This window comes from Pelobates fuscus, chromosome 6, assembly GCF_036172605.1.
Source record: "Pelobates fuscus isolate aPelFus1 chromosome 6, aPelFus1.pri, whole genome shotgun sequence".
In the NCBI taxonomy this organism is placed as follows: domain Eukaryota; kingdom Metazoa; phylum Chordata; class Amphibia; order Anura; family Pelobatidae; genus Pelobates; species Pelobates fuscus.
In genome coordinates this window covers 281,878,119-282,166,476 of record NC_086322.1, presented here as the reverse complement: position 1 = coordinate 282,166,476, position 288,358 = coordinate 281,878,119, and the positions used below count along the sequence as shown (strand labels likewise).

General features: G+C 43.0%; 7 protein-coding genes across 13 annotated transcripts in view; 2 read left to right on the top strand and 5 right to left on the bottom strand.

The window, feature by feature from the left end:
* Positions 1-14,278: 14,278 nt before the first annotated feature.
* TMUB2 (transmembrane and ubiquitin like domain containing 2) lies at positions 14,279-21,926 on the bottom strand. The gene is made up of 3 exons (XM_063459287.1): positions 21,748-21,926; positions 17,336-17,988; positions 14,279-16,565 (listed from the first exon to the last, which is right to left on the bottom strand). Exons 2-3 carry the CDS (start codon positions 17,983-17,985, stop codon positions 16,202-16,204), a joined length of 1,014 nt encoding a protein of 337 aa, XP_063315357.1. The 5' UTR covers positions 17,986-17,988; positions 21,748-21,926; the 3' UTR covers positions 14,279-16,201.
* Positions 21,927-45,223: 23,297 nt separating this feature from the next.
* On the bottom strand, positions 45,224-56,111 carry ASB16 (ankyrin repeat and SOCS box containing 16). The gene is made up of 5 exons (XM_063425545.1): positions 55,722-56,111; positions 49,553-49,820; positions 48,709-49,201; positions 46,836-46,949; positions 45,224-45,669 (listed from the first exon to the last, which is right to left on the bottom strand). The coding sequence occupies exons 1-5, from the start codon at positions 56,029-56,031 to the stop codon at positions 45,484-45,486; spliced, it is 1,371 nt and encodes a 456-aa protein (XP_063281615.1). The 5' UTR covers positions 56,032-56,111; the 3' UTR covers positions 45,224-45,483.
* Positions 56,112-61,231: 5,120 nt separating this feature from the next.
* Positions 61,232-72,059, bottom strand: HROB (homologous recombination factor with OB-fold). The gene is made up of 10 exons (XM_063459288.1): positions 71,957-72,059; positions 70,134-70,187; positions 67,771-68,670; positions 66,189-66,272; positions 64,543-64,683; positions 63,965-64,073; positions 63,638-63,723; positions 62,956-63,057; positions 62,552-62,684; positions 61,232-62,149 (listed from the first exon to the last, which is right to left on the bottom strand). The coding sequence occupies exons 1-10, from the start codon at positions 71,957-71,959 to the stop codon at positions 62,100-62,102; spliced, it is 1,662 nt and encodes a 553-aa protein (XP_063315358.1). The 5' UTR covers positions 71,960-72,059; the 3' UTR covers positions 61,232-62,099.
* Positions 72,060-77,024: 4,965 nt separating this feature from the next.
* Positions 77,025-178,698, top strand: HDAC5 (histone deacetylase 5). 6 transcript variants are annotated; one of them, XM_063459283.1, is made up of 27 exons: positions 77,025-78,919; positions 101,896-102,067; positions 131,370-131,441; positions 147,220-147,485; positions 152,550-152,721; positions 152,884-152,989; positions 153,206-153,336; positions 153,578-153,709; positions 154,012-154,124; positions 154,384-154,497; positions 154,599-154,779; positions 154,986-155,176; positions 155,272-155,481; positions 156,775-156,907; positions 164,340-164,473; positions 164,766-164,886; positions 165,811-165,860; positions 167,894-168,001; positions 168,207-168,262; positions 168,900-168,987; positions 170,252-170,371; positions 170,469-170,566; positions 174,164-174,282; positions 174,568-174,701; positions 174,801-174,885; positions 175,938-176,079; positions 177,928-178,698. In XM_063459283.1, the coding sequence occupies exons 2-27, from the start codon at positions 102,019-102,021 to the stop codon at positions 177,965-177,967; spliced, it is 3,165 nt and encodes a 1,054-aa protein (XP_063315353.1). In that variant the 5' UTR covers positions 77,025-78,919; positions 101,896-102,018; the 3' UTR covers positions 177,968-178,698. The 6 variants fall into 6 exon arrangements, with proteins under 6 accessions (XP_063315353.1, XP_063315355.1, XP_063315354.1 ...); XM_063459285.1 differs by lacking the exon at positions 131,370-131,441 and having other exon boundaries at positions 147,223-147,485; XM_063459284.1 differs by lacking the exon at positions 131,370-131,441.
* A 37,874-nt stretch (positions 178,699-216,572) lies between these two features.
* On the bottom strand, positions 216,573-232,329 carry G6PC3 (glucose-6-phosphatase catalytic subunit 3). 2 transcript variants are annotated; one of them, XM_063459293.1, is made up of 8 exons: positions 232,260-232,327; positions 231,356-231,502; positions 228,807-229,026; positions 226,393-226,493; positions 220,528-220,609; positions 219,838-219,956; positions 218,005-218,146; positions 216,573-217,149 (listed from the first exon to the last, which is right to left on the bottom strand). In XM_063459293.1, the coding sequence occupies exons 3-8, from the start codon at positions 229,022-229,024 to the stop codon at positions 216,789-216,791; spliced, it is 1,023 nt and encodes a 340-aa protein (XP_063315363.1). In that variant the 5' UTR covers positions 229,025-229,026; positions 231,356-231,502; positions 232,260-232,327; the 3' UTR covers positions 216,573-216,788. The 2 variants fall into 2 exon arrangements, with proteins under 2 accessions (XP_063315363.1, XP_063315362.1); XM_063459292.1 differs by lacking the exon at positions 231,356-231,502 and having other exon boundaries at positions 232,260-232,329.
* Positions 232,330-248,686: 16,357 nt separating this feature from the next.
* LSM12 (LSM12 homolog) lies at positions 248,687-261,398 on the top strand. The gene is made up of 5 exons (XM_063425544.1): positions 248,687-248,889; positions 252,417-252,550; positions 257,156-257,265; positions 260,014-260,140; positions 260,949-261,398. The coding sequence occupies exons 1-5, from the start codon at positions 248,769-248,771 to the stop codon at positions 261,039-261,041; spliced, it is 585 nt and encodes a 194-aa protein (XP_063281614.1). The 5' UTR covers positions 248,687-248,768; the 3' UTR covers positions 261,042-261,398.
* A 15,546-nt stretch (positions 261,399-276,944) lies between these two features.
* LOC134565870 (insulin-like growth factor-binding protein complex acid labile subunit) overlaps positions 276,945-288,358 on the bottom strand; it is an 11,596-nt gene continuing 182 nt past the window's right edge. The window contains exon 2 of the mRNA XM_063425543.1: positions 276,945-278,148. Within this exon, the coding sequence (XP_063281613.1) occupies positions 276,983-278,044 (1,062 nt within the window). The 5' untranslated portion in view covers positions 278,045-278,148 and the 3' untranslated portion in view covers positions 276,945-276,982. The remainder of the gene's footprint in view (positions 278,149-288,358) is intronic.

Below are 288,358 nucleotides of genomic sequence, written 5' to 3'. Positions count from 1 at the left end.
GATTCAGTGACTAGTCTACGTTTTGGGAAGACGCACTTGAGAAAGACCCACGATTCTCAGGTGGCAGTCGAGCATTGTAGACGTTCTGGTTCAATTTTCCTTATCTTTCCCTATATCTGGGACGCTGGTGTAGGGGAAAAGGGATCATGGGGCAGGATTTAGGTAAGCCCAGTAAGGGCTGGTTAGCATGTGATTTAGTTGATGACAGAGAGGGTGAGGAGATGGTTAAAGGTGTTGAAAAGATTGCAAAAGTTTGTAAAATTGCTGTGCCGACATGTGGTAGATTACAACCAGAAAGTTGGCGTAGATTGTTGATGGAAAAGAAAGGCAAGCTTGCAAATTATAATTTATTAAAAACAGCTGAAGCATGGTACAGAGTAGCAAAGGCTATTCAGCAAGAAGGTTGGGTTGAGGAAGAAATAATTCACAAGGGTGTGAAATTGTTTGTGTACCATAATAATTGTGTTGCTGGGGCTCTTCCTCAGCCAGCGCCCCAAAATGGCGCCCGGGGGATGTCTATCCCAAAGGTCCAGTCAGCAATGGGAGATTGCCAGCTGACTATGTATCCCACTCCCAATCCTCCCAATCCCCATCCCGTCACCTCTCCCGTCTGCCCGGTCCTAAATTCTGATGGATCCTACTTTTCCCCTTCTCCCTCCCTAACATTCCCATCATCCTCATCCATCCCCAAGCCACCTTCTGAGTCTAATGCTAACATCTCATCTGCCATTCCTTCCTCACACTTTGTCTCCGTAGATAATCCTACCCTCCCATCTGCATCTGCCCAGTTCTCTAACCCCTCCTCTCCTGCCACTGTCAATCTTGCTGATCCCACTCCGGCTCCTCCTTCTTCACCCGCCTCTACTGACTCTTCCCCACCCTCTCCCTCGCCCGCCCCGACCACAGCCCAGTTTCCCACCCCCTCTGCTAATCCCTCCCCAACCTCACTGCCCACTCCAGGTTCCGCCCCAACTCCCACCCAAATGGCCTGGCCATACCCCTTCCCATACCCCTATCCTCACTGGCCATACCCCTTTCCCCAAGCCACTCCCCAGGTTCCGGTCATGCCCAGTCCGGTTCAGTCTGCCCCGGATGTGCCCACATCCAACATGGCCGCCACATCTTCCCTTAACCCCAATGCAACTTCCTTCCCCGCCTCCAATATGGCGGCCCCCAGCCATTCAGCACCCCTGATGCCGGTGCTTCCCGGTGATTACCGGTCCCAAGATTATGACCCAATGGCAACTCCCGCCTCCGGAGCTCCCTCCTATCCCCCGGCCCTGTCTCCTCAGGTGATCCCCTCACGCAGAAGGTCCCAGATAATAGAACTAGATGAGGGAGAGGATGACAGGCTGTCCCAGGTTTCAATGGAGGCTGCGAGAGCCCACCGTTCTATTGAAGATCCCTTCGGCCATCAGGGTCGGGGAGAACAGGCCCCTCCTAAATATGTCGCTTTTAACCCCACACAAGCTAGTGCTTTAATGAAATCTCTCCCTGACCCAGAGAAACAGCCTATGCCTTTTTACCGAGGGATAGTTCAGATACAAAAGACTTATTCCGCCGCCTGGCGTGACCTACTGAGCATTTGTGCTATTAAAGCAGGGGATGCATACTGGCCCAGCATGGCCCGCCACCTCAGTACAGATCTGCTTACAAGTGATGTTGATTATCCCTCCGGAGTAACCTTTTGCAATCAATTGAGAGATTGGGCTAAGGATAAACTTGCAGATCAAGCTGCTGGCCTTACTGATGTTGTGCAAGACAAAGGAGAATCAGTGGAAAGGTTTCATGCAAGATTATATCAAATGTTTACAGATTTGGGATTTGATCTCACTGACAAAATTCATTCACAAATGCTATCAGGTGCGTTTGTCCAAGGTGTTAAAGATTCCATACGCAAGGGAATCATTGCTGCACGCCCTGAATACAAGGTTGTTCCCCTAGATACGTTACTCCTAGTTGCTAGAGGTTTGGAATCTGCCCAAACCCCCAGAAGACCCAATTCAGCTCCTCTCATGGTGGCCCGTGCCACCCCCATCACCCCTGGCACCAAGGGAGTCAAGTTAGAGGACGTATCATGTTTTAATTGTGGGGCTAAGGGACACTACAGAAGTGACTGTCCAGAACCCAAAAGGGAACCGGGGGAGCCCAAAAAGTTTCCTACAGGGGAGCCCAAAAAGTTTCCCAAGCCTGCCCCGGCCCCTAAGACCATGAAAACGGTTCCAATTGTTGAGGAACCAGATGATGATTAGGAAATTGGCAAACCTGTGTCATTAACCCCTGTCATGGCAGTGTTTACAGGGGATAAGGGAGGGGGGCCACTTGCCACAGTAACTTTACCCATTGAAGGCCAACCTACCACATTTCTTATTGACACAGGCGCAGCCCGAAGTGTTCTCAGAGAACAAGACCTGCCAGACCCATCTTTCTTGTCAAGTATTGATGTCTCCTGTGTTGGAGTGGATGGCCAACCGAGACACAGTCCTCTAACAACCCCTCTGCGGGTTGGCACAAGCTTACTTGCTCGTTTTGTAGTTTCCTCCACATGCCCAATTAACCTGTTAGGCGCTGATGTCCTTTCACGCCTACAGGCGTCTATAACCTTCACTCCAGATGGACAGGTAGAAATGTCTACACCTCTATCTGTTTCTGACACTTCAGCCCTGTGCTCCATACCTTTGATGCTGCAATTAGATATATCCAATGAGCAAGCAGCAGAACCTAGGTCCAATTTCCCAGATGAGTTAAAAACTCAGGTGCCTGCTAAGTTATGGTCCTCAGGCCCAGAGGATATAGGTCATCTAAATGTCCCACCTGTGGTGGTTAAGCTTATCCCAGGAGCTAAGTTACCAAGGAAACCACAATATCCTCTAAAACCAGCACAGGCTGCAGCCATTTCTATTCACATCAAAGCGCTCCTGGAAAAGGGTGCTTTAGTGGAGTGTAAATCAGAATGTAATACTCCATTATTTCCTGTGAAGAAAAAGACTCTAAAAGGTGAGCCAGTAAAGTACAGGATGGTTCAGGATCTCCGTGCAGTCAATGAAGCCACTGTCCTGGACACTCCTCTTGTACCAAACCCCCATACCCTGCTCTCTGGCGTCCCACCTTCTGCAAAATACTTCACAGTCATTGATCTAGCTAATGCCTTTTTCAGTGTTCCACTAGATCCATCCTGTCAATACCTGTTCGCTTTCACCCATGAAATGCAACAATATACATGGACTGTCATGCCCCAAGGGGCACAAAATTCTCCAAGTCAATTTGCCAAAGCCATGTGTACTATTCTTGACCCATGGCAAGCTGAACATCCAGAAGTTGTTTTACTCCAGTATGTGGATGATTTGTTGCTCTGTGGAGATGATATACCCACTACTGAAAAATGTTCAATCAGTCTGCTTTGCTATTTGGCAGAACAAGGATGCAAAGCTTCACTTCTCAAGCTGCAATTCTGTCAACCTTCTGTGATTTTCCTTGGACATTGCCTATCTCAAGGTACCAGACATCTCACTCGGGACCGAGTCAGAACAATTCTGGACATTCAACCCCCAAGGACTTCAAAATCTCTTCATGCCTTCTTAGGCCTCATTTCCTACTGCAGAGCATGGATCCCAGAGGCCTCTCTGCTTATGCAACCTCTCTACGATGCACTCAAGTCAGATCCATTCGGCCTGACCAACGAAGCTCTGGACAATTTCAAATCTCTTAAGCGTGCCATTGCTTCTGCTCCTGCCTTGGGCCTACCTGATTACTCCAAACCTTTCAAATTATTTGTCTCTGAAAGACAAGGCCACGCAACAGGAGTTCTCACCCAAACTAATGACTTAAGAGGCCGCCAGAGGCCTATTGGATATTTCTCATGTCAACTGGACATTGTGGCCAGAGGGACCCCTTCCTGTCTCAGGGCTGTTTTTGCTGCAAGAGAGCTCATAGAAAGAACCTCAGACCTGGTCCTTGGCCACCCCCTGGTTGTTTTGGCCCCTCATGACATTTCTGCCATCATCAACCAAGTCCAGCTCAAGCACGTGTCTCCAGCCAGACACCTACGCCTGCAGTGCCATCTTCTTCTACCTGACAACATTTCCATCCAAAGATGTCAAGTTCTTAACCCATCCACTCTTCTTCCACTCCCTGAGGGGGGTATCTATTATGGATTTATCACAGATGAAACCTACATTTACCTGCTTTGTGGATGTATCAAGAAAGTCATGCATCCACATTTGACATTTTATGAAGATGAAAAGCCTCTCTGTGAAGGCCCAGATTACGCCTTCTGTACCATGTGGTACAAACCAGACATTACTCCCGAGCCTTGCTATGAAGATGAGCTCTACCATTGGACTGATGTTAAGCTCACTGCTCAAGATTTCTATTGTGACTCTGAAGGCAATAGCATGGTCTTGGTCCAATTACCTCAACAACTTAACTACCTTTACCGCCATTGGGATACTGCTATCCCACATATTCCTGTTACCAAATTGAAGACAAAGTCATGGAATGATCTTGGGCCCATGGCAAAGTTATGGGCCACCATGGATGAAGAACAGCTACAGGAAAATGGTATTGTCAAATACCCAACAACTGACCTTCTGGAAGCATGGCCACGCCACTTCCTGGAAAAAGAATTTAAAGACCTAGTTATAACAAATGACTATGACCCAGAAACTCCTCATGACTGTTTCGAACAGATGAAAATGGAAACAGTACACTTACCAACTGTGCATGAGAATCCATTACCGGATCCGGATTTTACTCTGTTTGTGGACGGTTCAAGGTATGCTGATGAAGAAGGAAAATACCATACAGGATATGCCGTAACCACAACAGGGGAAGTTCTCAAGTCATCACCTCTACCGCCAGCAATGTCTGCGCAAGAAGCTGAATTGCAAGCCCTGACTTCAGCATGCAAGATTTCCAAGGGAAAGCGTGCCAACATCTATACAGATTCAAGATATGCTCTGGGTGTGGCACATGACTTCGGCCTCATTTGGAAGACAAGAGGATTTCTTACCACTGCCGGTACACCAGTCAAACACAGCTCTGCAATCAAGGAACTAATGGATGCCCTCCTACTCCCTGAAGAAGTGGCCGTTTTGAAAGTAAAGGCACATGGGAAATTGGATTCAGATGAAGCAAAGGGCAACCATTTGGCTGATCAGGCTGCTAAGCAAGCAGCCAGAGATTTGCAGGAAGTGGACGAAGAAGTGTCCGGTCAAGAAGAAGAAGTTCCTATCTTTACCTTACAAACTCTTCCTACTGACCTAAGAATTCTACGAGAACAACAAGCTACAATTACCCCTGAAGAAATCCAGAAATGGAAGAAGAAAGGAGCTGTCCTAAAGGACGGAATTTACTACAACAATTCTAAATTTTGCCTTCCAAGAAGCTTATACCCAGCAGTTGTCCAATGGGCCCATGGGCCTGCACATCTGTCAAAAGACCTAATGGCCGCCCTCATTCAAAAATATTATGAAGCACCTGGAATCACAACCCTGATCAACAGCTTCTGCAGGGCCTGTGTCATTTGTGCAAAATGTAATCCAGGAAGACCAATCAAGGTGCCTGCAAAGCACCTAGCAAAACCCATGTACCCATTCCAGAGAATTCAAATTGATCATATCCAAATGCCCAAGAGTGGGTCTCATGAATATGCACTAGTAATGGTGGATATGTTCTCAGGCTGGCCAGAAGCCTACCCTGTAGCCAATATCACTGCAAAAACAACCGCAAGACGCCTACTTACAGACATTGTATGTAGATTTGGACTTCCAGAAGTCATTGAAAGTGATCAAGGCCCAGCCTTTACAGCAACAGTGACTAAAGAAATTTGGACTGCTCTGGGAGTGACCCTAGCCTTCCACACCCCTTACCACCCACAAAGTAGTGGTAAAGTAGAGCGCATGAATGGCACTCTAAAAGCCAGAATGTTAAAAATGTCACAAGAAACAAAAATGCCCTGGCCAGAAAGTCTGTCAATAGCTTTGTTCAGCGTTAGGCACACACCTAGAGGGAAACACTCGTTATCCCCATATGAAATTCTATTTGGGACAGCACCCAGGCTAGGTTGTTATTATCCACAGCAGTTACAGCTTCAATCAGATGTTTTAGTAGACTATGTAACTGAACTTGCAAGTGCCTTGAACAAAATACATGCCCAAGTTTTCTCTTCAATTCCAGATCCTGATCTGAACACAGGTACCCATAACCTGCTTCCCGGAGATTGGGTTCTGGTTAAGAAGTTCGTGCGGAAAAGCTCCCTGGAACCAAGATTTGACGGGCCATTCCAAGTTCTCTTGATCACCGCAACTTCCGTCAAATTGGCCGGCAGGCCACATTGGATCCACGCTTCCCACTGCAAGAAGTCTCCTGCCCCAGAGGAAGCAGATACCGCACAACCATGTACCTCTGGTACATTGTCTCCTTAATTAGTTTAATTAAGGCCCAGCAAGTAGCCATCACTAAAGATGCTAGTGGGTACACCTTCTGGTATAATTCATCATGTACCCGTGTGGCTACCTATACCTTTGATTATTGTGACATCGTAGAATGCCCATTCACTACAACACAGATCCAGAATATCTATAGAGATATCCCTCATGTAAAAGATCCATATGTTTGTGTAGTTGACAAACAATGGGGGCATGATTGTGGCCATTGGGGGGCGGCGGGATGGAATGCCGGACCTTCCTGGGGCTACAAGCCAAAAAGTGCCTTATCTAAAGTAGATGATCATGGTAGGTCCCTCCTTCAAAGAATGACTCTGAGAAAGCCTGGAGGAGGCACACCAATGAAATTAATTCTTAATGTTGAGCATCCAAGCCCAACAGATGCAGACCAGTATGTATTGGGAATGTACTGGAAAAAGGGTTCCTATACTAAATTAGGGCATTTCTACCTTAAAGATATGTGTAATTCCCCTGAGTGGCGAGGAGCTACTCATATGGTCACAAACCCATTAAAACCACACATCCAGTCCTTTAAGGACATGATGGCCATTGCTAACCCCACCTTTGAAGATACTATGGCCGCTGAAACAGGTTTTAATGATGTTAACCTATGGTTAGAATGGATGAAATATAATGCCAACAAGCATAACCGAACCGCATGCTATGTGTGTGGTGGTGCCCGGCCTCATCTGGGCACTGTACCTTTAACCCTGCCAGCAAATGATGAAAATTGCATTTTAAGTCTTTTTGCCTACCAATATAATTTCAACAGGTCCCAATGTCAAGCATGGACAGCGGAGTATCCTCTTATAGCCAAAAATGTAAGACCTCCTCATGGTGTTACCGTATATAAAGGTAATTACACTTGCTATGTCAAACATGATGGGATTGGTAAATTTGTGGGTAACTTTCCCGCAGGTTATTGTACTACGTATAGAACTGTTCCTGTACGCTTGCTGCAGCAGCACACTAGGTCACTGGGAGATATTTACTGGTTGTGTGGGGATTTACAGTTAAGATCCAGAATGGACACAGAGTGGTGGGGGGAGTGTACATTGGCCAAGGCCATTATGCCTATACACATTATTTCTGACACACACACCAACACCCATGAGTCCAGCCACACTAAGGCCAAGCGTGAAGCCCCAGTAAAAGGAAGTTTTGACCCTCACATTTACATTGATGCCATTGGGGTGCCTAGGGGGGTACCCAATGAATTTAAAGCAAGAGATGAAGTTGCTGCAGGATTTGAATCAATTTTTACCATAGTTACTGCAAACAAGAACTTAAATTGGATAAACTACATTTATTACAATCAACAGCGTTTCGTTAATTACACCAGAGATGCCCTCCAGGGATTAGCCGAACAGGTGCAGGCAACATCCCAAATGGCCTTCCAAAATAGAATAGCCCTGGATATGATCCTAGCCGAAAAAGGAGGGGTATGTAAAATTTTGCCCGACACCATGACATGTTGTACCTACATCCCAGAAAACACAGGTCCTAATGGTAAAGTTACATTAGCCATAGCAAAATTAAATGACCTCTCAGAAGAATTAAAAAAGAATTCTGGGATAAAAGATCCCTGGGACAGATGGTTTGGTTGGATGACGGGTTGGAAAAAGGCTTTAATGCATATTGGTATGGCAATACTAATTTCTCTTTTTATCTTTGCTCTTCTCTTTTGTTGTGTCTTCCCCTGCCTGAGGAAAGCTCTCACGAAGACTATTGACCAAGCGGCACCCACTTTCACACTACTTGATGTTGATGACCAAGATTTCCAGGATCTCAACTCACCCTGTTTGCCGCTGCAATCCATCCCTTTTGATGATAAAGTGCGAGAGTTCTAGGAAGGGACCACCTTAGGGACAGCATCTGTCGGTGAATGGTAAAGGCCCCATGTGGAGAAGTGGTGGGTTAGCTGCCATGGGATACCCTTGGGTGTGAAGTGTTCGAGAGCCATACTGACAGATGAGCTAGCCTAATAGGGTCAGAAAATAGGGACAGACTTGCACTTTGCATTAACACCTAGCTAGCGGCCACGGGGTTTCTATGCCTTTGGGCTAACACGTCTTCTGGTATTAACAAATAAAGTTTTTATCTCTTAGAATCTAACATTTCATAGGGGGGACTGATGTAGAATTATTAAAAATCTTATTGTATTTATATTGAATTGCTGCTCTAACTCTGTATTAACCTGATACTGTGACAAATCCTCCATTTTGTCCTCATAACCTGACTTCTTCATATGAAAACTACATTACATGACAGTATTTCTCAGCACATTTAATACAATGGACAAGGACAGTATTCTCCATAAGGATATGACTAACCCAGGAACTGTTGAATTTCCCCTAACTCGCAACATAATATAATTTAAAGGCCATGAGAACACAGTAGTAATGAAATGTTCTATTCATAAGAGACCTTGCACCTAACCACGAGATTTGACATCACCGACCGAGTAAAATGACGCTCAAGACCCCTTGTCCCCCACCCGTGTCCGGAAAAGTACCACCTCTTGGTGGGTGGACACGGAACTAACCACTTAGCTTTTGATCCAATTAATTATACTGATAGGTGGACACTAACCCAGACACTTAACAATTAATCCAATTAATGATGTTTATTCACTGATATCTTGATAATCAATGATGACGAAAATGTCTCTTAAAAGGGCCTGCGCGCCCGCTGATTCTGCACTTGCCAATAAATTTCCTCGAAGTTATTTTAACCTGAACTCCGTGTGTCAGACTGAATTACTTCAGCGTATATACGCAATTCAATTCTCTTTAATTTGGACAGGAACAGATAGACACTTAAACATTTTGGTTTACTGAAAAAGTACCATAACACACTCATACACATACACTGCACTCACACATACACACTGCATTCATCATTCATTATATACACACTGCACTCATATACACACTGCACTCATATACACACACTGCACTGCATTCATTATACACACTCATATACACTGCACTCATATACACACACTACACTCATACACACACTGCATACACACTGCACTCATACACACACTGCACTGCATTCATTATATACACACTGCACTCATACACACACACACTGCACTCATACACACACACACTGCACTCATATACACACTGCACTCATACATACACTGCATTCATACACACACTGCACTCATACACACACTGCACTCATACACACACTGCACTCATACACACACTGCACTGCATTCATTATACACACACTGCACTCCATTCATTATACACACACTGCACTCCATTCATTATATACACACTGCACTCACACACTGCATACACACACACTGCATTCATATACACACTGCATTCATTATATACACACGCTGTAAATAAATATTCAGTTAATATAATTTTTTTAGGATCTAATTTATTTAGAAATTTACCAGTAGCTGCTTCATTTCCCACCCTAGTCTTATACTCGAGTCAATACGTTTTCCCAATTTTTGGGGGTAAAATTAGGGGCCTCGGCTTATATTCGGGTCGGCTTATACTCGAGTATATACGGTAACTTAATCAATCATTCTGTAATGAATTGCGTGGGTACTGGTGAGGCTAGCTAGATACCAAGCGGTGAAATAATTATGCTTTGTGATAGTGACAGGTGAGTCCCTGCTAATTGCCAAGCGGCCTGAGAGGCACTAGCTATGCGTGGGCCCGAGGGGGAAGTATGAGGCCACCGAACGTTGTGGCGGGGTGTTGGCCTCTCAGTGGCAATTAAAGCATAAGATAGAATGGGAGTGACAGGTGAGGCCCTCTCTATGCGACAGTGCAAGGCGGCTAGCTATGATTTGGCCCGAGGGACGTATACCTCTGAGTATGAGGATGAGGGTGTTGGCCTCGCGGGACCACTAGCCTATGGATTAAGACCAGAAGATTATTCCTAGTTGGGCTACATAATCAAAATTTCAACCAACCTAGAAAACACAATTTGACACAAATGTCAGTAATCACAATTTTTTAGACCGTAAGTATGCATAGGTATGGACCTGTGGAAAAAGGTCAGGAATATTTGTTTCTAACTTTCAGATTTCATCAACCATATTTTAACCCCTAAGTGGAATTTTAGAAGACTGTAGTATAATTTGTTATCAGCAGGGGCAGAAGTATAATAACAAACTAGGTGAAATTCATGCCTATGTCGGGAGTTTGGCCGTAATTACCGAAAGGAAAAGAAATGCATGAACAGCTGAATCATACGAATGAATGCGTCCCCTAAGTGCCATTCGAATACTGAAAAGATTAATACAGTAGAAAGTTAACGAACGGTCGCGTTCGTATAAATAAACAAAGTAAACATGCGACGCATAGGTGGATATGTGTACCGGAATTAGCCGAACGGCTTGAGTGTTTGAAATACATGAAAGAAAAACCTAACACTAGGTTTAACCCCTTAAGGACCAAACTTCTGGAATAAAATGGAATCATGACATGTCACACATGTCATGTGTCCTTAAGGAGTTAAACAAACGGAGCCCCGCCGTGAAAGGTAGCAATGTTGCAGCTGTTGCTTTACGGCGGGGTCAGACTTACAGTTAAGCCCGGTGTTGGAGCTGAGAACCGGCTGCGTGTTACGAAAGCCATCTATTTTATAAATATTTCAAGTTCTGAAGCTTTTTTTTTTTTTTTAAAGTATGGGTGGGGTGTCTTTCTTTCAGCCCTGAGGTTCAGGGCATTGGTCGCTCAGAGTATGTTTTGAGCAAGTTATGGTGTTTCAAACAGACAATGAAAAACACTTTTAGGAATGTCTAAAATAAACAGACACAAGAGAAGGTGTTCTGCTATGTGTACTGACCAGTTTCCCAATTTGTCTAATGTTGGCAGCTCACTTATTCACAGAATATCTTATACAAAACACAAACAATAATATTAGTAGTAGCAACAGTTTGTTTAAATAAAAGTGTCAGTCTGAGCACCATAACTAGATGGTACCGGGTATACCTTCTACCTCCTCTCATAAGTAAAAGTGCCCTATAACTGCACCAAAAACACTGCAGTAGTAAGCCTGCCCAACAGAGCTAAACAATCCACCACATAGTCAGGATATCCCAAACATGGTCCCCTCCAGACACACGATGCTCCAAGTGGAAGACCACAAACTGCCAATGGAATTTGTTTTATTGTGAGAAAGGCACCACATGTAGGGCAACGTTTTCGCTATGAACCCTTAACCGTGCATGAATAAAGCTGCTTAGCCGAAACATTGCAATTTTGGGGTCCTCCACATTAAAATAAAATCTATTGTAAGTTAATGTTGCCCAGCTTTCTTTTAATTCTGGTTAGCCCTACAGAGCTGTCAGTCAGGCAGTGAGAACTCTTAATTCTGGGCCGCCTATATTAATTTTTTTCCCCATGCATAACTTGGAGTGAGTCGTCGAGCGGAAAACCAGTTCTAGATATTGCAGTACACAGTCTGTTCACTAAATGACTTCAGAGCAATTAGACCAAAAAAATAAATAAAAAATGGCTGCCTCCATTGCTCAGTGCGGAAGTCCACCCAAACTGTATGGAATTTATAATGGAGAAACGAATTGTAGGAATCCCAGCATTGGTCATTCTGATGGACGTTGCTAGAATCGGTAGATCCACAAATATTCAAAAAATAATAATGATGATGTAATTGACCTTTAAATGTGCTGAATATATACAGCTTTGTGTCAACATCTAACCCACACTACTTTGTAGGTGTATTGCTGTTAATACACCCAACATCCTCACAGTTTCAGTTACGGTATTGGGGTGGCTCTTCTCTGGGGGTTCCCCTTAGACAAATTAGAGACAAATACAGACTGCTGCAAGGTATAGTAATAGAGCTATTAAAGGCTGCTTCACACACATTGGAGAGTTGGTCAATCATGACATTGTCCCATGTGTTTACTAAATGGTTATTTATTATGCTCTCCTTAACCCCTTAATGACAACTTCTGGAATAAAAGGGAATCATGACGGAATATATCCGTTGTCTGTCCTTAAGGGGTTAACGGACCTTCCATTGCTTCATGTTGATAATTTTAAAGGGTTTACCTTTACATTATGTACAACCTATAATTACATCTAATCATTTTTTTTTTTAAATGTTCCTGACTTTGTGTTAAAGACATTTCACAATGGCCCATTATCTCCTGGTGAGCAGTGCAGTAAGGAATGTTATCTAACAGGAAGGACATCATTTACTGACACTCTCAGCCAATTAATTCAGTCCTAATCAGAGCAACATTTTTGATGCTAAAGTGGAATGGGAAAAATACAGAAGGGACGAGTTACCCAGGAAGTGTCAAACCATTCAAAACTTTTAGACTGCTTACCATGGGACAACAAAAAGGAGACTCCTGGCACGGACTACCACGCACTGCAGTGGTACTCACACTGCCAACGCATACTGCGCCTTATAAACTCCCCTGCATACCGACAATAATAGAATTCCAAATTGATCACTCCAGCTTCAGCCTTTAGATATAAAAAAGTCCAGTGGGACATATTGTACTGACCGACATGGGGATAAAATGTTGATTGTTCAGTTTGTATGTCTAACTATTTGCAAACCAGCGAGCCATTGGACACAAAGTCTGTGTGTGAATTCTGACCAGTCTTTAGCATTGTTTTATCTTAACCCAAGTTCAAGACAATACATACCCTGGTTTCTATACTAGGACTACAATCACTTGCTTTTAATTCCCAGCCTGATAGCAAGTCTGGTAAATATGCCTATTGTTACTTGAATAAAAAAAAAAAAAATTTCATGACCGAGATTTTGGGCAAATATCAGTGTCCCAAAATCATCATACAAGAAAACAGGTAAAATCACAAACTTTAAACATGGCATTAACACCGGAGTACTGAGATTGAGGATTTGTGTGCCATTATGGAACACACACACACATATAGCAAAACACGGCCCTTTGCTTAGACTGAAATGCATTTCACTTCCAAAAGTTGAGATCTCCAAACCGTGCCTTAAATTGCATCTTACTATCAACTCTACCTTAGTGTTTGGGTCTTCTTCCATCCTATATTGCCCTTTTCATACCTTATTTCCCTCATTCTCCTCTCCCAGTTCTTCACATTTTCTAGCTGCCTGTGGCTATGGTAAAATGTGGTTTGATCGCAACATTTGGCATTGGAATAGCATTTCTACTACTTAAAAAGGGACACTATAGTCACCAGAACAAGTACAGCTTATTGAATTTGTTCTGGTGCGTAGAATCATTACGTTTAGGCTTTTTGCTGTAAACACTGTCTTTTCAGAGAAAATGCAGTGTTTACATTACAGCCTAGTGATAACTTCCCTGGCCACTCCTCAGATAGCGGTCAGAAATCCTTCCTGGGTCGTGGCTACCTAAAATGCATCCAAACATTCAGTATCTCCTCCCTCTGCATGCAGACACTGAACTTTCCTCATAGAGATTCATTGATTCAATTCATCTCTATGAGGAGATGCTGATTGGCCAGGGCTGTGTTTGAATTGTGCTGGCTCTGCCCCTGATCTGCCTCTTTGTCAGTCTCAAACAATCCTATGGGGGAGCACTGTGATTGGATCAGACTACCACTTCTAATGAGGTCAGCAGACTGCTGTTTTTCTGAGTCTAACAGCATGCAGAGTTACAACTTCAGGCTTGAATACAGTAAGATCTTTGACTATATTTATGGGGGCATGAGGGGCCAAGAGGGCTAGATGGTGGTGTTAACACTATAGGGTCAGAAATACATGTTTGTGTTCCTGACCCTATAGTGATCCTTTACTTCTGTAGCAAACACTTTTTTTTTTTTTTAAAAATGAAAAAAATTACAAATGAGAAAAACTTTATAATGTTTTTAATTTGCACTCAAATATATCAATTTACCCCACACTTTCAGCAAACCATATCTGCTATGCTAAAAGAAAAAACCCTCTTTATGTCCTGTTGCTAGGGACCTTGCAGTTACTTTAAATTTCCCCCCATCCCATATTCAATAAAATCTATTTTATGTCCATCTCTTATCGCACAATGCAGAGATCATTCTTATGTAACATTAGAAACACAAACAAGTTTCAAATTATAGATTCATTTTAAGGAGCACCATCACCAAGATATCGCTATGTACCTCCAGTTGGGACGTTCTTGGTCTGCAAGGCATAATTATAGGATGGTGTGGGTCCCCATGCTTGAGCTCAGAGTGTACCCCAAATGGAATGCAGGGGTTCAATCACATGTGTACCCCCTCTAACACTTATTGTTGTGCCAAATCAACAATATACTTCCATGTTATCATTCTGTTATTTTCCCCATTCAAATTATCTATAGCATAAAGCAAATTACTTCAACATAAACAGGATTTAAAGTGGTGCAAATGGTTCATGAATAAAGTGAGCTTCATCATCCCTAAGTTTAGTTCATCAAGCAAAAGGATTTAATCATTCATATATTAACTATATAGGTATAGGGAATTTATGACACCAATGCAATCCCTTTCTTCCCTATCACAGCCGATAGTTGGGTAATAAGATGAGCCTGTATCCCGCTGCAATGTTGATTTGTAAATAGTACAGCCCATTCTTTGAGCACAGTAGAAAGTAGATGACTTCATAGTTCAAACCGTTGCAATTCCTTTGTCTACAGTTCATTCCACCCCTATCAGGTCCTAAAAAAAATAGACTGTAGGAGAGATTTTTGTTAAAGTATAGTCCTTTGCTGGCCTGTTTGAAAGTAGCAGACTTTGTGATGTCATTTCCAATTTTTGGGATCAAACCGTTGTAGAGTTAATATATGACTCAACCAATCCTTTAAGATTCAGTCTACAGCAAAAATAAGGTAAGCAAAGGACACGTGGTGGAGAAGCTTGCATACTTCTCAGGTGGGCCTCCAGCTTTAGGGAGTAAAGGAAATGTATTATTTTTGATGGGTATCTATGCATATACCACCATGTGCAAATCAATACTAAATTGTCAGGAGTCAGTGAACCATAAAATACATATTGGCCTGATATGATGTTCTCATATAGCCATATTGTCCTTGTTAAAAGAGGTAATATTTTGAATTCAGTCAAGACCTAATAGATGAAGATTTAAAAAAAAAAAAAAAAAAAAAAAAACACACACACAACCCCAATCATATACACATTTTTAAAACCAAATGGCAAAATATTGTGCGTGAAGCTCACATGGTACAACGAGGACCTTCAATGTTACCAATGACCGGAAAACAAAATGACTAGGTGTAGGAATTAACATTGTATTTATAAATTACTATCCCGGTATTACAGGAAACCTCATAAAATGTATTATCCTGAAATAGAATGGCGTGCCTCATCCTATGAAATCACTGCATGAAACAGAGGAAAATGGCCATTTCCACACCTAGTGTCACTCTGTGCCACCAAACATAGAATCTCCGATGGGAAATGTGACCCCTGTTAACTTCTAGTGGTGCCACTGTGAACGAAGTACTAGTGCTTGCTCATGACCGCAATGCCAGCATTGTGTCCTACAATTAACAGGGTGAAGATACATTTGTATCATTCACACATGTGATGTCATCCAACATATAGACGTAGTTTGAGAAGCTTATTCCATAAACTAAAATGAACTTGCAGGACTAAGCGTAGTTAATCCCATAGAGCATTGGTGATCTGATACAGAATACAGAATTAATGTTTCTTAAGTTCCCCCCCATATAGTACTGAAATTGCACCAGTCCTAAAGGTCCTGCGTGACTCTCCACCTGAATTGAACAACTCTTCATTTTATCGCCCATACATGCCAAAAACCAAGAAGCTGAAGAACACTGTCACACCAACCAATGAGACTGTGGCAGGCGCAGTGAAAAACTGACGGTAGTTGATCCGGAAATACCAGATCAGAGCCAACATAACCACAAAGACTGGGATCATCAGGTTCCCGATGGGGGGTGCAAGGCCAGCATGTTCTGGAGAGGACCCCCCTGACTCAGGGCCAGCTGGGTTGGACTGGACGGTAGCCTGAGAACGGTGGCAGTGAATAACACAGTTGTCTGTAATATGGAGGGAGCGAAGGGTTTGAGAGGAGTCGTGGAGAAGTTGTCCCTGGTAGATAAGCTTCATCAGTGACTCCTGACCGGGAAAATATTTACTGTAATGGTAAAATAAAGGGAAAATGCATTAGGAGACAAAGGGTAAAGAAAAAGTAAAACAGGAAATTATAGAAAAGAAACTGCTCTACTTCAGACGTTTCTAGAGCTTCCCAAGTCAACCTTCCAATAAGTTCATTATTTTATATTAAAGATCTACGACATCTTCCTAAGTAACATGGATACATCAGAGTTTTATTAAGTCTCATATGTTTCAGTTTATTTGGAGGCTGACCTGAAGCACCAACATTCATATTCAAAAGCCCCCCTTCCCAAACACAATATACACAGAGAAAAGAATTGTCACATATATAGATTACAAAAATGCATTACTTGCAAATCTAGTTATCGTTAATTATATACATTTTACAGTTGCTTAAGTGTGTTCAGAGTGGCTCTGTCCCTGTCTGGGGGTCTAAAAAAACCCCAATAGTGATTGCTCCACTTTGCAGTGACCGGTGGGTGCACAGGAAACCGTTTTACTGACCCAAAGCGGTCCCTCGTGGCCACCTCCATTAAGTCCAGTGGGTCCTCCATGTCAGTCTTGTACTCTTGTGCATGAGCAGAGTACAACACAGAGGTCTATGCAGGGGCCTCCATAGACTATGCTTACCCCCTCCTCCCCCACCCCTAGCCATCACTGAGATTCTAATACAGTTAATACAAGTATTTCATAAAAGAATTTATGAATTGACAGAACTGCTAATCACAATGGATGTATTCTTAAGTTATCTCCTCTTCCATCCAACCCCAGCACATCATCCAAGTTTACCTTTTCAGAGTTCCAATTGTGTCATCGGGTCTCACCAGGGCCACCTCTTCAGAGTCATTCAAGAACTTGAGTCTAACTGAGATAAGTCCTTCTTCCGGTTGGGGCTCTTCTATGCGCTCTTTTGTAAGTTCCTGTCCCCTGGCAATTTCTTGCACTGTCTGCTCTTCCACGCCAAGTTCTTGCATACAGCTTTCATCCTCCTCTTTGCCAAGATCCTGTCCACTCTCTTGGTCTCTGCCATGTTCTAGCCCCTCATCTTGCCCAACTCTGTTCTCATGAGTTTGTTGAGGCACAGAACGGTCACGGTTTGGCACTGCCTGGATATCCAGCATCTCGTCCAGGTTGGCACTATCATTGCCTGCACCCTGTTCGTCCCCTGAACCTTGCTCTCCTTCTTCTGGTTTTTCCACTTGAGGCTCTGGAGAACGTTGAGGTTCAGGCGTGGGAGGAGTTGAGTTACTTAGTCCTAGGACAGGCTCCCTGCGCCCACTAGGCATTAGGCTACCCAGAAGTGGATCATTCCCTTCTGCCACGTAGGTGGACAACCATGCTAGGATAAGTGCCAAGAATAAGATGAAAATCCCAACTGCTACAGTCACCTCATCACCGAGGCCCTCTATCATGGTGGGAGGGGGCAACTCCATCCCCATTTCCTGTGGCAAAAAAAAAAGGGGGGACAAAAAGGTGAACATTGTATTGTAAACAACCAAGCATACACCAAAAGACTAGCAATAAAGTCAAAACCTCTGCCCTGGCCCATATTTATAAAGTGCTATGTCCAGGACTGTACCCCTCTATACAATAACGGACATATCTACCGGATTAGTTAGTTCTATATTAAGAATGGTACTCTCCAATTCATCACACACACACTAGACTCCCCTTTAATGGAATACAGTTTTGACAACAAGCCAAAATAAATTGAAATGAAAGGACCAACTTGACATAAATTGGGTCTCTCCCAGGAGACCACTTACTATCCTATATTAAGCCGCTTCAGTAATGCAGAATTTATGCTACTGCCATATTGTACATTTTATCCAACTTTAAAGGTAAATTTAGGCTAAACACACAGATGACCGATGCGTTAGTGACCAAAGAATGAACAAATTTATTTTAACGCGGATCTGTTAACCCACCTGCCCAAAAAATAAATAAATAAAATTTCATAAAGATAATATGCTTATGAAATACTTAACGGTGTTGGATTTTCACTGAAATTCCAACGCAGCCAAAGAACATCATAAAACAAAATAGGGTCTAATTGGTCTTAAGTATTTTCCTTCACAGCTGTCAAGTTTTGTCATCGTTAGTGACTGTTGAGAGAATAAGGCATTTTCTTGCTGATAGCGAGACAAGAAGACAATGTCTATGGAGGCGCCCGCAGTCTCACTGGATCTTCCATAGATATCAGTATTGTACTCTCATACATGCGCAAGAGTACAGCACTGAGGTGGGCCCCTGGCAAACAAAGCACCAGGAGCATTAAAATAAATAAAATAAAAAATTTAAAGCGCAGCGCCCACAGGGGACTACATCACGCAAACATTGCATCCCCAGGCCACCGCACACCAAAACATGCAAAGATGCCAAAAAGTGACAGAGCAGATTTAAACAGACAAACTTTGTGTCAATTTTTTTTTTATTTTTTTTTTTTAAAGCATTACCTTTAATCTATACAGTACTGGACTTTGTCTTTTTGGCAAATGCACATTTAGCTTAGATAATAGCTAACTTTACAACTGTAAAATCTCTTGCTCTCTCCAGGAGAGAACAAACATAAAATTCTTTGCCAATGGTTTGACAACGGTTCTTACCTGGAGTTGGCTGCTCCATGTCTCCATTACAGTTGGAAGCTCTCATCACTGACCTAAGCCCAGCAGCACAAAGCTTAGCTTATTGTAAGGCTTAGCTCAGGAAAGCTAACCGGAGCACCTAGTAGGACTTCTTTTAATAGGACTTAGATTGGGGAGGGTGTCAGGGCACCATAACAACTACAGCACACTTTGAATGTTCCATTAAAGGGGATCCATAACTTCTCTGAAAATTACACAACTGTAACTTTATATTCTTTTGTGTAATGCTGTATTTTTATTTTAAACACTCGGTTGGGACTGACTTGCTCCCATAACTTCATCTCAATGAAGTTAGGTGGGCTGGAGTCATTTGGCACGGTATTCCTTTTGAGAGTTAAGCTGTTTTTAAAAAGTTTTTATTAACCTCAAAGTTAACCTCTTTGCATCCTCCAACACCATTAAGTCCAGGAAAGTTTGCCTTTGCAGCCGGTGACAACCTGAGACCGTCAGCCTGTCACTACAACAGCAAACATTCCTGAATTAAACAATGTCCAGAGGAGGACTGAGGGAGGCAGTGCAGACAGGGGATCAACTTCAAACTTTAACTGAAGCGGCAGCCATGCATTACATTCCACATAACTTCACAGAGATAAGTTGTCATGGGGTGGGAGAGTTACTTTACATTTATATTAACAGTTGGGCAATTGACATTATAAGCCAGTTCAGACCAAAAACATTCAGGGCAAACAATGCAAATGAGCATAGAAACATTGCTTCGATTTATCCTCAACCACCAACCTCAATGGCAGACAAAGGGCAAATTTTATAATGTTAAGTGACAGTGTGCCAAGATTGAATCGTCCAGTTCCAGTATGCAAGGAGTGAAATACAGCAGTGTGGAAGTAAGCAAATACATATTTGCTTAGAGGGACACTGTAGTCACCAGAACAACTACAGCTTAGCTTAATGTAGTTGTTCTGGTGGGTATAGCCTGCAGGATTTTTGCTGTAAACAATGCCACTGCTGCCTAGGGACACCTCAAGTAGCAGTCATTCAAACGGCCACTAGAGGTGCTTCTTGGGTCAGTGCTGCACAATGGTGACATCCACCTAGTAAGTTTGTATTCCTGACCCTATAATGTATTTTTATAATAGGTGATAAGTGAAAATAATACAAAAAATCCTGGGACATGACAGATCCCTTTAAAGGACCACTATAGTGCCAGGAAAACAAACAAACATACTCGTTTTCCTGGCTCTATAGGGTCCTTGGGTCCCCCTCACCCACTCCTGCCGGGTTCTAGGGGGAGGAAGGGGTTAAATTCCTACCTTTTTCCAGCGCCGGGCTCCCTCAGCGCTGGGGACTCTCCTCCTCCTTCCGACGTCATCGGCTGAATGCGCATGCGCGGCAAGAGCTGCGCGCACATTCAGACAGTCTGATAGGAAAGCATTCTCAATGCTTTCCTATGGACACTGGCGTCTACTCACTGTGAAAAATCACAGTGAGAAGCGCGTTAGTGCCTCGAGCGGCTGTCAATGAGACAGCCACTAGAGGCTGGATTAACCCTAAAGTAAACATAGCAGTTTCTCTGAAACTGCTATGTTTACAGCAGAAAGGGTTAATCCTAGATGGACCTGGCACCCAGACCACTTCATTAAGCTAAAGTGGTCTGGGTGCCTATAGTGGTCCTTTAAGTTTACGGAGCAGTAGACACCAACATTTGATTTAGCCCTCTCTGGTTAGGGAATGTCGTAGCCAATGAGAAAGAAAGAACGCAATTCTGTCTCTCCACCTCCTCTTCCAACATATCAGGAGAAAGACAATACTTCTGTCCGACAGTGTAACCTTCACCAACCTCAGGCAGACTTACTGGCTTGCCCTGGTGCTGTCAATTTAAGGGAAATCTAACTTCCAAGCATCAGTCTTATGGTTTATTGTGACTTATTCAAAACTCTGAGATTGTATTATCTGCCTAGTCCCACAAGACACAGCTGACCTTTATGTATTTTCAGATTACAGACATAGTTAGTATAGCCAGGACTCATTAGCATGCACCCCCTTGGGACTCCTCAAACACACCACCATAGATACAAACAAGCAATCAATCTACTGGAGACACACAGTGCATCCTCTCCTAATTATATATTGTACAGCGCTGCGGAATATGTTGGTGCCTTATAAAACCATAATATAGGACACTAAGAAACAAAACATTACAATATTCACAAGACATATAAACAGGTAACCATAACTAGGCTGGCCAAGGCATGTGAGGTCACTTGGAGGTCCATGACGTCACACACCCCCTGTCCCATTGGCCAGCATTGCATGGCAGCTGTATACAGGCAGCATGTCAAGGGGGAGGGGGACACAATGCTGCATGACGTCATCCAGTATGACGTCACTAGTGTCCAGGCATTGGGGTGCCCTGTACCCCCACATTCAGCACTGTGCTGACCTCCTCCCCCCATATCACAGCCCATGCAATGCCAATGCAGCTTCACTGGAGAAGAGGGGTTCACCCTGCCTCTGTGACGTCACACCCTCCACGTCACAGCAGGAAGAGCGGGGGGCGCGGGTGACGTCACAGGTAAGGAAGGCAACGATGTCACTTACCGCCGGCCACCTCGGGGGGGGGATAGAGGGCGGGGGGTCCTGTCAGACCAGGGGGCCCAGCCCGACACAGGAAGGCGTTGCGTCACGCCAGACACGACTGGAGAAGGTTTTACAGCGTGACGTCAGAGAGCGGCGCCGGAAGTAGGGGCGAGCCAAACCGGAAACGAGGCGGAGGAGGAGGGGAGAGGTGGGTGGAGGGAGGGAAGTTCATTATCTTATTTATAGTCACTGGGTGAGCATGGAGTGTGATTGGCTGGAGGAGCCAGCTAACCTGCCATGGCAACACCACTGACATCCATACAGTGCTCTAATAGCCACTGAGGCATCATGGGAGTTGTAGTTCTACAATGGTTGAGTTCCCTCACTGTCCTTCCTACTGAAAGGGGAGAGTGTGCTGCAGGGGGAGAGTGTGCTGCAGGGGGGGAGAGTGTGCTGCAGGGGGGAGAGTGCTGCAGGGGGAGAGTGTGCTGCAGGGGGGGGAATGTGCAGCAGGGAGAGAGTGTGCTGGGGGGGAATGTGCTGCAGGGAGAGGGTGTGCTGCAGGGGGAGAGTGTGCTGGGGAGGGGGGGATGTGCTGCAGGGGGAGAATGTGCTGATGTTATAAGTCAGTGCCCCCCCCCCCATGTCCCACAGGTGACATGTTAATTATATAGAGGGGGTATTAGTTATGGAGATAAACCTACCAATAAAAAGGTAAACTCTGAGCAACATAACTCCATCTCAATAAAGTTGTTATGGTGTCTGGAGACCCTGTGCATCGTTTTACCGTAGCATTTCGCTCATGGAAAGCCAGTGACTGGCTGTGAGTATCTAAGAACTCTCACCAGCGCCACACAGAAAGGCTACCACATGGGTCCTCAAACTCCACCCCCCGCCCCGATGTTGCAGAACTACAACTCCCATGATTCTTTGAATTACATAGATAGCCAGAGAATCATGGGAGTTGTAGTTCAGCAACATCTGGGGGGCCGGAGTTGGAGGACCCATGGGCTACCACATTGGAGAAGAGGGACCCGGAAGATGGACACTTGTGAGCACTTTGGGGTTAAACTATTAGAAATTGTTTAATCGTGTAAGGTACGACCATGCTCAGGACCACCAGACACCATAAGTTAATTATTCAACTCCCCGTGGCTTTAACTACCACTTGATGTTGTGGTTATGGTATTAGGAGTACCCTGACAGCCTCTTTGTGTAATGTGTCAAACCATTCTACAGCACTGACTGATCCAGGACCACTCTCATTGGTTGGCAGTGCTCAATGGATACTCTTAGACAATAAGCATGGCCCTGCTTAGCTCAGTGGCCACATTCTTATAGTAGAATTGTAAAGTAGGCAATGCCTGCAGGCAACAAGCAGGGCCCAGTTAAAGGGACACGCAGACCACTTCAACCTTATTGAGTGTCCCTGTCGCCTCTCATTATTGCAGTTTCGGAGAAACTGCAATAAATGCCTTGCAGGTTAAGACTGTCTCTAGTGGCTGTCAGTCAGACAGCCAGTAGAATCACTTCCTGGTGGATAGGCAACTTTTGGTTGCCTAACTGACGCTGGACGTCCTCACTGTAGTGGAGCTCCCTGTACCCCGGCTGGGTACCTCCGCCAAGGACAGCTTCCTAGCTGAAACGGGAAAAACCTCAGCGCTTCTGCCCCAGTCGCCGTGGTTTGGCTGGGGTCCTCCTGGAGCCTCTCCGTCTTGGAGCAGGATAGGGGACTAGCTTTATTCCCTCCTAGGGACTGGACGACACACAATCCTGGGAGCTCTAGTCCTTACAAGGACTTTCCCCGCCGAATCCTTCCAGTAACTAGACGACACATAGTTCTGGGAGTACAACTGGTTTAATGCATCCAAAAACAGCATTTTTATACACAAACCCCAGCAAGGGGTCTCCATTTTCTTCACCACAACCCCTCCCAGGAATCTCTGGACCTGGAAAATAATTGTGTTAAAGACCAGTAAGCTAATTATCTCCCAGTACAGAGAGGCAAACATAAAAATATAAAACATAAAAATACTATTAGCCGCGAGGCTAACAAGGCATTTGCCTTGGGCGGCATTTTCCAGGGGGCGGCAAAAAACGCCGCCCCCAAATGCCCAGGGAAAATGCCTTGTTAGCCTCGTGGCTAACAGACATGCCGGTCGAGCGGGCGGCTGGTGAGGGAGCACTTCCTCTGAGCTGTCTGCTCAGCTCCCTCGCGTGCTGCAGAGTGAGGCTGGGAGCCGGAATATGACATCATATTCCGGCTCCCAGCTTCACTTTGCGGCACGCGAGGGAGCTGAGCAGACAGCTCAGGGGGAGCTCTCCCTCGCCAGCCGCCCGCCAGCAACCAGCCCAGCAGCCAGTGCCGCCCGCCCAGCAGCCACTGGACCACCAGGGAGAAAGAGACCCCCCCCAGCATTCCCAAAGGTAAGGAGGCTGGGGGGGAGGTTAAATAAAAAAAAAATGTGTTAGTGTGTGTGTGTGTGTGTGTGTGTCTCTGACTGCGTGTGTGTTTGCCTGTTCGTGTGAGTGTGTGTGTCTGTTAGTGACTGTGTGTGTGTCTCTGACTGTGTGAGTGTGTGTGTGTCTGTTAGTGAGTGTGTGTGTGTGTCTGCTAGTGAGTGAGTGTGTGTCTGTTAGTGTGTGTGTGTGTCTGTTAGTGTGTGTGTGTGTGTGTGTCTCTGACTGTGTGTGTGTTTGCCTGTTAGTGTGAGTGTGTGTCTTTTAGTGAGTGTGTGTGTCTGCTAGTGAGTGTGTGTGCCTGCTAGTGAGTGAGTGTGTCAGTGTGTGTGTGTCTGTTGGTGTGTGTGTCTGTTAATGTGTGTGTGTGTGTGTGTGTGTGTCTGTTAGTGTGTGTCTCTGACTGTGTGTATGTTTGCCTGTTAGTGTGAGTGTGTGTGTCTGTAAGTGTGAGTGTGTTTGCCTGTGAGTGTGTGTGTGTCTGTTAGTGAGTGTGTGTTTTTGTTAGCTAGTGTATGCGTATCTGTCAGTAAATTTGTGTGTATTAAGAAGGCGGGGCGGGGGGAAGGGTTGGGTGAGGGTGGCGGGGGGGAGGGCCTAGGGCAGCACAAAACCAGGATACACCACTGAATACAGGTGCTTTGGGTAATAGTCTGCCTTGAGTCTAGCTCCACTGAGAAAAACAAACCAGGAAGTAACAAGACAAATTGTCTGATGGACAGTCATGGGGTGTAACAAAGTTAATTTATAAAAGTGTACATTTCTACAGTGTCTCTTTAGGTCAAATTTCCTGTTGGTGTTAGTAAACAATCACAAAATGTACTAAGACAAAGTTTTACATTTAATTTTGGGTGGATTACTCAAGACAAGTTAAGTCCCACCATCCAATCATCATTAGAATTTGTTTTATCAGTTAGGAAGAAACCTATTTTAAACAATTGACTAATTCACTGCACAGAAAAAAGAGATAGGGTCCCAAAGTGAAACACCCAGAAAAAAAAAAAGATACATTTTTTTTTCCTCTTGTCCGGTGCATGTATAATGTTGATGGGTTTGAATTATTATTTCTCACACTTTTACTATAATTAAAGGGAAATGATGAAATATGGTAAATGCTTCTAAGGAGGAATTGCGATAGCGATTATACAGTTTTTACTCCTCATTTTGCCTATTTATAGGCAAACTAGTAGTTATAATACAGACAAACAAAGTCAAATCAGTGTTTAGTATGTCAGGGTTATTCACTAAAAAGAGAATTCAAAGTGAATTTTTTTATTTTTTTTTAATTCTTTATTTTTGCTGTGCATAAATTAACATTCGCATATCAAAAATGCCACAACAGCATTCACAAACAATTTTCCAACTCTTATTCATCTACTGTTGAACAGCATCCAGAGGAAATGCACAAATTTTAGGTTATTAATACAAGCAACGTTAGTAGAGTATATCAATCAATTAACTGTAAATGGGACAACTTTGTGACGCGCATGGCAGAATTAATTCAGGCTAATATGTCGAAGTTTGAGGTACCAGCAAGGCAGTATAACTGAAAGATACTAGACAAGATTGGTATTTGAATATTACATGTTAGGAATAACGGGCTAGGCAGCTCAAAAGGGCACAGGGATAAAAGGAGTAAAGGCAAACAGGCTTTCTTCTGCAATATTACACAGCAGTAGGCTGCCGAAACAAAGCTGCTATGTGGTAGCTTACGTGGCTTAGAAAACATGTGGGGGTATCAGTAAAGAGGGAACCGGGTCATTCGTACCCCCTTCCACCATGAGGCATCCTGCCTTCATCCAATGCCCATGCTGACTATCAGGGTCTGATATTGGGACATAGTCCCGGCAGCGAAAAGGTCAGTGCAACAATAGTGAGATTGCAATGCTACCTTGCTTAATTTGAAATGCATGACATATATGGTGAAGCTAAAACATTACATTATTTCGTGCTTAAGTATATGATTGAAGCAAAATGGCTAAAGCATACAATTTAAAAACAGACAGGATGTGTTACTGCATTCACATGAAACAAGGCTCCATTGGGTGTTCAGGCAGATGTCTAAATATCCAGCAAGATTCACAATTGGCACGAGTTCTGCACAATTTGGTCAGTAACATTTAAGTACTAGTCATACACAATTAAAATATATATGTAAATCGTTGGTCTGCTAACGTATTAAATGAGGAGAAACATAGATAAAAAAAAAAAATGAGTATATAAACAGGACCCATAAGCAAAATTAAAGTAGATTAATCTATCTATGCCCACTGCGTTAGCCAACTGAGGTAACAATAAGTAAGGGCACAGTGTACCAGCAATAGCCTATATGGTGAGCTTATGCCTTCTCACCGCTTGTAAGCAAAGACATGTAGAAGCAGACTTTTCAACAACTTAGACAGATTCAGATGCTCATAAGATGTAATCTATATGGGTTACGTAGACATGGGTGATAAACTAGCAGAATCAAGTTGTGTCAGAAAGGGGGTAACAGTTAGTGCATTTTAGACACTTTAGACATGAGTGAGCTGGTAGTAACGCTATGTATGAAGAGATCTCATGTCATGCTCAACTATAATTTTCCCTACTGTAGCTTGGTGGACGCTGGGCGTCATTTGTGAGGTTACTGCATATTTTGCAATGGTATTGGATTTTGTTAGTGTGCCCCTCTTAAGCTAGTAATTAGACAGCTTCTATGTTTGGGATACCCTAGCTTGTCAACTAAGGGGCAAAACAGAACGGTCATATAACAGGACCTGCTATTTGTTGCATTATACAGGCAAGAGCATCTGTTGGCATGCTGGAGCAGCTTGACTGGCATACAAACATTAAGGCTGCTGTAAATTAAGTGATAGAGTCGTGTGTGAGCATGAAGGGGATGGGCCCTCAGTGTATATATCTTAACTCGTAGCGTCCATGGCAGGTGATGTAGCGGTCTACCGATTAGGTCCGGCTAAGTAACTGGTGGGGTATTAAAAGTAAATAAAACAGGATGAGCGTATGCAAGTTGGTTAATAGGGCAAGCCAAAATAATACTGAACGAGTCAATGCAAAACTGAAGTAGGGTGGCTCCTTGGTGATCGAGGCCAAGGGCCCGGTGACAGACCTGGTCCGGTAGTTTGACAGAAAGTCTATCCATGGATTTGCCGCGGATGGTGTAGGACCGGCCTTGATCCTTTGCATACCGGTATTTGCTGGGGCCATGGAGTGTCAGGTTGTTTTGTGCCTATCTTTTGCTGAGGGTGTTTCTCCTGAGCGGTGTGAGCATGGTATTAGGGGTCTAGTGTCCGTGTCCATGTGAGATGGGGGGTGAAATATTAACTAAATGCCTTAAGTCATTTTTGCGGTAGTCCTGCCTGGTGGTTCGGTGCTGTTCGGGTACCTGTCTTCTCAAGTGTCCGCCAGATGCCGGTTTGCTCGTTGCGCCTTGTAGGTGGTGGAGGGCGAGGCACTGGTGGTGGCCGGATGGAACGGTCTGACGTTCGCCACATCCCAGGTGTGCTGGACTCTTGGCCTCTGGTCGGTAGTAGCTTGTTCCTGTCTCGGTGGTAGGCCCAGCGCTGTCAGTACTGAGTCTATTTCCGATGGGTCAGTGACCCGTGTGGATGCGCCTTTATGTGTAATAAGCAGGCTTCTGGGGAATGCCCAACGGTATGGGACCGAGGCTTGGCGGAGAGCGGTCGTCAGGGGTTTGAGGAGGCTTCTCCACAGCAACGTAGGCCTGGATAGGTCTTGAAAGAACGACAGGCTAGCTGTCTCGAAGAGGTGGGATGTCTTTCCTCTCACCGCCGCCATAAAGGTTGCTTGACCCGTCCTCGTTTGAAATTGGAGGATGATGTCTCTCGGGGTGTCTGCTGGGGCTCTCGCGGCTCTTGGTATTCTGTAAGACCCGTCTGTAAGGGCCGTCTTTAACTGCTGTGATGTAAGCAGGGAGGTGAGGAGTTGCCCAAGATATCCATGCAGGCCTTCCTGGGTCACTGTTTCTGGGACCTCTCTGATCTTCACATTGCGGCTTTTATGTCTGTCCTCCATTGTGTCCAGGCGGGTGGTGAGCAGGGTTTGGGTGCGCTGTAGCTCCGTGTTTTGAGCCTCTAATTGTGTACAGCGTGCGGTTAGGCCCTGCGAGTCTGCCTCTGTCTTCCGCACTCGCCCCTCCACGGTGTGGATCTCTTCCCTCAGGACCGCTATATCTGCTGCGAAGAGGGAGCGTATATTGCATAGGAGGGCTGTGGCGAAACCAACTTCGCCACTGTGAACTGGAGAAGCCTGGTTGCTAGCCTCCTGCCCTGCGACTATGGCCCCTGGAAAAATTTGGGGCATATTGTATTTTATTGTGCGACTGCTGGCCCTTTAAGTACAGTGAATGGTATTTTATTGTACTGCTGCTGGCCCTTTAAGAACTGTCTGGGGACATATTGAGACTTTGGGTAACAATACCCTTTAAGACTATGGCCCCTGAAAACGTATGGACTTTTATTGGTGTGTATGGCCCTTTAAGAACCGTCTGGGGACATCTTATAACTGTGGTGAACAATGCTCCTTTAAGACTATGTCCCCAGACCTGTAAAATAACTTGTTCCTGGCTTTCCCCCACTTGGTTCAGTAAATAGGGCTTACTGAACCAAGTACCACACAGGCGGACCACCCAGAAGCTAAAGTGTGCAGGCAATTTACCTCCCAGGCTGTGAGGTTACTGCCGGTTAATTGCACGTGGCGGCGGCCATCTTTGTTCAGTCGAACGCGGTCAGCGGTATATGCTAAAGATTCTGTGGAATTGAAATCGGCTACACATTTTGCCGAACACCGCTGACCCTTACCTTCTCCCATACGGAACTTGCAGCTCCAGAGACTAAGTCCCGTTCGTTTTTTCGGCATGAAATTGACCGACCGCACAGCCCAAATCTATGGAACTGTTTTGGGCAGGAAATTGTGCTTGCGGTCGGTCATAAAGGACTTCCAGCTAACTTTTGATCCACTGGGGGGATTTGGCTGATTTTTGGAAGGGTTTATGTTTGATGTATGCTGAGTCTGAATATGCAACTTTTATTGAAATTGAATGTATGGTTTTAAAGTTACAGTGTGTGTGTAAAAACTGTATTTTTATTGTATGTAATAATTGGTTTAACTGTTAAAGGACCACTCTAGTGCCAGGAAAGCATACTCGTTTTCCTGGTACTAGAGTGCCCTGAGGGTGCCCCCACCCTCAGGGACCCCCTCCCGCCCGGCTCTGGAAAGGGGAAAGGGATTAAATCTTACCTTTTTCCAGCGCTGGGCGGAGAGATCTCCTCCTGCTCTCCTCCTCCGATCCTCCTCTTCTCCTCCCCGTCGGCTGAATGCGCACGCGCGGCAAGAGCTGCGCGCGCATTCAGCCGGTCACATAGGAAAGCATTCATAATGCTTTCCTATGGACGCTGGCGTGCTCTCACTGTGAAAATCACAGTGAGAAGCACGCAAGCGCCTCTAGTGGCTGTCAATGAGACAGCCACTAGAGGACATAGGGGGAAGGCTTAACCCATTCATAAACATAGCAGTTTCTCTGAAACTGCTATGTTTATGAAAAAATGGGTTAACCCTAGAAGGACCTGGCACCCAGACCACCTCATTAAGCTGAAGTGGTCCGGGTGCCTAGAGTGGTCCTTTAATCTAAGGGGAGGAAATGTGTGGGAGGTACATCCCTGTGATTGGTTAATTTCATCCTCCCCCTGGGAGTGTCCTGTATGTACTTGTTTGTAATAAAAGCCAGACTGGGTGTCCCAGTCCTCAGTTCCTGCTTAACCCTCAAAATGAAGTGTCGTCTCGTTCTTGGGGGGAATTGGATTGTAAGCTGACTGCCAAGAGTGTAAGCGGATTGTATGCTTTTCTTGTTCAGCTGTTCCAGTTCGGAGTGTTATTTCGTATCCAGATCGGGAGTTTGGTGTTCTGCAGTAGCTGTGCCTGTCTCTAGAAAAGGGGATTATCGCCTAAACGGATTTTTCCCCTTTTATGCTGAAACGGTCCGTTACAAGGGCTTTTATGTCCCCCTTGGTGGAGGGCAGGTCGTTCTCCTCATCTGAGGACACGCTGTGTAATCCCCCTGTGCCGGGGAAGTCGTCCAGCTCATCGAGGAGCTGTTCTGCTGAGGACGCCGAGGCATAGTCGCCATCTTGGTTCGTCGCGGGAGTTACTGCGGCCTTAGCGGGTCGGAGGAGAAGTGCTCCGATATCGCGAGCCCCCGCCAGTTTTGCGACCCCCTGGTGTCTGGACTTCTTTCCCATCTCGGGATGCGGTAATGTGGTGGAATCTCGGTAAAAATAAATTTAGTAGGCCGAGATTACCACGTGGCATGTGTACGTGCATATGCTGACGTATCGATCAGTTGGTTGCACGAGGCAAGATACGATCAGTAGTGTACGGAGCATGTGCAAGAATACAGGATGTAGTATTCCCCTCCTCCATTGTGCTGGACAAGCCATGCGGTCAAGCAGGAAGTTAATTCTTATTTGTGTTGATTGGTCAAGAGAATGTGCGGGTGGAGCTTAATATGGGAGGAGTTATGTGCCTATATAAGGAGCCTGCACTATTGTCCGGGGCTCAGAACTTGTTGTATTTTGGTGACGTTAGTCCCTCTGAGTCCCGATCGGTGATCCAATAAAGAATCTCTTCCTTCCTGAAGAAACCTGTGTCCATCTCTCTGTGCTTGGCTTCCGTCAGTTTCTCCGGTATCATTTGGTGCATTGGCCGGGAAGCTCATCGTTCAACGGTAGCTGAGAGGCAGAGGCGTGAGACGGTCTATCTTTGCCCACGTTCTCTACGGCTGCACCCCTGAACTTCTGCGTGGACCTCCCTTCGTCTCGGCGCCACTGGTCTGTTGTCCAGGAGATCATCGGCCTCTACGTAAGAAGTGCTGGGGTGTCCCCGTCGATGAGTGTGAACTCAGGTTCAGGAACGAGGAGGTAAGACAACTGCTGTTTTAGACGGCAGACCCACTAGGGGTATACCGATTGTGCGGTAGGCCCAAAAGGGGTTTAAATCTGTGTATGGAATCTGCCCCCTCTGTCGGAGGGAAGGAGCGAAGGCGCACCGCTCGATCGAACGCTCTTTAGTCAGACCGTTTGATTTTGTTAGTCAGGCGGGGCTCTGGTGTAAATAGCCCTAGCCGGACACCGGTGTCTTGTCTAGACTAGCGTTCTAGGGTGTATATTTTGTTCGCTAGGTCGGAGGGACCGGGAGACTAAGCGGCGTCTGTGTAAATTCGGTTCGCTAGCTCTCAACCTATCTTGGCTAAGTGGGAAGGCGTGTAAATTTGGAACCCACTAGATTTTTGATAGTTATCGACTAAGAGGCGTCTGTGTAAATTCGGTCCTCTAGCTCGCTATATGTGGTGCTTGGGCAGTGTGGCTAACCAAAACGTATGTAGATTGTTTTTGGTAGTCCATTCAAGGTACTGGCCAATCAGGGCCGTCTTTAACAAGGGGCAAAAGGGGCAGCTGCCCCGGGCCCAATTACTCCTGGGGGGCCCAAAGCAGCTTCCTGGGGGGCCTCCTGCCTGCAACCAGGACCTGAGAGCCCACTGGGATCCTGAGAAATTTTCCGGTGGGCTGCAACATGTGATGTAACCAGGGGCCCCTGGCCCTTTAAGTGTGCTCCATACCTGGCCCTGTCTTCCTGCTTGCTGGGAGGAAGTGATGTCAGACCACGTCCTCAAAAGTAACAGAGTGCCGCTGGGGTGGAGGAGGCACAAATGTAGGAAGAAAAGGAGGAGGAGAGGGACTGAGATAGCAGGTTCCTCAGACTACCATCAACCTCAGCCATCCAGCTCCAACTAGCTACCCTTCTGTAAAGGTAAGGAGAAAGGAGGGTGGCTAAACTATGTAAAATGATAGTACCTGGGTCTGGGTCAGTGTCTGTATCTGGCTGTGTATGTATCTGACTATGAGTGTGTACCTGGCTATGTTTTTGTCAGTGTGTGTATCTGGCTGTGTGTCTATCTGGCTTTGTGTGTCAGTGTATGTATCTGACTGTATGTGTGTATCTGGTTGTGTGCGTGTCAGTGTGTGTATCTGGCTGTTTGTGTATATCTGGCTGTGTTTTTGTCAGTGTGTGTATCAGGCTGTGTTTGTGTCACTGTGTGTATCTGACAGTGTGTGTGTATCTGGCTGTGTTTGTGTCAGTGCATGTGTACCTGTGTGTCTGTATTTGTATCTGGGTGTATGTAAACCTGTGTATGTATATGTGTACTTGTGTGTGTGTGTGTGTGTGTGTATGTGTGTCAGTGTGTGTATCTATGCATACGGCAATGCATACATCCCATCATACTGCACACAAAAACACTACTACATTCCAACGCTAACATTGCACTCAAATACACCACTTCATGTGTATCTGTGTTCCTGTGTCTGCATGTATCTCAGTGTTTGTGTAAGTGTGTGTGGCAATGCATACATACCAGCATTCCTACGCTAACACTGCACACAAATACACCCCTGCATGTGTACCTCTGTGTATGTGTACCTGTCTGTGTGTATCTGAATGTGTGTGTCTCTGTATGTGGGTGTGCCAGTGTTTTTATATCTGTGTGTATCAAAGTGTGTATCTGAGTGTGTGTGTATGTATGTGACCGTATCTGTGTGTATCCTAGTGTATGCGCTAGTGTGTGTGTAAACGCCAGTGTGTTTGTGTCAGTATGTGCATGTGTCTAGGTGTGTTCAGGTATCAGTGTGTTTGTGTGTATCTGCGTGCTAATGTGTATGTATGTCTGTGAATGTATAGAATGCATGTGCTTACATCCCAGCGATCAAACACAACATGCAAACACAAACATTACATGCAAAACCACCCCTGAATTCAAACTCAAAAGTATATAAAAATACACCTCTTCAATCAAACACCAATACTACACCCTACATGCACACACATACTCTATACAAAAACATGCTCACATTCAAATGCACAAACACTGCTCTCAAAGACAGCCCTGCTAGAATGTCCAAATTGTAGATCCCCAGCTGGCATTGCATTGTGGGAATTATTTTCTCCACTCTTGCCCTAGAGCGGAGGCCCAAAAACTTTCTTGCACCAGAGCCCTCTCTACATTCGTTCTACCACTGTTGGGGTGGAGGGCATGATTACATGCCCTGCGGGTGCAAGTGTAGGGGGAGGCAGGCTCCAGGGGGCCCAAGCAAATGCTTGCCCAGGGTCAATTTAATGTTAAAGACGGCCCTGTGGCCAATAGTTTAGTTGGGAATTGTAAATGTGTTAAAGATTGTTTAGTAAAGTGTATATCTTGTTAGATAGCGCGAGCTCAGCCGTCTAGCGAGAGTGTTAATAGTGTGTTGCTGTATCATAGTGCACGGTACCATAACCCTGTATATTTACTGACACTGTATATAAGTACTAATCATTGTCGTCCATTGCATGTTTAACACCATAACCACTAATAATTGTATTGTGACCTTAAATTGTGCTTTGACCTATGCTAACCGTACTGTAACCGCTATTTGTAAAAGACGATGTTACTGGGGTGTGTTATAGACGGGTAATTCATATATAGAGAATTATAGCGTGGGTGACTGTATAGTTTCGCCAAAGGGCATAATATTGATTATATAGTGACTGGTGTAACAGCTGTGTGTGTACGGGAATTCCCTGAGTGTTTATTGTGTTATTGTGAACGTTTCACTTAGTAACCGTACCACGTGGTGCTGTTGCCAGAGGAAACGGGTGTGACTGTTGAATAGTACGCGTGCATAGTATTCGTTGTCAACGACGTTCCATTGATAAGTATGGGCGCGTCGCAGTCAACGATTCCGGATCCCTTAGGTTGTATGGTGAAGAATTTTAAAAAGGGATTCAAAACCTGTGATTTTGGGGTTAAAATGTCTCCTGTACGTTTGGTCACTTTGTGTACTAGGGAGTGGCCTACTTTGGTTGCGGCATGGCCGCCACGTGGCAGTTTGGATCCAACTCTGGTACAGCGCTTACACGTGGCTGTATCAGGTAGGCCTGAACTTTACGGGCAGTTTCCTTATATTGATTGTTGGAGACAGGCCGTAAACGACTCGCCAAAATGGATCCAGACGTGCCACGAGGAGCAATGTCGCCTCATGGTGGCTAGGACTTGTTTGTCCACTAGGACTGGTGTTAGGCCCATTTTGGACACGCCCCCTGAGTCCGAGATCCCTTTGCCGCCCCCTTACTTTCCTTTAAGAGGAAGTGACACAAATGCAGGAAGTCCTGCAACCCTTCCCTCATTGCCCTCATCCATTTCCGCTTCCTCCTCCAGTACAGAATCCACCCCCCCTCGTACTAAATCTCCCCTTCCGGAATCAGAGCCAACCCCCATTAGATCTGAATATCCTGATTTGGCGCCACTTCAGACTTCCGGTCAAGCTTCTTCTAGCTCGGCTCGAAGTGTTTTATTTACTACCTTTTCCCAAAACCAAGCTCCCACATCCTCATACCCTATTTCTCCCCGACTGGAACCCATAACTGACGCCCCTCCACGTAGCCCCATACAAACCCGACAACTGACCGGTACCCAACAATTAAAACATTATCAGATGCCTCTTCGTCTGAATCCCGGGTCAGCCTATATCGATGCCGCAGGTCAAATGGCACATGCTGACCCAGTCTTTGTATATGTCCCGTTCACTACAACCGATCTCTTAAATTGGAAGACCCACAATTCCTCGTATACTGAGAAACCACAAGCCATGACTGATCTGTTCACCTCGATAGTTCAGACACATAACCCGACATGGGCTGATTGCCAGCAGTTATTAATGACTTTGTTTAACAATGAGGAAAGGACAAGAATTAATCAAGCGGCCATTAAAGCGCTAGAGGATAGAGCCCGTGCTTTAAATCAAGCCAATCCAGCAGCATGGGCCGCAACACATTATCCTAACACCGATCCCGATTGGAATGTAAATGGTGCTGATATGGTTCAACTCAGAGCCTATAGAGACGCTATAATTGCTGGCATGAAAGCCGGAGGAAAGAAAGCCATTAATATGTCGAAGACAGTTGAGGTGATTCAGAAAAGTGATGAAGCGCCCAGTGTCTTTTATGACCGATTATTGGAGGCATACCGCTTGTATACCCCCTTTAATCCGGAAGACGCAGATAATTCCCGAATGGTGAACTCCGCCTTTGTCAGCCAAGCTTACGGAGATATTAAGCGCAAGCTACAGAAGTTAGAAGGGTTTGCAGGAATGTCTATCACCCAACTAATGGAGGTAGCGAATAAAGTATATATGAATAGGGAAACAGAAAGTAAGAAAGAGGAAGAGCGCAAGATGCGTAGAAAGGCAGATATGCTAGCGGTAGCGATCGCAGGCGTAGATAGACGGGGCCCAGATAGAGGCGATAGTAAGTGGAATGAGGAACCTTTAAGTAGAAATCAGTGCGCATACTGTAGGGAAGAAGGGCATTGGAGAAATGAGTGTCCGCGAAGAGAACAGTCTGAGAGAGACAGACCTAGGACAGGTTATGGAAACTTTAGAGGCAGAGCGAGAGGTAGAGGAGGCCCCGGAGGGAGTAATGGTAATAGAGGGAGCAATGGGAACAGAGGAAGTGTTAGGGAAGATAGGTATTTCCCAGCAGCGCAAAGGTCCCGCGATAGAGAAGGTAGGGACTTCGTAGGATTGGAGGACTATTGATACCGACCGGGCTCCATCCCCCTTGGTCGAGCGGAGCCTATGGTCGATGTATCAATAGGGGGAAAAAGGAGTGCGTTCATGATCGACACTGGTGCTGAACATTCAGTGGTGACTAATCTAGTTGCTCCTCCATCTGGAAGGACTATTACTGTGATAGGAGCAACTGGAAGAAGTGCTGAAAAACCGGTTCTTAAAAGTCGACTCTGTACATTGGGAGGCCACATAGTAAAACATCAATTCCTTTATATGCCTGAATGTCCAGTCCAATTGCTGGGACGTGATATGCTATCTAAATTACAAGCACAGATTACGTTCCTACCAAATGGAACAACATCCTTAAAGTTTAATGGACCTTCAGGTATTATGACATTATCCGTACCAAAGGAAGAAGAGTGGCGACTTTATACAGCGTTGACTAGCCAAAACCCTAGGAGTGATGAGTCCTTATTCAACATACCAGGAGTTTGGGCAGAGAATAACCCACCAGGACTGGCCCGCAATATTCCACCTATTAAAATTGAACTAAAACTTGGGGTTTATCCAGTGAGCCTAAGACAATATCACATCCCGCAGAAGGCTAAGAAGAACATCCAATCTTATCTGGATAAGTTCATACGGTATGGTATCCTAAAATTCTGTACTTCCCCCTGGAACACCCCATTGCTGCCTGTTCAAAAGCCCGGTACAGATGAGTATCGACCTGTGCAGGACTTGAGAGCAGTCAATGATGTGGTTGTTAGTATACATCCAGTTGTACCCAATCCATATAACCTGCTTGCTTTAATTCCGGGCGGGGCTACTTACTTTACAGTCTTAGACCGCAAAGATGCCTTCTTTTGCCTCCGAATTGCCGCAGAAAGTCAATGTATTTTCGCTTTCCAATGGGAGAACGCTGTAACGGGCTCAAAACGCCAAATGACCTGGACAAGACTGCCCCAAGGGTTTAAAAATTCACCTACCCTATTTGGTTCAGCTCTAAGTCAAGATCTACTGGATTTCGAGTCCATCCCAGGAGAGTGTGTATTGTTACAGTATGTAGATGACTTGTTGATAGCAGCAGTTACAAAAGAAATATGTCAGCAAGCAACGCACGATCTACTACACATTCTCTGGAAGGCAGGATACAAGGTGTCTAGAAAGAAGGCTCAGTTGTGTTTGCCAACTGTCAAATATCTGGGATTCCATATCTCTGAAGGTCAAAGAATTATGGGGCCAGAGAGAAAAGAAGCTGTGTGCCAAATACCGATACCCAAGAATAGAAGACAAGTGCGAGAATTCTTGGGGGCAGCAGGCTTCTGTAGGATATGGATTCCCAGCTACGCGATACTGGCAAAACCTCTGTATGCAGCTATCAAAGGTACAGAGCACGACCCCTTCTTATGGACTCAAGAACAGCAAACGGCATTTGAAGATGTGAAGAAGGCTTTGATGAGTGCCCCAGCATTAGGTCTACCTGATCACACACGACCATTCTACCTGTATGTACATGAGCAAAGAAGAAATGGCTGTGGGAGTATTGACACAGTACTTGGGATCATGGCAAAGACCTGTTGCCTACATGTCTAAGCAACTGGATGCAGTGGCCAGCGGACTTCCACCTTGTCTAAGAGCCGTAGCTGCAGCCGCCCTGCTAGTAGCTGAAGCCGATAAACTCACTCTGGGTCAAGAACTTTATGTACGAGTCCCACATGCAGTACAGACGTTGTTGGATTACAAAGGAAATCATTGGTTTAGTAACAGCCGTATGACCAAGTATCAAGCAATGTTGTGTGAAAACCCAAGAGTGCATTTAGAGACTGTAAACACCTTAAATCCAGCTACCCTTTTGCCACAACCTACTGAAAGTCAACATGATTGTTTGGAAGTAATGGATGAAGTATTTTCAAGTAGACCAGATCTTCGTGATTTTCCCATCCAGAACCCCGATGTTCAATATTATACCGACGGCAGTAGTTATGTGAAAGAAGGGATCCGCTATGCAGGATATGCAGTAACAACAATAGACAAGGTGATAGAAGCTCGGCCACTGGCGAAAGGAACATCAGCACAAAAGGCAGAATTGATAGCACTGACACGAGCGTTACAATTGGCTGAAGGTTTAAGAGTGAACATCTACACGGACTCCAAGTATGCGTTTTTAACCACTCATGCCCACGGAGCTTTGTATAAAGAAAGAGGACTATTGAATTCAGAAGGCAAAGAAATCAAATATGCAGCTGAAATCCTACAACTATTGGAAGCAGTGTGGGAGCCGAAAGAAGTCGGTATTATACATTGTCGAGCGCATCTGAGAGGAGATGGTGATGTAACCAAGGAAAATCGGATGGCAGACAGTACAGCTAAGCGTGCCGCTGAATCGGGAAGACAGGAATATGTGGGGCATATAGCTGCTCTTATACCAACTCCACTGTCTCAATGGACTCCAGTTTATACAGCTCAAGAAGAGGAGTGGTTAAAGACTGAACCTGGAAAGTATTTGGAGAACAAATGGTATCAGTTAGAAGATGGAAGAATAGTCATTCCAGCATCACTAGCGGTAGAAATTGTCCAAAATTATCACAACGGGACACATTCTGGGAGAGACAGTACAGAAGAATCTCTCAGAAAATATTTCTACATACCAAGATTGTCCAACTTGACTCAGGCCATTGTACGAAGATGTGTAACGTGTGCTAAAAATAATGCAAGACAAGGACCAGTAAAGCCACCAGGAGTCCAGTTTATGGGGGGACTCCCCATGTCCGATTTACAAATTGACTTTACAGTGATGCCTAAGTCAGGTGGACATCGTTACCTGCTGGTAATTGTGTGCACCTATTCAGGCTGGGTAGAAGCATGTCCTACTCGTACAGAGAAAGCAGGAGAAGTTGTGAGATTCCTGCTACGAGAAATAATACCCCGATATGGACTACCCTGCTCTATAGGATCGGACAATGGTCCAGCTTTTGTTCATCAGTGCCTACAGCAACTGACTCATATGCTTGGTATAAAGTGGAGGCTTCATACTGCATATAGACCCCAGAGTTCTGGTAAGGTAGAGAGAATGAATAGAACTATTAAGAATCAGTTGGCTAAAATGTGTCAGGAAACCCAACTTAAGTGGAACGTTCTCTTACCCATAGCTCTATTGCGAATTCGCAGTACCCCTACCAGAAGGATGGGCCTCTCTCCTTTTGAAATCATGTATGGGCGACCACCTCCCGTACTTGGTAACTTAAGGGGGGATTTGAGTCAGTTGGGAGAAGGAATTACCCGGCAGCAGGTTGTAGAGTTGGGTAAGACTATGGAGGAGGTACAGAAATGGGTACAAGATAGATTACCTGTGAATATTTATCCCCCAGTTCATAGTTACCACCCAGGAGACCAAGTGTGGATTAAAGAGTGGAATAATGTACCGTTAGGGCCCAAGTGGAGAGGTCCTTATGTTGTTCTTTTGTCTACCCCTACAGCGATAAAAGTAGCCGAAGTGACTCCGTGGATACATCACTCCAGGGTTAAACCAGCAGCAGTCGATTCTTGGCAAGTTACAGCAGATCCAGAGAATCCCTGCAAGATCCGGTTAAAACGCACGACTCAGTCGGAGTAACGAGGAACTTTGTGGATTACAAATTTTATTGTTACAGAGATTTGGTGAAGTGAGTGTTTAGACGGCCATAATAAAGCCTGTCCGCTCACCGACGTATAGTGTATAAGCCAGGGAAAGTCTCGAAGGGACTCCTGTGAAGACGAGCAGAACTCCATTCCCTGCAGCCCTTACATCCTGGAAGCTGAGGTGCCTTCGCACGGACGAAGACTGAGGATGACGGCGAAAGATGTGTTATATTCAGGAAGGTAGAGGTACCGACACTCCTAGCTGTGAGGTATGCATTAAGACTACAAGAACAGGTAACCATATTTCCCAAACCCTAATTTGGCATTCACAATACGAGTGTAAAGGAGATGTATCAAGATGTAGATACCTTAATATAGAATATAGTGTGTGCCATTTAGGAGTAGGAGAACCTAAGTGCTTCAGTCCAGAGTATCAACCTCGTACAATTTGGTTGACTCTCAGGAATGGAGATCCTCAGGGGACCCTAATTAACAAGACAGTATTAGAATCCGTATATTCTTCGGGTGTTCTGCTATTTGATGCATGTAAGGCGATATCAAGTGGTAGAAAGCCGTGGAATGTATGTGGGGATCTTAGATGGGAGAGGACGTATGGGTCTAATGATAAATATATTTGTCCCAGTAGTAAAAATAAATATGTGAGTCCTAGATGCCCAAATAGAGATTATAACTTTTGCCCATATTGGTCTTGTGTGGGGTGGGCAACTTGGGGACAGACAGTAGACAAGGACATGATAGTGACTAAGTTGCCTACCAGCCCATATTGTAAGTCTATGGAATGCAATCCAGTCCATATACTTATAAATAACCCCGACAAGTTCTTAGACAAGTATGGTAATTTATTTGGGTTTCAAATATATGGGACGGGTTTAGATCCTGGGACAGTATTGTTTATAGGGATAGAGACAGATACGGTATCCTCCCAGACTCATCAAGTATACCATTCCTTTTATGAAGAGATGAGTATAGATAATAAGATCCCCCATAATGCTAAAAACCTGTTCATTGATTTAGCTGAAAGTATTGCCGGTAGTCTTAATGTTACCAACTGCTATGTGTGTGGAGGTACTAACATGGGAGACCAATGGCCTTGGGAAGCAAAGGAGGTAATGTCCGGTTCTGAGGCAGTTGACCAATTAATATCTACACAAGCCGATTATCATATGAGTGTTAGAGGTAAATCTGAGTGGAGATTAAAGACCTCCATCATAGGTTATGTTTGCATAGCAAGGAAAGGAATGATGTATAATACTTCTGTAGGAGAATTAACTTGTCTAGGGCAAAAAGCTTATGATGATGATACAAAGAATACAACTTGGTGGTCGGCTTCAAATGTCTCAGAACCATCTAACCCGTTTGCTAGATACGCCAATTTAAAGGATGTGTGGTTTGACCTATCTATCACATCTACCTGGAGAGCCCCAGCAAATTTGTACTGGATCTGTGGTAAGAAAGCCTATTCGGAGTTGCCACAGGACTGGGAAGGGGCATGTGTGTTGGGTATGCTCAAGCCATCCTTCTTCTAGTTACCTATTGAAACAGGTGAGACTTTAGGTGTTAAAGTGTATGATGTGAATCATAGGAAGAAAAGGGGACCCATAGAGATAGGCGCCTGGGAAGATAATGAATGGCCTCCCCAGCGTATTATAGATTATTATGGGCCAGCCACGTGGGCAGAAGATGGTACCTTTGGTTATAGAACCCCTATTTATATGCTCAACCGTATTATAAGATTACAGGCGGTGGTTGAGATCATTACTAACGAGACATCACAAGCGCTCAATCTTCTAGCGAAGCATAATACCAGGATGAGGACAGCAGTCTACCAAAATAGATTAGCCTTGGATTACCTTTTGGCAGTAGAGGGAGGTGTATGTGGGAAGTTTAACCTGAGCAATTGCTGTCTTCAAATAGATGACGAAGGGCAAGCAATAGCTGAGCTTACTAGCCATATGGTTAAACTAGCGCATGTGCCTACTCAGGTATGGAAAGGGTATAATCCAAGTAGTTGGTTTGGTAGCTGGTATGAGTGGTTTGGAGGGCTTAAGGCAGTGGTAGGTGGAGTCCTACTGATTTTAATGTTGTGTCTACTCCTGCCGTGTCTTATACCCTTAGTAGTTAGGTCTGTGCAAAGCCTGATAGAAAATATAGCAGAGAGGAAGGCTGCTGCACAGATAATGGCAATTTATAAATATAAGGCTCTAGATCAAGGAGAACCAATGCAGGAAGATGAGTGTTGAAGATTCACATCATAAGTTAAGTCTGGTCTGGTTCAGGGTAACTTGCGGTGTATGCAAACTAAGGTTAAGTGATGCCTCAAGTAATTGTGAAATATCAAGAGGCATCAAAGGGGGGAATGTGGTGGAATCTCGGTAAAAATAAATTTAGTAGGCCGAGATTACCACGTGGCATGTGTACGTGCATATGCTGACGTATCGATCAGTTGGTTGCACGAGGCAAGATACGATCAGTAGTGTACGGAGCATGTGCAAGAATACAGGATGTAGTATTCCCCTCCTCCATTGTGCTGGACAAGCCATGCGGTCAAGCAGGAAGTTAATTCTTATTTGTGTTGATTGGTCAAGAGAATGTGCGGGTGGAGCTTAATATGGGAGGAGTTATGTGCCTATATAAGGAGCCTGCACTATTGTCCGGGGCTCAGAACTTGTTGTATTTTGGTGACGTTAGTCCCTCTGAGTCCCGATCGGTGATCCAATAAAGAATCTCTTCCTTCCTGAAGAAACCTGTGTCCATCTCTCTGTGCTTGGCTTCCGTCAGTTTCTCCGGTATCAGTAATATGGTTAGTTATGTCGCTTTTTGATCCGTTATTTTGCGGTTTTGCAGGCTGTCGGCTACGGAGCTCTGAGGCTGCACGTCTGCTGCGGTCGGCTGCTGGCTCCGCCCCCCCTCAAAGTGAATTTTAAATGTAATGCCAACGCATTTTGAACTGGAGGCATAGCTAGAATTTTTCCATTTGTCTATTTTTTTTTAATCTTTCAGTTTATAATTCACTTTGAATTATCACTTAAATTACAAATTGTCTAACAGCAAAATAAAACTTTTCTTCAGAAGAAAGAGTATCCCACCAAAAGTGGGACAGTTGGGAGCCTTGTCATTAGGAATCAAAACAGTGCCTGCGGCATTTTAATGCTAGCAGAATGCTTGGTTGTATAGGGAGAGGTATTAGCAGTAGAAAGAGGGAAGTGCTCATGCCATTATACAGAACACTGGTGAGACCTCACTTGGAGTATTGGAGACTGTATCTTCAGAAGGATATTGATACTTTAGAGAGAGTTCAGAGAAGGGCTACTAAACTGGTTCATGGATTGCAGGAAAAAACTTACCAGGAAAGGTTAAAGGATCTTAACATGTATAGCTTGGAGGAAAGACGAGATAGGGGCGATATGATAGAAACATTTAAATACTACCACAACAAGAGGACATAGTCTTAAATTAGAGGGACAAAGGTTTAAAAATAAAATCAGGAAGTATTACTTTACTGAGAGGGTAGTGGATGCATGGAATAGCCTTCCAGCTAAAGTAGTAGAGGTTAACACAGCAAGGGAGTTTAAGCATGCGTGGGATAGGCATAAGGCTATTTTAGATATAAGATAAGGTCTGGACCTAATGAGAGTATTTAAAAAATTGGGAAGACTAGATGGGCCGTATCGTTCTTATATGCCGTCACATTCTATGTTCAATTGTTACACATATCTATAGTCATTATCCACACTGAGCATGGAGACAGAGACTTGGGTACACTGCACTCTATAACCTATTTGTGGAACATAAGTTGTTATGGTGCTTAGTGAGATCCCTTAAGAATATTGTTGAAATAGAATATTTGAAAAAGTGACCATTGTCTAACATTTCAATGCTGCATAACCTACTGTCACAGTCAGAAAATTAAAACATGTACAGTATTTGTTAGAGTTGATAGATTTATTTTTTAAGAAATTAATCACAGCTATGCTGTTTACATTTTTATTATGAAGATCTGTTTTAAGACAAAATTGTTTAACAAATGAAAAAGCCAGTTCAACATTTGTCAATTTTTTGGCAGTTCAAATTAGATGATCCAATTAAATTTAAACCATTGTAAGTATTGCTAAATAAAAGCCCTAAGTTGGGTGTTTGGGTAAAAAAAGCAATTCTGGGGTCAAAGTTCTAAGCAATCGTTGTGGAAACCAATGGAATATACTTGTAGCTGATGTGTAATGTACTGTACTAGCCTATGTTCAGAGACAGGACAAATTAGAATGTAAGATAAAATATGGGAGATGATCAGCACAAAAGGTAAACTAGAATATACATACGGTACAAAGGCAGTATCAAGTATAGAAATCTATGAATACATCCATATAGGACATAGTGGGCAGAGCTTTGCGGCAGTGGGTGTGAATTGCGTTAATGTGTGCGGCAGTGGGTGTGAATTGCGTTAGCAAATGATTTCCCTAAAAAGCAGACTCTGAGAAGCAGCTTTCTAGCTCTATATTGGGTGGGGATTATTCCACCTGACGCTCTTTATAACAGAGCAGGACGTGGCTCTGGGTTACGTGAGTAGGATTATCTCCTCCGTTTATATAATTTCTCAGTATGTACCATACCATTGGAATTTTTCCTGTGTTTTTTTCCAAATGATGTCTCCATAACTTTGGAATCAACCTTGGAAGCCCTTCTACATATATCCATAGACGGGGATTATTCCGCCCAGACCTTCAAAACAGAGCTGGTACATCTCCAAAACGTGTGAGTGGGCACTTGACCTATACATATCCCCCTTAGCCTACCAATTGTACTGCACCATCATTTGTCTTTTGCTTTGTATTCATAGAATTCTATACTTGATACTGCCTTTGTACCGTATATATATATTCTATTTTACCTTTTGCGCTGAGTGTTAATGTGTTAATTATTGTTCCCATTGGTTTGTGTCCCTTTTGTACCAGTTTACCACTAGGTCCAGGGGGTGTGCCTCTGTCCTGAAAATGTGTATAAAAGGAATGCCTTTGTGCTCATTAAACAGATCATCTTGCACCTTCATGAAGTTTCGGCTCATATTTGAGGGGTTGGAGAACTACCTACACTCTGGGGATTGCTATAATCACTATACTCCCCAGTGTATAATCACTAAACTCTGGTAGGAGCTTGTTCCTGTTCCTGCTCTCTGGATTTAAGAGAGGTCTACCTACTGGGAGCTGAAGTGGTCTGGGTGCCTATAGTGTCCCAAACTATAACATAAATAACATCCCATATATGTGATTTTGGTGCATGATATTTGCTACACTCATATCACCAATAAGCACGTCAGCTCTGTGCGTATAAATACCAGCTCTGGCGTGCATTCTGTCTGCGAGGAAGCCATTAAAGTGCACGCCTTGTGCCCAGTAAAACACCAAATTGTGACATGAAAACCGAAATGTTACATTTTGGCTAACATAGTCAAGCTGGGACAATAGCTCACTTAAATATTTTTCTCACAATTTCTGTGATTAGTAAATAACCCCAGAAAGTCTGTGTGATCCATGTGTGATCACCCCCTGCGTTTTAACTGGTTGCTTTTTCCCTGGTGCAATATATGAGTTTTTTTTTCTTTTCACCAAACTCCAAATTATAGCAGTTTTATACAGATTTTAATTTCCTGCAGATCAGAGTTTATTGAATCGACATCTTTGTGTGTGCATTTACAGTGGTTAAAGTAATTAGCTTTCTTTTCTGTTGAGGCATTGCATTTTCTTTAAACATTGCATTTTTTTAATATTAAAATGACAAAGATTATAAAGCTGAGACTCACCCTGTTTTTAGTTTAGTTTTCTTACATAGGAGAAATAATAAAATAATTAATGAGTTCTCACAGTTATTTCCACCGACTAAAACTTTTAGAGGACTACAAATTGAACAGGGGACTACAAACATGTTATAACTAAGAGCCTCAGCCATGAAATATATGATCACTCATTAACTGCAAGTGTTCTATGTGACATATATACTCTAATTGCAAAGTAATACTCGTCTAGATAGTAACATGCAAATTATTTCTCTATATTTAATGGATGGTGCCTTCGGGCTGCAGAAGAAGGTAAGCAGTGAGGCAAGGGGGTAAACCGAGGTCTGGGAATGCCTTGTGGCACTGTCCAGCAAACTGCTTTCTTAGTGCGCAGCGGGCAAGATGCTGTAAAGGACGCGGTTGATTTGAAGCCTTCAAGACAGACTCATAAAACGTACGATGCTCCTGCAAATAAAGAAGATGAACAGATCCTGAATTAGAGGGCATTCGTGGCTAGGAGAGAAAGAGTGATACTGGATATAGAAGTTGATGTTAATGTAGTTGTTCTGGTGTCTGTAGTGTCTAAAGCATTACTGCCTAGGGACACCTCTTTTTGCCAGCCATGCACAATAATCTCCCAGTGCTTTCACATGGGATTGGCTGAAGTCATCAAGTTTGACGATCTCAGCCAGAGGGGTGGTGCCAGCCACGAGAAGATCCACATGCGGCTGGAGAAAGTTAAGTAAAATCACCTTTTCAACCAGGGGAGTTAAATCATTTTTGTTTCTCTTACGCAGCCCTGATGACAATCCCCTGGCTGTGACTGACACAGCCTGCAAGCAAAAAAAATAAATGGTTTCATTTTCAATCAGATAGGAGCCTTTAAAGTTTTTTCTCCTTCTCTCTAAATTGAACTTTAATCACATACAGCAGACTCCTGCAGGGTCTAGCTATTAGTAGAGCAGGAGATAAAACATTCTAAATTAAACACAATTTGCAATAAAGGAAGTGTAAACATTAGATTACTCTTCACAGGAAGTGTTTAGGAAGGCTATGCAAGTCACATGCAAGGAGGTGTGCCTAGGGCTGCATAAACAAAACAAAGTGATTTAACTCCTAAATGGCAAAAAATTGAACAGTGAGAGCGACTTTAATAAGAGTGACCGCAACTTTCCACCCAGCACTGTGGAACTATATGCTGGATCAGAGGATGCTCACGGCCTGTTCAAAACTTTACATCCGGACTGCTAGGGCTAGGCACCTGCGAACCAGGCCCTTTTTGGGCAAAGTAGACGCTCCGGGAGAGCTATCCGGGGATGGCACTGGTTTGTGTATACGTGCACGGTAACCCAGTTTGTATGTTAAAATTGTTATTCCGCATTGAGGTATGTGGCTGCTAATAAAATTATCTAATCAAGTACTTACACCTAGGTGCCAGGTATTGTGAAATAGCTATTGTTCTCCTGGGGACCTCTTGTAGGGGACCTAAGTGTAAAGGTGTGCCATTCGGGTCCCATGTGTGTAGGCTGCCACAATCATTTAAGAGTAAGTTGTATTTGTCATGACAGATACCATTTAAGGTGAAGGTTAGTAGGATTCAGTGCAGTAGCAAAATAGGTGCCATGAATTACCTCCCAAATTTCAGCAGGCACAGCTTCCACCCATGCATCTCCAAGAGGAATCCGGTCATAGGAGTTTAGGAGAATCTCAAAAGCTTGAGGGGAGGCAGCACAGAATTTCCACATCTAAATCAAATTATACACGCACATCAGACATATTGAATAATTAATTTTAATTGCAACTATTCATTTCTTACATATGTCTCGATGTAATATTTTTGCATAAACATTTCAAATAACTTTAACATTTTGAAAACTATCTTATCTATTTTGATATTTTTTGCTATACTGATTATATATATATATATATATATATATAAAATCAGTATATATATATATAAAATCAGTATAGCAAATATATTTTAATAAGTTTTTCCAAAAATAATAAATTATTTGAAAATAGCTTCTTGATCCAAGGAGAGATCTGACTGCCATTCTGGGGTCAGGAAGGATTTCCCCCCCCCTAGTTTGATGCAAAATTGGAAAGTGCTTCAAACTGGGTTAGGTTTTTTTACAATTAATCCAGTTGCTGTTTAAACATCTGTACAGACTCTGTTAAAACCCACTTCTTCAGGCAGAGAATTCCACTTCATTTTTGTTTTTACTGTAAAAAACCCTTTCCTTTGCCTTAGACTAAATCTCCTTTCTTCCAGTCTATGTATAGTCCAGTTTATAAAGAAATTTCCAGGCCAATGGTTTGTATGAAGTCATCTAAATATTAATTTCATACAAACAGTTTGGAAGATGAATGCCCACTTGTTGCCTTCTCTAGCTATTACTCTTTTAAAAATTTCCGCTATGCGCACTAGCAAGCCTCTCCATCATCTATTCTAGCTTTAAAAGGGAGCTATTACAGAAAATATATTTAGTGAATAGCACTGTAAATGTAGATGTAGACACATCTGTCTTTGAACTTTGCGCCTACACATTGTCTTCATTGTTATTCATGTTGCCCTTTTCTGCAGTTGAACATAGTTAGTGGAAGAGGAGAAACTGAAACAAAAAAAAACTATTCACCTCCTCATTTGCATTGTGTGCCATACCTGTGCCTCCACTGAACTGGATTGAGATGTTCCTTGCTAAATCTTCAATATACATTTTAAAAGATAACCGATCATCACACACTCACAAAAAATATATATATATAACACGTTATAGGTTATTTTCAATGATTATTCATTCATATAATTTCCAGAGAAGTGACAGTTCTAAAGAAGGAATGCATCCTACGGTCTTCTTCCCTCTAAGTTTCATATGGAAGTCCTAGGCCTCTGTCTGCTCTACATCTCATGTACCAACAAGCCAACTTTTTGTTTCAGATGTGGCGTAGAACAATATTCTCAACATTCCATTGGCAAGTAAGAGATCAGTACAGGAATTGTTCACCTTCCCACTATTTATTTAAAGGACAACTAAAATCACCCAGGCTACTTAATCTCACCGATGTGGCCTGGGTGCAGTGGTCCTGTCAATTTAACCCTCCAAGGTAAAACACTGCCATAAGCCACTGTCAGGTGCATTGTATTGGACCATGCCAGGGAAGGCCATGCCTAGTCCATGATGTCGTAGGAGGCAGAGCGGTGGGCAGTGCCGAGGGAGCCTCAGTGCTGTAAACCAGTAAGTAAATCTTAGATTCTTAGATATCTTAGATTCACCAAACTGTGTATAAGTGACCCTCAAATAGCCCAAGATGTTGAAATTATCTTGAGGACACACTTGGAAATGTTTCCTTTTGGTCATGGAATTATCTGTGCCCCGATTAGTAGATATGGGTAATTTTTGGCCACAAATAAAAATCCTTTAACTTATTAATAACGAGTTCACTGACATGTGGGTTGAACATCATTATCAGTTAAACCAAAGTCAAACCGAGGCCTCTACTAACCTTAGAACCTGGAGGATTGGCTCCATGGTTAAGCAGCGTTCTTACTAGCTGGTGGGGCTGGCATTCTGGATAATCAGTGCATACTTGTAGGGCACAGTCCAGGGGATTGTACCCAGCACTGTTGGTGACATTCGCAGATGCCCCATGGTCTAATAGCATTTGTGCCAGTCTAAAATGACAGTTGGCACTGGCATTGTGTAAAGGTCCGTGTCCTTTCTTTCCTGGGGTACCAGGATTTCCACCGGATTTGAGAAGCATTTCCGCCACTCTGTAATAACGACCAAAGTGCTGTGGAGAATCTGAGGCGGCACAAGCGGCGTTAAGTGGTGTTTCGCCTTCCCTGTTGAGGGCCGAAGGATTAGCACCAAGGCTCAGATAGAGAGAAACGTGTTGTTCTAGGCCTCTTGCAGACGCTATGTGCAGTGGGGTGACTCGCGTGTAGTGACAAGGAAGATTCACATAGGCCCCATACTCCAGTAGTAGCTTTGCACATCTGAAATTTTGCAGGAAATGGTGAGTTAGATCCAGATGTACATACATTACAGAGCTCACATTTATTTATCATTTTTATATAGCTGGCCTTCAAATGTACAACAGGGAGTAATCAAATGACTCCATGAATTGTCGATTATTGAACACAGAACAAGTCATCTATAATATCACTCAATTTTTAGTCTAGTGAGTTAATTTAGGAACAGTACCAGCCTAACTAACTTTCAACTTCTTAGATTTTGCTTTGCCAATGCTATAATGCCATCCATGGTCAACTATGTCTAATATCTCAACATTTAGATAGCATTCTACAAACTAATCAAGGATAATAGTCATTTGGCTGAGTACCTACTCAAATGTCTCCGGGGTAGTACAGAGATGGAGGGGTGCTCGACCATCTTCATCCATAAGATTGGGATCAGCCCCACGGCTCAGTAAAAGACGCGTACACTCAGCATGGTGACTCTCAGAGGAGTCATGTAGTGCCCCCCGACCTCCTGCTTTAGAGTTAGGGTCAGCTCCTCGATTCACTAGAAGGGGAACACAATCGGCGTATCCTCGTCCAGCAGTGATACGTAGGGGGGAAGTGTGATACTTTTTGGGGGTCAGAGTCCAGACTCCTGTAGGAATAAGTTGCAGTTACTCTCACATTCAGGGATAAATATTTGCCAGCAACCGTAAGTACTACTAGGAATTCCTATTACTTACACCAGGACTATAATGTGGATTTTTTTAGAATCCTAAAAATATTAGTTTATTATTAAATATAATAATAAAATGTAAAGTTATATAGTAATAAATAAGTTCTCACAGATATATTAATAAATACAAACATACATAAGTTCATAAATAGCACGAGGCCCCACAATATGCTCCCTTTTATTTTTATGATTCTGTATGGAGGAGGTGAGATGCTAAATACATTTGTGGAGGTCTCTAAAACCATCTCAATACCAGTATAGTACTGAGAAAACATCTCCTCACATCAAACAGCCAATGAGCACATTTCTTCTGACCTTATAGAGTTAAAAACACAATCTAGGGGGGCGGGGCCTGGCAGCCAAGATGGCCGGTTGTGCTCTCTGAGTGCTCCTGCACTAGCTGGCACATAAACGCGAATCTCATCGAAAATAATAATGCCAGCAGCACACGATGCCCAGAGAGTGATGCAGGTCCACAAGAGGAACAGACAGATACCCGTCTGGCACCGATGCGCAATGAAACCATCTGTTCCGGGCATGAGGCCTACACTGGAGCGGAGCCTGCAGCCTGGGGGAAGCGGCCGATCTCCTGGCGCGGGAGCCGCTCACAAGCGTGAAAATAACACAGCCCTGCTACCCCCCCCTCTGGACCGGTGGGGGTCATCCCGGTCCTCGCTGGGGGCAAACACCCCCGCAACACAGCCTGAAACCCAGCGGTCTTGTTGTGCCCCTGGGTCTGCCGCTATGACAGCACTCGAGCAACCCGGGGATAGCACGGAGTTAATGAACGCAAGCCTTACCGACGAAGCTGATTACAAAACACGGCTGGACGCAATATTCGCAGCATTCTGGCTCAGGCTGGAGAGGCGCCTGCAACCACACGCAGAAATTAAGCATGGCACCCCCTCACAACCACAGCCACGAGGACGGCACAAAATGGCCACTGCGAAACAACAGCGACGCACGCGAGGCCAACGAAACCGCCCAACCCAACATAACCGACGAAGATTCCACCTCCCCACTCGGTACAACAAACCTCCTTCTGGGCAGGGAGGCATACCGGAACAAAATCCGACCCACAGTCCACACACCCAAAGGGGCTTCGGGAGAGCGAGGTTCTGGAGGGCTGGAGGATCTGAGTGGGTGCAGCCCCGATGCAACAACCTCCCGGGATACGATCGTCCAAAAAGCTCTGAAATAGACGACGGCTGCCACACGGCAACAACACCGGCATGGCCCGCAAGAGGGGTCGGTTGAATGAGGGTGAGATACACGCCCTACAGCACGAACTGGGCACCAGGACACTCTATACATGGCCAAACCGAGCAGCAGGACAAAGCTTACAACGAGACAGGTCTCCGCAAGTGGTTCATTGATATGGGACTGTAACACTTCTATGCTAGTGGTAACCAGACTGACCCGACATGAAACAAACAGGACTCGCTGGCATATTAATCGGAATCAGCACAGCACTCCCTCATAGAGGTTACATGCCTGAATTGCTTATTATTTATAGATGCTCGGTGGTGCAGGGTAGGCTAGCTGGGGGGTAAATCTCACATGTTCTGACTTAAGGCTGCTGACAAAAAGCCCAACACCACTAGTTTTGACTGCTTACTTAACAGATACCTGTAATACTCAAGCTGTTCTTAACCTAAAGCCTTCTAGCCTGTATATAGTTTACACATACGGCCACAACCAATGTTATGCAGTAGGGCCCGCTTATAACGTAAACACACTTGACCGATACTTGTGTTACAATGACTCACAAGACCTGGCCTGTAAACCACTTACAATTCAAACGCGATAGCCTGTATAAATAACTACTATTATATGTACGAAAACCCTGTGTTATCCATTGCTTAGTTTCAACAATGTATACTGCCTGGCAATTTCTTGGTATTTCCTTCCTCTCCCTCACTGTAACTCTGCTATGGTGCCTTACTTTTATATAGTGCAGCACCGTCTTCAGCCTGAGTTTAACAATTGCCACATGTATGGGTATGTTCATGATATGACAGGATGTACTCATCCGTGCCTATGATTGCTCCGAGTGACAACCTAGCCCGTGAAAAAGCATAATGTACAATAAGCGTACCGCTGATATACGAGTAACCTACCCTTAACCTGTAACTAGTTTTCTTTAACATGTGAGCGGAACACGGCGCAGCTTGGTAATACTCACTGTTTAATGTTTACCATGTTCCATAATCGGATTCTCATAACAAAAATGTGCAAAGTTTCTTAATACCACACTGTTATACTTGTCTGCATATTAGCTTACATTTGCTGTTGTGGCAGTGCAAGCATGTTTGTTATCTCAATGCACAAATAAAATAAAGATTGACAAAAAAAAAACACAATCTAGCCCCCCTGATCCCCATAAATATAGTAAAATCTTACTTTTATCCCAGTCTGCTGCTGCTGGCTCCATCCCTGATCTGCCTGCTTGGCTGACTATGGGAAAGCAGTGTGATTGGCTTTGATCTACACTTGTGATGAAGTGTTGACAATCAGAAGTGTTGATCAAAGCCAATCACAATGCTTTCCCATAGTCCTCGATTTATATATTTGGCTAAACATTTTAAATGATTTAATAATTTTTGATAAACTTTTAAAATATATATATATTTTTTTAAGTAATAAAGTATCCAAAAATTGAAGCCCCCATACGATTTTTATTTATTGTTTTATTCTTTTTCCATGTGGTAGCCGGCTAGCAAACGCTGACTAGCCACCACATAATTAACCCTTGCGCTGCCGAGGGTGTTTCACTATTTGCTGTCAGTGGGCAAGCAGTTATTCAAATTATCTTTCACTGGAAAATAACAAGTAAATTATCATTTGTGAACAGGAAAGCTGTCGGACGCATGCGGCTTATCGCCGGCCACCATGCTGTCATTGATAAATGTGCAATTCCGACACTGTAGGTTTTTCGAACTCATCTGGCCCAATGTTACAAAACAACCGAATCCTGGCCCTAGTATGTATTCAAATTGCCAATGTGGCCAGGATTCCGTCATTTTCACCAGATTTGTGAAAGGGAATAACCTTGCTACAACTTTGTGTAGAAGAGTACACAGGGCATGGAGTGAAGCAGGAGCCTAACGGTCAGATTCTATCTCAGTCTGACCAAAGGTGTATCAATATGGCAGAGGGATCTAGTGAAAGTAGGGGCAAGATTATCAGGTATTTAAAAAAAAAAACACATTTCTTTTCTGATGATAGTTGCCCTTTAACTTACAGTAAAGAATAAATCAATATATTGTCTGAAACTGCAAGCAGGAAGAGAAACACAAAAAAATCAGTAATATTGACAATAATATGAAAATAAACCAAAAACAGGCAAATTACAATCAAAGAACCTACCCTGATAACACATCATTTAAGGTAATAATAATTCGAAAAATAAATGTTCTACCAGGAAGAATACATTGGTAATTATCTAACTAATTTAATTCTTTCAGTTAGGTGCTATTACCCAGCTCAATTGTACTTTTTTTTAAACCAACATAAGAAAGATGAAGAGCTCAGATGACTCCGCCAGAAATGAAAAAGGAGTATCTAAGCCTTGAGCAGACTCTGCCCCTATCTCACCAGCCCACTGGCGGAGGTACTGCAGTCGTAGGGGTCACAGCTGCGACCGGGCCCGTCACTCCAGGGGGAGTGCCCACCAGCATTTTGGTGCAGCCCCGACTGCGCGGAAAAACCACCGGGGCCACAATGAAGGCGCCCATCGGTTGGCCCATGCTTTTGGGGCCACACGATGGCAATGGATTTCCATTGCCATCGGGTGGCCCCAGAAGCATGGACCACCCGATGGGCGCCTTCATTCTGGCCCCGACTCTGACATCTTCACTGGGAGGAAGCCATCACTTCCTCACAGCCAACAGAGTGCCACGCACGAGGAGAGGAGGGAGTCAGAGTGGGAGCTCTGACTCCCATCAGCATGAGGCAGCCACTAGACCCCATGTAAGTCACTAATTTTTTTTAACAGTTTGTGTGTGTGATAGAGAATATCTGTATCAGTATATCTTTGTGTGTTTCTGTATGACTGTGTATGTCTGTATGTGTGTGTCTGTATGTATTTGTATGTAGGTGTCTGTGTGTGTGTGATAGAGAATATCTGTATCAGTATATCTGTGTGTGTTTCTGTATATCTGTATGTGTGTGTATGTCTGTATGTGTGTGTCTGTATGTATGTGTGTGTGTTTGTATGTAGGTGTCTGTGTGTGTATGTATGTGCATCTGTATGTATGTGCCTCTGTGTGTGGGTGTGTGTTCGTGTCTGTATGTATGGGTCTCTGTGTGTATGTGTGTCTGTATTTATGTGTATGTGTGTCTACATGTATGTGTGTGTCTGCGTGTGTATCTGTTTGTCTGCATGTGTGGGGGGAAGGGAACAGGGATGTGTGGGGTGGGGTGTTGATGTATGGAGGGCGGGGACATTTGGGGTGGGAGGTAGATGTATGGGCGCGGGAATGTATGGGGTGAAGGGTAGACGTATGTGGGTGGAGTCCAGGACAATTTTTGCACCAGGGCCCCGTGGTTTCTAGTTACGCCTCTGCACCAGCCCACTGACTGGGTATAATACACTATAGAGGCCAGAGGCAGTGTTCGGTTCTGCTCCGGGTTAATGAAGATTCAGAACATTCTGGATCCATCTGCAAGTTACATTAGCAGACAATCTTCATCTCTCTGACCTTAAGTATGAGGTCACGTTCCCACAGCCCATCCAATGCATTTCACAGACAAGCTGCCAAAGAGGATTATTCTCAAGCTGTGTGTCTAATGCATTTTTTTTTAACCTGGCCCAATCATTTATCATTTAATTTACCATCAACAAATAAGTTTGTTGTAATTTTTAAAATACTAATAATTTTGAAAATACTATATTTACAGTGTAGACCAAGACTCGGAAATTACCATTCGCCAACTGGCAAGTGAAAATTCAGCCCTGGCAACTTGGCAAGTAAAAAATTCACCCTGATGGGTGTTCCATGGTCCCTCTAAGCTTGTAATAGCGAGTAACCCTTATGCCTGTCTAATAGTGTAGGACTTGCAATTTAGAACTCTGGTGTACACTGGTTTCTCTCAGTAAAGTAAACATTCCGGGAATGGACAGGATAATTTGTTGACACTATGACGTTTTTGCTGAAGAGGTATGTAACAGTTTTACAGTTCATGACGCTATGACTGGGTTTGCCAATGTCTCCAGAAAAGTCTTATTGAGAAGCGTGTCCTTATCAAGTTCATTAGGTCCCACCAGGTTTGAACTGGCTTCAACTTAGTAACGAGCAACTAAATAAACATGAATTATCTTGTGCAAATTCAGGCTTTAGTTGAGGACCTCAAGCCAAGTGTAACAGTTTGAAACCATTATATTCAACTGTATGCAGTTGCGAAAGGCAGTACTGACAAATTTTATTTTTCTTGGAAAGGTCAACAGCCTTAGAGCTTCAACTGCATACAGTAAAAATATATAGAAACAATATATAAAATATAGATTCATATCATTTTAAATCTCATCAAGGCCTCAAGTTAATCATTTTGGATACGCTTTTTAAATATTTTGATTTTTTTTTATATATATATATATATATATTTATCTATATATGATTCGTTTTATATTTTGATATTTTGAAACCATTTCTAAAAAAAAGTTTATCCAAAAATATAAAATTATTTGAAAGATAATAAAACCGAGGACTAAGTAAAATAAAGCCAGGGTTTTATGAAAACTTCTCAATAGTGACTGACTTGTGGGTTTCAGTACCAAACATTGAATGCCAAAACCACTTGGAGAATTTCACTTCTTACCCACATCTGGAGACCATTGTAGCTCCTCGCTGACTGTCTCTACCAGGACTTCTGCTGATCCGTCCTCCCTGAATATCCCCTTAAGCCTTTCAATATCTCCTGTGTAAAGGGCATTGTGAATGGCAGCATCTCTACAGTACAGGTGTCTCCGAGACATCGAGGGACGGACTGCCCGGCTAGGAGTCAGAACTTTACGGGTAAGATACTCCCTGCTGACGGCTCTTTGACGATCTTGACATTCTAATTGTTCCTTCTGTCTTTCAAGAGATCGTAAAGTTCCAGAAGTGAAGGGGAAAGTATCCCTAGACATCTTACGTGGGACGGGGGGAGTATAAGGGTTGTATAAAATAAATTGTAGGGTCTACAGCAAATCTCTCTGCCAAAGTGAAGGAAGCCGTGTGTCCTATTTATAACACAACCATCTGATACTCAGCATGGTAAACATACTTTTGCAGTGTCATGTTCGCCCAGTAATAAAGTGCTGGTTTTGTCCCCCACAGGCCGGTCTGCTTTTTAACGTAGAGAGTTCCTGATATTAAAAGTTTGTTTCCTTTAGAAAATATGGGGCGCAGCAGATCAATTTCTGTGAAATTAGAGCACCTGATATCTAAATATATATAAATCGGGAACCCTCTGATAATAAAGGATTGTATTGAATTTAAAAAAGAAAATGCATATAAACATATATCACGTTTTAAATCTGTTAAGATGCTGTACAGGAGTATAAACTGGGTACTCAAAAACGTTATTTAAAAAAAAAAAAGAAAGAAAATCAAGCAGATAGTTTAACGTATTTTTCAATACCAGCTTTAAAATATAAACCAATAATTATTATATAATAACTATTTGCCCCTGGTGGAATCTGATCACCAAGCCTTTTATTTGGATATTGAAATGTGTGATGGTCTGGGACTCACTCACTCAATGGGACTTCTTGCCTATCACATACAGAATGTTCAATACTATTTGACTCCCCCATTTTGTCAAGGCCTATTAAATCAACTAAATTTGTTGTAGCATAAAGTCAATTTGAGCCTATTTGCTGGGTGTGAAGAAATTACAGTGTTATTTCGGTTATTTAACTTTTTTGCAGATGGTAGCTGTAACTAATGAACAGCGACCAGCCCCCTGGCTCATTATCTTCAAAGAGAACAGGCAATTAAGTGCTCTCCCTGGGTGGCCACCATTCGTATAGTCGAACGCCACGTGCAGGAGAAAATGGTGGCCATCTTGTTCACACGAAAGGAGGCAGCAGGACTTGGTCGTTGAGTGTCTAGAACTAAAGTCGGACACTCGACTTCCCGAACACCGGTCAAACTGTACGAACGCCTGCTTCCTTTTCCCGAAACAGCCAGGAGTGCGCAGTTTGGTAGTTTTGTTCCCACAAACCAGGGGAACAATCGCTGCTATGAGCCAGGGGGTGCAGTTCATGCATTTATTCGTTTTTAAGACTTGTTGAAATAAACCGGCCGCACAACCTAAACTCATGGAACTGTTTCTGGGCAGGAGCCTTGTGTGCGGACGGTCAAAACTTGGACTTCCATAAAATTCCAAAACCCCTGAACTGATCTGGATGATTTTTGGATATGTTGGTCGCCCAGATCAGGGGATGTAAGATTTATGGGGATTTTGTGTGTTTTGGGGTGATTTTCAAGTTTTATGAAAAAATTGTGTTTTTTCTGCCTGGAGATAAGTGAGTTATTACATTATCTGACTCAATTATCTCACAGGCGGAGAGGAGGGAATTATTTGTTTGTACTGGGAGTGTCACACTTTGTGACTGTAATATTATTGGCTGTAACCTTTATGTCACTGTCCCCCACAAGGTCCATGTGGGAGTGCCCCTTGCATGGGGACTTGCATAAAAGCCTGTGTGGCACCCATTAAAATTATTCCTGTTACACCCTTCATCAAGTTTCGGCTGATGTTTGGGTACCTGTCTATTTTACTGAGAGAATACATTTGGAAGACTGCCATTCGGATGGAGAATGGTTCGACTCAGCACCCAAACTGTGAGCTATAATCACTCAGGCAGTTCGAGAGGAAATGGACGAACGGGTAGCTGTTATACCAGCGTTCGTTACACTGGGTATCTGTTAAACACGCTGGGATAATTCACTTCTTCTCACATGGTAGGAGAAACATTGGATTTGGAATATGGTAAAACAGCCCTACTAACACCAGGTTACGACTTATAACTTATTCAAATTAAATGGCGTTTGTCTTCTTGTGGTGCTGGTACCGCAGTGGTTTAACACATATTTATGCTACCTCTACTAATTTTACCTTGAATGGATGTGGGAGGTCATTGGGACCATCATTCTCACTTTGGATAGCTCTCCTCAATAAAATGTATCAGCCAAGAGTAACTTAGTAACTGGTTAATACAACTAATTTTAGGGTTTGGAAAGCTTGTTGGGCTTAATTTTGCACCCAATTGGAACAATATCTCCTTATGTTCCTCAAATGGATGCCAGCATGTAATGCTCTCATTATGAAAACAGTCATAGATTGCCATCATAATACCACTAGCACTTGTTTGGAAAATTGTATGGAATGGCCTGACAACGGCATATTTTTTCTGCACCACTTGGAAAACTCCATATTCTTTAATGGACAACCCTTGTTATATCTCCTCCACAAACCTATTTAAAAAAACAGGTGGTTTGAAAGATTGTTTTTTTAAAAAGAAACAAAAATAGCTTTAAAAAATTATTTCCTGTGCAGACACACGGTTAGATCCTCTGGTTTAATCTCCATACTCTTTGACCACCTTTTAAGTATGTTATTCCCCAATCCAACTCCCTATGTCTTACACTGAGAAACCGACTCAAAGGAATATTTGGATCCAAAGAACTGGTCAATGTTTTTTTAAAAAGCATCCAATGTAATGGTCTTCCAAGCTAGACGGTATCTATCTCCTACTAGACATCCTTCATATTCTCACTCATCCCTGTGCTTCCGTAGCTACCGAGAGGAAGGTTCCTACCTACACATGTGGTGGACCTGTCCGCTGGTGGATCATCTCTAAAGATGAATATTTAGTGAGATTAGTGTCTCTCTCACAGTGGATTTTGAGCCAAACCTTTGGTTTGTCCTTCTCTGTTGCCCATCCACTCTCAAGGTTGTAAATTGATTACACACACAAATATATAGCAACAAGAAAGTGTATAAATAAAAACCCGAAGGTTACTCCAAGATATTACACAAGGAACAGTACATTTTGACAACAGATAAAATGATTGCCTATCTGCAGGGTACCTCAGTCAATTTCTAGAAGATTATTGGATTGAGGTGCAGTTAGGTGTTCCTCACCCTCTCTTTTTCCCCTTAGGGATCCCTGTTTATTGAATCAGGAACTTGTTCAGCTCCCAACTCCTGTTCCTTTTTGGCCTGCACCTCATTTACAATGTGAGAACTCCATGTTTAACTATCATACAACCTTTAGTTTGTGCTTACTATTCATTGTATTGGTATTTTGCAATAAACTTCTACTTGCAAAAAGAGATGCGTTCTATTACGTAACTCAAAGTTAGTTTTAACTCTGCGTATAGTTCTGGGTATTTATGATCTTCTTATAGCCAAGAGGAATTGAAATATTGAAGTTAGACACCCAACGACATGTAGTGTAATTGGAACATTGGGAAATCCAACCCATATTAATTATTGTAACCTGGTTTCAAGCAAGTTAATTATATACAAATAACTTCGATATTAACGTCATTGTTATGAGAAATTGGTCACGGTATCTTCAAGTTGAAATCCTGGACTGATTAACAGGTAAAATAAATGTTTACCTTACTTGCGGATATAGGGGTTGTTACCATTTCTCATATCTAATGATTCACATGTCTTTCAAGGTGTAATTCAAGGCAAGAGAACAGTTTAGGTCCACGTAATGTAGAAATTCATTCCATAGCTTTCCCAAATTACCAGTATTTTTTTTTTTTTACAGGAGTACCCAAGGTTGGCCTATGCCTGGTCTAGAGGTTTAGTTTGGCGCTAGAGGTTTAGTTTGTTGCCATGGCCTTGTTAACAGGTTACAGCTCGAAAAGAAAAGGATGTAGCTCCTCAGTCATTATAGAATTATGCCATCTACAGTGCCCACATTCCATTATTCCAAACAAGCCCTGAAAAAGCATCACCAATCAAGGAATTAAAAAGCTTGAGCGCTAACTGTTGAATTAAACAGGCAGTCCCAGCTACAGTTAAAGAAACACTGTAGGCACTATAACAACTTAACCTTATAGTGCCTTCAGTTCTACCCCTCCCCAAATCCTTTATTTAATAGTTGGAAGTACAGCATCTAAGCCCTCTGGGTATGAGAGCCTGAGAGACTATTACCGTATGCTCTTATTCTGTAACATAATGTGAGGTCACGGCTTAGAATCGAGAATCAGGTATTCAATGATTATCTATGGCAGAATCATTGGTGCATCGCGGTGAGCTAATGTGCTTACAGTCCCCAATGTTCCTCCCGGATGACATCAGCCAAGGAGGAGGAAGCGGCAGCACTAAGGGAGACTTGGCACTGGAGAAAAACACAGAGGAACGGGGGCTCTGAACTAATTAGCCACCTCAGGACTTTAACATTAGGAATTCATGTATTCCTAACGCTATTGTGTTCCTTTAAAAGTGGTTCGAACACAGTGACCGTTTTATGAGAATAAAAGATCAGCCCCATATAGGAGCAAACAAACCCCTTAATGACAGTGACCTGTTTCATGCTTTCAATATTAAGTCCCATGTAGGAAAAAAGTGAGAGGACAGGAAAGGCATATTTAACATGGAGTGGCAAGCTGAACCATTGGTAGAATTAAATAGTGAGTCCTGTGCCCTAGACAGATCAGAAACCAATCAATTAATTCAACACGTTCTACACAAACCTCAGATGTGAGAAAATCAAAATATGCAATTAAAAAAACGCACACATCAACTTAGTGTTCAGCTTCGCATTCTTAAAGTACCACTCTAGTGCCAGGAAAACACTCGTTTTCCTGGCACTAGAGTGCCCTGAGGGTGCCCCCACCCTCAGGGTCCCCCTCCCGTCCGGCTCTGGAAAGGGGAAAAGGGGTAAAATTTACCTTTTTCCAGCGCTGGGCGGGGAGATCTCTGCCTCCGATCCTCCTCCGTTCCGCCCCGTCGGCTGAATGCTACGCGCGGCAAGAGCTGCGTGCGCATTCAGCCGGTCGCATAGGAAAGCATTTACAATGCTTTCCTATGGACGCTTGCGTGCTCTCACTGTGATTTTCACAGTGAGAATCACGCAAGCGCCTCTAGCGACTGTCAATGAGACAGCCACTAGAGGATTTGGGGGAAGGCTTAACCCATTAATAAACATAGCAGTTTCTCTGAAACTGCTATGTTTATAAAAAAATGGGTTAACCCTATCTGGACCTGGCACCCAGACCACTTCATTAAGCTGAAGTGGTCTGGGTGCCTAGAGTGGTCCTTTAATGTAGAATTGTATGTATCCATGCTGCTCACAGTTAGTGAATTATGTGGTAAAGATGAATTTTTCACCTCCTTGTGTCACTTGAACAGTGCAAATAAATGTATCTGCTCCATGTAATAAGCCATGAGTACAATACATCTCCTTTTAATGTATCTTGAAATGTGGGTAACAAACGCCCACCCCCCTGGACAGCTTACTGCCCTCAGAGACATGTTAAACTAAACAAAATCAAAAAACAAGAAGACAAAATTAAACGAATAGAGCGGGTAAAATAAAAACGACTAGGAGATCTAGAAATATCTGTTGTGCTGTGATAACATCCAGTTTCGGTAACTAATAAGCAGGGATGGGTCTGGGCTTCGATTGCACCAGAGCAGGGCTTTCCATATACTGTTGCTGTAGCTGGATAGGACACTCAGAGCATTCCATGCCTTACCCTGCATTTGAATTCTATAATAATTGCAAATACTTTTATTTTTAAACACCAATACCATTTAGAAAACGTCTGCCTTGTAGCACCAGGCAGTACAAGGAATGACATGGTATCACACTAGGCAAAGGATGGCAAAACGAAAGTCCGAAGTTGGGTAAGGTGCTCAAAATGATTCATCTTGATGGCCAGTCAGGCAACATATACAAATGCTGTCCTTTAAATCCATCCCAATCTTCACCAAATGGCCTGAAGTCGGCTTTCACAAACTGCAGCAATATTGTCTGGTTCTGATGACCCAATATTTCAAACCCAATTGCCATCATTTAGAGAAAACCCAATCCAGCACGGACTCTGCAGCAGGTGGGGGAAGGTTAGCATCTGATATTTGGAAGATCCTAAAGTAACCTCTTCTCCAGCTGGGAGAGTCTTAGAAAGAGTAACAGATCCCGTTGTTGCAGTCAGGGTTTAAGGATGAGTTGGTCTAGAGATGTCAGTCCCCTGGATCTTCAGACATGTCCCATAAGAGAGCATCAAGGTCATCTGCATAGACAGATAAAACAACAAAGAAGTTCAGACAGTTGGAAAGGTTAGCCGAAAGCAGGTCAAGGAAGAAGGGCATGCTGAAAGAATCTGTTTGACAATTCCGGGATCCAGGGAAATACTTTTTGTACAAGAATATTCTAGCAAATTATGAGAAATCAAAGAGATGATCTCCAGCTACACCTGTAGGGTTATTTACTAACATGAGAATTCAAAGTGAATTTCAAATTCAAGTTAAAAATAGCTGAACTGAAAACATTCTCTAACTTAGATATGCTACCAGTTTGACTACTTGGGTCTCGGATTTGACATTCAATTTGAATTTGCACTTTAATCTATAATCCCGCTGACCGAAATCAGGAAAGCAGACAGGTCGAAAATACTATATCTGGCCGCACTCACCCTCTCCCCAGTCTTCAGGGGCGGATATTTGGGGAGCTTTATTCAGTGTTGTGCTTGAAGATGGCTGAGGTCGTGATGGGGTTCTGTTAGAGTTTACATCAATCTTGCCATCAGACGCTGGTGGTACTGTAAGCTAAGAGGACAATGGCAAAATATTTCTACTTCATGTTGAAAGGAGAGCAGATGGTAAGTGCAAAATAAAAACAGAACATCTTTATTTCCCCAACCCATGGTGCGGTCTTATTACTACTAAACAACAATGGTACTCCAATACAACAGCTCATTATTGTATTGTTTATGTAGTAAAACAAGTTTCCTTTTAGTCATTTTTTTGACAAACAAAAGATGAGCAACCCATTGCACTATTCAACACATTTTAAGTGCTGCACCATATCACTACTTACCCTCGTATAGCCGCCTTCCTGACCCGGAGGGTAGATTTTCACAATGTTGCTGGGGGTCACATTGAGATAGTGGTTACGATGAGATGGAGAAAAGACACCAACCTGAGGACAGAAGGATCCGTTAAGTAAATCATATTCCTTTGATTAGGGCATCTGGGGATACGCTTCTGTGATCCAGTATTTGTGGGGTACATTACATGCAGTGTCCAGGCAACCGTGTTGTTGGCAAGACATCTTTATCAAATGTCAACTAGAACTGGCTAAACGTAACCTTAGAATGTTATAAAATAATAATGTTAACTAAAGGGTAACTTTTTAGACATAGCACCCATACAAGATCTACGTACATATTAAAAAAAAAAAAAAAAAAAAAAAAATCACTGTGCTGGAAATGGTGTCAAATTATTTAGGAATTGACACATTTCTAAGAGGCAACATTTCCACAAATCACGGAACACGGTTAGTCTTTGAATCAATATACTAGCGGATCTATGCTGTAAGTTACCAGTGCGATGACTAGTAAAAACACAAAATCGATTGAGCCATTTAGCTCCCAGTTATATGAAGTGGGATTGGGAGGATTTTCATTGGTTATCATACATTGCCTATGTATACTTGTACAGCGATCTAGAACCAGCCTATCGATAGGTTTCTTCCGCATTGAGTTGTTTGTTGGCTGTACCTGTTGTAAGAGAAGCACGCTGCCAATCTTTAACTCACTCTCCCGCTCCTCCAGCAGCATGTGATGAATTGTTCCTTGAATGTCTCCTGGAGAAGAATTAGTAAAGAAGACATAGAGAACAGTTACTATTTCTCACCAAGTGCATATCCCAAGAAGCCACGTCCTGAAACCGAAAAATAACCTCATCTATGTACCATCTCATTCCACACAGGCACTACGGAGAAACCAAGAGGGAGAGGAGAGGACGTGTACAAAGATAGGAGAGCTGGTAAACTTGGTGATGCAACACATAAGCCAAGTACAGTCTTCCTCTCGCGTCATCCTTACCTGTGGGGTCTCTGAATACTGCGCTTGCGTCTCCGTTAGCTGGGGTCAGGGATTTAAGAGTCACTGCCATTCGGGGAACCTTGTTTTTTTGGAGCTGCTTCAGGGCTGCCTGCCAGGGGATACAGGGCAATGAGTCTAATAGATCTCTAAGAGACCTGATTTTTGTCAAACTGCTTTGAAACAGTTTGGAAAAAATAAATAAAAATACAGAGCACAGTTCCTGGAGACTCTGGACAGGTTTACCATTACACAGAACTGTAGTGATTATAGTGAGTAAAATATCCACTTAAAATCTGAATCACCCCAAAGAGAACCAAATCTGCAACCTTGAGAGTTTAATGGGTTCAGCCAAGTTTTTCCGTGTATTAGTAGGCAGTTATTTGTATATTTCAATGCTACCCATCATGTGCTAAGACAGTAATGAGAAAGAATGGAATCCTAGTGAGATCTATTTAAAATGCCAATTCCATAATCTTTTACATGAATTCAAAGTGTCACAGGAAGAAATTATGGTTCTTATGTAAATAGTGAGCGGTCATTTGCCAAGGAAAATAAAATACTGCCCCGAGGATTTTTACCTTCCGCAACACCATGATCACACTGTACGTCCGCAGGAAGCAGTTGGGATCATTCTCATCCACAGCCAATTCCGCTTTCATGGTCGCCCACGGACCTTTAATAAAATCCTCTTCCACTGGCTGTTGGGACGTCACCTCTTCCTGCAAACAAAAATGTCTTTAAAGAAAATAACCACTCCTAGCCTTACGCAGAGCTATTCTATGGACAGGTTAAAGGCAAGACAACAGATGAGAGTGTAAGCTCATTTGGCCAGGACCCTCTTCACCTATTGCTGCCGTATGAAATAAACATGCTTTGTTAGAAATAAATGTTTGCCTTGCTTACTTATTGCACAAGGGCTGCGGTATAGGTTGGCGCTACATAAATAACTATAACTGCATGAACACAGAAGCAATAGAAGTCGTAAAAGTCTATAGGTCTATTAACCAAGGGGAATCAACACAGTAAAGGAGGAGACTATATTTAAAAGGTGAAAAAACTACCCCAACAAGAGAACATAGTCCTAAATTAGATGGGCAAAGGTTTAAAAATAATATCAGGAAGTATTACTTTACTGAGAGGGTAGTGGATGCATGGAATAGCCTTCCAGCTGAAGTGGTAGAAGTTAACACAGTAAAGGAGTTTAAGCATGCGTGGGATAGGCATTAGGCTATCCTAACTATAAGATAAGGCCAGAGACTAATGAAAGTATTTAGAAAATTGGGCAGACTAGATGGGCCGAATGGTTCTTATCTGCCGTCACATTCTATGTTTCTATGAAAGCAGACAAGTTATTCTCTGTAAATTAATTAGGTGGTAATTCTAGGTTAAAAGGGGAACGATCTACCTAGCCTGCGACCCATTACCTCTACTAAATATAAAAAACTGTGCAAGAACTATCGCATACCCCAATGTTACTAATGTTAAAAAAAAGCATAAGGATTGCCGTTGGGGTACCTCATGCAAGTTTGTTATGTTCATATGTACTGCAAAAAAAAAAGAAAAAAAAAAAAAAAGAAGGGAAACCATTGCTTCCCCGTAGTTTTAATCATTTGTTTATGTATCCCCTATATGTTACATATTTGTGACTGTGAGGTCTGAAACAAAGTTAAATGTAGAATTTCACACTTCTGTTTTTACCTCTATCTTGAAATTGTGTGACACCATCTTGGCCCTCTGTCAATCACTGTATACGCTCTGCTCCTGTCAGTCAACGTTGAGTAAGGAGAAACAGAAAAATGTTTCTCCTCCTTCAATGCAATGTGTGCCCTGGCTGTGCCTGGACTGACAGATCCTTAATATACATTTAAAAGGAAATGGAACTTCACGTTAGAAAAAGGCTAACACAAGTCAAGAAGTGAAGTATTAGCACAGCGTAGCCAGGTTTGTAAGTGATCTCACCAGGGACCATCACTACTATGGACCCTGCGCATGTTAATTATTTCCAGGACTGAGGACTGTGTACCCGTCAGATGAGTGCGTGGCTCTATTTTAATTTAGGGAATGTATGAGAAGTTTAACGGAGATTGAATTCCAGGTGAACATCTGAGACCAAGAGTCCTTGTTGGCAGGATCTTCACAGAATTTTAGGCACCCACCTTAGCGAATACTTCAAAATGTACAGAAAAGAACAGTGCGGAAGAAGTTAAGCAGAAACTGGAAATACCTTGCTGCAGAGCTTCGATCTTGCTCCGTGGTTTGGTGTGTGAGGAGCAGACACCATGATCTCTTCCAACATGTGGCCACTGGCCTGGGGACAATAGTGAGAACATGTTAGACCAAGGATAAAACATTGTGCAAAGAATTGCTCCTGAAATCATAGTATCCATGTGTGTTATCGTCATTCTACAGGAAACTCTACGTCTAGAATTCAATTTTTTAGCAGGAAAAGAGTGCTCGTGGTAACCTGTTGGAAAATGACATTTGAGAGGACATGTATTTAAAGGAGCAGCTTATGGTGTGCCGCTCCATCAGGTACAGAGCACGGTAATCCTCACTGTCCTGCCGTCACTAATGAGCACTGGAATGTGAGCGAGCAATTACTGTGCTTTGCACCCTGTAGAGCTGCCAACCACAGGCTCCACAGAGCGGTGTCTGGGCTGCGCCGCCTTCCACCTGGGCTGCCCTTCTCCACCTAATGTCAGCTCGGCATCTGCTTTCCAATCTAATCACTGCTGTAATTTTAACCTCTGCTGGACCACCAGGGATCATAGCCTCACCTCTCTGCAAGAAAGGTATGCACTAAGGGGGGAGGGGGCACAACACAGATCACCATTACACACATATTACATACAGCCAGGGCACACCACACACACACACACACATACTAAACACAGCTAGGACAAAGACACCGAGCAGACTAAACACTGTAGGGGCCCCAGTATTGCCAACTAAAATTATTTTTGTAGCATGTCATGAGGGACAAGTGGATTGGGTTTCCACTTTAGTCCCATGGATAAGTATTTTATTTTTTTTTAACATTTCCACACACTTGCACAATAGGGTTTTGTTACACCATATGACCATATAGTGTTAAAGGGACACTATAGACACCCCAAACCACTTCAATTCATTGAAATGGACTGGGTGCAATGGCACTGTCTCCTTAACCCTGCAATGATAATTATTGCAGTTTCTGAGAAACTAAAATAATTATACTGCAGTGTTAAGACTGCCTCTCGTGGCTGTCAATCAAACAGCCACTAGAGACACTTCCTGCTTGTTAGGAGACCTAGGTCACCTAACTGATGTTGGACGTCCTCACGCTCTGCATGAGGACATCCAGCGTTGGTAAAGGGAGGGAGATCAGAGCTGGATATAGTTAAGAACAGTAAGAGTTGATTAACCCTTACAGTACGGGGAGGGGCGGGGGCACGAGAGAGATATAGTGCCAGGAAAACATTTGTATTCCTAGCACTATAGTATCCCTTTAAGCCAATTCCAAATATACAAACATGTTCTTTCATCTGGTTTTCAGAATTGACATTAGTCAACACAGAACTCTTGTTCTGAGCTTTTAGAGGTGACATTACACTTCCAGGAGCAAAGGAGTTAAAGTTTTTGCAGTACTTTATAGATAATCACTGCACATACAAACTCTAGACAAAATCACTGAAGTGGTCATTGTGCTTGGAGTAATCCTTTAAATATATATTTTTTCTAATATTGAAGGTTTTAAGCAGCAACATTTTAAATGTAATCATTCTACCCTAATGAAATAACTACAGACTGAGTCACAGGATTGTCACCTGTTGTGGGAGAAGACCTGCAGGACCAGGGAACTTTCTCTCCTTTGGGGAAGCAGTCTCCCAAGATAACCTCCGTGAAGTCTGATTAGCTGCTGTCACCAACTGCACCAAGTGATTGGTGACTAAGGGTGTCTGCAGAGAGTTCGGTGTGGTCACATTTGGAGAGGAAAACATTGTCCTTGACATTTGGGGTGTTCCATGTACATGCTTAATTGGAGTGACATGCTGACCAGCCTGGCCATTAACATTTAGTAACGTGCAGCCAGTTAGAACCTTACGATTCCTGTGTTGCTCAGATAGCTGCATTTGCAGGTGTGGCGAAGAATGGGTAACAGCTGGAGCTGGGCCTTTTGCTGAGGTCTCTGGGATGATCCTAAAACAGGGTCTCTTAGCTGAGGGTTCCACTGAAGAAGTGTGTACACTTTGTCCAAATCTTCCCCCAACACAATGCTCCTGTAGAATATGCGGGGAACTGGTATGAATATTGAAACTTTTAACCATGCCAGGCTGAGCCCCAGGTATATCCCGCAAACATGGTCGTGGACTCTGGAAGTGTGTATTTTCATTTGGACACCATTGGTTGGTAGAGGAGACATTTGAAAAAGAGTTTTGCTTAGACACACCAACAGGCATCTCCGTGAAACTCCTAGATTGTGAAAGCTGTCCAGGTTCTGCTCTTACCTCCTCCAACTCACTGCACATAGACAACAGTTCTTCATCATCAACATCCTGAGCAACAGGCGACGCAGTGTGAGTAGAGGAGCAAGGTTGAAGCCCACCGCCGTGAGGGTTCTCAAGGGCCTGACCGGCATTATGAGAGATGGGTCTTAGAAGTTTGATGTTAGGGGGCACAAAGGTGGGGGTTTTGCTCTCTGCATCCTCCAAAACAGAAACAAAGTCCTACCAAAAAAAAAAAAAAAAGGAACCATCCATACATTAATTTAAAGCGGAGACATATACAATTGAAAGACGTCATCATACTTTGTACGGTTTAAATAATTCATGGAGACAGGCCAAATGTTGCAAATAGTGGCAGCATATAATTTAGAATCCTAACAAGACATCTGGAGGCATTCAGCTTAAAGAGACACTAAAGGCACCTAGACCACTTTATCTGATTGATGTGATCTGGGTCAAGTTCCAGTACACTCTGGGTGCAGTGTCCACTGGAAGTCCTCATGCGTTGCACGAGGGCAACAAGCGTCTTGAAAATCCCCATAGAAAAGTATCGATTCAATGCTTTCCTATGGAGAAGGTCTAAAACACACAAGGTGCTTGCTGTGCATGCGCATTCGGCCTTCCATCGCATTAGGTCTTCCATTGACGTTGCGGGAGGAGTAGACAAGTCCCTCGGAGCTGAAATGTTTTTTACCGCACTCATGGGACTGGAGGGAGGGGGCTGCACAGAGGCACTTTAGTGTTAGGAATACAAGACTGTTTGTTACTTTAAATTTAGACTTGGGAGGATTAAAGGGACACATTGGGGGTGGAGATGGGGGGTTGGTTTACATGCTCAAATCTTTATAGTTTTTACATAAAATAAATAATTTTTTGCAGAATTCTGCACCATACAGCTGCTTTATTAGCTACAGGAGGTTTTTCTGGCATGAGGGCGTGTGGCTAAAGAGGAAGGCTTATTGTACAGAATTCTGCTAAACATTTATTGTGTGCAAAAACTATAGAGATTTCAGCATGCATAAAACCCCCAAAAAACAGGATTATAATAAGGAACAAAATCTATGAAATGCAATAAAGCTGTATTGGTGCCGGGAGTGTCCCTTTAAGCTATGTATATCAAATGTAAATCTAAATACACCTTGTTAACAACCCTGAGTGAACTTATAACCTAAAGGTCTACTTCAGGCACATACATGTTTGCTGCAAAGTGATTAGAACCCCCACAAATATCAGATTCAAATGAAGCCTAGCCTTAAACATCAAACTATACTATATTTAGCTATATAATGCATTTAAATGGGTCAAATTCAGTGTGGAGCTTCCCATTAATTTATGAAAATTAAGTTAGTATCCTTTAACCCCTTAAGGACACATGACATGTGTGACATGTCATGATTTCCTTTTATTCCAGAAGTTTGGTCCTTAAGGGGTTAATAATGAACGTGGGCACAGTATAAATTGCAATTCACCTACTGAAAATAACAAGACAGGTGTGTCTTGATTAACACTGGGGCTCTTCCTATGCTCATTTATAATTGACTATCACCTGTGCTCACAGGATTACATTCCACAAAGTGAAGTATGCTCGTGTAACAACGATTTTTATTATTTCAATGATAGTAAAATAAAGCACATTTCATATAATTTTGAGTATTTGTGAAATCATTATACTATCGTGAGCTTACCTCATCATCAAATTCTTCAGATTCTAATGAAAAGAGGTTTTGGTAACTCATAGCCTAGAAAAGGAGGGAGAAAAAACCATTAAACTTTTTTTAAGTCAAAGAGAGGGTGTAAAACAACATGGGGTGAAGGTAAAGCAAGGCAGGATGAGAAAGTTGTGAGGAGGTATAGGAAGCTCACAGTGCATAAAGTGTGTGTGTGTGGGAAACACTTGGCACAATGAAAAAGACAGGATAGGCACTGGGTACAGAGCAAAAAGAGGGTAACACTGGGAACAGAGCAGAAAAAGGGAGCTGTGGGCACAGAGCAGAAAAAGGGAGCTGTGGGCACAGAGCAGAAAAAGGGAGCTGTGGGCACAGAGCAGAAAAAGGGAGCTGTGGGCACAGAGCAGAAAAGGGGAGCTGTGGGCACAGAGCAGAAAAGGGGAGCTGTGGGCACAGAGCAGAAAAAGGGGGATGTGGGCACAGAGCAGAAAGAGGGAGCAGTGGGCACAGAGCAGACAGAAGGGGCAGTGGGTACAGAGGGGGCAGTGGGTACAGAGCAGACAGAAGGGGCAGTGGGTACAGATCAGACAGAAGGGGCAGTGGGTACAGAGCAGACAGAAGGGGCAGTGGGTACAGAACAGACAGAAGGGGCAGTGGGTACAGAACAGACAGAAGGGGCAGTGGGTACAGAACAGACAGAAGGGGCAGTGGGCACAGAACAGACAGAAGGGGCAGTGGGCACAGAACAGACAGAAGGGGCAGTGGGCACAGAGCAGACAGAGGGGCAATGGGTACACAGCAGACAGAGGGGGCAGTGGGTACAGAGCAGACAGAGGGGGCAGTGGGTACAGAACAGACAGAGGGGGCAGTGGGTACAGAGCAAACAGAGGGGGCAGTGGGTACAGAGCAGGCAGAGGGGGCAGTGGGTACAGAGCAGGCAGAGGGTGTAGAGCAGGCAGAGGGGGCAGTGGGTGTAGAGCAAGCAGAGGGGGCAGTGGGTGTAGAGCAGGCAGAGGGGGCAGTGGGTGTAGAGCAGGCAGAGGGGGCAGTGGGTGTAGAGCAGGCAGAGGGGGCAGTGGGTGTAGAGCAGGCAGATGGGGCAGTGGGTATAGAGCATGCAGAGGGGGCAGTGGGTGTAGAGCAAGCAGAGGGGGCAGTGGGTGTAGAGCAGGCAGAGGGGGCAGTGGGTGTAGAGCAGGCAGATGGGGCAGTGGGTATAGAGCAGACAGAGGGGGCAGTGGGTATAAAGCAGGCAGAGGGGGCAGTGGGTATAGAGCAGGCAGAGGGGGCAGTGGGTATAGAGCAGGCAGTGGGCACAGAGCAGACAGAAGGGGCAGTGGCAACAGAGCAGACAGAGGGGGCAGTGGGTACAGAGCAGACAGAGGGGGAGTGGGTACAGAGGGGGCAGTGGGTACAGAGGGGGCAGTGGGTACAGAGCAGAAAGAGGGGAGACAGAGGGAGCACTGGGTACAGAGCAGACAGAGGGGCGTCAGTGGGTACAGAGGGGGCAGTGGGTACAGAGCAGAAAGAGGGGAGACAGAGGGGGCACTGGGTACAGAGCAGACAGAGGGGCGTCAGTGGGTACAGAGGGGGCAGTGGGTACAGAGGGGGCACTGGGTACAGAGCAGACAGAGGGGAGACAGAGGGGGCACTGGGTACAGAGCAGACAGAGGGGAGACAGAGGGGGCACTGGGTACAGAGCAGACAGAGGGGAGACAGAGGGGGCACTGGGTACAGAGGGGGCAGTACTAAGTTAATTGATCACACAGTTGGAGAACTGAGATGAGATTCTGCTCAGCTACAACAGATAAGGCACGAGATCCCCATTCCCAGGATCTCACCATATTCTCTCAATGAGGCTGGGATGGAGACACTGCACCAAAACTACCTGCAGCACATCCTGAGCCACACAGAGCAGCAACTCTGCCAAACTTCAGCACTTCCGGTTAGCCACTTCCGGTATTTGGAATGCACGGATTCAACGTGCGTTTCAAAACTTCGCGGCACGCCCCCTATGAGACACGCCCCCTTCTGAGACACGCCCCTCTGACTGCTGCTCAGCTGGACCTGTCAGTGAGTGACAGGAACACCATCATTAATATTAATATATAGGGCCCCCACAGAGTGCACAAACCATAGGATAATGTACAAACCGCATTAGGGTCAGTTTAATGACATGCTTATTAAACCAACTGTTCCTGGAATGATTACCATCAGGTTAATTACTGAAATGAGAAATTTGGGGAATTAACAGTCAATTTAAGACCAATGTAGCTGAACTGGAAGTATAGTTGACTTGGAGAATTTTTACCAAGTTTGAAACGGTCACTATTGCGACCTGGCTTGGAGTGGTTGCGACGGTCACTATTGCGACCTGGCTTGGAGTGGTTGCGACGGTCACTATTGCGACCTGGCTTGGAGTGGTTGCGACGGTCACTATTGCGACCTGGCTTTGGAGTGGTTGTGATGGTCACTATTGCGACTTGGCTTGGAGTGGTTGCGACGGTCACTATTGCGACCTGGCTTTGGAGTGGTTGCAAAGGTCACTATTGCGACCTGGCTTTGGAGTGGTTGCAAAGGTCACTATTGCGACCTGGCTTTGGAGTGGTTTTGACGGTCAGTATTACGATCAGGCCCTGGAGTGGTTGCGACGGTCACTAGCAATTTGGGGAATTAATAGATAATTTAAGACCAATGTAGTTGAAGTATAGTTATCTTGGAGAATTTTTACCAAGTTTGAAACGGTCACTATTGCAACCTGGCTTTGGAGTGGTTGCGACGGTCACTATTGAGACCTGGCTTTGGAGTGGTTGTGACGGTCACTATTGCGACCTGGCTTTGGAGTGGTTGTGATGGTCACTTTGCGACCAGACCCTGGAGTTGTGCTGGTGAAGGTTGGGCGTTCAAGGCCAGGCTGCCCCCCAGCAGAACCATTATTCAGTATTATAGTAATTTCTCAGGATTGTTACCTAAAAGATCTCAAGGTAAAAAGGACAGGATCACATTGCTCTGGACTGTTCCCTGGTAATGGTAATTTAGCAATAGTTTGATCTCCTCAATGCTCCTAGGCGGTGGTCCAGGGAAGCACTTCTCGGTTCTGCAGGGCTGTAGAAGCTATTCAAGTGGCTGAGAGTTGCACAGAATTGACATTAGCCAACGTGGAAAGTTCTGAGCTGGCTGATGACACCTAAATAATACTGCCACCGCAGCAGAGAGGTTAATCTCTGATCACAGATTGCTGAAGTGGTCATGGTACTTGGAGAAACCCTTTACGTAATAAACAGTGCCTAAAAAAAATGACTATACGGATAAATATGATCAGAGATATGCCACATGTTAATATTCGGAACTGCATAGAATACCAAAACTAGTGGCCCAATTTTCTAAAAAAAAATAAATGAGTAGCCATGTGAATAATTCCTCTCATGTTCTCCTCTCGCAAGCCTTCCTGTGGATGAAAGAGTTTGGGATGCAGTTAACTATTATGCAAAGTAAGTGTTAGCAAAAGTATATTAAAATATGGTTGTTGTTCAATGTTACAATATATGGCACGTTTGGGGGGGGGGACTATGGAAAATAAATAACTTGTGCTACACTGCTACGTGAGGCGAATTGTGAAAATGAGGGATACAATATGACAAGATGAGAGTGAGTGAAGTATTATGTGTGAAAAATAGAGAATGAAATTGCTTTATCATTGGATAATCCTGCATTATCGATAGTCTGAGGATATCAATTATTCACAGTTTATACTCCTCTGACTAGCAGATAATTACATAATCAATTACCTGATGGATGGGTAGACCTCTATGGGTTTCTGTACATATGTCATGATTCTAGTCTGCCGCTAGGTAGTGCTATTGTCTACTGGAAGACACATGACAGCAGACACAAAGCTTTGGGATGGAAGACATTCGGAGATCCTGCAGATGAAGATGCTGTGGCCGGCTATAAAGTATTGAAAATCTTTAATGTCCAATGTTACTGTTATTATGAGCTGGTTGAAGTTGTCTCCACTGGTTGAAGTTGTCTCCCCCTCCGCATGCACACACTATCACACACACATCTTTTTTTTTATTTTCTATGACACTTTAAAAAAAAAAAATGTATCATTTAATTTTTTTTTTGGTTACGTTTCAGGGAGTCTGATATCTGCATGTCCACCCTCTCTTCCCTTCAGATTCAACATAGCGATATCCTGCAGAGAGGATGGAGAGGTCTGGGGTAAAAATGGCGACTTCCTATAGCACCTTGCAGTTACATACGCACAGTGCTATCCACACTATTACACACAACTAGCTAAACACTACTACACTCACTGCTACACTTACTCAGGGCTGCCTTTAGAACACTTAGGGCCACTTACAAAGAAATAGGCTTGGACCCCCAACATATATTAGCCAACACAAATGCGCCACGCACACACCCATACACAGAGACACACATACAGAAATGCATTTCTAGACACACGCAAACATACAGATACACACTTGCACAAACAGACAAAAACCTCACAGATATACATTGCCACATACATACAACACATACATACAGAAAGATACAGAATGCCACAAACACAGATACACAAATATACGCAGATACATATCGATACACACAGACAAACATTCATACACAGACACACACACTGCCATACAACTAAAAAGACAGGTATGTGGGTATTAGTGAATAACCCTGCATGATTTCAATTGAGACTTTGCGACTGTAAAGCAAAAGGACTTAGACTTGACAGACATGACTGAATTGGAGTGGGCCGCCAAACTTGATGCCATTCTCCATCTCTATGCTAAGATTGAATGGGCACCCCAAACTAGTAGGCTGCCTAGGGCCATGTGCGATCTTAATAATGCTCTGATTTTAACACAGTAGAACTTGAACCAGTATTTAACTGGATGGCTCCAGACAGAGCCGAGGTAGAGAGGGCAGAGAATTGTACTTGGCAGTAATAAGACGGTCCAGGCTGGCATCTCCGGGTGCCATTGCTAGAATGAGCAGAGATCTGAAAAGAATTTAGAGTGCAGTAAGGCAGCAACATTTCAAATGTCACATTCTGTAGATATAGATTGTAAGCTCCTTTGAGCAGGGTCCCCTAAAACCTATCGTTCCTGTAAGTTTTCTTGTAATTGTCCTATTTATAGTTAAATCCCCCCTCTCATAATATTGTAAAGCACTATGGAATCTGTTGGCGCTATATAAAGGGCAATAATAAGAATAAGAATAATAATAATATAACCATTGCATTCTTAGCGATGGTGTGCTGGGCACCACCTGTGGTTACTTTGGTAAATGATATTTATACATCTGGCAATGTCATTGTTTAAGTGATTCCCTTTAAATATATGTTTGACTAGGATGGGAGAGGAGAACACAGCCTTTTGCTCTCCAACTTTCCTGCCTTCCCCTCTATTTTTTTCCAGAAAGCCTATTTTGTTTTCTAAAAAAAATAAAATAAAAACTATTATAACCACATTTAAAAAAAAAAAAAAGGCCAGCTGTTACCATGGAAACAGATTCTGTGACCCAGCAAAGCAATCCCCCCTAGGACCCTAAATAAATGGACAAGGGGAATAAGGGAGATCACTGAGTCATGATGAAGGTGTGATAAAGTGTAAATCTGAATTATTTATTGACAGTGCTATAGTAATAGGCATACAGGTGTGTGTTTGTACAAAAAAAACCCAAAAAAAACATGCTCCATTTTAAATATTTTATTGTTGAGCTGAATTGGAATCTTGAAATAATACTTTTTAGGCTTATGGAGCTTATTTACAAAAAAATAATAATTAAGGAATAAATAATAATAATTATTATAATTTGACAGTTCAGACACATCAAGGGTTTAAAAGGGACGCGGCTCCTTTAAAAGGGGCGTTGCTACCTCTCGGACCCGCCCACTAGTGCCGGACGGCACGCCCACCCACTAGCAGAGGCTATTTTTAGGCTTTGCGGGTCACGTGGTCGGTGGGTGACGTCACTGAATGTTGTTGTTGGTGGAGAAAGAGACTGCTCTGAGGAGAAGAGAGTGCACGAAAGAGACGGCGAGGAGAAGGAGAGTGCGAGCAGCAGGGAGGAAGGAGACCATGCACTTAGATTTGAAATGAGAGGGGCTTGTAGGAAGGGAGCCAAATAGTCGTTTGCAAGGAGGGAGATGACAGATTGCTGCATGTAGGCATGGACACTCCCCCTTGAGAGACTGCCAGGGAGACAGACAGACAGTCTTCCACTGTGAGACAGCAATCAACTGGAAGAGACCAGCATTCATTAACTGACAGAAAAGAATACACTACAGGAGGGGAATACATCCATCCATTCACACAGCCACTGAGAGAGTCCATCATTTACTGAGAGAGTCCATCATTTACTGAGAGTCCATCATTTACTGAGAGAAGAGATCATCAGTGAAAGAAAAGAGATATCCAAAGAGTGCTTCATCCACAGAGAGAGTCCACCATCCAGTAAGAAAAACAGGAGAGACACTGAGAGACTGCCATCAACTGAGAGAGTCCACAATCCACAGCCAAGAGCGAAGTGACACACACTGAAAGAAAGAAATGACATACTGAGAGCCCACTATCCACTGAAAGAGTCCACCATCCACTGAGAGATACAAGAACTATACTGAGTGAGTCCACCATCCACTGAGAGAGTCCACCATCCACTGAGAGAGTGAGGAATTATACTGAGCGAGTCCACCATCCACTGAGAGAGTGAGGAATTATACTGAGTGAGTCCACCATCCACTGAGATACAAGAACTATACTGAGTGAGTCCACCATCCACTGAGAGAGTGAGGAATTATACTGAGTGAGTCCACCATCCACTGAGGGATACAAGAACTATACTGAGTGAGTCCACCATCTACTCAGAGATACAAGAACTATACTGAGAGAGTCCACCATCCACTGAGATACAAGAACTATACTGAGTGAGTCCACCATCCACTGAGAGAGTGAGGAATTATACTGAGTGAGTCCACCATCCACTGAGATACAAGAACTATACTGAGTGAGTCCACCATCCACTGAGAGTGAGGAATTATACTGAGTGAGTCCACCATCCACTGAGAGAGTGAGGAATTATACTGAGTGAGTCCACCATCCACTGAGAGATACAAGAACTATACTGAGTGAGTCCACCATCCATTCAGAGATACAAGAACTATACTGAGAGAGTCCACCATCCACTGAGAGAGTGAGGAATTATACTGAGTGAGTCCACCATCCACTGAGAGAGTGAGGAATTATACTGAGTGAGTCCACCATCCACTGAGATATACAAGAACTATACTGAGTGAGTCCACCATCCACTGAGATATACAAGAACTATACTGAGTGAGTCCACCATCCACTGAGAGAGTTCACTATCCACTGAGAGAGTCCCCCATCCACTGAGAGAGTGAAGAAATGTACTGAGAGTCCATCATTTACTGAGAGGTGCAAGAAACATACTAAGAGAGTCCATCATTCATTTAGAGAAACAAAAAAACATACGGTCAGTGAGAGAGTTCACCATCCACAGAGAAACGTCATGTACACCGTGAGAGAGCCCATCAGCCATTGAGAAAAAGAGGGTACTTACAGAGCCCACCATCCACTGGATTAAACCAGAGACACACACTGAGAGAAACGAGATTCACTCTGAGATACTTACTGAGAGTCCACCATTCAGGGTGACAGTCAAAAAAAAAAAAACAAGCAAAAACAAAGTCTACCTTTCACTGAGAGAAAAGAGACATGCACCGAGTAGCTATCATCCATTGAGAGAAATGAGAGACAACCACTGAGAGAGAGTACCTAGTTATCAGAGACAAACAGGAGACACTCAACTAAGAGTTCACCATCCAACAAAACGAGAGGTGAATTACATCACTGATAACTAAACTCCCCAAAGGTAATACAAATTACAGCATCCACTGTATGCAATAAGTGATACCCAGGGACCAAGAGAGACCATCTTTTATAAAGAGCACAATATACCTAGCCACTGAGACACAGTGAATAGTGGTATCATCTACTATAAAAAAACAAAACAAAAAACAACCCTAAATCCCACAGACAGAGACTATTGGCATCACACACTTTACGGAATTCAATAAAGGCTAGTGGCATCACCCACTGTTCCAAACACAAGCTATTCACAAGTGAGAAACACTAGTGGCACCATCCACTGTTAAAAAAGGAGACATCCAGCCACTGACATATCAGTGGGATCATCCACTGTAAGGAAGAAGAGACATCTAGCCAATGGGAGACCAGTGGCATCATTCATATTAAGGAACACTAAGTATCCAACCACTGAGAGAACAGTGACTTCATCAGCTGTGAGGAACAAGAAACATTTAAGCACTGAGAGACCAGTGACATCATCTTTTGTAAGGAAATACAAGGCATCCAGACACTGAGAGACCAGTGACATCATCCACTCTAAGGGACAGCCACCGAGAGCGGCGAAAAGAGATAACTAGCCACAAACAGAGAGAGAGATCATCAGTCATCCTGAGAAACAGGAGATACATCTAGACACAAACTGAGACAAGTGATAACACAGCAACTGAGTGAGGCAGGGTACCAAACCTCCAGGAGAAACCAATAACAGCGCTGAAGAAGAATCAGAGTGACAAGTGACACATGGACTGAGAGAGACATCTAGCTGCTGAGTTTCAAAACAAATCAGCCTTGTATAGGTAGTCAGAGACACCTGAGACACCCCTTGCATATACAAGAGACACCTCCTGGAAGAGACACTACAGATTGGACCAGAGAGAGATATCCAAGAGGAGTAACCAGGTAACATGGGGTGGTGGGGTGTTGACATTAATCCATATATATATATATATATATATATATATATATATATATATATATATATATATACACACACATACATGCTTTCATAAATACACATGGGGTAAGACATTTGGGGTTAAATTCTGTGTTTCTAGTGGACTATATTGCTGTAATGATTTATATGATTCTCCCCCCCAAAAATGACCAAAAATAAAATGTGTTCGTATTAGAGTTAAATTAAATAATAGCATCAGCAGGTGCATATGACTGTCCTATGGAGATTGAGGATTAGGGATAGATGGGTGTATTTAATATAAAACTACAACTTCGGTAATTTTTTGCTAGTCTGGTAAAGCATCATGGGAGTTGTAGTTCTTCTGGAGTGATACCCCTGTGCTAGATAGATGTCAGTGAGGTTTACGCACGCTATATTGATTTGACTATTGAGATTTGCGTCATTTGAATAGGTATATTGGAAATGGGGGAGGGGTTTATTGATAGTTGGTTATATTGATGGCTTGGTTAAAGGGGCTGTTTTTGAAATTGAGCTGGCTATTTGTGGGTCATACCAGCATATATACTCTGGTTGGATAGTTCCTATTGACTTATTATGGAAATGTTCAATAGGTGTTGTGTGGATGGGAGGAATAGTATTAATGGGATTTTACAGATGGAGTAATACTGGTGCAGGGTTTATATAAATGGTATTAGTATTGCTGAATGGATAGTATTTGTTATAATGTTGAGAGTATCAGTGCTGGATTTGTTATATGGGTGGGAGTATTAGTGCTGGATGGGGGTGTATTGATGTAAAATTAGTGCTGGATGGGGTGTATTGATGTAAAATTAGTGCTGGGTGGGGTGTATGGGTAGGGGTAGTTTTGTTGTATGGGTTTGTGTTGTGTGGGAGTATTAGTGCTGGGTGGGTTGTTTAGGTGGACATAGATTTGCAGTGCTGAATGGATTGTATTGTGGGGTAGTAGTGCTTGATGGATTGTATGGCAGGAGTAGCAGTGCTGGGTGGATTGTATGGTTGGGAGTAGCAGTGCTGGATGGATTGTATGGGTGGGAGTAGCAGTGCTGGATGGATTGTAGGGTTGGGAGTAGCAGTGTTGGATCTGGGTTCAATGGGCGGGAGTAGCAGTGCTGAATGCATTGTATGGCAGGAGTAGCAGTGCTGAATGCATTGTATGGCGGGAGTAGCAGTGCTGAATGCATTGTATGGCGGGAGTAGCAGTGCTGAATGCATTGTATGGCAGGAGTAGCAGTGCTGGATGGATTGTATGGGGGCAGTAACTGTGCTGGATGGATTGTATGCTTGGGAGTAGCAGTGCTGGATGGATTGTATGGTTGGGAGTAGCAGTGCTGGATCTGGGTTCTATGGGCGGGAGTAGCAGTGCTGGATGGATTGTATGGGTGGGAGTAGCAGTGCTGGATGGATTGTAGGGTTGGGAGTAGCAGTGCTGGATCTGGGTTCTATGGGCGGGAGTAGCAGTGCTGGATCGATTGTATGGTGGGAATAGCAGTGCTGGATCGATTGTATGGTGGGAGTAGCAGTGCTGGATCGACTGTATGGTGGGAGTAGCAGTGCTGAATGGATTGTATGGGGGCAGTAACAGTGCTGGATGGATTGTATGGTTGGGAGTAGCAGTGCTGGATGGATTGTATGGGTGGGAGTAGCAGTGCTGGATGGATTGTATGGGCGGGAGCGCTAGTGTTGGATTCATCCGAATGTGCATAGGGATTTTGGATAGTGCACAGGATACTGTAGCCATTGCTGACACCCAGGAGCAGTGGGAGTTTGAGCGCTGGGCTTAATTTTGTATGTTTGTAATTTGTTTTTGTATTACACAGCCATGTTACAGGCTGCCGCCCACCCCAACCCTAAAAGTGTGGAGGGATTCATAAAAATAACCCTTTTTGTCTCATTAGAGATTTTGCCTTTTAGCTGAAAGCAGCACGGTATATTGTTAATGTAGGACTCCTCTAAGAGATTTGTCTTGACTGGGCAAATGGGCTTACACTTTTATGGCCTTTTGAGTGGTAGCAAAAAACTTCCATTATTTAAACGTGCATAGGGATTTAGGATCGAGCGCAGGTAACTTAAAAAAAAAAACCTGCAAAAAACTATAATAAATATATATATATATATTTTTAAAACTACAATATAGTATGGGTGATAAATGCTATAGCCATTGCTGCCGCCCAGGAGTAATGGGAGTTTGAGTGTAGTGCATAAATTACCACTCCACACCCCAAAAGCACTTCAGGTTGCTTTAGGGGTGAGGAGAATTCTAGTTTAACCCAAATTTATGAGAAAACAGCTCTTTTATAAATTAACTAGAAAACACCCCCCCCTGCTGTCAATCAGACTTGATGGTGCCTGCCTCCTCCCACAGAGACCTCAGATCAGACATGCGCACGTGCGTAAACCAGCTCGCTGTTGTGCGCACCAGTTCACGCATGATCAAGGGCACCAATTCAGAGGATTCTTAATGAGCACGAATAAAAGTCTATTCCCGCAATAAAGTATGGATGACAATATTGGTAACCACGTTTACTTATAGATAGCGTTACAGTGTAGAATTATCTTACTGATTTATGTGCACGTGTTCGAGATTTTATACGTGATATGGTTGCTTTTATTCTGTGGATGCGAATACCGGGTTTAGCGCTGCCATTTGGATAGAAACATAAGGGCAAGAATTGTTATGTTGATACAACTACAGCACTAAATTGAATGACATAACCGAATGTCATCAATAAAATAAAAATGTAAATTGCTGTAAATAATTATTGTGGCTTTTCCCTAATTTCAGTGACAGGTTCTGAGACTCAAAAATTAAGCAAGATTATTGCTGCGTTCTATGGACTGACAAGTGTGAATGACTGAGTTAATGCCCATAAATTGTGATCAGTAAAATACAAAATGAAAATGCTGAGGATTAAAAAAAATAAAAATCACAAAACAAACAACATAAATAATAACCATGGGCATTCCGTGACTACAATGACACATGCTAAAATGTGGATTAAGTCAGATTATTGGTGTATTCTCTGGAATTACAAGGGATATTGTAAAAAGTGAAAAGCCACTGGGCATCTGTTCAAATTTTCACAAAACCTTTTACCTGTACTTTAGCTATAGAAATATTTTTTAAAGGTATCATAGAATTTAAGAAACAGTAACAAAGTGATATTATCTTTGGAAAATGTAAGTTTATGCATACACACAGTTTCTAAGGGAGTTTAGAGTAAACTAGGTCAGGGGGTGTTCATTAGGCTTGTGAGCAATGAGTGAGTTTGCATGTAAGAGGAAAATTTTGTAGGGGTCAGTTTGTATCGGGGAAAGATATTCTAAATGCACTGAGTCTCCCTTTACAAAGATATGGCATGCATAAGTAATTAATGTCTTAGTCCAGGGGCAATCTTCGGCACTTTGTTATGCAACATAGTCCAAACCAGTCCTAATGGACCACCAACAGTCCAGGTTTTGTCAGTATCTCCATTGGAATAAAAAAGGGAAATACATAAATCCTAAATTGTTGGTGGGCCATGAGGGCTTGTTTTGGGAACAACTACTCCCAAGGCAGGGAGGTGAGACGGTGCATATTCTACTAAGCTGTCTGCCTTAAAGTGATAGGTGCTTGACAGCAGTCTCACTCTTATCAGTAACAGCACTGCACATGCTGAGATCTCAGTGATTCCAGCATATACTGGCAGTCTGACAGTGATAGGCATGTGATTGCTCTAAACATGTTCAGTTAATACCAGATTTGTGTAGAAATAGTGTTGCTTTTTCACAACTTTAAATGTACAGAATATCTACACTGGTTATTGGCAATCGGCCCAAAAGGCGATCAATAATCTGTATCTGCATCGGAAAAATGTCAATCCATATACCATATCTCTCCTGATGCTTTGCCAGCATTATGGCTGTACGAGCATTATGGGAGATGTAGTCTGCAATAACTTTAATGGCGACGGCTGCCTGCTTCTGCCTTAGTTCATGGGATTGACTTAATCCCAAATCCAAATAAAATTCAAATTACTTTTTAATAGATTGAACCCTAATGAAACCTATATGCATTTAGTTATGCATTTTTTTTTTCCATTGGGGGTATGTCTAAAAACCGCTTGCAAAGGCTGCAGATCTCTTGTCTGAAGCCTTTGCATTCCCGCCCCCAGACTTTCTGTGGCTGTCCAATCACAGACTTCTCAATGAGAAGTCTTTGCAAGGCAGGTGCTCTTGATAACTGCTGCCTCCTGAGTTTAGCTTTACTGAGCGAACCAAACCAAGAAAGCACCATGAGTGTCTGACATGCGGTCTGCCTCCCCAATTTCTGTTGAAATCTGCACTTTTTGTAAATAAAATGTAAAAAAAAAAGACACGCTGCATAAAAAAATAACTTCACAAGCCGAAGTGCTTTAGGGGTCTGGAGTATCCATTTAAGTTTATGAAAGTGCATCACCGTTCTTTGTAAACAGAAAACCAGCTCCAAAGGGGTTTGGTTTACTTTCCATGTTCCCAATCGAATTATCATATACTGTATATCCGGGTGGTACCTAATTTCCTGTCCAAGGGGCTTGAAGGTGAGTATATATAGAAGTAGGGACAGGGGACAACCCTGCTGTGTTCCAACTTTAGTGACGAATGTCCAATCCAATTCATCTTGAATATAACTATTGCCCATTAAAATGCTTCTCATATACAAGTACTTGGGGCACAGAGCACAAAGTAATATAAACCTTGGTATTAGAATGGATTACAATTAAATGTTGCCTCAAATCCCTCTCCAGTTTATCTATGTCCTCGTTTGTATCATTCTCTGTAGCTATTGTCAGTCTGTGTTTGTATCTGTTTTATGTCTGTATACAGGGTGATAGGTTTTATGTCTGATGTTACATTTTCTTTCTATCTGTGCAGTTATCTGACTGTTTACTTATCTGTCTCACCTGCCAAACAGGTTGGAAAACAGCAGATGGTAAGGAGATATATGGACAGACGGACAGACAGACAGACAGACAATTATGAGCATATAAAGTTATGCAGATTCTAGCAGATATAGGGAAAGGCATTTACAGAGAATTTGGATTGTAGGACATAAACGGATTAATACATGGACATCTAACGATGGCATATATTTAGTGATTAAAGGGACACTATATAATAAAAACAAAAAACATTGCTGTTCTTTAATCTTACTACAGAGAGAGCGTTAACACATGACTCTGAAAAGAGGCTCACACTGAGATCTGTCTTTGCAATGCCATGACCCAGGTCATTCCATGCTCAGCAGTTTCTTTATACTTTGTACTCTGGTGGCCCTCTGGTTTCCTCGTTACAGAATAGCATCTTCTCCATGGACAATGGCGTTCTGAGACTCCCATAGTTAGCAGCGATTCCCAACTTAGTTCTCGACACAAACAGTCCAGGATTTAGGCATGTGCCAGTTCTTTTCTAATGGGAATACTGAAAAGGCCTGGACTGTTTGTGTGCTTTGAGAACTGGGTTAGGAACCACTGCCAGAACATGACATTGTCAACAAATGTATCGAAAAGATACCTTCAAATTCTCTTTGCAATCATCAAGATGGCGATATGAAATGAACAAAAAGACTTATAGTTATGAAATGTTTTCATGTTCAGTCCTTCTTGACCTTAAATTTAATTCAGTCATTCGTTTTGTACAATTACTTCAATTATAAATATGGCATTTTTCTAACTCCCTTTCTCAGTTGTCTTTTTTCTTTCTGTCTTGTAGCCCCTAACCTTTTTATTTTTGTCCATCCTCCCTTATTTCTTTTGTCTTCAATATGTTATTTTATACACTAAATGCTATAGGATTCTTGTAATAATTTTATCTGTAAGCTTCAGCAACTAGATTTATTTGCTACTTTTTTGGGGCATCCCCACCACCTTTTTTTTTTTTTTTAAATATCCAAGGCTCAACCCATCACCAGAGTTCGTCTCCACTTCTGCCCTATTGATATTGTAGAATTTACACGGTCGCATTATCAGGTTTAATATGGTTTAACCTGGACAGCTGTGATTGTCCGAGAGTGCTGGGGATGTATTCAGCCTTTCACTGTTAGTAGGGATGCTGCTAAGGATTGAGAAATCCACGAATCTGCCATTAGAGACTGGTTGGGAGAGATCATAAGATCTTTAATGACCAACAGGTAGACGTTACCAAGTCCCATTTCTGTGTTGCCATAACAACCTTGTTCGATGGATTTTGCAAAGCTCTGCTAGGAAGTGTTGCTAGTTTTTAGTTTCTAGTAAGTTATATAAGCAGCGATTTCGTGCTCTAAATAACTAGAAATACACACTATTCAGAAGTGAAAATGATATTTAGATGCGTTATGTAATGATTGTAATTATTATTTAAAAAAAGACACTTTTGATACCTGTTATGTGTTTATTGGGGGATTTCTCATTCAGCTGTCAGATTTCTATTTTTATTTTCATTGTTTTTTTTTTTTTTTTACAGTTTTTATGTTAAACGGACACTATAGTCACCAGAACAAGTACAGCTTAATGGAGTTGTTCTGGTAAGTATAGAGAAAAGGCAGTGTTTACATTACAGCCTAGGGACACCTCCACTGGCCACTCCTCATATGTGCTTCCTGGGGCAGTGCTTGTGCAGCACTGACAATCAGAGAAGATTCAGTGCATCTCTATGAAGAGTTGCTAATTGGCCATGGTGGCGTTTGGCCCCTTCCCGGTCCCACCTCCTTGGCTGAAATCATCAGAATTGACAATCTTTCATCCGTGTAAGTCATGTACTGACAACACATGATAACACAATGTGTAGGTAATTAACATGAACTCTAAAAGTTTGCATTGCTTGGCAAAATGTGGAAATTACAATAAAGCAAAATATAAAGAACTTTAGCACAATCAGTAGCTAACTTTTAGATCCCTATTAGAGTGCGCTAAAATGGAATACATGATAGCTCCTGTTCAAGTTATAATTTTGTATCTAGAGATTCCAAAGTAGTGAAATCATATTTATTTATTCTTAAATATTGATTAAACACGTTATCAGGAAGTTGTATAGGTTAAAATGATAAGAGTTAGCACCATGACCACTTCAGTGATTTGAAGTGATCATGGAGCCTGGAACTAGAGTTCAGGCTAACTAATGTCAATTCCATGCATATTCCTATGCACAGACTTGTGCTCATTGGCTGAGAGCAGCCAGCTGATGCTCTCAGCCAATGAATGCACGTCACAGCCAGCATTAAAGAAGATCCGGGGCTTGGCAGGAGTAGCTAAGAGGGCAAACTGCTGCAAAACAGTTTGTGCCATTATTGGGAAATGAGGCCAGGGTACCTATCACATCATAGCCACTAAAGCAAGCTTTACCCTTTATTTATGTCAAATTGATGTCTGCACAATTTGAAAAGGAATGAATACCAAAACAACCCCCAAGAAAACAAAAAAACTGCAACAAACTGGTATTGTAACGTCCTGTATTAACTCTTGTCACAGATCGTCTACTGGTGCGAAAGACTAGCAGAGAGAGAAGTTTTACTGGTACTATACATGGCTGTGCTTGGTGGAAAACCTCAAATAAGGCAGAAAGAGTAGGACCCCCAAGGAGGGTAAAGAGTAGACCTAGTACAAACAAAGATTGGGGAACAAGGTATACTCATGTAGTTGTCACTACTAGCCAAAGCCAGAAACTCTGGGCTAGCAAAGGTCTAAATGCTGAATCAGATAATGAATAATCAAAAATGAAAAAGCACACCAAACTGACAAAAATATTAAAGGGCTAATGATGACCACAAAAAGGGTAGTGTAGGAATGAGCTGAGGAATTAAATAGTTAATCAGTGCTGTTCTGAAAACATGTCGTGACTGCTTCTCCATTGGTAGTTTTTATATTTCAGATACAAATCAAGATCCCATGGGGCTGAGTAACCTCTGTGATACTGCTGCAGGTAATTAGGATAGCAGGAAACACAGTGATGGAGATAGTGTATCAGCTGTGCTTATTAGTAAGGACCCATGGATTGCAGAACATGTTGACAAGAGAAGGCATTAGGTTGCTAGAGTAGGACCTGCCAAGAATGGGGTACATTGGCGTTGTGGCAGGCTTATGCAATGTCTAATCATATGCTGTAACTAAAACCCCTACTATGTTTGCTTAGATGAAGTGCTTAAAAAAAACAACAAAACAATTACATTCTGTGAGCTTTGAAAAGGCTGTTTAGTAAATAAGTGAGTGCATTGGATCTTGTATACCATATTGACAAAGCTAACTTACAACCAGTGGTGTATTTTGGATTTGTGCTGCCCTAGGCACGACTTAATTTGGGCACCCCAAAAATGTAAATTCCTCCCCCCAATTGTCAAGGCCATTTTTTTGTGACTGACAGACACATGCCCTCATTGATACATGCACTGATATACACAGTCATTGGCACACACTGTTTAACCAACACACACTTTCACTGACAGACACACACTGACACACCCACTCACTGACAGGCACACACTCTCAGATACACATAAAATGACACACACACACTGACACACACTCACAGGCACACCCATTCTCACTCACAGACACACACTGACAGCTACATTCACTCACTCACTCACTCACTCACTCACTCACTCACTCACTCACTCACTCACAGTAAGGTGGATAGCCCCAGAACACGAGGCAAGCAAGGCATTTGTCTGGGAGCTTGGTGTGTCATTTTTTGGTGGCCCCCCCCCCCCCCCCCTGAAAGTGCCAGCCAAGGCAAATGCCTTGTTTGCCTTGTGGTAAATATATCCCTGCTTACAACGGCATGTAAAATGATTTCCAGACCTGTACCATCCTATCCTTTTTTTTTTTTTTTTTTCTTTGTTTATAAGATTGTTTACCATGTGACTGTAAATACAATCAGAGTCGTTTGGCTGGGAAAGGTCCATTCACTGTTTCAGTAAGTTGTAAAAATGCCAAGTCTTAACAGGTGACTCTACATAGTTACATAGGCTGCAGAGATCTATGCACCCATCAAGTTCAGACTTTCTCACATCTGTTTCTGCTGTTCATTCAAAACAATTCCTTCTTGCCCCTTAGAATGGCAGTCAGATCTCTCCTTGGATCAAGAAGCTGGTACCACGCATATTAAAAATTATATCCCCGAATATGTGTTTTTGCAAGTATTCACCCATTGGCTGTTTAGACATCTGCGCAGACTCTGCTAAAACCACCTCTTCAGGCAGAGAATTCCACTTCCTTATTGTTCTTTCTTTTGCCTTAGACTAAATCTCCTTTCTTCTAGTCTAAATGCGTGGCATCATGTCCTATGTATAGTCCTGTTTATCAATGTCTGGTTACGAGACAATGGTTTGTACTGGCCTCGAATATACTTGTATAATAATATTTAAATATGATAATACTATCATATGCCCTCTGAGGTGCCGTTTTTCTAAACCAAACAGAATTCATTTTGTTAACCTTTCTTTATAACTAATAATCTGATTAACAAATGTGATGCAACTACTGGCGTAGTTGAAGTAATAAAGGAAAAATATTGGAATGCCAAGGGGCAGATTGAACAAAGGGCTTGATACACCTACACAGTCTGCCTGCAGTTGAACTAGAACAAACACTCCTACTGCACTCAAGACAATTGTTCCTCAGCACGGTATCACACAATCATTCAGAGGTAAACATAGAAGTATGAAAATGCTTCCACACGCGCATGCATAATTGGAAGAGAGGATACACAAAAGATTGTTTACTGCTTGGTGGTACACTAAAACATAAGCTAGTTGCATTTGGGTCAATGTACAACCATCAGGTCTCCAAATATACTGTCATTGGAAAAGGTTCCACATAGCCTAAATTACAATTTGTTCTTTGTACCAGGAAAAGGGACCAGAACCCAACACCAGCACAATCTGTGTGTTTGTATAGTGTGTGTATATAATGCAGTGTGTGTGTGTTTGTGTAGTGCGTGTTTCTGAAGGGATGTGATTTGTGTAAAATGGGGGGGTGGTAGGGGGCATTATATATTTGAATTTTATTTTTTAATATTTGTTTTATTTATTTTTAGTCCCCCCTCCCTGCTTGTTACCTGGCCAGGAATGGGGGCTATGTGGTGGTCCAGTGGCATGTACTGAGCAGTGGGGGGGCCCGCAGCAAGCTGTTACTTACCTTCCCAGCAGCTCCCCAGTGTAAATCTCGCGGTCTGCTTGCCGCGCGGAGCGTTCCCATGGTAAACCGTGGCAACGCTCTGCGGCTGCGGGTCTCGCGAGATTTGCACTGGGGAGCTGAAGGGAGCTGCTGGCGAGGTAAGTAACAGCTTGCTGCGGGACCTCCAGGACCGCCGGGCTTGTAATGAGCCCGGCGGTCCTGGTCTGTATTATCGGCAATATCGGTATCTTTATTGGCCGATACCGATATTGCCGAAAATACTGAGTATCGGCCGATAATATCGGTAAAACCGATAATCGGTCGATCCCTAATCAGAAATATGCTCAATATCTGCTCGAATAACTGGTGGAACCGATAATTAGTCTATCCGTATAATGTGTGTACGTAAATCCCCCTTTTTTTTCTCAGCTTGACGTTTCTTACCTTAAAGGGACTCTCCAGTGCCAGGAAAACATATCCCTTTTTACTGGCACTGCAGGTTCTTGCAGTGCCCCTCTTCCTCCCACCCCCCATCCCATGTTGCTGAAGGGGTTAAAACCCCTTCAGTGACTTACCAGAATCCAGCGCCGATGTCCCTAAGCTCTGGGTCAGGCTCCGCACACGTGCATTAGACCGCCCCATCGGAAAGCATTATTCAATGCTTTCCTATGGGGATTTCAGCAACGCTTGAGGTCCTCATGCATAGCATGAGGACGTCCAGCGTTGTTTAAAACACTTTTTGTGTTTTAAGAACCCAGAAATCTCTCTAGTGACTGTCTGACGGTAACTAGAGGAGCACTTAAAGGGACACTATAGTCACCCAGACCACTTCAGCTCAACGAAGTGGTCTGGGTGCCAGTTCCCTCAGGTTTTAACCCTTTACATGTAAACATAACAGTTTCAGAGAAACTGTTATATTTACATTTGGGGTTAATCCAGCCTATAGTGGCAGTCTTCCAGACAGCCACTAGAGGCGCATGCTTTCCTATGGACCCTTTGAATGCGTGCGCGGTACTTGCGGCGCATGCGCATTCGGCTCCAGTGTCGTCGGACGGGGGAGGAGAGGTCACCCCTTCAGCGCCACGGGAGGGGGGCCCTGAGGGTGGGGGCACCGTCAGGGCACTATAGTGTCAGGAAAACCGCTTTTATTGTCAGGAGTAAAAAATCAAGTAGTGTTCATATAAAGTGCTTCAAATCTTCTGGGAACTGCAGCTGTTTTTTAATAGTCCCTCCCGCCGTTCTATTCATCCAATCCGCTGCTTTCAATTAGCTAAGCTTGCTCGTTCTCTGTTTCCTTTTATGGAGTTCCGGAAAAGCGTCCGTGGAAAGCATTTGGGCGTTCCACTGATTCGGACGTGTTCTCACTTCATTGTTCCGACGGGCTAGGCGGAAGTTCTGTATATAGCTAGAACGCATATGCGTTCCATTTCGTCCTTGTGCGATCCTCATATAGATTAGACAGTCCCAGAGTTTCTAGAATGAGATAACAATGTGTTAGTCACTAATTGAAAATAATCTTTAAACAGCATTTGTTACTGTAGCATTCATATGGGTATACAATCACTTTTATACCATTTATAATTACAATCGTAAAAAGTTTTGAAAAAAAAAACCAATATAAAACTTAAAACATGCATCATTCTTATAATTGAGGGAATAACCCTGTTACAGCCCGGCTGCTAGCTTGAGCTCTTAATATTAAATAAATCTGTACATTTCTGCTTGTTGGCTTGTTTGGCATAGGACTTTGTGTTTAAATAGTCTAGGTTTTCTAACGGACATATTTCCAGTAGTTTCATGTGTTAAATCACTCCAACTTCACATGATTTATCTCATAAAACTACTGGTAATATGTAAATAGAAAAACCATAGTATTGAAAGAAATTAAACATATAATGCAAGACCGAACAATCTGAAAATCATCAGTGAGAAATCATTGTATATTATAGACCTGCTTTAAACAGAAAGGCTGCGTAGAAAGGACCAGGCACACTATGTACCAGTGTTCATTTTTGCGGCAATTTTCAATTTAGTTTTAGTCATTTTAGTTTTTTAGTCGTATTTTAGTCATCTGAATTGCCTTCGTTTTAGTCTAGTTTTAGTCTACTAAATTTCCAGTAGATTTCAGCCGACACAACTAAAATGTAATGGATTTAGTTAAAGCCTCAATCTGTCTCTTTTGCCCCTTCCCCAGCCCCTCTGTGTCTCTTTCTGTCCTCCCAGCTCCTCTAGGTGCTTCTCTCCCACGCACTGGTCTGTCTCTTTTGCCCCTTACCCAGTCCCTCTGTATCTCTTTCTGTCCTCCTAGCCCCTCTAGGTGCCTCTCTCCCAAGCACTGGTCTGTCTCTTTTGCCCCTTCCACAGCCCCTCTGTGCAGTGTTAATTTTGACGGCAAATTTCAGTTTAGTTTTAGTCATAGACTTTTGACTAAAAAGCCATTTTAGTTTGTCGTATTTTTGTCATCTGATTCGTTTTAGTTTTAGTCTAGTCTTAGTCGACTAAATCTACAGTAGATTTTAGTCAACATGACGAAAATGTAATAGGTTTAGTTAAAACCTCAATCTGTCTCTTTTTCCCCTTCCCCAACCCACCTGTGTCTCTTTGTGTCCCCCCCCCCCCCAGTCCCTCTAGGTGTCTCTCTCACAAGCACTGGTCTGTCTTTTTTGCCCCTTTCCCAGCCCCTCTGTGTCTATTTGTTTCCCCCCAGCCTCTAGGTGTCTCTCTCCCAAGCCCTGGTCTGTCTCATTTGCCCCTTCCACAGCCCCTCTGTGTCTCTTTGTGTGTGTGTGTCCCCAGTCCCTCTAGGTGTCTCTCTTCCAAGTACTGGTCTGTCTTTTTTATGGCCCTTGCCCAGCCTCTCTGTGTCTCTTTGTGTGTGTCCCCGCCCACTCTAGGTGTCTCTCTCTCCCAAGCCCTGGTCTGTCTTTTTGCCCCTTCCCCAGCCTCTCTGTGTCTCTTTGTGTGTGTCCCCAGCCCCTCTAGGTGTCTCTCTTCCAAGTACTGGTCTGTCTTTTTTATGGCCCTTCCCCAGCCCCTCTGTGTCTCTTTGTGTGTGTCCCCGCCCCTCTAGGTGTCTCTCTCTCCCAAGCCCGGGTCTGTCTTTTTTGCCCCTTCAATATGCCCTCTATTCTCTATTTATTTTTGGTGGCAAATTTCAAGTTAGTTTTAGTCATAGTTTTCTGACTAAAAAGCAATTTTAGTTTTTGTTGTATTTTAGTCATCTGCATTGTTTTAGTTTCAGTCTAGTTTCAGTCGACTAAATCTCAAAAATGTTAGTCGAAAGAATTAACCCTGCAGCAGCTCTGCTTAGAAGAGCACACAGGGCAATGATTGATGACATCACCGCTCTGTGCAGGAGCCAAACGGTCAGATTCTACCTCAGTCTGTCTGAAGGTGTATCAATATGGCTGAGGGATCTAGTGTTCTGTGAAAGTAAGGACCAGATTTTCAAATATTTTTACATATACGTAATTTAAAGGGACACTATAGTCACCCAGACCACTTCCGCTCAATGAAGTGGTCTGGGTGCCAGGTCCCTCAGGTTTTAACCTTTCAGATGCAAACATAGCAGTTTTAGAGAAACTGCTATGTTTACATTCGGGGTTAATCCAACCTCTAGTGGCTGTCTTCCGGACAGCCACTAGAGCCGCATCTGCGACGCTGTTGGCATATTATGCCTCCATCGCGCAGAGCGTCCATAGGAAAGCATTGAGAAATGCTTTCCTATTGACACTTTGAATGCGCGAGCGGCAATTGCCCCGCATGCGCATTCGGCTCCTGTGACGTCAGCCGGGGGAGCTGACGTCGGCGGGGAGGAGAGGTCACCAGCGCCGAGGGAGCCCGGCACTGGATTAAGATAAGCTGCTGAAGGGGTTTAACTTCTTTAGCGCCACGGGAGGGGGACCCTGAGGGTGGGGGCGCACTATAGTGCCAGGAAAACCGCTTTGTTTTTCTGACACTATAGTGATCCTTTAAAAAAAAAAAAAAAAAAAAAAAAAGTCATATGTTTTAATTACATACTGCAAGGATTCTTATAATAATAATAATAATAATAAAATATCTGGGGACAGTTGTCCTTTGAGTTTTACTTTTCTATTCTTTTGACATGGCACCATCTGCCTTAAACCTTGCCCACTCCAAGAAGGAACTTGGCTAATCAGGAGTAATGTATTCTCAAAGGAATGTGGGCCACTAAGTGTCTTTTGTGTTCTTTGTCCTTTTCTAGTACATGAACTCCGGTCATTGCCATGGCCACTGGCAACAGACACACAACCCATCAGTTTTTTACAGCAAAGTGAGCTTAATTAATTATAGTTTGTATGCCTAGTGGGTATTGAAACATCCTAACTCAAAGTACTGAACCGACATAAACTTTCTATGGTGAGTTGCAACTGTTTTCCATCTTCCTCTGCTTGCACCTTTTTTATTGAAAGTTTTGTTTGAGCTCCATGCACAATGCTAAACGTGGCTCTAATGGTGTTAAAACGCGCCAGTAATGGGCCGTAATGGCTAATTTTTCTCTGGTGTGATAAGACATGCTTTGTCATCTGGCAATCTGATGCAGAATTCTGTTTCTGCAAATGGTAACTTCCATGACAGTGTGAAAGTGTATACTTTTTTTTTTAACCCCTTAAGGACCAAACTTCTGGAATAAAAGGGAATCATGACATGTCACACATGTCATGTGTCCTTAAGGGGTTAAATTGATTGTGGAATATTAAGGGAACACTCCGGGAAACCATAATAGCATCATTGGAATTCAGTTGTTATGGTGCCAGGAGCTTACCAAGTAGTTTAACCCCAATATCTTGTATCCAGCACTGTTTAGCTCTTCCCCATTATCCTTCCACTGCTGTTGGATTCTTGAAAGAGGAAGCCTCGCAGAGCCGTGGAAAGTGGCGCAAATGATTGGCGATGGCCTCAGCTGACGCTCTTTAAGCCAATCAGTAGCTCCCCATTAATAAAAGTGGCTTGAGAATTTTTTTACGTTTCGCAAGCCATTTTGTTAATGGGGAGCTGCTGATTGGTGTAGTGCGTCAACGTCTTATCCAATCAGCAGCATCTTGGCTGTCCGAGACTTCCTATATCTGAGTGAAATGGAAGAACAGGGGGCAGAGCTAAACGGCACTAGATACAAGACTTTGGTTTTTATTAACCCCTAAAGCTGGTGCCAGGGGCATCCTAACACCATAACAACATAATTCTGATAAAGTTGTTATGGTGGCCAGAGTGTTCCTTGAATAGTCTTGGTCCCGTTTTCATTGTTCAGGATAGACTGCTTCATTCCAGCAATAGGAGATCCAAGTGCTTCCTAGTTAGTGATATCAATTGTTTCAGTTTTACAGTGGCCTCATTTACTACAATCAGGAAGAAACTCATTAATCATTATCCTCTCATTCTGGTCTATTGTGTCTGATCTTATTTCGTAATATCTTACAGTCCCAGCATTTTTTGTAAACAATCTGCTGTAGTTATAAGCCAGTCTGCGCAGTGAGAATTGGGTGCAGGGTGTATCTACACCATAACCTTCAAAGCATCAATCCAACCATAACAGTGATGCATAGAGTGAGCATTCAATGCTCATGAGTTTGGAGCGAAATATTAAATGAGTATATTTTTGACCTAGTATATTCGTGAAATGTAGGTACGCCTGGTGGTCTTCAGCCATTTCAGACCAAACAAAATATCCCCATGTATTTATTAAATACTCTGCTGATAAAATCTGTCCGCCCCACCCCCTTCTTCAACCTTTAACTTTTCAATGCAGTATTGTCAAACGTGCTGGTATCATACTGCCCCCTGTCAGTCTGTCTAGTGTGAACATGTGGTTCTATGTGTTAACCCACAAGGGTCTACGTATACCAGTTTCAGCAGGTATAATAGGTTAGTCACACACAATGGTTTTCTTTCCATTAACGTAAAACTGGACAGTGATTTTTGGAGACATATATCCAAACTTCAGATAGTCACAAAAATAGCTCTGAGTGTTGCTCGCTTCCTGGCATGCAAATGTCCACCCTTAGAGTGCCAGAGCAATGCTGTGGACATGCCTCTGGCATGGTTTAAATATACAGGGGCTTCGTTTTAGGACAGGTTCTGTGTGCCTTTATTTATTTTTTTTACATTGCCGGGGTGACCAATACTGCACTGCAAGCAAACTAAGGACTGTAACATAAATGTGTGAGTGTGCTATCTATTTATATGCAGCATTGACGTTCATAGAGCGGGTTCCAGTGACTGGAGATGTAACTGCCTGGACCCCCTCCCCCTTGCTATGTACGTGTGTTACAGTGAAGCCAATATTTTCTATTGCATTTGTACATCTCTCCTGCTGACTCTACACTCGCCCCCCCATCCCCACCACCACTCGTCTGATTTTTCTTTTTTCTTTCTTCCATACTATCCACCTTATTCTCCTCTATCTCTTCTTCTGCCCGTTCCAATTTTCATTCATGCTTTGCGTTCCCTCTCCATCTTTCTCCCTCTCTGTCTCCATTCATGCTTTTTTTTTCTAGCCTTCTGTGTATCCATTCATATTCCCCCCTCCCTATTTTTATCTCTCTTTTTTGCTCTCTGCCTCTTTGCGTCTCCATTCATACACCCCCTCCCCTCTCTGCGTCTCCATTCATACTCCCCCCCCCCCCTCTCTCTGTGTATCCATTCATACTGCTGTTTTCCACCCACACTCTTCTCCGCTCTCTGAATGTTAATGACTGTGGTGGAGCTGAGGGTCATAGACGCATGAAGACGTGATCTCCCTACATTATGGCTGGAAGGGGGAGGGCAGACGGCCTGCACCAGCCTATTCCATTTTTATAAAAATTGGTGCAGAGAGAAATGTGTAATAGCTAAAATGTGCTCTATGGTACACGTTTCTGTAATTCCACCTGTTGATTTATATAACCTCATTATATAACTCCTCATATTGGGCTCTATTACTCCTCCTATTACTCTCTATAACTTCTCCATATAACTCCTCCTATTACTCCATATAACCTCTCCACATAACTCCTCCTATTACTCCATATAACCTCTCCATATAACTCCTCCTATTACTCCATATAACTTCTCCATATAACTCCTCCTATTACTCCATATAACCTCTCCCTATAACTCCTCCTATTACTCCATATAACCTCTCCCTATAACTCCTCCTATTACTCCATATAACCTCTCCACATAACTCATCCTATTACTCCATATAACCTCTCCATATAACTCCTCCTATTACTCCATATAACTTCTCCATATAACTCCTCCTATTACTCCATATAACCTCTCCCTATAACTCCTCCTATTACTCCATATAACCTCTCCCTATAACTCCTCCTATTACTCCATATAACCTCTCCCTATAACTCCTCCTATTACTCCATATAACCTCTCTCTATAACTCCCCCTATTACTTCATATAACCTCTCTCTATAACTCCCCCTATTACTCCATATAACCTCTCTCTATAACTCCTCCTATTACTCCATATAACCTCTCTCTATAACTCCTCCTATTACTCTATATAACCTCTCCCTATAACTCATCCTATTACTCCATATAACCTTTCTCTATAACTCCTCCTATTACTCCATATACCCTCCCTCTATAACTCATCCTATTACTCCATATAACCTCTCTCTATAACTCCTCCTATTACTCCATATAACCTCTCTCTATAACTCCTCCTATTACTCTATATAACCTCTCCCTATAACTCATCCTATTACTCCATATAACCTCTCTCTATAACTCCTCTTATTACTCCATATACCCTCCCTCTATAACTCCTCCTATTACTCCATATAACCTCTCCCTATAACTCTTCCTATTACTCCATATAACCTCTCCCTATAACTCCCCCTATTAATCCATATAAACTCTCTCTATAACTCCTCCTATTACTCCATATAACCTCTCTCTATAACTCCTCCTATTACTCCATATATCCTCCCTCTATAACTCCTCCTATTACTCCATATAACCTCTCGCTATAACTCCTCCTATTACTCCATATAACCTCCCCCTTTAACTCCTCCTATTTCTCCATATAACCTCTCTCTATAACTCCTCCTATGACTCCATATAACCTCTCCTTATAACTCATCCTATTACTCTAGATAACCTCTCCCTATAACTACTCCTATTACTCCATATAACCTCTCCCTATAACTCCTCCTATTACTCCATATAACCTCTCCCTATAACTCCTCCTATTACTCCATATAACCTCTCCCTATAACTCCTCCTATTACTCCATATAACCTCTCTCTATAACTCCCCCTATTACTTCATATAACCTCTCTCTATAACTCCCCCTATTACTCCATATAACCTCTCTCTATAACTCCTCCTATTACTCCATATAACCTCTCTCTATAACTCCTCCTATTACTCTATATAACCTCTCCCTATAACTCATCCTATTACTCCATATAACCTTTCTCTATAACTCCTCCTATTACTCCATATACCCTCCCTCTATAACTCATCCTATTACTCCATATAACCTCTCTCTATAACTCCTCCTATTACTCCATATAACCTCTCTCTATAACTCCTCCTATTACTCTATATAACCTCTCCCTATAACTCATCCTATTACTCCATATAACCTCTCTCTATAACTCCTCTTATTACTCCATATACCCTCCCTCTATAACTCCTCCTATTACTCCATATAACCTCTCCCTATAACTCTTCCTATTACTCCATATAACCTCTCCCTATAACTCCCCCTATTAATCCATATAAACTCTCTCTATAACTCCTCCTATTACTCCATATAACCTCTCTCTATAACTCCTCCTATTACTCCATATATCCTCCCTCTATAACTCCTCCTATTACTCCATATAACCTCTCGCTATAACTCCTCCTATTACTCCATATAACCTCCCCCTTTAACTCCTCCTATTTCTCCATATAACCTCTCTCTATAACTCCTCCTATGACTCCATATAACCTCTCCTTATAACTCATCCTATTACTCTAGATAACCTCTCCCTATAACTACTCCTATTACTCCATATAACCTCTCCCTATAACTCCTCCTATTACTCCATATGACCTCTCCTTATAACTCCTCCTATTACTCCATATGACCTCTCCTTATAACTCCTCCTATTACTCTATATAACTTCTCCATATAACTCCTCCTATTACTCTACAGGGAGTGCAGAATTATTAGGCAAATGAGTATTTTGACCACATCATCCTCTTTATGCATGTTGTCTTACTGCAAGCTGTATAGGCTTGAAAGCCTACTACCAATTAAGCATATTAGGTGATGTGCATCTCTGTAATGAGAAGGGGTTTGGTCTAATGACATCAACACCCTATATCAGGTGTGCATAATTATTAGGCAACTTCCTTTCCTTTGGAAAAATGGGTCAAAAGGAGGACTTGACAGGCCCAGAAAAGTAAAAAATAGTGAGATATCTTGCAGAGGGATGCAGCACTCTTAAAATTGCAAAGCTTCTGAAGCGTGATCATCGAACAATCAAGCCTTTCATTCAAAATAGTCAACAGGGTCGCAAGAAGCGTGTGGAAAAACCAAGGCGCAAAATAACTGCCCATGAACTGAGAAAAGTCAAGCGTGCAGCTGCCAAGATGCCACTTGCCACCAGTTTGGCCATATTTCAGAGCTGCAACATCACTGGAGTGCCCAAAAGCACAAGGTGTGCAATACTCAGAGACATGGCCAAGGTAAGAAAGGCTGAAAGACGACCACCACTGAACAAGACACACAAGCTGAAACGTCAAGACTGGGCCAAGAAATATCTCAAGACTGATTTTTCTAAGGTTTTATGGACTGATGAAATGAGAGTGAGTCTTGATGGGCCGGATGGATGAGCCCGTGGCTGGATTGGTAAAGGGCAGAGAGCTCCAGTCCGACTCAGACACCAGCAAGGTGGAGGTGGAGTACTGGTTTGGGCTGGTATCATCAAAGACGAGCTTGTGGGGCCTTTTCGGGTTGAGGATGGAGTCAAGCTCAACTCCCAGTCCTACTGCCAGTTTCTGGAAGACACCTTCTTCAAGCAGTGGTACAGGAAGAAGTCTGCATCCTTCAAGAAAAACATGATTTTCATGCAGGACAATGCTCCATCACACGCGTCCAAGTACTCCACAGCGTGGCTGGCAAGAAAGGGTATAAAAGAAGAAAATCTAATGACATGGCCTCCTTGTTCACCTGATCTGAACCCCATTGAGAACCTGTGGTCCATCATCAAATGTGAGATTTACAAGGAGGGAAAACAGTACACCTCTCTGAACAGTGTCTGGGAGGCTGTGGTTGCTGCTGCAGGCAATGTTGATGGTGAACAGATCAAAACACTGACAGAATCCATGGATGGCAGGCTTTTGAGTGTCCTTGCAAAGAAAGGTGGCTATATTGGTCACTGATTTGTTTTTGTTTTGTTTTTGAATGTCAGAAATGTATATTTGTGAATGTTGAGATGTTATATTGGTTTCACTGGTAAAAATAAATAATTGAAATGGGTATATATTTGTTTTTTGTTAAGTTGCCTAATAATTATGCACAGTAATAGTCACCTGCACACACAGATATCCCCCTAAAATAGCTATAACTAAAAACAAACTAAAAACTACTTCCAAAACTATTCAGCTTTGATATTAATGAGTTTTTTGGGTTAATTGAGAACATGGTTGTTGTTCAATAATAAAATTAATCTTCAAAAATACAACTTGCCTAATAATTCTGCACTCCCTGTATATAACTTCTCCATATAACTCCTCCTATTACTCCATATAACTCCTCCTATTACTCCATATAACTCCTCCTATTACTTTATATAACCTCTCTCTATATCTCCTCCTATTACTCTTCTACCCTCTCCCTATAACTCCTCCTATTACTCCATATAACCTCTCCCAATAACTCCTCCTATTACTCAATATAACCTCTCCTATTACTCCATATAACCTCTCTCTATAACTCCTCCTATTACTCCATATAAACTCTCACTATAACTCATCCTATTACTCCATATCCCCTCTCCCTATAACTCCTCCTATTACTCCATGTACCCTCTCCATATAACTCCTCCCATTACTCCATATAACCTCTCCCTATAACTCCTCCCATTACTCCATATAACCTCTCTCTATAACTCCTCCCATTACTCCATATAACCTCTCTCTATAACTCCTCCTATTACTCCTTATAACCTCTCCCTATAACTCCTCCTATTACTCCATAAAACCTCTCTCTATAACTCCTCCTATTACTCCATATAACCTCTCCCAATAACTCCAACTATTACTCCATATAACCTCTCTCTATAACTCCTCCTAATACTCCATATAACCTCTCTCTATAACTCCTCCTATTACTCCATATAACCTCTCTCTATAACTCCTCCTATTACTCCATATAACCTCTCTATAACTCCTCCTATTACTCCATATAACCTCTCTATAACTCCTCCTATTACTCCATATAACATCTCTCTATAACTCCATATAACCTCTCTCTATAACTCCTCCTATTACTCCATATAACCTCTCTCTATAACTCCTCCTATTACTCCATATAACCTCTCACTATAACTCCTCCTATTACTCCATATAACCTCTCTATAACTCCTCCTATTACTCCATATAACATCTCTCTATAACTCCTCCTATTACTCCTTATAACCTCTCCCTATAACTCCATATAACCTCTCTCTATAACTCCTCCTATTACTCCATATAACCTCTCCCTATAACTCCTCCTATTACTCCATATAACATCTCTCTATAACTCCATATAACTTCTCTCTATAACTCCTCCTATTACTCCATATAACCTCTCTCTATAACTCCTCCTATTACTCCATATAACCTCTCACTATAACTCCTCCTATTACTCCATATAACCTCTCTATAACTCCTCCTATTACTCCATATAACCTCTCTCTATAACTCCTCCTATTACTCCTTATAACCTCTCCCTATAACTCCTCCTATAACTCCATATAACCTCTCTCTAAAACTCCTCCTATTACTCCATATAAACTCTCTCTATAACTCCTCCTATTACTCCATATAACCTCTCCCTATAACTCCTCCTATTACTCCTTATAACCTCTCCCTATAACTCATCCTATTACTCCATATAACCTCTCCCTATAACTCCTTATATTACTCCATATAACCTCCCCCTATAACTCCCCCTATTACTCCATATAACCTCTCTCGATAACTCCTCCAATTACTCCATATAACCTGTCTCTATAACTCCTCCTATTACTCCTTATAACCTCTTCCTATAACTCCTCCTATTACTCCATATAACCTCTCCCTATAACTCCTCCTATTACTCCATATAACCTCTCTCTATAACTCCTCCTATTACTCCATATAACCTCTCCCTATAACTCATCCTATTACTCCATATACCCTCTCCCTATAACTCCTCCTATTACTCCATATAACCTCTCTCTATAACTCCTCCTAGTACTCCATATAACCTCTCCCTATAACTCCTCCTATTACTCCATATAACCTCTCCCTATAACTCCTCCTATTACTCCATATAACCTCTCTCTATAACTCCTCCTAGTACTCCATATAACCTCTCCCTATAACTCCTCCTATTACTCCATATAACCTCTCTCTATAACTCCTCCTATTACTCCATATAACCTCTCCCTATAACTCCTCCTATTACTCCATATAACCTCTCTCGATTACTCCTCCTATTACTCCATATAACCTCTCCCTATAACTCCTCCTATTACTCCTATTATTATTATGTTGTTGGTCAGTTACCCAGTATAGATGCTGTAATTCCTTTATATTCCCTCAATGTACTAACATGCCTCTCATTTTAACAGGACAATAGCAACCAAGAGATGTACTCAGTAGACCCACAGCGCTAACGTCACCTTACTCGTGTTCCTGTCTACAGAGCATCCTGGGGCCTTGCTGTGCAGGGTGGGGGTCCACTTCCCATCTTCATGTCTGTCCAACCTTTGGACACCGGAATGAGCTTGCCTACCCAATCTGGTGAGTGATAGCTCATTAAAGGGGTACTGTCACTTTTATTATTACATAATATTTTGGGATATTGTGTTGTATTTTCCCCCCATATTTAACAGATATGTGTTTGCAAAGTCTTAAAGAATAAGTTAAAATGGCTCTGTCACCTTTTCTTATTATTTCCTCTTCTCTTCCTCTTTCAGAATCTGTTCTTCTTTCCTTCATTTATGATTTGTTTCTTTTTTTAAATAGAAAGGTAGGGACTTTATTTTACGTACGCGTGACAATTGTGACAAAAGGGTGGCGTTTAAAGCGATACCGGCATCCCTCCCTCCCCAAAAAAATCAGTGTTTCATTAAGATAGATTCTTTATAAAATACTCATTATAACTGTGTTGGAATTAACAATTCAACCCATATGGTAACAGCAAAGTAGCCCAGACACTCAAGGTCTTCATACATGCAAGCTAGTCATCCAACCCAGTCAAGAGGTATACAGAGATAAAGTAGGGACTACTTTGTCTCTGTAGTTCTTTTCCGCCTGACTTTCTTTGACACAAGATGGAGGCTAAGTGTAAATTCCTGCAGTTCTCAACAGTGATCGCTGCAGGGAATTGGCTGTGTTTATGGAGGATACCGCAGTCTTGCGGGATCACCCATAGACCTCAATGCAGTATGCTCACACATGCGTACAGCTTACAGCAGTGACGTCAGCGCCAAGGATCACCACGCCGGACCAAGATGGTGGGGTCCACAAGGGAATGGTTTAAGTAAGAAATCTCATCTTTACCTACCCCCACTTTCTCCTTGGACCATCAGCGGCGATGTCACCGTCGGGAGACTTTGCAAACTCTCCAAATGGTGACAGTGTCGCTTTAACCCCTTAAGGACACATGACATGTGTGACATGTCATGATTCCCTTTTATTCCAGAAGTTTGGTCCTTAAGGGGTTAAGGCAAGCTCCACTTCATTTGTCAAGCTAACAAATGCCTTAAGTGTAGGAAAAAGACAAAGTAGTCCCTAAAAAGTTTTAAAGAGAAATAGATCAGAAAGGAAGAACAGGTTCTGAAACAGAAGAGAAGAGGAAGCTATGGGAGAAAGGCAAGTTTCAGGTGACACTGCTACTTTAAATATAGCAATCCACATCTATTGCTCCTGCAGCTGGGAGCCTCCACCTTTGCTCCCTGTCAGTCATTGTTATAGGCTTTGTGTTTTGCATTGGCAGTCTGCACAGTGGAGGAGAAACAGGAACAATGTATCTCTTTCTGTATCTCTTTCTCTGATGCAATATGCGCCCTGGTTGTGCCAGGGCTGACATATTTTGATGTCATATACTAAATCATTACAGTACATTTCAAAAACAAGTTTAACACTTTGTTTAAAAGCGTCATTTTCATAGAAGTGACAATTCAGTCTAGGAAAGTCTATATTATGGTTTACGTATCATTCGTTTATAATAGTTAGTCTTTCTTTCATGAAATTATTATGGTGGGATTTGACTGAGCTCAATGTTTTATGCACACGAGACATGCAAGATATATACCGGTATATATAATTTTATCTAAGTGGCCATTGTGGCATCCCATAATTACTAGCAGTAGGTGACATGCTAGTTATTGTGCACATGTGGGTGGATACGAGCAGGCGGGTGTGGCAGCCATATTGTTACTAAACTTCATGTCACATGAATTATAATCTGTTCCTATGTTGATAATTTTGCTAGTGCAATATATGTGTTACATTGTATAATTTACCAGAAACAATCATTGTTATCCATACAGCTCTGTATGACATTATAAAGGGTTACTCCAAGCACCATGACCACTCTAGTGATTTGAAGTGGTCATGCTTCTTGGAGTCTTTATTCGCAGTGTTTCGCTATGATTGGTTTATTCTTGGCTATGAAAAATTATGAGCTTTGAACTTTTTTTAGGATTATCTTCTAAGTTTTTTTTTTTTTTTGCTAGATCTTAATCCAAAGAACTAGGTGGTGGTGGTGGTTCCATTTTAAATCATTAAAATGAACCATATTATTTAAGAAACCGTACTTTTAAAAAAAAAAATCTTTATTTTTCATGTAATGCAAGGCAAAAATTCACAGTAAAACCGGCAGGGTATATGCGTTGTCAATTGTACAGGTATTCGTTGTAAGGTATACACACATGTTATGTTGTTTTTACACAAAGTTACAGTGCAATGGTAAGTACTAACAATTCACAATTTTCGTCACAAATTACCCCGTGGGTATTTAGGTCTATAGGACCCGCCATAGGTAGGTTCGGAATCGCAAGCATTGCGTGAGGTCGGGGTGTAATAGGCGCTCAGACCTACGTGTCTCTCAGAGTTCGAATGACCATTCAGTCCATATATGCGTGCCTCGGATTGGGCACATATACCCTTTGTAGTCATGAAGAAACCGTAGTTTATTTGTATTTTTTTGTCTTGAGAAATTGCATTTTAATTTTTTCATATCTGTGTAATTAGTGGTAAGTTATATGGACTTGGATTGCAGCTGTATTCTGATTGGTTGCTTAATGCTTACAGCCAGTAAGAATACAGCTCTGATTCTTCCTCTCTCTACCTGCAAACGTTTTATTTAAATGCGTGTTTTCTTGCAATAGTAGAATGTATAACAGACAAAATCATTAACTTTTACATTTATATTTATTTTATACCTTTTTAATACCTCATAGACTTGGGTATCACTGATCCTTTAAAGGACCACTATAGAGCCAGGAAAACATACTCGTTTTCCTGGCACTATAGGGTCTCTAGGTCCCCCCCACCTTTAGGGTCCCCCTCCCGCCGTGCTCTAGGGTGAGGAAGGGGTTAAACACTCACCTTTTCTCCACCGCCAGGCTCCCTCTGTGGTGGGGACTCTCCGCCTCCTTTCCCTATCATCGGCTGAATGCGCATGTGCGGCAAGAGCTGCGCGCGCATTCAGCCAGTCTCATAGGAAAGCATTCTCAATGCTTTCCTATGGATGTTGGCGTCTTCTCACTGTGCGCGGAAGCGCCTCTAGCGGCTGTCAATGAGACAGCCACTAGAGGCTGGATTAACCCATAGGTAAACATAGCAGTTTCTCTGAAACTGCTATGTTTACAGCAGAAAGGGTTAATCCTAGATGGACCTGGCACCCAGACCACTTCATTGAGCTGAAGTGGTCTGGGTGCCTATAGCGGTCCTATAATTCTCTCACTATCTAGCAGGTTTTGTTTGCAGAACTATAAGAACATTTATTTGAAACAACGTAGCTACCAAATAACATGTTGAAACAGAATTGTGTATAGATTCCTGTTCTGAAAAAAAACAAAACATACACAATTAGATTATGTCAAAATGACACGTTTTTATTTTTCATTTATTTGTTGATCCTTTATATAATGGCAATCAAAAACCTTTCACACAAACTCTGAAATATTTGCATAAACGCTAAACTCAGATTTTTCTCACTTACAGTACGTATTACAAAAATAGATAAATAGAAATGTCTAATACTGTACTTCTGTGCTTTTTAATGACCCTGGAGGTATTGCTAGCAGTTCAGTTTACTAAAATTGGCTATAACGTAAAAGGAATGCCTGAATTTGAGGATAATGCCCTCATACAATAGTGTCTCTGTAACACTAATAGGGATGTGACAGATCTCATTCACTCCTTCTGTAGGTTTGGAAGGTGGTGAGGTTTATAGCCTTTTTGTAGACAGTGAATGCGTTTACCGGCAGTGAATTTTACTCGTCTACGTCAGGGGTGTCAAAAAGGCAGATCCCCAGTTGTTTAAAAACTACAATTTCCTTGATGCCTTGTCGTTCTAAAGGCATGCAAAGCATCATGGGAGTTGTAGTTCTACAACATCTGGGGATCTGCCTTTTTGGAAACACTGGTCTACATGTTCTGCAAAGCTAATGAAAGTTAAAATATTTCCACATACAGTAGTTTTGAAGGGAGAAGGGGTTAAGGTCAGTCTTCACAAAAAGATTTTTGAAGATTTCTATTTGTCGTTTTTACATGTCACTATGCTCATCTTCCTCCGCAAGCCAGCTTGTAGCTCCCCAGTTGTTTTAGTGGTTATGGTGCTTAGAGTGCACCATTTACATCTCGTTGTAGTGGCTATGGTGGAATAAGTCTCAAACTCTGTCCCTCTGTTTTTTTTGTTGTTTTTTTTTTTTCTCAAACTATTTTGGAGTAGTTTGCCAAAACCAGGGCTTCTTACCAGTACCTACACAGTCCAACCGATACTGGAGTGAAAGACTGGGGTGTGTTGGCCCTGTGAAACTAAGGCTTTTAACCCCTTAAGGACACACGACATGTGTGACATGTCATGATTCCCTTTTTTTTTTTTTTTTTTTTTATTCTTTATTTTGTTGTGCGTAAGAAAATAACAGTAGCCTGTGAGGTACCCCAAAGGTAGTCCTCCAGCATAATACAAACATCTGAACAGTGGGGTACAGGGTAAATCCAGCACATTTTTATATTACAATGGGGGTGGTCTAGCTTGATGTTGTTTAGCGTGACGTAACATATTTTACTCATATGGTTTGCATTTAACGCTTGCATAAAATGGTCGCACGGAACAGGTGCTTACATCAGTTGCATTAGGACGGTTGCATAGTTTAGTAACAGAAAGATAACATAAAAATGAATAATAATTACGTTTACTTGTGACAGTTGCCCACCACTGAGTGCCGAGGTTTAGGTACCATCAATTAGTGTTAGGCTGCCAGTGGTTAACCGAGCAGGAGTGAGAGCTTTCGGAGGAAAACAACAGTAATAATAAACATGTGGCTTATATCTAAGGTGACCTACATGTCTAATGGTGAGCACGGCATGGTGTCGAGCCATTCTCGGCAGCTTCCTGTGTTACACAGTATATTAGACGTTAGGTTAAAGGTTTTTGCGGCATATTAAAACAACAAAAGAGACATGAAACAAAACAAAACAACAAATTAAAGTCATAATTACAATGTTCAATAGATTGCTTGGCTGGGGAGCACAGCCTGCTTGTGGGGTTAGCGGAGGTTATCATGCTATTCTCATATCTTGGCAGGAACTGGTAGTATGCCACTAGGGACGAGTGCATTCAGACATATCATGATGAACATTTCTGTGGCATAGGAGGTTGTACCTTCTATATATGTACATCTATATCTAGGTAACAAGCTTGGCTGGCCCTTTATATTATTAAAGTAATCTTGTAAGTAAGTCACATTTAATAGTGCTAAATTGGCTATGCCATTGTGGTTATGTAGAGAGTAAACTGTTGTGTCAAGGGTTAACTGAGGCATTAAGTCACTGGTGATTGGTGTCGATATATATTCAGCTTTACCATACCGGTAAGGTGAGGGTGAGGGTGCATTATACATATACTCATAGGGGGGAGGGTTTTCATGTTTACGTGCATGGTGTAAATCGACTGAGCACTACCACCATACAGTATTGCCCCTAACCGTTGCACCCCAGTGTAACATGCTTGACATTGCCCAAACAAGCCCAAAAGACGCTTGCTTAAAAACACGCTTTAAATTAAAATAAAATAAAGTATAAAGTAAAGATAAACAATAACGCTTTGAGAATTGCCTGGCATATAGTGATGCGTTCCAATAACAGGGTATCTAATGATGCTAAGGCTAACATACTATGTAGTGAGTAGTCCAGCGCTTAGGCTTGCTTAGCCGATGCCTAATGATGGCAGGCTGCCAGTCCCAGGTATCGTAAGTCCACCTGTCAGAGTACGGTGTCGCCGCCATTTTTGCTTGCCTGCATGCTCCTGCATCTCCTCCACGGACAAGTAGCAATGTCTCTTAACCGGACCCGGGCCTCTCGATATTTCAGGTGCTCGTGAGTGTTGCCTCCAGGGATATGCCATTCGATCGGACGGCTTGCGAGTACGGACTTGTCTTCTTCCAGTGAGTTCTCGCTGTGGACTGCTTTCTGCAGGAGTGTATGGCTCTACCGCCGCTAGGTGCTGGTTGTTTGTTGGTGGGGCAGCTGAGTGCTGGGCAAGTTGGGTTTTGTTGCGCGGTTTGAAATCTTCTGTTCCTTCGTGTGGGAGACCCGTTGCTTGTGCCCGCCCTTTAGAGTTTCGGCTCTGCTGCATCCTGGAGGCCGCTCTGGAGGCATGGTGTGGGATCCCTTGCAGACTCCTCCGAGCAGCCGGTCGGAGCCACGCCGTCACCTCTCTCATAGCTGCGTGGTAGAACTGTCTCTGGGTCTTGAGTTTTGCCCATAGGTAAGTACTGAGACGGTTGATGTACTCCAGTGCGTGCTTGGGCGGTTCAATTAGTGAGGGCCTGGGCCTTTGCTGCGTCTGCGCCGCCATTTTGGTTGGGCCCAGTAAGTCTCGTTTGGTCGTAGGTTTCTTCATCCCCATGTGGGTTCTACTTGTGTGTTTGTCGTTTGGTCGGTTGCGTGTGCCGGGATATCCCTCACCGGCAGGGGGGGGGTAATCAGGTTCTGTAGCGTTGCAGTTTCTTCCCGCTGGTCCGTCGGCGGGGAGGTCGGCCGCCTCTCCCACACCAGCGTGCACTGGTAGGCCGCAGATCTAATTCTGCTTCAGAGTGCCACTTTGAGTCCGGTGAACCGGTCAGATAAGTCCCCTGTTGCCACCGTTGCTCTGCTGTGTCTGGTTATGAGTCTCACTGTGAGTTTGTGGTTAAAAGTCGCTTGTTTGCAGGGCTTTCTCACGGAGCTCCTGTTCAGTGCGACCAGTCTGCTCAGCGGTCAGGCCCCGCCCCCCGTCATGATTCCCTTTTATTCCAGAAGTTTGGTCCTTTTTAAGGCCATTTGGTTGAAATATCTTTGTTCTATACTGCTATGAATGTTAGATGATTCAATTGATGAGAATTTGTACCTCCTCTCTCTTTTATTTCTGTGTGTGTGTGAGATGCATTTTTACTTACTACATTAAGTGTGACATTGCTGGCAGCTTACATCAGTTGAAGTTTTGTATTATTCCTAATCTTTCTAAAACTTACTTGATTAGTCTAGATTTGTATAGCCCCAGTCCTTTCAGATGGGAATCTGCAATTGCAGATAAGCAAATAGAATGAGGGTTACAAGTATTTAATGGGTGCTGAACAAGCACTTTAATGAGTTTAATGAAACGGTTTCTTTTGTTTTATCATATATTCCTTTGTTATGGCAGAATGACTGTTAATCAGAAACCGAAAGTGGCCATAACCACTGAAGTTTATTGTAGTAGTTATGGTGTGAGGAGCTTATTTGGTTCGATTAAAAACAGGGCACGACTTCTGCATGGGATGTTATAGTGAACATCATCCCTTCTAATGTGGCGATATTGCCATTGACCTTTTCATCATGGACATAGGCCACCTATATCATTGTAACATAGCTTTTGATATTGGGAAAATTATGTATCTTTAAAAAAAATAAAATCATTTAAAAAAAAAAAAAAACCATTGGCATTGATAGGGGGTGGGTAGAGAAAAATACATACAGTTCTCAAGCCATTTTGTAAATGGGGACCTACTCAGACTCAAAACTTCATCTTGATTAAGTTGCCAAGTGTTCCTATAGCTGTTGATGGATCCAGAGCACAGAGTTTTTAAGAACATGAACATAGATGATGGTTTGGGAACAGGGAAACCTGTAAAATTGAGAAAAGGGGAATTCTATAACGGTAACTCCCCAGAAATATTTGCAAGAAATTCCTGCATGTAAGAAGAAAACTATGTGTACCAGTGTACATAACTCATAGTATGTAATGACATGAACGGGACAAAAGGCTCAACAAATCGATGGTGCCAGGTTGCTATGGTTACACGGAAATGGATTTTACCTGGCTGTGCCCACTGGCTGCAAAGCAGTGGGTTTGCTATGGCAAACATGAGCGTGTGCGTTCAGACAGAGTAAAGACACAATGCAATATATGAGGTCACATCCTCCCAGGACTCTTAAGTCTGTACACTGCAAAGCAGTGTAAGGTAGACCTGAAGCAGTCACTGGTGCAGAAAGAGACAGGTCCTCCTCTGCTGGATACCAGGACAACTACCCTCTCACAGCAACAAGACACATGGGAGGGTAAATAGGGAGGAGGGGTAGTTCTATGTTTAGGAGTTACAGTCCTTATCTGAGATCTATAGATCCAATCTCAGCATTAATTGACAGGTGGGAAAGGGACCAAACTCTTAAAGGGCCTTAAATAAAAATCTATAGGTTTGCATTTTTACTAGTACAGTGTACAGATGGAACTAGTTGCCGTTTAATTTAAACCGATGTTGTGCTTGGCATGACAGGCGCACTTCCTTTTTTGTTGTTGTTTGTTTTGTTTAGATTACACTCCCCCCCCCCCCCCCCCCTTTAAAGTTAGAAAAATAGAAGTAAAATAAGAAAAAAGCCATTAAATTGATTTGTAATCCATAATGGGACATTCTGCATTGTAGGAACGTTAAATTCAGTGCTTCTCTGTGAGAGGCATTAACAGAATTCGACTTCATCAAACTGTTCAGAATAACGCAGAATATGAAACATATTTAATTTTCGAAGATCTGTATTTTTTCTGTAAACCTGTGAGACCTGTTAGCTCCTGCTAGAAGCCTTCATAAGCTTTCCTGAGCTAAGCCCTGCAGTGCACAACGAGAGCATCAGCTGCAGTGGCTATGGTGCTTGGAGTGGTCCTTTATGATGTGAGGGTTTTGGTCCTTAGAATATTCCTTTAAACTTACTACTGGCAATATCAACAATACTTTCATCTTGCTAAATTGTCATAATTTTTGCTAAAGTCATACAATATTTTCGCCTTCATGTGAAACTCCAAGTCTGTAGAAAACACCCTATATCCCAACCTCTAATGGCCAGCAGGGTGAGGGTGTGTGGATCGGGGTTATTCTGGGAATTAAACAAACACATTTCTAAATACAGTGTACAGCTTTGTAATATCCTCCTATATACATAAAGGTCTGAACACCCAAGCAAGAGAAAGAGACCTATATCAGAGATATATTAGGATCCTGAGGACATAAACCTGGACGTTTTGTGAGTAAATAACCAATTATTAATGTTTTCTACATTTTCATGTATGGATATATAATAATAAATCTCTCTAACCGGTATCGTAAGCTATGTAAGTTCAAACACAGAAATGAAAGATATACAATAAACAAACTCTTTTAATAATAGCGTCAAATAAGAATATAGATTGCAAAACAATCCGTTCAAAAATAAATAAGTACAACAAACAAAGCAACTCTGTCACCTTCTGGGGTCATTGGATATTTTGCAAAGACCCCAATGATGATATTGCCCCTTGCTTCTCAGTGGTCCGAGAGCCTTCATCTGCCAAGAGTCCACAACAGCGCGCATGCATAGCTATCATTAGTGACACATGGAATTGACAAAACTTGACAGTGAAAACTCTGCGTTTGTCAGCTTTTGTCAAGTGTAGGAAACATGCATAAAACACAGTAGTCCATACTTTGTCTCATGATTTGACTGTTTTTAAATTATGGTGTTAAAGTTACAGGGAACCCGCACTCGTCTTAAGGTGCAAAACCAGAACTGAGGCTGGCAGACCCAATACATAAGTAGAAAATGCAATATGGTCCAGGCACTCAAGGGTAATAAGGAGGCAGATTTATTGAACATTCGGTGCAAGCTTGATAAAGACCTAATTTGAGGTCAAAACGTTGCTGTTGGTTAACGCACTGAATCTTTATTAAAACTGTATTACCCTTGAGTGCCTGCATCATATTGCATTTTCCACCTATTTCTGAATGCCCCTTTCCTAGCTGCTTGAGACTATTCCAGCTTTTTACTAAATTAATTTAAATAAAAAAAGGTTTAAGATACTCTGATCTAGAATGGATAGCTTTCCCAATGAGTAAATATAGCGTAGACCATCACTTTGTCCCTTACAGACATCTCTAAGCACAGCTATCACGGAGTTAATGCCTGGCTGTCAATAAGTTAGGAAGACCCACTCAAGCCTATTCTTTTAGCATATCGGACTGATCCCACACACGGACAGTCCACAAGTTATGTGCATACAGATCAGCAGAGCTAAAGTGTCCTCAGACCGTGTAGGCTTCCTTTGTGAAGCCACAAGTTGAGACCTCTTTAGTGGGTTACTCGCTATAGGATATACTATTAAGGTTTTGTATGTTCATGGTGAAGGTCTTCCAAATTGACGAAGATTATATGACTGATATAGTATGAACTTTTAACATTGAGAGCTCCACACTTGCCCCTACATATACAGTGAAATATTTGGCATGATAATCAGCCACTTGGGTTTAAATTTGAGATCAGGTTTTAATGGCTAAAGCAGTCCCGTTGTCTTAGTTGCATCCTTAACGCAAAGCTATAAAGCATCTCATTGTAACTGTGCTGACAGTGGCTGTCCGTTACGGAGGATATGCTGTTTGCTTCAGATGCTAAATATAATTCCCAGAGCTGAGTTATGTGTTAAATAACAGGGTTCAGCTAATCATATAAACACAGTTTACACCACCTTTGTTGCAGGTCTTAATTATCTTAATGAGTATTTGTATCCGCATTTGTCATAAGAAATTGCTTTAATGCTAATAGAACAGCATTTATCAAACCGCAACTAGCCTTGTATGTTACCTACCATGGCTGCTCGCAAACTAATGCCAATGTCCAGCCAAATGCACTAAACTGGATCGGCATAGTCTTGAGCCAAGATAGTCAAGTACAAATAAGCTGTGCTATTTATGAGCATAGGGAACATTCGGCACTCCAGATGTTGTGGACTACATCCCCCATAATGCTCTTACACCCATTGTGCTGGCAAAGCATCATGGGAGGTGTAGTCCAAAACATTTGCAGTGCAGAAGGTTGCCTATGCCTGGTCTAGGTCATTGCCTGCGTAATCTTAACCGTCTTGTAGATTTGATGCTGGGTTTCTACTCCCATAACCTGGAACTTTGAAAAGTTAACTCTAAAACAGGAATGACTCATTTGGTGTTTACTAACCATAACAATCTTTGTTTCGATGTGAACTCTCTTAGCCAAATGAGTATCGTCCATCTAAAACAGCATTGTGGGGAGAGCTTACATTTTGGTTGGGTTTAAAAAGTTGTGCATGCATTTGGTAGATGGTGGGCTAAGGGAATTACTGGAGTGGGATAATATGCATGGTCATGTATTTTGGCAATGCCGAATTCAGCCTCTGGTAAGCATTTACTCTGGATTTCTGTAGTGCTCCTACTTCGCTGTCTTTAGATGAAGTTCTGTTTTTGAAATGTCACCATGTGCCTATCTACACATATACAATTTTTAAAGTACACTTAAAATAACCCATTGTTGGCAGGCAGGGGAGGGCTGCCAGCCTTAGGCCTGGATGGCAAAACCAGCCAAGTGGCCCATTGCACCACCAAATCAGTTCACCATCCATGCCCACCTTTTCCTGATTTTATAACGGATATTGATGTTATGCTAATCAGTAGCTCTTTGCCATACCCGCTCCTTCACGGCTCTGACTTTCAATGTTGTTAGAGCGCAGGCTGAGAATCTCTGAGCCTGTGCTCTGATTTACTAACTGTGCGCCGGAACCACGAGGGAGAGGATATAATCTGACTGCACCTACTGCTGGTACGCACCAGTGGACCACCAGCGAATCGTTTAAATTGAATATGCTGGTGTACCCAACTTGTGAGCTGTTGTCTCTGTTGTCATGGCACCCTGCGTGACTGCACAGCTTGCACACCCCAACGGCTGGCCCTGCTGACACACACTGATGTTACTACTTAGAAATCCCTCAATATTAATACAGACATCAGAGTAAACACCAATAAACTGTGGAAACAGAGCTGACCCCCCCCCCCCAAATTTATAAAGATTTGCTTAGAGGATTTGTTGTAAGATTAAATCATGCCTCCTCCTCTCTCTCTCCCATGCGCTGCTCTGTAGGCTGGGAGGAGGTGAAGAGTAATCACAATCTCCCAGCACAGCGGCACCTGTGGCTGCAAGGGGAACAGCTGAATTTGCCACCCCCCATGTGACATCACAATGCCCCACCCATATGATCTGCCATATGAACTAACGCCAGTGCTGCACACAGTGTGTGTTTACATTAAAAAGCCTAAAGGGACTGGCTATAGACACCAGAACCACTTCATTAAGCTGAAGTGGTTCTGGGGACTATAGTGTCCCTTTAATGTGAGGTAAATTAGAGATTAGTGTCACTAATAATATACTAGATTGCCTACTTACAACCAGATGAGGATGATGATGGGCTGCAGTTTGGCTCCACTGGTCTGGTGTAGAACACGATCTCTGGAGGCTGTTTGCAACTGTGGTCACAAAATTCAATGTTCTGGGAGAATTGGAAGCAGCTCCATTTTTTGGGGGGCCCCTTACACAGCTCAAGGTCTGGGCCCCAGGGCCTGACTGTGAGTATGCCCACAAGGCCCACTCATAAGTCCACTTATATGTTCCACCCACCCATGAGTTCGCTCGCAGGGAGTGGAGTGTGTAGGGGATGTGTTATGTGTTATTGTAGAGGATCTAATATGTGTGCTTATGGTATGTAGTGTATAGGGATACCAGTTTGTGTAGGTGATGCAGTGTGTTTGTGTGTAGTGGAAGCAGTGTGTATTTGTGTATAAGGGATGTATTGTGTGTTTCTTGTTTGTTTGTAAGGGATGCATTGCGTGAATCTGTGTTTGTATGTATAAGGGATGCAAGGTGTGTGTCTGTATGTATGTGCATTGAGTGTGTGTAAGAGATGCATTGTGTTTCTGTGTGTATGTAAGAAAAGCAGTGTGTGTGTTTGCATGAGTGTGTAAGGGTTTGCATTGTGTGTTTCTGCGTATGTGTGCAAAGGATGCATTATCTTTGTGTGTAAGGGTTGCATTGTGTGTGTAATGGATGCATTGTGTGTTTCTCTGTGTGTAAGGGAAGCATGTTGTGTTTCTCTGTGTGCAGGGATGCATTGTGTGATTCTGTGTGTGTAGGGATGCATTGTGTGTTTCTGTGTATGTATAGGGATGCATTTTGTGTTTCTGTGTATGTATAGGGATGCATTTTGTGTGTGCGTGTGCGTAGTGTGAAAGAGCTCCCTGTCTTGCCCCCTGTCCCTTCTGTCTCTTAGAGCTCTCCCCTGCCCCTTAGTGGTCTCTCCTCTCCCCTAGCGGTCTCTTCTCACACTCACCCCCCCTCCCTGTGTTCTCCTCACCTCCCCCCTCCCTGTGTTCTCCTCACCTCCCCCTTCCCTGTGTTCTTCTCACTACCCCCCTCCCTGTGTTCTTCTTACCCCCTCTCCTCCCTGTGTTCTTCTTACCCCCTCTCCTCCCTGTGTCCTCCTCATCTCCCCTTCTCCTCACCCCCCTCCCTGTGTTCTTCTTACCCCCTCTCCTCCCTGTGTCCTCCTCATCTCCCCTTCTCCTCACCCCCCTCCCTGTGTTCTTCTTACCCCCTCTCCTCCCTGTGTCCTCCTCATCTCCCCTTCTCCTCACCCCCTCCCTGTGTGCTTCTTACACCTCTCCTGACTGTGTCCTCCTCACCTCCCTCTCCCTGTGTTCTCACCACCCACCCTCCCTGTGTTCTTCTCAGTCCCCCCTCCTCATCTCCCCTTCTCCTCACCCTTACTCTCCCCCTCCTCCTTGTGTTCTTCTTACTCCTCCCCGTTCTTCTTCTTACTCCCCCCTCCTTCTTCTTACTCCCCCCTCCTTCTGTTACTCCCCCACCTCCTTCTGTTACTTCCCCCTTCTCCTTCTGTTACTCCCCCCTTCCTTCTGTTACCCCTTCCTTCTGTTACTCCCCTCCTTCAGTTACTCCCCCCTCCCCTCCTTCAGTTACTCCCCCCCTCCTTCAGTTACTCCCCCCCCTCACCTCCCCTCCCCTCTTTCAGTTACTCCCCCCGTCACCTCCCCTCCCCACTTTCAGTTACTCCCCCCCTCACCTCCCCTCCCCACTTTCAGTTACTCCCCCCCTCACCTCCCCCCCCTCTTTCAGTTACTCCCCCCCTCCCCTCCTTCAGTTACTCCCCCCCCTCACCTCCCCTCTCCTGTATCGTCCCCTCCCCTGTAGCGTGTGCACTTCCTGTCAGTCCGGCCGAGTACAGGAAATAGAAACTCCTGTTCCGCACTGAGTGTGCACCTTCCTATCCGTCTGGCCCTGCAGCGGCCGGTTTTAAAAGAATTTAGGGCGGCCTGGGGGGCAGTTGCCTCTCTGCCCCCCGGCCCAGCCCGCCCCTGTTGGCAGGGTTTGGTGGTGTTTGCACATGTAGCAGGGTTACAGGAGGATAATGTGCTGTTTCCAAATAGCCTCTTGCTTCTAGCTCATCTATTGCACAACTTAAAGGGAAATTCATTCCACTGCCCAAATTAAAATAAAAAAAATCACTATTTCATAGATATACCCCCAATGTAAACTTGCATGCATTTAACCATGCACTTTTTTCAGTTGGGGTAATATCTCAATACAGTTTGCAAAAGCTGCAGGTCTCTTGTCTGCAGCCTTTTCAAGCCCTCCCCCTTTTCCCCCGCATAGACTTTCTGTGGCTGTCCAATCACAGACCTCCCAATGCAGCTCAACGAGAAGTCTTTGCAAGATAGGTGCTCTGAGCAATTGCAACAAGGTTGATTTATAAATGTGTCCATCTCTACTTTTTATAAAATGAAAATGAGGACTCCGTCTTAATACATGAAGCAGGGGTAAAGATGAGTATTTGAACCTTTAAGAAGTTTTAATGTAAGTTTTGCTTATTTTAGATTATTTTGATAATATGCACAATGTGGAGATCACAATGTTACATAGTTACATAGGCTGAAAAGACACATCCATCAAGTTCAGCTTTTCTCATATCTGTTTTTGCTGTGGATGAAAAAGAAAACAATAATGTCCCTTTAATGTATACGGATAACCTGCATGCTTTATGAATGAAAGTGTCCCTTCATTTTTCTATTCAACAAGTAGAAAAACACCAACTTCCCTTTAAAATACCAATAATTTGTGATTTCAAAATGGCACATATACTCCACATTGGGTACCAGTCTTTTGCTATCTCCCCATCTTACTTAAACTCGCTTGTCTTTCCTATTTTTATCTTACATTTGGTCTCAGATCCACATAAGCCTTTTGGACATTTTTATTTTAATTTTCTTCCTTTTTCCTGCTTCACTTTCACCCTTTATCCATATTCCTGTCTTATCACACAGGTTTATACACTGAACTTTGAATTGTAATGAACTGAATAACAAAATCCAGGTTAAAATAGATGTCTTTGAGAATTCTTTTAGCCAAACTCAAAGCTTGACTCTACTAGATTAAATGGTTCCATTCAGATTTCAATTTGGTGCAATATGAAGCTTAGTTAATAAACCCAAAAGTATATACAACGTCTTGGCCTTCTGGCCGGGATTAAAGGAACACTATAGTCACCTAAATTACTTTAGCTAAATAAAGCAGTTTTAGTGTATAGATCATTCCCCTGCAATTTCACTGCTCAATTCACTGTCATTTAGGAGTTAAATCACTTTGTTTCTGTTTATGCAGCCCTAGCCACACCTCCCCTGGCTATGATTGACAGAGCCTGCATGAAAAAAAAAAACTGGTTTCACTTTCAAACAGATGTAATTTACCTTAAATAATTGTATCTCAATCTCTAAATTGTACTTTAATCACATACAGGAGGCTCTTGCAAGGTCTAGCAAGCTATTAACATAGCAGGGGATAAGAAAATCTTAATTAAACAGAACTTGCAATAAAGAAAGCCTAAATAGGACTCTCTTTACAGGAAGTGTTTATGGAGGGCTGTGCAAGTCACATGCAGGGAGGTGTGACTAGGGTTCATAAACAAAGGGATTTAACTCCTAAATAACAGAGGATTGAGCAGTGAGGCTGCAGGGGCATGTTCTATACACCAAAACTGCTTCATTAAGCTAAAGTTGTTCAGGTGACTATAGTGTCCCTTTAAAGGATGCATCAAAATTTGAGATTTTTTCCCCCCGTATTATATCTTTTTTTTTTTCTTTTTTTTTTTAATCTTTATGCGTTAATCTTTCTGGTATACCTTCTCTCCATTTCTCCTCTAACCACATTGCTCACAGTCTCGCCTCATTAGCAATTGATGTATTTTGCTCAACTCTCCTTTTCTTCTCTGCTTTCATCTTGCTTCAATCTATCATTCTCATTTTTATTTCATTCACCTGTTACTTTATGTATTTGTGCTGTGAATTCCCCTCTCTTGCCTTCACATTGTGTCTTTAACTCCATATTCTTCTCCATACTGGGCTCTTGGGAAGCGTTCACCCCTTGCAAGTCCTTTATTTAGTCATACACCACGGTGAACATGAGATCTGTGTCCCGAATGGCACAGATCTTCCTCCACTGCTCTTTCTGTTAGTTATGATGCCATATCCATAGCCTGACTTTCTAACAGAGCAGGATGGCACAGAGATCTCCGAGATCTCTCCTTCTCTGCGTTCACAGAACTCCAAGTGATAGACCAAGGGCACCAGGACATTTATCAGGCTTCCTACCCAAGAAATAGAGTAATAAAAGAGAGGTCAAGAGGCAAATATAAACATACAAGGTGTGTATCTTCCACCTTGTTGCCTGATGTTGTAATAAATATATCCGCGTGCCTATTACTCGGACTCTAGTTTTTATTTCACCAATAAAGTTCCATGAAATTCCATTGTAATGACCTGGTTCCGTCACCATTTCCATGCCCCATGTAGATTTTATCACCACATTTAACAGCTGGATGTGTGGATAATTCCCCTGCATTTCCCACTCTTCTCACTAGAGGCCAGCACTTGAAGGGAAAACTGCATTTGAGTTTATATATGGATGTCACTGTAAGTGTATGTGTGTGATTGATAGGGTTCGTAGTGTCTACTATTATGTAGAACCACCTGATATCTCAATGTTATTGGGAAATAAGCAATTTAACTATATTTAACAGAATTGCTAGCAAATACAGACTCATTGTACAGCGCTGGTTAAAGGGACACTACCGGGATCCTTAATGGGTTCTTTGTTTGTTTGTTTGTTTGTTTGTTTGTTTGTTTGTTTTTAGAAACCAAAGTATTTACAATACAGTGTTAAGTCCACCTCTAGTGGCTGTCTTACTGACAGACACTAGAGGTGCTTCTCCTGCTCTGACCATGTAAAACTCGGTCAAGTGATGCAGAGGCCCATAGGAAAGCGTTGAATACAATTTTTTTCTATGGGGAAGCTTGATTGTGCGCATGGTGCTCACTGCGCGCGCAGGTTAGGTCCCCAGTGCGCAGAGAGGTGTGCAGCACTGAACGAGCCTCAGCGCTTGGAAAAAGGTGAGTAAATCCTGTATATAATTAAAATGTAACATTTTTATTGCAAACTGAGCGGGACCTTCATAGATCTATGGACAAGGACATTGTAGCATTAGGAAATACAGGTTTGTGCTCCTAATGCTGTAGTGTTCCTTTAATAAGCTAATGGGAAAAACGAAATTTTCCGGGATATCACATTCTTATGTGGTGCTCAACAGTATGCATACCTGATGTGAGTCCATGAAAACCTAGTGGAACTGGAACCTTTAAAGGAAACCTACTGGACAGAGGTCAGAGAAACAGACGGCACTTATAGTCCTTCAAAAAGATTACTATTTTATTTGTTGTTAAAGTTAAGTTTAATAAAGTTAACTTGCCTAGTTTCCAGCGCCCAGACTTCTCTGCTGCTGCCGTCCGCTTAGCCTGTCTTCATCAGCAAGCCAGCTGACGTCTCCCGTATTCTTGTCCAATAGACCAGAGAAGCATAGGGGAAGATATATGCATGCGCGGCAAAAAGCAATGCTTGCCCAATCAAATGCTCTCATGCTCTGATCAGCAATTGATTGAAAAAACAATTCTGACTTGGTTCTCACAGAGGAAGCTTCACTGGTGACCGTCAGGAAGATAGCCACTAGAGGTGTGTTTAACCTTGCAATGAAAACATTGAGGTTTCTATAAAACCGCAATTTTTTACATTGCAAAGTTTTAACACAGGTGCACTGCACCCAGCCCACTTCATTGAAATGATGTGGTCTGAGTGCCTATAGTGTCCCCTTAACGTTTCTTCGATTACATCTCCCATAAACATCCACCAATCAATTTGCTTTCCTTGTGGCTGGGCTAGGTTTATGCAAAAGATAGACATCACTTTGGACTAATTCTGCCCCCTAGTTTTCTTGTAATAATTTGAGTCATAACATGACATGATATTGCAGCAATAAACGGGCTCAGATGTCTGCCTATTGGATTTATATGATTGGGAGGTATTGCCATTAGAAACTCAGCCTCGTAGTCAAGAATGCTTGAATCCCAATAAATGTGTGTTAAAGTGTATTACAAAACGGTGTGTTCCACTGAGAATTTAGGACAACGTAGCCAACTGAAAAAAGATTCTGTTCATCATATATCCAGAGACACTGTCACAAGTGGGTTTCAGCACAACCTGTTCACTAACTAAAAAGTTAGCGAACTGTTGATCCATTTTCCTTTTTAAATACTGTTTATTCGTTTTTAATTCATGCCATGATGTCAGGCGTGTGGGAGCCGTGAGGTCACATGTGTGCCTACACAACTTTTGAAAGCATGCCCATTTTTTTTCACTCAAGAAATAATCTCAAAGCCCTCGAAGTGTTTAAACTACAGGCAGGTTCGTTGGATCAAAAGTGGCAGAGCAACAACGTTCCTCTCAGGTCCTCTCAGGTCGAAACGTTGTTGCTTTGCCACTTTTGATCCAATAAACCTGCCTGCACTTTGAACACTTTGAGTGCCTGGAGATTCTTTCTTCTCTTGCCTTATCGTTGTGGGATTTGCTGGTCCTGCTTCAGTGCACCTAATGTAAACTGGAATTAAGTGCGGTTCCTTTTTGATTTTGATAAAAAAAATTTTTTTTTTACTGAAGTCTCATTGGAAAACCTCTTTTTTGAAGAGTCCTGTTAATAGAAAACTTAAGCGCCAAAGCCACTACAGTGCACTGGAGTGCCCCATTGTAAGTATTCTATACGTTTTAGAAAGGGCACCGTGACCCGTCTCCTTTACAGCTCAGTGAGAGACAGAAACCTCTTTTCACTGAATTGGTTAGGAGCTATCGGCTAATGCCGTCAGGTGGTTTAGAAGCGTCTGGTCATTTCGCCACACTGACCAGTAAGTCTGTGCCGGGGAAGAAGAGGGGACTTGCAGTAGCTGGGAATTTCCAAAGCTGGTCTTGTCAACCATGTGTATCCGAATGACATTTCCTTTGAAGAAACAATTATAGAATAGATATCCAATGCTGCTTTTTTTGTTTTGTGTTTTGGTGACAAAATATTGATTTCATATATTTCGAACCCTGCTTTGAATATTTGGCTATGAGACATCATTGTTCCTGAATTGTGGTAAAACGCCATATTGTGTTTATAGCACGTACCCAAGTGCCAGTGATTCTCATTGATTTTGTGCTTTTCCCCTTGACAATCTGAATTCACTTGGGACCTGTACACATTGTACAGCATATGTAATATGTATAAGGCTGTTATAGGATTACCCAAAAAAGTACTTTAAGTAGAATAGAACTGAGTGGAGCCCAGTAAGTGGCCATTATTCTCCCAGGAAGGGATTGCTGTTGCCATGGAGGTTTGCAGAACATGTTGGAGTTCCGTTGGCTCTCACTCAAAATAAATCACAGATTGCTACTGGCTTCAAGGATTTAGAAACCGTATCCCTAGTTGGAATCCTATGATTTATATAATTATCCCATCTTAAAAGTGAGCTGGTTGTCCATATCAGTTCTGTAGGCAATTTGCCATAATGCCTTAGTTCCATGCCCCATGCTTGTATGAATTTCTTCTCATATTTGTCGTGCATGGCACGATTTGTAAAATAAAGAATAAGTAAAGAGGAGAAAAGGGGGGAAACGAAAAGCTCTTCTCGACTACAACCATCTCCCAACTGTCTAGCAGTGAGATTGTAATGATGGCAAGTATGTCTGTTTGACGAGTACCAAAGCCCAGGGTGGGAGCTTCAGGTAACCAATTTAGGAAGGATAGTCCCTATTTTAGGCCCAAATCATTTTGTACCTCTTTTGTGCCTTAAAGAACCACTATAGTGCCAGGAAAACATACTCGTTTTCCTGGCACTATAGTGCCCTGAGGGTGCCCCTCCCGCCGGGCTGGATGGAGAGGAAGGGGTTAAACACTTACCTTTCTCCAGCGCTGGGCGGAAGAGCCGCGCGCATTCAGCCAGTCCATAGGAAAGCATTCTCAATGCTTTCCTATGGACGCTTGGTCTTCTCACTGTGCGCGGACGCGCCTCTAGCGGCTGTCAATGAGACAGCCACTAGAGGCTGGATCAACCCATTTATAAACATAGCAGTTTCTCTGAAACTGCTATGTTTACAGCAGGCAGGGTTAATCCTAGGTGGACCTGGCACCCAGACCACTTCATTGAGCTGAAGTGGTCTGGGTGCCTAGAGTGGTCCTTTAAGGTACCTCTTTTCTAGACAGATCATAAACTCCTCATAATGTTTTGAACCTACAGTAAATGTGTTTCGAAATCAGTCGGTGTCAATACGATACATTGCTCCTGTTCTAAATTACATTTTAGTTGCAGAAATTGTTATTAGTAAATCACCTAAAATGTCTCAGAACAGCCCCAAATGAAAGTGTCCCTCTTTGTCCATTTGAAATGTTGGGACGTGTGGTGTTGGTATAATTTTGATGGAGTCCCTTCACTTTTGGTCAAATAGTTTGTCAAAAATAGTCTCTCCTAACACCCAAAATCTGGCCTCTCTGCGAGGACAGGTACAATAAGGAACTTCATTAATATTTGTACAAATCGGTGTGCATTCTCCCAAATTCCTTCTAACAAACAACTCTAGGGCCTTTGGACGATTTTAAAAGTGCATGTATGATCTTAAATGGCTATTTTAAACATGTAGCATTTGCCCTAGTTGTTCCCAATATATCTTACGTTACACATTTTATATAGTGTTTAAAGCCTGTTATATTTAGTTTTAGTGACAGGTTCACTTTAAGATGCAAAGTTTACACAATCCCAACAGAGACACTATCCAAGCATAAATTCAACCCTTCTCATCCCAAAATAGCACTTACACAACATCGAGAATAGAGATTTACAGGCAGAATTCTTCCTATGCAGCCATTACCGTGGTAAAGAAGTGTGCTGAGTGCTGATTAACTCATTTCCTCGCATGACGCGTTGTTGAAGTGAAAACCCACTGCCCTGATAAAAGTGCAAATTTGTACTGACCCCTTCCCTGAAAGAGACAGGCAAAGGTGTTAAGGTTGGTCTGATTAACATGTCATTAACAACTTAAAGGTGAAATTCCGTCCATTAACTGAGCACTCTACTGCGTTAACAAAAAGATCTGTCATTTCATTTCCTCTCCAGTAATTCTAAGTATGGTGAAAGCCACAAAAAAAAACATTCCTGTAATCAATGCAGTCTCCCTGTGTCACATGATCACAGGCTCTTATTATTCAGACCCGTAAAAAAATAAGAAAGGGGAGAAATGTCATGTGATTTTAACATTGCAATCAGGAAGGGAAAATCGTTTCTACATTTACACAATAATTTGAAAACGGGTTTATATTTGAAGCCTCGCCCCAGCATATAAACAGAACTAAGAACGTTCTGCTTTAAATTGTCTTAGCATCGTGGGAGATGGAGTCCACATCAGCTGGCGTGAAAAAGTTAAAGGGCTACCCAACCACCATGACCACTTCTGCTTTTAGGGAGTCTGTATGTTTCTGTTTTAAAATGCTGCACTTACTGAGATATTTACATTTGTGTGCCTGGGGTTAGTTGCATGTAGGCAGCTGGTAATTCTGTTCCGGGCTACATAATGTCAGTTCTGTGCAAAAAAAACACATCTGTTTTCAACACGCCGGCAAATGGGGGCAATTTTCTTCTCCCCTCTCAGCGCTTGCAAGGTAAAACCGTGAATATTCTATCTTTTCTCCCTCTGCGTGCTACCTCCATGCCGCCCTGCATTGATCATAGTTTAATTATTTTTTTTTATTCCCTCGCCTACCCGGCTCAGAGGGTGTGAATGTGCTCCGAGCCGGTGGAACGGTCCAATTAAATGTTGACGCTACTCTCAACATTTTTTTTCTTACTTTTGAGATTTTGGTGTGCCTTTTGACCTTGGATGGATTCGGATAGCCCTGTTGTAACATACTTCAATCCGCTTTCTTGGTGAGAAAGCCTTGCATGCTGCTCATTCCACACATTCTTCAATGCCTAATGAGACTGATCTTGTGTGCGGCGGAGGTAACACAGAGGTAAAAATATAAATGATGAAAATGAGCTCAGTGTGAGCAAGGAAACAAAACGATAAAACAGTTATTTCATGTTTGGGTTTTCTCAACACATTTTATAAAATTGTCATTTACAAAAACTTAAAACAAATAATAATTTGTACTGTAGAGCAGCAATGTTTTCAGTAGCGTGTTAAAAAAAGGTTCGACATGGCACTCAGATCACTTCATTTTGATGAAGTGGTCTGGGTGCCTATTGTGTCTCTTTAAGACGAAGGGTTAAATACCTGTCTGCATATGCTATAGTGATATTTTTATTATTATACATGGAATTTACTGCAAGTTCTAAAGTAGACCTATCTGCTTCCAGTAGTAGAAAACCAGGCAAAGATCTCATCTCAATATACTGCTGAGACAGCTCTAAACAAACTGACCAACAATTTGACTGATTACTCTACTCTAATTCTTCTTGATTTTTCTGCTGCTGTCGACATTGAGGAATATCAGCTTCTTTTTCTCGCCCTCTGTAATCGGAGTTGACACGACTCTACTTTTCCATATTTCTTATCTTACTTCTACCAATACTTATTTAGTGTATTTTTTTTTCTTTCTGGTAAATCCACCTCACCCTACCTCTTTCAATCGGCATTCCCAAGGATCTGTTCTGTTTTCACTACGCACAACTTCTCTGGGTGATCTGATCATTTACTTTGGATTCCAGTGTTACGTTTCTGATTGCTTACACCCAGACCTACCACATTTCTCTTGACCTCTCTCTGTTCCTCCTGTAACATGCCACCAGTTGTGACTGGAAGAGTGGCCGTTTTCTGAAACTCATCTTTTTTTAAAAAGTATAAAATCTCTTCCTGCAAATTCTTTCTGCACCTTTCCCTTCAGGTCTGTGGAAAAATGGATACAAGGTGTATTAAACAACAAATATTAAGGGCTGGCAGCTACATACATCACAAGCGTCTAAAATTGAGTGGTAGCTCAAAAGAATATAAAAAAGTATGTGCGCTCAGGAATAGATGTTTGGAAAAATATAATTACTATATTTATTGAGATACAACTCCTATACAATAAATATATTTAAAATAAATCAAAGGAAACATTAAATGAATAAAGAATCACAATGTGTGCAAGGACCCACTATAATAAATGATGTACCAATGAACTCTCTATTGCGGATATGTAATACAATATAGAGTAAAATGTAAATTATTTATCACCTGACTATATTGTGGGTACAAAGTATGAAATAAAGTATCAAAACAGCTGCCCAAAAGATCAAACAATAACATAAAAAAGCAATCACAAAAAACAGTATCTATAAACAATTGAAGAGTAACAAATATATAGAAAATATATAAAAAATAAATAAACAATAATGGAAGTACCTGCCTCGGTGTGGGCCCCCCACCGAGGTAATAGAAGAAAAAAACCCCAAAAAGGGGGGAGAGAGGGAGTTCTATGCCGCCAGCATCCGACCCACTTCAAAAGGGATCTGTCGAGAAACGATGATATGCACCGCGGTCGGGATCTTCAAAAAAGACCGCGGTGAAAGTTGTGGCAGACCACCCACAGACACAGCTGGTGAATCACTCACAAGTAGGAAATATATACCGCGGTCGGTATCTTCTCAAAAGACGGTCTGTATATATACCGCGGTCGGTATCTTCTCAAAAGTATAGTTAGATAAAACAGCCTTGGATGGATACCCGCCAGTCCTCAACTTCCCAGTGTCAGGAGTCTATAGGCACAACACCCCTCACTCACCTCAAAGAAAAATATGTGATAAGAGGCACAAGAAATGAAAAATAAAAAATGAATAAAAAATCGATTAAATAAACAAAGGCAGCCGAAAAGGATCAAGCGGGACCAGCAACACATGCAGTCACGTCTACGCGTTTCGTCCCGCCCACGGGACTTTCTCAAGGTCTGTGGTACTGACATTAATTCTTCCTTAGACTCACTGCCTCGTTACCAGGGTTGCCGTCCTGCAATCCATAATGAATGCAACTGCCCAACTTCTCTTCCCACTGTCCGTCATTACATTGGTCCCTCTTTACTTTGTATTTACAGGTAACGGTCTCCATGACAGTTTTCCGAACTACCTGTCTTCACAAATATATTTCATCACATCCTCTCCACCCTACTCATGGATTGAATACCTACTTCTTTAAGAAGGTATATCAACTAGCAAGTTGAAGGAACACATGAAACCCCTAAAACACTTCAGCTTGCTAAATATGTTTAGGAGTTCACAGTGTTTCCTCTTTGTCATTAATCAGCACTTTTTTGTAAAGTGGCAAGATTGCAGCCGCTTGGCTTTCACTCAGACAGCACAATCAGAAGACAATACTACTAATCGAGTATAATGCATCCTGCGTCCCAGTGCTTCATTTTGAGAAGCATCAGATTGCCCGTGGGGATCGTCAGTACTGATGACCTCCCAGTGGGTGTCGGGAAACTGGGACAAGAGACCTTCTCACCACTGGATTAAGAGAAGTTAACTCTATTTACATGTTTTGGGGTATAAGTTTGCCCAAGAGACTACGTAACTCTTCAACGTTTTAAAGAAATATAGTCTATATAGTATAGGTAACTTCTTTACCTGACGCATGTTCTTCGTTTTCACTAATCCTAGCTTTTCCTTTTTTTCATATAATCTTTACAGACGTATGTAATTAATACACGTACAATCAATTTTCGCTTTAATTAGCATGTACTTTGCCATTATCTTTTTTTTTTTTTTGTATTTCCCCCCCCTCTTTTTTCGTTTACAACATAAGCTCATTAGAGCAATGCCGTCGTCGCCACTTTTTTATTTGTCTTTTCGAACCTACTTGTGTTTCTTATCCACCCATTGTACAGCTTACATTCACATGTATTTGCAGGTATATTGCACCCATCATCCATTTATGCCAGTGATGTGTTCTTTAGGATAATACGGCAATGTTACTGCTTTTGATTTCTCATTTTAGCTACAAGGTCTAAATACACAACCATACATCATACCTGTTTTGGAAAACGGTCCATTGCCAACACAAAGGTCCTGGTAATACTCCTTATATAGGAACTGGATGTGAGATCAGAGTATTTTTACAGCCAGCGGATTGATACTGTAATCAAAACTGGAAAAGGTCTCTAAGCTGCCTATGCTTTCATTCCTCCTACCTTGGCTTTAAAGTTTAAATTCACCTAAATTCTCACTTCAGTGAATAACCCTGGAGGTCTCCTAACATTGTACAAATCCTGCCTCAACTGGGCTGCGGTCAGTGAAATGTGTTACAAGATCCACCATGTTTTCAGGGACACCTATCAAATATACATATTGATGGGCAGCACATGAAAAGGGTGGCCCTGTAGTATGTAGAATTCAGAAGAAGGTGTGTAAGATTAATTAAGAGTAATTAGGCAATGAAGAATTCTGCGATCATGGTGGATCTGGTAACTCTAGCTATGCCACAAAAGAACACGGTGCTGTGTGGCAAAAAATAATATAAAAATAGTAGATGTGGCGGCCACCCGGATGGGAATACTGGTTTCGCTGCCAGAGATGTCTTTTTCACCCTAGTAACAAACTCTGCTGTAGCAAACCTGGACCCAGTAGCAATCACGAGTAGTCTTTCCCATTAGTGATAATCCAAAGCAGGTATAGTAGTGATATAGCCAGTACAGCTTTCCCCCACAGACATTTGTCGACACTAAATGCTTGGGGTGAACTGGTTTATTGGAGGCCACACACTGCCTTTTATGCAACAGCCCCTGCAAGTGGTTTCTGACTCAACTTTACAGGGTAATCCCTCCCATAATCCTCTGTACTATTGGTTAAATTAAATTATCTCTCAGGTATATAACATGTACAATTTTTATACACCCCAAAATACACACAACACAGTCAGGTACCACCTCAAGTCTTATATCCCGGATAGCCTGAATCTGAGCGCCCAACATATCCAAAAAGCGTTCAGATCCCACAAACGCAGCCAAAATGCCACCAGGGTAAAGTTCTGACCGACCGAACACGAGGCTCCTGCCCAAAATAGTTCCATGGAATCGGTGTTAGCAGTCGATGTCTTTCGGGGGTATGAAAACACACAGAATACCAAACGTAGTTCTTAGCCCGTATGCAGATTATGTGTCCCTCATTCGTGGGGATGCTCCCACTGAAACGCAGGCGAGAATGGAAGTTCAGCGGTGTTCGGGAAGTCAAGTGTCCGATTTTAGCTCCATGCACTCGACAACCCAACACCGCTGCCTGCGTTCGCAGCACAAAATGGCCTCCACCACGTGTTCGTAAATACGAATGGTGATCACCCAGCAGACTGTTTAGAACACTTCGGTTACAATCCTTATTGAGATGTTGATAGGAGTGATGGAGGTTAACAAGCAGCATACGGGTGGTCTGGTAGTTCGTGGTTTTGTTCCTTATCCGAAAAAACACGAATAAAATTTGGGTGAACACAGTTTACCCAACGAACCGGAGAATAAAAAGGGGATTTAGTAATCCAGTGACAGGGTGTTCTGTCACAGTAACAAATGCTAGATCAGTTAGGTTCCTAGAAGTTGTAGACGGCTGGCACGGCATCATGAGAGTTGTAGTTTTTATTCCACAAACAATGGAACAATAATAATACAAATACACACGCGGTGAAGGGGCTGGAAGAAAAACAGCTTAACACGTTTTGGACATAGAGTCCTTGCTTCGTAAGCTCCCTGACATTTCCTTGTATCTGTTGGTTACTGGGTTCTTAAGTGCCAGGAGTTTGCACCTTGCCATAATAACTTGCTTCCAACGTGAGGTAACACGCTATATATACCCGCAGTCCAATAATAAACACCAGCCTGCTATTTATGTGTGGAATGCAGAGCAGCAAATGGCTGTCAAGCTGCAGAGCAGCACAGTGTGTCTCTACCTGTGTATGTTTCTGTGACTCTGTGTATATTTTTATATATGTTGTGGTGGCATTATTTTTCCACAATACACGTTTTAAAATTTTTCAGATTTTTAGGCAAGGTTAGTGTTTGTCCTAGGGGTATTGTGTTAGGGTTGTGCGAAGATAGGTTTAGAGGCAGACATTTACTGTTCGGACAGCAGTAAGGAATTCATGTCCTCGAACTGTCTGTGATTAGTGGGAGCTACAGTCCAGGGTGGTATGGAACGAGCTGGATTAAAATAGAAGTTGGTGTCGCTTGTAGTATTACTCCCACTAAGCTCGAGCGAATGTCCCAGTTCTGGTGAAGATTTGGGCCCCCAAAATGCACAGAGGTGAACCGGGCATTATTACCCATTCGTTATGGCAAATAATTATATGGGTAACGTCACCATCCATTTCGCATACAGGATTCTAAGGATTCTAAAACATTATATGCAGATCATGTTATTTATATTTCCGTGTGTTTATAGATGGATACTATTTGTGTAATACAGAGAGAGAGAAACGTTCTCATTCATGATAAACCAAGAGCAGAGATATCTAAATACGGTAATTAATTATGCCTAATATACTCTTTTAAATCAGATTTTTGGGGCAGCGTTTAGTGTGTTAACATTAGATCTAAATTTAGAGTCCTTGTCTTTCTTAAATCTTAGGGGCAGTGCTGGCACAACCAGGAACTGGTGTGCTGAGATTAGTGGGAGTTAATCTCGGACAGCATCGGTTATTGCATTTAATATATTTATATACACATACGTGTATATACATTACATTGTAGTCTATCTCTTTAAAGCACTGTGTGTGTGTGTGTATGCGTGTCTGGCTGTCTGCTCTGTTCCTCCCTGTTAGTATAGGTTCTCACTCTCCATCCTATAGTTATTTCTGTCTGTTCCTGCGTGGATTTTATCTCTATAAGAATACAAAAATTAGATCGATTTTTTTTTTTTTTTTTTTTTAAATAAATCACTTAATCTGAAATTTATTATTTTTAATCTAATTTTGTTTATTTATTTTTTCTTTTCCTCCTGGGGAATTCATATATTTGTGTTCCCTGTCCATCTATCTCTACATCTATGTATTATTTTGGAGTACATGTCTATATGACACTGTTACATTGCCTGTATTTTTGGTTGGGTATCGGATGTATATAATGTATACTGTGTACCGCAGTCTGGTAGCCGTTCTTCTTAATCCCTTGGCACTGGCAGCCTTTGTCCGCATGTATACACACCCTCCGTCTCAGTATAGAATTATATGGGGGGGGGGGGGGGTTATTGCTGAGTTCCAGGGGCTCAGGGCAGTAAATCCTGACCCACCAAATTGTATATATGTAAATAACCAATTCACTCTTCATTATTGATATAATTTTTTAGACTATATTCCGTATGTAGCTTGTATCTGCCTCTTTCCTCCCCCCCCCCCCGCCCCCCGTCCTGTAAAGATGGTTCTATTGTTTGTGTCTTTGCTGCATCCAGTCATCCAGCTTCTGACCTCAACTCCCAGCATCCTCAGTGCTGTATTTAGACAGATAGAGCAACTGTAACTGGTCTCAGCTCCACATTCCCTCCATGCATGCAACATTCACACTGAACTTCACGCAGACACACAAACATACACAATCTGCGCCCCATGTGTTTGATGGTCCCCCCCACCTCCCCAGTTTATTTGTCTCTTGTGTGACAGCCAGGCTGTGTTATTCCTGAGCAGTCCTTATCCCCCAGAGCTCTCTCTTCTCTCCCTCTCGCTCTCTCCTGTCTATTTTTATCTGGCTCCTCCTTTCAGTTCTATTTCAGTCTCTGTGCTGCAGAACCTTCCACTTGCAGCCCAGCGTTCACTAAGCAGGAGGGGGAGGGAAGGGTGCAGGCCTAACGAAACCTCTACTCACCTTCTAAACACCCTGGACACTGCCACCCCGACTTCGGACATGGATTAACTGTCCTCTGTGGGCGCCCTGAGCCTCTCTTGAAGAAGACACAAAAGTTGTGGGCTTGTTGGAAGTAGGGTGGACTTTTTAAATTTTTTATTTTTGTGGTGGGGGGGGTGGGGGGGAGACGGTTGGTTGCTGGTGGAGGACAGGATTGGGAGAGTTGGGGAATGTTGCTGGTTCCCAGGGCCCTGGCGCTGCCTGATATGCTGCAGACTATCTATGAGACAGAGCCCTGTATGTCCTCTGCAGATGGAGTGAAGGGGCGAGAGCCAGCGCTGGAGCTCCTGAGCCGGGCACAGGGACACACACTGCCTGCTGCAGGTGAGTAGAACCCCACCTCTGCTTCCATCATTCCTTTCATCCACGGGGAATTACTCCTGTTACAAACAGAAAGTCTCCCGTCACTCTACATCCATCTCTACAGAGAACAGAGTCCACGTCTCCCTTGATTGAGAGAATCCAGCTCCCCTCTCACAAATAAACATGCTGATCTGCAGGAGACTTTAACTCTCTCTCTCTGTGCTCTATCCATTAAACTGTTCTCTTTCCTCATTTGTTACCACTTTCACTTCTCCACCTGTTATACAAGCATGTTTTCTTAGCCCCTCTCACCAATTCTCTCAGGTCCACTCGGTTCTTGATGATCAAGGACTGTCCTAGACACTTGTGAGCCTTTTGTGTTCTGCCCGATATTTCTAGTAATTTGCAGGTATTGGCTCATCCTTTGCTTATAATTCAGGACCTCTGTTTTCCATATGTTGAACATTATGTCTAAGTAATTCACACTGTATGTTACCCTGTCTGTAATAACATCATAACCTTTATTCCTGAAGCAACATTTGAACTCCATACAGTCCCACAAATCTATCTGCCCTACTCCCCATCTCTAGTACTGAAAGGTGTCCAGAAATTACCCTCACATACTATGTTTTAGTGCTTGAACAGGTTACACAATCAGGGACCGACTTGTTCATGAACACATCATATTTCTCTTACACCCTGTGGATACCCCCTGTTTTCCCTCATGCGTACCCTGTGACTGTGCTCACCTGAGTACTATTACAAACCCCCAGTTCTTCCTCACTGTGTATTTTCTGGGTTCCCTTGGTTCCCCCCGTGAATCCTCTGTGCTTCCTCTGGGCTCCCTCGGTCCACCCCATGCTTCCTCTGGGCTCCCTTGGTTCCCCCCGTGCTTCCTGTAGGCTCCCTCGGTTACCCCCATGAATCCTCTGGGCTCCCTCGGTTCCAACTTTTCGTCCTCTGGGCTGCTTCAGTTCCCCCTGTGCATCCTTTGGGGTTCCCCCTGGATGTACTTTGGGATCCCTCGATTCACCCTGTGCATCCTCTGGGCTTCCTTGATCCCCCTTTGGATCCTCTGGGCTCCCTCAGTCTCCCCTGTGCATCCGCTGGGCTCCCTCTGTCTCCCCTGTGCATCCGCTGGGCTCCCTCTGTCTCCCCTGTGCATCCCCTGGGCTCTCTCTGTCTCCCCTGTGCATCCCCTGGGCTCTCTCTGTCTCCCCTGTGCATACTCTGGGCTCCCTCTGTCTCCCGTGTGCATCCTCGGGGCTCCCTCTGTCTCCCGTGTGCATCCTCGGGGCTCCCTCTGTCTCCCCTGTGCATACTCTGGGCTCCCTCTGTCTCCCCTGTGCATTCTCTGGGCTCCCTCTGTTTCCCCTGTGCATTCCCTGGGCTCCCTTGTATCCCCCTGTGCATCCCTTGGGCTCCCTTGTATTCCCCTGTGCATCATCTGGGCTTCCTTTTATCCCCCCTGTGCTTCCTTTTGGCTGCCTCAGTTCACCCTGTGCATCTGCTGCAGTCCCTCTATTCCCCCTGTGCATCCTCTGTGCTTCCTTAGTTCCACCTGCCCATCCTTTGGGGCTCACCTATATGTACTTTGGGCTCCTTTGGTTTCCCCTGTGAATCTGTTGGGGTTCCCCCGTATGTAGTTTGGGCTACCTCAGTTTCATGTTTATCTTCTGGGTTGCTTTAGTTCCCTCTGTGCATCCTCTGGGCTCCTTCAGTTCCCATGTCATTGTCTGGGCTTCCTTTATTCACCCGGTGCATTGTCTGGGCTCCCTGAATTCCTTCCTTTGGGGTTCCCCCAGCATGTACTTTTGGTTCCACCTGGGCATCCTCTGGGCTGCTGCATTTCTGACTGTGCATCCCCTGGGCTCCCTCTGTTCCCCCCTGTGAATTCTCTGGGCTCCCTCGGTTTCCCCTGTGAATTCTCTGTGCTGCTCTGGTTCCTCATGTGAATCCTCTGGGCTCCTTAGTTTCCTCCTGTGTATCCTTTGAGGTTCCCTCTGTATGTAGTTTGGGCTACCTCAGTTTTCCTGTTCATCTTTTGGGCTCCTTCAGTTCCTCCTGTGCATCCTTTGGGCTGCTTCAGTTCCCCCTATGCATTGTCTGAGCTCCCTGAATACCCTCTGCATCCTTTGGGGTTCCCCCTGTATGTACTTTCGGCTCACTCAGTTCCCCCTGAACATCCTCTGGGTTGCATCAATTCTGACTGTGCAGCCCCTGGGCTCTCTCTGTTCCCCCCTGTCAATTCTCTGGGCTCCCTCGTTTTCCCCTGTGCATACTTTGGGCTACCTCAGTTCCTCCTATGCATCCTTGGGCTCACTCAGACCCTCTGTGCATCTTCTGGGTCTCTCGGTTCACCCTGTGCAACCCACGGGCTCCCCAGTACCCCCTGTGCATGCTCTGGGGTTCCCCCTGTATGTACTTTGGGCTATCTCAGTTACCCCGTGCATTCTCTGGGCTACCTCGGTTTCCCCTATGCATTCTTCATTTCCCTCTGGGCTGCTTTAGTTTTGACTGCGCATTCTCTTGGCTTCCTCAGTTATCCCTGTGCATCCTTTGTTGTCCCCCCTATATGTACTTTGGGCTATCTCAGTTACCCTGTGCATCTTCTGGGGTCCCTCAGTTCACCCTTTGTATTCTTTGGGGTTCCCCCTGTATGTACTTTGGACTTCCTCAGTTCCCCCTGTGCATCCCCTGGGATCCTTAGATTTCCCCATGTATTCAATGTATTTCCCAGTTCCCTTGTGCATCCTCCAGTTCTCCCTCTCAGAGTATCCCTTGGGCTTCCTCACATCCTTCTGTGCTTTGCGCCTATTCTGGGCTCTCTCATTTCCCCACTCCTTTTATCCACTGGGCTTCCCCAATTCCTTTCTGTGCATCCTCTACACCACCAGCTCTCCCCCCTGACATCCTTTGGGCTTCCTGATACCTTTCCCAGTCTGTTGACTCTCCCGATCCCCAATCCCCACTGTGCTTCTTATGATCTCCCTCGTTTTCATGTGTTTACTTTGGAGCCCCAACCCCATGCTTACCCTTGATCCCCAAGTCTTTCCTTATTTTCCATCAGCTTCTCTCAATTTCAATTGTACTATATTTGAGCTCCCTGAATTTCTTCACCCATTCTTCCTTTGGATTTCCCAATTAACCTCCTTGGTCAATTTGAGCTCCCCGATTTCCTCCAGTGCACCCCAATTTCCTCACGTGCTACCTATGGGATTCTTCTGATCACCCCAACTGCCCTCTCCCTATGCTCATCACCACCATGCCCTGCTTATTCCTTTATTTTTTATTTATTTTTTTATACTCTGGGCTCTCCTGGATTAAAACTAATTTAAAGTCCCACTACATTATCTCTCCTCCCCTAAATCTGCTTTGGGTCACTACTCATCCCTCGTTTGCAGGTTATATTGAGTCTTAATCCCCTCCCAAATTTGGAGATTGAAATGCTATGCATTCACCTCCCCAACACTAGTAACACTTTTGCCTTCAAACATTCACTATTATTCATTTCACAAACCAAATACTCACTGAATTTCAATGACAGACACACTTCTCATTCCATAGGGTCTAGATGTCCACATCAGACCTGAATTGCTGTCTGTGTACCTCCATTTACAGGTTTGTTTTCAGACATATTCAGCCTCTCTTCTGACCTTATCTAATCATTCTTTATCATGTCGCTGTACCACATAACCATCTAATACACAATCATCATGCTTCTCACCACCTAATATAAAGGCAACAGGACACATGACATACCCCTCACAACCTTCTTAAACATAAACACATCAGCACACTTTATCATTATATGCAGTTATCAGGATACTTATATCTCACCGCTGGCTAATCCAAACATAGATATCTCTCACCTCCTCCTGATAACACGTATCAGAGCATGAACTGCTTGCATTCTCCCAATACACCATCGCCAAGAAACATCTCTCATGTCTTCCTAATACACAGACATAGGGGTGGTTACCTTTCACCTCCTAATCCAGAGACCTCACGATACATTGCCTCTAACCTCCTAATCCACTGACTCCAGCACACATCACCTCTCACCACCTAATCCAGACCCCGGTACACCTCACCACCTAATCCAGACCCCGGTACACCTCACCACCTAATCCAGACCCCGGTACACCTCACCACCTAATCCAGACCCCGGTACACCTCACCACCTAATCCAGACCCCGGTACACCTCACCTCTTAATCCACAGACCCCAGGTTACATCACCTCCTAATCCATACCCCGGCACACATTACCTCTCACCTCCTAATCCATACCCCGGCACACATAACCTCTCACCTCCTAATCCATACCCCGGCACACATTACCTCTCACCATCTTAATCCAGATCCCAGCACACATTACCTCTCACTTCCTAATTCAAAGACCTTACGATACATCACCTCTCACCTTCTAATCCAGACCCCAGCACACCTCACCTACTAATCCAGATCCCAGCACACATCACCTCTCACCTCCTAGTCCAGACCCCAGCACACATCACCTCTCACCTTCTAATCCAGACCCCAGCACACCTCACCTACTAATCCAGATCCCAGCACACATCACCTCTCACCTCCTAATTCACAGACCTTACAACACATTACCTCTTGCCTCCTAATCCAAACCCAGCACACATTACCTCTCATTTCTTAATCCAGACCCCAGCACACATCACCTCTCATCTACTAATTCACAGACTTTACAATACATCACCTCTCACCTCCTAATCCAGACCCCAGCACACATCACCTCTCATCTCCTAATCCAGATCCCAGCACACATCACCTCTCACCTCCTAATTCACAGACCTTACGATACATTACCTCTCATCTCCTAATCCAGACCCCAGCACACATTACCTCTCATTTCTTAATCCAGACCCCAGCACACATCACCTCTCATCTACTAATTCACAGACTTTACAATGCATCACCTCTCACCTCCTAATCCAGACCCCAGCACACATCACCTCTCACCTCCTAATCCAGACCCCAGCACACATCACCTCTCATCTACTAATCCAGATCCCAGCACACATCACCTCTCACCTCCTAGTCCAGACCCCAGCACACATCACCTCTCACCTCCTAGTCCAGACCCCAGCACACCTAACCTCTCACCTCCTAATTCACAGACCTTACAATACATTACCTCTTACCTCCTAATCCAGACCACAGCACACATTACCTCTAACCTCCTAATCCAAACCCCAGCACACATACCCTCTCACCTCATAATTCACAGAATTTAAGATACATCACCTCTCACCTCCTAATCCAGACCCTAGCACACATTACCTTTCACCTCCTAATCCAGACCCCAGCACACATAAAATCTAACCTCCTAATCCAGACCCCAGGGTACATAAACTCTCACCTCCTAATCTAGAAACCTAGCACACCCCACTCTCACCTCTTAATCTAGACCCCTGCACACATAAAATCTAACCTCTTAATCTAGACCCCAGGGTACATTACCTCTCACCTCCTAATCCAGACACCAAGGTACATTACCTCTCACCTCCTAATCCAGACCCCAGTTAACATTACCTCTCACCTCCAAATCCAGACCCCAGCACACATTACCTCTCCCCTCCTAATCCAGACCCCAGCGCACATTACCTCTCCCCTCCTAATCCAGACCCCAGCACACATTACCTCTCCCCTCCTAATCCAGACCCCAGCACACATCACCTCTTACCTCCTAATCCAGACCCAAGTACACATTACCTCTCACCTCCTAATTCAGACCTCAACACAGATTACCTCTCCCCTCCTAATCCAGACCCCAGCACACATCACCTCTCATCTACTAATCCAGATCCCAGCACACATCACCTCTCACCTCCTAGTCCAGACCCCAGCACACATCACCTCTCACCTCCTAGTCCAGACCCCAGCACACATCACCTCCTAATCCAGATACCAGCACACCTAACCTCTCACCTCCTAATTCACAGACCTTACAATACATTACCTCTTACCTCCTAATCCAAACCCCAGCACACATACCCTCTCACCTCATAATTCACAGAATTTAAGATACATCCCCTCTCACCTCCTAATCCAGACCCCAGCACACATTAAATCTAACCTCCTAATCCAGACCCCAGGGTACATTACCTCTCACCTCCTAATCCAGACACCAAGGTACATTACCTCTCACCTCCTAATCCAGACCCCAGTTAACATTACCTCTCACCTCCAAATCCAGACCCCAGCACACATCACCTCTCATTTCCTAATCCAGACCCCAGCGCACATTACCTCTCCCCTCCTAATCCAGACCCCAGCACACATTACCTCTCCCCTCGTAATCCAGACCCCAGCACACATCACCTCTTACCTCCTAATCCAGACCCAAGTACACATTACCTCTCACCTCCTAATTCAGACCTCAACACAGATTACCTCTCCCCTCCTAATCCAGACCCCAACACACATTTCCTCTCACCTCCTAATCCAGCGCACACCTCACCTCTCACCTCCTAATCCAGACCCCAGCACACATCACCTCCTAATCCAGATACCAGCACACCTAACCTTTCACCTCCTAATTCACAGACCTTACGATACATTACCTCTTACCTCCTAATCCAAACCCCAGCACACATCACCTCTCACCTCCTAATCCAGACCCTAGTACACATTACCTTTCACCTCCTAATCTAGAACCTAGCACATGTCACCTCTCACCTCCTAATCCAGACCCCAGCACCCATAAAATCTAACCTCCTAATCCAGACCCCAGGGTACATAAACTCTCACCTCCTAATCTAGAAACCTAGCACACCCCACTCTCACCTCTTAATCTAGACCCCTGCACACATAAAATCTAACCTCTTAATCTAGACCCCAGGGTACATTACCTCTCACCTCCTAATCCAGACACCAAGGTACATTACCTCTCACCTCCTAATCCAGACCCCAGTTAACATTACCTCTTACCTCCTAATCCAGACCCCAGTTAACATTACCTCTCACCTCCAAATCCAGACCCCAGCACACATCACCTCTCACTTCCTAATCCAGACCCCAGCGCACATTACCTCTCCCCTCCTAATCACGACCCCAGCGCACATCACCTCTCACCTCCTAATCCAGACCCCAGCACACATTACCTCTCACCTCCAAATCCAGACCCCTGTACACATTACCTCTCACCTCTTTGCAATATACATGCCACAGGACCAAAACCTCTCACGTCCTCCTAATACAGACGCCAAATCACATCCCTCTCATATACCCCAATATTTAGCCATTTGCAGATAGATTCAGTGTGTGCTATTAACTGGTGAGATATATATATATATATATATATTTTTGGGTGCATGAAATCCCAGAATTGTTGTTTGTTTATTTTTTTATTTTTTTGTTATCCCACACATATAGTGTGTGTTAATATTCAGACTTAATACAAACCCATAGTAACAGATAGTGCTCGGTATAATAGGGTGTTTCTCTTGGTAATGAATCCACTGCACAGTATACGCTAAAGGCAGACCAAAACCAAAGGGAAATTTAGGGGCAGCTGGTAGCTAATCAAATTGTTATAGGGCTCCCCAGGAATCCTGTAGTAAAAACAGGGAGAAATGTATTTTCCCCCTGTTATTAAAAAAAATGGGGGCCCTTTGGACCCTTAGTAGCTAGTGAGGGTCCTATATTGTGCTCCTATACTTTAAAAAAAATGTTGTGGGCTCTTTGGCTTTGTCAATAGCTCCCTTCCTTCAACCCATGTCTTGTGGACAGTAATTTTACCTGACTGGAGGCAGCGAATACACTTCTGTGTGATGAACATGTAGGGCCGTGGTGGCCCATATTTTATTAGAAATACAGCCCAATTCTCCCATAGGTGAGGCCCTCCGAATTTCCCTAGCCTTAATACCACGACACACCAGTAATCCACCGTTAAGCGCATTCCTTTGGTCGTATGAGTCTACCCCCACCCCCAACACATTCTAGTGGCCTGAACACCTGGTTACTTAGTTGTTTACTACCCTAGAAATGGGAAGGTTGTTTTGATCCGCTATAACTGTAATTAAAATAATAAATTAATAAAACAAATAAAGAACAACAATAGCTTCATACTTAAAGGGGAACTGCCATTGTTTTGCTATTAACAAGTCTGTTTCACTTATCCCATTAAACTTTATTGTATCGTCATCATTAACTGTGATGTTGTGTGCAGCAGTAGAACAGTATTCTGTGTGCACGCAGAAGTGTTAAAAGGACATGCACATGCTGCATCATGGGATATCTGTGAATTGCATCATATACTAACGTGTGCGTTGACAGCTTTTAATATGATGTAAACACAATGTAAAAACAAAAAAAAATAACAAAATTGATAACTGGCATTTACTTCGTTCTCAGTTTATGCAAAAATATTTAGGATGAACCTTGTTTAGAATATTCAGCCCTTGCATCTTCATCTTATGGCCGTGGAAAGAAGCCCTCTCATGACTCTCTTCCCATGTGCAATGAAGGTTTTACATTGGGTAGAGTCTAATAAAGTTGCTTTGCATTATCAGTTTTGTTAGGTATTGCATTATAATGGGAACAAATGGGTGGCCAAGTTATACGGAATCTATAGTCCTGAAAATAACAACTGTTATTTCAAGACTGTTCTCTCCCTTCTGCTAATACACGGACAATAGAACTCCACTCTCACTTTCTATTACAGAGATACCAGAACTAATCCCTCTCACTTTTTGCTAATACACAGACACTAGGACTCACCCTTCTTACCTTCTCATAATACACGGACACTAGAAATCCTCCTTCTTACCTTCTCATAATACACGGACACTAGAACTCACCCTTCTTACCTTCTCATAATACACAGACACTAGGACTCACCCTTCTTACCTTCTCATAATACACGGACACTAGAAATCCTCCTTCTTACCTTCTCATAATACACGGACACTAGAACTCACCCTTCTTACCTTCTCATAATACACAGACACTAGGACTCACCCTTCTTACCTTCTCATAATACACAGACATTAGAACTCACCCTTCTTACCTTCTCGTTATACACGGACAATAGAACTCACCCTTCTTACCTTCTCATAATACACGGACAATAGAAATCCTCCTTCTTACCTTCTCATAATACACGGACACTAGAACTCATCCTTCTTACCTTCTCATAATACACAGACATTAGAACTCACCCTTCTTACCTTCTCGTTATACACGGACAATAGAACTCACCCTTCTTACCTTCTCATAATACACGGACACTAGAAATCCTCCTTCTTACCTTCTCATAATACACGGACACTAGAACTCACCCTTCTTACCTTCTCATAATACACAGACACTAGGACTCACCCTTCTTACCTTCTCATAATACACAGACATTAGAACTCACCCTTCTTACCTTCTCGTTATACACGGACAATAGAACTCACCCTTCTTACCTTCTCATAATACACGGACAATAGAAATCCTCCTTCTTACCTTCTCATAATACACGGACACTAGAACTCATCCTTCTTACCTTCTCATAATACACAGACATTAGAACTCACCCTTCTTACCTTCTCGTTATACACGGACAATAGAACTCACCCTTCTTACCTTCTCATAATACACGGACACTAGAAATCCTCCTTCTTACCTTCTCATAATACACGGACACTAGAACTCACCCTTCTTACCTTCTCATAATACACGGACAATAGAACTCACCCTTCTTACCTTCTCATAATAAACGGACACTAGAACTCATCCTTCTTACCTTCTCATAATACACAGACATTAGAACTCACCCTTCTTACCTTCTCGTTATACACGGACAATAGAACTCACCCTTCTTACCTTCTCATAATACATGGACAATAGAACTCATCCTTCTTACCTTCTCATAATACACGGATACTAGAAATCCTCCTTCTTACCTTCTCATAATACACGGACACTAGAACTCACCCTTCTTGCCTTCTCATAATACACAGACACTAGAACTCATCCTTCTTACCTTCTCCTAATACACAGACACTAGGACTCACCCTTCTTACCTTCTCATATTACACAGACACTAGAACTCAGCCTTCTTACCTTCTCATAATACACGGACACTAGAACTCATCCTTCTTACCTTCTCCTAATACACAGACACTAGGACTCACCCTTCTTACCTTCTCATATTACACGGACACTAGAACTCAGCCTTCTTACCTTCTCATAATATGGAGATACCAGAAATGTTACCACTCATCTCATCCTAATACAAAGCCACAGGGACATATACCTCATATATCCTAATACAAGGAATAGAAACCAGGACGCCTACCTTAGTTGCTCTCAATATAAGAAATACCTGTGTATACACTGATCAGCCACAAAATGAAAAGCACCTGCCTAATATCATGCTGTGCCCCTTGTGCTGCCAGAACAACTGATGCGACAAGGCATGGACTCCACAAGACCTCTGAACATGTCCTGTGGTATGTGCACCAAGACATTAGCAACAGATCCTTTAAGTCCTGCATGCTGCGAGGTATGGCCCCCAAGGATTAGATTTGTTGAAAATGTTCAATCAGATTGAGATCTTGGGAATTTGGAACCAAGGCAACTCTTAAACTCTTTGTCATGTTCCTTTAAACCACTCCTGAACAATTTTTGCTGGCAGGGTGCACTATCCTGCTGAAAGAGGCCACTGCCATCAGGGAACATCATTGCCATGAAGTAGTGTACATGGTCTGCAACAATCTCTAAGTTAGTGGTACGTCTCAAAGTAACATCCACATGAATGCCAGAACCCAAACTTTCCCAGTAGAACATTGCCCAGAGTATAACACTGCCTCTGCCAGTCTGCGTTCTTCCCATAACGCTTCTTGCTGCCAACTCTTACCCAGGTAAACAACGCAGACCCACCTGACCATCCACCTGATCTAAAAGAAATTGTGATTCATCAGACCAAGCAACCTTCTTCCATTGCTCTATGGTCCAGTTCTAATGTTCATGTCCACATTTAAGGCGCTGTCTGCCGTGTATAGGGGTTACCATGGACACTCTGACGGGCCTTCGGCTACGCAGCCCCTTACACAGCAAGCTGCTGTGTTCGGACACCTTTCTATCATGGCCAGCATTAAGTTTTTCAGGAATTTAAGCTACAGTAGCTCTTCTGTGTGATCGGTCCAGACTGGCTAGCCTTCGCTCCCCATGTGCATCAATGAACCTAAGGTGCCCATAACCCTGACTCCTGTTCACCGCTTGTCTTTCCTTGCACCACTTTTGAAACCACTGCAACCAGGAACACCCCACAAGACTTGCAGTTGTGGAGATGCTCTCACCCAGCTGTCTAGCCATCACTGTTGGCTGGATCAACCACATAAACAGATGTGAGAAAGATTGAACTTGATGGACGCATGTCTCTTTCCAGCCTATGTAACTATGTAAAGTCACTCAGATCTTTTCGCTTGCCCTTTTTCCTGCTTCCAACACATGACATTCAAGAACTGACTATTCACTTGCTGCATGATGTATCCCACCTGTTGACGAGCCATTGTAACCAGAATATAATACTGTCAGTGGTTTTAATGTTGTGGCTGATCAGTGTGTATGTACATACACAATTTCCTGTAGAATTTCAAGCTCTACACCTTGTCCTATAGATACCGTCTTTCCCTGAAAATAAGACCCCCACCCTCTCCTGAAAAACACACTAGGGCTTATTTTCGGGGGATGTCTTATTTTCGGGGAAACACGGCAAGTCGAATTCCAGGAAACACTTTTACCCCTGAATTATTTACTTTTTCCTTACTTCTTAAGTGTATAATATAGTTTATAATGACATATTAACAGTGCTAGAAATTTTGTATAATCCGCTATTATTGCAGTATAATTTTTTTCCGAGTATATACGTGTATGTTTTGCCCTGTTTTTTTTCCCCCAATATGTTTGTATGAATAACAAATACATTGTAGCTACCATACACACAGTGTGATGTATCTTTTTGTCTATATATAATTCCAATCTGTATATTTTTAGCTTCAGTGATGTCTGCAGACTGTTGGAATGCTTCTCATGAACACTATCCCCCACTACCCCCCCCTGCTGTGTATGTGTGTGTCTTATATTCTCAGCCGTTTCTGTCTTTCTAGATCTTATTTATCATACACATTCTGTCTTATCTATATAGCTATCTGCTCATATTCCAGATTACGCCGTCTGTCTATCAAAAGCCACGTTACCGAGCATTTTTTTCTCTCCTCCCGTTTCTAAATCACTGTCTCTTTCTTTCACTCTTTTGATGCAACTGTTTTCTCTGTTTGTCTATATTTAGCTGTGTTAATCACAATAAAAGCACTAAATGGTGTTTAGCACGCACCCCACAGGCTCTTTTTATCATACATTCCCCTTTTTATTTTACTGAAAAACTCTCTTACTCTGTATCTGGCTGCCTCCGTCCGTTCTCCAACTCATGCTATCGGACTGCTCCCTCGCTAATGCTCTTCCATGCCTTCTAAGCTTTTGGTCCATGATTCCTATCTACATCCCACTGCCCGTCCACCACTGTTTATATCTCCGATATCCCTCTAAATCTTGCCCCCCTTCTCCCCGCATCAAGTTCCACTATTCCTATTTCTCCCATATCCTTTACACTGTTACCTATTTCTCTTTAGCTTACACTCTTTTATCTCTCCCTTTGATATATTTCCATCCCCTTTTAATTGTGCTTTCCCACCCCTCTCTAAAAACGCTTTGCCATCATTTAGGAGTTCACACTGTCCCCCCTTTTCCATCATTTTGGTTCCCCCACTTGGGATTACAATCTGCCATACTTTTCAACCTCACACTTTGTTGTCCTTCTTAAGTTCCCCATTCTAACCCTTCAGGATCCCACTCTTTGCCATCTTCTCTCAATCAAAAGGTCCACCATCCACCCTACAACCCATGCTCTATCAATCTATCAATCTATCAAGCTCATGCGCCATCAACCCCCTTAGACGCACGTTCTCCCAGTGTCCCCCTTGAGTTTCCTATCTTTCCTATGCTTTCCTACCCCTCTCTACATCACACACTCCCAATCTCTCTACCTCATCCTTCCTATCTGTTTCTACCTAGCCCCATCTATTTCTCTCTCTGCCACCTTGTACTCTGTCCCTCTCTATTTAACATGCTCATGTTCTTCTCTGTTTCTCTCACATACTGTCATACCTCTCTCTCACATTCTCTCCTACCCTTCTGCAGCTCGCAGTGTGCCTGTCTCTCTAGAGCACACAATGCCTGTCCCTCTAGCTCCCAGTGTGCCTGTCTCTATAGAGCACACAATGCCTGTCCCTGTAGCTCGCAGTGTGCCTGTCCCTGTAGCTCGCAGTGTGCCTGTCCCTCTCACTCACAGTGTGCCTGTCTCTCTCACTCGCAGTGTGCCTGTCTCTCTCACTCGCAGTGTGCCTTTCCCTCCCTCTTGCTCGCAGTGTGCCTGTCCCTCCCTCTTGCTCGCAGTGTGCCTGTCCCTCCCTCTTGCTCGCAGTGTGCCTGTCCCTCCCTCTTGCTCGCAGTGTGCCTGTCTTTCCCTCTTGCTCGCAGTGTGCCTGTCCCTCCCTCTTCCTCGGGGTGTGCCTGTCCCTCCCTCTTCCTCGGGGTGTGCCTCACCCTCCCTCTTGCTCGCAGTGTGCCTTTCCCTCCCTCTTGCTCGCAGTGTGCCTGTCCCTCCCTCTTGCTCGCAGTGTGCCTGTCCCTCCCTCTTGCTCGCAGTGTGCCTGTCCCTCCCTCTTGCTCGCAGTGTGCCTGTCCCTCCCTCTTGCTCGCAGTGTGCCTGTCCCTCCCTCTTGCACGCAGTGTGCCTGTCCCTCCCTCTTGCATGCAGTGTGCCTGTCCCTCCCTCTTGCTCGCAGTGTGCCTGTCCCTCCCTCTTGCACGCAGTGTGCCTGTCCCTCCCTCTTGCACGCAGTGTGCCTGTCCCTCCCTCTTGCTCGCAGTGTGCCTGTCCCTCCCTCTTGCTCGCAGTGTGCCTGTCCCTCCCTCTTGCTCGCAGTGTGCCTGTCCCTCCCTCTTGCTCGCAGTGTGCCTGTCCCTCCCTCTTGCTCGCAGTGTGCCTGTCCCTTCCTCTTGCTCGCAGTGTGCCTGTCCCTCCCTCTTTCACGCAGTGTGCCTGTCCCTCCCTCCCTCTTGCTCGTAGTGTGCCTGTCCCTCCCTCTTGCTCGCAGTGTGCCTGTCCCTCCCTCTTCCTCGGGGTGTGCCTGTCCCTCCCTCTTCCCAGGGGTGTGCCTGTCCCTCCCTCTTCCTCGGGGTGTGCCTGTCCCTCCCTCTTGCTCGCAGTGTGCCTCTCTCTCCCTCTTGCTCGCAGTTTGCCTCTCCCTCCCTCTTGCTCGCAGTGTGCATGTCCCTCCCTCTTGCTCGCAGTGTGCCTGTCCCTCCCTCTTGCTCGCAGTGGGCCTGTCCCTCTCTCTTGCTCGCAGTGTGCCTGTCCCTCCCTCTTGCTCGCAGTGTGCCTGTCCCTCCCTCTTCCTCGCAGTGTGCCTCACCCTCCCTCTTGCTCGCAGTGAGCCTCTCCCTCCCTCTTGCTCGCAGTGTGCCTGTCCCTCCCTCTTGCTCGCAGTGGGCCTGTCCCTCCCTCTTGCTCACAGTGTGCCTGTCCCTCCCTCTTGCTCGCAGTGTGCTTGTCCCTCCCTCTTGCTCGCAGTGTGCCTGTCTCTCTAGCACACACAAAACCTGTCTCTCTAGCACACAGTACTCCTCTTTCTCGTGCTTTAATGCTCCATCCGCTGTCTAGCTGAGACTCTCCCATCTCTCTATTTTTTCCCTCCCTAGCTAGTTTGTGTCAGTCTTAGTCGCTCTCCCTTCTGTCTTTTGATCACACTCTCCTTCCATCTTTTGCTCACAGCCTTCCATCACTTTTTAGCTTGCGCTCCCCTCTCCCCCCCCCACTGCATTTTACCATCTCCTTTGTACCCCGCACTCCCCTGTCCCTCAATTCTCTATCCCTATAGCTTACTCTCTCTTATTGTCCTAGTTCACACGGTCCTATTCCTTTGTAGGTCACAATTCTTCATCTGTATATCTCCTATTCCTTTACAGCCCACACTCACCCCCCTGTATATACCATCTTTATACCGTAGCTCATACTCCTTCATCCTACTACCCACAATGCCCCTTAAGCTCAAATGCTCCTGGTTTTATTCTTCAACTCTTCCTTGAAGAGTTTTTTTTTTTCCTTTAGTTTTAAGTACACAGAACTCTTATTGTATTTAATACATGTTTGCCATTACATAACATTCCGATAAACGTCTTCATTCAGCCTATGAGTTCACTTTGTTTCTACATGAAACTCACCCTTTAACCTAATTAGGTTGTTACCACTGTGGATAAAATACATGAATCACCTTATTGTTTCGTGTAAGTTGAAATTCAGGGGATTAGATCACTCTTCTTGGCCTTCTTGTGTAAAATTTCCAAGTCGGAGTTTGAAAAATACCATAGGACTTGTCAGGCAATTTGCCCAACCCACTGGAAGACCCCAGAATCTCCTTTCTTCTCTGCGGTCAGAGAGACCGTCCGCCATACAGCACTAGAGAAAAGACTGTAAATCGAGATACTGGGCTTAGTCTCTCTGTAAAACCCCTCTTTTCAATATGATGGTTAATTAAGGTGTACTGCAGGTGAATTCAATGACATTAGTCTCTAAATGCTATATTCCCCAGAGGCAGAATGTGTTGGTGTGCTATAAAAAATGAATAGCTAGGAAAGTTTGGTTGACAGTAACTAGGTGTCATGTTCTTCCCTAATTAGACTCCTGCTAACAACCTCTTTCTTTATTTTAAACAGTAGAGGTTAGCCCTCTGCTCTCAGCAGCGGTGCCATCTCCCAGCAGTCTCCCCCAAAGTCCTGGGGAGCTGAGGACAGAGCCAAGAGTAGGTGGCGCACCTGGAGGAACCTTGGATGCTGTGACACGGGAACAGCAACTCCAACAGCAGCTACTTCTCCTCAAACAGCAGCAGCAGCTACAGAAACAGCTCTTATTTGCAGAATTCCAGAAACAGCACGAGAATCTGACCAGGCAGCATGAGGTCCAAATCCAGAAGCACCTCAAGGTGGGGAACGTTGCCAAATGGCAGATCTTCAGATGTTGCAGCACTGCATATTCTACCTTGCTTTACTAGCTGTAAGGCTGGCAAAGCATCATGGTAGTTGTAGTTCTACAACAGCTGGGCATCTGATTCCTGGCCTACACAGCTTTGAACCATTGCTTGTGCCTCACTCCATCTTTGCTTCCACTGCAACCACTACTTCTGTGTCCACGTCACTGTAAAGACAGTTCGACATTTTTCTTTAAGTTTTCTTCAACACTGCTCCACACAAAGAAACATCCTTCTCACCAATTGTTAAGAGTCCAGAGTTGGTTCCCAATGCGCCTCAGTATCTTTGCTTGGGACAGCTTATTGGCCCATCCAACCTAAGATTTGTTCTTCTTCTCATCAGAACCTTACCACTGCCTCTTGCTTCCATCAGAGAGAATGCAATAGTTTTCCTTCAACCATAAGAAACTTTTACAACCTGTATCCAACACATGGACTCCGTCTCCCCCCTCTCTCCTGGAAGAGACTTTCTCTCTGCAAGGAGTGGTCTTTCTCCCCCCACTACATGAACCCTCCCTCACTTCCCGGCAAAAGAGCCTATGCCTATCTCTTCTGTGACTGTTCCTATCCTCTGCCTCTCTCTCCTGCAAAGAATACACGTTCTCTCTCCAACCAGGTACTACTGTCCCCATTCCAAATAAATGAGTTGTTTTTATTACATGTTTATTAAATGGACACTATAGGCATTAAAACCACTTTAGCTTAATGAAGTAGTTTTGGTGTGTGGATCATGCCCCTGCAGTCTCACTGCTCAGTTCTTTGCCATCTAAGAGTTAAATCACTTTTATTTCTGTTTATGCAGCCCTATCCACATCTCACCTGTCTGTGACTCACACAGCCTGCATGAAAAAAAAATGGTTTCACTTTCAATCAGATGTTAAACATGCTTTAGACGTTTTTACCTCCTGTTCTGTTAATTGAACTTTAATCTCACACCGTGTCTACCTGCTGGATCTAGAAGGCTATCAACAGAGCAGAGGATAAGAAATTCTAAATAAAACCAAATGTGCTATAAAGGAGGAAGTTTAGACCTCACTTTACAGGAAATGTTTAGGAAAGAAGTGTAAGTCACAAGAAGGGAGGAGTGACTAGGGCAGTATAAACAAAGTGATTTAACTCTTAAATGGCAGAGAATGGAGCTGCGAGACTGCAGCGGTGTAATCTATACACCGAAACTGCTTCATTAAGCTAAAGATGTTTTGGTGCCTATAGTGTCCCTTTAAATCGTAGTATGCAAATGCTTTCTCTCTCCAAGACCAAATACCACTCCTCTTCTCTCCTCCAACCCAGATACTATCACTTCTCTCCTCCAACCCAGATACTGACACTTCACTTCTCTTCTCTAACCCACATACTGCCACTTCACTTATCTCCTCCAACCCAGATACTGACACTAAACTTCTCTCCTCCAACCCAGATACTGACACTTCACTTCTCTCCTCCAACCCAGATACTGACACTTCACTTCTCTTCTCTAACCCACATACTGACACTTCACTTCTCTCCTCCAACCCAGATACTGACACTTTACTTCTCTTCTCTAACCCACATACTGGCACTTCACTTCTCTTCTCTAACCCACATACTGACACTTCACTTCTCTTCTCTAACCCAGATAATGCCACTTCACTTCTCTTCTCTAACCCAGATAATTTCACTTCTCTTCTCTAACCCAGATAATGCCACTTCACTTCTCTTCTCTAACCCAGATAATGCCACTTCACTTCTCTTCTCTAACCAAGATACTGCCACTTCACTTCTCTTCTCTAACCCACATACTGACACTTCACTTCTCTCCTCCAACCCAGATCCTGACACTTCACTTCTCTTCTCTAACCCAGATAATGCCACTTCACTTCTCTTCTCTAACCCAGATAATGCCACTTCACTTCTCTTCTCTAACCCAGATAATGCCACTTCACTTCTCTTCTCTAACCCAGATAATGCCACTTCACTTCTCTTCTCTAACCAAGATACTGCCACTTCACTTCTCTTCTCTAACCCACATACTTTCACTTCTCTCCTCCAACCCACAAACTGACACTTCACTTCTCTTCTCTAACCCACATACTCCACTTCACTTCTCTCCTCCAACCCAGATACTGCCGCTTCACTTCTCTCCTACAACCCAGATACTGCCACTTCACTTCTCTCCTCCAACCCACATACTGCCACTTCACTTCTCTCCTCCAACCCAGATACTGCCACTTCACTTCTCTTCTCTAACCCACATACTGCCACTTCACTTCTCTTCTCTAACCCAGATACTGCCACTTCACTTCTCTTCTCTAACCCAGATACTTACACTTCACTTCTCTCCTCCAACTTAGATACTTACACTTCACTTCTCTCCTCCAACCCAGATACTGACACTTCACTTCTCTCCTCCAACTTAGATACTTACACTTCACTTCTCTCCTCCAACCCAGATACTGACACTTCAATTCTCTCCTCCAACCCAGATACCGTCACTTCACTTCTCTCCTCCAACCCACATACTGCCACTTCACTTCTCTCCTCCAACCCAGATACTGACACTTCAATTCTCTCCTCCAACCCAGATACCGTCACTTCACTTCTCTCCTCCAACCCACATACTGCCACTTCACTTCTCTTCTCTAACCCACATACTGCCACTTCACTTCTCTTCTCCAACCCAGATACTGACACTTCACTTCTCTTCTCTAACCCACATACTGCCACTTCACTTCTCTTCTCTAACCCAGATACTGCCACTTCACTTCTCTTCTCTAACCCAGATACTTACACTTCACTTCTCTCCTCCAACTTAGATACTTACACTTCACTTCTCTCCTCCAACCCAGATACTGACACTTCACTTCTCTCCTCCAACCCACAAACTTACACTTCACTTCTCTCCTCCAACCCAGATACTGACACTTCAATTCTCTCCTCCAACCCAGATACCATCACTTCACTTCTCTCCTCCAACCCACATACTGCCACTTCACTTCTCTCCTCCAACCCAGATACTGACACTTCACTTCTCTCCTCCAACCAAGATACTGCCACTTCACTTCTCTTCTCCAACCCAGATACTGACACTTCACTTCTCTTCTCTAACCCACATACTTTCACTTCTCTCCTCCAACCCACAAACTGACACTTCACTTCTCTTCTCTAACCCACATACTGCCACTTCACTTCTCTCCTCCAACCCAGATACTGCCGCTTCACTTCTCTCCTCCAACCCAGATACTGCCGCTTCACTTCTCTCCTACATCCCAGATACTGCCACTTCACTTCTCTCCTCCAACCCACATACTGCCACTTCACTTCTCTCCTCCAACCCACATACTGCCACTTCACTTCTCTTCTCTAACCCACATACTGCCACTTCACTTCTCTTCTCCAACCCAGATACTGACACTTCACTTCTCTTCTCTAACCCACATACTGCCACTTCACTTCTCTTCTCTAACCCACATACTGCCACTTCACTTCTCTTCTCTAACCCAGATACTTACACTTCACTTCTCTCCTCCAACTTAGATACTTACACTTCACTTCTCTCCTCCAACCCAGATACTGACACTTCACTTCTCTCCTCCAACTTAGATACTTACACTTCACTTCTCTCCTCCAACCCAGATACTGACACTTCACTTCTCTCCTCCAACCCAGATACCGTCACTTCACTTCTCTCCTCCAACCCACATACTGCCACTTCACTTCTCTCCTCCAACCCAGATACTGACACTTCACTTCTCTTCTCCAACCCAGATACTGACACGTCACTTCTCTTCTCTAACCCACATACTGCCACTTCACTTCTCTTCTCCAACCCAGATACTGACACTTCACTTCTCTTCTCTAACCCACATACTGCCACTTCACTTCTCTTCTCTAACCCAGATACTGCCACTTCACTTCTCTTCTCTAACCCAGATACTTACACTTCACTTCTCTCCTCCAACTTAGATACTTACACTTCACTTCTCTCCTCCAACCCAGATACTAACACTTCACTTCTCTCCTCCAACCCAGATACTAACACTTCACTTCTCTCCTCCAACCCACAAACTTACACTTCACTTCTCTCCTCCAACCCAGATACTGACACTTCACTTCTCTCCTCCAACCCAGATACCATCACTTCACTTTTCTCCTCCAACCCACATACTGCCACTTCACTTCTCTCCTCCAACCCAGATACTGACACTTCACTTCTCTCCTCCAACCCAGATACTAACACTTCACTTCTCTCCTCCAACCCAGATACTAACACTTCACTTCTCTCCTCCAACCCACAAACTTACACTTCACTTCTCTCCTCCAACCCAGATACCATCACTTCACTTTTCTCCTCCAACCCACATACTGCCACTTCACTTCTCTCCTCCAACCCAGATACTGACACTTCACTTCTCTCCTCCAACCCAGATACTGACACTTCTCCAACTCTGCTGCTTTTCCCAGTTTTTTTTCTATCCAGTGACTGCTTCCTCTCCCCATTGACTGCTTCCTCTCCCAATGACAGGCTATTTTTTGCACTACACACCATTGGTTGCTTCCACTCTCATAGTCTGTATCTTTCAAGTGACTGCTTTCCCCCTCTTTAATGATGGCTTCTGCTAACCAATGAGTACTTTCACTCTACTTACTGACTGGCTCACATTAGTTCTTGTCTGCTTACATTGCTTTCTGTCTTATCCATTCCAGGAACAGCTCTATACCCACTACTCAGGTTTCCTCTATATAATATGCTGCCCTAATCTCCCAGTTCAGATCCCCTGACCCCCACTCCACACTCCCTACTCAGGATATGTTCGCTTACTCAGTACATGATGTATGTTTATCTATTCCATTGACATAATTCTGCGACGCCTCAATCCAACGACCCTTCGAACATCTTCTATTTCCCTGCTCTGCCCTCACTTACCAAGATACTCACACCAAACCACATGCTTCTTTTTCCCATATGTATTTCTTTCTCTCTTTTCTTTTCTAAACACCTTGCTTTATCTTTATTTCTTGTGCCTGTCTTCCTGTCTGCAGCAACAGCAGGAAATTCTGGCCGCAAAGAGGCAGCAGGAACTGGAACAGCAGAGAAAACGTGAGCGACAGAGACAGGAGGAGGCCGAGAAGCAGAGACTGGAGCAACAGCTGCTGATACTGAGGAACAAAGAGAAGAGCAAAGAAAGTAAGAACACACTGGAAACCAGGAAAGGTCAGGAAACGGTGACCCGCCTGTCATGCTAAGCTGTAACCAGCGTCTGTTAGTGAGCCTCGAAAGAGACCAACAGAATCTTACTGGCTTATACTGGCCAAACGTTTGTTTGATCTTTGCTGTATGCTAAACGTCGTCCTTAACCTGCAATATCATTTTAAGGTGCCATTGCCAGTACAGAAGTGAAGTTGAAGCTCCAGGAGTTCTTGCTGAGTAAATCTAAGGAGATGCCGGGGAACCATTCCATCTTGCAGCACCCAAAATGCTGGTAAGAGTGGGTTCTGCTGCTGCTTCTTCTTCCCAAAGCAACTTCTCTGATCGTTATTCTTCTCTTTGCTGGTCCTTGTGCTCAGTGTTCCCCAGTTCCTTGGAAAGTCCACTGTCACCTGTCCCTCTGCTTCTCTCCCTTTTCTTTCTCCTGCCATAGTGCCCTCATCATTCTCTAAAAATACAATCTCTGTTAACGCTCCATCTTTGCTTCTAGGGGCACCCACCATACCTCACTGGACCACAGTTCCCCTCCTCAAGCTGGCTCACCCGCCACTCCTCCCTCCTACAAGCTGCCTCTTATGGGGAACTGCGACGGGCGAGATGACTTTCCACTCCGCAAGACTGGTAACTATGAAATGTAGGGATAAAGGGGCGGTGGATGCAAATACACAAGGCACGAAAAAACTTGCAAAGATAACCGAGAGGACCGTAGGAGGAGTAGGAGAAGTAAATAGTTTTCTGGATGGCCAATACTAAAATGAGTTAACCAATAAGTGCTACTCGCACGTGATGTGTTGTGCGGTTTAATTTAGAATACCAAGGTGCACGTACTATTCTACCCATTGTTCTTTTTCTCCATTTACAGCCTCTGAACCCAACCTTAAGGTACGCTCACGGTTAAAGCAAAAGGTTGCAGAAAGACGTAGTAGCCCTTTGCTTCGCAGAAAAGATGGGACCGTTATCAGTGCATTCAAGAAGAGAGCCATTGAGATCCAGGGTATGAATGATACTCTCTACTGTAGCCCTCACTTCCCTTCCATGCCCCTTTATTCTGCATTCAGCATCTAACTCCTGTTCCCCCATGCTCCTTCAACTCCAGAATGCTTTGCGCCCTGTTCATGTTGCCTTGCACCATCTGTCATCAACCTTATGCTAGTATCCTACTGCAGAACGTTCCTTGCCCTCCACCCTTCATTCTTCTTGTAAAACCCTCTGTTCTGCTGCTTTCATTACCCATCCTGCTCCGTCCCTACACCCCCAGTCTCATCGCTGAGGTGTTGGTGCTCACCCTCCCTGCAGTGTCATCGGTGTGTAACAGTGCTCCAGGATCCGGGCCCAGCTCTCCAAACAGCTCGAATAGTGCCATCTGCGAGAACGGACTGACTGGGAGTGTGCCCAATATTCCCAGCGAGGTAAAGAGTTTTATAGAAAGGGGCATACAAAAGGGGGCTGGTAAAAATTATTCATTATCCTGATGAAAATCCATAGACTTCTAGAAGTAAAATGTGGTTTTCAAAGAAAAATAAAGTCATGAGAGCAACTTAGAGACAAAAGAAGCTTTTACTCTTAGCTGCTGGGGGAATAGTTGTGATGGTAAAGCTTTTGAGTAACTGGACTTTGTATGGCCACAGACTGGCAGCTAAGCTCTATTTGTTCCTCCATTCTTTGTAGATGCTTCCCCAGCAGAGAGTTCTCACCCTGGAAGGGACAGGCGGCCCTCTAGGACTATACACCTCTCCCTCCCTGCCCAACATATGCTTGCAAGGGAGTGCCAGCAACCTCAGCGTAAGTACCTGTACAATTTAATGGAATTGATAACCGCCATCGTAACTTGACTGTTTTATTCCTGTAGTACAGCTGTGTTACCTTTAGGGCTCTCTCTCCAGGGCCAGTTCACCCCCCAGGAGGGGGCAGAGCGGCAGAGCCTGCGCCCAGGTGGCCCCTTCCTCAGTACTGCGCAGCTGCCCAGCCTGGACGGAGGGGAGATAAGCGGCCTAGGAGCTCCTTCACTTCTTCAGCATGTTCTATTATTAGAGCAAGCAAGACAACAAAGCGCCCTTATTACAGGTGAATCTGCGTATAATCATTATTTTCGTTCATGGTTTTATTTTATTGTTTATTTCTGTTTCTCTTTTTTTTTTTTTTTTTTATTATTCTTCTCTAAATCCATGTTTCTCCCCTTTTAGTCCCTTTTCTCACCTTCTCTCTAACATCAACTATTGAACTATGTCTGTAATCTTTCCTTTATTTCTCTGTATATTTTTGCTTTGCAGTTCCCCTGCATGGTCAGTCCCCCCTGGTGGGTGGGGAACGTGTCTCCAGTTCTCTCCGGTCTGTCAGTAAGGGCCAACGGCATCGACCGCTGAGCCGCACACAGTCTTCTCCCCTCCCACAAAGCCCTCAGGCCCTCCAGCAGCTGGTTCTCCAGCACCAGCACTATCTGGACCAACAACAACTCAGCAAGGTGAGTGTAGATGTTAATGTGTCTGTACCGTTTGCTCCATTCTAGGGTAAGATGACACACACAGTATGTCCCGTCTCTCCCCCCCCCCCCCACAGGGTGCAGAGAGTATTCGTCAGCCACCTATACACCCCGAGGAGACAGAAGAAGAGTTGACAGAACAAGATGGAGGAGACAGGTGTCGTGCCATATTCACCTTAGACGGAGGTACAGAGAGTGAAGAAACACTAGATGATGAAGATGGAGGAGAGGATGAGGAGGAAGAAGAAGAGGAACGGACCAATGGTTCTGAACATGCACTAAAAAAGGTTAGGATAGGTTAGGGAAGGCACATGTGGCTGGAGTTGGGAATCGTGCTGTTGAGTGAATGAGAAGATCCATATGTTGGTTTTTCAGTAAGTGTTTGGAATGGTTTTATTAAGGATATTGAAGTAAAGACAAATTGCTTATGGTTTGACAGGGAAAGGGATTTATTTAGGTAAAAGGAGGAGTGGAGAGTTAGCATGATCAGAGAGGCATTAATTTTCACTGCTGTAAGGATAGGAGGCCATTATGGAGAGCAGTAATAAAGTGAGGTGTAGATAAAAAGTAATAATATGGAGGAGCAAGGATGCTATTCTGTGAGAATTGCATTGCGTCCTGTATGGGTGATGAAAGGTGGTACAGGTGTGTGCGGTGTCATGTCAATAAAGAGGAGAGATGGATGCTGGGAGGGAAAGAGATGAGCAAAATGTTTGACATGGAAAGGAGCAATGGATGCTGTGTGGAGAAGAAAGGATCGAAGGATTCTGTGTCTGAGGAGAGAATACTGAGTGATATGCTGTGCGGGAGAGATGGTGTGCAGGAGAGAGGGATGCTGGGGGCAAGACAGGAGCAAGGGATTCTGTGCAGGGAGGGATGAGGGAGGTTACTGTATGTTTGGGGAGGGAGGAATGGAATAATAAAAGATATAGAGTGGGGAGAGGAGGAAACAGGTATATTGTGCTGGGAAAGACAAGATTGCAGGATGCTGTCTGAGGAGACAGGAGTAAAGGAGGCTGTACAGATGGAGAGGAGGGATACTGCAATAGGGGGTGAGGAGGGAGAACCGGTGTGGGGGATTAATAATAAATAGGGATGCTATGCAGGGTAGAGGGAGGAAAGGGCAGGAAATGTGCAGGTAAGCAAAGCCACATGGGATATGGGACTCCGTACTGGGAATAAATGACTGACATGTCTAGTGACATATACTCCACTATGAGAAGAAGAACTAGTAATATTCTGCAGGTGGAGATGGCAGAAAGGAGGAGTGATACTCTGCAGTGTGTACACTTTGTGCTTGATGTAGAAGCATAGTTCATTGATGAGCAGTGTGTGAGTCACTCTCTTATGACTCATTTCCCCTCTGGTGACTGTGCTGTGTTATGGCACCTCCCCTTTGACCTGCTCATAGAGGGGCTGCAGGTAGTGGGAGGGAAGTGGGACCTGTCTGAAGAATTGACTGTGAGACGAGGTGACAATGCCTGCGTCTGCTCTTCCCTCAACCTCCCTCCTTTCTGTACCATTAATATGTCTGCCGCTCTCTTCTCCCATCTAATTTACTCTCTTTCTCCCTATCTCAGCTGTTCCCGGACACCTTGCCCCTATACCAGGGCTCGCTCTCCCACACGGCACTGAGTCGCACCCAGTCCTCCCCTGCAGCTCCACTCAGCGCCTGCAGTACAGAGCCACGTCGCAGAGTGCTTTCCACCACTGGTGAGACAATATAACGAACACCTTCAATCACACACAAATTATGTACGCACATTCACATGTCTATTCATGCTCGTGTACTATGTGGGGGCTGCTGTCGAGTAAGTAAAGATTCACCTACACTTTTAGCATACTACAGATCATTAAAAAAAAACGTTATGTTATAGACTGAGTGGCGATACAGAGGCAGATCTTTTAATTTAATTTATCTAATTTATGTCAAAAAGGAGGAATAGCTCATATTTTCCAGGAGATTTTGGGGCAATTAGTCCTCTTTATGAGAAAATTGACCGCCCACTAACTGGTTGTAATAGGTGACAGCAAGTGACAGTGGAGTGGAGGTTATAGGAGGTAGTGCATGAGTGCTTTGAGAAAAATGAGTATGAATCAGAGAAAGTCAAATATTATGTTAGCCAAATTTCATCTTTTACCATCCTACTTTTTATTTCTAAACCATTCTTATCGAGGGCTGTTATCCTGAGCACTTTACAGAATATAGCTACTGATGGGAATCCAGAGAGGACAGTGTATCATTAGACACTCTGGTAGGATGTGAGCGGAGAAGCCTGTCTGTGGTTAGCAAAATGGGCATTCCAATCATATTACAGAAACTTCTGGACAATAATTGATCAGATTATCAATCAGTAAAATCTCAACTGTAGCCTGCTTGCCCGCAACTAAGTAATAGCTTACAAATAAAATTGAAATGCCCTTATATTCCGTAACCTTACCAATCATTTGTGTCACAGAATGTGCCCTGTAAAAGCAATTTAGAATAAAGTACATGTTGTAAATGTTATTTTATTTTCGTGTGTGTGTTTATTGCCACATCCTCTGACTGCCCTTAGAATTTGCAAAGCAGGTTTGGAGCATGTGGAGAGAAAGTACTTCAAACTAAGCATTTCAATAAAGAAGCTGTACTCCTTTCACCTTTGCAATGAGAGAGAGAGATTAAATTCTAGAGTATTTACAACATACTATAATTCCCAATTTTCTTTCTTTTTTTTTTTTTTTTTTTTTTCATTCTTTAGTTTTGCTGTGCAAAAGAAAAATACAAGCAGGAATGAGGTGCCCCAAAGGCAGTCCTCAGGCGTACATCTCGTTTGACATTTGAGGCAAATTTGACAATTTTTATAGGATATACAAGTGTTAGGTAATTGTGTCTTTAAAGCTTAGGTAGGAGTGAGACGTGCACCTGTTATCCAAACATCTATTATTAAAGGCATGTCATGAAGAGCAGTCGAGTAGGTGTCGATTGTTTGAGTCTGGTGCAATCGGTGGAGTGAGTCAGTGCTTTAAGTTTGTCACCCCAGGGCATCAGAGACAAGAGCCCCGTGTGTGCAAAGCAATGAGTGGTCAAGGCTTGTGCTGTGTCGTGTGCCTGTGTAAGACCTCGTGTAGGTGTTTTGGTGCAAGCGTGACCCCCCAGGTTGTGTGTATGTGAGAAGGCATGTTTGTTGCATGAGGGTATGGCAGAGGTAGTCAGAAGCCAGCAATATCAGTCCTCGAGTGCTCAGTAACCCCAACACAGCATGGGAGACATAAACACTGTAGCGATGAAAGTGCGGATAGTGTCTCTGAGTGTCTCTTAGCCAGCCCATGACCGCCGGTGTCGGTAGATACAACCTCAGGGTCTCGGTCGGGCGTGGGGAAGTCCTTAAGATTGAGCTGGTATGCTGCCGTAACATGGGTATGCTCCGAGTGGTTGGTATGCAGGTGGTGTATAGTGCTCTGTTGTTCCATCTTGCAGTGACAGTTGCTTGCGTGAGTGGGGCAAGTCTGCCCATTGTCCCTTTGAGCTGCAGCTCGTTGTGCTTCTTTTATGAGCTTTTCACTGTCTTGCTGTTTATTCTGCTGTGTGGCGTGTGGCTGGTCTTGGGTTGCTGCTGGGCAACAGGTGCTGGTAGATTGTCTAAGTGGTTGGGGGGGATGCAGCATTTTGTCTAGGGCTCCGGCCCCTAGGCTGTGATAAAAGGGGTGGTAGCTCGGCGCCGGTGGCGGTAGTTGTGGTGCCTCTATGTGCTGTGCATCTCCACCCTCTCCCCCCCTTCCTCCCATCTGCCACTTGGGGTAGGTGTCTCTCGAGGGCCACTCACTGATTACTCACTGTTAGGTGCCTGGCATGTCTGTCCGGCGGGGATCAGCGGTCTGTGTCAGGCTCCGTGAGTCCACTCCACTCACTGCCAAGAAAGATCCCGCCCGTTGTGGCTGGGACTAAAACTCAGGGAGCAAGCCTCTCCCCGGTTCCGGAAGTCCTCTTCCATCGAGGGTCTAATTTTCATTTTTTATGATGTATTCTCACCCTAAAGATTTTTGGTAGTCTGAGCTTGCAATACGTGCAAACCATTCCAATACCAATCTGTGTGTCTAATATTGCAGAGAATATAGGGACATATCTCTTCTCTGGAAATTGCACTGGTGACTATAGATGAGAATCACGTAAAAATGTGTTAACCTTTTTTTTATTTGGTGTTTGTTGTTTTTGCTTGTTTTTTTTTTTTTATTGGATTTTAAAGGGGGCCTGTCATGCCCAAGATCAATAATGCTGTTTTGCATAAACGTTTGTGCACATGCTGTGGTTGCTATGGTAACTCCATAGCGGGTGCTATTAGCAGTGCATGTCCAATGTAGGGGACTGCACTAATTTCAGTAGGACATGTCCTTAAAGGGTTACTATAACTCTTTGGAGCGGGGGGACCTTTTCTTTGTAGTATGCCCTATTGGGTACTATGCATAAGGTCCCCATGCTCTGATTCTAGTAAAATCTGTTTTAAAAAAAATAAAAATTAGGTTTACTTGCGTTGAATCCAGTGCCAGAACAGAGCTCCCAGTGCTGCCTCCACCTTACATCAATGTGGTTGGACTAATTGCTGGCTTAGAGCACATGCGCGCACTCCGGGCCAGCTAGGGAAAGGAAGGTCTTCTTTTTTAACACAAAAAAAACCCATGCAAGGAAGGAGGCAGGAGGGTTCGCGCACAGGGTGGGGAGAGCTAGCTTACTTTTGCAGGTGCTCTACCTAAAAGTGGAATATTTTCACGTCTGTCTGAAACATGCAGTGTACGCTAACGACAGATGTAATATATGTACAGGATTGACAGTTCTGCGCTACTAGTGTAACGTGTAGTGGGGGTACAACTAGCAAACAACTACAAGTAAAGTGATCATGGTGGTTGCAGTATTCCTTTAAGTAAAAAAAATTTTTTAAAAATCAAATAGAGGTATAAACGTGATGCTATAGACCCTGGGCTTGGCCTTAACCCCATAGTCACAGTATTCAAACGAAAAAAAGAAGGGTGGTCCAGTCATTTAACTTTTTAAAGTTCAACAGCCGTTTAATGTAGCCGCTTCACAGGGCATCATTTTGGTCACAAACTGTCATGGTTTAAAAGTTGAGTGCCTGGACCCCTCCTTTTTTTTCTCGTTTGGATATGGTTCTACCTGCAATCACTAAAGAGTATAGGAACGCAGTGACTCCATTCTGACATGGAGTGCTGGCAACGAAGCCAGTGAGGTTTGCCCTGCTTGGGGAAGCGACCCCAAGTGGGACGAATTAAAGAAGAGCGGAAGAGATCATCAGTTGCAGGATAAAAAAGTGTTACTATAATTTGTCACACCTTATAAATACATTACAAATACTTAAAAAGGGCAGTTTCCCTTTAAAATTCTTTTAGACTGTCTCTGAGCTGCAGTTGATCATATTACCACCGGGGGCATCTGAGAGCACCCTTTCAAATGGAAAGATTTGCTTCCCATACAGCCACTTTTAATTACAACTAGAGGACTATATTTATTGGATTGGCTATCTTTGGATAGCCTGTGTGTGCCAGAAGTATTTTTAGCATGCCATGTCCCTGGGCTATTGGATATAATGACCTTATTGAACCAAAGATATTATCAAGGTGAGAGAAAACAAGATGGCTGCTTATACCAGGCGATGATCAGACCAAAACATCTTTAGTTTAGTTGGTTTGTTTAGATTGCAATGTATAACGCTGGACAGTGGGTTTTGTTGTTTACGAGTAGTTAAACCGTAAAAGGGTGCTACATGTATTTAAATTCTTTATTTTATTTGTGCATGGAGAAAAAACATATAGCATGTCATGCCACAACAGCTTGAGCATGCGAGGTCACACAAGACTTTGCGTTAATTAGGCAGTGGATAAAACTGTGCACATTTTTTGAAGATTATGAGCGTTTGACACAAATGTACATATACAAGCTTAATATGAGTAGAGTGGACATAAGCGATTTTCGACTGCATTGCCTTAGGTTACTGTATATTCATAAATGGCTAAGCTATCATGTCAGCTAGAAAGGTTCAGCCGTATGTCGAAATAAGAGTTATAGGGTTAAACTAGGAGTTATAATATGTCGCGCGCGTATTGATTATGAGCCGTTTCATTAAGATTAATAGCCTTAGTATCGGGCTTGTAACATAAACAAGGTAGGTTAACTATGCAGCTGTGGTGCTATAAGGTATGTAAAGTAACTGTGGCTAAGACATATCTTAGTACTAGGCAGCATTAGCTGAGTGAGTGCTAGGGGAGATGTTGACAGGGTTACACATGGCTGCGCTAGAATGATAGTCAGGCCTCTGGTAGCATACAAATGAGCAGTAATTGAGGCAAATAAAACAAACAGAAAAAATAAGCATAAAGGAAGAACCAAACGTTGTAATAGAGGGTCGTGTGGGTCCATTAGAGGCACATGAGGCTAGGTTACAGCAAATACTATGCCTGGAATTGAGTCCAAGTCCCTGTTGGGTCAGCCGATGCCGTGTTGGGGCTGAGTGCGTGCCACCTGTATTGGTCGGTGCACTCTATCCCCTGTGGGACGCTGGGGGGAACTCCGCTTGAGTGCAGGCTGCCGTGCAGGCTTGGGTACAGGGCGTCGTGCAGGCTTGGGTGCAGGCCGCTGTGCAGGCTTGGGTGCAGGCTGCTGTGCAGGCCACTCTGCCGGGCGCTGTGCATGCTTGGAACTCCGCTTGAGTGCAGGCTTTCGTGCAGGCTTGGGTACAGGGCTTTGTGCAGGCCGCTGTGCAGGCTTGGGTGCAGGCCGCTGTGCAGGCTTGGGTGCAGGCCGCTGTGAAGGCTTGGGTGCAGGCCGCCGTGAAGGCTTGGGTGCAGGCCGCCGTGAAGGCTTGGGTGCAGGCCGCCGTGAAGGCTTGGGTGCAGGCCGCCGTGAAGGCTTGGGTGCAGGCCGCCGTGAAGGCTTGGGTGCAGGCCGCCGTGAAGGCATGGGTGCAGGCCGCTGTGTAGGCTTGAATGCAGGCCGCTGTGCAGGCTTGAGTGGAGGCCACTCTGCATGGCGCTGTGCATGCTTGGATGCAGGCTTGTGTGCAGGCCGCTGTGCAGGCTTGTGTGCAGGCCGCTGTGCAGGCTTGTGTGCAGGCCGCTGTGCAGGCTTGAGTGCAGGCCGCTGTGCAGGCTTGGGTGCCGGCTGCTGTGCAGGCCTTTGTGTAGAGTGTTGGCTACATGTATTTAATACAACATTGAGGCTTCCCGAAACTTCAGTTATAATGCATTTTATATAAGTGCCAGAGGGCCGAATCACACGTTTCATTTGTTGCTGTGTAATGTTTCAGTGCTGGCAATAATCTTTCCTTTTAACCCCTTAAGGACACATGACGTGTGTGACATGTCATGATTCCCTTTTATTCCAGAAGTTTGGTCCTTAAGGGGTTAAAGGGTAACTGTCACTCCCGTTAATTTAAATATAATCTTTATGTTCACCCAGTATTTAACAAAAAAATAAAATTGCATCCGGGAACTGTGTGCCTCCATTTTGGATTTGAAAATCGTAAGTGGAAGAGGTGAAATAGAAGCTGTGTTTCTAATTCTCACCCCTTTCAATGCAATGCCTTGTTTGTGCCAGGACTGAACTGGATTGTGATGTCCGTTGCTAAATCCTTAATTTAAAAGAAAATCGAGCGTCTCGTGAAAAAAGGTGACTTGTAGGTGAGAATTGATGGTTCCTCTAAAAATAAATGAAACTTTGTAGTGTTTCGATCTTGTCTCGAGGTAATATGACAATGTAGGAGAGGTTTTTTTTTTTAAATGGGTTTACTTGTTTGTCTAAAGCAAAAACCTAAATTTAGCGAATCTAGTTGCTGACTGCACTCATGATCAATTTGGGAGACCTGTAAATGATTCATTTAGCTGGTTTGGCGCAGGCTTAGGCTGTCTCTGAATGGGCAGCAAGTGATAGGGGATGATTTGCTAAACTGTGAATTGTAGTAAGCTGAAAATCACGTTTGTAAGCTAAGCCTGATTTGGAAATATTCTCCAACCAGTAGAATATTTTAGCCTGAATTTGCAATTCTGTTTCAATTCACTTCCGTTGACTGATTAGTAAATAAATCCTATGGGCCGAAACGGTTGAAACAGCTAGATGATTATTGACTGAAGATATTTGTAGCTTCCTGCTGGTGGTCATGTGAGCAGCTCTCTGAGGTGAAGGAATTGCACAAGAATTTTGGAGTTTTCTTAAAGGGGAACAGTCTCTTCTCAGAATGTTTATTATTATGTTGATTTATCCCCTACATTGAACAAACATCTGTTTGTTAGGTTAAAAAAAATAAAATGCATAAATCTACACTGCGGTATTGAAGCTATCATGGAACTGAGCGCCTCCATCTTGGCTCCCTGTCAGTTATCTGCCCTTTGCACCGTAGAAAAAGGAGGAGAATTAGAACCTTTCCGTTTCTCCTCCTCTGATACAATCTCGATTGTGACATGAATTGTTAAATACATTTACTTGGGCTCTCTGAGTACTATAATAACCGCAGTCTACTAGTGGTCATGATGGTAGGAGCCCCCTGGCACAGTCTCACTGTTTTTGAGAGTTTGAACACATAACTGGATCGTATGGGTGTCCGTAGTTCAGCCCCTCCTCACAGATTTCACTAAAGCAAAAATTCTCCTTCCACTCTAGATACATAAAGATTGTCAATATTTGGACGGAATTAATTGGTTGAGAGAGTAACAGCTGACTCTCCTCAACCAATGACCTCTGGCCAATACAAACAGTATTGGTATCTCTACAGCAGACATAGAAACTACGGCTTTTGAAATATTTGCAAAGAAGGACCTGACCACTGGCACCAAGGGTACCCAGGTCAGTGGAATGGTGCCATGGAACTCCTGCCACCATATCAACTAAAGCTGTTTATGGTGCATAAACCGAGCCCCATGTGGAAAAAAACGGTTAACAAAGTTATTGGTTTTGGTTTTTATTCAGTGGTGTATATTCAGGAGACAGTTTCTCTTCAAAGAAGTTATAAAGACTGCTTAAGAATATTGTTGCGAAACAAATACCCTCAAATTAATCATCATGTTTCATCTCAAAACATCCCCTCTCTCTTCTAGTTTTTTTTTAGTTTTTTTTTTTTTTTATCACTTCTTCCATGTTGTCTAATGCCCTTTTCCATCACAGGCCTTGTCTATGATACCCTGATGCTAAAACATCAGTGCACATGTGGGGACACCAACAACCATCCAGAGCATGCTGGGAGAATACAAAGTATCTGGTCCCGCCTGCAGGAAACTGGTCTTTTGGGCAAGTGTCAGGTGGGTTTATGAATATCCACAGAACATTGAGTGATTGGGGTTCATTAACGATTCAGTGGGATAAAAATACCAACAGAAAATGGGGAAGACATGGGGAAAAATAGGGGAAACACAAGTCACTAAGGAAAGATACATATATCATAGTCCAGACATGTTTGTTTGCTAACAGAAGCCAAACACATATTTTTGTTATTTTTTTTGGAGGGACATATCGGGGTGGTTTTTGTTTTGGGTGGTGGGGGACGGATCACCCAGGAGGGACAATAGGAATGACGTGATGTTCTTGTCACAGCGCGTGCGGGGCAGGAAGGCCACGTTGGACGAGATTCAGACGGTACACACAGAACATCACACCCTTCTGTACGGGACCAGCCCACAGAGCCGTCACAAGCTGGAGAGCAAGAACCTGCTGGGTGAGGGTGGAGGAAAACAAGGGGGTTGTGGCAGAAGACAATTGGGATTGAAAATGTATCCTTAAGATAGGGTTCTGGAAAGGGTTTTAGAGCTTTGGGAAATTAGCTGGTCAAAAAGATAGTAGAGAAGTAAGCGTAGGAAATGTAGCGTGTTATATGATAGATGGCATTTAAAGGCCGTGTAATGTTTGCCCAAGAAAAGGGTGGAGCAGCAAGGCACATGGGAGAAAAAGAGTGGACAATTAGGTAGAGCTATTGCCCGTCCTCTAAGCATACACACCATATTAAAGGATCAACCATGCTTTAATGTGAATGCCTTTTATATAAATTGCCATGCTGAGACAAATTCAGAGACACGAGAGAAAGGTGTGAACCAGACAGAGAGAGAAACAGGAAGATAAAAACTGACCCATTTGAAATCAAAGTTGGATTCTTGTAAGCTGAAAGCACTAAGCACGTTCTCGGTCTGGAGCTGGGATTCCAATCTTAGCTAGTGACCAGCGCATCAACACATGAGTCTAAATCCGGGATAGGCAACCTTTGGCACTCCAGATGTTGTGCACTACATCCCCCATAATGCTCTGACACCCATAATGCTGGAAAAGCATCATGGGAGGTGTAGTCTAAAACATCTGGAGTGCCGAAGGTTGCCTACGCCTGGTCTAAATTAATGGCAGTTTGCAGGCTGCTGTAAAGTGCAGATTTTCTGCCATAAAAGTATAACTTAGCACATTTAATGACGCTAATATACCTCTTAATGTTCAGCATAAACTGAAGCGTTGCTGTTCCTTAAATTAAGACGTACCATTATGTAGCGCAGGCAGGTTACCCTGTCCCTCTATCTACACTTAAAATATTGGTGACTGCGTGTGATTTTTTAAAATTTTGTTTTGTCTTGTCTTCTTTTATGAAACCTTTTTGCAGGACCTTTGTCTCAGAAGCTTTATGCGGTTCTACCCTGCGGGGGGATTGGGGTAAGACTGCATCCATAATTCTATCTATGGCATTTGTCACACTATAATTCATATACGTTTCATTTAGAAAGTGCTTCTGAATGTCATAGTTTGTGTTTTAGTTGATCAGTTACTACTTTGTACTAATGAGCTTGCTGCAACCTAAATACATCCTCATCTAAAGGGACACTAGTCACCAAAACCACTTTAGCTTAAGGAAACCGGTTTAATGTATAGAACATGTCTCTTAAGTTTCACTGCTCAAACCACTGTCATTTAGGAGTTAAAACACTTTTGTTTCTGTTTATGCAGCTCTAGCCACACCTCCACTGACTGTGACTGACACAGCCTGCATGAAAACAAAATGCCTTCATTTTCAATCAGATGTCAACTTAATTCAAAGGTTTTTAATCTCCTGCTCTGTATATTGAACTTTAATTACATACAGGAGCTCCTGCAGGGCCTAGCAAGCTAATAATAGAGCAGGTGATAAGAAATTCTAAATTAAACAGAATTTACAATAACTTAGGTTTAACCCCTTAAGGACCAAACTTCTGGAATAAAAGGGAATCATTACATGTCACACATGTCATGTGTCCTTAAGGGGTTAAACATTAGATCAGGGGTAGGCAACCTTTTGGTAGTACTATGCCAAAACATGAATTTGGAAGTCCCTTGGTGTGCCGATCCAATTTTTTAATTTGAGGTGTTTCTGCTTGTGTTATTTATGGGTGCTGCAGTTGCTTTGTAACATACTATTTGTGCGTATGTGGGCTATTGTATTGTATATGTTCATGAGTAGTTTGTGTTGTTGTATATGATACCTATGAATGTGGGCTGTGTATGGGGGTTGTTTGAGGAATTGTGTGTCTGGATGATATGTCACATTTTGTGGGGCTGCTTGTGGTATTGCATGAGCAGCTACTTGTGTGCTTGTGTGCTTGTATGTGGATTGTCAGTGGTGTTGTGTTTGTGGGCACTGTTTGTGTGTGGGCACTGTTTGTATTTGTATAAGAAGGAGGCTTCTTCTGCAGCTCTGTGTATATCTACCAGTGTGGATGGCTTTGCTGGGGGTCCAGGGAGGACCGGGTTGGCAAGGTACCAGTCAAGTGCAGGAGCTGCGATAGCTGCTGCAGGCTGCTCTACTCAAGTGCATTCACAAGTGCTGGGAGGAAGTGATCACTTCCTCTTTGTGCTGCCATGCGTGAATTGAGTGTCTGACATCATGCAATCACTGCTCGGTTTGCAGTAGCAAATATCTGAAGTCCCACTGGGACTTCTGATAGGCCAGAGCCTTTTTGTCTCTGGCCACCTCGAGTGCCGTGCAAGGACGCCTCGAGTGCCATGCATGACACACATGCCATAGGTTGCTGACCCCTGCATTAGATGGCTCTTTACAGGAAGTGTTTAAGAAGGCTGAGCAAGTCATATGCAGTGAAGTGGGACTAGGGCTGTATAAACAGAGTGATTTAACTCCTAAATGGCAGAGGATTAAGCAGTAACACTGCAGGGGCATGATCTATAGACCACAATTGCTTTTTAAGCTAAGTTGTGTTGGTGACTATGGGTCCCTTTATTAACATTCAGAGGATCAGTGGATGGAGACGAGTTTCTGCATACTTGCCACACAATGACCCGTCCAGCTTGCATTTAGAGATCTATTCTTGCGCTCTCCATAAGAACTTCCTTCCTTTCCACATAAGGTTTCCTTAGTTCCCGAAAGTGTTTTTTAATTGTTGGGGATCTTCGTTCTAACGTTGCACGGGTTCTACCCATAAAGGACCCTCACCCAGTACTTGCAGTGTTTTCTACTATTGGACATTGTTCCACTACTCAAATAGTTTTCTACCCGCCTAGGCTTTTCTCCCAGTTTTCTACAGTGTTGTACGTTTAGACTAGACTCCTTTGGGAAACTAATATGTTTATACCTCCAGTGTGTTGCAGTGGTTTCAACTTGAACAGATATGATAGGACCCAGTTTTTCCTTTGCAAGGTTGCCTTTCCAGGTGACCCAAATCTTTTCCTTCGGCTAAATAATGCATCTCTAATGGCAGGTGGACAGTGACACGGTATGGAATGAACTACACTCTCCACCTGCAGTGCGGACAGCTGTGGGCTCTCTCCTCGAGCTGACTTTCAAAGTGGCATCTGGAGAGTTGAAGGTATGTCCCCATAATGGATTGAAACCAATCAGGCAGGTTAGAGTCATTGTGAAGTGCTGACACTAATTCCCCCGTCTATGCTTCTTCCTAATGTTCTTTCTTTACTATTCTTTTCCACCTTACCCTTGTTTGTCCACATCTACCCTTTCCCATTATTGTCCTCCTCCTTTATATTACTTTCTATGTACAATCCATCCTCCTGAAGAATGGCTTTGCAGTTATCCGTCCACCAGGACATCATGCCGAGGAGTCCGTTGCCATGTGAGTATTGTGACAGTATTCTCTTTTTAGCAGTTCTTCTCCATGTACTAAATGAGTGTTCTTTGCTTTATTCTGTCCAGCATCTGTCATTCTAATCTTCAGTATGTTCTCTCTCTCATAACATGCTTCTCCATCTTGTTTCATTCAGACATGTCTGTCTTTCAACCAACCCTATCATCCTACCTTCTCTTGAATGGTCTATCTCACGTACCATACATATCCATCTTATCTTCTGGATGTTCTTCCTCTTCATAACTCACATCCATTTCTGGTTCCTCTTAGAACTTTTTTGTCTTGACCTTCTAATACCTTGTATTTCCTTGAGAACTTTCTAGTGACATATCTATTCAAAAATTTTTTTTTTTTAGCTTTATCTCTCTTGACATTAGTATTAATGCAGTCTTATTCAGAAGTGTATCTTTCTCTTCATACACATATATTCATATTTTCTTCACAACCCTTTCCATAACTACTGATTTACATATCCATCTAATTTTCTTCAGAAATGTGTCTTCCCGTGCTCCCCAACTCTTTGTGGCACCCTCACTTTATACTATATTATATTTTTATCGATATACCAGCTGTTCTATCTGATTTGTGTCAATCAGTGAACTTTTCCCCATTCTTTCACTTCTAGGGGTTTCTGTTTTTTTAACTCTGTTGCTATTGCGGCCAAACTACTGCGTCAGAAGATGAACGTGGGCCGGATACTGATAGTGGACTGGGTGAGTTACTGTAGGTTCATGACTAATATACGAAATTATGGGACTCTGAAGTTGGGCTGATCCTTTAGCCAAGGGAGTTTGGACTTTCAGAATGACCAACAACTTCCATTAAATCTCATAGGCCAAACATAATCGTACTACAATGAGATTATTAAAGGTATATACCGTATTTATCGGCGTATAACACGCACCGGCGTATAACACGCACCTCATTTTAAGAAGGAAATTCCAGGAAATTTCCCCCCCTCCCATAGTATCCCCCCCCCCCCTCATCCCATAGTGTCCCCCCCCTTTCCATAGTATTCTCCCCCCCCTCCCATAGTGTTCCCCCCTCATCCCATAGTGTCCCCCCCTCATCCCATAGTGTCCCCCCTCATCCCATAGTGTCCCCCCTCATCCCAGAGTGTCCCCCCCTCATCCCATAGTGTCCTCATCCCATAGTGTCCCCCCCTCCCTAGTATTCTCCCCCCCTCCCATAGTATTCTCCCCCCCCATAGTATTCTACCCCCCCTCCCATAGTATTCTCCCCCCACTCCCATAGTATTCTTCCCCCCCCCCCCCCACATACTGTCCCCCCCCCCTCCCATAGTGTCCCCTAGTGCACGTTCCCTTGTCCCATAATTACTTACCTGTCTTGAAGCGTGGGCCGGCTTCACAGCGCGCACAGCGGTACAGGAACTTCAATTTCAGGTTCCGGTTTCCGGCGGGACTGAACGGAAGTGTGCACACTTCCTTTCAGTCCCGCCGGAAACCGGAACCTGAAATTGAAGTTCCTGTACCGCGGTGCGCGCTGAACACCGGCCCACGCTTCAAGACAGGTAAGTAATTATGGGATATCGGCGTATAACACGCACCCACGATTTTCCCCCTATTTTCAGGGACAAAAAGTGCGTGTTATACGCTGATAAATACGGTATTTGAATATTAACTGCACATCCTTATTGCAGTACCCCTGTGTTTTTGTCATTCTAAATATATGGTAATCCTACTTAGTTCTGTAAATAAAAAAAATGTTGTTTAAATGTTAATTTGGAAAACTGTATATTAAAATAAATTTGATTTGCCTTGTACAAATCCATAAAATATGTCCCTGTCATTTAACACATTTTGGTACTACATGTGACTAACCCTTTCAGTCACTGCTATTGAGTCACTTTGCTGCCACATGGGCTGATTCTGGCATTAGCGTGTCACTGTTAATTGGGCTCCATTTTGTTTCGTGTGACACTAACTCTCAATCATTGTGGTTGTCTTTCCACTCCAGGATATTCACCATGGCAATGGCACTCAACAAGCATTCTACAGTGACCCAAATGTTCTCTATATGTCTCTCCATCGTTACGATGATGGTAACTTCTTTCCAGGCAGTGGCTCTCCAGAAGAGGTGTGTTGGGTAGTGGGGATGAGGAAGACTAGGACAGTGTTGGGTGGGTAACTAAAGAGGGCACCATTCACCAGAAGGTGTATTTTTTATGTCACAGGTGGGCGCTGGCTGTGGAGTGGGGTTTAATGTGAACATTGCGTGGACAGGTGGTGTGGACCCCCCAGTGGGTGATGCTGAATATCTTGCTGCTTTCAGGTATGTCCCAATGTTTCATCACATCACTATTTGTTGCTTCTTTTCATTTCTCACCATTGATGCTTTCCCATAATTCCAAACAACGCAACGAACATAAGTACAAATGTAGAATCTATAAACTTTAATGGCATATGTCGGTTTGGGTTTGTAACAAAAAAGACTTTGTCCCTCTTAGCTCAGCAGAAGTTTAGTTTATTTCCTCTTTTCACTCTGTACCTGCTGCCCTTCATGCATTCTCATTGCTTGTCGCCAAAATCTGTTTTCCTTCACATCCCCAATCAGTACTCCAATGGGGCCTATCCTCATTCACGTAGATGGCTCCTCCAGATTTTATTTAACCACACCGGCCTTTATAAGGAAATGCTAGAGGTGTTTTTCAAAATCCTTATCAAAGCTGAAGTATTGGCTTGTAAAAATAGTATACAATATACTGTAATACTCTTTAGACATTAATTCCAAGTGCCCCAATGCCGAGGCCGAGGCCAGAGCTATAGAGTAGGACAATAAGTATTTTGTTATGAACTGCACGCTGGTTTATAACAGCATATACAAAGGGGTTGGACCACAATGAGAAATACACATTTGCAAACAATGTACAACCCACCTACAGCTTGGTATAGGTAATTAACACAGGTAAATGTCCAGTAGTTGGTAATACAAATAGGTATGTCACGATAACACAGGTGTAAATGCAGATTAGATTGAAATGGCAATTTAATACATATCATTGTTTAAGAAAGAGGGAGTAGCTCCTCAAAGTGTTCTCAGGTGGTATATATAACAAAACAGAAGGCATAAGCTTGAAATATATATATGTATTTTTAAATATTTATTTTAACTCTATTAATACTTTAGTTTAAAGACTTTGCTAGATCACATTGGTGTACTGCAAGCATGTCAAACTTGCGGCCCACATTGAACATATTTGCGGCCCACATTGAACATCTTTGCGGCCTGCCTGCCCTGGGGCTGCTTTGTGCTGTGGCTGCGACCAGCCGCAAGACAGGAAAGATATTTCCTGTCTGATCATTGTCTTCCCTCCGGCGGCCACAGTAGCGCAGAGTGGCTGACTGTCTGCAGAGCAGGCAAACCACTCCCCCTTCCCTCCTGCTCGCAGTGCAGGCCACTTCCCCTTCCCTCCTGCTCGCAGTGCCAGAGGAGCGTCTGGCCTGCTTGAGCAGCGCTGGAACTGGAGGATGGGCATCTCATCTTAAGGTAGGAGAAGAGGGGCTTGTGGGGGACCTTACTGTGTAATGTAGTGTAATTTGGGATAAGGAAGTGCAGTGTATTAATTTAATAAAGGCAGGGGGTCAGTGTATTTTAATTTGGGGGAGGGAGGGAGCCAGTGTATTAAGGGAGGGGGCCAGTGTATTTTAATTTGGAGGAGGGAAGGGGGCAGTGTATTTTAATTTGAGGGAGGGCGGGGGCCAGTGTATTAATTTGAGGGAGGGCGGGGGCCAGTGTATTAATTTAAAGGGAGGGCGGGGGCCAGTGTATTAATTTAATGAAGGGAGGGGGCCAGTGTATTAATTTAATGAAGGGAGGGGGCCAGTGTATTAATTTAATGAAGGGAGGGGGCCAGTGTATTTATTTAATGAAGGGAGGGGGCCAGTGTATTAATTTAATGAAGGGAGGGGGCCAGTGTATTTTAATTTGAGGGAGGGAGGGGACAGTGTATTAATTAGAGAGAGGGAGGGGACAGTGTATTAATTTGAAGGATTGAGGGGGCCAGTGTATTAATTTGAGGGAGGGAGGGGGCCAGTGTATTAATTTGAGGGAGGGAGGGGGCCAGTGTATTAATTTGAGTGAGGGAGGGGACAGTGTATTAATTTGAGGGAGTTGGCAGTATATTTGGGGGCCAGTGTATTAAATTGGGGAAGAGAGTAGGCACTGTGTTTATTTGAGGTAGGGAAGAGTCCAGTGTATTAAATTGGGAGAGGGCCTGTGTATTAAATTAGGGAGGGGGAGCAGTGTATTCATTCGAGGGAAGGAGGTGGCAGTGTATTAATTTTGGGGAGGGTGTGGGGCTGTGTATTAGAGTGGTGGGAGGGGGCAGTGTGTTAAATTAGGGGGAGGGGCAGTGTGTTAAAATGGGGGAGGGGCAGTGTATTAAATTAGGGGAGGGAGAGGTGCAGTGTATTAAATTGGGGTAGGGGGTGGGGCTGTGTATTAGAGTGGTGGGAGGGGTGCAGTGTGTTAAATTAGGGGGAGGGGCAGTGTGTTAAAATGGGGGAGGGGCAGTGTATTAAATTAGGGGAGGGAGAGGTGCAGTGTATTAAATTGGGGAGGGGGGCAGTGTTTTAAATTAGAGTGGAAGTGGGGGCAGTGTGTTAAATTGGGGGGGGGGAGGAGGACAGTGTATAAAATTAGTGGTGGGAATGGGGGCAGTGTATTCAACTAGAGTGGAGGGAGGAGAGGGCAGTGTATCAGATTGGATTTGGGGGCAATGTATTAAAATGGGGGGGGAGCAGTGTATTAGATTGGGTCTGCATGGAGACGCTGAACGTTCCCCATGGAGATGCTGATTGGCCGTGCAGCTTTTTGCCACACATGCACAATAGCCTCCCATTGCCAAAGTGCAGAACACACTCTTAAGACTTCAAAATCAACCAGATAACGTCATTTGTTTTTTTACAGCTGTGCAACAACATACATTCACCATTTCAGTCCCATTACCAAACTTTTCTTAATATATCAAGGTAGTTGGACTGAAACGTTGGTCTTTTGAAATGCAGGTCTGATTAAAATAAATCCGCTCTTTTATTTACTTTGAAGCCTTACGAGCGTGACAACATCCAGTGTCAGGCAACTTTTTTTAAACTGTACTTTTGGAAATAAACTTACGTTTTTCGCGGGCCACATAAACTTAAACCTTTGTTTATTTGGCCCGTGTTAGCCCCTGAGTTTGACATGCTTGGTGTACTGCGTAGAGAAGTGAAGGATAATGCGAAGAGTCCTGTTTTTGTCCGTCTCTAAACACAATTAGAGTAATTTATTACTGTTATGGGAACAGATAGCGACAGCGTTTTTTTCGGAGATTTCATCCTACAATCATAAACTTGGTAATGAATTAAATGCAACTCAGTAGCACTTAGAATCTGCACGAGTGTCTTGAGCGTGTGGATGCGCCCTGGTACGATTTACATTTTTTAGACTGCTGGCATTTGAAGTTAAATTTCATAGACACTGTACGACCAAACTTCTGTTATTATATTTAAAAATTGTATTAAAAACTAGAAAACCCAACAGCGCTTTTACAGTGATAGAATCTAATGAGTTGAAGCTGTTGAGTTCCAATAGAAAACAACTTTTAAGTAGAGCGCCTAATTTAGGAACCATTTTGGGGCTTAGAGTTTGGAGAATCTTGGTCTATGCACTGACCCCCCAGATGTTGCTGAATTACAACTCCCATGATTTTCTGTCTATTTAATTTAAAGAATCATAGGAGTTGTAGTTCAACATTTGGAGGGCCAGAGTTTGGAGAACCCTGGCATAGACCATAAAATCATCATTTCCCCCTTCTATTACTCTGTTTGTCTCCATTGTCCCACCACCCTTAGTCCTTCATTTGTCTTATGGAAATGTTTCCCTTTACAGAATGGTGGTCATGCCCATAGCCCAGGAGTTTGCCCCAGACTTTGTCCTGGTTTCAGCTGGATTTGATGCAGTTGAAGGACACCAGAGTCCACTTGGGGGCTACTCGGTGACCGCAAAGTGTAAGTTTGAGTGAAACTGCTATATTGTTTTTTTTGTTTAGTTTTGTTTGTTCCTGTATGTCAATATACTATTCTCCTACCTGTTACTAATTGTCTGTATCCACCTTCACCAACTCATTTCACGCTTATCTACCCTTTATTGATTAATTGAACATTCCTCAACTATTCACACGTTCCTTTCTTGACATATACAAGTAAACATCTATTTTCTATAATCCTTCCCCTTATTTATTGAGCCCCTAACATAAATCCTCCCAACCACTAACCTATCATGATCCCTTCAAGGTTTTGGACACCTCACAAAGCAGTTAATGACTCTATCTGGAGGACGGGTGGTCCTGGCGCTAGAGGGAGGTCATGATCTAACTGCCATCTGTGATGCCTCTGAGGCCTGTGTGTCGGCTTTGCTGGGCATGGAGGTGAGGGCAGAAGGGGGGCACTCACCATCTGGGAGGGGACACTCAGCTGTTTTCTTCTGCCTTTTGCCCTCTTCTATAACCTTCTCATTTTGTCTTTAGCCTGCACCACTTGATAACAGTGTCCTCCAACAGAGGCCTAGTGACAACGCATTGACCACTCTAGAGAGAGTCATCGCTATCCAGAGTGAGTTGGAGAGGTCCTTAAGAGAATTAAATAAGGAATAATATGAATGTTTATGTTGTACTGAATCAGGGGCTGTTATATGAGGTGTGTATAGTAATAAATTAAAATAATGGGTGATAAGTTAATGAGGAATTGTTAGATTTTAATATAGTTTATAAATTTATGCACCAGTGCTTTGTATGCAAAATACTGCCGAACCCAGTTGCAATCATTTTGATATTAGAGGCCGATATAAAACTAATTCAATTATTTGGTATTTACACTAAGTCATCAATTATAATATGTGTTGGAGACTTACAGGAAGCACGGGAGAGAAGTTATAGAGCGTTTAGTGGGTTAACAAGGAACCTGTGAGAGGAGTTATAGAGCGGTTTGCAGTTTGAGGGCATGGTGGGTTTGAGGACACATGAGGGCCTAATTGGAGGAGTTGCAGAGAAATTGAAAGTCATGTAGGGAGTTTATGGGAGGAGTTATACCGCTGTTTGAGGACACAAAGAGAACGCATGGGAGGCATTATAGAGCAGTTAACGGACACAGAGAGAACTCATGGGAGGAGTTACACAGTTTTTTGAGGACATAGAAAACTCATGGGAGGAGTTACACAGTTTTTTGAGGACATAGAAAACTCGTGGGAGGAGTTATAGAGCTGTTTGATGACACCGAAAGAACGTGTAAGAGGAGTTACACAGCTTTTTAAGGACATAGGAAACTCATGGGAGGAGTATACAGCTGTCTGCAGACATACAGTATGCGTGTGGGAGACATTGTATAGCTATTAGAAGGTGTACACGGAGCCCATGAGAACAGATATAGACAGCTAAACGATATGCAGAGGGTCTATGGGAAGTTAAATGCAAAGGAAGCATGTGGGATGAGTTAAAGAGCTATTCGATAATTCACACTGGGCAGCCTATTTGAAGATTCCTAGAAGTAAGAGGACTTACAATGTGTGCATGTGACGGAGCTAAGTGCTCTAAATGAATGAAAGGTGTAGGAACTATAGGGCAGTTAAGGAATCCCTAATTCAATGTATATCTTTATTTCTCCCACAGGCAAACACTGGAGCTCATTAAAGAGCATTGCTCTGGGACGATCCCTCCTGGAAGTGCAGCAGGGAGAGGTGGAGGAAGCAGAAACAGTCACTGCAATGGCTTCACTATCCGTTGATACAGACCAGAACCCTACAGACTCCAGGTTACTTGTCCCACTCTCCCACCCCCCACCCCCCACCCCACCCCCCCCCACCCCTTCCCCTTTCACACTCACCACATACGTGTTACTGGCTTCCATGTGAATGGCCTGTTGAACCATCAAGCTGTCTCCTTTCCTCATTTCAGCTGGATGCCTGGTAAAAGACACTATCTCACATACACCCAACTAAAACAATTGCTACGAGTTTACTACTGGTTAGTCACATAGAGTGTGTGCAAATTTGAGGAAAAAGTCGGCATGCAGGATCCACCACTTTTTGTCAACAATTCTAGATCCTGCACAGATCTTTCTGAAGACCATTTAAAGGTCGAAAAGTAGATTGTTTTTTTTTTTAATGCAAACTTCAATACATTCATTTGATTTATTTAAAAATCCAGTGAAGGCTCAGTTTCTCATTGGTCTATAAATACAAACATCGTCAAAAAAAGCATTCTGTGGAACCATTATATTTCCTTTTTTACTTGGCATGTTGCAAACATATCATCATCAGCGAATTGAAAGAACCATTGCTCGATTCTTGTACAATGGGAATATCAGGGGCTGCTTTGCATTCTGATTGGCTGCTGACATTACTCACCGGTTTCTTTTTTTTTTTTTCAGTAAATGTCAGTGTGAAGGTGGAAATTGTTAAACATTTATAAAATGACCAAACAAACTTTAAACTCTACAAAATAATTCCAGCAAAATTTACAGTAACTATTTTTTTTTTTAGTCCAGAAAAATAATCTATTAAGGTTATTGTTAGGAGTTGAATTCTAAATAAATAAAAAAAAATTGTGCTGGTGGCATTTTAAATGGATGTCTGGAAGACCCATGCCTCACATGCCTGTACTCCCTCGAGAGGTGAGACAGTTCACTGTGGAACATTGGTCACCAAAAACACATTGGTTTTGTTCAGTGACACTTGTCCTGACACTTCCTTATTTGCGTTGGCAGGTCATGGCAAAGAGCCCACATGCAGGGTTTTGTCTCCTGGGACCCCCTGTGGAGACTGAAAATGATCTTCCCTGCTCTAGAGTTCTGATGTGCTTACTGGGTTAGAGATTGATTGGCTTACAGTCAAATCTTAAGAACAAAACCAGACCATTGTTTTTTTTTTTTTGTTTTTTTTTTAATCACACTGTGATTCTTCACACTTGTGATGCTCGGTCCGTTATTAAACAAAAGATATAGGTTCCATAACGTACACGAGAAGGGTACTCTTAAGTACCATATCCACTATAGCTCATTGTAGTGGTTATGGTGCAAAGAGTCTTTGGGTGACATCCCGTTGTTTTGCATTAAACCAAAAGCTGTTTGCAAAAACTGGGGCTGTCCAGACATCTAATGCCCATCCACTCTGCCACCACTGCGATAATATGTACATGACAATTATATATTCAGTGCATGGTGGCTGGGTGACTTTGGGCAGTCATTCTTTTTCAATATGTTTGTAGACCCAGTGTGGAATGTGTATAAGCCTTGCAGTTTTCCTCTAAGTTCAGTTTAATGATGTCAGCAAATTCACATTATGAATCTAATTTTTATTCTATCTTTGATTAATGTTCCATTTTTAAGTGCCAATAAGAATGCGTTATAGCTCATTACTATACTGTATAGTACAATACATCGTCACTAAAAGTGTGAATTGCTGGGAATTCATAGCAAATTTTTAGGCCATAAATTAGAAATCAACTTTGAATTCACATTTCCTTGAAATACCCTGTAAAACTTTCATAGTCTGAACCTTGGTGACACAGGATGTTTTATCTTGAATTTCTGGCTCCTGTTTGCTATATTGTTGTTTGTTCTCCGATCTGTGGCGTTTACTCTTTTTCTATCTCCTTCTAGATCCACAGAAGAGCCAATGGAAGACGAACCAGTGCCGTGAGACCCTCTCCCCTACTCACCCCAGAATCCAACACACCACAGTTCTTTTTTTCTTATTTTATTTTTTTATTTTATTTTTTCTTAGTTTTTGTTATGGTGATCTTTTATTTTTTCTATTAAAACCGAAAAACAGGAAAGAAAAACAAAAAAAACAAAAAAATAATATTACTAAATGGGTCCGATGTCCAGAGTCCTCACAGCCGAAGTTAGCACACTTACTACCCCAAACTAGGACCTCTCTCTCGTTAAGTCGCTCCCCATTTCTGCTGCTGTGCTGAATCTGGTCTCACTGCTGCCCTCAATGGGTGGAAACAACGTAAAGACAACTGCCAACTTCTCATCATTCTGTGCCTGATAAAACACTAATATATAAACATATATATAACTCTATATGGACACACACATTAATGCACACACATGCCTTATATTTATGTAGCACTTGATAACTGGCCCAGAACAAGTGAATTTGAATTCAGATTTCAAAGAAAGCTGGTCTGTATTCATCAAAGGCCATATTTATTTGCTGTTTTTCCCACTAGCCAAAAAAATGGGAGTTGAAACCGTCGATATAGTCCATATTCACAGCTTACTGATAATGCTGTGAATGTGAGATGCCTGGCAACTATTTAAATTGAGGAATTTTGCACAATAAAATAATTTCAGGCAGCAGTTACCAATTCAGTTTAAACTCAGGGGACTGTTCACTAAACTTAACTGGCTTTTAAAATGTAGACCGAAATCGCTGAGTTGTAAAATAAAATAATTAAAATAAAATAAATTCTGATTTTTTTAAATTTAATATTATCTAAACTCAGTTTAGTTTTTAATGAGCCATGATAGTCCCGTGGCACTCAGATTATTGTTTGTAGAAGAACAATATGAAATAAACTAGGTATGGTTTAACCTTTTTATGAACCAGTGATGTTCTGCGTTGTGCATTGCATTATCAGACTGTCCCAGAGCTATATTGCCCCCGCTGAATTCTGTAGAGCAAATCGGCTCATCTTGGGAAACCCCAGCTTCGTTGACTGCTAGATCAGCTTTCTTTCGATAACTAATCAAGGCACTTTGAATGAACAAACTACTGTTTGAATTGGTCCTTAAAACAATAAATCTATCACCAGAAGATTTAAAAAATATATATTAAATTGTTTCTAACCGCTAACCTAAAGCTACAGTTTATTCGACTGTGATTACCAGTTAAGGATAAAACAGTTTTTCAGCTTGAAATTGATTTATGGGTTTTAAAGCCTTTGTCAAACTGCAGTTTGTCACCGATGACTTTCGAAGAGACCGATATCACTGAAAAAACTTCCTTAAGTATGTGCTGTTAGCATCCAATCAGAACCTGCGATTTTATGAGTACTGCTGATTAGTTTCCTAAAATTCCATTCTATTAGGGTAAATAAATAAAATGCTAGAATGGTCTAATGATGCTGTATGACCACTATACCAAGTGGTAAATAACCAAAATCTACCAGTAACCAGGTACAAACTGTTTCCAAAGTCAAAAATGACACTTCTGAATAAGTACCCTCTTCAAATAACTTTTCCAGCATCAGATGCTTGCCAGACTAATGTCAGCAGCTCACAGCAACCACTGGGAATTTGATTGATTTTCCACGCTAAACACATTTTTAAAAAAAAAATTAAATTGTGATTACATTGAAACATCATTGGTTTCTAATAGGTTAAATGTTTCGTTTAATCAGAAATCTGGTTACACCAGCAATCTCGAACCCCCAAAGTAAATACCGCTTTGATAAAGGGCCAGTCTCATTACTTCATAACAAAAGTCATTTTACAATTTGCATTTAAAATGCTGCATTGAAAAAAAAAAAAATCTATATATTTTGTTTGTTTTTTCCTTTTTCTCCAGTATGTCATTTGATACATTCTACAAACACCAAAGAAAATATGGCAAAAAAAATTATTACAAAAAAAAACAAAAAACAGACAAATCTCAGCCTTTGATAAACTTGCAACTATATGTGTGTGTTTATATATATTTATATATATCTTAACACGTGCGTAAATTGCATATTTTATCCTTCTGTAGCACTCAACTGTCCCGGACTATTGACATTATATGTACTTAATATTTTATAACACTATGTGTATGTAAATGAGTATATATATGTAATCGCACGTGTGTGTATTCTATATATTGTGTAGTTGGAGAGGCAGTCCCACCAAGGACCAAATAAAAATAAATCATAATCTTGGATTTGAAACATTTCAAATAAAAAGTAAAATAACCCAGGGGAATGGTATATATTGGCGGTATTCAACACAGGGCTGGGAGCAGAATTTACTATTCATATATATAGATTTTCCTGCCACGTGGGACTGCCCCTTTATACTTTCATCATGGGTTGGGCAAATGTTTTGTGAAGAAACATTGAAAATGTAAAGAAATTATATGTTACACTGACAGAATGGAGTTTCTTTTGGCAATTGGGTCCATTTTTAATACGTTGAGATCTGTTAATTGACTTTAAAAAAAAAAAAAAAAACACAAAAAATCCATAGTTTTAGAGCTTAAAGGAAAGGAGCGCTTTTGCTTTGTTTGTTTTTTTACAATTAAAAATGAAAGATTGATGTATATAGCAGGGCTCCGAATTTTCCACTAGCCTTTGGCGAGTAGAAATGTATCTCTAGTTACTGTGCCATGGACTCAGTAGACTTGAAGTGAAGAACAACATATTATTGTAATTCAAACATAAAAAGAAATGTGTTTTTAGTGTGTTTCCTGGCTTACTCTTGCACTATGGGGGCAGCCATCTTTAAGTCCTCACACTGGCAATTCAGAGCTGTCATGCCGAAGCTCTAGGCAACTCAAAAATGCAGTCTTAGCCAGTTTCCAAATAATTGTCTGTTGGATAAGCTGTGCTTCTGAACAAAGAGGACTTAAAGATGGCTGCCCCCATAGTGCACGAGTTAAGGAAGGAAATTCACAAAACAATAGATATTTACAGATATATACGTATTACAATATAAACAGAAACCGGCTATATTAAATGCAATCACTTTTTTTAATATAGAAAATAAAGATTTTCCTTTAAGTCTAAAATAATTAGCCTACCTAGAAACATTTTACATTATTCTTATTGCTAAATAGGCCTCACAATCTTTCAATCCGTTGTAGGAAAAGAGAAATCATTTTGGTTTTAAGATTTTTCCTACAGGCATTTTACTATTAATCCTAACTTTATAACATGGGAAATTGGGGGGGGGGGGAAGTAAAAAAAAAAAAAAATAGCTTCAGCATAGGTGTTCTCTTTTTTGACATGTATAACATTGTATTCTATGCTGTGTACGTTTTCTATTTGAAGTTTAATACACAGCATTATGGCCATATTGCCAAATTCTAAATCAGATATTGTTTAATAGAGGAGGATTAAAAATCACAGATTTTATAAGCTAAAAGGGATGTTGAATGATTTACTTAATACGTTGTTAATTTAACAAGGAAAGCTTGTTTATGTTCAGTTTTATGAACCGACCCCTCCAGAAAGGTGTCTATAATCTATAGCAACAATAATGCAATTTGTACCTAAACTTAAAGAGACACTCTAAGCACAATAAACACTACTTATTTTGCAGTGGTTATGGTGCAAGGCATCTTTGGTTGGTGCCCCCATTTTTAGCCTCTTGCCGGCCACTGATAAAATGCGAACATTTCAGATAAGCAGTATAATGTGAGTAGCAGGCAAGGCCTACATGTGGGTGCCAGGAGAACGAAACCTTTTCTCCAACTGTTCAAAAACACTTTGACAGGAAATGAGTGGGCAGCAGCCAGAGACTCGTAGCGCCATAACCATTACAATACGTTGTAGTAGTTATGGTGTTTTAAAGTAGCCCTTTTAAATACATTTTGTTCAGTTTACAAAGGTATGAAGTGGCATTTATCCGCCTACTCAGTGGTTTTAACTTAGACTACCTAAAGCTTGCAGGGTACCACTTACTGTTAAAATCCTCGACAATACGTTTTTCCCATAAAGAAATTACTTGCTTTAGAGTAGATTTTGCACATTAATTTCTCCGCGATGTTCAGTTCCTTCTTTATATTTATATTAGGACTTAAAAGGCTGTAGTGAAGCGCCCACGACATCTCCTACAACTGTAATCATAATCCTTTTCCCATCAACATATTAGGCATAATGACCTTTTTGACATCTTGTAAATTTAATAGTTTAGTTTTATTTTCAAAACAAGTTATGTAAGTTGTTTTTATACTAGTAAAAAAATAATAATGTTGATTCCAGGGCATACAATTAATTAATTAATGGATTCTCAACGTATTAAATGAGGGAATTTGGTTTCTAACATTGTTTACAATTTCTTTTCCCCCTTGTGTTAAAGACCAGAATGAATCCGGCAGGGAAGATAACGGGAAGGTATGTGGTGGGTTCACCTTGTGGTGTACATACCTGCACATTATTATAAGATGCAAAGCAAAAAAAGAGAGAGAAAATGCATAGTGCAGAGTAACAATGTAGACCCTGCCTATGTTTTGAAGGTCTTCTCTTATTAAAGCAGGGTTAGCAATCTCTGTCACTCCATCTGTTATGATTTCTATAAAGTCCACGTCCTCTGACGCTAAACCAACATTGTGGAGTGCAAGACGTTGTCGAACTTGATATCCAATGATAGGTCTCGCCATTCTATTTCACCTTTTAAATGATGTCTTAAGGCTTAAACCCCTCTCACCATCACATGCAGTGGACTTGTGCAACTGTCTCGTAATTTGTTGTGTAAATAAATATATATATTTTTTTCTAAATTAATAAAAAACCTCACATGTTGTTCGACAGTATTATGTGCAGAGTTAGGGAACAGGGTGGACACATTGAAAGGCAGGTCCGCTGTAAGCTCCCCTTTTGTGCGTCTGTGTCTCCCTCACACGCTGTGGGTATGAATTTTCATCTGAGTATTTTGTAATATGTCCTGTTTGTCCTTGTGTAAATAAAAATGTGCTCAGACTTGCGAAAACCTCTTGGTGTTTGTGGTATGGGGAATTGGTATTGAAGCTTGGAAACAAAAAAAACATTAATATGCTGGTTGACTTACAAAACACATGCCCCTTGTTGAAATGATTTGATAGTGAAATAGACTGTTCAGTTTTTTCTTTTTTTTTCTTTTACTATTGAGAACTTTGTCCCACATTCATTGCTTCCATTTACAAATGTGCCAATTACTAGCACCCTTTACAACAGTGAGACTTTTCTCGGCCCTGACCTAAAGTATATATATTTCACTGAAATTCAAACCCGGTCAAAAGCTATAAGACAAAATGGGGACTTCTGTGTCTTACGTATTTTTAGATTAAAGTGGCACATTCCCCTGGAACCTATACACATCCAACAGTAAGCATGTCAAATACAGCACAATGCAAACTTAGAGGGATACTCAAAGTACCAAAACAACTGGTATAGATTATGCCCTTTTTTATAGATTATCCCCATTTTTCTGCCACTTAGAAGTTACCAACGTTCACCTACTCATCCAAAATGAGGATTTCATAAAGATAAAATCTTTGAATGAAGTACTCGCATTGACTGTGTTGGAAGTCCACTGAAATTTTTACGCAGTCAAAAGATATACTGAGACAGAGTAGGGACTACTTTGTGTTAGTATGTTTTCTAACCTTGAGAAAAGGCAGAGATACTGCTGTCACTATAGTTGGCTGAGGGGGGGAGCTTTGTCTATGGCGGATATTGCGGTATCCTCCATAGACATCAGTAATGCATGTGCGAGAATACAGCACTGACGTCGGCCCCTGGCGGAGGAAATGTCAGGAGCTGAAGCGGACCCCGTAGTAGAAGATGACAGCGGCCACGAGGGACAGGTTCAGTTAAGTAGAACTTTACCTGTAGCCGTCTCACCTCCCTGCAAGCAGCAACGTCACCATCTGGGGTGTTTGTAACATATGCAAAGACCCCAGAAATTGACTGTCGCTTTAAGACCAAACCCTTACCTTAACCCCTTAAGGACACATGACGTGTGACATGTCATGATTCCCTTTTATTCCAGAAGTTTGGTCCTTAAGGGGTTAAAGGGGACCCGTCACTTGTCTGGTAATTACACCACTGAATTAAACCCTAAAACGTTATTGTATTAACAACACTGACTGACGGAGAGCCAAGATGGTGGAACTTGGTTCCTTTAAATAATAGAGGTGTGTGGATTTCTACAATTAATTTTAGTCTTCAGCCCACACACACACATATATATATATATATATATATATATATAGTGAGAAGGGTTGGTTCCCCTTTAACTAGTGTAATTAAATGTCACCTTGTCTAGAAAAATCGCAGTGAAACACATGACATGACTTGACACATGGTTTGATGCACTCGTAAAACAAACGAGAAAATCTAAACCTCTGATACATAAGAAGCAGATAGTTTGGAATGAAGTTTAGAGTGAAACACAATTCATTTTTTTTTTATCTTTTATTTTTGCTGTGTGTAAGAGTACAAAATATCTTGCGAAATACGACAGCTAACACAAGATTGACAAACATAAGGAAACACATAGCATGACGACATCAGACATTAATACATCATGTGTCAAGGCGATGGTGCAGCACAGTTTTGTAACATTTAGATTAAGTAGCATCAGGCATGTGCTTAGCAGGGGTTAATTCAGACTGACACATAATAACAGCAAGTAATACATAACATAGTAAGGCACAGAAACATAATAAAACACCACTCATATGTGTGCTGAAAAGGCCATGGTCTTTTATTTAGTTTACAAATTATACAGACGTAACTTATTACTTTAAAACACGTAATTTGTAACCAAACATCTCCGGTCTTTAAACCCCCAGAGATTTAACACATAACTCACCAGAGTTCCGCCCTATTAGCCAGAACTTAAACAAAATGATAATGACACTCAGCTAGTTCACCTCCCCCCCTTTAAATTACGCACGTGACCTCAACCCCAATAACAGACCACGACAATTGAACTATAGGGAGGAAGGCGGAGAAAACAGCTTTACAATTAACTTTTTCTTCTTTTTTTCTTGGCGCCAAATATCACCTCAGGGCGGCTAATATATATCCCGTTTTTTCCCCGCTACAGAGCACCCTCGCGGACAAGCACTCCAATCCGTGCACTGTCCGTGCGGACCCCTTCAAGGAAAGTTCACAAGGGCATCGCAACAGCATTGGTGATGCCCTCACGAATAATAGCTATGCGCGCCACACCTTGACCCTTGAATAACCCCGCGACACATGTGTACCTATTCAATTGACTAGTGATCATTCAATCATCATTGAGTGATTAAAGGTAAACAGAATATGCAATCAAAAAGGATAAGTGCTAGACGTGACTGTCGGCATGTAAGAATAGGCAACGCAGGAATCTGGGGTAAACTTATAGGAGACTATCATGCCTGTGTGTTTGGCATCCACTGAAATCTGTGCCATGAGACATTACTGCACTACACAGTGTTAACTATAAGTAAACAGGCATAGGGAAACCAGGCAATAACAAAACGTCCCTTAACCTCGATTGTGATAGGACAGAATATCAGGAGACAGCTCTTTAATGGCGATAGATCTGCAGGTGAGTCACCCGATCCCCAGAAGCAGCAGTTTTGGTGAGTATCGAGGAGTGTGCACCCCGGCAGCATCATAGTGCCAGCGCAGAGCCTCCCTCCAGCCCCAGGCCTGTAAGAGGGCCAGCATCATCAGTCCACAGACTCAGTGATTCTCAAGTGCCAAGTCTTTCCCCGCGGATATTCTTCGGCCTGTGTGGTCAATGCAAAGAAGTGATGCCTCGGTAGGCTCTCATCCCAGGTGGGTGAACAATAGGGAATTTAGATTCTCAGAGATTTGGTTTGCCCCGAGGGGGTCTGCTTTTCCCCGGCTTGACACTTCCCTGCGCATCTCCTTCTGGCGTAGTTACAGGGACTCTTGCACGATCTTGCAACCTGTGCCAGAAGGCCTTGTTCCTCCAGCCTTTGCAAGATGTCTGAAGTGGAACTGCTAAGAGGCTGCCGTGAGGGTCGCAGGCCAGGCAGGGTAGGTCGTGGTGCAGTCACCATCTTATGTGGTTGTTACAGTCAAAGCAATGTTGGAGTGTAACTCAGTTCAAAAGGTAAATGCAGCAAGGTACTCAGTGGGGATCGGGATAACCCTGCCAGTCCTGGGTGGGGGGGGAGAGGAGTGTAGCGGGACCACACCGCAGACTGAAGAGTGGGCTCTCTCCCCAGCCCTGACCTTGAAGGTGCACGTTAGTCAAGTAAATTAGCCGATCGGCCAGCATTAGCACCCCAAAAGCGGCTGAAAAATCAGGAACTTATGCACCACATATCTGCTCTGGTTGACAGTTAACCTCCGTCCCCGAAACCCCATTTTTTTATGTCAATGTGATGATGTTAATATAAGAAATGCAGTGGTAAATTTAGTGGTATTTGTTTATTATTTTTGTTTAAATATTCTTTATTCTTTTTTGTCATACAAAAAAATAAAGTACAAAATACACATACAACATTGACATACAAAGACTTAATATTTACTCATGCATATTTCACACAACCTGTGAGGGAAAAGGCTGAGTTGGGGGAGAGCAAAACTTATCTTTTCCATATATACCTTATCTTTTGATAATTTGAAAGTGTTTATTTTACTCAGACTATAATAAATGCCGACGCTACGTCAAGACATTTCTCTCTTATAATTTTATTCCTGACCAAATAATTATTTCTCCAGCATATACCCGATTCCATCTTTAGTTGGAGCGTTAGTTGTTTTGCCCATTGATTATAACTAACTTCTATAGATTGTTTCCAGTTTCTTGCTATGAGAATTTTCACAGCCAAGAAACCGTTTGTAACCAAATAATATTTTGATGCTGTTATATTCGGCCAACCCATATATAGTAATGCTGTCATCGGACTTTTATCTATTTTGATTTTATCCACATTCTAAAGTATTTTATAGACCTGGTGCCATAGCGTTTAAATTTTTGGACAACGCCACCATATGTGCAGGTAGCTTCCAACCGCCCTCAAGCATCTCCAACATACGTTTGGAGCACTAGAGTCCATTTTGTTTAATCTGGTTTGTTTGTACTAAGAACCACCTAATTGAGTTTCGAGCAGAATTATATTATGGACGTTTTTCTTTACTAGGGTTTTACCCCACACATCAAATCAATGTTAATATTACACTCTGTTTCCTATTTTTAAGTGGTTTTGTTGTTGTGGTGTGAGACATTGTTTGAATAAACATATAGCATTTTGATAAAAGTTTTGAGGCTCTCATCGTTGCAAATATTTGTTTCATATAATTAGCGTTTTTACTTTATCCCTCGTCAAAATTTCTAGAAACGAGTGATTTAACTTTTAAGTAGTTTAACGTTCTGGATTTTGATAAATTATATTCTGATATTAGTGATGCGAGAGTTTTAATTTTTCCCTCCTTCGTAATATTATTTACATCTTTAATTTTCTTTTCTCTCCACCGGTCTAACTTTAGATCACCTATAAGCAATTCTTTTATCTCCAACTCAATAAAACCATATATTTTCCCTGCCTTTTTTTATCTTTTTTTCTTAATTTAAACCATACCGAGAAAATTTGGGATAGAATTTTATTTTATTTTTAACCGCTTTTAATATCCGGTATCCTTTTTCATGCCAAACAAGTTTATTTATGTCATTCTTATTCAATAACTGAGTTTCTAATATAAACCATCCTGTTTCCCTCCCTTCTTTTTTGGTTAAGATTTGAATACGGTGGATTATACTGGCCTCATAATGTTTTTTAATATTGGCGGAAATTCATGCCACCTTGACTGGGGCTATTTGTCAACTGATCAAGATTAATGGGTGTTCTCTTCCCTCTCCACACAAAGTTCTTAAAACTTCTCTGAACAATCTCTAACCAACTGTCTGGTATTTTTAAAGGAATCATTTTGAAAAATAGATGTCCGCTTGGGGAGTATATAAGCATTAATAATATAAATTCTGCCTAACCAGCCCAAAAGCAAAGTATTCCACTTTTTTAGCATTAGGCTTGTTTATCTAATCAAGTTCAAAACTTTATCTTCTATAATTCTATTTGTATTGTCTGAAAGCGTAACACCTAAATACTCAAAACTCCCCTTAGCCTCTTTCAAACTATACATTTCCAATATTTGTTTTAAATAGACATCACAATTTTTAAACATAACTACAGATTATCATGTTTATCTTATTAGATACCTCACTGTACTGGGCAATCTCATTCATTAAATGTGAAATGGAAATAATAGGGTCAGTCAGGGTTACGACTGTATCATCAGCATACATGCAAATCTTCAGATCTTTTAGAGTTACTGGGATCCCACCAATAAATGGGTTTGACCTTATTCTGCTTGCTAAAGGCTCTATAGATATTATGTAAAGAATTGGTGAAAGCGGGCACCCCTGACGGGTGCCATTACCCAAAGTAAACCAATCGCAACACAAGTCCGCACCCACCATGCTGGCCATAGGATCTTGGTATATGGTTTTAATTGCTGCATTTATCCATCCACAAAAGCCCATAGACTCCAAGACCCCGAACATATATCCCCATTCGACCCTGTCAAAGGCCTTTCCTGCATCCAATGACAGATATCCTGTATACCAGAATTTGATATCTTCCTTCGCTATCCAGCTTGGAGTATAGTATTTCTTTATTAAGCCATTTTGGAAAAAAATAATAGCAGCGACTCTTTTTTTTTCCCCTCAAAAGATGCCTAAATGACGTCTTCATACAACTCATATTTCCATCTAACTTTCTCTTCCCTTTTCCAGTGAGTCTCTTGTATCATGGCTATGTCTACTTGTTCCTTTCTTAGTAATTCATATAACAATTTCCTTTTAAATGGGGTATTCAGCCCCTGTATCTTCATGGAAATGCTCTTCAGAATTCTATCCTATTCTCATATGCTCCCTACCCTGTATCGGTGCTCCTCACAGGATCAAAAAAAAAAAAAAAAACTACACAACATGGCAATCCAAGCAGTGGTATTCTTAGGGGGTACACATGGGCCAGCGATTTAAATAAAAATGATTCATAAACCTTTTACCACCCTTTATGGCCAAAGAAAGAGGAAAAAAAAATATATAAAGAGAAACCAAACATCTGCAGGTCTGGACAAAAAAAACACCAACAGGAGGGGAAGCATATAAAAGCGGACTTAACACTTCTATAAATTTATAATCACCCCTTAATTAACCACACCCATTCGTGACACACATTATTATTTCTCAAACTTATTCCGTATTGCGTTTGGTGTTGTGTACCTTTCTTGGTTTTTATCCATTATTATCTTTAAAACACAAGATGTTTAAAACATTTAATTTTCTACCTCAAACAACCTTTAAATAAAAAAAATCATAATATAGTTTTTATCGTGTCTCATATTTGTGAACACTTTGTGCCCTTATCTATTGTCTTTTTCTTCCCTTCCCAGCTCCCTCTTATCCCTTAAAGTCTATTTTAGTTATCTTTGTGATCCATGTTTGATTTATATCATATATCTTGCGTGTTCCTTACTCACTATTTACCCTATCCCTACGTATATATATAAAAGAAACCAAGAGGGCTGCACTCACCTGAACATGCATACATTATAGGGTGCTGCTGGGGCCAAAATATACAAAATACAGAATCCAGCGCAATCGCTTATTAACTAAACAGTGATTTCAAATCTTAGAGATTGTAATAGTTTTATTTAAAAACACCTCACCTAGGCAAAAAATGATGGGGCTTTAGTTACATTATATGATCATACATTGCATAAGCCTGCCAACTACGTCAAAGTACCCCATATTCGGCAGGTCCTATCCTAGTAGCAGCCTAATGCTTGCTCTTATGAGATTAATCCACTTACTTGGGAAATACTTCCTTACTGGGACTCTCTGCAAGTCAAGGCTAAATAGGGTCCTGGAATGAGGCACCTGTAACAGGGAGGGGTGCAAAACCAAGGAGTGGCCTGGGACTTCCAAATATATAAAAGAAAAGTACTTTGACGTAGTTGGCAGGCTTATGCAATGTATGATCATATAATGTAACTAAACCCCCATCGTTTTTTTGCCTAGGTGAGGTGTTTTTAAATAAAACTATTCCAATCTCTAAGATTTGAAATCACTGTTTAGTTAATAAGCGAATGCGCTGGATTCTGTATTATATATATATATATATATATATATATATATATATATATAGAGAGAGAGAGAGAGAGAGAGAGAGAGAGAGAGAGAGAGAGAGAGAGAGCGAGAGAAAACATATAAATTAGGTTTCCTCTTTCTTTTTCCTCTTCTTCTCATATAGTCCTCCATATTTTTCTTCATACTCTTTTAACTCCGTAGTTGTGAAAACTTTCTCTCTTTCCCGTTTCTCTGTCCCTTTGACCATTCCTCCAACTCCCTTGGTTCCACGAACATCTTCTTAGTGTCTTTCCAGAACACTGTTATTGATTGGTTTGGCCCCCAGCGGTATCTTCTATTGTGCTGTTTGAGTGGTGTCAGGGCTGAGAAGTAGGCTGATACTCCTTTATCTTGTTTGATTTTCTTTTTTAAATTCTTTTTTTTTTCTTGGGATCTTTGCTGCAGCCATTTATTTCACTACTTAATTTATTAGTCCTTTTTGTCTCAAGTCCTAAAGTTATGGGTTTTATTTTTTTTTCCCTTTTCTCTTTTCTTTTCCCTTTTTTATGTCAATGTGATGATGTTAATATAAGAAATACAAACCGTACAGTTAATTTAGTGGTATTTAGGGGGGCGTGGTTAGCGGCCGAGCGAGCTGGACGTGTCTGGGTAGAGCTCCGCTGCAACCACGGTGCCAACGGCATACACTAGCAGAGACAAACCACAAAATATCACTTACCCGCGGGGGACCGAAGATGGATAAGAGGGCCCCGAGGAAACAGACTAAAAAGGTGATTGAACTGGCTACAACAGTGTCCGAGTTATTTGCGGCCTCTCGCGCCATGCGACTAAGCACACAAGATGGCGGACGGGACGGCCAGGGAACACCACGTTCGCCCTCCAGCCCGGGAACTGGGGCATTGGGGGGCTCAGACTCCGACACTGGCCAAATACTGGCTAAATTAGCCGAAGTTAAGTCTTACCTGGCCACAGAAATGGTCCGCAACACTGACGCTGAGGTAAAGGCGGAAATCCAGGCCTTGGGCGTCAGGACGGCGGCGTTGGAACAATGAGTTGAATTCACGGTATTGGCCCATAATGAAGCTGCTGCGCAGATCAACCTCCTGACTACCCAGCTCCTCACGGCTACATCGGCAATTGAGGATCTCGGGAATAGATCACGGCGCAACAATGTTCGCCTCCGCGGGCTGCCGGAGCAGGAAGGGGAAGGCACTCTTGCTGAGGTGGTCCTGGGCATTTTCCGTCCGCTTCTCTCCGACATACCGGACCAATTATGGCACATTGAGCGGGCACATCGGGCCCTCAGAGCTAAGAGGGCGGATGACAGATGGCCCAGAGATGTCATCGTGAAGTTCCTCTCTTTTCAAACGAAGGAAGCCGTGATGAGATCCGGCAGGGACCGCCCGATCACCTACAAAGGGGTGGACATAGCCCTATACCAGGATCTGACCCCAACGACTCTGCAACGGCGGCGTTAGTGGCGCCCAATAACCGAGCTCCTACAAAGTCACTCGATAAGATATGCCTGGGGTCACCCCTTTCGCCTGCTGGCATTTAAGGATGGACGCACCAAAATTCTGTTCCCAGATGGCGACCCAACATCTTTTCTTGGTGAACTCGCATTCAGCATCATGGGTTTCAGGGTCTGCGATAGGCTCTATCACGTGGTCAGACCACGCTGAGGTCTCGCTGACCTTGGATAATTTATGCGTCGCAACTCTGTGGTCTTGGAAGCTAAATACTTCGCTACTGCAAGACCCGACGGTGGTAGAGATTGTTCGGAAGGAATTGATTGAATATTTCGCTAGGGAAACGGAATCTGATCTCCGCCCAGCGACGGTGTGGGCAGCCCATAAAGCAGTTATACGTGGCATACTGATCCGCGAAGCCTCCCTGAAAAAGAAACGTAAATCTCAACTGTTGTCATCCCTCCTGGAGGCATTGGGTAAGGCAGAGGAGAAACACAAGGCTGCCCCATCACCCGCTACGTTGGCAGGTGTACGGGAGATACGGACATCGGTTCACGAGGCCCTTCTCGATGATACCGCCAGAGCCATCGTGTGGTCCAAGAGGACGTATTATGAAAAATCCAACAAAATGGATTCACTATTGGCCAGATCGTTACGCCCGAGACAGGGCCATTCACATATAGTAAGAATTAAAGACGCAACGGGTAAGTATCGTACAGATCACACCGACATTGCTAAGGTTTTCACGGATTACTTCTCCGATTTATACAATCACTCTAGAGGCGACGATGCGACAAGACAACGTGAAGTCGATGATACTAGGACATTTCTGTCACATTTGTCTCTGCCGACGTTAAGAGGGGAGGATTCTGCTGCCCTGGGAACGCGAATCACTGCCGATGAGATTGATACAGCGATATCCTCACTGAAAGGTCATAAAGCTCCCGGTCCAGATGGCTTTGAAGGTAGCTATTATAAAATCTTTCGCGAAGAAATCACGCCCCATTTGGAAACCTTGTTCAACGACCTCATGGAGGGTGGTGCCCCGGATAGGGACATGTCTCTTGCAGACGTGGTGCTTTTACCAAAACCTGGCAGGGAAGATTCGGCCCCTGAAAACTTCCGCCCGATCTCATTGATAAACCATGATTCCAAAATTTTGGCAAAGATCCTGGCTACCCGACTGAACCCTTTCCTCACAAGTTTAATTCACCCAGACCAGGTGGGATTTATACCTAGTAGACAATTATTTGAAAACACTAGACGTAACATAGATCTTATTTGGAGGCAGGTAGACAAAGGGATACCGACGTTAATCTTGTCTCTTGACGCGGAAAAGGCCTTCGATAGAGTTAAATGGCCCTACTTATTCGAAGTTCTCAAACACTTTGGCCTTCCGGCTTCGTATGTGACCGCAGTTAGGGCAATGTACACCGATGTACAGGCAAGGATCCGGATAGCGGGATCGAAAATCACCCCCTTCCGCTTGGGTAATGGAACAAGACAGGGCTGTCCTCTATCGCCTTTGCTGTTCGCCCTATCGTTGGAACCCCTCTTACAACAGATACGCAATACCCAGGAGATTAGAGGGATCCAGATCAGAGGTCAACGATTCGTAGTATCCGGCTATGCCGATGACGTGCTACTGACCCTGACGGACCCAAAGGCATCAATGGCAGCGTTGATGACTGTATTAGAGGCTTATAGTGAGATAGCAGGGTATAAGGTGAACCTATCCAAGTCGAGCGCTCTCCCACTCTGTATGCTGGGTTCGGATATAGCCCACATAGGGGAGACTTATAACATACGTGTCACTAGAGACCATATCAAATACCTAGGGATTCAACTGACGGCGGACCCGGCCCAACTCCACCAACAAAATGATGTGTCCCTTATTCGCACTTTAATAGCGGATATGGAAAGATGGCAGGATAAGCCGATCTCTTGGATCGGCAGGATCCACACGGTAAAAATGAATGTCCTCCCTAGGATCTTGTTTTTGTTTCAGGCTCTCCCTACTCGGCTGACTAAATCTGACCTGGGCACGCTCCAGCAGGCTATCGGCAAGTTTATTTGGCAGAATAAAAAACACAGCGTTTCACGAAATATCTTATACAGAGCAAAATCGAGAGGCGGTTTAGTTCTGCCGAATTTGTATTTTTATTATCTAGCAGCCCAGCTCACGCAAATAGCACTTTGGCACTCCCCCCCGGATGAAAGGAGGTGGGTAGATTTGGAAGCTTCCCTCATGGGGCCTGACATCCCCCAATTCTTCATGTGGATACCTAAGGCTAATAGACCGTCATCACACATCACATGCCCAGCGATAGCGAACTCTATAAAGATTTGGGATACCACGGCAGTTAAATATGGTCTATCCCCGCAGCTATCCCCGCTAGCTCCGTACCTGAGAAACACAGCCTTTAGCCCAGGATTAGATGCTAGAGATTTTACGGGTGTAGAAAAAAAATGGTGTACAACGTCTATGCCATCTATATGAAGGCGGTTCACTTCTTCAGTTTGAGGACTTGAAGATCAGGGCTAATCTACGCCCTTCCGATTTCTTTCGGTACCTACAGCTTCGAGCTTACGCCCTGACGCCGGCAGTTGAAGCTGCCGCGTTGACACCGCTTACTTTTTTTGAAAGCTTGTGCCTCAAAGAGCGTTTCCCAAGGGGTCTTATTACCGCTATGTACTCGCATCTAAGTACATCCACGTTAGAATGGGGAGCGCTCACCTACACGTCCCAATGGGAATCTGACCTTGATGAGGAACTTGAAGGGGTAGACTGGCAAGACATTTGGGAGGCCGCGGGGACTTCGTCCATATGTGTATCCATACAGGAACAGGCCTACAAGACCATGTTTAGGTGGTACACGACCCCGGTGAAACTATGTAGAATGCACAGAATGTCTACGGATTTGTGCTGGAGAGGTTGTGGCTACAAGGGCACTTATTTACACATGTGGTGGGACTGCCCGGAAGCTCAGAAGTTCTGGAAACAGGTAGCAGGGTTACTGAAAGATATCTTTGATAGAGAGGTTAAGCTAGATCCTTGGGTGTCCCTCCTGGCCAGGCCTATGGAGGATTGGTCGAGGACCGAACAGAAGTTGATACATAAAGTGAATTTGGCTGCTAGGAGAGCCCTGGCACAAGTGTGGCTACAGAGCGAAACCCCTCCTCTGGAAGTTGTGGTACGAAAGATCAAAGATGCTTTTACTATGGATAAGTTGACGGCTAAGGTCAGAGGCACGATTGCGACGTTTGAGAGGATCTGAGGATCTGGGCTCCATGGGTAGACAGCGGAGTGGGCGACTAGGGGATAGGGAGGGGTTCATTCCCCCCCCCCCCCGTACCCCTGTCTTTTGGGACTTCCTCCTGTCTGTTATATATACTCCACGTTACCTCACTTAGTGGGACTTTGAGGATCCCGCTGGGAGGTCTGGGTTGTGCAACTGCTCACGTGGAGGCCGTACGACTCGATGCAGCCTAATACCACGCACCGGCATGATAATGCCCGCTTATTGCCATATATGTGGATGGGTACTCGCGTCCCCTATTCAAACTCTCCCCCTTCCCCCCCCCTTCTAGATCTATTTCTTTAATCTTTTTCGGTTTCTATTTTTTATCTTCTCTCCCATCTATTCTCTTCTCTCGCTTATTATTTTTTTCTTTCTAATATGACTGGATCTTCTCTCATCCTCCGTCTGCCAGTACCTCATTAGCTTTGATTGCACAGAGCTACGACCCCTTAGAGTTTCTCCTGAGTCCTACACTGCATTTATTGAGGCGAACTCATGCTAAGGGCTGGAGATGGGAGATGTAGACGAATAGCACATAGGCACACTGGAGTCGCGAAACTACTCAACCTATTGACACGATTCACATGATAAAGCCAGTCATGTTAATGTTATTTTTTACTTTGTTTTACATTTATACCAAAAATGGGTGGATCACCGTAAATATACGTGGGCCTTCATGACCGATATGTATTCATCATACTTGAAGGAACCAAATGTTTTTATTGTACTCTTATATTTGCTTCCTTTACGTGCCACTGCCTGAAGGTGTCCATATAACTTTTTGTATGAGAATGTAACTGTTGATTATGGTGTTTAACCTTGTAATAAATAAAGAATTTAAAAAAAATAAAAATTTTGTGGTATTTAATAGGAATTCTAAATGAAGATAAAAATACAGAACTGTAAAAGTTTTCATAAACCATAAACTCTATGTACAAATTATCGTTAAATGTATGTTCCCTTTAAATGTGTGACGATTCTCATTGTTAAAGGGGCGCTCCAGACTGCAATGGACTCATCCCTTCCGTTTACACATCCCCTGGCTTTGCATCTTCTGTAATAATCCAGGTAGTAGTGCTCCTACAACATTCTGTAACACTGCACGGCTGATCTAATAAATCCCAGCACAACAGTGATTTATGGGCACATGTTAAAGGATCACTATAGGGTCAGGAACACAAACATGTATTCCTGACCCTATAGCGTTAACACCACCATCTAGCCCCCCTGGGCCCCTCTTGCCTCCATAAATATAGCAAAATCTTACTGTATTCAAGCCTGAAGCTGTAGCTCTGCATGCTGTTTGCCTAAAAAAAAAAAGCTTTCTGCTGACATCATCAGAAGTGGTGGCCTGATCCAATCACAATGCTTCCCCATAGGATTGGCTGAGACTGACCAGTTGGCAGATTAGGGGCAGAGCCAGCATGATTCAAACACAGCCCTGGCCAATCAGTATCTCCTCATAGAGATGAATTGAATCAATGAATCTCTATGAGTAAAGTTCAGTGTCCGCATGCAGAGGGAGGAGATACTGAATGTTTGGATGCATTTTAGGCAGCCATGACCCAGGAAGGATCTCTAACAGCCATCTGAGGAGTGGCCAGTGAACTAACCCCCCCCCCGCCCCCCCCCCCCCAATTATTTCACAGACCCCATCCCCATGAGATGGGGCCTTTTCTAGCAACTGGGCAGCAATGGCTTTACACTCATTAGTTTTTAAACATTTAGGAGACATGGCCTTTTAGTAACATGGAGATTATTGCTTATTTTCCAAACATTTCCAAATGAATGACAGAGAATCGGTCAGGCTGGCCGAATCCTGACCAGATTTGGATTTTTTAAATCTGCAAATTGGCAATGAATAACCCTGTTAGTTACCCTTACCCACTGTCCTTACTTCCTTTAAGTGGTACAACAAAATAAGCGCCACAACCATAAATGTGGGTGCATTCTAAATTGTAGTGGTTGTGGTGTAATGAATCTTTACATAACATGCCCTGGTTTTCTGTCAATATATATTTGGGTAGGCAAGTTCAGTCCGCTCATTATTTCAATGCTTTTCAAGGCTGGACATTTATGGACGGATAGCAGGCAAGTGAATCTCATTACTGAGAGGCTACAGAGGAACCAAGCTTTCTGTGCTGGCAAAAGCCCTATTCAAAAACAGTTTGGCAGAAAACCAGATGAAAGCACTCAAAGCATAATAACCACGACAAGGTGTACTGGTTATGACACTTACTGCACCCCTTTAAATATACAACAAGAAAACCAAACGTGGGCTTAGCTACCAAAAAAAAGTTTTTGCTTAAAAGGAACACAAAACTATATTCCTAACAGTAAAGTGTCCCTCTGGTATACAGCCACTAGAGGCCGTCTTAACCCTGCAATGTAAACATTGCCGTTTCTCTAAAATGACAAGGTTTTACATTGCTGGGTTAAGTGAACAGGGACACTGCACCCAGACCATTTCAATGAGATGACGTGGTCTGGGTGCCTATAGTGTCCCTTTAACAGTACACTACGTAACATTTCCATGTGGTCTTAACAGTACCAACTATGTAATAAGCAGCCAGAACAGTGCTATATCGGGTATTTGACACGTGGTCCAAGGCACAAGGGGGGCCCTTCTGTCATTCAATGCCATATTCTAATTCTTGCTTTCAACTTCAAAAGAGGGTACAGCGTGCACAACGTTTAACTGGGTGGCCAACTTTAGTGTTAAACCATTGAAAAATGGTTAATCCCTGAAGGTATAATGGAAAACAGGCACGCATGCTCCCATACCAGCTTCATTGATATTGAGAGCATTCCTTTAATGGGGGGTGAGGGTAGAGGATGCACACAGAGGATTAACGAAATGTTGATCGAAAGGAGACACAAAGCAACAGAGCATACTAGGATGACGAAGACGGGCACAAAAGGAAGGACCCCCAAAAAAGATACCCTGAGATATAAGTGACAACAGACAACCGGCTAGAGACATAATAAGGAGTACATGAAGAACATAGGACACAAGGACCATAAACAACAGAGGACACTAGAAATGACAGAAGTCTAAATTTTACTGAAACCATCACTTTCAGATGGAGGCACTGGACATATCTGGCTTTTCTAATGTTTTTTTTTTTTCTTTGAAATATAAAAAAAAAAAAAAAAAAAAAACTTGACTGTTTTTTAACCCCTTAAGGACGCTGGATGGAAAATTTCCGTCATAAATGAAAATTAGCCCCTGATTGCCACAATCGCGGCAATCGTGGGGTTAATCTTCCTGTAGTGTGTCTCCCTATCGGAGGCACACTACCATGGGCAGTTTCACTGATTCAGCCCATGTGATCGCTCTGACCGGGAGTCAGAACGATCACACATGCTGCAGTGAAACCCGATCTGTTTCCCTGCAGCTCTGTGTGAGCTGTGAACAGCAGAGAGACAGATCGGTGCTGATCTGTCTCTGGCTGTAAAAAAAAAAAAAAGAGTTAGTAACAAAATCCCACCCCCCCCCCCCCCCCCCCCCCCCCCCCCTCTTTCAAATAAAATGACACCCCTTCCCCGCCCTTTGATCACTGTATTTCAATGTGATCTGATTTTTTTCTATTAACCCCTGAGGGTTAACTTTTATTTTTTTTAATCCTCAGGGGTTAAATGTATTTAATTAATTATTTTAAATATTTTAAAATATGTATTTATTTAGCTAAGGTGGGTAGAAGTTAGTGGGGAAATTTGGGGATTTACGGTTAGGCTAGCTAGGGGTTAAAAGTAAAAAAAAAACAATAAAAAGTTAAAAAAAAGTTTTTAAAAGTTTAAACAAAGTCTTAAAATAGTAAAATAAGTTGTTAAATGCTAAATAAAACTTTTTAAAAGTTAAAAAAACTTTTAAAAAGTTAAAAAAAATGTTTAAAAAAGGGGGAAAATGCGTATTACCGCTACAATCGGTACAGGCTAGCGAAAAAATGATACCACGTTAAGGTTTCAAATATGCCTTTTGAAACACCCTGGGGTGACTTATTTAGGAAATGGTATGCCTTTATGGGGTAGCTGGAATAATTAACCTATAAACAAATCTCCAAAGTGGGGTATGGACACAGCGTAAAAATGTAAAGTTTGAAAAAACTTAAATGGCTGTGTCTCAAATGTGCCCCTTTAATGTCCGCATATACCTGGCAAAGGTACATATGGGGGTATTGCTGTGCTCAGATGACACAGCTGAGCAAGATAGGAAGTATTATATAGCTGTAGCACACATAAGGTTTGCAAAATACACAGTACAAACTCATGGTGTGTGTCAAAAAAGCAGAAAAAATGCTTGTTACCACTACACTTGGTACAAGCTAGCAGAAAAATGATCCCCCACTAAGGTTCAAAATATGCCTTTTGAAATACCCTGGGATGTCTTCTTTAAGAAATAGTATGCTTTTATGGGATAGTTGGAATATATAGCCTGCTAAAAAACTTCAAAGTGGGGTAACAACACAGCGTAAAAATTCAAAGTTTGACAAAACCTGCAATGGCTGTGTCTGAAATGTGCCCCTTCAACGTCCCCATATAACTGGCAAAGGTACATACGGGGGTATTGCTGTACTCAGACAACATAGCTGAGCAACATATAAAATATTATAAAGCCGTAGCACACATAAGGTTTGCAAAATATACAGTACAAACTCACTGTGTGTCAAAAAGGCAGAAAAAAATGCTTTTTACCACTGCACTTGATACAAGCTAACGGGAAAAATATCCCACGCTAAGGTTCAAAATTTGCCATTTGAAATACCCTTGGGCATCTTCTTTAAGAAATAGTATGCCTTTTTGGGGTAATTGGAAAAAGCAGCCTGCTAACATATTTAAAAATAGAATGGGGGCGTGGCCTAGCAACGGAGCGGAATGGCTGCCTAATCTCTGAGCTCCTCCGTACTCGCCCTGCAAATCGCTAGAAAGCTGCCCCAAACGCAAATATGGGGAAACACACTAAGGCTGGGGGTACCCCCAAACCAGCGGCCACCCGCCCACCTGCAATCCTGGCATCGGTCAGGCAATACATGACCACACAGCCGGACCCATCATCCCAGGCCTCCGCTGAGGCCTTCCTGTACTCGGAGGCCTCATCCTTGAGCCCGAACTCCCAGGCCGGTGACGCGAGTGGAGAACCCACAGAACACCCGCCGGCAGACTGGATGGCCCTGCTGAGAGCACTGCCTACCAGAGCTGACCTGACCCAAGCCACATCAGCCCTCCATGCCTCGATCCGGGCCGACCTCCAACTGATGAGAGCAGACATGCAGGGTATGGCGGACCGCATGGCGCGGCTGGAAGAGGAACAGGACAACCTCACTGTGGCCCACACCACCACAGAGTCCACGCTTCACAGCCACACTACCCACTTGCAAGCCATGGCGCGCCATGTAGAAGATCTCGACAACAGGGGCCGCAGAAATAACCTGCGGATCCGAGGCCTACCTGAAGGCGAAGAACCCTCAACCCGGCTCACTGACACACTTACCATCTTATTTAACGACCTTCTAGGCCGTCCTACGGACACGCCGATTGACTTTGTCCGTGCACACAGGGCACTAAGACCCAGAGGCCCTGAAGGAGCGCCGCCGAGAGATGTAATATGCTGCTTAACTATCTTCTCCCTCAAAGAAGACATACTACAGGCGGCTCGCAATGCGGGATCCATCACCCATGAGGATCGCCCTATCCAGATATTTCCTGATCTTTGCCCGGCCACATTGGGCTACCGCAGGGCCCTGAAACCCCTCACTCGAGCCCTGACGGCTCAGAAGGTGAGATACCGATGGACTTTCCCGACCGGCCTAATTGCTCACACTCCTAACGGTCCCATGCCGGTACGCAACCAACAGGACCTGCAAGATCTCACTATCGAGCTCCAGCTACCACCCTTAAACATGCCTTGGCCGGACCCGCTAGACTTCTACGTTGGCCCACCGAGGCCGGCACGAGACGACCCGCTGCCACAAAGAAGAACCAGATCCAGAATGGAGACGGCGCGACCAGCCGGCAACACTCGTTGAGTTCCGCGGCTCCCGAGAGACTCTGAGACCCACAGTTTGAAGTACCTGCCTATGAACTATGACCCGCTGGGGAGCTTCCCATAAGGTATCTCACACACCACACTGAACTGCCGGACTCCCTCTCTTGTTTCACTTTTGGGTGGGGGGCTGAAACGGGGGATTTGACGACTCTGCGGCTCACGCTATGCCCCGACTACCACTCGGATGGGGAACATTCTTTCCACCAGCTGCGCTGCCATGGAGGGATTGACATTGCCACACCACCAACCACGAGCCGCAGAGACGTGGAGACTCGGTGCCACCGACACATTTTGTGACTACCAGTAACGGAGATATAGGGTCTTTTTCGGAGGGCCCAACCTCCCCCTCTATTGAAGTAGATGGGTATATACCATGAGGAAGGGTAGGCAGGAAGGGGTCACAGCCACCACACACACGCCTGCCGCTAGAGCCCAAGGCCACACCACGACACGCCACACAACCTGACACGCCATGATGCACACACACACACACACGACTCACAAGGCTCGAAGCCTGGTCCATACAACACACACAATCTTTAAGATACCCCACTCACAAGATCACGGATAACCTAGGGGCTAGAGTATATTTTTTGGGCGGGGCGGGTAGGGGGTAGCCAGAGAGGCCTTCCACGTGGGAGTTTTTCTTTTTTCGTTGTCACCGCTATAGGTGACCCCACGGGGAAACACCTCGTTTCTTTTCTCTTTTTTATCCTTTCCTCTCACCTCTCTGAACCGGGACCCCGGAGAGGGACCGGGTATATCCGAGAGGCATTTGGTAACCAGTAGGCCACGTTCCCACCTGGTCGGGGTGTCAGGAAGAAAGGCAAGGGGACTCGACCGCACCGCTAGTACGGACGGGACGACTCCACCTCGGCCTACACCCGAGCCATTACTTTGTATATTGTTGTTAATTGTTTATTGTTTACTTATTGTTTACATAGTGTTTATTTTATTTTGTCTCTGTACCTACTCCTAGGCACTCAAAGTCCGGCTGCGGTGCCCGCGTGGGGACTCGGGAAGGGGCTTCATCAAGGACCACCCGTCCAGGTAACACCCTCTCCCTGTACCTCCGACACGCTCCTCCCCTGAACCCACCCAACACCTGAGTAGTACTGCAACCCGTAGGCCCACCACTTATCTGCCCACACTACCCCTCCCGGAGTGGTCCACAGGAACTCCGTCATGCAGACCCCGAAACCGCTAGCCAGAGCAGACATTAACATTATCTCTATTAACGCCAAGGGCCTTAACCAACCTGAGAAATGATCACAGGCGCTCCGCCACTTTCACAGCCAAAGAGCCCACATAGTATTCATACAGGAGACACACTTCAAGGAAGGTCTGACACCTAGAATGACTGACAAAAGGTTCGCCCAATGCTACCTCAGCAACAACCCCTTAGGGAAATCCAAAGGCACGGCCATCCTCCTTCATAAATCCCTACATTTCACTCCCACAGCAACCCTGAAAGATGACTGGGGAAGGTATATATGCATTAAGGGAACGATAGCTGACCGTACGTACACGCTAGCCAACCTGTATGCTCCTAACACTGCGCAACACCGCTTTATAACTAAATCACTGAAAGCCATCATGGCCTTTACGGAGGGTTGTCTGATCATGGGAGGAGACCTTAATGTGGCCCTACAACCGAGCCTAGACACCTCTACGGGCACCTCGACGATACCCAGACATGTGTTGACTACTATCAACAAAACCCTTAGAGACCAACGCCTGACCGACTGTTGGAGAGCGACACACCCTGACGACAGAGACTTCACCTTCTATTCTAATCCGAACAAGACGTACTCCAGACTGGACTACTTTTTCCTACAACACTACTACCTGACAGATGTTAAGTCTGTGACGATCGGAACCGCGACATGGTCAGACCACGCACCACTCACCATGACGCTGACGTCACCCCTCTATAAGCCGACGTGCAGCAACTGGCGACTGAACGAAGCCCTACTTAACGACCTAACAGTAACCACGGAATCCCGAACCACACTTACTCAATACTTCACTGACAATGTTACCCCAGATGTGACACCCCTCTGCGTGTGGGAGGCCCACAAATGCGTTATACGAGGCTACTTCATAGCTAAAAGCGCAGCCATGAAAAAAGCAAAGGCTGCCAGACTGGCGACCATAATCACGGAGATACAGGTGGTGGAAGCCAGGCACAAACTTACACGGCTCCAGAGCGATGGTGCCAAGCTACTGACACTACGCAGGGAACTGGCATCCATAATGAATGCCTACCACCAAAGGGCACACCTGCGCACCAAAGCCTTCTTTCACACACACGCCAACAAATGCGGGACCTTGCTGGCCCGTATGATTGCCAAAAAGAGAGCAGAATCCTACATACCTAAAATTCGCGACAAAGACGGACGACTGAAACAACTCCCGGGAGACATGGCGGAGGCTATACGGGAATACTATGCGGAGCTTTATGCCATACACCCCGACAGGGAGCCACCGCGCCAAGGTGACGCCTTACCAGAGACTAGACAATACCTACACACACGCATACATAACCGACTTCCCAGGGAAGCTACGAATGCCCTTGACGAACCGATCACACCTCGCGAGCTAGCCTGGGCCATAAAAGAGTCGAAATTGGGCAAATGCCCGGGCCCTGACGGTCTCCCCTCTAGATACTATAAAAAATTTGCTGACGTATTATCCCCACATCTCCTGACTGCCCTTAACACCTTACGTGACGGAGCCAGCCTACCTACACAGACTCTAGAGGCCAACATCTCCCTAATCCCAAAGGAAGGTAAAAACCCGGAACTCTGTGCAAGCTACAGACCTATCTCCCTACTAAATTGTGACCTTAAACTCTTCACAAAAATACTGGCCCGCAGACTACAAAACTACCTCCCTGATCTCATACATAGGGACCAGGCAGGGTTCACGCCCCAGAGAGAAGCAAGAGACAACACCATCAGGACACTAGATCTCATCCACAGGGCACAAGACGGTCGGGAAGGCCTCCTCTTGCTCTCCACAGACGCGGAGAAGGCCTTCGACCGCATAGATTGGGGCTACATGCTGGCGGTATTGGAAGCGATAGGTCTGGGCCCGCACATGATGAGCTGGATACGAGCACTGTACTCTAAACCCACAGCAAGGGTATGCGTGAACGGGTTGTTCACAAACCCGTTCCCCATCCGGAACGGCACAAGACAGGGATGCCCCTTGTCCCCATTGCTGTTTGTACTGGCACTGGAGCCCTTTCTTAACTCTGTCCGGGACAACCAAGCCATAAGTGGGATACAGATAGGACGGACGAGACACGTAGTGGCTGCCTTTGCAGATGACCTGCTGTTTTATGTCACTCAGCCTGAAACATCAATGCCAGCAATCATGGCAGAGTTCCAGCTCTACGGCCAATTATCGAATTTCAAGGTTAACCTCGCCAAATCTTCGGTTCTGAATGTCTCGATCCCACCCAATAGAGTTGAAGCCCTGAAACACACGCTCCCATTCCAATGGTCTGACACTACTATAAGATACTTAGGCACCTCCATACCAAGAGACCTGTCACAAATATACACCGCTAATTTTCAACCCCTCCTAACCACAATACGCAGAGACCTGGAGGAATGGACCAAAGTCCGTCTTTCCTGGTTTGGACGCATTGGAGTGTTAAAAATGAACATTCTACCCAGGCTGCTCTACTTGTTCCAGACACTACCAATCCACATACCTGAGGCATACTTCTCAACACTGCGCTCCATGGCACTCAGATTCACATGGCACAACCTACAGGCACGGGTCAAACACGACACTCTCACATTACCAAAACGGAAGGGCGGCCTGGCCCTCCCAGACTTCCAGGTCTATTACAAAGCAACCCATCTCCAGAGGGTGATGGAATGGTCCAAATCGGAGGTCCACAAGTTATGGAAAGAAATAGAGTCAGACCAAATATCCAGACCAATAGGGCTCCTACAGTGGCTAGACCACCACCAAGGCAGACAGCTGGCTAACCCACACCCGCTAATTAGAGCGACCTTAATGGTTTGGCATAAAGTGGGGACACCCTCCTCCCTCACCACGCCCATTTCACCACTCTTACCCCTGACACATAATGACGCCTTCCCCCCTGGACTGGACGCAGGCCCGTTCCAACAAATGTTAGGAAACTCGCTACCTAGACTCTGCCACGCTACCACCAATGGCACGATACGGACTCTTGAGTCCCTGATGCCCGTAGAGAGACCGACGTTCATGGTACAGTTCAGGTACAAACAACTATCCGCCTACCTACTAACGATCACCAAAGACATCCATGCTCACAGGACGCTCACAGACTTTGAAAGGCTCTGCCATGACCCAAGCCCACTGGCCAGGGGACTGTCCACTCTTTACAGCCTCCTCATGGACGCAAGGAGACTTCCCCCACCGAGCTTCATGAGTAAATGGGAAACCGACCTGGGAATTACACTCTCGCCAGCCCAATGGGAAAAGATCTGTACCCTGTCCCTTCACTGTTCAACATCCAGTAGCATACAAGAAACGGCCTATAAAGTACTGTCTCGCTGGTACCGCACGCCACTGGTCACCCATTCCTACGATCCAACCGCCACCAACAACTGTTGGAGATGTGAGAAAGCCCTAGGCACTCTCTTCCATATCTGGTGGACATGCCCCTTGATAAGACCCTACTGGGCAGCGATCCACACGATCATCACCAAATTTTCTGACACTCCCCCCCACTTAGACCCAGCAGCCTTCCTCCTACACCACACCTCCACCCGTAGCTCAGCTTACAAAAAATCCCTGACGATCAGGATCTTAAACACAGCCAAGAGCCTCATTCCCTTATACTGGAAACAAAAGACCCCACCACCTGTGTCGGCCTGGTTTAAGCGCATGGAAGAGCTCAGGGCGCTAGAGGAACTCACCTCACACGCAGAGGGGAGGGAACAGTCGTATATGACGACCTGGACACACTGGATACTGACCACGACGAAACCCGACTTCCAGACACTTATCACAGACTGAGTAGACACCAATGGGAACATGACCCGAGACAATGGGTAGGGGTGACAAGGAATGACCGAAAAGACAGCGCACGTCATACATAAAGCTACCACTGACAGAAGTTAACATGACAATTCTAGCCCTGACAGAGACGAAGGACCACATAAACCTATAGGGCAGGGAAGACGCTCTCTCAAACGCTGAGGAATCCCCCCCCCCAATTTTTTCTCCCATCCCCCCCCCCCCCCCCTTCCCGGGTGGACCTGCGGGCCACGCAGCCGGACCAGGATACAGCAGACTTCAGGTATGCCATTGAAAGCTTAACTACACATGTTTCGACCTGGAAACCTGCGCGTTTCCCTGCTTTATTATACCGACACTTCAGATTCGCTAACAATGTGCTCCATAACCTGTATCTGCCATTTGTTGGAAACCTGCGTGTTTCACCGAACCACACTTGAGACGTTTACTTTTATTGTTGTTTGCAAATTTATTCTTGAAAATCTGAATAAAACTTAATTCACAAAAAAAAAAAAAAAAAAAATAGAATACGGGGGGGGGCGGGGCCTGACAGCCAAGATGGCCGGTCATGATTGTTGAGAGCTCCAGCACCGACAAGCAAAATACGCTAAATATAAACAAAAGGCACTATGCAAGCTCCACACGGTGCTCGGAGAGAGACATTAGATCGAACGGGGAACAAGTTGATACCTGTCTGGACCCGAAAAGCCGCGCAAACACCTGAACCGGCCATGCGGCCTACTCAAGAGCGGCACCCGATGTCTGGGGGAGGCGGCCGATCCCCCGACTGGGGACACGCTCACAAGCGACAACCCGAAGCAGCCCTGCGACCCCCCCCTATGGACCGGCGGGGGATATCCCGGTCCCCGATGGGGACGGAAAACCCTGTAATAAAGCGTAGAACCCAGCAGCTTCGGAGTGCCCCTGGGCCTTCAGTAGGCACAGAACCTAAGCAGACCAGGGTGAGCACGGAGAAGCCAGCCGAGAGCCACACAGACCACGCTGACTACACAGCAAGGCTGGATGCAATCTTCACAGCATTTTGGCATAAGATCGAACGACGCCTGCAACAACAGGCTGAAAAGGCTAGAACCAGTCCACCAAAGCAAACACGAGGAGGACATAAAATGGCCGCTGCAAAGCAACCCAGCGCCCACAGCACCAAAGATGTCGTGCAACCTTACACGCGAAGCAGAGATCACAAGCAACTGCTCAGACCCACAAACCTCCTTCTGGGCAGGGAGTCACACGGAACCAAAATCCGACCCACCGTCCTCATACCCGCGGGGGCTTCGGGAGAGCGGAGCCCCGGAGGGCCCACGGCCCCGCCAAAACAGGCCAGGGGACCCGAAGACACCGGGGAGTGACCCCCGTGACAACCCGGGCTGGAGGATCTGAGCGGCCCCAGCGCCACCACGCCAACCTTCCAACGCACCCACTGGGACACAAGCTACAGCAGGCCCTTGAACTGGAAGGCAGAAGCCACGCAGAGATAACCCCGGCGTGGCCCGCGAGAGGAGTTGGTTGAACGACCTGGGAAGAAACCGCTAGCCTAGCGGGCAGAGCACAGGGACACTCGGTGCACGAGAGAGACTTGAAACACACCACAGGGAGATATGTTCCCACACCCACTAAATGCCGATAAGTGAAATGTGCTCATGCTTTGATATGTGCCCATAGCTGATACTAATGTGCAACCTTTGTTAACTAACATGTTTTGTTTGCTTTTACGCTGTTCTTTTCTACAACTACAAACTGGGCTACTAATTGAAAGCCTGTATCCTACTTGTATTCTGCAACCTAATATATTCACCACTACCCATATACCGCGGGTTCTCAAGCTTGAGTGCCAAATTACCTCTGAACCCACTTATTAGTCATATAGGCATGCTAAACTCCAGCTACTACAATCTCCACACTCTAATAACCGTAATGTTTATTTTTATTTTTTTTTAAATATATCTTATATTTGATTTTAAAAAACATTTTCTCATCATATCAAAACATTATTTCATATAAACATGTAGACAGTTTCCACAATATTAGTAGACATCCAGTCCTCCAAACTGAATCATAAGACATATATCACAATTCATTCATACATCATACCTCATACATTCTTACATTTGTGGGAGTAGGCAGCAAGTTACAATAGAATTTAAACATACAAAGTCATTTTTATCTGTTAACATTTCTGTGTATACATCACAAAAGATTACTATTGTTGCTCATTAGTTTCTAAGAGTTTTAAGCACTTTTTCCCCATTTCATATTTATGTACACTATCCTTCCTCTTAAAAAGCCCTATCTCATTATTAATCTGAAGTTTTAATTGTTTCTCCCAATGTTTGAACTCAATTGTCACGGAGCTCTTCCACCCCCTTGCTATCAATATCTTTACTGCCATAAAAGAATGGCAGACCAGAAATTGTTGGTATTTTAATAACTCAGGCCATTGAAGGTGTAAGAGGGCCCTTACTGAAGATTTTTCTATAAGAATTCTGTCCCAAACATACAATTTTCTAAAAACCTCATCCCATAACCTCTTAATTAGTCCACAACTCCACCAAATATGGACAAAACTTCCCAAATTACTTCCACATCTCCAGCATATTTTAGATTCATTGTGATCAATTCTGTTTAGTCTCATTGGCACTAAATACCAACGATAGCAAACTTTATACTGAGTCTCAAACAATATATCGTTGTGAACATTTCTTTTTAACTGTATCAACATATCCCCCCACTTTGTTGGGTCTATTTTTATATTACATTCTTTTTCCCAACTTTTTATTTGTTTAGACCTTATATTTTTGGGGGTCGCTCTTATAAGGGCGTAGCATTTTGCCATGTTTTTTCGAGTACTATTATTTCCAAAGATCTGTTTTATGAGGATACTACTGCTTATATTACTCTTAGCAAGTGATTTATCCATAAAGGATTTTATTCTTAAATATCGAAAAGCCTCATCCTGAAGAAGACCAAATTCCCCAGACAGAGTTACAAAATCTTTGATTCTATCTCCTATTATTATATCATCCAAAGTTTCAATTTTCCTATCCTTCCAAGAGTCTATTTTTAAGTCTGGCAATAGGGCTTCTAATATTTCTATTCTCATAAACCCAAAAATGTTTCCCAGGATATTTAATTTTTTTCTAATCTTATTCCATTCATTCAACAGATATTCTAGAATTACACTGCTGACTTCTTTTTCAGTTTTTTTGGGTTGCCAAATGTACCTAGTCAGTTCTTTACCATTTAGGGCTCGGGTCTCTAAGCGAAACCAGCCCGTTTTTTCAGAATCTTTTTTATTTAATAACTGAGTGTGGAATATAATAGAGGCCTCATAGTGGCTTATTATGTTCGGGAAGTTTACCCCTCCCTGCTCTGTATTATTTGTTAATTGGTCTAATCCAATCCGTGGTTTTTTCCCCTTCCAAATAAAGTTTTTAATAAGCCTCTGTGTTATCTCCAACCATGGTAGAGGGATTTTTAACGGAACCATTCTAAAAAAGTATGTCCATCTAGGCACTATGTACGCATTAATTACTTTTATCCTTCCTAACCAACTCAGAAACAAGGGGTTCCATTTTTTTAACGATATCCCAGTGGATTTCAAAAGCCTAGTAAAGTTGATCTCCACCATTTTATCCAAATTCTCCGATATTATTACCCCAAGATATTCAAAACTCCCCTTCGCATCCACAAAGCTATAAGTTTTCAAAAATTCACTTTTCCACTCTTTGCTACAGTTTTTAAATAAAACAATCGTTTTATCTGAGTTTATTTTGTAATTTGAGATAATGCTAAACATTTCTATTTCTTTTATCAAATTATCAATATATTTAATTGGGTCTATTAGAGTCAAAATGGTATCGTCAGCGTACATACTTATTTTTAGTTCTCTATCCGTAGTTGGTACTCCCCGGATATCCGGGTTCTCTCTTATTCTGATTGCAAAGGGTTCCATTGAGAGAATGTATAAAATAGGTGAGAGTGGACACCCTTGCCGTGTGCCATTTTTCAATGGAAACCAGTCTGAACATAAGTCTATGCCCACTACCCTCGCCATAGGATTTTGATAAATAGAGCCTATTGCCGACAGCATCCATCCATCTATGCCCATTGCCCTCAGTACTCCCATCATATATCCCCACCCGACCCTGTCAAAGGCCTTTTCTGCATCCAATGACAGGGTCAGGAGGGGAGTTCGCATTCTATCACTCCAATCCAGAACATTAATCATTCTTCTTATATTAGTGCTAGCTTGTCTGGTTGGGACAAACCCTATCTGATCTCTGTCTACCAATTCCATAATTATCCTTTTCAACCTATCTGCCAATATAGATGAAAATAATTTTGAATCAACGTTGATAAGTGATATCGGGCGATAATTCTTTAGATCTTGCGGATCCTTATCTTTTTTATGGATAGGGATTATATTTGCTTGTAATAGTTCTCTAGGGCCTGTACCTTTCAGAGAGATTTCATTATATGTTCTAGTCAAGTAATCTGCCAATATATCTCCATAGACCTTATAAAATCTATTAGTCAGACCATCTGGGCCGGGAGTCTTATAGTTCACAAGTTTTTTAATTGCACCTGTAAATTCCACAATTTGTAGAGGGGCATTAAGCATTATTTTCTGTTCTTCCGAAATCCTAGGGAACCTAATCTCCCTCAGATAATCGTTTATAGCTGCTTCTTTTGATTGATTTGGTAAATTATACAGCTTTTCATAGTATTTTTGAAACGCCTTAGCTATTGATTCTGGTTTTCTACAGATTCCTGATTCGGTTCTAATACAACTAATCCTATTTTTACCATTTTTTGTATTTTTAAGTTTTTTTGTTAACCACTTATTAATCTTATTATTATCATAATAAAAATTGGATTTCATCCTCTCCAGATTTTTCTCTATTCTTTCTTTCTCCATTTTTTCTATTTTCATTTTAATCTCAGAGAGTTGCTTGAAAGATTCATTACTTAAAGATCTTTTGTTTCTTCTGGCCAACTTATAGTACTCTATATATAGTTTTTCTCTGGTCAGACCTCTATCTCTTTGAATCCTTTTCTTAAGTTTAATCAGATACCCCCGTACCACTGCTTTGAATGCGCACCAAATAGTGGTTATCGGGAGTTCTTCTGAGATATTCTCGCTAAAGTACAGTTGAATCAGTTCTCTAATTTGTAACTGATCTTTACTATTCTTCAAAATACTGTCGTCTAAACGCCAGGTCGTCTTAGATCTGTACTTTTTAACGTCGGTTATAGAAAAAATTATATAGCTATGATCTGACCAGACATTCTCTTCTATATATATACTTTTTATTTGTTCCACTAAATTAGCTTCTCCCAACACAAGATCAATTCTGGAAAGTGAAGAGTGTACCCTTGAGAAATGTGTATATTCTCTTCCCTCTGTGTTATATACTCTCCATATATCCAATAAGTTATTTTCTAAAAGTGAGTTTCTCAAAATCCTAGCTTGATTTATCAAATGTTTAGTTATGGGTTTATTATTTTTTGTTTTTTTATCCAAAGCTGTATCCACCACACAGTTAAAGTCTCCTGCAATAACTAATAATCCTGTCTTGACCCTTTCTACCTTTTCCATAATCTCTTTAAAACATTTAGTGGGTAGTACATTTGGGAGGTATACATTTACCAAAGTGTAAACTTTCTCCTCCAACTTGCATATTAATATCTGGTACCGTCCTTCTATATCTATATCTTCATATATGATTTCTCTATTTATTCTTTTTGAAAGGATTATGGCCACTCCTCTTTTCTTTTTCTTAATCAAGGCTGCTTGTGAGATTATCTCATATCCTTCATCGTTCCATCTAGTCCTATCTTCCCGTATCCAATGTGTCTCTTGCACCATCGCTAAATCTATTCCTTTTTTTTTTAGCAATCCTCTCATCATAGCTCTTTTATATGGGGTATTTAGCCCCTGTACATTTAGTGAGATACACTTCATGGTTTATGTTTTCCTGTAACACCTATTCCTGCTGCCCTCTCTCCCATTTCATTCACACACATCTGAGCTCTCATAGTACAGAGTAACCCATTCCCAAACATTCTTACTTGTTGTTTCAAGAGATAATAAAAATTAATCATCTCTTCAACCTGTAAGCCTTGACAATATCTTATGTCTAGGGCTAAGGTCTATCTCTGACCTTAAAGTGGTAGCTACTCAGGGGGAATCCGAGCAAAAGCAGCCAATCTTTCTCCTTCCTTCTGTCTGTCCCTCATACTGGGCAGAGAGAGAAGGAGGAAGAGAGGGAAGAAAAAAAAAAAAAAGAGACCCTACCTCTCATTCCCCCCCCCCCATTCTAATTATTTATACTCTTCCATAAATCACTGATTCTTCTCACAGGGCTTTTAGTGAAACTGTATATTTTCCCTTGGTAATTAAGTGTTCGTATTATTTTACCCTTAATCCCTTATTTCACCTTATCCATGCGAATTTTTTTTTTCTCGTGTTCATTTATATCCCCTACACAGCACTCCATCTATTCTATATTATATTTAAACAAATCTCTTACTAATTTATCTATTTTTTATGTATCCCATATCAAAATATCACGAACAGACACCCCTCCGTGTTATACAGTATCATTATAACCTTCAGATTATTTATGATATCTCCTGTGCAAACATCTTCCCTTAATCCCGGAATGCATCTTCCCACTCCATTAGTGAAAACATACTGTAAATCTTAATATTTAAGTGCTCACATTTTTTTATATTACTCCCTTGTTACCTCTTATACTTATAAAGATTACCTCTCATATTTTATCCGTAAACAAAATTCATTCATTTCTATCCCCTGTACCAAACTCTATCTATTGTGTAGTTATGTTTAACCAAGCTCTTATTAATTTATCTCTTTGTGTATCCCTTATCAAAGTATCACACTCAAATTCGCACCCCTCCGTATATACAATATCATTTTATCCTTCTGATTTTATACCCCCTGTACAAAGCCCCTTCCCTTAGTCTTGAAATGCATCTCCCACCTCCATTAATGATTTATACTGTTATTCCCAAAAAATTCCTTTTAAATTATATCCCATCATTCATCTATTATATGTACATTAAAAATCTCATATTAATTTATCCATGGGATAACATATTCCATACACAATTTCATATTCAGCACTCTTGTCGGGGGAGAGAAAAAAAAAAAAAAAAAAAAAAAAATCCTTCCTCTCTCCCATCTCTTATCTCTTTCTCCCCTCCTCTTCCCCTTTTTTGCCAAAGTTCTTGCGTTTTCTCTCCTTATCACTTAAATTGTTGAGCTGTCCATTCTTCTAATTCTTTTGGGTTCAGAAGGACTTTCCTTGTATCGTTCCAATTTATTGTAATGGCCTTGCCTGGTCCCCATCGATATCCGATATTTCTTTCTTTCAGTGGTTTTAATTTTTCAAAATATCTTTTTCTCTCCATTCTTACTGCTCTGGGTAGATCTTGATAAATTTGGATATCTTTAAATTTATCCTCTTCTGAGAATTTTTTATTTCTTATTGCATTTATTATTTGCTGCTTGGCAATCAGGGAGTGGAGAGTAACCATCGTATCTCTAGGAAAAGCATTCTGGATTCCCTGTGGCTTCTTAATTCTGTATATGTTTTCCATACACACTGCCGAAACTTGAGTTTGTAAGTTTAGTGCTGCAAACAGCCCATTCAAATAGTCCTTGATTTTATCATGAGAGATATCTTCTGGAATATTTTTTATCCGTATATTTTTAGCTCTCATTCTTTCTTCCATCATATTTACTCGATCTTCTAAACTGTTTATTTCCACCTTTATTTTGGTTTGTTCTTCTGTGATTAGATTATAATGGTTAGTTATTTGTTCTTGAAATTCTTCCACTTTTACTATTTTTCTGTTAATTTCTTCCATTTGTCTTGTCATTTGAGCTGTGCTATTTTCTAATTCTTTTTTAAAAATTTCAGTTTGATTGTCCAGGCTTGTTTTTATAAAATCTTGAAAATTGGTTATTGAAACTCTTTTATCTTCAAATGTTGATTCATCCAGAAAGGATAGTTCCTCATTCTGTTTATTATGTGGTGAGAAAAAGTTAGAAACCACTTTTTCATTTTTATTATCTTTTTTGACCTCCTTGGTTTTTTTTGAGATCTTTGGCATCGCCATCTTTATTTACTTATTGTGTCAAGGGACCCTTATCCTTTCCACTTTCACTTTCTCACCAGCTTTCTCACCAGCTTCTCCTTTTCTTTATCTTATCTTGAAAACAATCTGTCTTTGTAGTCAATGTCTCTGGTCTTGGTCTTGGCTTTATTGTGTTTTGACCTTTATGACCTTTATGCTGTTTTTTCTCCCCCCAATTTCTTGGTCTTATTATCTTCACGTTTTGCAAGAAGTTTATTGGTCCAATGATCCAATTAGGGATCCAATTAAAGGTCCAAAGATACCATTGATGTCGGTCAGGGAAATCAAGCGTTATAAAATTCACATCTATGATCTTGCAGTTCCAACATATATATTTTAAGTGGTATCAGCCACCTAAACAAGAACAAACCAAACTGAAACACCAAAAAATAGTACCAAAATAGTAAATTATTTACCAACTGAAAGTCAAGCTATAAGCTGTTAAATTTCTCCTCATCTGTTTCTCAGACAGTTAGCCATCAAATCTTGTGGTCATAACCTTTCCATTCTGTTAAACCACTTTATTAAGCCACTGATTATATATTTGATTATATATTTGATTATATATTTGATCTTTGTACTGTCTTTCTCATCCAAATTTTATATATTGCTATTATCTAATAAGTTGTTTGTAGCAAAAAAAAAAAAAAAAGAACAAACCAAAAAAAAAAAAAAAAAAAAAAAAAAAATTCAAGGTTATTGAATTTGGTCTATATTTGCAGTTTCCAGATTTGCAGTTTCCAACAGTTATATCATTAAATGGTATCGGCCACGTTACAAAGTAAACCGAGCCACATAGAAATCGCTGCAATTATTTACCAGCTACTGCTCCAGTATACGTCTGGCTGTCCGGTTATAAATCCACATAACATTGGTTGGAAAAAATTAGTATATACCCCGATTCTTCCTCTCCTTGTAGTTATGTGTCCGCATTTCTCCGAACAGATACCAGGCAGCTGCTGTTTCTCAGTTCCCCGACGGGCTCAGCACGGGCTCAGCACAAACGCCATTTCCTCGTGGCTGCACCTTCCTCCGATACCCCCATTGAGCTCCACCTCCTGGTGCGTGCGTACGCTTACGTCCCGCCGCACTCCGTCATTCCCTAATAACCGTAATGTTTAACCGAAATGAAGCATAGTTATACCCTTAAACGTTTAGTGTTTGATACTGTTCCAATGCATAAATAACTAAAAATGTGCAAGAAATTTGAATGCCATGTCATTGTCATAAAATGTATGCTAGCATTTGCTTTGTCCCGCTGTCGTGGCGTGGCAAAAGTACTCTGTACACCAACTGCACAATAAAATAAAGAATTTAAAAAAAAAAAAAAAAAAAATAGAATACGGACCCATTAAAACTCTCCATGTAAATTCACACTTAAAAAACCTGAACTTATCACATCTCTTTCACAGCACTGTAACTTCACAAAATAGTGTCTGGGTCATATATTGGGCATATTGTTTTACTCAGAAGAGGTAACTGAGCATACTTAGGGGGAATTTATGACAGTGGCACTTATCAAATGTAAGAAATACTCAGCGAAAATGCAACATGTATGTAAAAAAAAAATAATTTTTTTTTCTTACCACAAAATTTGAAATAAATTGGTGAAAACATGGTGGCAAGTTAAGGTATAATATTTGCCTAATAACATACCCTTGGGTGTCTGCTTTCTCAAATGGAAGGCCTTTATGGGGTTATTTGAACAGTCAAATGGCTATAATGCCACAAATTCAGACATATGACCATCTATGAAAATTCCAACTATAGAAACTGAAATAGCATGGTCTCCTATATGGCACTGTAGCTTCACAGAATAGGGGCAAAGGTATACAATGGGGGTATCGTTGTACTCAGCAGATGTAGCTGAACACAATATGGGGTACAGGGATAGCACACACTAGATTTACGAAATACACATTACAAAAACACAATTTTACTCCAATATTTAGCAGAGATTGGCGGTGAAATAACTACGCAAAAAGTGTCAAACTAACCTTAGGTAAATAGCCTGTGATGTCTACTTTATATAAATATATACTTTTGTGTGGCAATTTTGTTTCCTGTAATGGGTATTAAACTTCCAAGACAAACATACCAACTTCTAAAATTGTTTCACATTGAAATTTTATTTTAGACCTTGTAGTTTGTGACCTGTAACTTTCAAAATAAACTGGAATCCTACACATATTATGTACTTTGTAAATCAAGACACATAAATTAATTGATTTTGAATTACTTTTCCTAAGCTGTACATATTATGCACACATTATTATTGCCAAAACGTGGGGGGGAAAGCGTTTTTTTTATTTTTTCCACATTATTTAGCATTTTTTTTTTTAATAACTGAGAATTTATACATGTATAAGTCACATCAAATTAAAGCCCTTTTTGTTGTCTAAAAAACGGTATATAATATGTGTTGGTACAATAAATGAGAGAGATGCAAATTGCAGTTGAACACAAACAGCAAAAAATGCAAAAATTGCTTGTGTCCTTAAGGGTATGTCCAGCTTCTGAAGCTGTGTCCTTAAGGAGTTAAATAAGGCGGAGCAGGAAGATTCCTTGTAAATGTCAGATCAAAACCAACAAACCTGAATAAACGACTACTCAGAATGTGATGTCTGCAGAACTTTAGTCTCTCTTGGATGTGTTTCCAAAGCAAATCTTCTTCTTTATAAATGGGGCCAAAATAATGACTGCCAAAGGGCACAGAGAGTGGCACAAAAAGTTGGATGCATAGAAGACCGCTGGGGATGAGGCTGGTAATGGGACAATGTGCAGAATTTTTAGGAGCAAGATGGAGAACAGCAGGTCAACGCCTCTCTCAAGCCATCGTGTATTGTCACCCTGCAGACTGCGGTACAATGGACAATGCAGAGCCAGTCCTAGTCCTAAAGCGTTCCCAGCACTCCTGGTCACAGAGGAGAAGGGTTTTGTTTCTGGGTGAACCCATTCTGGTTTGGAACACCACTTTGTGGCCAGGTGGATCGACCTAGACAAATGTATGTGTGATCAGTAAAATGCAATGTTCTAGATCTCTCTTGACCACCAACAATGAAGTATAGAATGGCCGAACATGAAGTTAGCCCACGTTAGTGGGATATAAGGCTATGTAGAGGCAGAACACAATCACAAATGTTTGATCCTCTCATGTTACATTGTCTCTCACATATGCCCAACTCAAATTAAAGGGACATTATCTTGCATCCCCCCCCCCCCCCCTCAGCCCCCTAAGCTTCTTGATAGCATTTACATGGTTGAAATTCTAAAGATTTATTCACATTAAGATGGAGTGAATACCCATTCTCACATGTTTTACAAATAGTGTTATAGCACAATCCTTCTCCTGAGAAAAAGATGCATCTCTAAGAAGAGTAAAGTTCAGTGTCTCCATGCAGAGGGTGGAGACACTGAATGGCAGTGCTGCCTACTGTGCCACTGGAGGTTTCCCTAGGCTGTAATGTAAACACTGCATTTTTTTCTGAAAACTTCACTTTACTGCAAAAAGCCTGCAGGGCCTGACTATACTCACCAGAGCAAATGCAATAAACTGTAGTTGTTCTGGTGACTATAGAGTCCCTTTAACCCCTTAAGGACCAAACTTCTGGAATAAAAGGGAATCATGACATGTCACACATGTCATGTGTCCTTAAGGGGTTAAACGCGTGCCCACCTAGTCTGACCTTTTCTAGATTGAAAAGCTTTATGCTAACTTATTATCCTAACTGTAATCTGCTGGTTAGCTATTCCCAGTATCTACTACAATGTCTGCAAGATTGATTTGTATATTACCAGTCTTTCATGCTGAATTGAGTTCACCTTCTTGTTTTGTACTGATCATACTCACCATGAGAGGTCCACTCCGGATACCGTCATCACCCAGTTTATAAAAACAGCACCAAACAGGAGGAGCAGAGAAGCCAGTGCAAAAAAGACAAAACTGCGATTTCTGGGTACGGTACGTTCCAACACCTGACCCAAGAAAACACCTAGTGCGGAAACCGAAAAAGGGTTACTTCAGGTTACTTATGTCTGCTGCCTTCAGATTATCAGGACAGGCTCAGACAGCGCTGGGTTTCTATATAATGTACAGTGACCTCCTGACTGCAGATTATCAGGACAGGCTCAGACAGCGCTGGGTTTATATATAATGTACAGTGACCTCCTGACTGCAGATTATCAGGACAGGCTCAGACAGCGCTGGGTTTATATATAATGTATAGCGACCTCCTGACTGCAGATTATCAGGACAGGCTCAGACAGCGCTGGGTTTATATATAATGTACACTGGAGTCCTGAATGTAGATTATCAGGACAGGCTCAGACAGCGCTGGGTTTCTATATAATGTACAGTGACCTCCTGACTGCAGATTATCAGGACAGGCTTAGACAGCGCTGGGTTTCTATATAATGTACACTGGAGTCCTGCCTTCAGATTATCAGGACAGGCTCAGACAGCGCTGGGTTTCTATATAATGTACAGTGACCTCCTGACTGCAGATTATCAGGACAGGCTCAGACAGCGCTGGGTTTATATATAATGTATAGCGACCTCCTGACTGCAGATTATCAGGACAGGCTCAGACAGCGCTGGGTTTATATATAATGTACAGTGACCTCCTGACTGCAGATTATCAGGACAGGCTCAGACAGCGCTGGGTTTCTATATAATGTACAGTGACCTCCTGACTGCAGATTATCAGGACAGGCTTAGACAGCGCTGGGTTTCTATATAATGTACACTGGAGTCCTGACTATAGATTATCAGGACAGGCTCAGACAGCGCTGGGTTTATATATAATGTACACTGGAGTCCTGACTGTAGATTATCAGGACAGGCTCAGACAGCGCTGGGTTTCTATATAATGTACAGTGACCTCCTGACTGCAGATTATCAGGACAGGCTTAGACAGCGCTGGGTTTCTATATAATGTACACTGGAGTCCTGACTATAGATTATCAGGACAGGCTCAGACAGCGCTGGGTTTCTATATAATGTACAGTGACCTCCTGACTGCAGATTATCAGGACAGGCTTAGACAGCGCTGGGTTTCTATATAATTTACAGTGACCTCCTGACTGCAGATTATCAGGACAGGCTCAGACAGCGCTGGGTTTCTATATAATGTACAGTGACCTTCTGACTGTAGATTATCAGGACAGGCTCAGACAGCGCTGGGTTTCTATATAATGTACAGTGACCTCCTGACTGCAGATTATCAGGACAGGCTCAGACAGCGCTGGGTTTCTATATAATGTACAGTGACCTCCTGACTGCAGATTATCAGGACAGGCTTAGACAGCGCTGGGTTTCTATATAATGTACACTGGAGTCCTGACTGTAGATTATCAGGACAGGCTCAGACAGCGCTGGGTTTCTATATAATGTACAGCGACCTCCTGACTGCAGATTATCAAGACAGGCTCAGACAGCACTGGGTTTATATATAATGTACAGCGACCTCCTGACTGCAGATTATCAGGACAGGCTCAGACAGCGCTGGTTTATATATGTATAATGTACAGCGACCTCCTGACTGCAGATGATCAGGACAGGCTCAGACAGCGCTGGTTTATATATGTATAATGTACAGCGACCTCCTGACTGCAGATTATCAGGACAGGCTCAGACAGACAGTCTAGATGACAGAATAGATATAATGTTACTTTGACCACTTACCAGTAATAATACCAGCCAAAACTTGGTGAGGAAAGTGTGCCAGGATAAGGACTCTGGAGACTGCTATCCCCATCATAAGCAGAGAATAGAGAAATATTGGAATAAAGCGATATGTTCCCCTGGAAATATACATATTCACTTGTTCAGTAACCATGTCAAATACAGCAGCAATGCAAAATTCTTAAAGGGATACTTTAACCCCCTTAAGGACACATGACATGTGTGACATGTCATGATTCCCTTTTATTCCAGAAGTTTGGTCCTTAAGGGGTTAAGCACCAAAACAACTTTAGCTCAATGAAGGGGTTATAGATCATTCCTATGCAGTCTCACTGCTCAATTCTAAACTAAACGGACTGTGCAATAAAGGAAGTTTAAAAATTAGATCTCTGTTTACAGGAAATGCGTAAGGAGAGTTTGCACGTTTACGCCAGGAGAGGTGTGGCTAGAACTGCAGAAACAAAGTGCTTTAAATGGTAGAGAATTGATCAGTGAGACTGCAGGGGCAGGATCTATACACATCATTATATTAAAGTTGAGGGTTTTTGGGACATGATGATGTTCACAGCTGAACTGCATACCGACATAAAATATAAAGTCAAATAATGCTGTTTGCTGTGCAGACATGTGGTACAGTAGTTTTACATTATACAAAAGGAAAAAAAAAAAAGACCTGGACGAGATCTTTACCTTTGTGACCATTGCTTAGTTAAGAAAATTACTACTGGCAAAAGAGCCGATCCGGTGATCATGCAGTGTCCTGAAGGGCTCCCTAGAAAGAAAAAATACAGATTAAACGAATGCAGAGCTGATTCGCTCGGCCACTGAGCACTGTCCTCCTGGCCCAGCTTAACTCAATATTGCTAACTGGATGTTCTAAGTGAGAAAACCAAGAAGCTGGGGTTGTCGCGCCCGGCAGGACCGAGGTAAATTGTCAAACAGTACTAAAATGATTTGACTACTTACAGTGGGGTGGTTCCAGGGCACCATAACCACTACAGTGGTCTGCGGTTATTATGGTGCTTTTAAATTTGAATTTTGACACATTACATCTGTATAGCAATAATAAAGTTCTTCTTTCGTTTTAGAGACGTTTAATAGGTAGACTATATGACAACAACGGGAATTGAAAGGCAGTACAGAAACCAACACGACTTGAGTGCACATGACAGGTTTTGGCTCCTTAGCCATGCAGTGATTCTATCACTCAGTGTACGTACTCAGCAAATAAGAGATCAGTGTTAGTTGAGCCTCTGACATGACTCCACCTCACTACTAATCACTGTCCTACTATCTACTCCCTTTTCCCCGAGCATGGTGTATGAAGATAATATGAGGACAGTGATTGGCCGGGAGGCAAAATCAAGTCAGCTCTCCGCTCACACTGATCTGTCATTGGTTGAGCTGCGCAATTTCATAGTCACTTGTTTAAATTGTAGAACATTCACTGGGATTCAGGGCTGGTGATTCCATAGGAGAACCACACATTTGCCTGGTGTGCTGGATCAGAGAGGACACCTACCACTGCACAAGCTGGTAGGGAGTTCCAGATATCTCCCTGAGAGGCCAAGTTCCCCTTACTGAATACCTCGAGGCATCCCCCACTTTTATTTTTCTAAATTGTTTTGATATTTTTGCTCATACATTTTTATTAGACAAGGGATTATCCCCATAGTCAAAATGTTGAAAAATACAAGACATATGCTATGTGCATTGTATTTTCCTGCCAAACAAAAGGACCAAATGTTGTCTATTTCATATTTATGTAAACAGTCTGTTTCTAAATAAATAATATTAAAAAAAAAAAAAAAATTAAATTGAATGATTGATGCATGGAATATCCACTGTATAAATTGCTCTGTTCTGTATTACGAGCTTTGTAACATGGGTGCAAAGTCACCAGCTTATGACAGGGTTCCAACTTACTTATGTTATTAGTTTTGATGCCATTGTACTGATAACATGGATGGATTTTTTTTTTTACTAAATGTTGACTTAGAAGAGAATGTTGATATGTTCCTAAATGTTGACCTCAAAGGGGATGAAGACTTGTTCCTAAACGCTAAGTTAGAAGATTAATCTGACCATGAGGTTGCTCAACCAGATAAAGTCACATATGTGACCCCAGGTGAATCCAGAGCTGGTGTGATGGGGAAAAAATGCAAGATCTAAGGTTGTCCCAAGGTGGGAATCAACAGATCGCAACAAAGACTTTCAGACCATATTTTCTCAATTTAACATTATGTTATTTTGGAGAGTGTGGACTGGAATAGAGGTTAAATGGAGTAAAATGATGACTATGACTACTGGGCTTTGTGATATAAAAGATTTGATTATTCTTGCTCGATATACCTTAGCAAACCACTCCTGAAATATAAAAAAGGAAAAGACCTGGCTGACACACTTCTCCATGAAATGGTTCATGTCCTTTAATATCTAACACATCAACAAGATTGTGAGTCTCACTGGCCAAAGTTCTATAAGCACATGAAATGAAGAAACAGTCTTACCAGTTCCAGTATTCCAATTTAACATAGTTTTTATCAAGAAGTTGAGGAATGCAAATTCACTAGTTCATGGCAGTGTTATGAATCCTGTGTCAAGGCAAGTATACACCATCATGCAAACCCAGGGCAAACCGTACCAGAAAAGCATATTACCGGTCCTTAGAGTGGCTGAGCTTAACGTTAATAGAGGGAGAATAGTCAAAGTTAGGCCATAGTCAAGGATTACAGAAGAGCACAAGATCGAGAATCAAGCAAAAGGAGAACAGAAATCCGGATAAATGCTAAAACAGAATTGAGGCAAAACTAAAATAACCACAAACATAAACAGAACATACCTAAGTAACCAAGATCACGACAAGACAAAGAACAAACCAAGCCATGGTCTTATCTATTACTAGTGTTGACACCATTGGCTATCATCAAAAAATGATGCAAAGCCATAAAAAAGTGGGGTCACTAGAATGGCATGAACTTCTACAGTGCCAGAATATGACATGGATCTGTGTAGAAACTGAAGCTAGGTTGATAAATGGTGGTAATTCAAGTCTCGCTGCAACCTCCAAATTAGTTACAAAACCCTGCCTTTCAGGTACGTCCATCGGGCAGGAAACAGCATGGCAGGAACCTGGCATGGAAGGCACGGACAAGCCTGAGAATATGCACATCTGTAGAAGAATGTTCCTCAGGCCCAAAACCCTTCTAGTGCTCAAAGTATTGTGAAGAATCCAAGTAAATCCAGAAGTGTATGATAGCCGGGATATCTAATTTCTCTTGCCATCTACTAGTACTGAGAAAGGAGATGCCATGCTGGATCAATGTGTTGCATAGTAAAGGCTTCAAAATGGACAAATGGAATATGTGTGTTACCCTGAGGTTCTTGGGGAGCTCATGGTCTAAGATATGGGATTAATCTTATTTAGAATCTTATATAAGCCTATGTATCTAGGTGCAAATTTCTTGGACAGAACACAGAGAACAATATTTTGTGTGGATAGCCAGACCTATCACTTGGTAAGTGGAGGCTGTCCCATGATGACAGTCAGCATTACGATTTTAGGTAAGAACATTCCACTTCCACAGAATGGCTTGGAACTGCTTCATGGTGTTCTGTAGTTCAGCCAGGTGTTGATCCAAAGCTAATGTGATTGATACACTCTGCTGCCCCATTAGTTTGAGGGAAATATGCAGTGGAAAAGGACAGAGAGATGTCCACCTCTGCACAACTTAGATACATATTGGGAACCTCTACCAGAATCAATAGCCTCAGGAATACCCTGAATATCTTGGCCAGTTCAACAGAAGAAGGAAGCTTTGTTAAGGGTACACAATAGGCCATTTTAGAAAAGCCATCAGAGAAATTTGACCAAGAAAAAGACAGCACAGGAAGAGACTGTAGCAGACCACAAGGGGGTTGATGTGAGGATATAGATTGCATACAAACTAGACATGCATTAATATACTTCCTCAAGTCTTTCTCAATGAGGGCCACCAAATGTCGTGGTCTTGGTGACAATGACGTGACGGGCTGCCTTGCTATCATGAAAGGAAAATGATATTACATGAGTTTCTGTTTTAAGGGTGAACATTGAACATGTTTGTAGGGTTAATAGAAATTGTCTGTACAATCTGGATAGAACAATCCCCAATCACTGCTCTACTTCATTTACATTGGCCGGACCTTTGTTTATACCAACAATATTTAGTGAACCATGCTTTTGTAGCAGTTAAAATACTAATAGCCAGAAAATGGAAAAATCCCACAACAATTGAGTATAAAAACTGGGAAAACCAATTGGTTTTACAGCTTAAAAACGAGAAAACACTATTTAGAACTAAGGAGAATGTACGAAAATATGAAATGAGTAAAAAATGTCTACAGCTGTTAGAAAGGAATCAGTAGCTCCCAAAGACCCTAATTTAAGGCTTCATCATATTGAATTGCTATATACATAATCATATTCAAAGCAACTCAACTAGGTTGTTACCCTATCCCACTATGTCTTGTGTGTGTGTATGTGTGAGGTTCTAGTATGTACAAATGAGAATCTGTAAAATGGAAGAATTATATATGTGTATATTTTCTATATATGTATTAATATTTTTTATATGAGATATTTGTATGTTATATGTTATATGTTAAAAATCAAATAAAGAAATTTTAAGAATAAAAAAAAAAAAAAAAAAGAAATTGTCTGTGCTTGTTTCTTTTGTATGTATTTCACAATATCAGAGGAGACAATGGTATGGGTGAATGTGACTATCCTTTCAGAAGGAACAATGGGTAGACTCTCGTCCTCCTCAAAGTCTCAAACTGTCTGGAAAGGGAATTTGCTTTGACATTATGAATGCCTGGGTGATATGCACTCAGAAAGTTGAAATGATAGAGGAAGAGAGAACACTTAGCTTGTCTAGAGGATAGTCACTTGGCATCACTTACTGACTTGTAGTCAGTAAATAAATAATGCTATCTTGTGGTCCAATAAATGACACCACTTTTAAAAGGCAGCAATTATAGATAACATTTCTCTAGTGCCAATATCATAGTTGTGCTCTGCTGGGGACAACGTCCAAGCGAATAAAACCACTAGGATGCACGTTAACCTCAGGATGTTTTGATGTGGTATGGCACCCAGACCGGGTTTAGATGCATCTAACTGAAGTATGAGCTTATGCAAAAGCCTTTTTTAAAGGTCTCCAAACCAAGGCTTCAGCAGTCCAGTTGTGGGCTTTAGCCGTCTTCTTTTTTTTTGTCATGGCTGATTTGGCTGACACGTTTTTGGGAATAGAATTGAACAAATTTACAATAATAATTGGCAATTCCCAACAAGTCGCTGTATAGGCTTAAGACCTTGTGGCAGTGGCCAGCTTTTTGGGATCCACTGGAAACCAGAGAGGATATATCCCAAGAAGTGTAAAAAGGATTGGCCAAACAAACAGTTCTCCAGTTTATAGTACAAACCATTAGAAAGAAATGGAAGCCAGGTATCTTAAAGCTGTAGCGATGGTGTTTGGAGTGTTCCCTTAAATGTTCTGAAACAAATGTTCCATGGAGAAATCAAATGGCCATATTTGAGTAAAGGATGATATTTGTTTCCTATTTTGTGGCACGATTGAAAATTGCTTTGAAATAGTTTTTTTTTTTGTTTTTTGGTTCAACAGAATTTAACTATGTAGCATCAATGAGCACTTGGGATTTCTGTGTGACAGTGTGCTATCTTTATTCACTATTAAAATTAAAATTCCATTTCAAATATAATGTATTGTTTTACAGGAGCCATTAATTCAAGTAGCCAATATAGATTTGTTATTGTTCTTTAAAAGTATGTTTTTGCCTTTTTTGTAGTGTGCTCAGCTGATGTTCTCAGTCAATGAATGAACAGTTGGATTGGCATCTAGCTAGCTGGCACTAGATAAGGCTTGGCAGGAATCAGTTAAGAATGCAGAAAGATAAGTCCTGCGCTCACTCCCATCACTACTGGGTGGCAGCAATGACTACAGTACAAATCAGCCCCAATATATAGTAAAAAACAAAGAAAATCAAGTTACCTGTGCTCTCTCCTTAATCCCTATGTATATTTAGACAAATGGAGGTAATTTGGTTACTCTAATGGCCATTAGAGGGAATGCCAGCCTGCCAACGTCAAGGCAGTCCCCCCCTAAGCGCTGACCCTTCACCTTGCTTCTTTGAGCTTCTGGCAAAGATCTCTAATGAGACAGAAAGGTGCCAGAAGCTCAAAGAAGCAAGGCTTAGGGTGTCTGCTTTGACGTTGGCAGGCGGGCATTCCCTCCAATGGCCATTGGAGTAACTACATGGCCTCCGTTTGTCAAAATATATATAGGGATTAAGGAGAGAGCGCAGGTAACTTGTTTTTCTTAGGAATCAGGTAAGAGACAAACGGTTGAAAAACAAAGTTTGGAGTGACCATCTGAGCTGACTTGATGCCCAAAATGTTCCTCTAAGAGGATTGCAGTCCAACTATAGCAGGGTGGCCAAGGCTGGACAACCAAAATGCAGCCCATTGTACTTCAGATACATATCCACACTCACCAGGTCCTGTCTCACATGTTGAAGAGAATTGCTTCAGTTTTACATCACTGTCTTTTCCTGATTCAAATATCCACCAAAATGGACGTTCACCAAACAGGAACCTTCGACAAAAATGGAAAAGTTAAGGCAGATGGACATATATATCATGCAATTTGTTGTCATTAGGTCATTAGCTCGGTCTTCTCCTGTGTTTTCCACAAGTATTATGAAATTCTGCATGCACCTACCAATAAAGATGTTCACAGTTCTTGAGGACAGATAGACAGACAGATTATCTCATTACTCATTTAGAATCCTGTGGTCTCTCCTATAGATATACTGGAAGATAGAGGCATGAGATGCAGCAAGCAGGGAAGTATGTCTCAATTCTCACTCTTCTCCAGACCCCAATATAAAAATATCACCAGGAGAGGGGATATTGGAGAGGGTAACTCTGACACTTAAAGACCAAGCTGTACTCTGACTATTTAAAACCATTTAAACCAACATTTTACATATTCATTTGTTATCAACAGAGGGTGGGGGAGAGAATAAAAAAAAAAAATATCTCTTTTCAACTAAATAGTTCGGATATTTTGCCACATCATATTAATATTGGCTGAGGATAGTGAGCAGGGACACAGGTGGGTGAGGAAGAAAAGACAAGAGCACAAAACACAAGGGACATAAGTGATTAAAAGAACACTCCAAGCACCATAACCACAACAGCACGCTGTAAGTATTCAAACTGTTTAAGAATGGTTTTACATCGTACCTGGCGTCTGTCGGTAGTTGCTCCCCACTAGACTACTTCTGACCGAGAGTTGGATGGAGAGCTTTTGTTAGCCTTACAGAGCTAAGCCCTGCCTTGCATGGTTAGTTTATTGGTTGAGAGTATCAGCTGATCATTCTCAGCCAATTAACTGCGCCCTGCCCCATCATGCTTAAAGGATTACTCCATCCACCATGACCATTTCTGCTTTTTGAAGTGGTAACGGTGGTAGGAGTCTGGATGTGCAGCGTTATTTGCATGTGTGTGCCGTGGGAATTCACCCCCCCCCACCTAGTGACTTATGCAGACTCTGTTGCAGACTGCCTAATCTCAGTTATGTGCATATTCTGTGCAAGGGGAGGCTTGTGTCTCCCCCCCTCCCTATACCCTCCAATATTTTTTTTATTTTTTTTGTCTCTCGCCCTCCCTCCTTTCCTCCTCTCTCCTCCCCTCAAATAATTCAATAAAAAGCATGTCTAAGAGAAGCCTTTGATTAAATCTCCACACAGGTCCCAGTGACATCAAACAGGGGGCTGTCAAGTAGAACCAGGAGCTTCGCCAGGCGTTGGATTAATGTATGTGAAAACTTCTTTTAAACCTATTTTTTAGCATTTTGAAAGTAGTAGATGTCCGGTGGATCCCAGGTAAGAAATCAAACCATTCTAAACCGATTTGACTACTCGCAATGGGTTCCGGGGGGCGCTAGGGCACACTTGGCACTTTAACCACTACAGCATGCTTTTAGGAAGAAAAGGCCACGACAGTGGTGGATGAGGGGTATTAGATACAAAGGCAGTGGTGGATGAGGGGGAATAGATAAAAATGCAGTGGTGGATAAGGTGAAAAAGATACAAAGGTGGTAGTGGATGAGGGGGAATAGATACAAAGGCGGTAGTGGATGAGGTGGAATAGATAAAAATGCAGTGGTGGATGAGGTGAAAAAGATACAAAGGTGGTGGTGGATGAGGGGGAATAGATAAAAAGGCAGTGGTGGATGAGGTGAAAAAGATACAAAGGTGGTGGTGGATGAGGGGGAATAGATAAAAAGGCAGTGGTGGATGAGGTGGAATAGATACGAAGGCGGTAGTGGATGAGGTGGAATAGATAAAAATGCAGTGGTGGATGAGGTGAAAAAGATACAAAGGTGGTAGTGGATGAGGGGGAATAGATAAAAAAAAGGCAGTGGTGGATGAGGTGGAATAGATACAAAGGTGGTGGTGGATCAGCACAGACAAAAAGGCAGAGGTGGGTGACAGCTGAGAAGAGGTTAAGGTGGACAATTCCAGGAGACAGCAAAGCGCGAGGAGGTAAAAAAAAAAAAAATAATAAACTAGATGAAAGTGGAAGCAGAAACAATTACAGATGAATGAGAAAAAAATGATAGAGACAAAAAAAAAAACAACACTTTAAGATTGAGAAAGAGAGAAGAGTTGCCAGAAGAGAAACTTAGCGGAGAAAGAGATCAGAAAAGTAGACTAGAAAGGAAGAGGGAGTACCCATGAATGGTTGGTAGAATAAGTACATCATCGCCTGGGGGCACTCAACATATCTACTATCAACATATTAAATTAACAAGAACAAATGCGTTACAGATTACATTGAATTATTCACAAATTTTGCTTAGAATTTAGTTAGAACAAAGATGATATTAAGTGAGCCTCACCATTTTAAGACAAGATTGAGCCATTCAGAAATTAAAGCCAGCCAAAGGACAGTCACTCCGAGTCTGCGCTTGTATGAATAAACCAGAGGGAAGTATATAAGGAAGACACAGGCAGGGTCCCCGAGATATGTCACCCACAGCCAGAATTCCTCAGAACCGCGGAGGTGTGTCTGGAGCACATTGGCAACGGCAATACCTGCAACATGTACCTCGTCCATCTCTAAAAGGGGAGAGCACGTTTACAGACACAAAAGCGAATGAGATTGGATTTAAGGGACCTGACCACAGACATGTTAAAAAGGCCCGTCAGAAATTCATGTAGGAGCTCTTCAAGAAGGTAACACGGTGTGATGGTTGCCGAACACATGTACTTCAAAATAATGTGACATTCAGAGAAGATCTCCAAACACAGAGTATGTTGTTATAGTCTTATCTATCTACAACTTCGTGTCCAAATAATAGTGATCCTGATAGAGCTCTGGACATGCGTAGGTCTCGCTATCAAATTAAATACAATAAGCAGACAGGCAATCACCTGAGTGGGCATTAGATACAGACATGCGAAGACCTTGATAGCAAATTACATACATTGGGCGAAGAGGCAATCACCTGAGTGGGCTTTAGATACTGTCTCCATCCAAAAGCAAACTTGTCTTTTTTAAACATAAATGCTCCATCCCTTAATGATCTTCTACTCGACCAACCACACAAGTGTTTTAAATGCTCCATCACTCAATGGTCTTCTACTCGGCCCACCACACAAGTGTTTTAAATGCTTCATCCCTCAATGATCTGCTACTCAACCCACCACACAAGTGTTTTAAATGCTCCATCCCTCAATGATCTGCTACTCGGCCCACCACACAAGTGTTTTAAATGTTCCATCCCTCAATGATCTTCTACTCAACCCACCACACAAGTGTTTTAAATGCTCCATCACTCAATGATCTTCTACTCGGCCCACGACACAAGTGTTTTAACACCTTGTGGGTTCTTTGTCGAGTGGGTGAAACTCTGTCGGGTAAGTTGTATGGTAGCTGAACAAAAGTATCTCAAAACAGATCCTTGAGTGGTAAAGCGTCTTTTTGTGTATACGGTACTGGTTGGCCGGCAAGGCACATGTTGGCTTTGTCAATACAGGTATAATTTTTAAAAGCTAGTTTGGTCACCCCACTGCATTTCAACATGTCACAGCGTGCTTGAAACCCCGACTTTTGGAGCTACACCCTTTCCATCACGATTTCATACCTCCCAGTGTTGGAGCATTCACCTTTAGCAAGTTTAGGGAAGCTTCTGTGAAGCAATGACAAAGGTCATGGCTCGGCCAATTCTGGCAAGTGTAAGTCTTGAGAACAATCTTTTGGTTTATAACATTGTCTTGCTACTATGGTAAAATAGTCTTCCTTACAGAATCCTCTCTGCCATTTTGCCAATCGCTAGTATTGAGTGGGAACTGTTGGTAACCCAATTGGTGGCATTGCTGCGTGGACGTTTGACTGCGGAAGACTTTTCCCACTATCCCAGAACTAATTTTAGATTTTAAGGACTAGTGACCTAATGACTGTGACATGTTTTATGCACTGGAGGGCCAGCTCAGTGTAGGAACTACGTGACTTAGCAGTTACATATACAATATAAGCTCAATTTCCACTGACGTGTTATTACATTGCTTTAAAATCGAGTTAAGGGACCTAATGACAAATACATATTTAATATATTAAATGGCCAGCAGTAAATAGGATCAAGGTGACAGCCTAATGACAATGATATGTTAAATGCACTAAAAGGGATACAGCCCTCTCTTGAAGCACTTTCTGGTATAAATAATGCAGCTGAATTTAAAGTAAGACCGTCTTCCTAAATTGCACAGGGTACACACATATGTGTGCATTAGATACCTTCTTCCATAATGTAATGCTGTATAAGTGCATGATTGTTCAGGTATTCCTCCATTTTATGATTATTTGACAACCTCCTAGTTAGAGGTTTAGGCAACCTTTTTCGGCACTGCAGGTGTTGTGGTCTATATTATCCTCAATGCTCTTGCAGACGTAGTATTAGAAAAGCATCAATGGTGATGTAGTCCACAACATCTGGAGTGCCTAGTGTATATACTATGAGATGCAACAATAACACAGCTAACGTCTGATTAAGAAATAGTCTAGGAGGCGACAGTTCCTCTTTAACCCCTTAAGGACCAAACTTCTGGAATAAAAGGGAATCATGACATGTCACACATGTCATGTGTCCTTAAGGGGTTAAAGGGCCCTGTCTGTGTGTGATGGTGTTGATCTAATTACAATGAAGCGTCTAGTGTATTAGATTGTCATTTCTGTAAAGATCAGAGTAAACTAATTAAGGAAATATATATTAACTGTTAATGACAGTTAAACTGCAGGCTCTTCATATGATTAAAGTGATCTAACAACGTCAAATTTTGGACATGTGAATGCGCCAACCAAATGTGGGATCAGGGTGAAGGATAGCAATATTTATAAACGCTTCTAGCAACTTATTTTTCCCGTACATGAAATAAATTTTTCTCTTACCTTTTGAGTCACTTTACCCCAGTCCCCTTGGAATGTAAGCTCATTTGAGCAGGGCCCTGAATCCCTCTCTTCCTGTGCGTCCTTGTCTGGCTACAAATACGTGTCGGTTAGTCCATCTATTGTACAGCGTTGCGGAATCTGTTGGCACTTTATAAATATTAATAATGTACAAATGTGTCAGCTCTGTCTAGATTCAGATTTACCGATTACCCACATGTTTAATAAATGCTTTCTGGCGAGGGGCATTGTCAATTAATTTTATCTCTAGAAGGTGTTTTTATGCGTGTTGGCGATTATTATTATTATGATATTTATATAGCGCCATCAAATTCCGCAGCGCTTGGGCGATATCCCTTACTTAACGTAGCCAGATAATGTTCATATTTGTATCTCTTAATCGGGTGAGGATCGGGTTATTTATATAATAATGTGCAATGTAGCAGGATTTTTTTTTTTTTTTTAAAAGCTAAAATTTTAGACCAAAACAGAAAAATTAAAACATAGCAAGCAGACTAGGAGAATTTTTTTTTTTTTTTACCAATTCTTCTATTTTTGGCCTAAAATGTGTAATTCATTTTGGAGTTCCAGAAAATTTACTCTACAGATTGAAACCCTGGTTGTTTCACTTTCAAATCATCAGCACAATTATCAATAAAAAAAGGAACTACAACTCCCATGATGCTTTGTCATCCTAATGACATGTAGAGCATCATGGGAGATGTAGTTCCAAAGAGGTTTGGCCAGCCCAATGTGACCTCTTGGCTAGCAGTCGGCTAGTTAGGGTTTATTCAGGGGCTGAAGTCGTAATGGGCTATCCTGTGGAACTCCAGCTATGGTGGACTACGTTTCCCACAATGCTTAGCCAGCTATGGTTTTAGCTTAGCCCCGCCCACCAGCCGCTCACCGGTCAGACGGAGAAAGTAACTGTGTCAATGAAGCCGGCTGGAGGAACGTCACCGGCAACGCCCCCTTTCGAGCCCTGGCCCCGCCCACCTCAGATTTATACTCTCGCGAGCTGCTGCTGGTCATGTGACTTGGCTCTCCCCAGTCAGTATTGCTAGCTGCTCTCTAGCACTGCCTGGCTGTATATAGTGTAAGTGTAATTAATCACACATTGCTCCTCACTACATTTATATTACAGACAGAGGAAGGATTTATTGAGTTTTAATTACATTTAAAAAAAAAAAAAAAATTCTCCTTTCATGTATTTTGTAATTTATTGCTTTTTCAGATATTGTCATATTAATTTTTTTTATTTTACATTTTTTTTTTTTTTTTTACAATATAATGAACCATAATAATGACACATAAAATGTTACAATATTATATAAACAAAAATAAAACTGGGGAATAATTCCACGAAATATTGTCATATTAATCTTAATTTTTCATTACATTAAAAAATGTGTTTTGTTTTTTTTTCCTTTCATGTATTTTGTAATTTATTGTTTTTTTCAGATATTGTCATAATATATATATATATATATATATATATATATATATATTTACAATATAATGAACCATAATAATGACACATAAAAATGTTACAATATTATATAAACAAAAATAAAACTGGGGAATAATTCCACGAAATATTGTCATATTAATTTGGGGGCTGATTGCAGAGCTGTTCGTGTTGTCAATGCTCTGGTTTGGTTTTTTTTCTCATGATATATCGTTTAGGATGCAGATCTCTCTGTCCCTCTGTTTTACCCTACTATCACTATTCTAGGTGGGATAATAAACAATCTAATAATAATAAAATAATCAGTGGCGTCGCTAGGGTTGGTGCGGTAACTTATGGTATAATCCCCTTAGCTATTTGTTTGGCTAAAATATTATGTACCAGTGCAGGATGGTCAATACTATGCTATGAAGAAGTGTACAAAATTCTCTGGTCACCAAATCTATTTGAAAGATGGGGCACTAACAAGCTAACTTGGTTGCTTGGTTGCTTTTAGAGATATCATATGAAGAATTCGTAATACAATCTGACTGCCCCACCACATAATCAACTACCACCACCAATACCTGCTGTTACCTTATGTATCAAAAATCTAATATTGGCTTTAATATTTTCATTGGATGAGTTATTTGTACGTCCGACACTTTAAAATTCTCCTTGAAACATCTCTTGTATTGTGTTGTTTAAATGTAATGGTCTTGTTCTGTTTTATTCTTTTTCAACTTGATACTTTACACACAGATACAGTTTCATGTCTTAACTGTCTACTTAAAGCAGATCTGTCTCTCTTGGGGGGGACTTTGTATATTTTGCAAACACGCTCAAAGGTGAACGTGACATCTACAGTTAGGGACCGATGGCTGCAGGGTTCAATGAAAGGTAGATTTACCTACCTGAAGCTGTCGCTCGTGACTGCCTAAATCCTCTTCTTGGAGACCTTCTCCAGCTCTTTGCTCTACCTGTCAGGAGCTGTGACAGTGAAAACAGGTGTAATTTAGGAGGAGCAATCCATATTTTGGTCACAAATCTCTCTGTCCCTCTTTTCTATCCTAATGTCCCTCTTTTCTAGACGCTTCTTATTGTTGGTGTGCAGTGGGATAACTACCACAGTCGGAGGGGTCGAATTTGTGAATGGGCCCATCATTCCAGGGTGCCCGGCCGCCCTATCAAACCTTGCAACCAGGGGCCGGCTTTACTTCAGGGCTGGTGCTGGTGCATGGACACACTGGGGCTCGCAGTGGCCAACAGGAAAGGGAACGCACAACACAGTACCCCCTCCTGCCAATTTCTGCATGTTTCGTGGCCGAGCTGACAGGAAGTGCTCACTGAGAGTACTTCCTGTCAGATCAGGTATCCCGGTCTGCTCAACCCTGGAGTCAGCAGGTATAGTAGGAGAGACACATGGAGAGGCTGGTGGGGGTATGGGAGAGACACATGGAGGCAGGGCCGGTGCTTGGATTTTTATGTACATAGGCGAAGAGGCATTCTTCCACCTCCCCCTCCTCCCCCCCCAAAAAAAATCCTCTTAACCAGCCCCTCTCCCCTTCCCGACCATTAGTGGTCCCTTCCCTGTCCCTTAGTGTTCTTCTCCCCTCCCCCCTCTTTTTCCTGTCTCTTGGTGTTTCTCTCCCATTCCCTCCCTGTCCCTTGGTGCACCCCACACCCCTTTAGTGGTCACACTCCTCTTCCTGGTGTGCCTCCTACCTCTATTGTTGCATTGCCTAGCGGAGCAGATCCCCTAAAGGAGCTTCAGTTTTCTGTACCCGGCCGAACTGACAGGGAGTGCTCTCTCTGTGAGCACCTCCTGTCAGTCTGGCCAGGTACAGGAAACAGAAGCTCCTGTACCGCGCTCCGCTCCGCTCCGCACTGTACACACTGACAGTCACACACTCAATGACAAACACACAGACGTCACTGACAGACACAGACTCATTGAAACTCATTGACAGACACACTGATAGTCACACACAGACTCAATGACAAACATACTCTCACTGACTTGACAGACACACACTCTTACACTGACAAACACACTCATCATACACTGACAGACACACTGATACACTCGCATGCACACACACAGACGCACTCACTCACTCACACACACATGCTGTCACTCACACACACACTCTGTCACTCACAGACGCAGACACTGTCACTGACAGACGCACACTCTGTCACTCACAGACGCACACTCTGTCACTCACAGACGCACACACTGTCACTGACAGACACACACACTGTCACTCACAGATGCACACACTCTGTTACTCACAGACGCACACACTGTCACTCACAGACGCACACACTGTCACTCACAGACGCACACTCTGTCACTCACAGACGCACACTCTGTCACTCACAGACACACACGCTGTCACTCACAGACGTATACGCTGTCACTCACAGACGCACACACTCTGTCACTCATAGACGCACACGCTGTCACTCACAGATGCACACACTGTCACTCACAGACGCACACACACTCTGTCACTCACAGACGCACACACTGTCACTCACAGACACACACACTGTCATTCACAGACACACACTGTCACTCACAGACGCACACGCTGTCACTCACAGACACACACTCTGTCACTCACAGACACAGACACTCACACACAGACACTCACACACAGACACAGACACTCACACACAGACACATGACATACATTCACTAATTATTTTAGAAATAAAAAATTTCCACCCAGCCTCCCTACCTGGAGAGCTGGTGTGGATGAGTAATTATTCCCTGGGGTCCAGTAGGGCTGCTGGGCGCGTGCGGCAGTGCTGTGATCAGGCGCGGCAAAGGGAGCTCTAACCTCACCGCTCTGCTCCCTTGCGCGCTGTCTGCTGATGCTGCGGGAGCCAGAATATGATGTCATATTCCGGCTCCCGCGGTATCAGCAGACAGCGCGAGGGAGCAGAGCGATGAGATTAGAGCTCCGTCGTCGCGCCTGATCACAGCACTGCCGCCCACCGCGCCGGGGGCCGAGATGGTGGCCTGGCAGGAGGGAGTCACTGAAATCTTGCACCCCCAGAGCCCGTGCGCCCTAAGGCGGCCACCTGTGCCGCCTTATGGACGCGCCTGGCCTGCATGGAGGGGCTGGGGAAGAGGGGTAATGAGACATATGGGGGGGGCCCAGGGTAATTTTTGCATCGCAGACCAGTGACTTTTAGTTGTGCCTCTATAGGTGCGTATGACAGAAATAATACTCACAGTAATGTATCTTTAAACGGCAATAAATGTGTTTAGAAATCAGTCTGTGTAAATAAGATACATTGTTCTTGTTCCATATTGCATTTTAGTTACATACATACAGCCATCAGGCAATGGCTGCAGGGTTTGGAAAAAAAGTAGATGATGGAACTCATCTGTTTGTCATCCTCTGACTTGCCAATAAGACAAAGTGCGTTTCTCAAGCCATATTTTATAAATGGGGAACTACTGATTGGCTTAGAGCGTCAGCTGACCACCAATCAGCGGCACCCTTGCCCAGGGCAGGCCAAGACTTCTGTTTTGAAGATTTTGAAAAAGTGAATGTTGGAGGAGTTTGTTTAAAAGAGCGCTTGTGAGGACTTAAAATGTAAGCTAGTGCCAGGCACCTTCTGGCCTCATAACAACTTGATTTCACTTAAGTTGTTATTGTGTCGGAGGGGCCCTTTAAGATAACAAATCGCCCAGGGTCAGTATTGTAACTACAGGGAGAGACCATGGTGCAGCTGCCCTACTTGCAAAAAACGGTGGGGCGCCGAGAGAAGCAGCCCAATGGCCTTTCACAGGGGCCCAGGAGGTAGCCAGCTGGTCACCTTATGACACTCCTGTTGCGGGTTCTTATTAGCTAAAGCAGAGTAGGCAGCTGCTTACCTGGAGAGCAGTTGCATACTCTGCTGAAATATACTGGGGAGAGAGGAGGCAGGTGGCAGCGCTGATGTTCTTCCAGTTCCTTGCTGCTCCCTCGCGCCATGCGGTGATGCCAGGAGCCGGAATATGATGTGACACCGGCCCCAGCAATCCTACAGAGGGTGCGCGAGGGAGCAGTGAGGAACTGGAAGATTACAGGAGCTATTGGACTGCAGGGAGAAAATCCACACTTGACCCCAGGGAGAGGATCCCTACTAAACCCCAGGGAAATAGACCCACACCAGCTCTCCCAACGGAAGAGAAGATGGAAGGGGCTAAAAAAAATAAAACCATGGGAAATAAAATTAATTTGTGAGTGTGTGTGAAAGAATGTATAAATGTGTGAATGTGTGATACTTTATCAAAACTTAATTTGGAACACAACTGCAGATAAATAATACATTTGATACTGTCACTTTAAGAATCTATAATTTATTGAGATTAAGTAATTTAACTTTAGCAATCTTTTGTAGAAATAGGATTTAAAAATAATGAAGCATAAGCAAAGTTAAATCCTGCTTGGAATTGCTTTAACAGAGATAGAATTCGGTAGAAATAAATAAACAAGGTAACTCCTTAATTAGGAAAATATAATACAGTCCATTAGACATCAATTAAGGGATGGGAGAAAGGCAATTCTTCTTTTAGAAATATATCAGAAACTGAATTAGATTTGGAAAGTATAATTAGCTGAAGAGTAACTGAATCCCAGAGGGCCGGCAAGTATTCCATTTATCCTACCTAGTAACTTCAGGTATCATCCATTAGTATATCTCCTTAACTGAAGAACTTAACTGTATTCCCGTGGATATTGAGAATGGAAGTGCTTTGCAAGTGTTAATAAAGATTTAGGATGCCGGCAGTATACTGAGGATTTGCAGGATTTCGTCGTCAAGTCTGTTCCAAGTTTGGGAGTGGAGAAGTCAGCATAGCCAGGATCAGGTAGAAGAGGTTCGGAACACAGGTGATCAATAGAAGGTGCACTCTCAGATAGCAAGCAAGTATCTGTCAGGATCGGGACAGGGATCCAACACGCAGAGTACAAACAGTAGCCAGATACGTATACCGGACCTTAGAATGGCCGGACTAACGTAAGTAGTACAGTATAGAATGGTCAAAGACAAGCCGAGGTCGAGGGTAACAGAAGACAGGTAAGCAAGAGACAAGCCGAATCAAGGGTAACAGAGATAAGCAGAGTAAGGTAAACAAGCCGGGTCAAAACCAAAAGGGATAATAGAATACACAAGCACCGAGTGACTAGAACAAGCTAGAACCACGACAGGGCAATGAGCTAATGAAAGAAGCTCTGTTAAATACCCTGTTCAGAGCAGTAACCACGCCTCCAAGGCGTCCTGATTGGTCCTGCAGCAATTGACTGACAGGTCGTTCCGGGGGAGTGTCCTGATGACTACTTCCTGCCTAGATGCTGTAAAAGGCAGTCACTCCCTCGCGCCGGCCTAGCATGACCGGATAGACCGCAGGGAAGGGAGCCATCAGACCGTCTGGATGGAGGAACAGCTAAGTCTCTACCTCTTTCGGAGGTAGAGACCACAGGTACCCTGACAGTACCCCCCCCTCAGATACGCCCACCGGGCGGAATGAACCGGGACGAGATGGGAAGCGAGAGTGATACGCCCTGCGGAGACGGGGAGCATGAACATCCTCCTGAGGTACCCAACTCCTCTCCTCAGGACCATATCCCTTCCAATCAACCAGATATTGTACTCTCCCCCGGGAGATTCGAGAATCAATAATAGAGTTAACCTCATACTCCTCCTGACCCTCCACCTGAACGGAGCGAGGAGGGGCTATTGTGGAGGAAAATCTGTTACATATGAGTGGTTTCAGCAATGAAACGTGAAACGAGTTCGGGATGCGTAAGGTATTAGGAAGAGCTAAACGATACGCAACTGGATTGATACGGGTCAGCACCCTGTAGGGTCCAATATAACGAGGAGCGAACTTCATGGAGGGCACTTTTAAACGGATGTTCCTCGTGCTCAGCCATACCCTATCACCTGGAACAAAGACCGGAGCCGCCCTTCTACGTTTATCAGCGTGTTTCTTGACTAACATAGAGTTGTGCACAAGGATTTGTCGAGTTTGATCCCACAACTTCCTCAAATTGGCAACATGAACATCAACCGACGGCACCCCCTGGGAAGGAGAATCCGAAGGAAGAATAGACGGATGAAAGCCATAATTCATGAAGAAGGGGCTTGAATGAGTAGAATCGCAAACGAGATTGTTGTGTGCAAACTCCGCCCAAGGAATCAAACCGACCCATCCTGGTGTTCTGAAACAAAGCATCGTAAATATTGTTCAATTTTCTGGTTGGTACGTTCAGCAGCTCCGTTAGACTGAGGATGATAGGCAGAAGAAAAGTTTAATTTAATACCAAGTTGAGAGCAGAAGGACCTCCAAAGCGGGAAACAAATTGGGAGCCTCTGTCCGATACAATTTGAGAGGGTATCCCATGTAGGCGAAAAATCTCCTTAGCGAATATCTCTGCCAATTCGGGAGAAGACGGGAGTTTAGGCAGGGGAATGAAGTGTGCCATCTTAGTAAACCTGTCAACCACGGTGAGGATAACAGTCTGTCTTTTAGAGATAGGTAGATCGACAATAAAGTCCATGGCCAAACAGGACCATGGTTTTTCTGGAACCTCCAAGGGGTGCAGGAATCCACATGGAAGCGTATGGGGTTGTTTGGTTTTAATACAAACTTCACATGCAGCGATGAACTCCTCAATATCCCTCCGTAAAGCAGGCCACCAGAAGTCCTTAGAGATCAACGCGTAAGTTTTGCGAATACCAGGATGTCCCGCCATCTTGCTATTATGTAAACACTGTAAAAGTTCCAGTTGAAGAGCAGGAGGAACGAAATGACGGCCCGCAGGAGTCTGTTTAGGTGCTAGATGTTGCAACTTAATGATCTCGGCCAGTAATGGAGAATGAATCCTGAGATTCGTATTAGCAATGATATTGCATTTCGGAACTATAGAAGAAAGAACTGGTTCAGGTACAGTAGAAGGTTCATATTGGCGAGATAATGCATCGGCTTTAGAGTTTTTAGAACCAGGTCTGTACGTCAGTACATAATTGAAGTGAGTCAGGAATAAGGACCAATGAGCTTGTCTAGAGGATAAGCGCTTAGCCTCCCCAATATAGGACAAGTTTTTGTGGTCCGTCAAAATCGTAATAGGGTGTAGGGTCCCCTCCAACAAATGTCTCCACTCCTTTAAGGCTTTAATGACTGCTAACAGTTCCCTTTCCCTGATGTCATATCTGCTCTCAGGCCCAGAAAATTTCTTAGAGAAGAAACCACAAGGGTGTAACGGTTTATCCACCCCTAACCTTTGAGACAGAACAGCCCCAACTGCTGTCTCAGAGGCATCGACCTCAAGCAAGAAAGGCAGGGTCGTATCAGGATGGACTAGAATGGGAGCCGAGGCAAAAAGTTCCTTGAGAGTCTTGAAAGCACCAAGAGCTTCCTTAGACCATAACTTAGTATCAGCCCCTTGTTTGGTCATATTGGTAATAGGCGCAATGATAGAGGAGTATCCTTTAATGAAGCGCCTATAGTAGTTGGAAAAACCAATAAACCTTTGGATAGCCTTGAGTCCTTTGGGCAAGGGCCAGTCTAAAATAGATTGGAGTTTTACAGGATCCATTTTAAAACCTTCCCCAGAAATCACGTATCCAAGAAAGTCTACCTGAGACTGATCAAAACTGCACTTCTCCAATTTGCAATATAGACCATGTTGCAGCAGCTTGTGTAATACCTTTCTGACCTGTCTATGGTGAGTCTCAATCTCCTTAGAGTGTATTAGTATGTCGTCCAGGTAAACAATAACACAATCATGCTGAAACTCCCTAAGTACCTCATTAATCAAATCTTGAAATACTGCAGGAGCATTGCATAGTCCAAATGGCATAACAGTGTATTCGTAATGGCCATACCGGGTATTGAATGCCGTCATCCACTCGTGACCTTGCTGGATTCTCACCAAATTGTAAGCCCCTCTGAGATCTAACTTGGTGAAGATTTTGGAGCCCTTAAGACGATCAAATAACTCGGTAATTAGTGGGATAGGATAGGCATTTCTGACAGTTATTTTATTCAAGCCTCGGTAATCGATACAAGGTCTCAGCGTGCCATCCTTTTTCTTAATGAAAAAGAACCCAGCCCCGGCCGGAGAAGAAGACCTCCTGATGAATCCCTTTTCTAAATTCTCCCGAATATACTCCTCTAGAACCGAGTTTTCCTGAACAGACAAAGGATATACATGGCCCCTCGGAGGCATAGTGCCGGGTAGAAGCTTAATCTTACAGTCAAATGACCTGTGTGGAGGCAAAGAATCGGCATTCTTCTTGTCAAACACTGCCCTTAAGTCTAGGTAAAGGTCTGGTATTTGTCTTTCTGTGGACTGAGTAGGATTCTCCGGTATGTTAATATTAGCTAATGGAGAAACCTTGCACAAACACCGATCCTGGCAGCCCTGGCCCCACGAGAGTATCTCTCCTAACTCCCAATCGATAATAGGGTTATGTTTTTTCAACCATGGGTACCCCAGAACTATGGGAACGGAAGGAGACGAAATGAGCATAAGAGATAATTTCTCCACGTGTAGGATACCAACATTTAAATCAATGGGTATGGTCTCACGAAAGATAACAGGGTCTAGTAGTGGTCTACCATCTATGGCCTCAACGGCCAAAGGTGTCTCCGTTAGCTGGGATGGGAAATTGTTCTTACTAGCAAAGGCTTGGTCGATAAAATTCTCAGCAGCACCGGAATCTATCAATGCCATAGCCCTTACTACTTCCTTCCCCCAAGTTAAGGAAACTGGAAGCAGAAGCCTGTGATCTTTATAATTAGGAGTAGAGGACAAAATAGAAACACCCAAGGCCTGTCCTCTAGAGAGACTTAGGTGCGAGCGTTTCCCGGGCGGTTAGAACAGTTCGAGAGTAAATGACCCTTGGCTCCACAATACATACACAAACCCTCTCTTCTCCTGTGCTGTCTTTCCTCCTCAGAGAGGCGGGTATACCCTATCTGCATAGGTTCAGTAAGCAAAGATATCGTGGAGTCAGGACTTGGAAAAGCGGGAGCTAACCTAAAAGAAGGTCTCTGGTTCCTCTCTCGAGTGTTCTGTCTCTCTCTTAGACGTTCATCTATACGAGAGATAAACGAAATTAAATCCTCTAAATTCTCAGGGAGTTCTCTGGTAGCAACCTCATCAAGGATTACATCAGATAGGCCATTCAAAAATACATCCATATACGCCTGCTCATTCCACTTGATTTCTGCCGCCAGAGACCTGAACTCTAGTGCATAATCCACCAGTGTTCGGTTCTCCTGTCTCAGGCGCAACAGTAATCTGGCTGCATTAACCTTTCTACCTGGAGGGTCAAATGTTCTTCTAAAAGCAGCTACAAATGCGTTATAGTTATAAACTAATGGGTTATCGTTCTCCCATAGTGGGTTGGCCCTTCTCAGAGCTTTCTCAATGAGTAGGGTGATAATAAATCCTACTTTTGCCCTATCTGTAGGATAAGAGCGAGGTTGCAATTCAAAGTGGATACTAATTTGGTTTAAAAAACCACGACACTTCTCAGGAGCCCCACCATAGCGTACCGGGGGGGTAATGTGAGAAGAAGCACCCACTGTGGCTACCTCTAGACCTGAACCGACAGGAGAAACAGGGATATTACGTATCTCCTCTGGTGGGTTATTGGCACAAGCTAATAGAGCCTGTAGCGCAAGCGCCATCTGATCCATTCTGTGATCCATGGCTTCAAACCTAGGATCAGGAGCAGCCAGCTTACTGTTTGTACTTGCAGGATCCATTGGCCCTGTCGTAATGTCAGGATCGGGACAGGGATCCAACACGCAGAGTACAAACAGTAGCCAGATACGTATACCGGACCTTAGAATGGCCGGACTAACGTAAGTAGTACAGTATAGAATGGTCAAAGACAAGCCGAGGTCGAGGGTAACAGAAGACAGGTAAGCGAGAGACAAGCCGAATCAAGGGTAACAGAGATAAGCAGAGTAAGGTAAACAAGCCGGGTCAAAACCAAAAGGGATAATAGAATACACAAGCACTGAGTGACTAGAACAAGCTAGAACCACGACAGGGCAATGAGCTAATGAAAGAAGCTCTGTTAAATACCCTGTTCAGAGCAGTAACCACGCCTCCGAGGCGTCCTGATTGGTCCTGCAGCAATTGACTGACAGGTCGTTCCGGGGGAGTGTCCTGATGACTACTTCCTGCCTAGATGCTGTAAAAGGCAGTCACTCCCTCGCGGCCGGCCTAGCATGACCGGATAGACCGCAGGGAAGGGAGCCATCAGACCGTCTGGATGGAGGAACAGCTAAGTCTCTACCTCTTTCGGAGGTAGAGACCACAGGTACCCTGACAGTATCAAAGTGGCAAATTGATTGAGCACCTGAGATCAGGTGCAGCTTTCTTTTAACACAGGAATGAATGACACCACAAGCTTAGGTGGAGCCTCATCGGCGAACCAGGAAGTACTGCAGAGTGTGATATGGGGGAACCCTGACAGAATGTCTGTCAGTGTGTGCGTCAGTGTCTGTCTGTGTTTGTGTGGCTATCATTGTCTATCAGTGTATGTGTGTGTGTTTCTGTCACTGAGTGTGTTTCAAATCCATGAGAGTGTGTGTCAGTCTGCCTGTCTGTGAGTGTGTTTCAAATCAGTGAGACTGTGTGTCTGTCATTGAGAGTGTGTGTCAGTGTGTCTGTCAGTGAATGTGTTTGTTAGTGTGTACGTGTGTGTCAGTCAGTCAGTGAGTGTGTCTGTTAGTGAGTGTGTCTGTCAGTGTATGTGTGTGTCAGCATATGTGTGTGTCTGTCAGCAGTGGCGTACACACAATCCATGGAGCCTCGGTGCGAAACTGATCCGTGGGCCCCCCCACCTCCCCTCTCTCCCCCGATCCGTGCCCCCCCACCCATACCCTCCGACACATACATACAGACACACACACAAACATACACACAGACAGACACACACACATACCCCCCAACAGACACATACAGACACACACATATATACACAGACAGACACACACAGACACATACATACACACACATACAGAGACACAGACAAACACACATACACACACATACAGAGACACAGACACACACAGAGACACACATACAGAGACACACATACAGAGACACAGACACACACATACATAGAGACACACACATACAGAGAGACACACACACAGAGACACACACATACATACAGAGACACACACACACACATACATACAGAGACACAGACACACACATACAGAGAGACACAGACACATACAGAGACACAGAAACACACACATACATACAGAGACACAGACACACACATACAGAGACACAGACACACACACATACATACAGAGACACAGACACACACACATACAGAGACACAGACACACACATACAGAGAGACACAGACAGAGACACACACACATACAGAGACACAGACACATACAGAGACATACATATACAAAATGTTTCCTACCTTGTGACTTTCCCTGGGGGCTCAGCCTGATGGGAGTCAGAGTTCCCACTCTGACTCCCTCCTCCCGCGTGGGTCCTGATAGCTGGGAGGAGTGACCGGGGAATCACATCCTTCTAGCTTGTGATGTAATCCGCCCAGCGCTGACCGGGCCCCCTGATAATCCATATCCATCTGGTGGCCCTGACAGCATGGGCCACCCAATGGACCCCTCCATATGTAGCCTTGGCGGTTTGCCGCGCGGGCCGGGGCCGCAAAACGTGGCAGCTGGTACCCGGTTGCGGGGGTCCGCAGGGCGGCCAGGCCCCCTGGAGTGCCAGGCCCGGTCGCAGATCGACCCCTGCGACCGTGGTATGTTCGCTGCTGTCTGTCAGTCAGTGTGTTTCAAATCAGTGAGAGTGTCTGTCTATCTTTGAGAGTGTGTCTGTCAGTGAGTGAATGTCTGTCAGTATGTATCTATGTGTGTACGAGTTAGTATGTATCTGTGTGTGTCAGTGTGTATCTGCTTCGCTGCTTCGTTAAACTAAAGTTGTTTGGGTGACTATAGTGTCCCTTTAAATTCATCACCAGTTATTTTTTTTCTATTGCATCAATAACTGTTTATTTATAGAAAATTGTAATGCGCTTTATCAACAAATACTATAATCTTTACATGTGTTAAATTAGCCTTACAACCAGAGGGACAGGGTTTTGTTCTGCCCCGGGCAACAGTTCCTCTGGTTACTCCACTGCCCAGACCTCAAAGCCCCCTTATTGAGATGAAGTTGTTTTGAAGGAAGAGAGCCCCCTTGTTATTTAAAGTGCCAATATATTGCACAGCTCTGTGCAACAGGTGAACAGACAAGCCCCTATTTGTAAGTAGACAAGTTGGTCATACATCAACAAAAGGCATTGAAGGCTCTGTTCAAATAAGCTTACCCTTTAAAGCCCCCTATCGATTTCGGTCTGTATAGCACCTTTATGGAAATGTAGTATCTGCAGGTAACCCAGGTAGTTAACAACATACAGTATGTACACCTGCAAGAAGTATGGTGCTCCACGCCAAACTCATTCGATTTGTTATTTTTATTTTTGTGATACATTTTCTTATTTTGGTTTTATATCTGTCTAAGCACTTAAATGTGAATTTAGTCCTATGAAGACCCTGATTATGTGGTTCTATGTGTTCTTGAGAAATTTAGACTCGTTTTGAGAGTGTTAGGACATACATAGAGGGAGGAAACCACTATTTATAATAATTGTACTTACACAACGTACTATTGGATTTTAAACTTTCCCCAAGCTAAGCTGCTTACGTACATTTTTACCAATACATTCTTTCTTTTCTAAAGCATTTTTCATAATGGCCAGGCTAGTGATAACGGAGGATCTCTGCCTCTCACTGGCATCCAAGGGAAAGGCCTCTACTTTGGTGCTGAGGCCAGGTTTGGAGGCCATGGGACTGAGAGGATGGGCTTTGTTAAGAGGACTTTGGAGTTAAAGTTAAAATCCAAGCACCATAACCACTACAGCGCTGGCAGTAATACCCAATAAGCTATGTCTGCTTCAAGCATGAGCTTCCACCTCTACTCTATTTGTGCCTGAGACGTAGGAGGGAGTAGCAGGGAGCAGACACCAGATAAGAAGTCTATTGGCTATAAAACTTGCTGTCGAGGTTATGGTGATTTGAATCATCGTTTAACCATTCGAAGATTGTTAAACCCTATACAAAAACAACAATAATTGAGATTATATCATGATATAACACAAGGATTAGAGTGCAAAAAAAACAAACAAAAACATTAGGAGCTCAATTCAAAAAGCCCGGAAAAGGGCAAAATGCATTTCGAAGACAGGACTGCACTTTAGTCTTATTTATATTCTGATTTCTTTTATTCTATTTTGCTTTTTAAATATTCTTTAAATAAAAGTTATTTGATATATATATATATATATATATATATATATATATATATATATATATATATATATATATATATATACTACAAGTGACTACTGCCTGCTACTCTGCATCCAGGGTCTTAAAGAGGGTTTTGCCACTCTATATTTGGCAAAAAATCTACAAACTTGGAGCCAGTCTTTTATGGGCTCCAGGGAAAGGTGAGCATATTAACACAATGTTAAAAATTTGAGATACTGCACCATATTGTCCTCCATTTCTCTCCCATCTTATATATAAATTATCGGAGGATAACTGGTTTGTCCCCAAAGAGGTATTGCTGCCGCCAAAAAGGCACAGAGACTTATACATTCAGAGCCAAACCGTATAAAAGGCTATTTTTAATGTGAGCGCATCTATACCCACTCCCCCCCCCCCCACTATATTGTATTTAGACTATATTGCACTATTGTGTTCTTTCTCATTGCATATGTACTGACTGCCACAATTTGCACTAAGGGGTAAGTTATTATAGTATATTTTTAGCACTATACTCTCACGTTAGTGCTTAATGTGGTGGGGTTCATCACCTAAACACTGACTATTTTTTCTGTTTTTAGTTGTACATTTGCTCAATGAAACTATGCAGTACTTTATACTTTATTTATTTAGTAGTTTCCTTAAAGGAACACTATAATGTCAGGAATACAAAAATTTATATTCCTGACACTATAGGTGTGAAAACACCATTTAGGTGGCCAGCCCCATTGCACCCCTTCATAAAAAAGGGTATTTTAAACACCTTTTCCCCATGCTGTGCCATGTCTCGTTGCGGCTGGCACCGCCCATGCTCTGCCTCCTTCTCTGAAAAGGCAGTGTTTAACTTAAAAGGCCTACAGGGACAGGCTATGGACACTAAAACCACTACATTAAGCTGTAGACGTTTTGGTGACTACAGTGTCCCTTTAAATGTTTCTTTGATTAAACCATTTACGCATTACAAAGGAACATGCTTGAACTGTGGAGATCAATTTGCACAACTAAATTATTACTGTGATGAGTTTAGTAAATTGGATTAAATCAAATTTGGGATAGACCCCATTGTGTGGCTATAATTTCCATATGCAAATATACAAGGACTCCTGTGTGGATATCTTGAAGCAATTACCATACAGTAGAAAACATAGGTGCCTAAAGTTTAGTGGAACAGAAATACCATGATAAAGGAACACTCCATGCACTATAACCACTACAGCTCAATGTAGCAAGGAGTGCGCTGGAGCAACCCATTGTAAGGAATGAAACCATTTTTGAACAGTTTTACTTTTTACCTGGGGTTTTCCAGGTGCCACTCCCCACCTCTACTTTTTTGAAAATTTTTTTTTTTTTTTATAAAAGTTATTTGGCAGATATATCTACTGCAAGTGACTGCTGCCTGGTACTGTGCCCCCCTGCGTCCTAAAGAGTGTTTTTCCACCCTATGTAGGAACTTCCGTTAGCTCTCCTGGCCTAAAGCAATCCCTAATGGCTGCAATCTGATTCCCTCACTGAGTGCCTGAACCACAAGAGAGCGATTAACAGACGCAGACCAGGCACTCCACCACCTGGGACTATATAAATATATTTTGTATTTAATCTATCGCGGGTTTTGCAATATATTAAATATAAATTGCTGTATTAATGTGTGGTGGCAGTATCCTCAGACATCCCCCCCCCCCCCTGCAAATGTGCCCTAAGATGGGCTCCTGTACTGCCTTAGAGTGGCATTGCCGAGTACCCGTGCCGTGGGAAACCTTTGGCTGGCATGCCAGGAAAGAGGGCTCTGCGCAACTATTGTGGACCGTGCGCCATAGGCTCGCCATCACCGGCATAGCGCAACAGGACAGCGGCAACCGGAAACGAACGCTGTTTTTCAATAAACTAAAATTCAAAGCTCATTGAGCAGGGCCCTCCACCTTTCTCTTCTTGTACGTCCAGTTGTCTGGTTACAATTACATGTCTGTTAGTACACCCATTGTACAGCGCTACGGAGTCTGATGGCGCTATATAAATATCATAATAATAATAATAATTCGTAACGATTCTCAGACAGCCAAACTGGAGACACAGCTGACTTTTCCCATTTTGTGTTTTGCCCCAAATTTTTATTTTTTTTCTTAGAAGCCACTAAGAATTCCCAGCAATTCCCATTTTAGTGAATAACCCTTGGCAGGACTGTCAATGATAACATATAGAAATAAACATGACTCTCTCTATATATATATACATGATACTCAGGTCTGTGCTAAGAAGGACATGTACTGCCCCATGACATAAATATATAAATAAAGTTTATTTGATTGAAAGTGTGTCCCTGTTTCAATATGGCCGATTCAGCCAATGTCCTCCTCAATGTGGCTGACCAAAAATCAAGATGGCGGCCCCTGGCTCTAGGGGAACATAAAAAAACCTTGCCCCATCCAATATGGCCGCCGGAACGTGTCTGCCAGAGGGGCGTGGCTACGCCCCCGTCGCCTAGGTGATTCCCCCACAATGCCCCGGTTCCAACGCTGGCTGTTTAAAGCTGCGTGCTGAGGTCGCTGCTGCTAAAGCACGTCACGCAGCCCGGCAGGAAGATGGCGGCTCCGGGGGAATACTTCAGCGTCGGCTCCCAGGTCTCATGCCGGACCTGCCAAGAGACACGGCTGCAGGGGGAGGTGGTGGCCTTCGACCATCAGAGCAAAATGCTGGCGCTCAGTATCCTTCACCGGAGGGTGACCTACGTGGGGCGGTGTGGGGGGTGGAGGAGGGCTGCCTGGGGTGGGGGGAGGGGGCAAGGTGCTGGGTCTGGGGATTCTGACAGCGTGGGGAGTGCAGGTGTGAGCCAGGCCCAGATTAGCAGAGCCACACTCAACCCCACACTCTCTAGACACAGGAGCTGACACTTTGTGGGGGGAGGGGGCAAGGTGCTGGGTCTAGGGATTCTGACAGCGTGGGGCAAGGCCACACTCAGCTCTCCACTCTCTAGACACAGGAGCTGACACTCTATGGGGAGGGCAGTCTTGGCTCATTGATGTCTAACCTTTTAGCTCCCCACTGTGAACCCCACGCTCACTATGCTCAGCCAGACAATATCTGGGCTCACATAGATGTGCCCTTATAGAACTAGTGATTGCTGGGGGTGGGGGGGGGGGGTCTGTGTATCCTGACAAAGAGGGGAGTGCAGGTGTAATGGCCAGTCTCTAGCCATAGGAGCTCACACTCTATATCAGGCTTCCCCAAATTCTGGCCCTTCAGATGTTGCAGAACTACAACTCCCTTGATTCTATGAATGAAATAGATGGGCTGAGAATCATAGGAGTTACAGTTCAGCAACATCTTGTGGACCAGAGTTTGGGGAAGCCTGCTCTATATGCTGGGCTGTACTAGTTCATTGATGTCTAACATTTAGATCTCCACTGGTCACAATGTTCAGCCAGCCAGAATCTGGTGTGCCATTATATACCTATAAATTGCTGTTATGTGTTTAATAAAAAAAAATATTTATTTATTTTTGTTTATAGGGAGGGATTGGTGTGGGTGACCTGGGGGAAGGGAAGCTAGGATTGGTTAAAAAAAAAAAAAAAAAAACAGAATTCACAGTTCACCTTAGAATAAAACAGAACTTGAAATTTGGTGCAGAGTTGCTGGTTACAGTATTCAGCAGGAGTTTTTATGGTTTTTTTTTTTTCCTCCAGTGGAGTATATTTATTGTGTTAGGTAAGCGTTTAAGAACTTGTATGTGTTTTTGTATTTTACCAAATTTTTTTATTTTTTTTTTAGTAGGTTAGTGTAGCACAGTGTCCCATGTGCTTCATGGGTACAGTATTGTGAAATTATTTGCATTGTTGCTCCGTGAAACTACACTTTTTTTTTTTTTTTTTTGTCGTCTTGGGTGTATATCCCATTTAAAATTCAGGAGTCCTGTTGTGGAGCTTGTTTACTTTCAGATTTGGATTCTTTCTAATAGTCTAGCAGTAGGCCACTGATTTTGATTGTCCAGTTAGGAAACTAATTACAATTAAACAAGGTTTCTGTGTAGTAGTTTGATAATGTAAATGTACAATTTCCATATTCTAAAAGGCTTGTTTACACTTTCAGCTTTGTCTGAATAGAGGAATGTGTATGCTGATTAGGGCTAGGCATTGAAGATTGTATTATCAAGCCAGTTGATGGGACATATAGATTGTTGCAAATGAGTTGTGTATTTTCTTTCTATCAAGAATAGAAAAACCAACAAAACTCTAACATACATGCGTTCTCATTGTTCTAAACAGCATTTCTGAGCTTAACACTATTTATTGTACATGATGACACTACTCCAAATAGTTATGAATGGTTAAAGTCGAGGATTGAGTACTTGAGACTGTAAGCTCTTGAGCCATCTATCTTCGTAATTTTTATTACATCTCTTCTATTCCTTTTTCTATTGGTATCTCTATGCTGTACTGTCAATTTTCCTCGAATGTACAACGCTTCAGTATGTTGGTGCTTTATAAATACCAGTAATAACTCCCCTTAAGCGCTCACTGTATTCCGTTTTGTTCCAAAGTTATTGATGGGCAGAGTTGAATGGAGCATAGTTAGATGGGGTTTAATTGACTATTATTCTCTTAATGATTGTCTAATTGTTTAAAATTGGTGATCTGATGTTTTTGATGCATTGGTGTTTACGTTCACATTTGTGTTTATTTACTTTTGTGTGTGTGTATAGCAGTTCAGTGTAGCTTTAAATAATTGCTTAGTTCGTAATTTTTCCTTTAAACTTGAAAGCAAGCAGAGGTTAATGTTGGCTATCTGCCACTCCTGTTCCCAAACCTTGCTTTGCAGGTTTCTTTATGGCTGAGATTACCTTGCAAAGTCCTTTCGTTTAGTCCTCTAACTTGTATAGAGCTAGCTTCCCAGAATGGATTTTGGGAAAACTCCTTACAATCTTAATGCTAAACAGGCTTCCTGGGGCACTGAATGGACTTTTCAGACACCTGGACAGCATTTACGCATATGAAAGCTTCACTGTGTTACAGTGCATAGATAGCTATTTGTGGATGAATGTCCTTTCCACCTAACTCCACTTCCCTGATCTAAATGTTAAAGTAAGAAACCTTGAATAGAGTAACTTACTCATAATATCTTGTAGTAAATATTTCCTGAGCATGTCTAATGCATCTCTTGGAGTTAATATTAGTCTCCAAACCTCACCTCCAGTCCTTCAAGCATCTTGGTGCTGATTATATTAATAGGTTTTTTTTATTTTATTTTTAGCTGTAAATTAGGCTTTAGAATTAACCCCTTAAGGACACATGACATGTTTGACATGTCATGATTCCCTTTTATTCCAGAAGTTTGGTCCTTAAGGGGTTAATTACAGGGCATTACATTAGCGTGTTCCATAATGCTGTGTGAACAGCAAGATTGGCTGGGAGACCTCAGCCATTTCTGCACAACGGCTTGTTAACTTAGAAGTTTCAAGACCCGAAATCTGTTGATAAAGGAATTGGTTTTCTTTAAATGCATTTTTTTTTTTTTTTTTTATTATTAAAACCCTATTCTATTTAATGCTGTGTACACACATACATAATCGTTGGCTGTTGGGAAATCTAGTGTCGTTTGAGAGGCTTGCATATGCATCAGAAAAGCTGTTTCCTCGACCTTAGTAGAGAAGCCAGTTGCCTCCGTATCAAAACTACGCACTAGCCCATGGCTTTCTTTATTGCTGCCTATAGTGGCAACATTTATTTTGTTGAGTTTACATTGGTGAGGCCACTTGTCACTCACTGTTATTACAAGAGTGTATGTGTTCATGGGGGGGAGGGGGAGTGACGGTGTCTTAATACAGTATCATATTGGGAGTCTTGCATACACTTGTCATTCTTTACTGGCCCCTTAATATTTTACTTGTATCAAACTGCCTCATCTGCCCTAATTATGGCAATGGCTAGTCCGTGCATCTTGGACAGAGGCGCAGGATGAACTTGTGCGCCAAGCGTTTTGAGGCTATATCCAGTATCTGTTCTGTCATTTTTCACATCTGTGCATAGCAGAGATGTTAAACTTAAGCCATAACCGTTCTACATGCTTTCTCTTGGCGATGTAAAATTATTGGAATACTTTGCTGTTAATGTATACTTTGTGTCCTAGTTAGATATATTGCATGGTTTCTTCCGATCTATGGCTTGCCCACCCTAGCTGTATCTTCCCCCTGGAGGAAACTGCGTCTGTTTTTTTCCTTAACCTTTCTTCTACAGAATGCCCCTCCACTAGCGGGAAACCTAATCACGCTGACATTTTACTGCTCAACTTGCAGTATGTGTCTGATGTAGAGGTACTGAATGACCGCACACAGACTCCTCCTCCATTAGCCAGCCTAAACATAAATAAGGTAAGGAAATCGGGTATTTGTTTATACGTATGTATATGTAGATTTCTAGATTAATCTGTGACATCTGAAATAATTGGTAAAGTTTGAGATTCTTGCATTTGTTACTGGTTAATATCGCTTTCCACATCCACATGTACAGGAAGTTAAACAAAATAAACATTGAACGTTCCTGGCATCATAACCACTACAGCGTAACGCTTTAAAACTGTATTATTTGTTACTTGGGGGTGAGCTGGGCGCTGCTGTCAATCTCCAGTACGTCGGTCAGAGAGCTGGAAGCTCCTAAGCTTGAGTTGTCTTTCCTGGGCTAAGCCATGCAGTGCAGCTGATCTCTCTCAGCCAATTCGCTAAGCCCTGCACTGCTGGTCTTAGCTCAGAAATCTACTGGCTCTCTGGCGGCTCTAGTGTACATGGTGAGTGGCGTCATGCCAGACCTCGGTTAAGGCATCAAAAACAATCTTAAAATGGTTTGGCTACTTACAATGTCAGGGGGTGGGTGGGGGTGTCAAAGCCTTACTTGCACCATAACTACTGATATTTGCTGTAGTGGTTATTGTGCTAGGAGTGTTCCCTTAAAGGGTGCGCTACGTACCATAAATTGTACAGTACCTGCGGCTTATTAATGCTATTATAGGGTGGACCGTTTGGATTGATAATGCTGAAATGAATCTTGCAAATTATTAATGGGTCATACTTAGGGTGCGCGACAGATCCCCAGCTTTTGTCAAAGGACTCTAATCAATTTTGAGAAAAGATGTGACTGCACCATAACCACTGCAATGAGCCGTAGTTATGGTAATTAGTGGCAATCAAATCTTGACAGGAGGAGGAAATAAAGCCCTTTTTTCTGTGGGAAAAGTAGTAGTGTTAATTGTATTGTGCACTAGCATGTTGAGACGGCTTATATTCTATGTCTTCCTGGAAATGTTGGGGCAACACCCATTGACAAAAAAAACTCAAATGCCCTCCTGGAGAGTGAAAGAGAAACTCATGGAATTAGTTTTTTTTTTGCCATCAAGCACAATGAACATCTTAACTTCACTTCCTGTATTTTTAAAGAAAGGAAACAATCTGGTTTAATTTCCTTCGCGCACTAAGAGTAGGCTGTAGTTTAGTAAATGTTTCAACTCTGAGTTTTTATTTAATATTCTTTTATAGATCGTGTATTTGAATGACTCATTCAATTTTTTTTTTTTTTAGTTTAATGTATTTTTTATTTTCTTCCCTAAAATTATGATTTTATGGATAAGCACATGCTCAACATTTTCGGCAAGTTCCAATTTATCTCAGACTAATGTAGAATTGCCCTTCACTGCCTCTGAAGATTGTGGATCCAAGGTGGCCATTATATATGCAGTTGTAAGCTACAGTAGTCATTGCTGACTGTCTGGAGTAAAAAGATTGGTAGCTGCCTTGCTTTGCGATTTTAGCATTAAGTTCTGATAACACTACAAAGGGTTACTCCAACCCAAAAAATGTTTGGTTTTATTTATTTAATAAAAATGTTTTATTTAAAGTCGCTTTTTCCTTAACTCTGTTTTAGTGCCCTGGCCTAGTCCTCTTCTTAACCGCATCCTTCTCGGCTGACATCACTCATTGCAGGGAAGGACAGGGGTGTGCTGCCACTGACTGCATGACGCCAGTATGCTTTCCGTGTTGGCGTCAGAATTAAGTTTTGCACAGAATTGACATTATCCAGCCTAGAATTAAAATTTAATTTTATTTATTCCAGGCTGGCTAATGACAGTGCTAGGTGAGTGGTTACACCTCCAGCAGCCAAAATGTCAATTTCTGCAACTGCAGACTCCTGGTGCAACAAGCATTTCAAATCAATGAAGTGGTAATGGTGCTTGGAGTAGCTCTTAAACATTTCATTCATGGGAACACATTCTGGGAAAAGTTAAGAAAGGAAAAGTAGACGCCCAGGGGCACTTAGTAATGACCCAGAGGAGGTACATGGCTAGAGATAAAAAAAAAAACAAAATCCAGTGAATTGAACACAAAATTCTATTGACTTGTGCGTGCTGCCATCTCAAACACTTACAATGTGTTGGGTTATTTAGTAAAGAATGGTACAGATTACTAAAATTGGGTTCTGAGTTTAATCAGTGGAAGCTATAGGTAACCCAAAATAATGCTAGTTCACTTACAAACTTTTTTTTTTTTTTTAGCCAACTTGAGTGCAGTACAAATGGCGACGTGAAGATTAAAGGGGATGTCTAGGTTCCAATATGCATTTATTTATCTTTATTTTGCAAGGAAAATCTGTTCTGCTCCACTTGGCTGAGCACAGTCCTATATCAGGGGACCTAGGTAAATTGTCAAACCATTTTAGAACAGTTTGACCGATTACTCTGCGAAGATGCTAGGGCACACTTTGTACCATAATCACTGCACAGACCTGCAAATCCTATATCTTGAATAGGATTCCCATCAATTATTGGCTGACTTTTTAACATACAGCAAATTGCTGTAAATTCGGTGTACATTTTTTTACTTTAACCACCAGGACCACTTCTGAATCTTTGAAGGGGTCATGGTAAAAGGTCAGGATGTGCATTGAAACTGCTTGAAACACTACACATCCAGGGATATTTTTAATTGTGTGCTGCAGGCGAGTTGAAGCCAAGAGCTCTGTTTCGGGATGACTAATGTCCATTCAGTGCAGACTTTACATCTGGTATCAGTGCATACTGCCAACAGAATTGGTCTCGGCCGATGAGTTTCCAATGGTTCCAATCCAATGGTTTCCTATGGTAGGCTGTTGAATCTATGCATCTCTATGGCGAGCGTTCAGAGGCACAATGCAGAGCGTGGAGCCCCTTAACGTCAGAGCTACACATTGTGCAGTACTGACCCTGGAAGCACCTCTAGTGGCTGTCTGAGTGAATGCCGCTGGAGGTGTCACTAGGCTGTAATGTAACACTGACTGGTAACTGCAGAGTTTACGTGAAAATGCCTGCAGGGACATACTATACTCAACAGAAGAACTATATTAAACTGTAGTTGTTCTGGTGACTATAGCGTTTCTTAAAGGACCACTCTAGTGCCAGGAAAACATACTCGTTTTCCTGGCACTAGAGTGCCCTGAGGATGCCCCCACCCTCAGGGACCCACTCCTGCCGGGCTCTGGGGGGAGGAAGGGGTTAAACTTACCTCTTTCTCCAGCACCGGGCGGGGAGCTTTCCTCCTCCTCTTCTTCCTCGCGACGTCATCGGCTGAATGCGCATGCGCGGCAGGAGCCGCGCTCGCATTCAGCCGGTCGCATAGGAAAGCATTCATAATGCTTTCCTATGGACGCTTGCGTGCTCTCACTGTGATTTTCACAGTGAGAAGCACGCAAGCGCCTCTAGCGGCTGTCAATGAGACAGGCTCTGGAGGCTGGCTTAACCCTCAGTATAAACATAGCAGTTTCTCTGAAACTGCTATGTTTATAAAAAAAAGGGTAAAAGCTAGCTGGACCTGGCACCCAGACTACTTCATTAAGCTGAAGTGGTCTGGGTGCCTAGAGTGGTCCTTTAAGCTTGCTTTTGGGCAGTGGGTATCGTATAGAATGCAAACAGGGTATTATTTGAATACTCATGAAAAAGTGTTGGTAGAACCCTTTAAGGAAACAAGACTTCTATTACTTTGAATTCAAAGTTTTCTTGCGGGGAAAAACAAAATGCTTGTAAATCCACCCCTCCCCCCCCCCCCCCCCCCCAAATATGTTAAGCTACAGCTTCCGTGATGCTTTGTAATTCTAAAAGCATGCAAAGATCCAGTGATCTTTTAGGTACCTTGCAGTTTTCTGTTCGTTAATGGTGGAAGTAATGTGTTTTTTGTTAAACACCACCGGGAAGTTGGTACGCTATACAAATTCCAGCATTTAAAAGTGTCTTTTCGAAAAGAACATCCCACATCTAAATTCTCTGGCTGTGTAACAGTTATGCTTTAAAGGATCATTCCGCACCGTAACCACTACAGTGCTCTGTGTTGGTTATGGTGCCAGAAGTTCCTTGGTGTCCCCAATTCCATGGAAGTAGTTAAACTGCTCTTAGAATGGTTTGACTTTTTACATGGAGTCGGTTGGGCAGTGCCCGATGCCTCCTATCTGGCCGGACGATCTCTCTCAGCTCAGCTTGTTGGTGCATTGCCATGAGCCAGCTTTTGGAAGCTCCCAAGCAAGAGAGTTGGTGGCCAGCAGATCCCTGGTATGTGTTCCTTTTTAAGGACATTTGTGGGTATCTGTGTGGGGTTCAGTAAGGAGACTTTGTATTACACTCTACCTTTTATTATGCCATTTATGAAGACCTGTTCATCTCTCTGGTAAATTTAATGTTGAAGTGGTGGTTGTGAGGTGCCAAATTGTATTCTACAATCCTTCCATACAATGAGTTATACCATCTCATATGGCTCCTAATACAAGCAATCACAGCTAAACGCTGTTACTGATATTGAGCATTTGTATGTGTAAATGTAACATTTATTACCAAACTGTATTCTTTTAACTTGAGCACCACAGACCTTTTTATTGTGGACAAACACTGCAATGTCTGCCAGTAATCTACTGTGGTCTTCTTCTCACCCTCTCGCTCTTTTTTTTTTTTTTTTTTTTTTTTTTAGCTTGCAAGCAGAGCTCGACAGGAGAAGGAGGAGAAGATGAGCCAGGCGTACGCCATCAGTGCTGGAGTGTCCGTGGATGGACAGCAACTATTCCAGACTATACACAAGACGTAAGTCTGGTTAAAGTAACCTGTGGCAGAGGTTAAAGGGACACTCCAGGCACCCAGACCACTTCTGCTCATTGGAGTGGTCTGGGTGCCAACTCCCACTACCCTTAACCCTGCAACTGTAAATATTGCAGTTTTTCATAAACTGCAATATTTACATTGCAGGGTTAACTCCACCTCTAGTTGCTGTCTATTAGACAGCCACTAGAGGGCACTTCCTGGGTTCTAGCACAGGTTTCCTGTGGAGTGGTTTCCTGTGCTAGAGCGTCGCTGGACGTCCTCACGCTGTGTGAGGACCTCCAGCGTCGCTCAAAACCCCATTGGAAAGCATTGAAATTATTTTTCAATGCTTTCCTATGGGGAGACGTAATGCGCATGCGCGGCATTTCCGCGCATGCCCATTAGGTCTCCTCGGCCGGTGAGCGAGATTAGTCTGACGTAATCACTAGGAGGAGCGTCGCGGAGGCGGAGACAGCGGCGAGGGACATCGCTGCTGTCCCAGGTAAGTGACTGAAGGGGTTTTCACCCCTTCAGTAAGCGCGGATTGGTGGGTGGGAGGGAGAGGGACCCTCCAGTGCCAGAAAAACGGATCGTTTTTCTGGCACTGGAGTTTCCCTTTAACATAGTGGGGCTGAATTGCAACATTTAGACAAAAATAACTAAATCTGCAGTGATTCTCCAAAGCTACTATTGTTTCCGCTTGGTTCATTTTGTCTAAAGGTTCACTCTTAACACCTAAACCACCAATCTTAATGTAGTGGTTTTTGGTGCATATATGCTGCTTTTATTATCTGAAAACTGTCAAAATGTTTCTTAGAAATTTCACTGTTTGTTTTCCACAATGCATTTATCAACCAGAAAGCCATTTGGGCCTTTTCCTCATTCATATCGTTTGAAGGTATTCATGTTCAGTGGGGTTATGCTCTGTGACTTTATTTTTATTTATTGTTTTCAATTTGAGTATTCCTTTTAAAGCTTGCAATTTGATCATTAGTGAATAAACCTAATGTTCGTGGTTGTTCAAGTGATGGGTCCTATAAATGGGTCTTGCAGTCGTATCTTGGGGATCCTGTGTAAATCATATGTAGCCCTGTTTCTAGCTCACTAGATGCCCTTTACCATGTTTTAATAACTGTTCTATAATTGTTCTTATTCCAGTAGTCCTTCACTATTAGAAGTGCTCCATTTCTGTATGTAACCTGCAGCTCACAATTGTTAATCTGTCATCATGCTATGGCTCTTGATGTTAAGATTTTAGAAATGCTTAAATCATAGTAGTTTTTCATGGAACACTATGGACACCAATACAACTTAAGTGATAAGTTGTGACTTCATATTCATGCTACATTTATTTTCTTCTCCCAATATAAAATGTTTTTAGTTTTGAAAAAACGGTTCCTACAGCAGAAGCGTTCCCCCTAGCCATGCTTTCTCAATTTTACAAAACTTCCTGACTTGAAAGTATGTAGTGTAGCTCAGCCAATAAGAGTCTGAGATGCTGACCTGTTTCTTGTCAAACAACCAATCCCCGTGCTTTTATTTGACTAGTACTACAAAGCTGTGATCAGAAAAGGAGGCTGACCTCTCATTGGCCGAGTAATATTCAGGGAAAAACTGTGAGGGAGTATGGGTATGCTACAGAAAATGCCCGTGTTTGTGGGAATAGCTTGTTTTTTTATTAAACAGCATTTTCGAGTGTGTAATGAGAGCTTTATGAAACAGAATAAAACTCTGGTCTGTGAGCATTATCTTAGGTTGGGAAGCTGATTTTTGACACACTGGTCACTCATAGGGGATGCCCACACTGATCTCATCCGTTTCCATAAAAAAACATTTAACAACTACCTTGGCAGCAATATGAACTTTTTTTTTTTCTCAAAAGAAACCCCAAAATAAACTTTTTTTTACAATCTTCCTAAGAGTAGGATGATCGTGACTCTTTACGGATTGCTTGTAAGAACGTCTTCTGGCAGTGTGTCATTTGATTCATGAGTACAGTGAATCGTGTTTAAGGGGAAATGCAAAAATGAGATGCTGACACACGGTCTAACCCCACGTTCTAGGTTTAAAATGTATCTACAGCTGAAGATTGAGTGGGAAGTCTTATTTCATTGTAGTCATCCGGACTATTTCTTACTCTGTAAAGGAAATAACCACTCCTGCCTCTGAAAGCCTAGTCTTGCAGCCTTCTTTTGAGACGTCTTCATATTCAAAATCAATTTTGATTCTGAAAATACTTCAATGGGAATAGTACCCAATAGTGTGTATATTTTAATGTCTGTAAACTGTAGGCACTGCTCTTTTCATTCAATATTGCACTCAATAGGAAGTCATGTAATCACTACAACAAGCCCTGAATCTCTCCACTTCTTTAGCTGAGTAAGACGGGGAAGTAAAACCACTACTTTTGGATTCTCAACTTTGACAGCATGTTTTAATTTGTGGGTGTTGCCGAATACCAAATCTCCTTGCATCTTAACCCCTACGTTAATTTAAAAACTATTTTTTTTTTTTTTTAGTTATGGTCTTTTTAACATATCTCTCCTCCATACACTGAGACCTAAAACCTTACGTTATTTGCCCAGGTGTGTGTTTTAGAAATTCATCTTTGTATGAATCCCGTGTAATATACGTTCTCTGCTTGTCTGTGTGGTTTTAAGCCTAGTTCCGTGAAGTGTAGTGCTGATCGTACGTGCAAACAACTGGGTTTTAACATGACTAATTCCTTGGTTTTCCCTCTCTTCTTTCCAGGATAAAGGACTGTAAATGGCAGGAAAAAAATATAGTAGTCATGGAGGAGGTAATTATATCTCCTCCTTACCAAGTGGAGAACTGCAAAGGAAAAGAGGGTAGCGCTCTCGGACATGTCCGCAAAGTAGTAAGTATTGAGGGCTCTGGATATTTTCTACAGATTTGCAGCTGTCTTGTAGTCCGTGCACTGATGGTCTTTCTTATCCATGTGTCTAGATTAGACATGCCTTCTTAAATTTCATAATGCGATCTGGCAATCTACTCTAGAATCTTAGTCAAATGTGTAGCTTGAGCTAAACCTCCTGTAATTGTCCACCCCACATATAATCACTCATGTGATGTAATTATTCTTTTACCTCCTGCTCACCTGTGTGTTCGTTTGTTTTAAGGACAGAGTAACTTGGGACGTCTGCAGCACAGACCCTGATGTGTAGCGAGGAGAGCAGTCTCTTTTTTTTTTTATTGAGCACTCCACTAGCGAATGCTAGTGCATATGATTTCCCAACCTCTAAACACTGGCAGAATATTGAAAATCGTGTGCTAGGCAGCCATAACCCGTCTGGTGTTGGTGCAGTCTGAAACAGACCACGTTACTGTTTCTTTCTGATGATCATGCATATCGGATATTAATGCCTGCTATTATCACTTAAAATGTCATGCCAAGTCTACATGAATATGTGCTGTATATTATCTATTTAAGTAAAAACACTTGTCCAGTCCCTTTGTGGTGTATTACCATTTCAGGACCTTTATACATGTAGTAGATCATAAACTGGAAGAGCTCATGTGGCATTTTATTCCATTGTATAGATGTGTAAAATTGTAACTATTTGTATAGCTACACAGAGCCATGGACAGAATACTTTATTTTATTTTTTAAAGGATTCTCTAAAATGGTAATCTAATTCTTTCTTTAATCTGTGTCTTAAAAACAGGTTGAGAAACATTTTAGAGATGTTGAAAGTCAGAAGGGGGTGCAAAGAAACCCTATCCAGCCTGCACAGAAAGAGACCAGTACGTCCTCCTGAGCCCTCCACCTACGTTGGATTCACCTTCTCCTGAGCTACCTGCTCTTCTCACCACCAGGGTGGGAGCCCTGACGAGAGCCAGAAGGGGTGGATGACACACAGGGGTGTGGTGAACAAGAAGTGGGGTGGGAAAGGGTAGCTTTTATTTCCGGACTAGTTCCTCTCAACCCTTTCCTTGAATGGCCATTATTCTTAATATGGCTTTCATAGGGAAGGGGTTCAGGGGCATACTGAGCTATAGAAGACTCAAAGGGCTCCAGTTTCTTTTTAGCCGGTCCGGCTTGAATTCGGAATTACCCTTCGGCATTGCATTTCTTCCACATCGGATGTTTTTTGTTTTGTTTGTTTTTTTTCTCTCTTCCCTCCCTTTCCTACTTTTTTTTTTTTTTTTTTTTTCTTGTGTTTATTTTTTATCTCTTTTGTGTAAAAGTTATGTTTTCTCCTCTCCTCCGTTGCTGGTGGAAATCTCAACTCTTTCTCTGCCAGAGGGCCCAGGTGAAACGTGGCTTGTCCCCCTCTGACTGTAAAAGAGTTATAAAAATTGCCTTTCAAAAGTATAATGAAGAAGGAAAACAGAAAAAAAAAATAAAAAAAATAAAAACAGAAAACAAAGTAAAAATTGTCTGCAGGTTAATTTTAAAGGGTTGTGTTTGTAAAGAACAAAACTGCAATAGCACTTGTGGACCAGACTGAAATGTCATGGGATTCCTCAACACTGATTTTAAATAAATTATAATAAAAAACAAAACATGGGCAACATATTGACACATTCAAGCTTTCTCAGTAGTCTGAATATGTTCCCATCTTTATAACCACATCAAACGACCTGTTAAACTTTAGACTAAATGCACAATCCGTTCTGATTGGACGCTTTCTTTAACGCTCGGTTGTTCTAAAACATGCTGTAGGTTCATAATCCATAACAAGTTTTTATTGCTTCTTTACCATGTGTGAAACCATGCTTTTTTTTTTTTTTTTTTTTTTAAGGACATCTAGAGTCACTTGTGTGCTAGCCCTACACAAAGACCACCATCTCTAGTCTCCACCAGAGCATGACCTTTAGCATCAGAGTCCTACAGTGCAAAATCCAGGTTACATTCATAATGACTTTGGGATGAGAGCCACACATCCTCTAAACTAGGCATTGGCCAGCTTGTACCCAAGCAATTATAGCCCAAGTACTGTAGGATCATGGGAGTTACATGTAGAGCTCCCAAGTTACTTCTACCTGCTGTAGGATTATATCAATCCTGTTCTTGGTTAGCAGTATTCTTACAGCTTTAGGTGTCTAATCCTATCAAGCAGGGCACACAGACATGTAGATATTACTCGAGATGAGTTTCAATGTTCTAATTATGGTTTTGGTAAAGTTAAACCTATACATCACAACATGACTTTAGTATCTCACATACACTTGTAACCATAGCTTTAAGGGAATTGTCATTTCCCAGCACTTTTAATATATTTACTTCTCCCTAAAGGTAGCAAATCAATACTTGTGATGTATGCGCCAGGAATAAAATTAAATGTAGAAATCCTCACCTCTCTATCCTGCAACTGGGTGCCTCCATCTTAACTCCCTGTCAATCATTATTCTAAGCGCTGTCCTTTTTGTGCTTGACTAGAATATCTCATAAGTTAACACAATGCTTAAAATGCCATATACAGGTAGTATGTTAAAAATGAAACAAACGCTAGTTTGTTTTTTTTACATTCCATAGCGACCAGGATTTAACATAATATAATGTGTCTGCGTATTTGTGTGACCCTAAAAGATCTGCTAATATCGCGTAAAGGGCAATTTGTGTCTGCGTGGAGCCACAGGTGGAGATAATGATTAACTGATTTCCTTTCTGAACCATGTGAACAGTACACGGTGCAAAGCAGTAGTTTTCACATGAAGGTATATATGGTGTTGGAGGCAAAATGGTTGCAGGTCTGGCAACCTTATCTATAGCCTTGAAAAGGACTCTAATGTCATGGAATCCAGAGAACAGGTGGTCCTAGATTTAATGTGAATTTAGGTAATGTCGCCCCCTCAACTGGAAGTCAGTTACATTACCCACCCCCCACATTTCACTTGGCCAGCCATCATAATGCCCAAACACCATCGTCCCTTGTTGCTTTCATACCATCTCCTTACCGTCCAAGACCCAATTATCTTGCTGCATCAACATAATCTCTAGTCCTACCAGTTACAGAAGTCTGTCCCAAATTACAACCTGGTGGTCTAATGGTGACTGCCATTTGCATGCTGTTGTAAATTTTGACTTACCACTCTGTGGGATTACCCCCTGTTTAAATTTTTTCGTAAAACATTGTTTATTCCCTCACTAAGCCCTCTGGCACTCCGCAAGGTAGCAGATGATGCTAATAAATCTGGGGAGAGGGTTTTTTTTTTTTTTTTTAAATCCATGTATGAACAAATACACTGATGGCCCTCTGAGGCTGGTGTTGGGAAAGCTCAACGTGCTGGGCTATGCTTTGACCGTTATAGTAATGCTTCCACAGGTGAGAGGTAATTGGGTAGTCACCTGTCTTTTGGCGTAACGCTTGGGTACCTCTACCAGGGAAATGATGCAATTGCAGGTTGTGACTTTACACAGGGAGTAAACCTGGCAGAGCTTCATGCTTGTAGTTCTACAACACCCTAAGGCTAAAACATATCTCCACCACCAAAAAGCCTGCTCACTTCAGACTGCATGCAATTAAAGTTCAGTACCATTACTTTCTGCTATAACTTACAGCAATGTGGTAATCCCTTGGGACTAGTAGAATGGTTAGGATGTTGACTCATTACATTTTTTTTCCACTGTAGGTTGTAAACTTTTGTATACTTTTTTTTTATTATAAATTCATCTTAAGGTTTTTTTTTAATTTGTTAGAGGGTAAAGAAAAGGAATATACAAACCTAAAAATACGTGTTACATAATATGACATCTGTTCGTCAAGACCTAATCCTTAATAATGGAGTGTTGTTTCTACGATATACTAAATGATGCTCCAGTACAGCCGTATAGAATTTTTACAATAGACTGCTTAAAAAAAACTAAAACCTTTTCTGTATAAATAGGTCTTGGATAACCAAATTCTTATCTTTGTAGGATTTCTTCATATATGGAAAAAAAGACTGAATTCTAATGAGTGCATTAAACTAAACTTATCCCATGATTGTTAATCTTAAAAATATTTATGTACATCTGTGCTTAACAGAAATGTCTCTCTATATCGGCAAAAAACAAGTGCAGGAAATCCCCTCTGCCTATTATCTCTTTTTAACCAATATTGTAACCAAGGGTCCCATATTCTCAAATATTTTATTTTCTTGCCCTGGGTTGACAATGAAGGTCTTCCAGTTCCCTCAAACCTAGACTATCTCCACCCATTGTTTCATTAAAGGGAAACTCCAGTGCCAGGAAAACAATCCGTTTTCCTGGCACTGGAGGGTCCCTCTCCCTCCCACCCCCCAATCCCCAGTTGCTGAAGGGGTGAAAACCCCTTCAGTGGCTTACCAGAGGCAGCGACAGGTCCCACGTCGCTGCTTCCTCCTCCCCCGCCGCTCCTCCTGCTTACGTCGGCCATTTCAATGCTTCCCTATGGGGAATAGAGTGACGCTGGAGGTCCTCACACAGCGTGAGGACGTCCAGCGACGCTCTAGCACAGAAAACCTGTGCTATAGAGCAGGAAGTGTCCTCTAGTGGCTGTCTAATAGACAGCCACTAGGGTAGGACTTAACCCTGCAAGGTAATTATTGCAGTTTATAAAAAAAACTGCAATAATTACACTTGCAGGGTTAAGGGTAGTGGGAGTTGGCACCCAGACCACTCCAATGAGCAGAAGTGGTCTGGGTGCCTGGAGTGTCCCTTTAACCCCTTAAGGACACATGACATGTGTGACATGTCATGATTCCCTTTTATTCCAGAAGTTTGGTCCTTAAGGGGTTAAAGGAATAAGTGCGTTGGCTTTGCTAAGGAGTAGCCCCGATAGTATTTGTTTATCTTTGTGCTGGTATGCATTCGGTCAAGCCAACAGAATCTGGGAAGAAGTGTTGAGGGGCAGTGAAAGAATCTCATTACTTTCATTAAATTTCATTCAATAAGTACAGAAAAGAACATGCGCCTCAGCCCATCATGGTATTTTTTTTGAAGCTCCAAAGGCTCTTTGCTGTGCCCTGAATATCTATGTAGTGCAGAGGTGCAAATATGTTGCCACTGTGTAATAATAATAATTTATACTATTGCAATCTTACAGAAACATTGTCAAGTGCATCACTATGAGAATTTCTTGAAAATTCATCTGCAACAGCGCCATCTTGTGAATATTTTTGATAATGATTACATGGTCTTGTTAATTGGGATTATTTATATGCTTGAAAGCAGAATCAACCCCTAAAGGCCATATTACGTTATTCTATCATTGCTCCTATTTATCATTTGGAAGGTTGGAGGGGAATAAGAAGTTTCTTTCATTCTGAGCTATAAGAAGGACCTGAGTTGTGTAAGGTGCTTCATCTAACGAATTAAATAAGAAAGGTTTGCTATATATTATGACACATCAGAAAGTTATTGCAATCTTTTTTAACCATATATAAAAGAAAGAAACATATGGTAAATTGAATAGACAAAGTTATTTACTAACGTGAGAATTGTAGGGAAACCCTATTATTTAGGTTCCCTCCCAGATACTGAAATCTAGGTTTTTAGGCACTTGTATTTCACTCCCTCTCCTGACCTCACACCTACTGTTGCACAGTTCAATTGAAAGTTTTTCATAGCGAACCCTTTAATTGAATTGTTTAGGTGGCTAAGTGTCTATTCTATTTACCTCATAAACACATTCTGAGCCTGCAAGGGGAGAGTATAGATGCAGTTCTACCAAAGGTAGAAACTTTAGGAGGGAAGAAATGTATAAGTATCGCTTCTTAAAACTCCTAAAATCTACTTTTACTCTGAGGCTCAAGACTACACATCTATAAAGAGCTCAAAAACCATGTTTATTTACAAATTTGGTTAAAAACATGGGCGCCTACCAACTTCACCATCTACATCACAAACAACTTCTGTCATCTTTCCAAATGTATTGCCCCACGTCCCTCAAAATTACTAAAACCACTCCTTCGGCCAAGTGACATTGTCCTCCAACCTACACATGAAACGTGATACAGCTCAATTATCAAGCTCAAATCACATCACATCACAGCTCAAATCACATTACACTGATCATTGACAAAGTTCAATCGGGGTTTTTCATGGACAGAAATCCAGTAGATAATACTCGTAAAATTCTAAACATCATAAACAATGCAGAAAGATCTCCATTAGACGCTGAAAAGGCATTTGATAAGGGGGGATTGGACATTCTTGGATTTAGTTCTTGAGACATTTGGATTCATAGGTAAAATTAAAGATATTCTGTCATATTATACAAACCCAACTGCTAAACCATCAGCCGTTTTAATCAGAAGAAATTAAAAGAGCCAAGGTATGCAAATAGGAAACCGAAAATCCAAACTAACATTATATGCAGATGATGTGTTTCTATCCACGACGGACCCCATAAAATCGATCGATGTTCTTATTACATCAATTATTCTATTCAGTACAGTTTCTAATTCTAAAATTAATATTAAAAAAATCTCAAATTTTAACAAAGTTTATTTCTAATACTGATTTAGAACTGATTAAATCCAAATATCAATTTGACTGGGGAAAAGAAATATAAATTATCTGGGCATAAAGATTAAATTGAACATATCTAGTTTGGTAGGTAAAAAATGAGTGAGAAAAACAGCTTGAGAACTGAGCGGGGACCGACCGAAGGGCAGGCTATTTCAGCTGCTGCCCGTTCTCAGTATTCTCTTGCGACCCATTTTTTACTCTATCTAGTTTGGTAGAGTTTAATTATACAGAGCTACTAGACACTTTGACATCATACCATCGCTCTCGAAAAGGATTGGAGATATCGTGGTTAGGCCGTCTAAATGTAATTAATGCCTATGTACTTCCAAAAATGGTTTATTTATTACGAACTATTCCACTAAGGGTTGACTCTAATCTACTGGGTAAATTTGTCGTACTATTTAAAGATTATATTTGGAGGGGAAAACATCCAAGAATAGCCACTAACATCTAAACTAGAACTAAAAAAGGAGGAGTGGCATTTCCCAATTTATTACGCCTACATGAAGCAGTAATGTTAAGTCACTTCACTTTCCGTTTGAATCTGAAAACAAGAGTCAGATTGGTAAAATTTTAAAAAATAAAAAAGATATGGGTTTACGGGAAATATCCAAGATTTTTTGGGGAAATTTGACAGTAAAAAATAAGCCTATATTAAACCCAATAATAAACGACATGATTATTCGTCTGATTAAATTAAAGAAAAAAACTTTGATTGAAAAATAAAATATCTTAAGAAGCCCCTATGGAAATACTCTCTTATGATATAACTGATTTAAATTTACAAACATGGAAAATTTCAGAGAATCCAAAAAATTTCAGATATCCTACAAGACGGAGAATTCATGTCTTTTGGTTTAGTAAAACAAAGATATTCACTCTCCAATAAAGAGATATTTTCATACTTAAGAATGAAAAACTATTTGTTGCATTAGGAATAGGTTTCCTTTTATTGGTTGACTGACTTGTTTTCCTTCTCTTATCATCAAAATAAAATCCTATCCAAAATATTAACCCTTTAATTAACATCAGGGGAAAAAAAATCAAACCTATACCAATTACTAAATGGGAATCTGTATTACACATGGTTTTTCCCATTGAGGCTTGGTTAAAAGGCTTTTTTCAAGTTTTGCGTACGATCCACTGTATCTCTTTGATAGAACTGCATTAGAAGTTAATATATAGGTGGTATCTTCAATGCCAACACATCTTAATAACATTTCTAGAATTTCTTAAAGGAGCACTATAGTGTCAGGAAAACAAACTCTTTTTCCTGGCACTATAAGGTGATTAGGTCCCCCCCACCCTCAGGGCCCCCTCCCGCTGGGCTGCAGGGGTAAAACTCCTTCAGCCACTTACCTTTCTCCAGCGCCGGGCTCCCTCTGTTCTGGGGAACTCTCCTCCCTCTGCTGACGTCAGATCCGTGCGCATTCAAACAGCCCATATGAAAGCATTACTCAATGCTTTCCTATGTATGTCCAGCGCCTTCTCACTGTGATTTTCACAGTGAAAATTGCGGAAGCGCCTCTAGCGGCTGTCAGTGAGACAGCCACTAAAGGCTGGATTAACCCTCAGTTAACCCCTTAAGGACCAAACTTCTGGAATAAAAGGGAATCATGACATGTCACACATGTCATGTGTCCTTAAGGGGTTAAACAAATCAGTTTCTCTGAAACTGCTATGTTTACAGCTGAGGGTTAAAACTAGATGGACCTGGCACCCAGACCACTTCATTGAGCTGAAGTGGTCTGGGTGCCTATAGTGGTCCTTTAATAACAACAAGTTTACCCCATATATGTTTATATGGAATATAGATCTCCCACAATGTAACAAGGCACAAGAATATTTAGTAACACATATTCTATTTGCAACTAAAATAGTTTTAGCACGCAAATGGAAAACGACAAATTTAAATTGGTCAGAAGTAAGAGATCAAATTTCATACCAATATAAAATGGAACGCAGTTTTTTCATAATAAATGATACAGTGAAAAAATATGAAAAATATTGGGAACCTTGGACAAGTGTTCTGTCAACTTAATTTTAACATTTACAACTTCAGACTACGATCTACCTCTAACTTTCAAATATAAATAACGAATCTCAAATCAATTTTAACCTCCTACCACCCTGGACATTAGAGTATGAATGTATAGTATGAATGTGAACTTGATAGGACAATATGAATTCTTATATTATATTGTTAGCAATGAATTTAACACTATTTCTTATGTGATTTATCACCAAACTGTTAAAATTGGGGGGGGGAAATTAATGAATATAATTATATAAGAAAAAGAAATTTAGTATAATTAGCTTTTTTCCACAAATAAAAACGTATAAATAAAAAAAAGAATAAAAAAAAAGAAAAATGATCCGTCTTAGAAATATCACAAACCTGCGAAGTGTGGACAGGGTCATCCTGATGGGGGACATGATCAGGCCATAATGGCTTAATTCTTGATTCTAGTGAAAGTGTTACTCTCTCTCTCTATTTATGTGGCTGTCCAGAAAGAGACATTTGGCATAATAAAAATGTACACATCATTTTAATATGGTAATTAAAAAAAATCTTACAAAAATGAGTGCATTGCATTCAAATGTGCATAGACCAAGACAAAAGTCCTTGTTTGTTGGTACAGTCTTACCTTTTAAATGTTAAGCCATTCTCGAATGGTTTAAAACTAAAGTTACGTCCCCCCGGAGCCAGTCTCTTCCTCTCCTTGTCTACTTGAGCTAGTCCGCATCAGCACAAACACAGAGGAGGCCGCAGTGATTGGCTGAGAGCATTAACTATATGTACATTTCTAGCCTTTTTTCGTGATGGGCTGTAGGCGATAGGCTGGGACTCGGAGCATCAGTGGACTCTTCCAATCACTAATGCCTCCTCACAGAGCAGAAGAGGAGACCACCAATTATTGTCAAACCATTCATAAACAGTATAAAACTTAAAGTTAAAAGTAGCACTGTGCCAAGCGACTCACTTATGAGGAAGTTGTTCTGTTGCCTTTACTCCCTGAGCATAGACAGATCTATGTTCATTTTTTTAAAAGTGATTTAGAGGTGCATGTCCCACCCTGGCTTATTTTAACACCTCTCAGATGTCAAACCTGTTTTTTACTTCACTCACTTTGAACTGTAGTTCCAAGCAGAAGTGAGTGCTTTCTAGAGTAGCATTGTTGTCGTACTGTGGTGCTGGGTTTCCTGAGAAGCATAAACCGATACTTTCCTATGAGAAGCATCTGACTGAACACAGGTATCCCGATTCTTCCCTATGAGAAGTATCTGACTGAACACAGGTATCCCAATACTACCCTATGACAAGTATCTGATTGAACAAGGGTATCCCAATTCTTCCCTATGAGAAGCATCTGACTGAACACGAGTATCCCAATATTTCTCTATGAGAAGTATCTGACTGAACAACAAGTCATTATTGATGGAGGCAGGTCAGACGTGTAGCGGGGAGACCATCTCTGCACTAGAATAAAGATGAGGTTACTTAACTTTTCACCCTTTCAATACTGCGGGGGCATAATCTAAACATTATCTTACAGTATCTGATTGAACAAGGGTATCCAGATTCTTCCCAATGAGAAGCATCTGATTGAACAAGGGTATCCCAATACTTCCCTATGAGAAGCATCTGTCTTAACATAAGTATCCCGATTCTTCCCTATGAGAAGTATCTGACTGAACACGGGTATCCCACTACTTCCCTATGAGAAGCACCTGACTTAACATAGGTATCCCGATTCTTCCCTATGTGAATCATCTGACTTAACATAGGTATCCCAATTCTTCCCTATGAGAAGTATCTGACTGAACACAGGTATGCCAATACTTCTCTATGAGAAGTATCTAACTGAACACGGGTATCCCAATATTTCCCTATGAGAAGTATCTGACTGAACAACAAGTCATTATTGATGGTGGCAGGTCAGACGTGTAGCGAGGAGACCATCTCTGCACTAGAATAAAGATGAGGTTACTTAACTTTTCACTCTTTCAATACTGCGGGGACATAATCTAAACATATATAGGAACCCTCCCCACTAATAAATATACAGTATATTTCTTTAAGCAGTGTCTTCTTCTAAATGATTTAGCAGTAATCAATTTTTAATAACCCATCTGTACATTCCTTTCATGTCTCCTTTGTTGCATTATATATATATTTTGCCAGTATGAGCCTAACAGCTCCTTCCTGACTGGCTGCATATATAGCTATACTGTCCTGTAACATCTTTGAAGCATACGCCATAACTGGGACAGGAAGCAGGAGGTTCTATAGGCAATAACACACAATGACTATGAGATAATAGTTTTCACAGCTGAATCCTGTTACAACTTCTGAAACTGCTGAACGATAAGACATGAACAACAAGACCTGTACACCTCACTTTAAATGCTTTTTTAAAAAAAAGTTTTTTAAATGCATACAAATTTTTCTCCAGAGGATAGGTTTACGTTTAAAATACCCACCCCAAAAAAGGTGACTTAAGAGAATTGGATATTATTATTATTATTTTATTTTTTCTAATTTCCTTTCTCCATGAATTAGGAATTTGTTTGTTTTTTTTAAAGAGGAAATGCTGGTATTTTCTTTTCTTCTCATCAATAAAGAATTGTGATTTTACTTGCAACTGTAAGTTTTTGCTGTTTTGTTTTTACCACAGAAGAGCCTATCCAAATACCACAGTGAATTTCAAACCTCTAAGCGACTGTCCAACCATTACATACCCCGTCCCCAGGAATTCATGACTGGTCTCTAAAATTCAGGACTCTTCGCAGGAGGCAAGAACGATAAACCTCACACGTGTTTCATTCCTAGGTAGAGGGTTAATCCAACCACCATGACCACCTCTGCTTTTTGAGAAACCCTTTAAAAACATGTTACATATATAAGTCTTTTTGAACTAATACAATGGTAGTGCTTTCAAAAGTTAACTGAACTGTTAACTGTATATTTGCACAGCATATGGAACCTGCATGTTTCACAGACTTATTTGTTAAAGCAGAGCTGTCACTTGTGAGATCTTGTAAGTCAATAGCCAGGCAGACTTGTGACAGCCGGTGCAGGGTGTATAGAGTGACTACCATGGCGATATTGCTTTTTTTTGAGTATTTCAGAACGATAGGAACTTCAGGAAATTGTCAGCTTTGCAGCAAATGCCATTGAAATCTGAATGCAGTGAAAAAGATAACGATGGAGTGGCAATGGCTCGACATACCTGCCAACATTTCTTGCCTACCTTCCTGGGACGGAGATATGCAGGGAAGAGAGCAGTTGTGCATGTGTCCAGCTGGCAAAGTGGGTGTGTTCACCCACCAAAGAGGCCGGTCTGGTCGTCAAAGGTGGACGTGCCCGTCCTTCAAAAGGTACCCGTAACCTCCATAACCTCCAATGTTAGCATCCCGAGGAACAGGACACCAGTGGAAGGTAGTGAAGGCGGTGGACCAGTGGCGCGATCTGCCCAAAGTGGGTGCATTCAACCAGAAAGCGGTGGGTCAACGCAAATTACTGGCAGGTCAGTCTGGTGTGAATCTACATGAGGCCCCCTGCCAATCAAGCAGGCCGACCCACTGAGGGCAGACCGTGTGAGGAGGACTGTGTCAGTGCACTCTGCCGGCTCCTAGAGCCTTGAATATAGTGCGAGTGTGTCTAATGATGCACTTGCACAATGTTTTTTGGGGACAATTCCCTGGTATCCCCAAACACGTGACACCAGGGAACAGAGTCGGTACTGTCCTCCGAAATCGGGAGGGTTGTGAAGCATGGGTACCTTCCAGCGGCACCCTGGGCCATTGTATACTATGTGGAGATGAAGCCGTCAGGTGTCTGCAAAATATGGGAAGTCCCAAAAATGTGGCTGATCTGTTTGAAAAAAATTTACCATTTGGTGCCATGTATGTGGGCAATGCACTATCGCAGTATGCCCAAGCATGCAAGTGCTCGGATGGCCTGATTGTGCATTCAAACAAAGCAGGCATCATGGGGCAGCAAAGGTAAGTGTGTGTGTTTTTTTTAAACTCCCCCCTGTAAGCACTTTAGCAGGATTCACTGGGGCAAAGAAACAAGGAACCAGTAAAGTATTAAACACCAAATTGTCGTGTTTTGAAAAGTGAATCGTAAAACAAACTAAATACCAAAGCTCTAACAAGAATTGAATTGCGGATTTTTTTTCAAACTAGCATTTGGTTTGCCAATATTTAGCAATTCAGATTTTAATTCCATACAATATAGTGGTTTGGTGAATGGACGTCTCAAAGATAGGGCACAATGCTCAAGACTTTTTTTTTTTTAAATTTTGCATTACTTATTTTATTTTAAATGGACATTTTTTTTTATTTTTTAAATACCTTTTTATTAGGAGTGACAGATTTTGTTGAACCTGGTGATAGCTTACAATGAGCATTATTCATCATGAGAGAGTACACATGTTTACTATATTGAAGAAGATGATACTATAATCACACCTCATTTTGATAAACTTAGGAACAGAATAGTAACAAAAAGAATATGAGCTATGAGCTGTAAATGAGCATTGTGCCGTCACCCACCCTGACCAGCCCCCAAACTTCAATCCTCAATCTCTTACTTAAATAAATACTTACCTGTTAAAATGTTCACCTTGGACTTTGGAGTTCCTGTTTGATAGCAGCACTGAGTTCCTGAGTTCCTGAGAAGTGTGATCGCTGGAAATTCCATCTAACATCTCCTTGATGAGATGAAATGCGCTACAAGTTCCGAGTCTACTTTTTTTTTTTTTTTTGTAAATCTCTTTTTTATTGAGGCATAAAAGTTTGAGGGTACAGAAAAGAAGAGTGGAGACAATAAAGTTTCATACATATCGGGGTCATTACAATACCATGTATATCATCTCTAGACATTTGTTAGCCTCATTTTATAATTTTTCCGTTTTTGTGCGCAGGGTTTAAACACATAATATTTGCCATGCCGCAACAGTTACAAACAGTAAAGCGTGAGAATTGTGGCATATGATGGTGCTGCACATTTTTAAGACGATAAGCCAATAAAGAGGGGCCATATTTTGTGTACATTTGTTATGCTAAAGAGGTTAATTCACATGCTAGGCTTGGTTCGTGTGAGTCTCGGCAGCTGGTGGGTCGTCAGTGGTACGATGGGGTTTCAGAAGGGATGCATCCTTGCTGCTAAGTGCGCGAATGCACCATACGCTGGGGTTGTGGTCATGGGACCCATGACTGTAATGGTCAGCTTGTGGACCAATGTCTACGTGTGGTGCGGTTGCATGCTGTATATGTCGTGTTAGCCTAAGAGCTGGGTATCCCATAGGGGGTGAGCTTAGGCCTCATGATCGTGAGGTGTCTAGTCACCCGGTGTATTGGGTTTGGTTTCTCCTTACCTAGGGAGTAGCGAGGGGGGGAGGTGTGTGGAGAGGTTCAGGGTTCCCTCAGTGACTGTGCGTGGCAGTAAATTAACATTCTCTAGTTATGAGGGAATTCGCCACTGCTGAGACCCTAGCCTTGGCTGTGGTGCCTGGGGGTTGTCGTGTCTCCAGATTTATGTGAATGGGGTACAGTAACGCAAAGGTGAGTTTGGGATGGGGGAAGAGAAGGATAATAATATCATAGAATAAGACATCATCGGTTGAGAGCCGTATACAAAGTCCCAATCAGACAGTCCTATAAGTTGAGGACCCGCAGGTCATGCAAGCAGGTCGCCAGTCTGGCAAATAGTCCTTCAGGTCGGGTCGTCACTCGAGCTGATTCCTGGTGCTGCAGCTCCCGCAGCTGTCGATCTCGGAATGAAGGCTGGTGCGTGTATCGGGTCCCAGATGGAAGTGGGGTGGGGTGCTCTTGCTTGTGTGTTTACCGGTGAGTGGTTTAGGCCCAGGGCTGTCAGGAACGGAGTTGCGTCTTCAATCGAGGTGAGCGTATGTGGGCTGCCATTCAGGGTCACTGTCAGGGATCCATTCATGCCCCATCTGTAGGCCATGTTGGCGGAGCGGAGAGTGCTGGTCACTGGCGTGAGCGTTTTACGCCATAAGAGAGTCGCCTTTGTGAGGTCCTGATAAAATGTCAGGGACGCCTCTTCGAAACTCAGAGGTGTTTTCCCCTTAATCGCCGTCATTATCAGGATTTTGTCATGGGCTGTGGCACATCGAAGAATGACATCTCTCGTCACCTGGGTGGAAGCCCCCGCAGGACCCGGTAGGCGGTAAATTCCTGCAATGTTTATTTTTTTGGCAACCGTCTGGGACAGGATGGAAGTCAGCAATCGTCTGACATAGTGGGGCAGTTCGTCTACCGTAACTGTCATTGGGATGCCTCTTACTTTGATGTTGGTACGGCGTTGACGGTCCTCCATGGCCGTGATTTGAGCAGTGATGGCCCTGTGCTGGGACCGGACCTGGTGCACTGTAGTTTGGAGCTCGGTCACCTGTAGTTGGAGATCTGCAATATCTCTCTCCGAGGTCTGTACCCGGTCCGTGATTGCTTTCATGTCCGTTTTTATGGGAGCGAGTATCTTATGAAAGTCCGTTAAGAGGACCTTCAGGTCGTGTCTGGTTGTCGGTGTGCAGTCGGCGGGTTCTGCAGGCGCCATCGGGTGAGTGGCTACCGATCTATCAGCCCCAGTTTGCTCGTCTAAGTGTGTGGAGGTGTTAGGCCGCGGGGTAGTGACAGGCCGCTGAGCCTCTGAAGGAGCGGGTTGGGGTGGCGCTGGCCGCTGAAACATAGTCCCAATATCCCTGTTATCCATCGCCGTGTTCTTCTGTGAGCGGCGGCCCATAGCTGGCATGTGGGCCAGGGTGTCGGGTAAGATGTGAGGGTAGTCGTCGCTCACCTGCCGCGTGAGCAGCGTCTCCAGGCCTGAGAGGGATAACGCGGGGTAGGCCCCAGTTCTCCTCTTCCGTCTTGGCTGGGTCTTTGGTTGTAAAAAGGGCATCTATCGCCTCAGGAGTCGATGCTCGTTGTGGCTGGCTACTTTTGCGGTCAGTATGGGTTCCCACTTTCGGGTTATTTGCGTTTTTGGGTGTTTGCGCTGAGGAGCTCACAAGCATGGCGTCCGTGCAGGATGGTGGTCAAGCTCCGCCCCGAGTCTACTTTTAATTGGCTCTGAAAAGTGTGAGTTTACTGATTACCTTCATAAATTCATACATATTGTATACAGATTACACTATGTGTATTTGCTTTCTATTCATTTGATATAGGAAAAAGAAATTTCAATATACTGGTTACCAAAGAAAATATATGTGTAAGGTAAACCATAGATATTTGCGTGCGCAAATCACCTTGTTTATTTATTTTCTGTGCAATACAGGAACCTAAAATATCTAGGTTTATTTTCAGGAAGTGTTTAGGAAGGCTGTGTTAGTCACATGCAGGGAGGTGTGACTCGGGCTGAATAAACAATGTGATTTATCCATAAATGGCAGATAATTGAGTACTGAGACTGCAGGGGAATGATCTATTCACCAAAACTGCTTAATTAAGTTAAAGTTGTTTTGGTGCCTTTAATGTCCCTTTAAGATAAAAATCTGCAGTTTCTTTAGTAAACAGTAATTGCTTCAGATTATTTCAGCCAATGCTGATCCTTACATTGTTGTGAGGGCACAGTGCATTAATCAGTAGTCCATAGAACAGCAATTATGGACTTACTTTTTTTGGAACCCACGTGACTAACTGAATAGATGATTTAAAGATTTAACGTAAAGCCAAATAAAAAACAGACCTCACACTAGCAAACTAATGCTAATATTTAGTGGGTAACATTCCTTATCATCAATAACCAAAAGGTGATAATCAAGGTAACGATTCTTTCGACAAACCCAAATACATAAATGGAGATTTTTCTGGGATAATTACGCTATAAAACATCATCAACAACAAGTTTAAATCTAATTGAAAAGCCAGACCAGACACTATTTGGAAGTAAAGAATAAAACAAAAAGATACTCATTGTTATTCATAAAACGTACAAATTACACTGTTTACATATTTTCGTCTCAATTTTGTAATTCATATTTTATATTGCTGTAATTCAGAACTTAGTGAATAAACCCCAGAGTATTAAAAATATATTTACCAATCATACAGGTAATATATAGGACAGTGTTCTAAAGTTTAAGCCATGGTATATCAGTGATTTTTGGTGCAAGTTTGGGTCATTCACCCATGTCCAACTTGGGTCGTTTGCCCGTGTACAACTTGGGTAATTTGTCCTTGTCCAACTTGGGTCGTTCGTCCTTGTCCAACTTGTGTCATTCGCCCTTGCCCTCATTTGTCCTGGGTTTCAAATGGACCATCTGGCTCATTCCAGTTTTTTTCCTGACTCTTCTTCCGGTTTCTCTCAGCCATCACAATGGCAGCGATGACAGTGACCAGGACGGTTATGGTGATCACCAGAACTGTGGCTGTCTCAGCTACGCACAGCTGGTTGTCCACAGAAACCAAGGCTGCTCCAGAAAGCTGTGGTGGCCCAGCACAAGTCAGGTTGTCATAGTCATCTATGTGCAGGTGTCTCACACTGGTAATTTTGCCAAACACCCTCTGAAGGTCACAGTCACAAACCCAAGGGTTACCAGATACCTGGATGTGAGTACTGGATGTCTGAAGGTTGAGGAACGTTTTGAACTTAAGGTGACTGAGCTGGTTCCCGGACAGAGCCAAGAGTCTGAGAGAATGCAGAGATGTAAATGATTCCACTGCAATGCTACTGACATTGTTATCGGAAACATCCAGCAACTCTAGGTTTTGCAGCATGAAAAAGTAACCGCCTCTTACTGCATCAAGCAGATTGGACTGCAGATGGAGGTGACGGAGCCTGGAGAGACCACGGAAGGCACCTTGCTCCACAAAGCTCAAGAAGTTTCTGCTAAGATCCAATTTCTCCAAGCTTTCCAAATGGCGGAGGCTCTCATAGGTCAAGACCGACAGGCGGTTGGAAGGAACCCTCAGCTCTCGCAGTGATCCCAAACCTCTTGAGAAATCCAGGGGCAGGTTTGAGATGAGATTATTGGAGAGGTCCAAGCGTTCCAGAAAGCCAAGGGAGCGGAAGGATTTTGGTGACACCACCTCAATCTGATTGTCAGACAGGAGGAGGATACGGAGTGACCACAGGGCCTGGAAAGATGTAGAGTCCAGGTAGGTAAAGTTGTTGTGGCGAAGGTCCAGCATCCATGTGCTGTGGGGGAGTTGGTGGGGTACAGAGAGGAGAGCCTGCCCTCGACACTCTACTAGGTTTGAAGAGTCATAGCAGAAGCAGGAAGCAGGGCAAGTTTGGGACGGGTTGGCATACAAAGATGAAAATAACAACTGGACGGCAAGCAATGGGAACATGACTTAGATATCTTGTACAGTTCTCTACTATCATGATCTTCTCAAAGATAGCAATGGTTTAAGTGGACAACCACAGTCATGTCTTCTGTATCCTCTTCTGCTTCCTTTTGACAACCAAAAACATTGTTAATGTATATTCTGCTTGATAATATAATAATCAGAAGGCTTAACATATACACACACATAAACAATTAAAGGGACACTACAAGCACTATAACCACTACAGAATGCTGTAGTAGTGAAGGTGCCAGGAGTGCTTTGGTGTCACCATTGTAAATAGTTAAAAATTTTAAAACGGTTTGACTTCTTACCCAGGGTAGCCAGCTGCCTCCTCTCACCTCCACTACTTTAGACTGAAAGCCGAAAGCCTGGTGGCACAGGTCTTAGCACAGGAGAGCTAACAGTAGTGATTATGGTACAATATAACAATATTTCTTCTTCAACTTTCTTGGATTTGGTAGCAGTGCATTTTACATTCTAGGAGCATTTACCGAAACATCTCTAATTTATCAAATTAAACAGATTTTGAATGTAGCTCTTAAAGCCCAAATGTTGCATTTTTCAACTCACTACAACTGCATAGTCAAAAAAAATCCTGTTTAAACATTTTCAAGAGTCCATAAAAATGTATATTTTGCCCAACAGCATACTAATGGGGCTGGACAAAGGAAACATCCAGTCTCAAAAAGATGATTTAAACAAAGTTTATTGTTTTTCTCCTCATTTGCATTGCGTGCCATGGCTGTGCCTTGTTGGAACTAGATTATGATGTAATTTGCTAAATCTTTAAACGAACACTCCAAGCACAATAACCAGTACACCGCTCTGTTGTAATTATGGTGCCAGAGGTGCCCCGGCGCTTTTCCAGTGTAATGTGTTAAACTGTTTTACAATGATTTGACAACTTACCTGGGTCTCCCGAACACCTGTACTACAACCGGTCTTCACCGGCTGGTGGTTTTATTGAGCTAAGACAATGAGATTAACCATGCATGGCCCAGCTTAGTTCAGTGGAGCTAACTAGATACACCTACATTCTTTAGACTGCATTCTTTCGCACCTTCAAATCTTAGGTATGTTGAATAAAACAAATGGTAAAAATACTAACAAAATCCGTTTTAGTACTATATTATATAGTAGAATCAGCCTCAGCCCTCTCCTTGTTGCTATATTTATATATATATATATATATACAGGGAGTGCAGAATTATTAGGCAAATGAGTATTTTGACCACATCATCCTCTTTATGCATGTTGTCTTACTCCAAGCTGTATAGGCTCGAAAGCCTACTACCAATTAAGCATATTAGGTGATGTGCATCTCTGTAATGAGAAGGGGTGTGGTCTAATGACATCAACACCCTATATCAGGTGTGCATAATTATTAGGCAACTTCCTTTCCTTTGGCAAAATGGGTCAAAAGAAGGACTTGACAGGCTCAGAAAAGTCAAAAATAGTGAGATATCTTGCAGAGGGATGCAGCACTCTTAAAATTGCAAAGCTTCTGAAGCGTTATCATCGAACAATCAAGCGTTTCATTCAAAATAGTCAACAGGGTCGCAAGAAGCGTGTGGAAAAACCAAGGCGCAAAATAACTGCCCATGAACTGAGAAAAGTCAAGCGTGCAGCTGCCAAGATGCAACTTGCCACCAGTTTGGCCATATTTCAGAGCTGCAACATCACTGGAGTGCACAAAAGCACAAGGTGTGCAATACTCAGAGACATGGCCAAGGTAAGAAAGGCTGAAAGACGACCACCACTGAACAAGACATACAAGCTGAAACGTCAAGACTGGGCCAAGAAATATCTCAAGACTGATTTTTCTAAGGTTTTATGGACTGATGAAATGAGAGTGAGTCTTGATGGGCCAGATGGATGGGCCGGTGGCTGGATTGGTAAAGGGCAGAGAGCTCCAGTCCGACTCAGACGCCAGCAAGGTGGAGGTGGAGTACTGGTTTGGGCTGGTATCATCAAAGATGAGCTTGTGGGGCCTTTTCGGGTTGAGGATGGAGTCAAGCTCAACTCCCAGTCCTACTGTCAGTTTCTGGAAGACACCTTCTTCAAGCAGTGGTACAGGAAGAAGTCTGCATCCTTCAAGAAAAACATGATTTTCATGCAGGACAATGCTCCATCACACGTGTCCAAGTACTCCACAGCGTGGCTGGCAAGAAAGGGTATAAAAGAAGAAAATCTAATGACATGGCCTCCTTGTTCACCTGATCTGAACCCCATTGAGAACCTGTGGTCCATCATCAAATGTGAGATTTACAAGGAGGGAAAACAGTACACCTCTCTGAACAGTGTCTGGGAGGCTGTGGTTGCTGCTGCACGCAATGTTGATGGTGAACAGATCAAAACACTGACAGAATCCATGGATGGCAGGCTTTTGAGTGTCCTTGCAAAGAAAGGTGGCTATATTGGTCACTGATTTGTTTTTGTTTTGTTTTTGAATGTCATAAATGTATATTTGTGAATGTTGAGATGTTATATTGGTTTCACTGGTAAAAATAAATAATTGAAATGGGTATATATTTGTTTTTTGTTAAGTTGCCTAATAATTATGCACAGTAATAGTCACCTGCACACACAGATATCCCCCTAAAATAGCTAAAACTAAAAACTACTTCCAAAAATATTCAGCTTTGATATTAATTAGTTTTTTGAGTTCATTGAGAACATGGTTGTTGTTCAATAATAAAATTAATCCTCAAAAATACAACTTGCCTAATAATTCTGCACTCCCTGTATATATATACACATACCCCCAGCATCTATCTGACACACACTGGGATAAAGGAAGCTACGAATACTCAGAACAACAATGAATGAAGATTTCTAGTATGACTGCAAATATATTAGTGTGTCTTCGCTATATGAATTCTGCCCCCTCTCTGTATTAAATCCAACAGCATCTGCCCCCACTCTGTATCTGCCCCTCTCTGTACCTGCCCCTCTCTGTATTAACCCTTTCTGTATCTGCCCCTTTCCATATTAACCCTATCTGTGTCTGCCCCTCTCTATATTAACCCTCTCTGTATTAACCATCTCTATATTAACCCTCTCTGTATCTTCCCCTCTCCTTATTTACTCTATCTGTATCTGCCCCCTCTCTATATTAACCCTCTCTGTATCTGCCCCCTCTCTATATTAACCCTCTCTGTATCTGCCCCCTCTCTATATTAACCATCTCTATATTAACCCTCTCTGTATCTTCCTCTCTCCTTATTTACTCTATCTGTATCTGCCCCCTCTCTGTATTAACCCTATCTGTATCTGCCCCTTTCCATATTAACCCTCTCTGTATTAACCATCTCTATATTAACCCTATCTGTATTTGCCCTTCAACATATTAACCCTATCTGTATCTGCCCCTCTCTATATTAACCCTATCTTTATCTGCTCTTCTCTATATTAACCCTATTTGTATCTGCCCCTCTCTGTATTAACCCTATATGTATCTGCCCTTCTCTATATTAACCCTATCTGTATCTGCTCCTCTCCGTATTAACCCTATCTGTATCACCCCCTCTCTGTAATAACCCTATCTTTATCTGTCCCTCATTATATTAACTATATCTTTATCTGCCCCTCTCTATATTAACCCTCTCTGTATCTGCCCCTCTCTGTATTAACCCTATCTGTATCTGCCCCCTCTCTATATTAACTCCCTCTGTAATAACCCTGTCTGTATCTGCCCCTCTCTGTATTAACCCTATCTGTATCTGCCCCCTCTCTATATTAACTCCCTCTGTAATAACACTGTCTGTATCTGCCCCTCTCTGTATTAACCCTATTTGTATCTGCCCCCTCTCTATATTAACTCTCTCTGTAAGAACCCTGTCTGTATCTGCCCCTCTCTGTATTAACCCTCTCTATATTAACCCTCTCTGTATCTGCCCCTCTCTGTATTAACCCTATCTGTATCTGCCCCTCTCTATATTAACCCTATCTTTATCTGCTCTTCTCTATATTAACCCTATTTGTATCTGCCCCTCTCTGTATTAACCCTATCTGTATCTGCCCTTCTCTATATTAACCCTATCTGTATCTGCTCCTCTCCGTATTAACCCTATCTGTATCACCCCCTCTCTGTAATAACCCTATCTGTATCTGCCCCCTCTCTATATTAACTCTCTCTGTAAGAACCCTCTCTGTATCTGTCCCTCTCTGTATTAACCCTCTCTATATTAACCCTCTCTGTATCTGCCCCTCTCTGTATTAACCCTATCTGTATCTGCCCCTCTCTATATTAACCCTATCTTTATCTGCTCTTCTCTATATTAACCCTATTTGTATCTGCCCATCTCTGTATTAACCCTATCTGTATCTGCCCTTCTCTATATTAACCCTATCTGTATCTGCTCCTCTCCGTATTAACCCTATCTGTATCACCCCCTCTCTGTATTAACCCTATCTGTATCTGCCCCCTCTCTATATTAACTCTCTCTGTAATAACCCTCTCTGTATCTGCCCCTCTCTGTATTAACCCTATTTGTATCTGCCCCCTCTCTATATTAACTCTCTCTGTAATAACCCTATCTGTATCTGCCCCTCTCTGTATTAACCCTCTCTATATTAACCCTCTCTGTATCTGCCCCTCTCTGTATTAACCCTATTTGTATCTGCCCCCTCTCTATATTAACCCTCTCTGTATCTTCCTCTCTCCTTATTTACTCTATCTGTATCTGCCCCCTCTCTGTATTAACCCTATCTGTATCTGTCCCTTTCCATATTAACCCTCTCTGTATTAACCATCTCTATATTAACCCTATCTGTATTTGCCCTTCAACATATTAACCCTATCTGTATCTGCCCCCTCTCTGAATCTGCCTCTATCTATATTAACCCTATTTGTATCTGCCCCTCTCTGTATTAACCCTATCTGTATCTGCCCCTCTCTATATTAACTCCCTCTGTAATAACCCTGTCTGTATCTGCCCCTCTCTGTATTAACCCTATCTGTATCTGCCCCCTCTCTATATTAACTCCCTCTGTAATAACCCTGTCTGTATCTGCCCCTCTCTGTATTAACCCTATTTGTATCTGCCCCCTCTCTATATTAACTCTCTCTGTAATAACCCTCTATGTATCTGCCCCTCTCTGTATTATCCCTATTTGTATCTGCCCCCTCTCTATATTAACTCTCTCTGTAATAACCCTATCTGTATCTGCCCCTCTCTGTATTAACCCTCTCTATATTAACCCTCTCTGTATCTGCCCCTCTCTGTATTAACCCTATTTGTATCTGCCCCCTCTCTATATTAACCCTCTCTGTATCTTCCTCTCTCCTTATTTACTCTATCGGTATCTGCCCCCTCTCTGTATTAACCCTATCTGTATCTGCCCCTTTCCATATTAACCCTCTCTGTATTAACCATCTCTATATTAACCCTATCTGTATTTGCCCTTCAACATATTAACCCTATCTGTATCTGCCCCCTCTCTGAATCTGCCTCTATCTATATTAACCCTATTTGTATCTGCCCCTCTCTGTATTAACCCTATCTGTATCTGCCCCTCTCTATATTAACCCTATCTTTATCTGCTCTTCTCTATATTAACCCTATTTGTATCTGCCCCTCTCTGTATTAACCCTATCTGTATCTGCCCTTCTCTATATTAACCCTATCTGTATCTGCCCCTCTCTGTATTAACTCTATCTGTATCTGCTCCTCTCCGTATTAACCCTATCTGTATCACCCCCTCTCTGTAATAACCCTATCTTTATCTGTCCCTCATTATATTAACTATATCTTTATCTGCCCCTCTCTATATTAACCCTCTCTGTATCTGCCCCTCTCTGTATTAACCCTATTTGTATCTGCCCCCTCTCTATATTAACTCTCTCTGTAAGAACCCTCTCTGTATCTGCCCCTCTCTGTATTAACCCTCTCTATATTAACCCTCTCTGTATCTGCCCCTCTCTGTATTAACCCTATTTGTATCTGCCCCTCTCTATATTAACTCTCTCTGTAATAACCCTATCTGTATCTGCCCCTCTCTATATTAACTCTCTCTGAATCTGCCCTCTGTGTAATAACCCTATCTGTATCTGCCCCTCTCGTATCTGCCTCTCTCTGTATCTGCCCCTCTCTGTATCTGCCCCTCTCTATATTAACCCTCTCTGTATCTGCCCCTCTCTGTATTAACCCTATTTGTATCTGCCCCTCTCTATATTAACTCTCTCTGTAATAACCCTATCTGTATCCATGGGCGTAGGAACCCAAAAAAATCTGGGGGGGATAGCATTTTTACTCGCCGGGTATATTCTTATTCCGTAAACTAGGAGTTGTTTATCCCATTGTACAGCGCTACGGAATTTGCAGTCGCTATATAAATGATTAAATAATAACATTAAGGGGTCACTACAAGGAAGGGGTTTTACTTACCCGGATACAGCGCCGGGATCCTCCTGATTAGAACCACCCCTACCCTTCCCATGAATATTAGAACCCCACCTACCCCTTCCACGCATATTAACCCCCTACCCCTTCCATGCATATTAGTACCCCCTAACCACTTCCATGCATATTAGTACCCCCTAACCCCTTCCATGCATATTAGAACCCACCCTACCTCTTCCATTCATATTAGTACTCCCCTAACCGCTTCCAATAATTTTTCTACCTCCCCCCTCCTCCCATCCATATTAGTAGCCCCCCTAAACCCTTCCAATTATTTTTCTACCTACCCCTCTCCCCCTATCCTTATTAGTAGCCCCCTAACCCTTTCCAATTATTTTTCTGCCATGTTAACTAACGCCAGTGCTGGAGTGCCGCCGTGTTTACATTAAAAGGCCTGCAGGGACAGGCTATAGACACCAGAACCACTACATTAAGCTGCAGTGCTTCTGGGGACTATAGTGTTTCTTTAATGTGAGGTAAATTAGAGATTAGTGCCATGAATAATATGCTAGATTGCCTACTTACAACCAGATGAGGATGATGATGGGCTCTAGCTGCAGTCTGGCTCCACTGGTCTGGTGTAGAACAGGCTCTCTGGAGGCTGTTTGTAACTGGTCCCAAAAATCAATGTTCTGTGAGAACGGGAAGCAGCTCCATTTTTTGGGGGCCCTTTACACAGCTCAAGGTCTGGGTCCCAGGGTCCGCCTTTCACGTTCCACCAATGAGTTTGTTCACAGGGGGTGGAGTGTGTAGGGGATGTCCTGATATGTGTGTAAGGAATGCATTGTGTGAATCTGTGTTTGTATGTGTAAGGGCTGCAAGGTGTGATTGTACGGGATGCAGTGTGTGCGTCTGTAAGGGGTGCATTGAGTGTGTGTACGGGGTGCATTGAGTGTGTGTAAGGAATGCATTGTGTGTTTCTGTGTGTGTAAGGATTGCATGATTGTGTGTGTGTGTGCACGGGGTGCATTGTGTGTGTAAGGGTGGCATGATTGTGTGAGTGTGTGATGGATGTCAATCTCTCTCCCTCGTCACTCTCTTTCTCCCCCTCCCTCCCTTGTCACTCTTTCTCCCCCCTCCCTGTTTCTTTCTCCCCCCCCTCCCTCCCTGTTTCTTTCTCCCCCCCTCCCTGTTTCTTTCTCCCCCCTCCCTCCCTGTTTCTTTCTCCCCCTCCCTCCCTGTTTCTTTCTCCCCCCCTCCCTGTTTCTTCCCCCCTCCCTGTTTCTTTCTCCCCCCCTCCCTGTTTCTTTCTCCCCCCCTCCCTGTTTCTTTCTCCCCCCTCCCTGTTTCTTTCTCCCCCCCTGATTCTTTCTCTCCCCCCTCCCTCCCTGTTTCTCTCTCTCCCCCCTCCCTCCCTGTTTCTCTCTCTCCCCCCTCCCTCCCTGTTTCTCTCTCTCCCCCCCTCCCTCCCTGTTTCTCTCTCTCCCCCCCTCCCTCCCTGTTTCTCTCTCTCCCCCCCTCCCTCCCTGTTTCTCTCTCTCCCCCCCTCCCTCCCTGTTTCTTTCTCTCCCCCCCTCCCTCCGTTTCTTTCTCTCCCCCCTCCCTCCGTTTCTTTCTCTCCCCCCTCCCTCCGTTTCTTTCTCTCCCCCCCTCCCTCCGTTTCTTTCTCCCCCCCTGTTTCTTTCTCCCTCCGTTTCTTCCCCCTCCCTGTTTCTTTATCCCCCCTCCCTGTTTCTTTATCCCCCCTCCCTCTCTGTTTCTTTATCCCCCCCCTCCCACCCTGTTTCTTTATCCCCCCTCCCTCCCTGTTTCTTTATCCCCCCTCCCTGTTTCTTTATCCCCCTCCCTGTTTCTTTACCCCCTCCTCCCTCCCTGTTTCTTTATCCCCCCTCCCTCCGTTTATTTATCCCCCCTCCCTCCCTGTTTCTTTATCCCCCCTCCCTCCCTGTTTCTTTATCCCCCCTCCCTGTTTCTTTATCCCCCCTCCCTGTTTCTTTATCCCCCCTCCCTCCCTGTTTCTTTATCCCCCCTCCCTCCCTGTTTCTTTATCCCCCCCTCCCTCCCTGTTTCTTTATCCCCCCTCCCTCCCTGTTTCTTTATCCCCCCTCCCTGTTTCTTTATCCCCCCTCCCTCCCTCCCTGTTTCTTTATCCCCCCTCCCTCCCTGTTTCTTTCTTCCCCCCTCCCTCCCTGTTTCTTTATCCCCCATCCCTCCCTGTTTCTTTATCCCCCATCCCTCCCTGTTTCTTTACCCCCCCTGTTTCTTTATCCCCCTCCCCTCCCTGTTTCTTTATCCCCCCTCCCTCCCTGTTTCTTTATCCCCCCCTCCCTCCCTGTTTCTTTATCCCCCCCTCCCTCCCTGTTTCTTTATCCCCCCCCTCCCTCCCTGTTTCTTTATCCCCCCCCTCCCTCCCTGTTTCTTTATCCCCCCCCTCCCTCCCTGTTTCTTTATCCCCCCCCTCCCTCCCTGTTTCTTTCTTCCCCCCTCCCCTCCCTCCCTGTTTCTTTCTTCCCCCCTCCCCTCCCTCCCTGTTTCTTTCTTCCCCCCTCCCCTACCTGCGTTGTAGCGTGGCCGAGCTCTGTACTGTCCGCGGGTACAGGGAGCTTTTGTTTCCTGTACCCGGCGGACTAACAGGAAGTGCACACTCAGTGTTAACTTCCTTTTAGTCCGGCCGGGTACAGGAGACAGATGCTCCCTGTACCGGCGGACTATACAAGGCTCGGCCACGCTACATTGAGGGAGTGACAGGAGGGAGCGCTGAGCGCTGCCCTCCTGTCAGCCCCTCTCCTCTGGCTGCGCCCGGGCGGTGCGCCCTCCTCGACGCACCAGCCTGGGCAAAGCTGCAGCCGCCTGAGGCTCTCTGCAGAGCGCTCGGGCGGCTGCAGCAAAAGGGGGGCCGGCTGAGCTGGGGGGGATTTCCCCATTACCTGTCCCCCCCGCATGATTTGCTGGGGGGGATGCGTCCCCCCCACCCCCCCCCCCCCCGTTCCTACGCCCATGTCTGTATCTGCCCCTCTCTATATTAACTCTCTCTGAATCTGCCCTCTGTGTAATAACCCTCTCTGTATCTGCCCCTCTCTGTATTTTTAATCTGTCTGTATTTGCTCTCTATTTGCTCTCTGTCTATATTATATACCTTCCCCATCCCTTCATTTACCCCTATATAAAGCCCCCACTGCCTTGCCTTTCTGAAATGTAAATGTCTGTCTGACCATCTGTGTCCTTTCCCCACTGTCTCTGCCCCTATTACAGCTATATCTTTTATATATAATAAATGTTCCAATCGCCATTTACCCACTCTCTCTGCCCCTATTACAGCTGTATCTTTTATATCTAATAAATGTTCCAATCGCCATTTACCCACTCTCTCTGCCCCATTACAGCTATATCTTTTCTATATAATAAATGTTCTAATCGCCATTTACCCACTCTCTCTGCCCAGAGATGTATTTACCACAAGGCAAACAAGGCATTTGCCTAGGGTGGCACTTTCAGTGGGGGCGCCAAAATATGCCACCCCGAGCTCCCAGGCAAATGCCTTGTCTGCCTCATGTTCTGGGGCTGTCCACCGTACTGTGAGTGAGTGAGTGTAGCTGTCAGTGTGTGTCTGTGAGTGAGTGAAAGTGTGTGTGTCTTTCAGTGAGAATGGGTGTGCCTGTGAGTGTGTGTCAGTTTGTGTATGTCATTTTATGTGTGTATGAGAGAGTGTGACTGTCAGTGAGTGGGTGTGTCAGTGTGTGTCTGTCAGCGAAAGTGTGTGTTGGTTAAACAGTGTGTGCCAATGACTGAATGTGTATGCCAATGACTGTGTATCTGTCAGTGAATGTGTATCAGTGCATGTATCAATGAGGGCATGTGTCTGTCAGTCAAAAAAGTGGCCTTGACACTAATTGTGGGGAAGCAAATTTAGATTTTGGGGGTGCCCGAATTTAGTAGTGCCTAGGGCAGCACAAATCCAAAATACACCACT

Coding starts and splice junctions, on each gene's coding strand:
- G6PC3 (XM_063459292.1), bottom strand. CDS start 229,024: ATGGACGAGGTACATGTTGCAGGTATTGCCGTTGCCAATGTGCTCCAG. Junction 226,494..228,806: donor CTCAATCTTGTCTTAAAATG/GTGAGGCTCACT, acceptor TTTTTGTCGAAG/GTTCCTGTTTGGTGAACGTC. Junction 220,610..226,392: donor AACATGTGAGACAGGACCTG/GTGAGTGTGGAT, acceptor TTTTCTTTCTAG/GGAGCCCTTCAGGACACTGC.
- ASB16 (XM_063425545.1), bottom strand. CDS start 56,031: ATGTCTAGGGATACTTTCCCCTTCACTTCTGGAACTTTACGATCTCTT. Junction 49,821..55,721: donor ACAATGGTCTCCAGATGTGG/GTAAGAAGTGAA, acceptor TTATTCCTACAG/GAGTCTGGACTCTGACCCCC. Junction 49,202..49,552: donor ACTACCCCGGAGACATTTGA/GTAGGTACTCAG, acceptor GCAAAATTTCAG/ATGTGCAAAGCTACTACTGG.
- LSM12 (XM_063425544.1), top strand. CDS start 248,769: ATGGCGGCTCCGGGGGAATACTTCAGCGTCGGCTCCCAGGTCTCATGC. Junction 257,266..260,013: donor TTCCAGACTATACACAAGAC/GTAAGTCTGGTT, acceptor TCTTCTTTCCAG/GATAAAGGACTGTAAATGGC. Junction 260,141..260,948: donor TCGGACATGTCCGCAAAGTA/GTAAGTATTGAG, acceptor TCTTAAAAACAG/GTTGAGAAACATTTTAGAGA.
- HROB (XM_063459288.1), bottom strand. Junction 68,671..70,133: donor CTGAAGAATTTGATGATGAG/GTAAGCTCACGA, acceptor TTTTTTTGGTAG/GACTTTGTTTCTGTTTTGGA. Junction 63,058..63,637: donor GCGTGCTTCTCTTACAACAG/GTACAGCCAACA, acceptor TTCTGTCCTCAG/GTTGGTGTCTTTTCTCCATC.
- HDAC5 (XM_063459280.1), top strand. CDS start 131,288: ATGTTGCTGGTTCCCAGGGCCCTGGCGCTGCCTGATATGCTGCAGACT. Junction 156,908..164,339: donor CAGAGTGCTTTCCACCACTG/GTGAGACAATAT, acceptor TTTCCATCACAG/GCCTTGTCTATGATACCCTG. Junction 170,567..174,163: donor GAATATCTTGCTGCTTTCAG/GTATGTCCCAAT, acceptor TTCCCTTTACAG/AATGGTGGTCATGCCCATAG.
- TMUB2 (XM_063459287.1), bottom strand. CDS start 17,985: ATGGGGATGGAGTTGCCCCCTCCCACCATGATAGAGGGCCTCGGTGAT. Junction 16,566..17,335: donor ACAATTGGAACTCTGAAAAG/GTAAACTTGGAT, acceptor TTACCATTACAG/TAAATATTTTCCCGGTCAGG.